The sequence below is a fragment of the Schistocerca gregaria genome, chromosome 6, assembly GCF_023897955.1.
Source record: "Schistocerca gregaria isolate iqSchGreg1 chromosome 6, iqSchGreg1.2, whole genome shotgun sequence".
Lineage (NCBI taxonomy): Eukaryota > Metazoa > Arthropoda > Insecta > Orthoptera > Acrididae > Schistocerca > Schistocerca gregaria.
Window position 1 is genome coordinate 117,769,676 of NC_064925.1, and position 288,358 is coordinate 118,058,033.

Sequence of the window (288,358 nt, forward strand, 5' to 3'; positions counted from 1 at the left end):
GAAGCCTGTAGTATTCAGTCTCGATGTAATTTCTGAGATGGAATGTAAACGAGAGAATGTGAGGGTTACAGTAAACACGATTTAGTGCATCGGTAACTAGCTATTGGAATTGAAAGTGTAGTTACATGCCTTAGCCGTAGCTACTCTTGTTTACTGAAGAGAATTCGTCATGGAACCTGCAGTGTGCAGTTATGACGCTATTTCTGTAGTGCATCGTCAACGTGAGTGTCTGAACGTTCCAGTAAACGGTCTTAATTGCATCGGAATAAGCTACTGGCATAATAGGAGACGATTCACTACGTGTTAGTTGCGAAGTTCGTCTCTCGGAAAAATACATCATGAAGCCTGTAGTATCCAGTCTCGATGCAATTTCTGAGTTGGAATGTGAACGAGAGGGTGCGAGGGTTACAGTAAACACGATTTTGTGCATCGGTAACTAGATACTGGAATTGTAAGTGTAGTTACATGCTGCTGCTGTAGCTACTTATTCAGTCTTGATGAAATTTCTGAGATGATATGTAAACGAGAGGGAGCGATGGTTACAATAGACACGATTTGGTGCATCGGTAACAAGCTACTGGAACTTTAAGTGTAGTTACATGCTGTAGCCGTTGCCACTTTTGTTTACCGAATAAAAGGCGTCATGGTACCAGCAGTGTGCAATCTCGACGATATTTCTTTGTTGCATTGTAATTGTGAGTGTCTGAACGTTTCAGTCAACGGTCTTCAGTGCAGAAAAAGCGAGGGTTACAGCAAACACGATTTCTTGCATCGGTAACTAGCTGCTGGAATTGTAAGTGTAGTTACACGCTGTAGACGTAGCCACTTTCGTTTACCGAAGAGAAGGGGTCATGGAACCTGGAGTGTGCAATCCCGACTCAATTTCTGTGTAGCATCGTCAATGTGAGTGTCTGAATGTTTCAGTCAACGGTCTGAAGTGCATCGCAAATAAGGTACTGGCATAATAGAAGACGAATTATGGCGTTGCAGTTGCCTAGTTCGTCTATCGGAAATAATTCGTCATGAGGACTGTAGTATTCACTTTCGATGCTATTTCTGAGATGGAATGTAAAAGAGAGGATACGTTGGTTACAGACAACACGATATGGTGCATCAGTAACTAGCTACTGGAATTGTAAGTGAGGTTACATGCTGTAAACCAAGTCACTTTTGTTTACCGACGAGATGGCGTCATGGAACACGCAGTGTGCAAACCAGATGCCATTTCTGTGTTGCATCGTCAATGTGAGGGTCTGAACGTTTCAGTCAACGGACTGAAGTGCATCGGAAATAAGATACTGCCATAATAGGAGACGATTCATGACGTGGTAGTTGCCAAGTTGGTCACTCGGAAAAAATTCATCATGATGCCTGTAGTATTCAGTCTTGATGAAATTTCTGAAATGGAATGTAAGCGAGAGGGTGCGAGCGTTACCGTAAACACGATCTGGTGCGTCCGTAACTAGCTACTGGAATTGTAAGTGTGGTTACATCCTTTAGCTGTATCGATTCTTGTTTACCGAACAGTAGGCGTCATGGAACCTGCAGTGTGCAGTCCCGACGCTATTACTGTGTTGCATCGTCAAAGTGAGTGTCTGAACGTTTGCGTCAACTGTCTGAGGTGCATCGGAAATAAGCTACTGGCATAATAGCAGACGATTCATAACGTGGTTTTTGCCAAGTTCGTCTCTCGGAGAAATACAACATGAAGCCAGTAGTATTCAGTCTCGATGCATTTTCTGAGATGGAATGTAAACGAGAGCTTGCGAGGGTTACAGTAAACTCGATTTGGTGCATTTGTAACTAGCTACTGCAATTGTAAGTATAGTTTCATGCTGTAGCCGTAGCCACATTTGCTTAACGAACGGAAGGCATAATGGAACCTGCAGTGTGCAATCCCGACGATGTTTATGTGTTACATCGTTAATATGAGTGTGTCAAAGTTTCAGTCAACGGTGTTAAGTGCATCGGAAATAAGCTACTAGCACGATTATTGACGTGATTGTTGCCAAGTTCGTCTTGCTGAAAAATATGTCATGAAGCCTGTAGTATTCAGTCTCGATGCAATTTCTGAGATGGAATGTAAACGAGAGGGTGCGAGGGTTACAGTATACACGATTGTGTACATCGGTAACTAGCTACTGGAATAGTAAGTGAGGTTACATGATGTAAACCAAGCCAGGTTTGTTTACCGACGAGAAAACGTCACGGAACCTACAGTGTGCAGTCCCGACGCTATTTCTGTCTTGCATCGTAAATGTGAGTGTCTGAACGTTTCAGTAAACGGTCTGAAGTTCATCGGAAATAATCTGCTGGCATAACAGTAGACGATTCATGACGTGGTAGTTGCCAAGTTCGTCTCTTGGAAAAAATACGTCATGAAGCCTGTAGTATTCCGTGTCGATGGAATTTCTGAGATGGAATGTAAACGAGAGGGTGCGAGGGTTACAGTAAACACTATTTGGTGCGTCGGTAACTAGCTACTTTAATTGTATGTGTAGTTTTATGCTGTAGTCGTAGCCACTGTCGTTTAACGAAGAGAAGGCGTCATGCAACCAGCAGTGTGCAATCCCGACCCTATAGCGTGTTGCATCGCCAATGTGAGTGTCTGAACGTTTCAGTCAACGGTCTGAACTGCATCGGAAATAAGCTACTGGAATATTAGGAGACGATTAATGACGTGGTGTTTGCCAAGTTCGTCTCTCGGAAGAAATACATCATGAAGCCTGTAGTATTCAGTCTCGATGCAATGTATTAGATGGAATGTAAACGTGAGGGTTCGAGGGTTACAGTTAACACGATTTGATGCATCGCTAAGTAGCTACTGGAATTGTAAGTGTCGTTACATGCTGTAGACGTAACCTCTTTTGTTCATCGAAGAGATGGCGTCATAGAACCTGCAGTGTGCAATCCCGACGCCATTTCTGTGTTACATCGTCAAAGAGAGGATTTGAAATTTTCAGTCAACGGTCTGAATTCCATCGGAAATTGAAATAAGAACACCGTGAATTCATTGTCCCAGGAAGGGGAAACTTTATTGTCACATTCCTGGGGTCAGATACATCACATGATCACACTGACAGAACCACCGGCACATAGACACAGGCAACAGAGCATACACAATGTCGGCACTAGTACAGTGTATATCCACCTTTCGCAGCAATGCAGGCTGCTATTCTCCCATGGAGACGATCGTAGAGATGCTGGATGTAGTCCTGCGGAACGGCTTGCCATGCCATTTCCACCTGGCGCCTAGTTGGACCAGCGTTCGTGCTGGACGTGCAGACCGTGTGAGACGACGCTTCATCCAGTCCGAAACATGCTCAATGGGGGACAGATCCGGAGATCTTGCTGGCCAGGGTAGTTGACTTACACCTTCTAGAGCACGTTGGGTGGCATGGGATACATGCGGACGTGCATTGTCCTGTTGGAACAGCAAGTTCCCTTGCCGGTCTAGGAATGGTAGAACGATGGGTTCGATGACGGTTTGGATGTACCGTGCACTATTCAGTGTCCCCTCGACGATCACCAGAGGTGTACGGCCAGTGTAGGAGATCGCTCCCCACACCATGATGCCGGGTGTTGACCCTGTGTGCCTGGGTCGTATGCAGTCCTGATTGTGGCGCTCACTTGCACGGCGCCAAACACGCATACGACCATCATTGGCAACAAGGCAGAAGCGACTCTCATCGCTGAAGACGACACGTCTCTATTCGTCCCTCCATTCACGCCTGTCGTGACACCATTGGAGGCGGGCTGCACGATGTTCGGGCGTGAGCGGAAGACGGCCTAACGGTGTGCGGGACCGTAGCCCAGCTTCATGGAGACGGTTGCGAATGGTCCTCGCCGATACCCCAGGAGCAACAGTGTCCCTAATTTGCTGGGAAGTGGCGGTGCGGTCCCCTACGGCACTGCGTAGGATCCTACGGTCTTGGTGTGCATCCGTGCGTCGCTGCGGTCCGATCCCAGGTCGACGGGCACGTGCACCTTCCGCCGACCACTGGCGACAACATCGATTTACTGTGGAGACCTCACGCCCCACGTGTTGAGCAATTCGGCGGTAGGTCCACCCGGCTTCCCGCATGCCCACTATACGCCCTCGCTCAAAGTCCGTCAACTGCACATACGGTTCACGTCCACGCTGTCGCGGCATGCTACCAGTGTTAAAGACTGCGATGGAGCTCCGTATGCCACGGCAAACTGGCTGACACTGACGGCGGCGGTGCACAAATGCTGCGCAGCTAGCGCCATTCGACGGCCAACACCGCGGTTCCTGGTGTGTCCGCTGTGCCGTGCGTGTGATCATTGCTTGTACAGCCTTCTCGCAGTGTCCGGAGCAAGTATGGTGGGTCTGACACACCGGTGTCAATGTGTTCTTTTTTCCATTTCCAGGAGTGTATGTTACTGCCATAATGGGAGACGATTCATCACCTGGCAGTTGCCAAGTTCGTCTCTCGGAAAAAATACGTCATGAAGCCTATAGTATTCAGTCTCCATGCAATTTCTGAGATGGAATGTGAACGAGGAGGTGCGCGTGTTCGTTAAACACCATTTGGTACATCTGTAATTACCTACTGTAATCCTAAGTGAGGTTACATGCTGTATCCGTAGCCAGATTTGTGTACCGAAGGAAATGCGTCATGGAATCAGTAGCATGCAATTCCGATGCTATTTCTTTGTTGCATGGTCAATGTGAGAGTGTGAACGTTACAGTCCACAGATTGCAGTGCATCAGATATATACTACTTGCATTATAGGAGACGTTTCATGACGTGGTAGTTGCCAAGTTCGTCTCTCGGAAAGAATTCGTCATGAAGCCTGTAGTAATCAGTTTCGATACAATTTCTGAGATGGAATGTGAGGGTTACAGTAAACACGAATTGGCACATTGGTAAATAGCGACTGAAATTTTAAGTGAGGTTACAAGCTGTAACAGTAGCCATTTTTGTTTATCGAAGAGAAGGCGTCATGGAACCTGCAGTTTGCAATCCCTACGCTATTTCTGTGTTGCATCGTCCATGTGAGAGTATGAACGCTACAGCCACAGATTGCACTGAATCGGAAATACGATACTGGCATAATAGCAGACGTTTCATGACGTGGTAATTCCCACGTTCGTCTCTCTCAAAGAATTTGTCATGAAGTCTGTAGTATTCAGTCTCAATGCAATTTCTGAGATGGAAGTAAACGAGAGGTCGCGAGGGTTACAGTAAACACGATTTGGTGCCTAGGTAACTTGCGACTAGAATTCTGTGTGAGGTTGCATGCTATAACCTTAGCCACTTTTGTTTAATGAAGAGAATGTATCACGGAAGCTGCAGTGTGCAATGCCGACGCTATTTCTATGTTGCATCGTCAATTTGAGTGTTTGAACGTCTCAGTCAACTGTCTGAAGTGAATCAGAAATAAGTTACTGGCGTAATAGGAGACGTTTCATAACGTTGTAGTTGCCAATTTCGTCTCTCGGAAGGAATATGTCATGGAGCCTGCGGTATTCAGTCTCGATCCAATTTCTGAGATGGAATGTGAACGATACGGAACAAGGGTTATTCTAAACAGGATGGGGTGAATCGAAAACTAGCTGCTGGATTCCTAATAGAGGTTACATGCTGTATCCGTAGAAGGATTTGTCTACAGAAGAAAATTCGTCATGGAATCAGTAGTATGTAATCCAGGTGCTATTTCTTTGTTGCATCGTCAATGTGAGAGTGTGAACGTTACAGTCCACAGATTGCAGTTCATCGGAAATATGCTACTGGCATAATAGGAGACGTTTCATGACGTGGTAGTTCCCACGTTCGTCTCTCGCATAGAATTCGTCATAAAGCCTGTAGTATTCAGTCTCGATGCAATTTCTGAGATGGAATGTAAACGCGAGAGTGCGAGGGTTACTCTAAATAGCATGTGGTCCATTGGTAAGTAGCTGCTGTATTCATAAGGGAGGTGACATGGTGTATCTGTTTCCTCTTTTGTCTACCGAGAAAATGCGTCATGGAATCTGGAGTATGCAATTCCGACGCTATTTCTGTGTTGCATCGCCAATGTGAGTGTCTGAACGTTTCAGTCAACGGTTTGAAGTGCATCGGAAATAAGCTACTGGCATAATAAGAGACGATTCATGACGTGGTAGTTGCCAAGTTCGTCTCTCGGAATGAATACATCATGAAGCCTATGGTATTCAGTCTCGATGCATTTACTGTGAGACGATGTAAACGTGAGGGTGCGATGGGACAGTAAACAGGATGTGGTGCACTGGAAACTAGATACTGGAATTCTAAGAGTGGTTACGTGCTGTAACCGTAGTCACATTTTTTTACCGTAGAGGAGGCGTCATGGAACCTGCAATGTGGAATCGTGACGCTACTTATGTGTTGTATCGTCAATGTGAGTGAGTGAACGTTACAGTCAATGGTGTAAGTTCATCAGAATTAAGCTACTGCCGTATTAGGAGACGTTCCATAATGTTATACCTGCCAAGTTCGTTTCTCGGATAGAATACTGTAGGGCGGCAGCATACTCATGCCTTAGAAAATTCTCATCAGTCTTTCCATTGTGTGCCAGCCAGTCCGCTGTAGCTAGCTCTGACGTCATAAATGTTTCGCAATACTTTAAAAATGAAGTAAACGACCTGAAACGTTTCTAGCATGTCAGGAGTAATACTAAATCAATATGTGTTGAATATCAGTTCAATAACTTTAACCATTTTCGGAATTTGGATGTTTTTCTGTAAAAAATTTTGGCGCATGAGAAAAGATAGAAATTTAAATATTTTTATTGAGATTCCTTTTGCATAACAATTTAGTAGAAACAGTATTCTGGATCTCACAAATTTAAATGTTACTTGAAATTTATGATTTTCTTTTTTTTTCATTAGAAATTAAGGATGCAAGATAGATTAAGTAGACGAATAAATAAAGCTGGGATGTTTAAATGTAAGTAGAAAGGAGATCCGCTATAATTATAAAAATATGAGAAGTTTCAACAGAGTAACTATAAAACTATAACTATAGGTTATCTCCAAAGAGCAAGTTCAGAGCTCGTCTATTGCGAGTAGTGTAACTAAATTAATTCTCTCGCCCAAAATATTTGACTTAGCCACGTCAGACTTTTATTATGATTACTTACCTGTGTGCTGATTGCACAATTAAATTTAAAGCTTCATTGGCCATCATCAAAGGAAGCAATGATTTATTTGATAACCTAAAGTGGATCATTACTAGCCCAGCGGCTAGTCGGAAGAGCAGATTTGATCAGGCGTTCCCAAAGCCTTCCGCACCGCGGCTGTATATGTAAGAATGATGCATGAGAAAAGGAAGGCCCCATTTCTCTCCAGACGCTGATTAACGCACCACCTGTGCTGGGAGTCGCTTCGCGTCGGTATCACTGCTATAAACAGCCTTGGAAAAAAAAAATTGTTCAAATGGCTCTGAGCACTATGGGTCTTAACATCTGTGGTCATCAGTCCTCTAGAACGTAGAACTACTTAAACCTAACTAACCTAAGTACATTACACACATCCATGCCCAAGGTAGGATTCGAACCTGCGACCGTAGCAGTCGCGCGGTTCCGAACTGAGCGCCTAGAACCGCGAGACCACCGCGACCGGCAAACAGCCTTGGATGCTGTAATAAGTTACTCGGGATACGCGTAACCAAGAAATCTTTTTTGAATGAAGTGTTAATTCTGGGATGATTTTAATGATCTATGTTCAGTTTGTGTATGTCGTATTTTCACGTGCAGCCGCAGGACAGACATTCTACCATTATGCAGCGTGGAGTTTGATGAACATTATCAACAAATTGTAGCGAGCATTCACTTAAACATTTAGTTTAAACAGTTATAGCTGCATCAGCGCATTATATTCTGAACTGCTCTGGTAGTTGGGCTCTGTGGATTCTTTTTGGTCTGTGACTTTCAGAATATAGTGAACATTTTAGAGAGAATGGTTTTTGATTATTAATCCCAGACAAACTCGAAATTCCTCAGAGCTATAAGTTGTAGCTATAAATGTATTTCTCAGATGAAGTGGGCACTAGGAATTCTAATTACAGGCTTCACGTTTTGCTAATCACTTTCTGGTTGCCAATATTGTAGTTAGAGAGCCAGTGTTGAGAATGGCAAACAGCATAAATACAAAACATTTGTTCTATTATTCCACCCGTGGCCCCACAATACGTCATGAAGACTGTAGTGTTCATTCTCGATGCAATTACTGTGATGCAATGTAAGCGTGAGTGTGCGACAGTCACAGTAAACAGGATGTGGTGTATCGGAAAATAGTTACTGGATTCCTAAGAGAGGTTAGATGCTGTATCCGTAACCACTTTTGTCTACCGGAGAAAATGCGCCATGGGACCTGTAGTATGCAATCCCGACGCATAATGTTTCTGCATCGTCAGTGTGAGTGTGTGAACGTTACAGTCAATGGATTGCAGAGCATCGAAAATAAGACTACTGGCGTAATAGGAAATATTCCATGAAGTGATAATTGGCAAGTTCGTCTCTCGGAACGAATACGTCATGAAGCCTGTAGTATTCAGTCTCGATGCAATTACTGTGATGGAATGTAAACGAGAGGGTTCAAGGGTTACTCTAAACAGGATGTGGTGCATAGGAAACTGGCTAACGGATTCCTATCAGAGGTTACATGATCTATCCGTAGCTACTTTTGTCTACCGAAGTAAACGCGTCATGGAATATTGTAGTATGCAACCCCGACGATATTTCTTTGTTGTATCGTCAATGTCAGTGTGTGTTAAAGTTACAGTCAACGGATTGCAGTGCATCGGAAATAAGCTACTGGCATAATAGGAGACGTTCCATGACACTATACTTGCCAAGTTCGTCTCTCCGAAAGAATACGTCATGAAGCCTGTAGTAATCAGTCTCGATGCAATTACTGTGATGGAATGTAAACGAGAGGGTGCGAGGGTTACTCTAAACAGGATGCGGTGCATCGGAAGCTAGCTACTGGACTCTTAAGTGAGGTTACATGCTATATCTTTACCCCTTTTATCCACCGAAGTAAATGCGTCATGGAACCTGTAGTATGAAATCCCGACGCTATTTCGTTGTTGCATCGTCAATGTGAATGTGTGAAGGTTACAGTCAACGGTCTGAAGTGCATCGGAAATAAGCTACTCGCATAACAGAAGACTTTCCATTCCGTGATCCTTCCCGAGTTCATCTCTGGGAAAGATTTCGTCATGAAACCTTTAGTATACAGTCTCGATGCAATTTCTGTTATCGAATGTAAACGAGACGGTGCGAGGGTACTCTAAAGAGTGTGTGGTTTATGGGATACTTGCTATTGTACTGCTAAGAGAGGTTACATGCTGTTTCCCTGGCCATTTTTGTCTACCAGAGAAACGCGTCATGGAACCTGCAGTGTGCAATCCCGACTGAATTTCTTTGTTGCATCGTCAATGTGAATGTCTGAATCTTACAGTCGACGGTTTGATGTGCATCGGGAATAAGCTACTGGAATAATAGGAGATCTTCCATGACGTGACAGTTCCCAAGTTCGTCTCTCGGAAAGGAGTTAGGATAAAGCCTGTAGTATTCAATCTCGGTGCAATTTCTGTGATGCAATGTAAACGTGAGGGTGGGAGGGTTACAGTAGAGGGTATGTGGTGCACCGCAAACTAGCTATTGGAGTCCTAAGGGAGGTTTGATGCTGTAACCGTAGCCACTTTTGTCTGCCGAAGAGAAGGCGACATTTAAGCTGCTGTATATAATCCCGACACTATTTCTGTGTTGAATCGTCAATGTGAGTGTGTGGATGTTACCGTCAACGGATTGCAGTCCATCGGGAATTGGCTACTTTCATAATAGGACACGTTCTATGACGTGACAGTAGCGTAGTTTGTCTCTCGGATGAATTCGGTTTGAAGCCTGTTGTATTCAATCTCGATGCAATTTCTCTGATGCAATGCAAACGTGAGGGTGCGTCCGATACAGTGAACACATTGTGGTGCATCGGAAACTATCTACTGGAATACTTAGAGAGGTTTCTTGCTGTAACCGCAACCACTATTGTCTACCGAAGGAAAGGCGTCATGGAACCTGCATTATCCAATCCCGACGCTATTTCTGTGTTGAATTGTTAATGTGAGTGTGCGGTCGTTACAATCAACAGATTGAAGTGCATCGGAAATCGACTACTGGGATACCAGGAGACGTTCCATGACGTAATAGTTGCGAAGTTCGTCTCTCAGAATGGATTGTGCATGAAGCCTGTAGTATTCAATCTCGATTCAATTTCTGCGATGCAATGGAAACGTTAGGGTGCAAGGGTTACAGTAAACGGTATGTTGTGCATCGGAATGTAGCTAGTGGATATGAAAATGCAGCTAATAATAGTGGAAGAAATCTATTTTCATGTTGTATTAATCCTTTTCCATCTTTCTTTTTTGTTAGATAGTCAATAATTTTTTTCACAACTGGAATAGCTAATGCAATAACTAAATTTCCACCAACTTTCTTATCTTATTTCTCTTTTCAACATCTGTCAAAAATGGTTCAATTGTATATTATTGTTCATTATTTAACTTTAATTTAATTTTTTTTAGTCTTTCCACTATGGAGCAAAGTATAATCAATCGATTAGTTATTCATTTATATAGATTGAAAATTTAGAAAGAATTTTATATAATTTAAAAACTGACAAAGATTTTTATATAGATCAAAAATTTATAAATTTTTTTGTCATCCCCAAACACTCTAAATCTTTATGATACCAGTATGCAATGTTATGTAGTTTACAAGCTTCATCTAATGGATTTATTACTTCATCTCCTCCAGCAATTTTTCTTCTAATTTTGTTCATGGACCACGAAATCGATAGTAGTGTTAATCAAATTGTTTACTAATCCTTTTCCATGTATATCACTTTTCCAAAATGTGTGTAGAAGACTATTCAAAAATCTACTCAGATATGGAATTACTTTTGGATTATCGGTTACAAAATCACTAATTTTATTTGTTTTGCTTTTTCATTGTGATAATATTTATTTCCAGCTAGTTCTTCACTTTGAATTACTGCTGGTCTATCAATTAATTATCGAACATCATTCACTGAAACATATTCAATTGGTTTTTCTATACATTTTTCACTACACCTTCACATCTTTCTTCAGGTGAACTTAGTTTTGATGAATCTGAATATCCATAGTTTGTCTTTCTATGTTTCGAAAATAATCATCAACAATTGGTTTTATGAAACATTTGTATATATTGCCTCTACTTGGTCTTATTTTATTTGGATTATTATCTTAATACAGCGCTCCTGATTTTTGTAATTTATCTCCATAATTTGATAAATCTAATCCATTGAATCTTTCTTTCATATCATCCATAGTAATTTGTTTTTCAGTTAAAAGGCTCATTAATCCATCTGTTCCTTCATATTCACCAATTTTTAATTTATCTCCATTGAAATAAACAGGTAAATTACCAACATATTTAAACATGCCAACAGGTTTCAATCAAAAACTTTATCTTCACTATGATAAATATATTTTAACATTCTTTCGCTAATGTTTATCTTTTTACCTTCATTTTCATGATTGCTGGATTGTGTTTGAGATTCTTTCTCTTCTTGGTATTTGTCCAGTATATCCTGAATTTCTGATTCACTTAATGTGTAATCATATTTGCCAGAAATATCAACAGACCAATCATGTATTTGTCTAACTGGTGATAAATCTCAAAATCTTCTATGTGATGACGATATGGCATCGTCTGTTTTTTCTGCTTTTACAGCATTATCACCTAAACCTTTAATTCCTTGATTTACTTTAGCGATAGCATCAGTAAAAGGTTGGTGTTCTTTTTATTTTTTTCATACTCCGTTCTTAGTAGTTTTTTTCCAAAACTTGAATTGTTCTTTCAATTCTTCAGCTTTCTTTATATTTCTCTTAGCTAATTTAACAATTTCTTCATCGTACTTTGCAAACATTTATTAAGGAAGAAAAAGTATCAATTATGTTTATGTTTATTGCAAATATTTTTGTTTTATGTTTATGTTTTAGTGTTTGTGTTTTGATGTTTATAGTTTACTGTTTATGTTTAATATTCATGTTGTTAAGAAATGTACATTATTTGTGAACTTACCCTCATTTGGTGTTCTAGTCATGTCTATGGTGAAAAATCCAAAATCCTCATTCTAACATTTGCTACACGTTTCTTTAAAATTGTCAAACTTTAAATCTCCTCCAACAAACTCATGATAAATATGATTTAAATTTGTATCATCATGTCCAAAGATATTTAAACAATTTAAATTGTCTCACACTAAGTGTTTTGGTATTTTTGAGTATGATTCGTCTAAGTAAAAACAATCTATTCCTTTATGTCTACATCTAGTAAGATGGTCTCTAATGATATCTTGATTTTTGAGAATGAAGTCATCAAATATAAATGAATTTTATCACATTCATCTAATGGAATGATTTATTCGTTATTTTCAATAAAACTGAAAACTTTTTTCATTAATTTTATCTTCAATATTTTCACATTGTTTTATAAATTCTGAGTATTTTCGTTGAGCTAAATTTTTTGAATTAATATACAAATGATTAATTTTATTCCAATTCAACTACCTGGAGCTAACATAAAATTATCAATCATTAATATTATCTTCCACATCCAGTTGGTCCAATTATTAGACATCAAATAGAATTTGGTAAGTTTACCATGCTTGTTTTTCAGGAAGTCTTATTATTGGTTCCTGATCTGTTTTTCTGTTTTTATTAATAATTTTCTATCAGTTGTTAATGAGTAGATTATTTCAGCTGAGTGATAAATCATTTGTTCTGACAAAATGATTAACTATTCCAGTATGAGATAGATAATCTAATGATTCACTAGTTTTTTTACCTTTTTTTAACTTCAAATATTATATCGAAAAATAATAAACTTTATTCTGATGGAGAGACAATACAAATTCCTGCAGGTTCATATAGTTCGAAAAATTTAAAAAGAATTCTTCATTCAGAGAAACCAATTATTTACATTAAAAATTGTATATGGATATAGCAAATAGTATTGGAAATTTGCTTGGTTTTAGTAATCAAATTGTTGAGGCTAAAGAAAAAGTTGTGATTTTAGATGTTCCTAAAATTATTCCATTTTAATAAATGAATTAAAAATTTCCATCTTGCTGATGGAATGTTTGTAAAGCATAATGTTCATTTTCATAGAGAAACTAATATTATTGCCTCATTCAAACTAAATGTCGAATTTTGTGGACCAAAAATCAATGAACCAAGTTATCCTGTAAATATTCGTATATTGGACCCTATTCAAGACTTAGAAATTACTATAACTGATGAAAATGATACTTTAATTGACTTTAATGATGCTACAGTGACAATTGTTTTAGAAAGGTCTTAATAAAATTTTTCTTAATAAATTAGTGACAAATAAAGCAGTCTTTGACTTCATCATGAATAAAATTGAGGATTATTAGTTTTGTTCATTCCCTGCGAATGAAAAAACAACTAAAAATAATTTCAATTCTCCTAACAAAGATACAGAAATTTAAATAAATGTTGGAGATGGATGGCTTCATCCAAATCATGCACAATTGTACCTGAATTTTAGTATTATTGGAAATAATGGTACAGATTACCCAACTTATGATGGAAATTCCAATAAAATGAATTGACAATTATGTAAAAAATTGTTTGACTTTATAACAATAAAATAAGGAAGTAATATTTTATCTCCACCCCCCATGAACCATGGACCTTGCCGTTGGTGGGGTGGCTTGTGTGTCTCAGCAATACAGATAGCCGTACCGTAGGTACAACCACAATGGAGGGGTATCTGTTGAGAGGCCAGACAAAAGTGTGGTTCATGAAGAGGGGCAGCAGCCTTTTCAGTAGTTGCAGGGGCAACAGTCTGGATGATTGACTGATCTGGCCTTGTAACAATAACCAAAACAGCCTTGCTGTGCTGGTACTGCGAATGGCTGAAAGCAAGGGGAAACTGCAGCTGTAATTTTTCCCGAGGGCATGCAGCTTTACTGTATGATTAAATGGTGACGGCATCCTCTTGGGTAAAATATTCCGGAGGTAAAATAGTTCCCCATTCGGATCTCCGGGCGGGGACTACTCAAGAGGATGTCGTTATCAGCAGAAAGAAAACTGGCGTTCTACGGATCGGAGTGTGGAATGTCAAATCCCTTAATCGGTCATGTAGGTTAGAGAATTTAAAAAGGGAAATGGATAGGTTAAAGTTAGATAAAGTGGGATTTAGTGAAGTTCGGTGGCAGGAGGAACAAGACTTTTGGTCACGTGAATACAGGGTTTTAAACACAAAATCAAATAGGGGTAATGCAGGAGTAGGTTTAATAATGAATAGGAAAATAGGAATGCGGGTAAGCTACTACAGACAGCATAGTGAACGCATTATTGTGGCCAAGATAGATACGAAGCCCACACCTGCTACAGTAGTACAAGTTTATATGCCAACTAGCTCTGCAGATGACGAAGAAATTGAATAAATGTATGATGAAATAAAAGAAATTATTCAGATAGTGAAGGGAGACGAAAATTTAATAGTCATGGGTGACTGGAATTCGAGTGTAGGAAAAGGGAGAGAAGGAAACGTAGTAGGTGAATATGGATTGGGGCTAAGAAATGAAAGAGGAAGCCGCCTTGTAGAATTTTGCACAGAGCACAACTTAGTCACAGCTAACACTTGGTTTAAGAACCATGAAAGAAGGTTGTATACATGGAAGATACTAAAAGGTATCATATAGATTATATAATGGTAAGACAGAGATTTAGGAACCAGGGTTTAAATTGTAAGACATTTCCAGGGGCAGATGTGGACTCTGACCACAATCTATTGGTTATGAACTGTAGATTAAAACTGAAGAAACTGCAAAAAGGTGGGAATTTAAGGAGATGGGACCTGGACAACTGAAAGAACCAGTGGTTGTACGGAGTTTCAGGGAGAGAATAAGAGACCAATTGACAGGAATAGGGGGAAAGAAATACAGTAGAAGAAGAATGGGTAGCTCTGAGGGATGAAGTAGTGAAGGCAGCAGAGGATCAAGTAGGTAAAAAGACGAGGGCTAGTAGAAATCCTTGGGTAACAGAAGAAATATTGAATTTAATTGATGAAAGAGAAAATACAAAAATTCAGTAAATGAAGCAGGCAAAAAGGAATACAAACGTCTCAAAAATGACATCGACAGGAAATGCAAAATGGCTAAGCAGGGATGGCTAGAGGACAAATGTAAGGATGTAGAGGCTTATCTCACTAGGGGTAAGATAGATACTGCGTACAGGAAAATTAAAGAGACCTTTGGAGATAAGAGAACCACTTGTATGAACATCAAGAGCTCTGATGGAAACCCAGTTCTAAGCAAAGAAGGGAAAGCAGAAAGATGGAAGGAGTCTATAGAGGGTCTATACAAGGGTGCTGTACTTGAGGACAATATTATGGAAATGGAAGAGGATGTAGATGAAGATGAAATGGGAGATACGATATTGCGTGAAGAGTTTGACAGAGCACTGAAAGACCTAAGTCGAAACAAGACCCCAGGAGTAGACAACATTCCATTAGAACTACTGACAGCCTTGGGAGAGCCAGTCCTGACAAAACTCTGCCATCTGGTGAGCAAGATGTATGAGACAGGCGAAATACCCTCAGACTTCAAGAAGAATATAATAATTCCAATCCCAAAGAAAGCAGGTGTTGACAGATGCGAAAATTACCGAACTATCAGTTTAATAAGTCACAGCTGCAAAATACTAACACGAGTTATTTACAGACGAATGGAAAAACTAGTAGAAGCTGACCCCGGGGAAGATCAGTTTGGATTCCGTAGAAATACTGGAACACGTGAGGCAATACTGACCTTACGACTTATCTTAGAGGAAAGATTAAGGAAAGGCAAACCTACGTTCCTAGCATTCGGAGACTTAGAGAAAGCTTTTGAAAATGTTGACTGGAATACTCTCTTTCAAATTCTAAAGGTGGCAGGGGTAAAATACAGGGAGCGAAAGGCTATTTACAATCTGTACAGAAACCAGATGGCAGTTATAAGAGTCGAGGGACATGAAAGGGAAGCAGTGGTTGGGAAGGGAGTGAGAAAGGGTTGTAGCCTCTCCCCGATGTTATTCAATCTGTATATTGAGCAAGCGATAAAGGAAACAAAAGAAAAATTCGGAGTAGGTATTAAAATCCATGCAGAAGAAATAAAAACTTTGAGGTTCGCCGATGACATTGTAATTCTGTCAGAGACAGCAAAGGACTTGGAAGAGCAGTTGAATGGAATGGACAGTGTCTTGAAAGGAGGATATAACATGAACATCAACAAAAGCAAAAAGAGGATAATGGAACGTAGTCGAATTAAGTCGGGTGATGCTGAGAGAATTACATTAGAAAATGAGACACTTAAAGTAGTAAAGGAGTTTTGCTATTTGGGGAGCAAAATAACTGATGATGGTCGAAGTAGAGAGGATATAAAATATAGACTGGCAATGGCAAGGAAAGCGTTTCTGAAGAAGAGAAATTTGTTAACATCGAGTATAGATTTAAGTGTCAGGAAGTAATTTCTGAAAGTATTTGTATGCAGTGTAGCCATGTATGGAAGTGAAACGTGGGCGATAAATAGTTTGGACAAGAAGAGAATAGAAGCTTTCGAAATGTGGTGCTACAGAAGAATGCTGAAGATTAGATGGGTAGATCACATAACTAATGAGGAAGTGTTGAACAGGGTTGGGGAGAAGAGAAGTTTGTGGCACAACTTGACCAGAAGAAGGGATCGGTTGGTAGGATATGTTCTGAGGCATCAAGGAATCACCAATTTAGTATTGGAGGGCAGTGTGGAGGGCAAAAATCGTAAAGGGAGACCAAGAGATGAATACACTAAGCAGATTCAGAAGGATGTAGGTTGCACTAGGTACTGGGAGATGAAGAGGCTTGCACAGGATAGAGTAGCATGGAGAGCTGCATCAAACCAGTCTCTGGACTGAAGACCACAACAACAACAAAATATTTTATCTACAACCAACATTATTTTATTTCCTCGTCTTTTTTATTACATCTTACTTTGTCTGTTGCTGACAAAATAAGTTTATAGGGACACATTGTTAACACAGGAAAAATAAATAGTAAGAAAAATGAAAAACTTTAACCATTGTCAATGCTTGATGGACATTTGAAAGATTACAATGAAATTATTTTTGAAGGAGTTTTAACTATAGTTTTTACATGTAGTTCATCTTCTGGAGATGCAATTCTTTGATGGTCTGATAAAGATGATGCTAGCATTGAAATAAAAGATACTCTCCCAAAGGAAGGCAAATTTGTTTTACAATGTATGGAGATTCGTATTAGTGTTGTTAAACACGAACCAAATTATGAACTTGAACAACGAGAAAGTATCTTGAAAAATTATAAAGTTCTCAACTCTTTTTATGAACTTCAACCATGAGAAGTTGCTGCACTATCTGATAAGAAAAGTTTTGAACTTGATGTCACAAATTACTATAATTCAAAAAATTGGTGTGCCATATTTTGTGTTTGTTGCATTCCAGACAAATCATAAAATAATCAATTAGTTGATTCATCACTATTCGGTCATGTTAAACTAGAGAATCTATATTTGAAAATGGTTGAAACGAAATGTTTCCTCAGGAAATGTGGATTATTAATCCACCAAACAATTTTTTCAAGCCATACCATGCATTTCTCGATTTTAAACGAATTACTTTATTTAAATCAGATACTGATATTAGCCACTTGGTTCCATAATGAATTATCAAATTCATGTAATCAATATGACTTGAAGAGAGAATGTTGTAAGAACACAGAAAACTACTGTGAAACTTTGTACAACTTTTAATAATAAAATTCTGAACGATACCCTCGTTTATGTAGTTATGTACGGTAAGAAGAATCTTACATATGATGCACAACACACATTACTCACAGAAAATTTTTAATTAAGTAAATGATTAAAAATTACAAGAAGTTATACAAAGGTTTGTTAACATTTGTTAACATTTCCTTTCGAAATATCAAAAACTAAAAAACTGAAACTTTTAATTTAATTTTCTTTAATTTAATTTTCTTTTGTTAACTAGTTCATTTTAATTTATTTCCTTATGATCACATAGGAAAATGAGGCATTAAATTTATTTTCTTATGACCGTGATTTAAATTAAAAAAGGACTTAAAAAGCAATTGGTTATCAAGAATATAGAGGCAATTACTAAAAATTGGTTGAATTATTTAAACAATTAGGTATTTAGCTAAAGCTCAAAAATCGGTTGAGTTATTTAAATATACTTAATTTTAAAAAATCTGTTGACTTAACAGTAAAATGGAGATGGAGTTAAATTAAAAAATCGCTTGAGTTAATTAGAAAATGCAGAATTGAGTTGTATTTAAAAAAAAAGTTGAGTTAATTAGAAAATGCAGAAATTAGTTAGGGAGTGATGTAGTGGTCTAGAACCTAAAAAACATACTACTTCTGATGGTGCCAGGGTGACAGTAAAGTGAATGCGGTCCACTCGAAATATGCAACTGGAATCCCAGGAGAGGTTACACGCAGTGACCATAGCCACGTTTGTCTATCGAAGAGATCATGGAGCCTGTAATATACAATCGCGAGGCTATTTCTGTGTTGCATCACCAATATGAGGGTGCAAAGTTTACCGTCAATGGGTTGAAGTGCATCGGAACAGGTTATAGGATTAAACGGACACATTCCATGAGGTGATCTTTGCCACGTTCGTCTCTCGGAAAGATATTCGCTTGGAGCCTGTAGTATTCAATCGCGATTTAATTTCTATGATGTAATGTAAATGATAGCTTGCAAGGGATACACTAACGTGCATGTGGTGCATCGGAAAAACGCTACTGTACTCCCAGGACAATTTACATATGGTGACCGTAGACACGTTAGTCTCTCGCAGAGAAGTCGTCATGCAGGGTGTTGTATACAGTCCCAAGAAAATTTCTGTTTAACAACGTCAAAGTGAGGGTTCGAGGATTACATTAAGGGGAATGCGGTGCATCGGAAACAAGCTACTGGACTCCAACGAGAGTTTACATGCGGTGACCAGAGTCACGTTTGTCGATCGGAGAGAAGTCGTCATATAGTCGGTAGTGTTCAATCGCGATGCTATATATGTGTTGCATCGACAATGTGAGTTTGCGGATTTTACAGTCATCAGGTTGAAGTGCATCGGAAACAAGCTAGAGGCATGCCAGGAGACGTTCCATGACGTGATCGTTGCAAGGTTCGTCTCTCGGAAAGAAATCGCCTTGGAGCCTGTAGTATTCAAACACGATGCAATTTCTATGATGCAATGTAAATGTGAGGGTGCGAGAGTTATGGGATGTGGTGCATCGAAAACAAGCTACTGGACCTCAGGAGAGGTTACATGCTATGACCATAGCCACATCTGTCTACCGAAGAGAAGTCGTCATGTAACTTGTAGTATTCAGTCGCGTCGCTATTTCTGTGTTGCATCATCAATGTGATGGTACAGAGGTTACAGTCATCGGTTTGAAATGCGTAGGAAATATGCTACGGGCCTGCCAGGAGCCGTTCCATGAGGTGACCGTTGCCACGATCGTCTCTCCGTAAAAATCGGCATGGAGCCTGTAGCATTCAATCGCGATGCAATTTCTATGATGCAGTGTAAATGTGAGGGTGCGAGGGAAAACGCTGTTGGCCTCCCAGGAGAATTTACATGTGGTGACCGTAGACACGTTAGTCCTTCGGAGAGAAGGCGTCATGTAAGCTGTTGTATTCATTCGCAAAGCAATTTCATTGTCGCATCGTCGACGTGAGGATGTGAGGGTTATACTATATGGGTTGTGATGCATCGGATACAAGCTCTTGGACTCCTTGGAGAGGCTCCATTCGCTGACTTTAGCCACGTTAGTCTCTCAGAGAGAAGTCGTCATGGTGCCTGTAGTACCCAGTTGCGACACATTATCTGTGTCGCATCGTTAGTGTGAAGATATGAGGGTTAGAGTAAACGGGTTGTGGTGCATCGGAAACAAGCTATTGGTCCCTTTCAAGAGGTTCCACTCGTTGACCGTAGCCACGTTAGCCTCTCGGAGAAATGGTGCCATGGAGCCTGTAGTAATCTATCGCTACCGAATTTTTGTGTTGGATCGCCAATATGAAATCGGTAACGGAAGGGGAAGTGGTTCATATTGACTTATGTTGGTGGCCGGTAGTGACGAGCAGAGCCAGAGGCTACGAGTTCCAAGAAGACGCCTGTGCTCCTCGAAGACTGGATTCCAAGAGAACGAAGCAAATGTGTTCTGCACCGGAGGACCCTCCGGTGTACACACACGTGACCGGCATACAGCATACGCCACCAACATAAGTCAATATGAACCACTTCCGTTACAGATTTCATATTATTGTTCGTCCGCCTAGACTGGTCTAAACTTGCTAACTTCCGACCCTAGGCACCCCTTTTGTCCTCTTTATATTGAAATATATCCTGTTTATTGCACTTAATTTCCTGTTTTGTCATTTAACGGGAGCCCAGAATGCCCATTCTCTAATACTGACCACTCAACTTCCTGCACCCTTTCGTCACGAGGCATATGCAACAACCGCCTTCCCCTTTCCCTAACCCTGTATAAATTTACGATTGGTGTCCAGAAGTGGGATCATAAGCACTTTACATTCTGTGCCCATGTACATTTACAATTGGTGTCAGAATCTCGATTCGCTATCACCGTTCGTTCCATATGGTGGCCGTTTATTTTGGTTCATATTTAACGTTGAGTGATCGGTCAATATTCGCCGCTGCTTTCCCGAACGTCTGTTACAAAAAAAATTTTCAAATGTGTGTGAAATCTTATGGGACTTAACTGCCAAGGTCATCAGTCCCTAAGCTTACACACTACTTAAACTAAATTGTCCTAAGGACAAACACACACACCCATGCCCGAGGGAGGACTGAACCTCCGCCGGGACCAGCTGCACAGTCCACGACTGCAGCGCTTTTGACCACTAGGCTAATCGCGCTCGGCTCGGACGTCTGTCTCAGAGCGCGAAATCAACGTTTAGGCCTTGTAAGAAAAGCTACAAGCCATTGTATTCTGACGATTCTGGTGATGTCCATTGTTTACTACTGGTTTTAGCTACTTTAGGCTGCAAGCGCATACACGGTCTAATTACACCATTAGCACTTGTGATGCCGAAACCGATAGGACATTGTGTGACATGCCGGATTGCGGAACAAAAGGAATGAACTTTTTATTCCTTCTCTTTCTTTTCTTTCTCGTCTGTCTGCATCCTCTTTCCCGACCATTTCTTCTTTTTCTGTCCATGCTTTCTGTTTTTCGTAAGTGGTAGATCCTTTATTGGTTAACTCAATGCACAAAGTTACTCAGAAACAGAATTGATCTACCCCTGTAAATTTATAAGAGAGGATATGACGACTTCCGGCTGTTATCCTCCAGAGGGCAGCGAAGTTTTGTTGATATGAGGTGATGTGTCAGGTTGTTTTATTGAGGTTATTGGTGAGCAGGTGAAGGTCCTGTGTGCGTTGTTTTAAGTGATGTTAAATGATCTGTTTTGTGCTCCCACCATGTTTCACTTTACCATGCAGCAAGTTTCCAGTTGAGACAATGCTTTTTTAGCTGTCTAACTTGCGGCCTATGTTCCCAGTGAACGCTTACTATAAGCAGAAACTGCATGGCGCAACCATGTGGACTGAAACAGCTGTCGCCTTTCGATAATCCAGTCACGCCCCAAACGTTACCACTTCTCTCCCTATTCTTCGTCTTGCCTATCATAAATTAAGTCTAATCTTCATTTGATTTATAAGCCATTTACTGTATAAGTTTTGAGTGACCATGTACGGAGAGTATGAAGTGTTTAAAGGTACCTTCTCCCAACTACTGTATTTGTTGTTTGGTGATATTAAGCTATTTGCATTATATTCAGCTTTGATGTAGAATGTTTGTATTGTACTGTATTTCACTTCTCGATCTCCATTATTGACAATGATTTTGTTCTGCCTTTCGAAAGAATGCATCAAGTTTACCATACTAAAGTTTTTCTGCAACGCTACTTTTTACAAGCCTACGTCGTTGAACGTTTCGTTTTGTTGTCAGACCTAGAATGTGGAGCCCCCCCCCCCTTGCATTGTCCATTCTATTTGTCTTTTCTTGTTCAATAGACTGTGCTACTTCGAATTTTTTTCTAACTTTTGCAACTAATTCTCCACTGTTCCACTGCTTTGCAGGTGAGCTAAGTCTACTGTCGTTTTACAAGCATTTATTTCCCTGTTTTCTTTCAAGCTGCCTAAGATTAAAAATGATTGCGGGTTTTTCACTCTCATGCCCGCTAAAAGATTATAATTCCGACTGGAGTTTAGAAGCAAGCGACTACCAGCTGATGGAACGCATTGCCATAACAAAGTGGGCCATTATGGAGTGTCTTCCCGTTAACCGCCATTTAGCTTGGTGGCGCTTTGCACTTCCGAGACTTCAAAAATGGCTCTAAGCACTATGGGACTGAACTGCTGAGGTCATCAGTCCCCTAGAACTACTTAAACCTAAATAACCTAAGGACACCACACACATCCATGTCCGAGGCAGGATTCGAACCGGCCACAGTAGCAGTCACGCGGTTCCGGACTGAAGCGCCTAGAACCGCTCGGCCACCGCGGCCGGCCTTCCGAGACTCCTCCGCAGTATAGTACCACCATGCCAACTTCCGTAAACCCTTAGCATTCCCGCTACAATATGCATTTTCGTGGAACTCCTTGCTATATGTAGCACCTGAGTTGTCTGCTCAATAGAGAAGAGTTGAATTCGTCCCTGAAGTTGAGAAGAAGTGTTGTACCCTCTCGCTGTAGAGCGGTAAACGAGACAGAGAGTTCACGCAGACGAACACAAGTTTCGTTATTATTGATCCTACTTCTTAAGAAGTAATTTATTGACGAAGTGAAGATGTTACGAGCTAGCACGGAAAATTGACACTGCTGCTATTTTGACACAGTGCCCCTCCCTGTCCTTAAGAGACTGATCACCATAGATGTTAAGTCCCATAGTGCTCAGAGCCTCTGTTTAAGAAATGAGAGACACCCGTTTGTTTATTCAAATAAACACACCCATGACGTTACAAGATTGAACCTCCCGCTGAAATAAGCACTAGTTTGTTGATGTTTAGCTCCCATGACGTGACGTCGTCGCCCAAGCCTAGTAACGCGCTGTTTAGCTGAAAATTTAGTTAGCAAGAGATTTCCACCCAAATGAATAAAATTTTATTTTACAATTTTACAGTACTTCGTGCCCTTTTTTTCGTAGCTCGCCATGTTACTTCAGCGTTTTCTGAATTTTGTGTTTGCTGAAAATGAACAATGAAATGTACTCTGTCGTCCAATATCTGTTTAAGAATTAATGCAAGTATTGTACTAACTATCTTAAATGAGCCTCATAAAATGTTTTTTTTTTTCTTTGCCGACATGCATTTGGTTTTGTCATATAACAGTTAGGACCTCTTCATGTACAAATTTGGTGTCACTCTGTGTGGATCGTTATTGGTGTTTGACCGTCTGTTAGCCAGCATTGTCTTTCACTGTTTTTAGTGTATTTTGCATTATAACGCGGTACACAAGGCCAGCTGCGCCGAGTGCTGTAAGTGCCGCTGCCACTTCACTATCGCCCCTCTCGCATTTCCTCGTCCCTCGCGCTTACCTCACCGCTCTTTCCCCTCCCACAAGACCTGCGTAACGCCACAGATAATCCCCCCCTCCATCACCGTGCTAGAGAGAACAGCCATTAAAGTTTGTCGAAGTCAACCGGTTAGGTTCCATTCAGATTACGCTGATACAATAGCTCCCTACCTAGCAATCATATACAACCGCTCGCTCACCAATAGATCTGTACCTATAGACTGGAAAATTGCGCAGGTTGCACCAGTGTTTAAGAAGGGTAGTAGGAGTAATCCATCGAACTACAGACCTATATCATTGACGTCGGTTTGCAGTAGGGTTTTGGAGCATATACTGTATTCAAAGATTATGAATCTCCTCGAAGGGAACGACCTATTGATACGTAATCAGCATGGTTTCAGAAAACATCGCTCTTGTGCAACGCAGCTAGCTCTTTATTCGCACGAAGTAATGGCCGCTATCGACAGGGGATCTCAAGTTGATTCCGTATTTCTAGATTTCCAGAAAGGTTTTGACACCGTTCCTCACAAGCGACTTCTAATCAAGCTGCGGGCCTATGGGGTATCGTCTCAGTTGTGGGACTGGATTCGTGACTTCCTAACAGGAAGGTCGCAGTTCGTAGTAATAGACGGAAAATCATCGAATAAAACTGAATTGATATCAGGGTTTCCCCAGGGAAGCGTCCTGGGACATCTGCTGTTCCTGATCTATATAAATGTCCTGGGTGACAATCTGAGCAGTTCTCTTAGGTTGTTCGCAAATGATGCTGTAGTTTACCGTCTAGTAAGGTCATCCAGAGACCAGTATCAGTTGCAAAGCGATTTAGAAAAGATTACTGCATGGTGTGGCAGGTGGCAGTTGACGCTAAGTAACGAAAAGTGTGAGGTGGTCGACATGAGTTCCAAAAGAAATCCGTTGGATTTCGATTACTCGATAAATAGTACAATTCTCAAGGCAGTCAATTCAACTAAGTACCTGGGTGTTAAAATTACGAACAACTTCAGTTGGAAAGACCGGATAGATAATATTGTGGGGAAGGCGAGCCAAAGGTTGCGTTTTATTGGCAAGACACTTAGAAGATGCAACAAGTCCACTAAAGAGACAGATTACACTACACTCTTTCGTCCTCTGTTAGAATATTGCTGCGCGGTGTGGGATCCTTACCAGGTGGGATTGTCGGAGGACATCGAAAGAGTGCAAAAAAGGGCAGCTCGTTTTGTATTATCACGTAATAGGGGAGAGAGTGTGGCAGATATGATACGCGAGTTGGGATGTGAGTCATTAAAGCAAAGGCGTTTTTCGTCGTAGCGAGATCTATTTACAAAATTTCAGTCACCAACTTTCTCTTCCGAATGTGAAAATATTTTGTTGAGCCTATCCTACATAGGTAGGGATGATCATCAAAATAAAATAAGAGAAATCAGAGCTCAATCAAAAATGTTTGGGTGTTCGTTTTTCCCGAGCGCTGTTCGGGAGTGGAATGGTAGACAGATAGTATGATTGTGGTTCGAGGAACCCTCTGCCAAGCACTTAAACGTGAATTGCAGAGTAATCATGTAGATGTAGATGTAGAAGTCACACTTCCCCCCTCGACAAGCTACGTCCTCTTCTCCTGTCAGTCAAAGTTTGTTTACAAACAGTGCGTGTGCTTGTGTCACACAAAACCACATTCTAGATGTGAACCTTTTCGTATTTTGTGAACTGATTAATAACTCACTGCATTCATTCTCTTCCTTGATATGAAGTTTTATGAATAGGACGAGAATATTGTTAGTTGTTTTGTCACTATGGACACACCTTTTAATTACCGTTTGTAATGTTTTGCCTGTTTGTTTTACAAGCTCATTTTATGCCATTTGACAATCCCCTGATTTCATCCTTAATGCCAGTGTTTTGTCAGTATATTTTGTAGCTCGTGGAACTTTATATAACCATTACATGTAACTAAAACACGGAGAATGTACTAAGATTTTACTTTTGTTATCACTCTTCCTTAAATCTACTTAACCCAGTTGTAACCCAAGCCAGGTGTTCATGTTCTGCAGTAAGTCAATTTATTACATTTCTTTTTACCCAAATATTTTGATTACCATAGAATGAAGTAACTTTTTATATTAGCAGATTTTTTCCCTCTAACTAACAGAAACCAGGAGAGTTCAATCCTATTTTGTGAAGCGTTATGGCATCATTTTACTTTATTTGTTCTAAGAATTGATTATATGTGCAGTAATGATGTCAACTATTACAGGAAATATTGTTTTGTGATTTGAACTGTTAATATTTTACTACTTTCGTAACTCATGAAACTTGATATACTTGAGTACATGTAAGTACGCCCTCGCAGTTACAAAAAATGAAAACAATTGCAACATATCCCCCCCCCCCCCTATAGTATTAAGGTCCCTACTATAGCAAACCATCTTTCTGGGGAGTGCCGACGCCCTTTTATAAACAATGTCTGTCACCACTTCTCCGGAGGGGACAAGGAGAGTACAGGATGGCAGCCAGTCAATGAATAATTTAGGGAAATGGAATAAGAAATTTATTTCAAAGGCCCAGTGGAATCTTTACAAGTTTTCTTCTGGAGTAATTCACGCCAGTCTCCATGACACAACTCGCTAGCCTTTCAAAACCAAGGCAGTTCTGTCCATTAAAGCTCCTGACAGGAGACGCTCTGAGCCCTCTGCTGAAACTGCTAGCGAATTCATTGATCTTAGCCAATAGCGTGGGTGGGATACCGATCACGTGTGTGCATAACACATTTGCTTCGCTCTCTTGGAATCGAGACATCGAGGAGTACATATGTCTTTTTGAAAGGCAGAGCTTCTGGCTCTGCTCTTCGCGACTGGCCAGCAACGTAAGTCAACATGAACTGCTTCCCCTTCCGATGCCCATTTCATTTAATTGTTCGAACACCTAGATTGGCCTAAACCTGCTAGCTTCCGACCCTAGGCGCTCCTTTTGTACACCGTACATTGAAATACATCCTATTTATTCTACCTAATTACCAGTTTTGTCATTTAACGGCTGCCCTGGATAACCACTCTCTAATCCTGACTGCTGGACCTACTGCACTGTGTCATCACGACGCATATGCAACAACTACCTCAACCCTTTCATTAACCCAATATACATTTACGACTGGTGACTAGAAGTGGGATCAGAAACACTTTACATCTGGTGTCAGAAACACATGTATAAATTTACAATTCAATTTCGATGCCATTTCTGTGCTGCAAAGTCAGTGTGAGGGTGCAAAGGTTATAGTAAACGTCATGTGATGCATCGGAAACAAGCTATTGGACACCCAGTAGAGGTTCCGTGACGTGATCATAGCCACGTCAATCTCACATAGAGAAGTCGTCATGGAGCCAGTAGTATTCAACCGTGACGCAATTTCTGTGGCCCTTCGTTAATATGAGGGTGCGAGAGCTATAGTAGATTGGATGTGGTGTATCGGAAATAAGCTACTGGACTCCCGGGAGAGTTTCCAAGCGGTGACCTAGCCACGTTTATCTTTCAGAGACCAATCCTCATGGACCCAATGGTACTCAATCACGAGGCAATTTCTGTGTCGCATCGTCAATGAGAATGTGCGAAAGATACAGTAAACGGGATTGTAGTGCATTGGAAACTGGCTAATGGACTCCCAGGTGAGGCTCCATTGAGTGACTGTAGCCCCGTTAGTCTCTCAGAGAGAAGTTGGCATGGAGACTGTAGTATTCATACGCCACGCCATTTCTGTGTCACATCGTCAATGTGAGGGTGTAACGGTTACAGTAAACGACTTGTGGGGCATCGGGAACATGCTAATGGAGTTCCAGGAGAGGTTACATGTGGTGACCGTAGACACATTATACTCTCAGAGGCAAGTTGGCATGCAGACTGTAGTATTCAATCGTGACGCAATTTATGTGTCATATCGTCATTGTGAATGTGCAAAGCCTACAGTAAGTGGGATGTGGTGCATCGGAAACAAGATACTGGAATCCATGGAGTGGTTCCATGTGGTGACATGGCCACGTTTGTCTTTCAGAGAGAAGTACTCATGGACCCTATGATATTTAATCGCTGCGCAAATTCTGTGTCGCATGGTTAATGTGAGGGTGCAAAAATTGCAATAAATGGGTTGCGGTGTATCGGAAACAAGGTAAAGGATTCCCAGTTGATGATCCATGCGGTGGCCGTAGAGACGTTATTCTCTCAGAGAGAAGTCGCCATGCAGGCTATTTCATTCAATCGCGAGGCATTTTCTGTGGTGCATACGAGGCAAGCTAATGAACATCCAGGAGAGGTTCCATGCAGTGACTGGAGCCATATTTGTCCATGACTACTTCTCGCTGAGAGACTAACGTGTATACGGTCACCACAACTCATCTCTCCTGCAAGTCCATTAGTATCTTTCCGATGCAAATCAACATGTTTTCTCTAATCCTCTCTCCTTCCAATTGGTGATACAACACTGAAACTGCATCTCGATTAAAGGCTACGGACCCCTTAACGACTTCCCTCCGAGAGACTAACGTGTCTACAGTCACCGCATGGCTCCTCTCCAAGGAGGTCCATTAGCTTATTTCCGATGCAAAGCAACATGCTTAATGTAACCCTATCACGATCTCATATACGATGCAACACTGACATTGCGTCGCGACTGAATACTACAGGATCCATGCTCACTTCTCTCCGAAAGACAAACATGGCTACGGTCACAGAATGGAACCTCTCCTGGGAGTCCAGTAGCTTGTCTTCTCAGAGAGAAGTCGTCAAGGATTCTACTATTCTATGGGCTCAATTTCTCCGTTGCATTGTTAATGTGAAGGTGAGAGGGTTACAGGGGAGGCAAGCTACTGGACTCCCAGGAGAGGTTCCATTCTGTGATCGTAGAAAAGTTTGTCTTTCGGAGAGAAGCAAGCATGGATGCTGTAGTATTCAACCGCGACGCAATATCTGTGTTGCATCGGATATGTGAGCGGGCGAGGGTTACAGTAAACGAGATGTTGTGCGTCGGAAACAAGCTACTGCACTCCCAGGAGAGGTTCCATATGGTGTCCGTAGCCACGTTTTTGTTTCAGGGAGAAGTCGTAATGGTGCCTGCAGTATTCAGACCCGACGCAATTTCAGTGTCACATTGTCAACTTGATTGTGCGAAGGTTACAGTAAATGGGATGCGGTGCATAGGAAATAAGCTACTGGACTTCCAGAAGGGGTTCCATACAGTGACCATAGACATGTTTGTCTTTCGGAGAAAAGTCAGCATCGATCCTGCAGTAATCAATCGCGACACAATTCCTATGTTGCATCGTCAATGTGAGGTTGAGAGGGTTAAAGTAAGCAGGCTGGTTTGCATCAGAAACATGCTGATGGATTTCCAGGAGGGGTGATGTGCCTGACCGTAGAAAAAGAATCTACATCTACAACTACATGGGTACTCTGCAAGTCACATTTAAGTGTCTGGCACAGGGTTCATTGAAGCACCTTCACAATTCTATATTATTCCAACCTCGTATATATCTTTCCGTACGAGCCCTGATTTCCCTTATTTTATCGTGGTGATCGTTCCTCCCTTGTTGGTCGGTGCCCACAAAATATTTTCGCATTTGGAGGAGAAAGTTGATGATCGCAATTTCGTGAGAAGTTTCTGTCGCAACGAGAAATGCTTTTCTTTTAATGATGTCCAGCCGATATCCTGTATCATTTCTGTGACACTCTCACCCATATTTCGTGATAATACAAAATGTGCTGCATTTCTTTGAACTTTTTCCATGTACTTCGTCAGTCATTTCTGGTAAGGATCTCACACTGCGTATTAGTGTTCTAAAAGAGGACGGACAAGCGTAATGTAGGCAGTCTCCTTAGTAGGCCTGTTATATTTTCTAAGTGCCCTGCCAATAAAATGTAGTCTTTGGTTAGCCTTCCCCACAACATTTTCTATGTGTTCCTTCCAATTTAAGTTGTTCGTAAGTGTAATAACTAGATATTTAGTTGAATTTACGGCTTTTAGGCTAGACTGATTTATCGTGTATGATGATGATGATGATGATGATGATGATCGTGTAACCCAAGTTTAAAGAGTTTCTTTTAGAACTCATGTAGATGACCTCACAGTTTTCGTTATTTGGGGTCAACTGTACCATGCAGATATCTTTTCTAAATAGTTTTGCAGTTTGTTTTGATCTCCTGATGACTTTATTAGTCGATAAACGACAGCGTCATATGCAAACAACCGAAGACGGCTGCTCAGATTGTCTCCCAAATCGTTTATATAGATAAGGAACCGCAAAGGACCTATAACACTACCTTGTGGAACGTCAGAAATCACTTCTGTTTTACTCGATGACTTTCCGTCAATTACTGCGAACTGTGACCTCTCTGACAGGAAATCACAAATCCAGTCACATAACTGAGACGATATTCCATAAGCACGCAATTTGAATTATAGCCGCTTGTCAAAAGCCGTGTCAAAGCCTTCCGGAAATCCAGAAATTCGTAACCGATCTGAAATCCATTGTCAATAATTCATGTGAATAAAGAGCTAGTTGTGTTTCTCAGTGACGATGTTTTCTAATACCATGTTGACTGTGTGTCAATAGACCGTTTTCTTCGAGGTAATTCATAATGCTCGAACACAATATATGTTCTAAAATCCTGGTGCATATCGACGTTATCGATATGGGCCTCTAATTTAGTGGATTACTCCTACTACCTTTCTTGAATATTGGTGTGACCTATGCTACTTTCCAGTATTTAGGTACCGATCTTTCGTCGAGCGAACGGTTGAATACGATTGTTAAGTGTGGAGGTAGTACATCAACATACTTCGAAAGTAACATAATTGGTATACAGTCTGGACCAGAGGACTTGCTTTTATTAAGTGATTTAAGCTGCTTCAATGCTCCGAGGATATTTACTTCTACGTTACTCATGTTGGCAGCTGTTCCCACTTCGAATTCTGGAATATTTACTTCGTCTTCTTTTGTGAAGGCATTTCGCAAGGCTGTGTTAGTAACTCTGCTTTGGGAGCACAGTCTTCGATAGTATCTCCATCGCTATTCCGCAGAGAAGGCATTGATTGTTTCTTGCCACTAACATACTTTACATACGACCAGAATCTCTTTGGAATTTCTTCCAGGTTTCGAGATATAGTTTCGTTGTGGAAACTGTTACAAGCATCTCGCATTGAAGTTCGCGCTAAATTTCGAGTTTCTGTAAAAGATCGCCAATCTTGGGGATTTTGCGTCTGTTTAAATTTGGCATGTATGTTTCGTTGTTTCTGCAACAGTGTTCTGACCCGTTTGGGGCACCAAGGAGGATCAGCTCCGTCGTTAGTTAATTTGTTTGTTACAAATCTCTCAATTGCTGTCGATACTCTTTCTATGAATGTAAGCCACATCTGGTGTACACTTATTAATTTGGAATGAATGGAAATTGTCTCTCACGAAGGCGTCAAGTGAGTTTTTGTCTGCTTTTTTGGGTATATTTTTCGATTATTTTTCGAGGATTTGAGGATTACAGTATTCAATCTCGCTACGACAACCCAGTCTTCACCAATCCCTTAATCGGTTTTGATGCTCGTTATTAACTCATCATTATTTGTTGCTAAGAGGTCAAGTGTCTTTTCACAACCGTTTCTATTAGCGTGGGCTCATGAACTAACTGCTCGAAATAATTTTCAGAAATTGCGTTTAGCACAATTTCGGATGATATTTTATTCGTTCTCCGGAATTGAACATGTATTTTCGCCAATGTATCGAGGGTAAATTAAAGTCACCTCCAATTATTATCCTATGAGTCGGGTACGTGTTTGAAATTAAACTGAAGCTTTCTTTGAACCTTTCAGCAAATGTATCATCTGAATTGGGAGGTCGGTAAGGGATCCAATTATTATTTTATTCCGGTTGCCAACAATGCCCTCTGCCCATACTAACTCACAGGAAGTATCTACTTCAATTTGGCGACAAGTTAAACTACTTCTGACAGCAACAAACATGCCACCGCCAACCGTGTTTAGCCTATCCTTTCGGAACACCGTTAGGTTCTTCGCAAAAATTTGGGCTGTGCTTATATCCGGCTTGAGCCAGCTTTCAGTGCCTATAACGAATTGCTCACCAGTATTTTCTAATAGCGCTTGGAGCTCCGGCACTTTACCAACACAGCTACGACAATTAACAACTGTTATTCAATTGGTTCCTGTATCTACGTTCTTCCTGTGTTCAGCCTGCACCCTTTGTGACTGAAGCCCCTCTTGTGTTTTCCCGAGACCCTCTAACCTAAGAAAAACGCCCAGTCCATGCCACACAGCCCCTTCTACCCGTGTAACCGCCTCCTATGTACAGTGGACACCTGACCTATTCAGCGGAACCCGAAACCCAACCACCGTTTGGCGTAAGTCGAGGAATCTGCAGCCTATACTGTCGCGGAACCGTCTGAGCCTCTGATTCAGACCCTCCACTCGGCTCTGTAGCACAGGTCCGCAATCGGTCCTGTCGACTATGCCGCAAATTATCAGCTCTGCTTTCATCTTGCAAGCAAGACTGATAGCCTTTACCACTTCAGTTAGCCACTCAAATCGAGAGAGAAACTCCTCTGATCCCAAGTGACACACGTCATTGGTACCGACGTGAGCAACCACCTGCAGTTGACTCCACTCTCCGCTCTTCATGGCATCTGGGAGAACCTTTCCACATCTGGAATTACTCCACCTGGTATGCACACGGAGTGACCATTGGTTTTCTTATTTTTCTTGTCATCCATGTCCCTAAAGGGACCCATAACGCGCCTAGAGTTGGAGCTCCCAACTACCAATAAAACCCACCCTCTGTGATTGCCTGGATCTTACAAGCTGAGTGATTCCTCTGAAACAGGACAGGCGATAGCATCTGGCTCAGCGACAGTGTCAGCCACAGACAGCACCTGGAACCTGTTTTTCAGACAAACGGGGAGGCCTTTCGTGCGGCCGCCTGGCAGGCATTTCGCCGAATGCTTCGATCCGAGGCGGCCTCCCACTCCACCACAGGTGACGTATAAGCCTCAGTGCGAGCAGTAATTGGGTTGGTCTCCGGTGAGGAGTGATCGGAGGACTCGGACGTGCTGGACGTACTTTGGACCCCCACGGCCTCCCACAACAGTGGCGCCCATCAACTCCAGCCTCAAGCTGTGTAACTGAAGACATTAGAGCCCGAAGCTGATAGCGACGCGCCACCAACTCGGTTCCCATCCGCACACAACAATCACAACCCCTGTCCATAACAATGTGAAGGTACGATTGTTACAGTAAACAGGTTGGATTGCATCGGAAACAAGCTAATGGAACCCCAGGAGAAGTTCCATTTGGTGACAGTAGCCCCAATTTTCTCTCCGAGAAAAGGCGTCATGGACTCTGTAGTATTCAATCACGACGCAATTTTTGTGTTGCATCGACAATATGAAGGTGAGAGGGTTACAGTAAGCAGGTTAGTTTACAACGGAAACAAGCTAATGGACTTCGACGAGGGGTGTATTGACGTGACCGTAGACACGTTAGTCTCTCAGAGAGAAGTCATCATGGACTCTGTAGCACCCAAATGTGACCCAATTTCTGCTTTGAATCGTCAGTGTGATGATGAGAGGGTTACAGTAAACATGTTAGTTTGCATGGGAAACGAGCTAATGGACTCCCAGAAGAAGTTGCATTCAGTGATCGTGCCACGTTTTTCCCTCGGAGAGAAGTTGCCATGTACTGTGTAGTACTCAATCGCTACTCAATTTCTGTGTTGCATCGTCAATGTGAAGGTGAGAGCGTTACAGTAAGCACGTTGGTTTGGATCGGAAACAAGCTAAGGCACTCCCTAGATGGTTGCCTTGCGGTGACCGTAGACACATTAACCTCTCAGAGAGAAGTCATCATGGCCTCTGCAACATTCAATCGAGACGCAATTTCTAATTTGCATCGTCAATTTGAAGGTGAGAGGGTTACATTAAACAGGTTTTTTTTCCCATCGGAAACAAGCTAATTGGCTTCCAGCAGAGGCTCCATGCAGTGACTGTGGACGCATTAGTTTCTCCCATATATGCCGTGATGCTCTCTGTAGTATATAATCGCGACTCAAATTCTATGTTCAATCGTCAATTTAATGGCCACTGGGTAACACTGAACTGGCTGGCTTGCATTAGAAACAAGCTAATTGACCTCCAGGATAGGTTCCAAGCGGTGACCATAGACATCTTAGTGACTCGGAGTGAAGTGGCCATGGATTCTGTAGCATTCAATCGAGACGCCATTTCTATGCCATATCGTGAATATGAAGGTGAGAGGGTTACAGTAAACAGGTTGGTTTGCATCAGAAGCAAGCTAATGGATTCCCAAAAGAGACTGCACTCGGTGACCATAGCTAAGTTTGTCTCTCAGATGGAAGTCGTCATGGACTTTGTGGTATTCGATAGTTATTTAGACCGTTGTTGCATCGTCAATGTGCAGGTGAGAGCTTTTATGTAAACGGGTTCGTCTGTATAGGAAATATGCTGTTGGACATCTAGTAGCAGAGGTCCCCTGCAGTGACCATAGACATGTCAGTCTCTCGGAGATGCAATCTGTAGTATTCAATCGTGACACAATTTCTGAGTTGCATCGTCATTTTGAAAGTGAGAAGGGCACAGTCAACAGGTTCATTTGCATCATAAACACTCTAATCGACTCCCAGGAGAGGTTGCATTCATCGACAGTAGCCGCGTTCTTCTCCCGGAGAGAAGTCGTTATTGACTCTGTAGTATTCCATTGCGACTAAGTTTCTTTGTTGCATCGTGAAATTGAAGGTGAGAGGGTTACAGTAAAGAAGCTGGATTTGCATCAGAAACATGCTAATGGACATCCAGAAGAGGTGCCTTGCGGTGACCGTGGATACGTTAGTATTTCGAATAGAATATTTGTTCTAGACTCAATGTCTGAGCTGCATCATCATTGTGAAGGTAGGAGGGTTACAGTAAAGTGGTTTGCATCAGAAGCATCCTTATAGACTCCCAGTTGAGGTTGTTTCAGTGACCGTAGCCCCATTTATCTCTCGGAGAGTAGTCGTCATGGAGAGTGTAGTATTCAATCGCAAATAAATTTCTTTGTTGAATCGTCATTTGGAAGGTGAGAGGGTTAGAGTAAACAGTTTGGTTTGCATCAGAAACAAGCTAATGGACTCCCATAAATGGTGCATTCGGTGACCATAGCCACGTTCCTCTCTGGGAGATAAGTTTTACATGGACTCTGTAGTATTCAATGGCGACTAAATTTCTGAGTTGCGTCATCATTGTGAAGGTGCGAGTATTACAGTAGGCCCGTCGGTGTGACCGAGCGCTTCTAGGCGCTTCAGTCTAGGACCGCGCGACTGCTATGGTCGCACGTTCGAATCATGCCTCGGGAGTGGATGTCTGTGATGTCTTTAGGTTAGGTTTAAGTAATTCTAAATTCTAGGGGACTGATGACCTCAGGTGTTATGTCCCATAGTGCTCTGAGCCATTTGAATCGTTTGATTTTGTTAAAGTAAACAGGTTGCATTCGATGACCGTAGCCACGTTTTTCTCTGGGAGGGAACTCGTGGTGGACTCTGTAGAATTTATTCTCAACTCAATCTCTGTGTTGCATCGTCAATGTGACAGTGAGAGGTTTACAGTAAGTGCGTTGATTTACATCGGAAACAAGCAAATCTACTCAAAGGATACGATCTACGTGGTGACAGTATACACGTTAGTCTCTCGGAGAGAAGTCGTCATGCATTCTGTAGCATATTAACTCGAATAAATTTCTGTGTTGCATCGTCACCGTGATGGTGCGAGGGTTACAGTAAACAGGTTGGTTTGCATCAGAATTATGCTAATGTATTCCAAGGGGAGGTTGCGTTCAATGAGCAAAGCTAAGTTTGTCTCTAGGAGAGAAGTGTCATGGACTCTGTAGCATTCAATCGCGACTCAGTTTCTGTGTTACATCGACAATTTGAAGGTGAGAGGGTTACAGTAAATGGTTTGGTATCTAACGGAAGCAAACTAATGGACAGCATGGAGAGGTGCTTTTCTATGAGTGTAGCCAGGTTTTTCTCTTGGAATCGAAGTCGTCATGGACTCTGTAGCTTTTAATCGCGACTCAATTTCTGTGTTACATCGTCAGTTTGAAGGTGAGTGGGTTACAGTAAACAGGTTGATTTGCAACAGAAACACGCTAATGGACCCTCTGGAGAGGTAGCATTATTTGACAGAATCCACGTTTCTCTCTCGGAGAAAATTCGTCATGCCAACTGTAATATTCATTAGTGTCTCATTTTCTGTGTTTCACCGTCAGTGTGAAGGTGAGGAGGTTACAGTAAACAGGTTGGTTTGCATCGGCCACAAGCTGACGGGCTTCCATGAGAGCTGCTTTACGGTGACCGTAGACCTGTTAGTCTCTCGGGGTAAGTCGGCATGGACTCTGTAGCATTGAATCGCTATTTCAGTGTTGCATCGTCAATGTGAAGCAGAGAGTGTTACATTAAACAGATTGGTTTGCATTATAAACAAGCTAATGGCTACCAGGAGATGTTGCATTAAGTTACTGAGTCCGCCTTTTTCTCTCTGAGGGAATTCGTCATGCACTCTGTACTAATCAATTGCGACTACATTTCGGTGTTGCATCGGTAATATTTAGGTGAGTGGGTTACAGTAAACTCATTGCCATGCATGAGAAACTATCTATTGGACTCCCAGGACATGTTGCATTCGGTGACCATGGCCACGTTTTACTTTTGGAGTGAAGTCGTCATAGACTCTGTAGTATTCAGTCGCGACTCAATTTCTACGTTGCATCGTCCATGTGAAGGCCAGGGGGTTGCAGCGAACATGTAGATATGCATCGTAAATAAGCTAATGGACTCCCAGGCTAGGAACCACGCGATGATAGTAGACACGTTAGACTTGCTGAGAGAGGTTGTCATAGTCTCTGTAGCATTCAATCTCGAATTAATTTCTGTATTGCATCGTCAATGTCAAGCTGAGAGAATTACAGTAAACAGACTGGTTTGCATCAGATACGAGATAATGGTATCAAGAGGAGAGGTTGTATTCGGTGACTGTAGCCACGTTATTCTCTCGGAGGTAAGTAGTCTTGGACTCTGTAGTATTCAATCACGATTTAATTTCTGAGTTTTTGTGAAGGTGAGTGCGTTACAGTAAACAGGTTGGACTGCAACAGAAGCAAGCTAATGGACTCCCAGGTGAGGTAGCATTCGGTGACCATAGCCTCGTTTTTCTTTCCGAGAGAAATCGTCATGGACTCTGTAGTACTCAATGGTGACTCCATTATGTGTTGCATTGTCAACGCAAAAGTGGGAGGGTTACAGTTAACAGAATGATTTGCATCAGAAGCAAGCTAATGGACTCTCTGGAGAAGTAGCATTATTTGACAGTATCCACGTTTTTCTCTCGGAGAAAATTCGTCATCGACTCTTCAGTATTCATTCGCGACTCATTTTCTGTGCTGCATCGTCAGTGTAATGGTGAGAGGAGTACAGTAAACAGGTTGATTTGTATCGGAAACAAGCTAATGGACTTCCAGGAGTGGTGCCTTGCGGTGACCGTAGACAGTTTAGTGTCTCCGAGCGAAGTCGGCATGGGCACTGTAGCATTCAATCGCGACGCAATTTGTGTTGTTTCGACAATGTGAACAGATCGGTCGGCATTGTAAATAAGCTAATGGGTTTCCAGGTAAGCTACCATGCAGTGACCATAGACACGTTAATCTTTCTGAGTGAAGTTGTCATGGAATCTGAAGTATTCACTCGAGTTTGAATTTCTATGTTGTATTGTGAATGTGAAGGTGAAAGGGTTACAGTAAACCGGTTGGTTTGCACCGGAAACATGCTAATTGACTTCCAGGAGAGTTGCCTTGCAGTGACCGTAGACACGTAAGTCTCTCGGAGATTTGTCGGCATGGACCCTGCGTTGTGCAATTGCGACGCAATTACTGTGTTGCATCGTCAATGTGAAGGTGAATAGATTTTAGGAAACAGCTTGTTTTGCATCAAAAACAAGCTCATGGACTCCCGTTGGAGGTTGTATTCGGTTATCGTAGCAAAGTTTTTCTCTTTGAGTCAAGTCGACATGGACTCTGTAGTATTCAATCGCGTCTCAATTTCTTTGATGCAATGTCAATGTCAATGTGAAGGTCAGTGGGTTACAGTAAACGTGTTGGCTTGTATCGGAAGAGAGCTAGTGGATTCACAGGGTAAGTTCCACGTGGTGACCGTAGACACGTTAGTCTCTCCGATAGAAGTCGGCGTGGACTGTGTAGCATTCAGTCTAGATATAATTTCTGTGTTGCATCGTCAATGTGAACCTACGAGGGTTACATTGAAAAGGTTGGAGATCATTAGAAATAAGCTCATGGAACCGCAGGAGGTCTTGCACTCGGCGACCGTACCTTCGTTTTTGTCTCGGAGAGAAGTCGTCATGAAGTCTATAGCATTTAATCGCGAATCAATATTGGTTTTGCTTCGTCAATGTGAAGATGCTTGGGTTACAGTAAACAGGTCGTTTTGCATCAGAACCAAGCTAATCGTCTTCCAGGATAGGTTCCACGTGGTGACCGTATAAACGGTAGTCTGTCGGAGATAAGTCGTCATGGACTCCTTAGCATTCATTCGCAAATCAGTTTTTGTGTTGCAGCGTCAATCTGAAGGTGCGATTGTTACAGTAAACAGGTTGATTTGCATCAGAAGCAAGCTAATCGACTTCCAGGAGAGGTTGCATTCGGTGACCGTAGACACGTTCTTGTCTTGGAGGGTAGTTGCCATGGATTTTGTAGTATTTAATCGTGACTCAGTTTCTGTGTTGCAACGTCAACGTGAAGATGAGAGGGGAACAGTAAACAGGTTGGTTTGCATCAGAAACAAGCTAATGGACTCTTAAGATAGGTAGCATACAGTGACCGTAGCCAAGTTTTTCTCTCGGAGAGAATTCGTCGTTGACTGTGCAGTATTCAATCGTGATTCCATTTATGTGTTGAATTGTCAATGTGAAGGTGAGAGGGTTACAGATAACACATTGATATGAATGGTAAATACGCTAACATACTCCGAGAAGAGGTTGTGTTAGGTCACCATTGGAACGTTTTTCTCTCGGATAGAAATCGTTATGGACTTTGTAGCATTCAATCCTGACTCAATTTCTTTTTTGCAACGTCAGTGTGAAGGTGAGAGGTTAACAGTAAACATTTTGATTTGCTTAAAAAACACTGTAACGGACTCCCAGGAGAAGCAACATCCGGTAACCATAGCCAGGTTCCCTCTGGGAGAGAAGTCTTCATGGATTTTGTAGTATTCAATCCCTACCCATTTTCTGTGCTGCATCGTCGATTTATAGGTGAGACGATTACAGTAAACAGGTTAGCATTCATCGGAAACAAGTTATGATTTCAAGGGGATGTGGCTTGCGGTGACGGTAGACATGTTAGTTTCTCGTAGGGAACTATACATGGTCTTTGTACCACTGCGTAGCGATTCAATTTCTGTGTCCCATCGTCAATATGAAGGTGCTAGGATTACAGTAAACAAGTTGGTCTGCATTAGAAACAAGCTAGTAGACTCCCAGGAGAGGTTCCATTCACTGATAGTCCGACGTTCATCTCCCGGATGCAAGTCTTTATTGCCTCCGTAGTATTCAATCGCTACTCAATTTCTGTGTTTCATCGTCATTGTGAAGGTGCGAGGGCTACAGTAAACACTTTCGTTTGCATCAGAAACAAGCTAATGGGCTCCCATGAGAGGTTGCATTCGGTGACCATAGCCACGTTCCTCTCTTGGAGATAAGTTTTCATGGACCCTTTAGTATTCAGAGGCCACTCAGTTTCTGAGTTGCATCATAATTGTGAAGGTGCGAGTATTACAGCAAGCCGGTCGATGTGGCCAGCGGTTCTAGACTCTTCAGTCTGGAACCGCGCGACCGCTGGACTCGTAGGTTCGAATCCTGACAAGGGCATGGTTATATGTGATGTCCTTAGATTAGTTATGTCCCATAGTAGTCAGAGCCATTTGAAACATTTGATTTTGTTCCAGTAAACATGTTGGTTTGCATCAGAAACAAGCTAATGGACTCCCATCAGAGGTTGCATTCGATGACTAGAGCCACGTTTTTCTCTAGGAGTGAACTCGTTACGGACTCTGTAGCATTTAGTCGCGACTCAATATCTGTGTTGCATCGTCAATGTGAAGGTGAAAGGTTTACAAGCAGTGCATTGATTTACATCGGAAACAGGCAAATCTACTCAATGGATACTATCCACGTGGTGACCATAAACAAAAATGTTCAAATGTGTGTGAAGACTTATGGGACTTAACTGCCAAGGTCATCAGTCCGTAATCTTACACACTATTTTACCTAAATTATCCTAAGGACAAACAGAAGCGCCCATGCCCGAGGGAGGACACGAACCTCCACCGGGACCAGCGGCACAGTCCATGACAGCAGCGCCCGAGACCGCTTGGCTAATCCCGCGTGGAACCGTATAAACATTAGTCTCTCGGAGAGAAGTCGTCATGCATTCTGTAGCATATCAACTCGAAAACATTTCTGTGTTGCATCGTCATGGTGATAGTGCGAAGGTTACAGTAAAAAGGTTGGTTTGCATCAGAATTATGCTAATGGATTCCAAGGGGAGGTTGCATTAAATGAGCAAAGCCAAGTTTGTTTCTAGGAGAGAAGTCGTCATGGACTCTGTAGCATTTAATCGCAACTCAATTTCTGTGTTACATCGTCAGTTTGAAGATGAGTGGGTTACAGTAAACAGGTTGATTTGCAACAGAAACGCGCTAATGGACCCTCTGGAGAGGTAGCATTATTTGACAGTATCCACGTATTTCTCTCGGAGAAAAATCGTCATGCACTCTGTTGTATTCAGTCGTGTCTCATTTCCTGGGTTGCATTGTCGGCGTGCAGGTGAAAGGATTACAGTAAACAGGTTGGTTTGCGTCGGATACAAGCTGACGGGCTTCCATGAGAGCTGATTTACGGTGACCGTAGACCTGTTAGTCTCTCGGGGATAATTTGGCATGGGCTCTGTAGCATTCAATCCTGACACTATTTCAGTGTTGCACCGTCAATGTGAAGCTGAGAGAATTACCGTGAACAGACTGGTTTGGATCAGAAACAATGTAATGGACTCAAAGTAGAGGTTGTATGCGTTGACCGTAGCCAGGTTTTTCTCTCCGAGAGAGGTCTTCATGGAATATGTAGTATTCAATTGGGACCATATTTTCTGGGTTGCATCGTCATTGGGAAAGTGATAGGGTTACAGTAAACAGGTTGGTTTGCGACAAAAGCAAGGTAATTGACTTCCAGGTGAGGTAGCATTCGGTGACGTAGCCACGTTTTTCTTTCCGAGAGAAGTCGTCACGGACTTAACACTACACAATCGTGACTCCATTTATGTGTTGCATTGTCAACGTAAAAGTTAGATGGTTACAGTTAACAGCTTGATTTGCATCATGAACACCTTATATCCTGCCATGAGAGGTGGCATTGTGTGACTGTAGAATAGTATTTCTCTCGGAGACAAGTCATCATGGACTTTGTAGTATTCAATCAGGACTTCATTTCTGTGTTGCATTGTCAATGTGAAAGGAGAGGGTTGCAGAGAACAGGTTGATTTGTTTCAGAAGCAACTAATGGACTCGTAGGAGATATTGCATTCTGTGTCTGTAACCACGTTTTTCTCTCTGAGAGAAGTCGTCATGGAATCTGTATTGTTCAATAGCGATTTTGCATCGTCAATGTAAAGGTGAGAGGGTTACAGTAAACAGGTTGATTTTTATCAGAAACAAGCTAATGGACTTTCAGGAGCGGTGCCTTGCGGTGACCGTAGACAGATTAGCGTCTCCGGGCGAAGTCGACATGGACACTGTAGCATTCAATCGCGACGCAATTTCTGTGTTGTGTCGTCAATGTGAAGTTAAGGGAGTTACAGTAAACAGATCGGTTTGCATTCGAAATAAGCTAATGGGTTTTCAGGATATGTAACAACCGTAGACATGTTAAACTTTCAGAGAGAAGTCGTCATGGAATTTGCAGTATTCAATGGAGTTAGAATTTCTATATTGTATCGTGAATGTCATGGTGAGAGGGTTACAGTAAACAGGTTGGTTTGCACCGTAAACAACCTAATGAACTTTCAGGAGAATTGCCTTATAGTGACCGTATACACGTTAGTCTCGCGAAGATTTGTCGGCATGGAACCAGCAGCGTATAATTGCGACGCAATTACTGTGTTGCATCGTCAATGTGAACGTACTAGGGTTACAGTAAAAAGGTTCGAGATCATTAGAAACAAGCTCATGGAATCGCAGGAGAGGTTGCACTCGGTAACTGTACCCATGTTTTTCTCTCGTAGAGCAGTCATCATGAACTCTACAGTATTCAATCGCGAATCAACTTCAGTTATACATCGTCATTGTTAATATGTGTCGGTTACAGTAAACAGGTCGTTTTTTATAGAATCAAGCTAATAGTCTCCCAGGATACGTTCCATGTGGTGGCCGTCTACACGGTAGTATGTCGGAGATAAGTATTCATGGACTCTTTAGCATTCATTCGCAAATCAGTTTTTGTGTTGCATCGTCAATATGAAGGTGCGATGGTTACAGTAAACAGGTTGGTCTGCATCAGAAGCAAGCTAATCGACTCCCAGGAAATTTTGTATTCGTTGACCGAAGACACGTTTTAATCTTGGAGAAAAGTCGTCATGTACTTTGTAGTATTCAATCGTGACTCAATTTCTGTGTTTAAACGGCAATGTGAAGATGAGAGGGTTACAGTAAACAGGATGGTTTGCGTCATAAACAAGCTAATGGACTCATAAGAGAGGTTGCATTCAGTGACCGTATCCACGTTTTTCTCTCGTTGAGAATTCGTGGTGGACTCTTTAGTATTCAATCGCAACTCAATTTCTGTGTTGCATCGTCAGTGTGAAGGTGAAAGGGTTACAGTAAACAGTTATGTTTGCATTGGAAACAAGCTAATGGACTTCCAGGATAGGCTGCATTAGGTGACCGTAACCACGTTTTTCTCTCAGAGAAAAGTCGTCATGGAGTTTGTAGTGAGCTGCGAGTGACTCGTGTTCGTGCCATATCTCATTTGACATCGTGTTCTTATCGTACTACCACCTCGTTATGTTAATTTCAATTACTGGTCTCAATGTGTTGGGTATGTTGACTGTATCTTGGTTGGGATGCCGGCGGATCGGATATAGTTGTGCCTACTATCTGCGTCTCCAAAGCGAACGTTAATGTTTCAAGTGCATACCAGCCCCTGGAAACTTCTGAGCTCCGCTGGTTATACTGCGTTTTCTTATTGATGTTTGTGTATTTTAATGACTTATAGTCGATGCATTGAATTTGTATGCCTTTAGTTGAGTTTTAATTAATTGGCCTTCAGCCGCTTTAAAATTGAAAGTTCCTTACTTGTTAAGTTTTGCATTGTTTGGGCCTTCAGCCTGTGTGTAATACTGTTTGTAGATAAAGCTTTGGGCCTTCTGCCTACTAAAAATTATTTTAGTTGTTGTAATTAATCGGCCTTCAGCCGTTTTTAATTATCTTGTCTTTCAAGTATCAGACTGGGTGGGGCCTTCAGCCTAATTGAAGACAACGCCTTCTGCCTGGTGTTTTTTTATTAAAATTAATTTTACCTGCCGTCTTATGTCATGGGCCTTCAGCAGTCTTTAATTTAAACTTGTTTGCCTTTCACGTATTAGATTTGTTGGGCCTTCAGCCACGTTACAGAACTTACTTACGTGAGGCCTTCTGCCTTCTAAATACTCTATTTTGAGTCTGAATTTTAAGTTAATAACCGTCATCCGTTTTTAAATTTAAGTGGTTGTACCCTTAAGGCATAACACAGTGTGACCTATTCAGCCGATAACTAAGTACAAAAAAATTTTTACTGTATTGTTTGGACATTTAATAAAGTTATATGCGTCTGAGTGTAACCGACAGCCCCTTTTGGCCACTTTTCCACAATTCCAACTACCTGTCCTGTCCTGCGGAAATAAGAGGGCGTTTCATGTAGTATTCAATAGTGACTCAATTTCTGTGTTGCATCGTCAATGTAAAAGTTAGAGGATTACAGTACACTGCTTAGTTTGCACTGGAAACAAGATAATGGACTCCCAGCATAGGCTGCACGTGTTGATGGTAGACGCGTTAGTATCTCCGAGTCAGCGTGGTCTCTGTAGCATTGAATCGAGAAGCATTTTCTGTGTCGCATCGTCAATGTGAAAGTGAGAGGCATGCAGTAAACAGGTTAGTTTGCATCACAAACAAGCTAATCGACTCCCAGGCGAGGTTCCATTCGGTGACCGTAGCCTCGGTATACTCTAGGAGTAAAGTCGCCATGGAGGCTGTAGTATTCAATCGCGACTCCATTTCTGTGTTGCTTCGTCAATGTGAAGGTGAGAGTGTGTTACAGTGAATGGGTTGATTTACACTGGAAAGAAGCTAATGAACTCCCAAGATAGCTTCCACGTGGTGACCTTAGACATGTTAGTGTCACGGGAGATGTCGTCATGGACTCTGTAGCATTCAATCGCGTCTCAGTTTCTGTGTCGCATCGTCAATGTGAAGCTGAGAGGATTACAGTACACAGGTTGGTTTGCATAAAAAACAAGCTAATGGACTTCCAGCAAGGTCTACATTCGGGACCGTAGCCACGTATTCTCTCTCAAAGAACTCGTCATGGACTCTGTAGTATTCCATCGCCATTTACTTCTGTGTGTCATCTTCAATCTGAAGGTGCGAGGGTTACCGTAAACTGGTTATTATGCATCGGAAACAAATTAATGCACTTCCAGGAGGGGTTGAATGCAGAGACCGTAGACACGTTAGTCACTCGGGGTAAGTTAGCATGAATCCTGTAGTATTCAATCATGATGTAGTTTCTGTATTGCATCGTCAACGTGAGGGTGCTAAGTTAACATTAAACGGGATTTGGTGCATCAGTAACAAATAACTGCACTCCCAGGAGAGATTCTATGTGGTGACCGTAGCCACATTAGTCTCTATGAGTGAAGTCGCCATGGAGCCTGTAGTATTCAATCACGAAGCAACTTCTTTGTTGCATCGTGAATGTGATAGTGCGAGCGATGCCGTAAACATGTTGTGGTGCATCGGAATCAAGATAATACACTCCTTGGAGTGGTTCCACACGATGACCGTAGACACGTCGGTCTCTAGTAGAGAAAACGACAAGGATGCTGTAGTATTGATTCGCTACGCAATTCCTGCATTACATCATCAATGTGAGTGTGAGAGGATTACAGAAAAGTCTTGTGGTGCATTGGACACAAACTAATGGACGCCCAAGAGAGGTTCCATGTGGTGACCATATACACATTAGTCTCTCGGAGAGAAGTCGGGCCGGCCGGTGTGGCCGTGCAGTTCTAGGCGCTTCAGTCTTGAACCGCGCGACCGCTAGGGTCGCAGGTTCGAATCCTGCCTCGTGCATGGATGTGTGTGATGTCCTTAGGTTAGTTAGGTTTAAGTAGTTCTAAGTTCTAGGGGACTGATGACCTCAGAAGTTAAGTCCCATAGTGCTCAGAGCCATTTGAGCCATTTTTGAGAGAAGTCGGCATTGAGCCTGTAGTATTCAATGCGACACAGTATCTGAGTCGCTTTCTCAATGTCAGGGTGTGATGGTTACAGTAAACAAATTGTGGTGCATTGTATAGAAGCTATTGGATTCGTGGAGAGGTTCCACCGTTGACCCATTAGTCGCTCGGAGAGAAGTCGACATGGAGCCTTTAGAATTCAAAGGCTACGCAATTTCTGTGTTGTATCGTCAATGTGAAGATGCTAGCGTTGCCGAAAACATGTTGTGGTGCGTCGGAAGCAAGCTAATGCACTCCAGGAAAGTTTACATTCGGTGACAGTAGACACTTGGGTCTCTCAGAGAGAAGTCGGCATGGATCCTGTAGTATTCAATCGCGACGCAATTTCTGTCTCGCATCGTCAATGTGAGGGTGCGAGGGTTACATTAAACAGGATGTGTCGCATTGGAGACAAGATACTGCCATCCCAGGTGAGGTTCCATTCGGTGACCGTTGCAACATTAGTCTCTCGGAGAGATATCAGCGTTGTGCCCGTAGTATACAATCAAGACGCAATGTCTGTGTTGCATCGTCAACGTGAAGGTGCTAGGGTTACAGTAAATGGGATGTGGTGCATCGAAAACAAGCTGCTGGACTCCCAGGAGAGTTTCCATGATGTGGCGTTGTGGTGCATCGGAAACAAGCTAATATGCACCCAGGATAGGTTCCATGTGGTGACCATAGCCATGTTAGTCTCTCAGACAGAAGTCGTAGTGGTGCCTGCAGTTTTCAATCACGATGCAATGTCTGAGTTGCATCGTCAACGCAACGGTTGGAGGGTTACTGTAAATGGGTTGCGGTGCATCGGAAACAACCTAAAGGACTTCCAGGTGAGGTTCCATTCAGTGACCGTAGACACATTAGTCACACGGAGAGAAGTCGGCATGGAGCCTATGATGTTCAGTCGCGACGCAACTTCTCTGTTGCATCCACAATATGAAGGTGCTAGGGTTACATTAAATGGGATGTGGGGCATCGGTAACAAGCTGCTGGACACGCAGGAGAGGTTCGATGATGTGTCGCAAGCCACGTTTGTCTCTCGGAGAGTAGTCGTCATAGAGTCTGTGATATTCAATTTCTGTATTGCAACGTCAATGTGAAGGTGCATGGGTTAAATTTAACGGTTTGGGTTTCATCAGAAACAAGCTACTAGACCCCCAGGAGAGGTTCCATGCAGTGACCGTAGCCACGTTTGTCTCCCGGAGAGAAGTCGTCATCTGGCCTGTAGTATTCAATAGTGACAAAACTGCTGTGCTGCATCGTCATTGTGAGAGTGTGAAGATTACAGTAAACGGGTTGTGGTCCATCGGAAACAAGCTACTGAACCCCCTGGTGTGGTTGAATGAGGTGATCGTTGCCACGTTAGTCTCTCGGAGAAAAGTCGGCATGGAGCCTGTAGTATTCAATCACGACGCAATCTCTATGATGCATCGTCAATGTGAACTTGCGAGGGTTACTGTAAAGGGGTTGGTTTGCATGGGAAACAAGCTAATGGACTCCCCGGAGAAGTTCCATGTGTTGTGCGGTAGACACGTTAGTCTCTCGGAGTGAAGTCGCTATGGGGCCTATACAATTCAATCGCGACTCCATTTCTGCATCGCATCGTCAATGTGAGAGTATGTGGGTTACAGTAAATGGGTTGTGGTGCATCGGATACAACCTACTGGACTCCCAGGAGAGGTTCTATCCAGTGACCGTTGCCACACTAGTCCCTCAGAGAGAAGTCAATATGGAGCCTGTAGTATTCAATCTCGAACCAAATTATGTGTTGGATCCTCAATGTGAGGGTGCGAGGGTTACCGGAAACGTCTTGATGTATATCTGAAACAAGCTAATTGACTCGCAGGAGAGGTTACATGTGGTGACTGTTCCTACGTTAGTCTCTTCGAGAGAAGTCGTCATTAGGCCTGTAGTATTCAACCGCGACGCAATTTCTGTATTGCATCGTCAATGTGAGGGTGTGAGGGTTACAGTAAATAGGTAACCTTCTACGTGCCCTAAATTCGTTGCCGCATTGCTTTAAAAAAAGAAGCTAGAGTGCTACCTTCTACCAACAAAATAACGATTGTCCAAAACTTAATGTACGTGGCCAGTTTCCCCCTCCGTCAAACAGTAAAGGAAATGCTCCCATCTTCACTCAGTTTCGATTCCTACAGTTTTCTTTTCTCCGTCCATCGCACCACTGTCCTTCCTCCTATCGGCATTACCTGCTTTCTTGTTTTGCTGTCGTTCCTCCATCTTCCACTCTTTCTGTCATGCCCATTGTTGCTAGCGCTTGTATTTAAATCTACAAGTCTGCAACTCACGCGTAGGTAATCGCTGTCTACGGCTGCTATACACTTAATCGGCGATTTTCGTTGACATTCCAGCCTGGATACCCATTGCTATATTTTGCCGAACGGCTTTTGTTCCATCCCACAAACTAGTGAAGTTTCCCTTTTTTGCTGTCCTCTAAGTTTTTAGTTTATCCAGTGTCAGGTCTTGCTCTTGGTTCCTGTGTTTTTCATTGCCTTCCAAAGCCAAAAAGCTCCGTCGTCCAAGCCAAACTATATCAACGTTCTCGTCACCGCACAACACACAACTACGAGACCGGATTCACTGTTGGCGCTGCATCTCATGCCCTAAATCCCTCCCCCAGCTAATTATTCATTGTCCACATCTCCTCCCTCACTGAAAAAGACTCTGGCTGTCATGTATGCGTGAGTTTTATGTGTATGATTGCATGAATATATGTTCGTGCTTTGCTTCCTTCCTGATGAAGCAACAGCCAGAAACTTGTGTGAACATTCTTTCTGTCGTGGTTTCCTGCTGCTCGGCTTGTCATAGCAACGTATCCACTTCACGGTATAGTTGTTTCTTGATGAAGTCCGCTGTAAATAATTCACTCTACTTGAACAGGCACAATGATGTACATAGTTACAATACCATAAGGAAATAATGACCTTTATTACCACACAATATGGTTGTCTTTAGCACAAACAGGAGTTGACAATTCTGCAACCAAAAGTTTTGATCATTTACCCAGAAATATAAAACGCCTGAAAACAGCAAAATAAAATTTGCAACTAAACTGAAAACGTTTCTCTTCGACAACTCCTATCCAGCAGAAGACTACCACTGCAATGTGTAAACGGCGATGGAAAGGAATTACAAATTTAACATGTGCCTGTCTTTAATTTAAAAGCGAAAAGCTAATAAATGATCAGCAAGGAGGCACACACACACACAAAAAGATTGATGTTAATCATAAGATGACTCGTTCCACATCATTACGATTTATGATGCAAATGATGCATGGAACATGATACTAACTAACTGTTGGTACATCTCATAGCATGGTATCGGCTTATATATTTGAAAATCCTCAGAATGAAGAGTAAAATCAAGCGAATAACCAAAGCAGACGTACATCCCAATGTGATAGGTTTGGTTATTCGTGAGAAACTGACACGGTTACGGCGGTAAATAATCCGGGGAAATAAGTAAATAGGCTACTGCTGGAAAGGTAGGCCTACATGTTACACAGGCTAAGCTATCATTACTAAGAATGACTTACATATATGTTAAAGTAAAATAGCGACTTTACGGAGTCTAAGAGTTTGGAATAATTCCCTTATATATATCCCTATATGCTGGAACTAGTTTTAAAAAAAAAATAGATTTTTTTTACCCTATAAATTGCTAGTAACGGCCACACTCACGATGTTACATCATAGATTAGGTTTCAAAATGAGTAGATGTGTAAACTACAGTGAGTTTAATGCACTTATAAACTAATACAACAAGAACTCGATTCCGCATGCGGTTCTATGCCTTTGACATTTCAATAATCGTTAACTTTGTTGACATGCACAAGGTACTACAGCATGCCCTGCTTCTTTCCTCATTTTGAAAGTTCACGGGCTGAAGCCGTCGGCTCACGGACCGAGCTGTCTGTCTAATTTCAACGTTGATCCTGCCGTGTTCAACGTGCTGCTGAACGCTCAGGAACGATGCGACTTGTGCATACGATACGCGGGCACAAACGTGGTACACGCGATCGCAGTCCCCTCTAGCGACAGTTGTCATCTGTATGCGGCTCATAAATCACACTGTTTACGAAATGGAGGGGCGTAAAATTCCCATATTAGCTGTGGTAAAACGCACTTTTCTCCTTTGTCCATTTGCTAGACAGGTTGTTCTGTGTTCAGTATACGTAAATAAAAACTTCAATACCCGTGAGAATTTTATAAGGCAAAAAGGAAAGTATCTTGTCGAGTCAATGGTTACATCGGCGCATATAAGTTCCATTACAAATAGTGCCATACAAATTTACATTAGTTCTTCACATCAGATAAAAATTAATTCCTGATTCTCACTTTTTAGTGAAACCCAAAGGTCATTATTATTTGATCACTGTTCCTACCTAGTAGCAGAATCTCTACATTTTAATTACAAAACTTAACAAAAGGTCAAAATATCTTACTGCAAGTAGTGCAAGGTGCCCTGTAGATTAAGCCAATCTAACAAACTCACCCCTCAAAAGAGCTCCCTTTTATTTACATTACATTGAATATTATAGCATATACTTATATTAAACTAATAAGAAAGTATCAGAACTTATTAAAAAGCCAAGATTAGAAAAAAAAGTATTTGAGTTTTGTGGGATGCGAACCACCAACTCTTCTAATATTATAACAATGACACTGGAAAGCTACTTTCTTTTCTTAACAATATCATAAAACATTATTTCTTATATACAAAGATAACATTGAGGTATAAAATTTATGAATTTCGTTTGTTGTTTCAATTTTCCCAAGTAGTAAATTTTCCTTTTACATTTTCCTTTTGTTGTTTGGCTTCATGTCAAGAGTTCATCGCATAATTCCTCCGTGTTATTTGTTTGTATTCAGTTTTAGGTACACAGTTCGCTACAGTCAATGTTAATTTTGTTAATTTTGCTGCATCACAGTAAATACAGTAACAATAGTGGCAAATATACGGAACAACTTTTTACAATGAAAGGTTATTATGTTTAGCAAAGGTTACATGAGGCTTGGAGCCAAGGCACACAACGCATATTAATGTCACATAAAAGGGGGTGGGGGGAAGGAAGTAATTTAAATACGATAGCACTAATTCACACATGAAGTAATAAAATTAAATGTGAAGGAGTACAGGGGTAGATGGGTTTGGCACGATTTTTATTTTCGCCGAATCGAGTTAAACGGCAGAGAGTGGCACAGATTTGAGATTAGCACTTGAGTACGCTAGCGTAGCCTCGTACGTTGACAGACCATATCTAGCTTGTTACTCTGCACTAAGAGCATTAACTGTAGTAATATTACTAATTGAAGTTTAATTATAACGAATGGTACCAAGAACAATGCATTTTAATGGGTCCTCAACATGCTGTTGATTTCAAATGCCCTACTCTTATAATACACAAGTTATAATAATTATTTCACCACGAATATGACGTTTCTTGTCATTTTATTACAGCCAGTCACAATAAACGGAGGGTTTTCGAGAGCTCCCCAGTTTGCTCGTGCTCAGAAACGGCATATACACATGCGGACTTCAAACTGGAAGCCATTATGGCATCTTAAAACTCGGCACTGAAGGGAAATGGTGTGAAAGTGACGTAGGTGGCGCTCTTTCATCTCATTGGTCAACGTTCAACCGCACGTTCAGAATAGATGATATGCTAGATACTGCTTTACACGTTCGGAAGGACTTCCCAACGTGTTATTCCACGATATGACGTCAGAAACTCGGCACGCTCAATTCTCAACGTTCGAATGCATGGTCCGTGTGCCCACGGCTTAACAAAGAACTCGTTGGTACGGTATGTTTTCTGCAAACGTGATCGTTAAAAATGTTGGCATATGAGCCGAATGCTGAAAATGTAACGAACAAGAAGCAGTACTAATAAGCAAACAAGCATTGTTTTCGAAGTTCTAGCTTCATTTGCTATCGATTGAAATAAAGTGAAATGACAAGGATTACGAAAGCATCCTTTTCACATAAGAATTTTCTGTATTTGGTTTTTCGAAAAAAAAGTTGCATTAACGTGGAAAAATGTGTCGTATTACTAGAGCAAATACTCATTCAGCAACAGAAAAGCGTTCCAAGTAGCCTTCCTCATACTGTGTTATTCACGTAAGCAGTGTAGTTTTTAGTAGCTCTTGCGTGCAGAAATAGTGAACAAAAAGCAATCGTAAACAAGTTATCTGCTAATATCTTGGGCTATTTAAGATGGCGGCAGGCGCCACCGTCTCTGCTTCAAAACAACGTACAACGTAAGTTTACTGTACCACTTCCCTTCTTTTTTTACTTCCATGTTTATTGAGCTGGCCGAATTAAGTATTGCTGAAGGTTGACGTCTTCGACAACTTCCGATGTTTCGACACGTGAACTTCCCGTCATTTTCAAGGCACAACTGCAACGAGAGATGGCTGTGCAAGGAAATTTAAACCTCGTTACGCCGACAAAAACCATAATACATGACGTTTCAAAAAGAATATACGTATTGCAAAATATTATGTCGTCAAAGATATCGATCGCTGCGCCGCGGCTCCACTGTTCTCCATTTCATATTCATTGGCGCAGTATTTCGGTTGTCCTTGCTTACTGTCACACGCTGCAAAATGGCTACTGTGCAGCAGAAAACATACTGCACTCTCGAGTTTACGAAATTTTATTCTTTTCCGGTTGACGCAGCAAACAGATCGTTCGAATGGATGAAACATTCGCAGATGGTATCGACGGTCTGTGTGGTGTGTAGGTTGGGGAAGGAGTCCTGAGCGCTCTCGTCTTTCCGACGGAAATGCAGCACGAACTCGTAACGCATTCCAATGTAGTCATGAGTTACAGCTGCCTACAATAACAATTTGGCCTGTTTCGAGACGTCGATTGATTATGAAGCCGTGCAAGCTACAATTGTTACAGGTACTACGTCATGACGACAAACGCAGACGTGTCGCATTTTCTGACGAGCTTCAGAGGTTCATAATACTATTGTCACTGAGAAGACTTCCTCGCCACACGTCATGTTCATTGATGGAGAGACTTTGCATCTTAGCTTAAAAGTAACACGCGTTTACACACTGAACATGTAGGTTAGGAGATTCACCCAAAGTCAATGTGTTTTATACAATATCCCACTCATCTGTTTACCGCCCATTCTTCTTTTATGGAAACACGGTAATGGTCAACAGTATTGTGGTTTGTTCCAAAACTGTTTCCGATGCTGAACGAAGACAACTACATTTTTCAACAAGAAGGGTTTCCCTCTCACTGGATCGCCAAGTGCGTGAATATCTGAATGAAACTCTAAGGAGCAGTTGGATTGGTCATCAAACAGCTTGTGGCTCACCAGTTCTTGGCTAGCATCCAAGGTGATCGGATTTGAAGTCTTGTGACTTCTTCCTGTGGTGTTTCATTTAAACCGAAACATCATTCACGTGGAAGTGTTTATCCGAGTATGGAAGGAACTAAAGTATCGATGTGAAATGGTTCGTATCGTTGGTGGACGACGTATCGAACATCTGTAATCTAAACGTGGGAAATTCGTAAATATCTATCCCAACTGTCATAGTTGTATGTCTCACTGTTTAGCCAGTGGCCTTGCCGCAGTGGTAACACCGGCTTCCGCCAGATCATTGAGGTTAAGCACTGTCGGGCTTGGATAGCACTTGGATGGGTCTACCGAGCAATCGGGGTGTACTCAGCCATGGTGAGGCAAATTGAGGGGCTACTTGACTGAGAAGTAGCGGCTCCGGTCTCGTTAACTGACAATGGTAGGTGGAGAGGTGTCCTGCCCACAAGCCCCTACATATCCGCATTCGGCGACGCCTTTAGTCAGGATGACGTGGCGGTCGGTCAGTACCATTGGGACTTACGAGGCCTGTTCGGACTGAGTTTAGCTTAGTATGTCTCATAGTTCAGTAGATATATGCATTCGAAATACGTACTTTCTTTTTGAAACACTCTGTAAAGCTTATGAGAAAGATTACAACCTCTGTTTTTTGAGCAGGAAGTAGGAAGGAAGCAGGATACCAAACAAAAGAGGGACAGATTTAATGCTACTTTCTCATTCGTTGTTAATTAATATTCGTTATCGATAATGTTTGACAAAGACCTTCTGTGTTTGGGTGGTAGCATTACTTTTTACTGTTTACTTTACCTTCGTTTCATTTTTTGCTTATGCCATATTACGATTCTATGATGGCATAGCAAGACTTACCCAAGGTTTAAATTTCATTACACAGCTACCTCACGGCGCGTTTATGTCTTGAAAATGTGAGGACGTTCACCTAGGTCGAAATATCGGCGACTGTCGAAGATGTCGTCTGACTACCTACCCACAAGTTATTTTAATATCTTTATCACTGCTAGTTTATTCATTCTGGAAGTGTATTCCGTCTTTTTGTACCACGGGTAGTACCTTGCAACCTCACTTAAATAGTTGGGCACTGGGAAAAGTGCAGCAACGTTATGTTGCTGCTCCGCTAGTGTGAAAACACCACCCGTTCACAGTGACGTCACCATCCGTACAGTTGTTCAGTGTGAACTGACCTTCTAAACTTAAACAGCAGCTAAAATTTTGCAGCTATGTAATTTTCCAGCACAGTCCACTCTTACACGGAATTGGAAGGCATGTTGTCTCGCGGGACGCAAGTGACTCTGAAACCAGTGACTGGATGCGCTATTATTGAAAGCACACTCTCTTCCAGCTGCTCCCTGGTCGTTCCGGGCATTATGCGGAAGCGTCGTAGAACCGTCACCAGGAGGACCTTCATCTGCAGAATGGCATATCGGGCGCCAACGCACTTGCGCGAGCCGACGCCGAAGGGGATGTAGCTGTAGGCTTTTCTGGACGTGGCGCTGCCGCCCTCCAGGAACCGGCCGGGGTCGAACTTGTCCGGCTCCGGGAAGAGGTCGGGGTGGCGGTGCACCAGGTAGTAGGAGATCATGACCGTGCTGCCCTGGGGAACGACGTGCCGGCCTCCTGCCAGCGGTGTGTCCTCGGTCACCAGGTACGGCATGAAGGGCACCGTTGTCATCAGCCTCCCACTCTCCTGTCAACAAGACAGCCACATATATCGCAGGCGCAGATCTAAGGTGGAAGTGATTCAGTAGGTTTGTGAACCTCCGACAACACTCTGCTAACAGTCTACATCTACATCTACATCCATACTCCGCAAACCACCTGCGCTGTGTGGCGGAGGGTACCCAGAGTACCTCTATCGGTTCTCCCTTCTATTCCAGTCTCGTACTGTTCGTGGAAAGAAGGACTGTCGGTATGTGTCTCTGTGTGGGCTCTAATCTCTCTGATTTTATCCTCATGGTCTCTTCGCGAGATATACGTAGGAGGGAGCAATATACTGCTTGACTCCTCGATGAAGGTGTGTTCTCGAAACTTCAACAAAAGCCCGTACCGAGCTACTGAGCGTCTCTCCTGCAGAGTCTTCCACTGGAGTTTATCTATCATCTCCGTAACGCTTTCGCGATTACTAAATGATCCTTTAACGAAGCGCGCTGCTCTCCATTGGATCTTCTCTATCTCCTCCGTCAACCCTATCTGGTACGGATCCCACACTGGTGAGCAGTATTCAAGCAGCGGAAGAACAAGCGTACTGTAACCTACTTCAAAAATGGTTCAAATGGCTATGAGCACTATGGGACTTAACATCTGTGGTCATCAGTCCCTCAGAACTTAGGACTACCTAAACCTAACTAACCTAAGGACATCACACACATCCATGCCCGAGGCAGGATTCGAACCTGCGACCGTAGCGGCCAGGCGGTTCCAGACTGAAGCGCCTAGAACCGCACAGCCTCTCCGGCTGGCTGTAACCTACTTCCTTTGTTTTGGGATTACATTTCCTTAGGATTCTTCCAATGAATCTCAGTCTGGCATTTGCTTTACCGACGATCATCTTTATATGATCATTCCATTTTAAATCACTCCTAATGCGTACTCCCAGATAATTTTTCCACCGTGCACAAACTCTAGGAACTGATCGATGAGAGGATACGGCACAAGAAAGCTCTTATCGACTTGTGTCTGGAAATGAATTATTACCCTACTAGAGACCATTTATCCAAGCATCCATTGTAACAGGGTCTGAGGTCTAATACGCGCTGTACGAAGCAGCCACAGTCACAGTATTTGCTGAAAATGGTTTCCATGCGCCTCAGCTTATGCGTGTGTGTGCCCTAACGCTTTCTGCCTCATGCGTCCACATTGGGCAGGCTGCATCCGAACAGTGTCAAAGGCAGCATGAGTACGTTGCTCCAATGTCTCCACATCTGGAATGAGATCAGCATACATGATGCTTTTGAGCTGGCCCGATAACCAGTAATCGCCCAGGTTGAGATCCTGTGAATGTGTAGGCCATGCAACTGGATACCCTCGTCCGTTCCATCAACCAGGGAAGATACGACTGAGATGTGTCACGACGTTAACGGTGAAGTGAGCTGGAGCTCCAGCATGTAGGAGCCACATAACGCTTCGAATCATCAATGGCAGTTCTTCCAGTAAGAGAGAGAAAGTCACCTGCAAGAAACGCCGATAGTTCCATCCTCTCAGGCGACACGGAAGGAAGACTGGTCCCAAAACACGGTTGCCAATTTTTCAAGCCCACACATTCTGGCTGCACCGATGCTGATCATTCGCTGTCACCATACCAAGGGTGTTCTGCATATCTATCCCACGGAGAGATGAGTTTATGAAAGTTGAAGCTACCACTATGCATAAAGGTGGTATCATCTGTGAATAGTATGGTGGACACAAATTCCAGAGCCGTGGTTCTCTTATGAGAAAAAAAGGACACTGACGAACTTGCTCCCGATGTGGAAAGTCTGTTGCTAATAAGTCCTGTGCACGCTGTAGGTGACGAGGATAGTAACAACTGTCATGGAGAATGAAACTTCCTGGCAGATTAAAACTGTGTGCCGGACCGAGACTCGAACTCGGGACCTTTGTCTTTCTAGGGCAAGTGCTCTACCATCGGAGCTACCCAAGCACAACTCATGCCCCGTCCTCACAGCTTCACTTCTGCCAGTACCTCGTCTCCTACTTTCCAAACTTTACAGAAGCTCTTCTGCGAGCAGGACAGGGAAGTTTCATATGAGCGCACACTCCGCTGCAGAGTGAAAATCTCATACTGGAAACATCCCCCAGGCTGTGGCTAAGCCATGTCTCCGCAATATCCTTTCTTTCAGGAGTGCTAGTTCTGCAAGATTCGCAGGAGAGCTTCTGTAAAGTTTGGAAAGTAGGAGACGGGGTACTCGCAGAAGTGAAGCTGTGAGCACGGGGCGTGATTCGTGCTTGGGTAGCTCAGATGGTAGAGCACTTGCCAGCGAAAGGCAAAGGTCCCGAAGTGCAACAGAAAAGATAAAGTACTTTCGCCTCTCGCCTCAAATAGTGAAGTACAGTAGTATAAAGTGTTTCTTCTTAGTGTAATCAGTGATACAAAGTGATTCTCACCAAACGACTGTCATTCTCGCAGCCAAATCAGTGTCAAAAGTATGCCCAGTAGTACAGTGTTTCTTTTTTCGTTATTTGTACTATATTGTCTAGGATCCAAGCAATAGTTGGTGGAAATTGCGACCTACTGCATGATTTCCTTTGCTATGTGCCCCATAAAATTTATATTGTCTACCCACACTTTCCTCTCTGCTTCTCTTATATAACATGACATCATTTTTCTCTCTTCTTCAGTTTATGTATAATATGCAGTATATATATAAAATTTTCTTCCGCTTCTGCTCCAACTATCATGCTGATGGTTCCCTCATACTGTCCCACCTAATAGTGCAAACTAGAGGAAGAGATCAAACCAGAATGCACAATGTGCCTCTGGCATCACAAGTGAATGACATACAGAAATTTGAAGTCAAAACCAATGTTTCGATGCTACATATAAATTATTATGCCTGTCCTGCAATGTCTCACCCAAAAAAAAGAGGACAAATCGCCATGTAAAAGGGTTCAAGGAACAACAATAAGAGAAAAACGAAAAAGAAAAGAATATACACACGAAAACCTAAAATATGACGGTAATGTTAACCAACACTGGGAATATAATAGGTTAATAGAATGAAATTTTTTTAATGTATCGTTGTTAATATATTTAAATAAATATATATGGTTACAAAAAAAAAGTTCGAGTCTCGGCCCGGCACACAGTTTTAATTTGCGAGGAAGTTTCATATCAGCGCACACTCCGCTGCAGAGTGAAAATCTCATTCTCGTCTAGGAGAATGTTCTACATGGTCGTGTGGCTTACCCTATACTGGAGAGCCAACTGCCTGTTACCGACATGGTGGTCGTCTTCCACAATGTTAATCACATTTTCCTCTGTGTCTGGTGTCCGAACATTTTGGGGACGTCCTTCATGATTTCCTGCTTCCTGAATCGAGCCTATCTCAGACAAAGGGCGAAACACTGATGCAAACATTGAACGCTGTGGTTGTTGTCGGTGAGGACAGGTCGGCACGCCACCTGTTTCCATTTGCCTTTCCGTAAGTAAACACCATGGCAACAAGCTTTTGGTTTGAATATGAAAGCATTGTCTACAACGCTCTATTACAGCCACTACAAGGTTGGTCAGCAAGAGAAGTAAATCGCACCCAACATTACCAATTACTATGGTAGGAGGGGGCGTTAGGCCCTGACGTCAGAGGAACAGTATCACCGTCTAGGAGGAAACCATGCATATTGTAACTGTGGCTGCATGGTACAGCGGGTATTAGAGCGCAGTCTTCGTAACGAAGTATGATTGACTAAATGGTCCCTAGCGCGCAAACCGTGCATTTTCGGACGTAAGTTCATTAGAACTTTACTTGTTGCGTATCCTCTCATCAGTCAGTCCCTGAAGTTCGTACACGGCGGGAAAAATCACCCTGCAAATTTACGTGTGTGAGTATTAATTTGCAAAAGTATCTACTAAATTTCTGATAATATAGTAACGTGAAAACTATGCAACTAACACGGCAATAATTAAAAAATATATCAAAAGCTTTGCTTCACTTAGGGTAGTCTTTAGTTGCGATCTATATGTACGTACATACGGTGAGTCACGTAAAACTTTCACCGCAATTATTGCGGAAATGCAAAGAGCTACTGACGTGCCGTTTCCACAGAGTGGATTGGTAGTCAGTGGCCCTTATTGTTAGACAACAAACGGATTATAATGATACTTAGAAAGTGTCGTTTTTGTCAAACATTCACTTCTGTAAGTGGAACAACGTCTATTGACATTAACATACCAAAATTAGGGTAAATTAGAGTGTCATACACATTCTCCATCGACATAGATTCCATCCCCGTCACATCTCTCTCCATCAAGAGCTGCGTGAAAACGATTGTGAGACTCGTGTTAAATTCTGTACGTGGGTATTAAGACAAGATACTACTAATGTATTACGTGTGTTGTTTTGTGATGAAGCCACATTTACCAATCATTGGGCAGGTAAACCGCCGTAAAATGTACTATTTGTCTGTTGACAACCGCCACTGGCTTCTTAAGACAGAACATCTGTGTCCATGCGATGTAAACCTATGGTGTGAAACAATGAACCTTCAGCTCATAGAAGGACCATTGAATGCACACAAGTATTGCAGCCTCCTAACAGATCGTTTTTCATGGATTCATGGAGACTAGTACGAACCTGTGGTACCAACATGATAGCTGTCCAGCCCATAGCACACGAACTACTGCAGCATATCTTCACGAATTGTTTCCAGCTCTTTGGGTTGGACCCAGAGGGCCTGTACCACGGATGGCTTGTTCCCCTAATTTGACACCTGTAGACGTTTCTTTGTGGGAAGAGCTGAATGTCTACGAGACATACCAGCTATAGCTGACGATACGTATTACTGCAGCCTGTACATCTCCGCTTGAAACGCTAGCAAGTGTGCAGCAGTCGTTCCACACCAGACTGGAAGCGAGTATTGCCGCTGCCAGTGGTCGTTTTGAACACAATCTGTCATGATCAATTGTCTTTAGTGATCATAAGTCACATAACTAGAGTATACAGTTGTTCTTTAGCGTGTGCTATCGCAGGTATAATACGAGTGTCGGTGTGGGAACATGCGCATGACTTACACTAGAATCCTGCAAGGGACACCACTGACATTCTAATGTAACCTAATTTTGGTTTGTTATTGTCAGGGGCATTATTCCAGTTACAAATATGTGTACATACATGCCATCACCGTCATCACTTAGCACAGGAGCACTTTGAGATACAAAGTGCTACGTCGCTCATTAGAACATAAGAACGAAACGACTACAAGGATCTTCAGAGAACTGAACGGATCCCAAATAAGAATGGTAGTAAACGTGTATCTACATGATGCCTTTTTTATGTTCAAAATGGCACATGTGCTTACATTTCAAAAAACAGAGCTACGCATGCACATTTCCACAAGCGTAATTTCTCAAAATGGAGGACGAGCTTAAAAGTATATTGCTTCCGATGTTTGGTGGGAATCTCTTGCCCTGTTTAGTAGATGACAGGCTGCAGGACCCGTGTGTATTTTTTTGTATAGTGTGGTTTAAGGCGATCAAGTGCAATAATATCTGTTGATTTGAAAGAAATGTTGAAATTTGTAGATGTTTACAAACAAAGGGAAGTCATATGACACGCCGCTTCTGAAGATTATTTGATTTTAAATTTGTGACCTTGGGTGCTGAGAGTCAAATATTATATATAAAGGCTTCGATCATATCATTGTAAAGAATAAGATGGAATGTAGTCGAATTAAGTCGGGTGATGCTGAGGGAATTAAATTAGGAAATGAGACACTTAAAGTAGTAAAGGAGTTTTGCTTTTTGGGGAGCAAAATAAGTGATGATGGTCGAAGTAGAGAGGATATAAAATGTACACTGGCAATGGCAAGGAAAGCGTTTCTGAAGAAGAGAAATTTGTTAACATCGAGTATAGATTTAAGTGTCAGGAAGTCATTTCTGAAAGTATTTGTATGGAGTGTAGCCACGTATGGAAGTGAAACATTGACAATAAATAGTTTGGACAAGAATAGAATAGAAGATTTCGAAATGTTGTGCTACAGAAGAATGCTGAAGATTAGATGCGTAGATCACATAACTAATGAAGAGGTGTTGAATAGAATTGGGGAGAAGAGGAGCTTGTGGCACAACATGACTAGAAGAAGGGATTGGTTGGTGGGACATGTTCTGAGACATTGGAGGGCAGCGTGGAAGGTAAAAATCGTAGAGGGAGACCAAGAGATGAATACACTAAGCAGATTCAGAAGTATGTAGGTTGCAGTGGATACTGGGAGATGAAGGAGCTTGCACAGGATAGAGTAGCATGGAGAGCTGCATCAAACCAGTCTCAGGACTGAAGACCATAACAACAAGAAGATCGGTCTCAATGTAGGAATAGAGAGAAGAAGAAGTCAACAAATTAATGTAAAGTTCATATGAAATATGTAGGTAAATGACTTCATCAACGTTCCGGCCATATAATAATGTTCTCAGCCAGTCACAATACAGTATGTATCCAACAGTATACGAATTAATCATCATTGCTGGGCCACATTATTGAGGAAAACGGCAGTGTTATTTATGTTGGATGCTGTGATATTCTCTCTACCAATAAATATGAGTTGAAAGTCATATGTATTTAGAGTCGTCAAAATATTTTGCATGCAGTATGAAGTGATACACGTGGAACACATATTGACCTTAATGTAGACGAAATTGGTAGAAGTCTGTTGATCACAGGCAGCAAAACTTTGTCTACGTGATGTAGAATTTTAAAACCATCTATTCTACATTTAATCTTTTTGCTTTCCAGTTATTCTCTCAGGCTGTATAAGTCGTGGGAAATTTTCTGCTTTCGACTCATATGTAACTGAGTGTTTTGAAGAAAGTTGAACACATATTGGAGAGATAGACGTTTGTAGATGCAGTCAACACAGATAATGCTTCTTATCTCATTGCCACATTGTCGTAAGTTACGTCTCTTCTGCCACGTTGAACGATTCTCTTCGGTCGTCGTTAGTCCCGTTCTTGCAGGGTCTTTTTCTGGCAGCAGCGATGTCGGAGCATTGATGTTATACCGGATTTATGATATTGTGCAATTAAATCGCCATAATATGAATATTCGTCCAGATTTCATAAGCACTTATCGTAAATTTTCGGACTACTTCTCCTCTTTTTTCCTACTTCGAGACTTATCTTAGTCTTCAAAGTGACATTATCTAAGCCTTTTTGTCTAATACTTGACGCTCAGGTCATCACATCTCAATTTTATAGCCAAGTAATCTTTAGAAGGAGCATTCCATACGATTTCTCTTCGTCGATAATCATGTATAAATTTCAACGTGCTTGCTCTGTAGTCAAGAGCCATTACTGCACCACACAGTGAAATAACCATGGGCCCCGCTGCCTGTCATCTGCTGAATATTGTTCGTAAAACCCAGGGCAAGCATCCAGTATCCCAATCATTAACCACCATTTCAAGTATCCCGCTGTTCCACTACATCCACATCGCACCTTACACGCATCTTTATGCCTTGTCCGTTGTCTCCTGCCGGAATTTCAACCACCAACTCGCCAACTTTGAACGGGATATTCACCTCTTTCGAATCCTAATCACATAGTTCGACATATCGCGACCCTTCCACTTTTATTCCTCCTGCTTCGTCCATCTTAGTGACTTTTAGTCGCCACCAGCGATACATAGTCACAATTTCATTTTATCTCCGTCACAAACCTTGATCATTTCATGCCTCGCCATTACACGAAGCATCATTCACATTATGAAAAGTGACTGTATTTTAACTGTAATATAAACTCATCAATAATGTTTTAAAAGATCGTCAATATTTTCCACCAACGCGTATTTATTTTTTTTAATTTCAGTTATTCTATCCGTTTTTACGTAAAATCGTAAATACCTTACACCAGTGTGATCCGTAAAAATCAAGTATTTTCTCTCGTGTTTATTTTTAAACACCTTTGAAATTTGTGTAGCCTTTGATTGGAGAGCAGTTTCATCCGCAGCCAGTCCGCCCCTTTGTGGGGAAATGAAATAACAGAAAAAAGTGGCAGCAGTCATTCCACTTGACAATGGTCGAGGCGAACTTATTCGAAAGAAACTTCGTGACATGTTAACCACTTGACGCGGCAGGAAGCGTTAGATCATTGTCTTATATTTGTCTGACGAAACCAAATGAAGTAATATTGGTGTCATTTAGTAAGTATGTGCAGGGTGTTGACACCAGTTCGATGAAATCTCTTATTGCCTTATTTGGAAATCCTACATAGATTTACACGGCGAACAGAAGAAGATATTTACAGGCTCCCCCGCAAAGATTTAAACACGGCTATTTGGTTCAGTGGACGTTTATAAATTAGTGTTGAAACGAATGAGCGCTGGGTCACAATTTTTACACAACCAGGTTTCAACACTTCTAAGAGTGCTTTCATAAGAATTTAAATTTTTAAAGTGGGCTATAACTTAATTACAATTTTTGTCTCATTAATTTGTAATTATGTTATAGACCACTTTAAACATTTAAATTCTGATGAAGGCACTCTGCAGGCCCTGGTTGCCGAGCGGTTCTAGGCGCTACAGTCTGGAACCGCGTGACCGCTACGGTCGCAGGTTCGAATCCTGCCTCAGGCATGGATGTGTGTGATGTCCTTAGGTTAGTTAGGTTTAAGTATTTCTAAGTTTTATGGGACCAATGACCTCAGAAGTTAAATCCCATAGTGCTCAGAGCCATTTGAACCATTTGAAGGCACTCTTAGAAGTATTGAAACCTGGTTAAGAAGACTAAAAAGTGTGACCGAGGACTCATTTGTTTCAACTATGGTCTCCACCGCCTATTATGCAATTCTTTTGTTTAACGGCTCACTGCTATTATCTTGTTTGGATCTTTGTGTTGTAAGGTGTCAGGTAAATCCAACACCTTCCATGAAAACCCTAACATAATAAGCAAATCTACTAGTATGTCACATAGCTCCGAATAAATCATGAAATTCAATTAACCGAAGTAATACAAGTAACGAGTGAGCAAATGGAATGCCACAGACTAACACAAGAATGCCTAAATGCATGTCGTACCTTCCCACCGTGAGGCAGACGCAGTTCCGAGGGGAGAAACTAGGACAGAAGCCGAGATCAGAACCGTGTTAAGCAAGAAGGCCCTACGATAAGAGACAGAATGGACGCCCACGTCGCCAGCCTTCCTTTAAGTCTACCACCCGCACGTTTTAGCGTGAGAATTTTTCGCGTCCCTTTTACATCAAGGACCACCCCCCCCCCAGCCCATGTTAAAAGCTAGAGCCCTCCAGAAGAACAGTATAGATCTTACGATAACGCTAAAAGGACCACACCAGATGCAGGTTTTAGCGTGAGACTTTTTAGCGTCTCTGTTACGTTGCAAACTTTAAAAACATTGCCCCACCACGAAAAGAATAACGTTTCTCATTGGATAGACAGAATTTTTCTAGGCGGAGCTTAAGGTTATCATTGAGACCCTGATTGGTTAGATGAAAACACATCCAGATAGTTTTTTAATCCAACTTCGGTAAATTGTAGTAAGGAGAAGTTAAGAGAGTTAGTTCCGAGACGGCGAGCTGGATGGCTGCTGCGCCGGCCGCCGCCCCCTGACGAACACCGACAAGATAATGAACGCACGCGATGCCGCATAGCAGCGCATAAAGCTTCACTCAGAACTGCAGAAGTCACATCTGTTACACCCCATTTTTGCGTAATACTAGTGTCGATCGTTAATTAAAACTCATGGTGTTCACATTTGCCACTTGAAGAACAGATCTGAAACGCGATGATTTTTCTTTTATATAGTTATTGAGACGCCACATCAGCCACTGTAATTTACAAGTTAGATAAGTAATTAAAGATAATTGAGGGTCACTGTAGACTATTTTGATAGTTTTCTCTTTTGTGAAACTTAAATTTAACCTAAATTATAGATGTGATATGGCATAGGTCATCCTTCGATCGATTGTAGAACTTGGAAACCCATTCAGGGAATATTCGTTCACATTTTTGTTGAACGCAGTTGGTTTTTACCATCCTGTATTAAAACATTTCCTTTTATCAATAGTGCAATTTATAAACGATGTTTTGTGAGTAGAATAAAATTTCCGATGATAAACTTAACTGCTTTTTCGACGTTATTTTACCAGCTAACTAAAAATAGGAAAGCCTTGAAACCTTTCCACTATATTTAGTTAGTGTTAAGATTCTTTTACAGGGAGTGCAGTGGAGCTGACGCTGAGATCATTTAGTATTTGGTTATATCATCGCTAGTCTCACTGAACTCTTCTGAATTCTACATGTCATGTGTGGTCTGGCGTCTCCTTACCAGCAACAGGTCCCAGGTTCAAACTAGTCAATTCCCTAAAAAACACGCTCAGAGCGTCGTTGCGCGAAAGTGGTAGGGAGACACGATGTAGTACAAACAGACACCACCATGAATGTTTAGAGTGTTATCTTTGCTGTATTTCGATCTTTCTTAAAACTGCTTCTTAGAATACAGTCCGTTCATTACTTCCCAGTAATTATTATATTCTTAGAAAAGCGGAGTCCTGACTTCCTTTGTCATCGAATTTTGCTAGTCTTTGACTTCGTTAATTACGTCTCTTCATACACGCTTAAAATTATATGGCTAACATGCTATAGTACCATCGTGCTGCCGGCCGTTGTGGCGCTTGTGTCCGGAACCGCGCTTATGCTACGGTCGCAGATTCGAATCCTGCCTCGGGCATGGATGTGTGTGCTGTCCTTAGGTTAGTCAGGTTTAAGTGGTTCTAAGTTCTAGGGGACTGATGACCTCAGACGTTATGTCCCATAGTGCTCATAGCCATTTGAACCATTAGAACTATCGTGCTCTCTGTTTGTGCCTGTTGTTCTAGTATTTCCGTGTCCAGGAAAAACTGCACAAAGACTTCAATCTCATATCACTAATAATCTCAACATCTTCCTTACATATACAGAGACAATGAAGATCTTTTTCTTCTCTTAGCTTTCAAGAAAAACAATCGTTTGACTACAGGAAAATTCGTTCGAACAACACAATTTTTCTTATCGGAAGCCAGTCGTTGAATTCATATGTACAATATGAAAAGAACGCCGCCTCTCCCCCCTCCCACCCCCTCGCACCCGAATGGTATTAGTGTAGACAACAACAGTGCTACCTATTGGAGACACAGTGATCATCCATAGTCAAAGCAATTGCTGAAACAGGAAAAAAGAGACGTATGCGGGTGTTCTCTCATTCAGTGCCTCGGAGTTCAGATGCTGCGATAGCAGCAACGGAAGTTTTCACGTTATACAGACTTCTAAAAGTTATACGTCGTCTACGGTTGTGTCATAGTGATTACTTCTATTCTGCAGCTTAATTAGTCAGTGACGTACAGTTACATGTATCCTTCTTGAAATTGCAATTTTATTTGGTGACCAGATACAATGCATCTGTTAAAGAATTTTATGTGCTATACATAACATTGGTAAGGCAGAAAGCAATATTCTACTCATTATACTGTATCTCTAATCAATGGAGAAATGTAACAACTTTTCATATCTTTTCAGATCAGTTCTGTGTTGTATATTGTACTCTCGGAAAATGACGGAATGTTGAAACATGTAAGGCGATTTTGGAAATAACAAAAGATATGGTCAAGACATCTGAAAGCTTTTCAAATGCATCCACATGGCGGCTTTTTGTCATAGAGTTTTCATGTCGATTGCATGGCCATTGAAATTGCTACACCAAGAAGAAAGGCAGATGATAAAAGGGTATTCATTGAACAAATATATTACAGTGGTACTGACGTGTGATTACATATTCAGGCAATTTGGGTGCATAGATCCTGAGAAATCAGTACCCAGAACAACCAGCTCTGGGCGTAATAACTGCCTTGATACGCCTGGGCATTGTGTCAAACAGAACTTGGATGGCGTGTACAGGTACAGCTGCCCATGCAGCTTCAACACAATACCACAGTTCATCAAGAGTAGTGACTGGCGTACTGTGACGAGCCAGTTGCTCGGCCACCATTGACCAGACGTTTTCAATTGGTGGGAGACCTGGAGAATGTGCTGGCCAGGGCAGCAGTCGAACATTTTCTGTATCCAGAAAGGCCCGTACAGGACCTGCAACATGCTGTCGTGCATTATCATGCTGAAATGTAGGATTTCGCAGGGATCAAATGAAGGGTAGAGCCACAGGTCGTGACACATCTGAAATGTAACGTCCAACGTTCAAAGTGCTGTCAATGAGAACAAGGAGTGACCGAGACGTGTAACCAATGGCACCCCATACCATCACACCGGGTGATACGCCAGTATGGCGATGACGAATACACGCTTCCAATGTGCGTTCACCGCGATGTCGCCAAACACGGATGCGACCATCATGATGCTGAAAAAGAACCTGGATTCATCCGAAAAAAACGACGTTTTGCCATTGGTGCACTCGGGTTCGTCTTTGAGTACACCATCGCAGCCGCTTCTTTCTGTGATGTGGCGTCATCTGTAACCGCAGCCGTGGTCTCCGAGCTGATAATCCATGCTGCTGCAAACATCGTCGAACTCCTCGTGCAGATGGTTGTTGTCTTGCAAACGTCCTTATCTGTTCACTCAGGAATCGAGATGCGGCTGCACGATCCGTTACAGCCATGTGGATAAGATGCCTGTCGTCTCGACTGCTAGTGATACGAGGCCGTTGGGATCCAGCACGGCGTTCCGTATTGCCCTCCTGAACCCACCGGTTCCATATTCTGCTAACAGTCATTGGATCTCGACCAAAGCGAGCAGCAATGTCGCGATACGATTAACCGGAATCACGATAGGCTACAATCCGCCACTTATCAAAGTCGGAAACGTGATGTTACGCATTTCTCCACCTTACACGAGGTATCCCAACAACGTTTCACCAGGCAACGCCGGTCAACTGCTGTTTGTATATAAGAAATCGGTTGGAAACTTTCCTTATGTCAGCACGTTGTAGGTGTGTGAATGCTATGAAGAGCTAATTATTCGTACATCATAGAATCTTTTTCTTGTCGGTTAAATTTCGCGTCTGTAGCACGTCATCTTCGTGGTGTAGCAATTTTAATGGCAGGTAGTGTATACTGAATTCCCACACATATTTAGCAATATCGCGAAGCATTGTTGGGTTCGGCAATGAACAATAAAGTGCAGTCGCCACCGCTGCCAGAAACCTACCTCTGAAATAAACTTCTAAACATAATTCAGGGAAAGAATTACTAAAATTAGAGAATCTGAATCGACGAGTACCTTTATAATGGCGTCGATGACTCTAAGCTGGGCAAGGTCTGCAGTGGTGACGGGCCGTAAGTAGTCGCCGCCAGTTCCGAAATGCTCGTCCAGCTCGCGCTGTGCCATGTCCTGCCACTCTGGGTAGAGACCCAGCAGGCACAGCATGTAGCCCATCGAGCAAGAAGTCGTCTCGACGCCAGAAATGGCTAGCGTTCTTGCCTACGAGGAAAACATTACGAAGATTTGCACTACCACGCAAGTGGGACATCATTTCTTGAGATCGAGTAATGTTACAAGCTGGCAAATACTCTCCTGTCTCATGTAACAGTGATGCAAATGTCAATACGTGTTAGCTTTCGGAACTCATTTGCTTATATCATATGTAGTAAGAAGAAATGTTCAGTTTCCCGTTGTAGACTGTAATAGTAACTGCGTGAGGAGGATACATTGGTAAGCAAGCTGGTCTTCATTTGATGCAGTGTACCTCGCAATGGGACCTCTCAAATTTTAGTGACAACTGGGGTACATTCAAGATTCTAGAATGAAACAAGTCAACGTAGCTTTTTTAAAAAAAATCATCAACTGATCGATAAAATGTTTTCTACTGGCTTACAACAAGATCTGTTTGGTATGGTGAAATTTTCATGCTAAATGCTGTTAATTTTTATAACAGAATATGTGTAATTTTATCACGGTTGACGCTGAAATTCAGCCTAGCCAAATACTGTAAAACCGATTTTGTTAACATAGGTCTCTAGATTTGTAAGTTTTACTAAATTTCACTTTGCTTCGTGCCGTTTGTCGAAAAATTCTGTCTTTCACTGTTTTACAGAATGCAAACTGAGCAGTTTGTAACGGTTCTTTATTTATGTGACCATTACGGCATTCCAACCCCAGTTCTCGAAACCAGTAATATCGCACTACCTTTCTGCGAAGTAACAGACATAATTATGTGTCAATATTCACATTTGGTTTTATTAATGTGTAGGTAGTCCGATGTATCGATATATTACAGTGATATGGTTTTTGTGTGTATTCGTTTCTGTGAGACTGTCATAATCTTTGACTTACTTGTAACCGTTTTGGTGCGAATGCCGACAGAGAAGTCTTTGTTTCACTTTGCAGAAGCTATGTTGTTATTTCGCTTTGTAAAAGAACATCAAGTCTTGTGTTTGGTTAAAGTGGAAATTAAATATATGGAGATTGATACAAAACTGTTTTCTTGATGATGTGACAATTAAGAGGAAGTATTATATGAATTTACAAGAAGTTTAATAAAAATGTGGATCGTGAACATCAAGCCAAAAACTATTTCTACCATACCATTGTTCTGATCTGGGATTGTTTGATCATTAAGAATTTCCTGAAAAACACATTTGTTAAGTCTTCAAGTATTGCTAAAATACAGATCTGGATCTTCTAGCAGTCAAAGTAGAATCAGCCTAGAATCAACAAGATGACCCACAACAACTGCGACGAAATCTACGTGGGAATTCATTCAAGATAAGCGCCAAAATTAATGACTTTTTTTACAGTGACTTCATTATTTCCATTCTGACGATACCATCCACAGTCAATAACTTTGTTGTTGCCCGATAAAGCGAACATATGCTCCGTGAGCAACATTATTAATCTCATTTCTAACCGACTTTTCAAGTGGTCGTATTGTTAGAAGTTGTTACAAGATTATTCTGTTTGAAGCTATCTTATCAAAAGTTTCCACAGGGAGAAGGGAGATCGGTTGATGATGAGAGTTCACTTGCTCATTTCTTCTTTTGTATACTAGTGTTACTACCGCACAGCTCAGTCTTTCAGTAAATATACTTACATTCATCGATTGGTTAAAAAGGAAACTCAAGGTGGTCACTGCCGAGTCAGCGCAAAATTTTAGTACTTCAGTTGAACCACAGCCATAGCCAGAAGAGTTAGTGGTCGTTACTGACCCAATGGTTTTTGTAATCGCTCTAACAGATGTGTTATCAAATCTGATGTTTGGAGGTAGAGTGTATAGTGTCTGCAAAAGTAAACCTAAAGGCTCAGTTTTTGATGGACGATTTTTGGTCCTTGTGTTTTCAGCTACTACTGAGAAGAATTCACTGAATTTATTGGCCAATGATTTGAATTTAACATCATCTGTCTCAACACTCCTGTCATTTACGAGTTCATTCATTTATGCCAAATAATGCTCCATATTTTTTCTGACTTGTTTCGGAATTTACAACTATTTGTTCAAGCTACAGCATTTCTACCTTTTTGATGAAACAGTTACGGATTTTGCGGTACTGCGTGTAGAGTATTTCCGTGTGTTCACTACAAGAGGTCATCTGGGTTAAATAAAGCTCTTCCTGCCGAACCAAAGCCATTCTGTTTCTCGGTGTCTACTGTAATTTTGTCTTATTTGTTGTAAACAAAAACAGGATTCAGCGTGCCGTAAAAACGTTTTAGGAAATAATCAAATTTTTCAACTTATTTGTGTCCTTGATAAGCTGCTTCTCATTTTTCTCCCTGTAAGTTGTTCCTGAATAGTGCAACTGAGCCAGCAATTCCGGTTTTGTGAAATTTTACCTTTTTCCTCTTAGTTAAACTTGACTAGTGCCATTTTACGATCATGGAGCTGTAAATCGTTCTTTAGTTTCATGAAGCACAGACGTATTTAGAAATAAATCAAATATCGCAGATGCGCTGTGGCCTGCTATTCTTGTTGGGATTATTGCTGTGTCGATCAAAGCAAAGTTGGACACCAGTGTCTCTCTAAGTACACCCATTCAGAGCTACTCGAGATGGAATCAGTATTGAAATCTCCTCATAAAACGGCTTCCTTGCTGTTTCTACTAAGTCTTACTAGTATACTCTGTAACTGTTTCCTGAAGTTAAAATACATTTTCTGTTTGGGGTTTGTAGACTGTCAGAACTATCAGTTTCCAGTTATTTGTAACTAGTAAGTCTTACTAGTACATCTTCAGTTGCTTTGTGGAGTTTAATATATATCTGAGACAATTTTATTAGAAGGGCAAATAGGTTTTAGAAAAGAACGATAGCACACTCGTGGCATTTTTAGTATAAAACAACTGGTGACGAAAAGAAAAGAATTTAACTGACAGGAGCACATTGCTATCGTAGACTACGTAAAAAGTTTTTGACAAAATCAGCCGACACCCCCTGCGGAATATTATGGAAAAAGGAGGCTTCCAAAGACATCTAACTAATGCTGCAAAAGCTACATCTAACTAATGCTGTAAAAGCTAATTAGAAAGATAAAAACCTGTAATTGAAGATGGAGGCAACTTTAGACAACTTGCTTCCCCATTCCACCCTAACGTGATGGGACTGATGACCTCGCTGTTTGGTCCCCTCCCTCGAAATAATCCCATCAACGTGCTGTGCAGCCATTTATGACCAGCATCCCCGGGGGTATTTTCCAACACCATAACGCTCGACCACATGCCACTGTTATAACCCAATATGTTGTATGAAATGTCGTCCTATTGTCTTGGTCTTCTTGACCGCCAGATCTGTTTCCAATCGAGCACATATGGTACATCACTGAATGACTACTCCAGCGTCGTCCACAAAGGCATTTACCATCACTGTAATGGCGACCACATGTAACAGGCATGGATCTCTTAGCTATAAACTGACATGTGGTACATGTACAATACAACACACTTATGTATGCAGTCGTGTGGGATTAGCTGAGCGGTCTTAGGCGCTGCAGTCATGGACTGAGCGGCTGATCCCCGTTTCATGGATTACTAGTCTTCTGATCCTGTAATGCGAGGTACATATTTTTCTGCAACATCTTCACGCAACAGATTTTCTTGGTTGCTAGGTAACATCCACCTAAATGACAATGACAAGCAAGTAAAGAAAGGAGAAGAAGGCTATGTCAAATTATATAAGGTACGCCCTCTTCTTAGTTTCCTCTCCTCCACTTTTCGCAATTCTTATAAACCAACAGAGAACCAGAGTGTGAATGAATCGATGATTAGATTCAAAGGACGTTCCAGTTTGAAGCAATATTTACCCCAGAAGCCATTAAAAAGAAGGTGTAAAGTATGGTTGCAAGCAAATGAAAATTGCTACATCTCACAGTTTGAGATATATACTGGAGGGATGGGAAATATTGTACAAAAAACTTTATGTGCTAGATTTGTCAAAACTATGACTGAAAGTCTACATGGGTTGGGTCACAAGGTATTTGTCGATAATTATTTTACTTCGTTAACTCTCATGAAGCAACTCCTGTAACATCATTATCTGCATGTGGATCTGTTCGACAAGGGGAAGCTGGGATGTCTGAAGATTTCAACAGTGAAAAGACAATGGGTAGGGGAGATTTCAGTTCAGGTGTTCTAAGACAGTAATTGTTGCTATGTTGTGGAAGAATAAAAAAGGAATCTTGTTTCTCTGCAATTATCACAGCATACAGGACGTGTCAACAGCCACAAGAGAAAATAAGGATGGTACAGTCGCTGAAATTTCATGTCCACAATTAATCATGGATTACAACAACAATATGGTTTCTGTGAATAAAGCAGATATGTTCAAATCCACGTATGAAATTGACAGAAAAAGTAAAAAGTGGGGGCATCGTATACTTTGGCACATCGTAGATGTAACTGTTGTCAACTCATACCTGATCTTCAACAACAGATGTGAAGAGAGCAGATCCACGTCACTCGAAGAGTTTCGCCTTGCAGTCATTGCGGGTCTGATACGAGCTACAAAGTTGTTCCCCTGAGGAGGAAAAAGACTGCCAACAAAACAAAACTCTTTCAAGTCCTATGTAGCACCAGAGAAACATTTCGATAATGCAGGATGTGAGAGGCACATCCCGTAGATATGGACTTTGTAGCACAGCAGCTAAGTCTCATCGCACAAAGTGGAGTTGTGAAATATGTAGTGTAGGTCTGTGCATCAGTAATGCGAAAAACTGTTTTGCTTTGTACCCCAAAACGTTTTGCCTACCGTCCGTCAGAACGTTTTGTATTAGTTCAAATGGCCCTGAGCACTATGGGACTTAACTTCTGAGGTCATCAGTCCCCTAGAACGTAGAACTACTTAAACCTAACTAACCTAAGGACATCACACACATCCATGCCCGAGGCAGGATTCGAACGTGCGACAGTAGCGGTCGCGCAGTTCCAGACTGTAGCGCCTAGAACCGCTCGGCAAACCCGTCAGGCGTTTTGTGTTGGACCAGTGGTTTCACTATGTAACCATGTCTTTTAAAAACATGTGTAAACACTGGAGTACTTTTCTCACGTTATATATTAGTTTTATATATAATTTGTAATTTAATTACACAAAATAATTTTTTGTTTTCATAAGTCAGTTTGGTTCCGTGGGCACAGAAAGGGTTAAGCTCATCCTACAATCAGCAGTTTTCAGAAACCAGAAAATATATCTATACTGTATTATGGTTCACTTAAACCGATCTTGCTTTTTGCTGACCTGCACCTGTGCACACCATACACAATGGTAAAATTCTGCCGATCAGTAGCTGTGCTCACTGACAACTACCTGATGCTCCTAATTTGCACCATCCATGAGCACCTCTGACCTGTTCATGCACTTCTGTGGCATTGCTGCATACGGAACCCCTCTAGGAGAGCAGAGTTCAGGAGCCTCAAGGAAGTGCAGGTGTGGAGTTTGTGAGAGTTTTCTGGGTTTTGCATGCCTGTTTTTCATGTCAGTATGACCTTGATAATGGGGACCAGCCAGAGGTGCATGATGTCAGTGTATGTGTCTGGCTGCGAAAATGGTGGGCGTGTCCTCACACTACAACCTAGTGGCAGTAGCAGCAGGCAGCCTAGCTGCAAACTGTCTGTGGTAACAGTCACTGAAAAGACTTCATCTCTTCAGTGAGTGAGGGAAATGGTCTGCTAGTGTTCAGATGGGCCTTTAGTTATTCATCCTAGGCATGGTTTCACTGGTGCGGCAAGTGGTTACCAGATGGTTGTCTGACATTCCATCATGAAAACATCAATGTTAAATCTTCTTTTTACTCGTAACGCAATAGCCGTGGCACTAGTGGAAGGTGGCCAACACTAGCAAAGTGCATGGTGGACTCTGATGGCGAAGCGTGCTGAGGTAATCAAGCGGCCTGCTCTCACAGCCAGTGTGTCAGGCAGTGAGCAGTGGCCAGGTAAGGCAACACACTCGGTACTCCAGAGGCAAGACTACTGACTCGGCTCCTCGTAGACTCTGGCAGCCAGTTAACTGAGATGAAAATTCAGGTCAGTGTGCAACAGAGTGAGCAGATTCGAACTGCAGTCCCAGCATGGTCGTTGGCAATTCATAGCGGTGACATGTGCCAGTAGAGGAAACAGATAGGGAGTGTGTTTGTCTACACAGGCAGTGATGGACAGGTACTGATCAATGGCTGAGGCATAAACTGTGTGCTCTGAGGGTGGTGGCCAAAAGCCGATGAAAGTTAGCAAGCAGGTAGCCCACCATTTGGAAGGCACCAAGTCAGCATCATTTAGACTCAGCCCATGTAGCAGTCCTCATCCTAGTGAAGGCAGTAACTTTCTGACTCATTTCAAATAGTGGACTGCCATTGAGTTGCCTTCGTAGCAGGCTTCTGGTGTGCGACTGTCAGATGCTTGTCTAAGACTGGCTCTACGTGCGTAACCTTGGTTGACTGTTTCTGAAATGGTAGGAGTATTGCTCCCGAAGCCACAACAAGATTGAGGCACAACGTGAGACTATTGAGCAACCATAACTTCATTGCCCCAGTTTTACTGTCATGCTAACAATTCCACGGTCCTGGTGGTGGTGTACTGGTGCAGTAATTTCTCCTGTGTAGAAGCTCTGGGCAAGGATTTCTGCAGCGTTAGCGAACTGGATACATCTCCTTGCGCCAAAACACCTAGACGTATTCGCTTCTTTCGTCGTCTTTCATACGACGCCATTTGGAGAAACGGTCACAGTAGTCTGTTGCCACATCAGATAAAGTCATGGCAAAACTTGTCTCCCGTACCCCTTCTTCGGGAGAACCAGTCCAACGAATCACAGACCATCTAAATTGCTGGAAAAGTCTCGACAATATGATTTGACAAATATGTACAATACATCCAGTTTTTCGTTATCCTCATCGAGCTTAAGCCGCATTTCGCGTTGTCTGAGTACTTAACGAATTCGTGCTCCTAACGCTAATGCACTCTACTGGCAACTGATGCACAGAGAATTGCACTGTTGGGTAGTTTTCCGCCTAAAATAGGCTCTAGTTGAACAAAGGAGAGTAAAAATCACAATGATACAAGAAATTGAAACGGTCACTGTTACAACGTCGCGGCCTTGAGCATTACGGTATTGTGGTATGCACTGGAAGATCCACTCTGTGCTAATGCATGCTATTTGAGTCGTTATAAGGTCGTCCAATTAGTAGTTAATTTTGTGTTCCGAGATGACATTAAGGTTTGTTAGGTTCCGAAGTGGGAGTACGTCCAGTAATTTGTCTGGCCAGTACAACGAAGGCTGTGTCGCATTCACAACTGCGGCCTGAGTTACGGCAGAAATTCAGTCGTGCCATTAATTAACAAACCACTACCTTGCAGCTCTAGGTGCGTTCAACCTTGCTTTGCAACTTAAAGCAACCATTTTAGGTTAGTACAAGGAATATATCTAATGTACACCTGCACCAAACCTAAAATTCAGACTTCTCTCTGCTAAGAGAGAAGCAGGATGTGGTTTGGTGATGATTTGGGCAACCATATCATTACGTTCCATCGTTTCCATGGTTACCCTACAAGGTCGCATTACTGCCAAGGATTACGTAACCATTTTAGCTGATCTGTTCCATCTCGCGGTACAATATTTGTTCCCCAACAGGGATACTGTGGTCAATGATGACAGGTGTCTCTCCGCAGCTCGTGGTCGTGCGGTAGCGTTCTCGCTTCCCGCGCCCGGATTCCCGGGTTCGATTCCCGGCGGGGTCAGGGATTTTCTCTGCCTCGTGATGACTGGGTGTTGTGTGATGTCCTTAGGTTAGTTACGTTTAAGTAGTTCTAAGTTCTAGGGGACTGATGACCATAGCTGTTAAGTCCCATAGTGCCCAGAGCCATTTGAATCATTTGAACAGGTGTCTGTTAACAGACGTCATATCGTCCAGGACTGGTTTTTCGAGCTGCAGGATGAATTGTCTAGTGCTCTTTGGCCATCGCTGTCACCAGATCTCAATATTATTTAGCCTTTGTCGCCTACTATTGGGATAAAGGTGTGTGATAGCTGTATATATTCATCATCATTACCAGGGCTCGCACATTGTCATGTGTAAAGAAACACATACAGTCCTGTATTTATGCATTAAGAGCTGACTGGAGGCTTTTTAGAATGTCTACAGTTTTCCTGCACCGTATGTAATGTTTTGTGTTTTTTCCCCATTTTCGTACACCCTCAGTAGGTATCAGCATTAATCTGCCTTATTCTGTAGACAAAACTTTCCATCGATTGATTTTCCCTCTGCGACACCACACTCAGCTGTGTACGAAAGAATCTGTAGCTAATTTGCTTCTTCTAGCGCTGTATGCGACCTTCTTTAAGTTCCTCGAACTTCCTTAAGTCTTCGTGATACGTTAGTCTTTGCTTCCCTCGCTAAGGGCAATTTCGTCGTCTGTGGGTACCGGTCAATCGTCCAGAAACCCAACCTTACGGCTGCTACTAGGTCATCCATGCACGTTATTATTAGGCTTGGTAGGGACTGACAAGACTTGTTGGATGACGTGAAAAATTCTGTCCAGTTGGCTCCTTCGCTCGTCGAAATTACGAGGTGGTTGTAGGGCCCTGCCTGTAATGTTCCAAATGTTCTCAAACAGGGAATGATCTGGCGACCCTGCTGGCCAAGGAAGGGTCTGGCAAGCACGAAGACAAGTAACAGAAGCTCTAGCCATATGTCGGCGCGCATTATTTTCCTTAAATGTAAGTCAATGAGGGCTTGCCATGAAGGACAACAAAACAAGATATAGCATATCGTCGACGTACCGCTGTGCTGCAAGGGACGTCCAGCAAAGAGGTCCTGTTATGAAACGAAATGGCACACCAGACTATTCCTTCCGATTGTTGGGCTGTATTGCAGGCGAATGTCAGGCTGGTATCCAACCGCTTTGTGGGGCGTCTCCAGACGAGTCTTCTCTGATCATCGGGGCACAATTCCAAGTAAACTCATCGCTGAAGAAACTACTACTCCAGGCAGTGAGATGTCAGGCCAAATTACAAATCTGATGGAAGTTCCACTGCCTTTCCGTAACACTTGCAGGCAAAATGACACCCCACTGCATTCTTGATGCATAAAGCTGGAGATGGTAAAGACGTCCTCGATCCATCTGTCTTTTGCAGCGACACTCTGGCACCACTTGCAGAGGCTGCAGTGGATGTCCTGTATGGTGGTTGGTACTGAGCAGTGATGAAGAACTTCTGTAATAACTATTTTGATGTCGATATAGAAAATAAAATTCAAATACAAGTCCATTCATGAGTGATAACAGATCTAAAGTACACACAAAAAGTCTCTCCTCGATGTTGCCTGACATGTATCTACACGACGAAGCCCTCGATTTGTGGTACGTGGTGAAGCAGGAAGTGCTGAGGATGAATTGCTTTGGGATTTTACCTGGCCCCCCACAGTATACACTTAAGTGGCCGATTTATGCAGCAGGCAGCTCAGCATCCATCACACTAGTGGTGAGGCAGATCTGTAAATCATCACCATATGGGTGGATGCATTAGCATGGCAGGTGGGTACCAGGTGCTGGTCGTATGTTCCATCATGAAAACAGACATATTAAATACTCGTTTTATTCGATAACGAATTAAGACAGTCATGCCAAAACTAAATGGCAGCCAGCTCCCAAAGGCACGTGTGGGGCTTGGTTAGCGAAATTTGCTGAAGTAAGGAAGTGGCCTATTCGCACCGCCAGCATGCAGTTGCTCCAGGACAGTGGATAGTGAGGTGGGATGTCCAGCACTCCAGAAACAGCACTGACCATGATACTACAGCACAGTGGACACCGAGAGGCAGCACAGGCAGCAGAAATGAATGGCTCTCAGTGCGAGGTGCACTGAGCTGCTGTCCCCAGTGTAGTCCGTGGTGTCTCAAAGCAGTTACATGTTACCATGCAAGTGATTACAGATAGCAATAGTGTTTATCTTGACAGATGGTGACAGGCAGGAACAGCTGGATGATCTAGTCATGAAATCTAGACACTCAGAGTCGGTAGCCGACCACATATGGAAGTTAACCAGCAGATTTACCATCAGTTGGAAGCATTTAGACTCACTTTGGACAGAAGGACTACAGCTACTGAAGTCAGAGTCTGGTGGCAGTAACTTGCTAATGAGTGTTGTTTATAAAATTTGAATGATGGTAATGCTTTTTTAACGTACTAGAACGAAGCATACTAAAAAGTGATGGATGAGGCACTTTTTCAGTCTTTGGGCTGAGTAATTCGAATGAAGAGATGAATAACCATATCTGGACAAACCGGTTAACAGGTGTATAGCCTTCACATGAAGTACTCCACATCTAAGCCCCAAGTAAAGCATTTCAACATTACCTGGGAAAACATGCACAAAATTATGCTTGTGCACATGGGATTGGGGAGTTGTAGGTGACTGTTGTCTCGTCTTTTCCATCCGGTTGCCATCTCCATAGCCTTCATGCATACTGACTGGCAACATGCTACTGTCTGCAGCATGCAGATTCATGTAACCTCATCACAAGCCCATATATGTTCTTCCATCATAGCCTTTCTACCACTGTTGCGTCTGTCCTCAATAACAACAAATAAATCATGACATGTGACCCTCAAACATTTTTGTTAACATATTGGGCATAATATAGTTCCTGTTTTAATTGTAGCGATGTTTCACAGTTGCATTTTGTAAGGGAAACTGAAAAGCTGTGATCCAAACAGAACATTCTGAGTGTAAAAATTACTGTAATTTAATCTGTTGATGAATAAGGCAGCTAACACATCTAATCCCTTTAATTATTAAATCATGTGCAAATGGCACACTTATGTACTTTTTTAAACTTCGTATGCATGCTGCCTTAATTTTGCAAACGTTCTGTTATTAGAAACCTATCAAATACAATTTTTGATATCTGATTCTGTTCCCTTGTGGATAAGTACTTTACAATGATGCCATCAATACTCAATGGTGTAACAACTGTAACAATTATAGAAAACTTATCTTCATGTCTAGAAAGAGGATACTCACTTCATCATGGATTTCCTTATCAGTAAATAGCGCTTTTGAATTATTTTCTTTAAGACGAGCCATTAGTGATCTTTCATTGCCCTTTAAGCCACTGAGTTTTTTATTGGCTAAGAGGAAGCCATTGTCAATCATATATTGGCAAACATTATTAAATTTTGTCAGCACCCGACCTTCTGTAGTCATCCACCTCATCACACTGATCATCTTCCATGGATGGTACATCATTCCCTGTCAATGAAGATACAAGAGGTTTAGTATGAGGAAAGATCTATGAAAGTTGGCAACCACATTATTCATAACTTAACAATATACAAAAAAAGCAAACAATTATAACTTGTGAAGAATTATAGCACTAATGATTTCAACATTAAAATTATTATAAGGAGCATAAAACATAACTGAAAATAATATTATAATTGCGAGAGAATTATGCAGTGATACACAATAAAGAAACATGGGCTTCTGCAAACAAATAAATATTACAGAGGTTGTGAAACAGAAGTAATACTGTGAAAGATGACCCTCTTTTTCCCCAGATCGTAACACTGCAGCAGCTTTCATTTTGGTTAGGCATGGATAACAGCAAGCATGTTGTGATTTCGATTTCAATTAAGTGATATGTAGGCCTTACATCTGTATTTGAGGTGGATTAAAAAATCAGTCATATTTACACCAACTGAATAGGTAATTCAAACAAAGTTTTATATACTTGTGTAATATCTATAATTATGCATTTGACTGTATTATCTACATTTTTATATGCAACCATATTCAGTATAGCCTACAGGAATCTTTCTGCATAATATCACATAATGTACAATTGTTTTAAATAATTCTTGCTTAGAGTTAGTTGTTTTTGTTGGCTCATGAGTTTCTGTAAATTTTCCTAGTCAATGCTCCAGTCACAAACATAACAAATAATATTTATCTCACACCCATGTCTGGAAGTGGGTATACAAATTTACTGAAACATACTATTACTTCGATGATTTGTATGTATACAACCAAGAGAAACACAACTGTAAAACTAAAGTACGTTAGTTACAACATATTTCATTAAAATTTGTCATTAAACTGTTACAATGCTATAAATATAATAACTAAGCCATTGTTATATAAAACTCATCTGAATATGTTTTTTAAAAACTGATTGTAAGCTTCTGTTTTGTGTAACAGATTTTTTTAAACTAATGTAGTAATATATTGATTTCTTATGCTCCCTTTGTTGTAAGTTCCATCCTTCAAACTAACTCATTTTGACTGGCTGAAATAATAATTAACAATGGATATTGTGAAAAAATTTAAAAAGCAATTTATAGTTTTTGTTAGAGTGTCTATTGACTTAAAACTTCTGCACTGTACTTGTTTCTTATAGTTATAACTTACAATATTTGCGTTATGTTTGTCTTCACTTTATTTCATTTTTAATGTACAAATGTTAATTAATGTTACACTTCAGAAAAGAGTTCTAAACAAAAGGTTTACATTCAGAAAAATGTATCTGAGCTCTGTAATATCTTGTTTATCACATGGTTTGTGTTGACCCAAAATGCATATTACAATTTTTTATATAAATCAATCTAATATCTCTCTGTGTGTATCACACTGTGATTCCATAATGGTTAAATGAAGTATATTTATTGTTTGACATATCATTTTATTGATTCAATGTTTATCAACTCTATGAAAATATCACACTTAACTATTTTAAAATCGTTAATGGTCACTTTCGTATACAACTAGCTTTCTGTCTTTTTTCAACGATCTCCATTTTAAGCAATGTAATGATTTTAATTTTTAATTTTTATAAATCTACATTCATATATACAGTTCCTGTAAAGGCTCTGCCAATGACTCTAGATCACCACAAGTAGATAATTAGAAATGCAGAAATAACGATTTTGGTAAGTATTCGGTTTTTCAATTTCATAGTAGTTTGATTTCATCAGTCATCAGTTTTGATTACATGATTACTTTTCCACAATTACTACTACAATATTTTACTATTTTCAGTCATCTGCATCTACATCTTTCACCTCGGATTTCTCCTATAGGAAAGCTAACTAAATCCTATATCTCTTTCCATTATACTGTCGCATGTCGCTAAATGGCAATTAGTGTGGACTGGCAGGTAGTATGAGTCATTTGTCGTTTCTCGTGTTTCCCACAGATCAGTGGACTCATACACTGCTTGGAATAAAGTGCAGAAATCACTCTGCCATTTTTGACTATCAAGTTTGTGAACAATATCCTTTCCAACATCCATTCATACTTTTAAATGTAAGAAGTAATACTGATATACTGTTATGAATATTTAAGCAGTGTAATGTAGATTGTATAGTAATATTTATATTCTGTTGATTCAAGCCTGTTTCTCTTTATGCCATATTTTAATATGAACTGGCAATTGGGTAGCATGGACCACTCCTAAGGCGAATGGTGTGGCAACATAAGTAACTTTTTCTCGTTTTTAGGGTATGATGTCAAGGTTCAAGAAAAAGTGTGCCAATAAAGGCTGAGTGAAGTGGTCCAAGAATGCAATGACAGATGCTGTTTCAAGTTTTTTGGGAGCCAAAATGACCGAAAGGGATAATGTCGATCGTTTCAGCTGTACTGCAAAGGAGTTTTAGATCACTGTAGATAATCAGCAGACAGCTATGACAGCGCAGTTGAGGTTCTTCAAATCAGCATCTGAAGAGCATTAGGAGGAAAATCTTTTACCACACTTCAGAGATTTTGGTTAGTGTCATAAGTTAATGTACATCTTCAAGCATATAAGAGAGAAAAGAAATTAGCAGATAAAACTTTCTATGAAACCTTTATGAAGAACTATGCAGAACTCTCTTAAGAAAAATCCTGAGTCACAAGTTTAATGCGCTGTCTCAGGTTGATTCGACCACAAGTGGAAAGGCATTTAACCAACTGTTTTTTTCATTATCTTCTCTCTTTGGTAACTAAAAATACTAATTTTGTCTGTGAAGCACAAAAATATCTGTTTTACTTAATAACCTACATTTTTTGTATGGCTCATAATATCCCACACTTCTTAACATATAGAACTGTAAGTTTTACGAAATCTGTTCTTACTATGTATTCTTGTGGTTAGAAATTTTTTTTCAGGTTTTAAACTGAAATAAATCTTCAAGCAAAAGTTTTATGCAGCTGAATCTTATTTCAAAACAACAACAATATTTTTGTACGACTTTTGCTTAAGGGGGCCATACTAGCTGCCGTTCCTTTAGTTGAAAAAAATCATTATGATCTCTCAACTGGAAACAAATATCAGTTTATTCCCCTATTAGCATGAGTAGGATTGGACTGTCTAGAGGGATTTGATAATCAAGAAAGCATTGAAAACCAACGAACAAGTAACATTCTACAAAGATTGAGTGTGAGCTTCCAGAAAACAGAAAATGATAGAGAACCTGGAAACTGATCTAGATAGAGAAGGACTCGGTGAAGTGAAATGGAAAGATCGTTAAGATCTCAAGTCAGATGAATATAGGACAAAATCAGGAGCGGCAAAGCATGATATACTCACGTTCATCGCGAATGTGGAGGTAGGGAAGAAAGCGAATTACTCGGAAGAGTACAGTGTTAGGATTATTCTCATCAGAATCAACAGTAAATCAACCCCAAGGTCATATCGCGAGGTGTTTTATAATCATATCCATAAAATGTTTTACATAGTGTGACACGTTTATGGCACATGTTACATGCTGTAAGTAAACTTCCATATTTGCCACATGCCCTTTATTAACGATACTGCCAATTTATGAGAATCAATCCGCCACATTCAGACAGTTGTCAGTCAAAATTACGTTTATGGAAAGGTCTAGTCATAATCACATGAAGTAATCAAAATTAAAATTAATGTCATAACAGTAAAATGTCTGCATGGGAATATAATTAACTTCAGCTTGGACAATTGGAGTTGTTGCTGAAAAGGATAAACTCCTGTCCTCCCATTCAGATAGGCCACAGCAGCACAATTAACTGTACCACGCATTATTCACTGCATTGCACAATATACTGTGTAGTAAAAATCACATTTTGAAAAGTCTGACCTGTGAGCGTGAAGGTGGGGTATAGATGCGTTTTAAGGCCACTTTGGACGTATTTCATGAATAGCTAGAAAATGTACCCTAGTACAAAATTAGACTAGATTATATTTCCTAAAAAAAGGTCCCATTCACCTTATCTCTTGAAACAATGCTTTGTGTGCAGATGGTGAGACATTCACTGCAGCTTAAGTGGTTTTTGAAGGCCAATTTGCGATATTTTCCCTACTTGATGGTCCACAACTGTTCGTCTCGACGTCCTCTATATCGCTGTGGTACGTTGTAAACCATTGTTGTTCATGCCCCATATATTTTGAAAAATGAAATGGAGCCTCATAAGCTTAGGCCTAAATATAGCGTGCACATGAACTACAACAACCTATTGCAACCCCATGACCAGCAAGAACATTATCGCTAAAGTGAGGCTCAAATTCTCATTAGCGGGCAAAGAGGTTTACCATAAAGGCTGGTGTGCACGTAAATGAGCCGTTATAGATCCTAAATTGTCGTCAAACCTTATAAAAGTCAGTTTCTTCGACAAACATGAAATTTAACACTTATATGTGGATAGGTCAACACATACCGCAAATATGTTAATACTCTCAGCAAAGATATGTGTAAGACGTCAACCATTCCTAATGTAGTGAGGACCTACTTTCACGTATAATCTGACTATACTCTGCGAGAGATAAGGAACCGCAGTCCCGTATACTTCACGCAACTGTACACTGAAAATGAAAACACGTGGTACACCAAATAACGAGCTAGACAGTACGTTAACCAAACTTATGGGCGTCGTACCAGACACATACAACACTTGTCAGTTATTATGAATTTGATCGTAAATAGTTCGTTGGGAAATTGGAGTTGACCATGAACGTACGTAATGTAAATGCAGTACACTGGCGACTAAAAAATCGTAATACTAAAAAATGATTACTGTAAAGCAATGAAATTTCGGGAATACACTTATCTGGGTAACATATGCAGGTGATAAATATTGCGGTGTAACAGGTTAATGTAAGAGCGAAATAAGCCATTGCAAATGTGAAATGTTGGTACATTAATAACAGGTGTGACCACCAAAATGGCGAATGCAAACATGGATTGTGTTGTACATGTGCCAGATGTCAGTTTGTGGGACAGAGTCCCATGTCTGTTGCACTTGGTCGCTTAATACAGGGAAGGTAATGCTGTTGGTGGATAACGCTGGAGTTGTCAAATAACGTCTCATATGTGATCGACTGACAAGAGGAGGTGGCCTGAGGTCAATACCAGACTTTTTCTCATTGTTATTTTATTTCGTTTCTTCAGATTGTTTACTGTTTACCGTAGAACCTAAATAGATTCAAGCTTTCGAATCAAATATTAAACAATCATACCGTAAATGACAAACAAAAAGGTTAAAAAATAAAATATTATTATTATTTTGTATATGACGCTAACAGACGTTACTCTAGTTGACCGCTGCAGCCGGCTAGGGTGTCCGAGCGGTTCTAGGCGCTAAAGTCTGGAACCGTGTCGCCGCTCCGGTCGCAGGTTCGAATCCTGCCTCGGGCATGGATGTGTGTGATGTCCTTAGGTTAGTTAGGTTTAAGCATTTCTAAGTTCTAGGGGACTGATGACCTCAGAAGTTCAGTCCCACAGTGATCAGAGCCATTTGAACCAACTGAACGCTGGAATTGCAAGCGTCGCGTCAGCTATCAGACGGTCATGGATTTCTCACCAGTGAGTGTCGCGACTGTACGTATCAGACCGTGTTTCTATCGTCAGTTCTCAACGATTCGTGGAGCTGTTGCGTATCATCGCGCCAAAATCAAACATGGCAACCCAACAAAAAGTGACTGATAACCTCGTAACGTTTGATGAAGATTCCAAAGTAAACTTCAACAGTGCTCTTTCCTACGCTTTTTCAATATATACAGAAAAGGGATGGTCACTGACAATCCTCCTTCGCCCTTCAGTCCTACAGTAATATCCTTTAACGACAAACAGCGTGCAGAATAAGATATATAGTGCTATCATAAAAACGTTCGAGAGCATTTGGTCCTTTCCTAAGGCCCGCTCAGGCAAAATATTTAAGGCACGTACTGTGGAGACCCACCTCCTTCTACAAACGCAATTTGGGCGAATTCGGCGTGTCCTTATTGGCGACCTCCCCTTGTGAGACAGATGTGTTGATCAGCACTGCAACATGTCGACACTCTGTAGAGCACACTGGGTCGCAACAGTCGTATATGAGCGAGCGTTATCCTGTTGGAATCTACGCCCTGGAATGCTGATCACAAACGACAGCACCACATGTCGAATGATCAGATTGACGTACAATTTTGCAGTCAGGACGCGAGGGGTAACCACGAGAGTGCTCCTGCTGACGTACATCCAGAATGTCGTAGCTCTGTTACATGACCTCGTTCAAACTCAGTGGACTGTTAATAATAGCGTCTCCGTCGTTCTTGATTAACATCGGCTCATTAGATCCTGTCTCAAACGTAACGAAATCTCACTTCAGTTACAGCGTGTATTTAAGTCAAACCCTATTTATATCCTCATAGCTCTGCCACTAGTACCACTCTTATGCGATTGGTGCGAGATCTGAGTAGACGAAATCTCTCAAATGGCGAAACACGCCTAGCAACTTTCGTTAATTTCGAATAACACCATGGTGCTGCGGTTCTTTTTTCCGTCAGGATATGTTCCGGATAAACAGGTGAAGGGGGCATTACTGTTCGGTTAAGCGAGTGCCAAAAAGTCACTGGAAAGAGTAACAACTGTAAATACGATCTGAAGTTTTCCTGGCGTGTTTCCAATTTGACAAGTTCCCGGGTATCCTACCGGGTAGCGTCGTAATTTCTCCACAATATTTCGGCAGGCGTACACGCTGCCATCTTCAGGTGATTCCTAACTGATGCTGTGCTGTTCCTCTCGGCGCCCTATATATTCTAGAAGCAGCAACTTATGAATTGGCTCAACACCTGACGGGTCTCCTTAGTCCATTTGTGGGAAAACGCGAACACCAATCCGCAATTCCATCCACTTTGTGCAACGTATACAAGACCTTATGCTGCAGGATAGCGACTTCACTTCACTAGGGTACCACTGAAAGACTCCGTCGATCTGATAAGCAAGAAATTCGACAACAACCTAACAACGCTCTTCGAGTTCGTGCTCACCTCAACATACTTCCTGTTCGATGGAAATTATCATCATGAACAGACAGATGGCGTCGCCATAGGATGCCCGCTTTTACCGGTTGTAGCCAACTTTTTTATGGAGAATTTTGAGGAGAAGGCACTAGAACAAGCCAAACATACAGTTCACGATGGAGGTGGAGCAGGATGGTGCCCTACCGTTTCTTGATGTCCTGGTGAAACGGAAACCTGACGGAAAGCTGGGACACAGTGTATACAGAAAACCTACACACACCGATTTGTACCTAAATGCCTTCAGTTGCCAACACAGCTCCCAGCGTGAAGGCGTTTTGCGTACACTTGTTCACAGGGCACGCTCGATCTGCGATGAGGAGAGCCTTCCAGCAGAACTGCAGCACCTAGAGACAACATTTCGGAAAAATGGGTACAACCAGAAGCAAATAAGACACGCACTCAGAAAGACTGCGCCAAGGGAATAAGAAGAAGAAACAGAAGGTCACAAGTCATTGGCGTGCATTCCGTTTGTCGGAAACACTTCAAGAAAAGTCGGCAGAATCCTGGAGAAACACAATGCAAAAACTTTGACTCTACTGGGTTCAGTGAAAGATGATCTACGCCTTCGAAAACCAGGCGTTTATCAAATTCCCTGTCAGTGCGGAAAATCGTACATTGGGGAGACAGTCCGCACTGTAGAAGAGAGGTTCCGCGAACACAAGCGCCATACTGAATTACGCCAGGCCACTAAATCAGCCGTGGCTGACCATTGTACACTCCTGTAAATTGAAATAAGATCACCGTGAATTCGTTGTCCCAGGAAGGGGAAACTTCATTGACACATTGGGGTCAGATACGTCACATGATCACACTGACAGAACCACAGGCACATAGACACAGGCAACAGAGCATGCACAATGTCGGCACTAGTACAGTGTATATCCACCTTTCGCAGCAATGCAGGCTGCTATTCTCCCATGGAGCAAGTATGGTGGGTCTGACACACCGGTGTCAATGTGTTCTTTTTTCCATTTCCAGGAGTGTAACTGCTGATGGTCGAAGTAGAGAGGATATAAAATATAGACTGGCAATGGCAAGCGAAGAATTACTGAAGGAGAGAAATTTGTTAACATCAAATATACATAAAAGTGTTAGGAAGTCTTTTCTCAAAATATGTTTGTGGAGTGTACCCATGTATGGAAGTGAAACATTGAAATAAATAGTTTAGACAAGAAGAGAACAAAAGCTTCCGAAATGAGGTGCTACAGAATAACGCTGCAGATTAGATAGATAGGTCACGTAACTAATGAAGAGGTACTGAACAGAATTGGGGAGGAGAGGAATTTGTGGCACAACTTGACCAGAAGAACGGATCGGTTGGTGGGACATGTTCTGAGGCATCTAGGGATCACCAATTTAGTATTGGAGGGCAACTTGGAGGGTAAAAAACGTAGAGGGAGACCAAGAGGTGAATACACTAAGCAGATTCAGAAGGATGTACGTTTCAGTAGTAACTTGGAGATGACGAAGCTTGCACAGGATAGAGTAGCATGAAGAGATGCATCAAACCAGTCTCTGAACTGAAAACTACAACAATAACAACATATATATTTCGTGAAGCTATGCTCACCAATTGCAACTTGTGATGTACAATTTCTATAACAAAACGGGGATTTGATGTTACACAAAAATTTTCTTTCTCACTTGGATGCCAAAATTATAGTCATATAATAGCTTTTTTTGCTTGAATGATTCACAAGGAAGTTCAATTCCTAGCAAATTTTGTGACAAAAAGACGTGTTGTGAACATGGCGATTCATAAGAACACAACAGCATTTAAAACATTAGATATCCTTCACAGTAGAGATGGTGTAGTTATTTTTCCTTACCACTTACAGGTTAAATAATTTATTCAGTTGTGTTACAAATGGCACGAAACAAATGAAGGTCATTTGAAAATAAACTATTATTCCACCTCCATAGGCCAGATGCTGTTGTTATTTAATAAATATCACCTAGAGAATAGTAGATATGGGAGTGATCTGAATCACTAAATGGTCGTATCCGCCACTAGTTTACATAAAAAAATTAATGGTTATGACAAATTATTAACAGTACTAAGAAATTACTTATGTTTGTAGATCAAAACGTTCTCCACATGATGTAGTGTTTTTATATGGGCTTGATTTACCGAGTATCATCAGAACTTTGCTTCCTCTGGGACACAACTCAGATTGAATGAGGCTATATTCGTTTTAAAGAAAAGTCACCTTGCTGGCTTAGAGTTAACATAGTGTCAACACGAACCACGAGTGAGGGGTTGCTTTCTGGCTTAACAAGTGAGCCGGTCGCTGACGTGAACAGTCCTTGCGGTAGGAGGGAGGGGAACCTTCTGATTTACCTCCTGCACAAGTCTCTTCTCACATCTGCCTGTAGCTCATCTGCTCCTGCAGCAGCTGTAAGATTCAGTTAGCAAATTTTCCAGTTGTACAAAACATTACAGTGCCAGTGCCATACGCTGTTCCTGACGTTGATCCTTTCCATGAGTGACTTTAGTGTGAATGTGAATACGCAACTGTGAGACAAAAATTAGTGACAGATAGCTTGACTTTAGTATTTGCTGTTAATTTTCATGACGGATCATGATGAAGAAAGCATAATATCACAGAAAAAGGTAAGTACAAATTCTGACTCAGAAAACATCATTGCCCATTATCTTACTCAAATCTCGTGACCCAAAAATTTTAACTTTAACCAACTGCTAGTGCTCTGCAATAGGCTGGTCTGTCTGATGAGTTAACTGAGATGTGCTCTGTGCATAGCACGTGCAAAGAGAACTGTGTGATAGAAACTAGACAACACTCTTGTAGCGGAGGCTGGTGAACGTACAAAGATATCATAAACGAAGATATAATTCCTAATTAACGAGGAGCGTTCAATAAGGAATGCAACACTTTTTTTCGAGGCCAATTTCGGGTGAAAAAAATTTGGAATTTATTGGGACATCGTGGAATATTTTCTCTTCAGTCTGCGAATTTTCATGAAATTCCGAAAGAGGCGGCTCTATATGTTGCCTTCGAAAGAGTGTCTGTCATGGACGTGCGTTCCAAGCAAAGAGCTGTCACTGAGTTTCATTTGGCGAAAAACCAAAGTATCTCAAATATTCTTAGGTGCTTGCAGAATGTCTAAGCAGACCTGGCAGTGAACAAAAGCACGTTGAGTCGTTGGACGAGTTGCTTTTCATCATCGCAACAAGGTCACAAAAAAGTCTGTCCGATTTCCTGCGTGCCGGCCGGGCGGCGCACAGATGTGACTCCTTCAGAGCTAGATTGTGTGGAGCCGGCCGCTGTGGCCGAACTGTTCTAGGCGCTTCAGTTCAGAACCGCGCTGCTGCTACGGTCGCAGGTTCGAATCCTGCCTCGGGCATGGATGTGTGTGATGTCCTTAGGTTAGTTAGGTTTAAGTAGTTCTAACTCTAGGGGACTGATGACCTCAGATGTTAAGTCCCATAGTGCTCAGAGCCATTTGAACCTTCTGGGACGTGTGGACATTCTCACTCTAGGTGGTAGGCAGATCGCAATCAAACACATCGCTGCGCAGCTGGACGTATCTGTTGGTAGTGCTGATACTCGAGAGGAGCTCACGAAACTTCATTCGACTGTTCTTCTTCATCAACCCTACAACCCGCATCTCGCACGTTCAGACTTCCTTCTCTTTGGCCCAATGAAGGATGCATTCCGCGGGAAGAATTGCGTGGATGATCGGGAACTTATTGATGAAGCAAGACGTTGATCCCAATGTCTACCATGACAATGGTACAGTGCAGAAATATTCCCATTAAGATAGCGTAAGGCCGTCACATTTTGATAAATACTCTTTTGTATCAGAAAGAGTGGGCAAATAATGTAATGTATGGGAATCCTGAATACGACCAACGTTCTTTCAGAAAAAAAATTGTTCCAATTTTTACTGAACGCTCCTCGTAAATAGGGTCAAGATCTCTCAGGCACACTATTGACAAACTCGAAGGTTGACAAATCCTCAGAACATCTTGGCTAGGACTACACGGCATAACTCGCAGCTGGCGGTAGGCCAAAAACTCATAACAGCATCTGCTGTGTGTTCTATGACCATGCAGAATATAAAATCCATAAATTAGTCTCGTGCCACACACACAAAAATCACCTCCCACCTAAAAATACGACTGCCCAAATCCATCTAAACTCTGATATGAGTAGCATAAACTAGTGGTTTCCCCAAATAAAACTTTATCGTCTCACAACAGAACTTATTTCACACAACAAGTGAATTGAGCGTCGAAGGAAAAAGAGGTGAGGTACCTCCGATGATTCCTGCTGATTATAGCTGCACTTCATTATTGAAAACTTCTGTAAAACAGACATTACACTCATATAATGTGGGATTATAACTTCATGTGTTCGAGACTGGTAAATATGGGCCTGCAGACAGGAATGCCAAACACACAAAAAAATTATTTGTGAAATGAGTCTACCTCCAACGCCCTATGCATCATCCCACCCGTTACTTACCCCAAATTTGTACAAACATATTCAGAAATCGAAGCAACCACAAGTTTCATAAAAATAAATACCATAAACACTTACTGCTATACACATACAAGAATGTATGAATGAGGAGCACATATCTAACCAAGTTTCTTAACTACGACAAGTTACACACTACACTACTACACTAATGTTTTCAGATTTGAAAAATGATGTGTTTGTATTACCCTCTTGATCTGTAACACCGCCAGACGGGCTGAATTAGCTGAAACCGTTCATGTTATCCAGAATGGCCCAATGTACAGAGGAACAAGTAGTGCGAATAATTCTTCACTTTTCAGGAGAGGCACTGGTTTTTCACCAGTATCTTCTATCACGACTAGAAGAAACGCCGCTGCACATTCCTAGCATTCCTACTCTACCATTGCAGTTCCGCTTTCCTGATGTTAGCCACTGCCTCCGCAGTCACCTAATTGTCTGTATCCAGCTGCTGTGGTGGAAGAGCAACCACTTGTCAAACTTTGTACTCTCAATCCTGATTAACAAAATAACTGGTTGCAGCCAACCCGGTTGCATCGTGAGGGAGCTGATTCGACACTAATGCCAAATCTTTGATGTACTCACTCCAAATGCCTTGCTTTTTCTTATCGTAGATCGGTCAAAGCTTTCCAAGTTCATGCATGATTCTCACTGTTGGGTTTCCTTGTGGATTGTATGTGGCAGTATAAATTACTTCTATCCTCCTTTTCCGTAGCAGTCCCTTCCACGTATTAATATGTGGGTCTCCGCCTGTGGTGTAAGTGAGAAACTCCCACAGCAAGAAGACGTACTTGTCATCAAAGTGTTCTCTGTTGATGGATGCCGACCTGATATCACACACGACTCCCTCACAAAGACCCTATCTTGTGCCACAGACGGTGTGCCACTTGGATCCTAGCTCTCACAAATATACCGTTCATTACTGATTCTCAGTCTACTCTCCGGTAGGGTCATTAATTCTCCATGATTCCTGGTCATTCAGTCTCTCTCTTTAGCTTCTCTATGTTACGTCTCAGCGAGACAAACTTCTCAGTTTTGAAGAAATGAACGTGTTCCGTAGCTTCAGTTTCACTTTGCTTCTCCAGAAACTGCCTTCTCTGCGATATCGAGGAATTTGCTTCCTCTACAGTCTGAATTCTTTGAGAAAGTGAGGTGATAACTCCGCCCACTAATCTTTAAATCTTACAGAGCCTGCTCTATCCTGGCCGTGTTGCTTTCTACCACTTTTGAAACCTCACCCAACTGATCTGAAACAGCCATCGAATTCTTTGCCTAGTGCTGCCATCTCTCCCTTAATTTGTTTTATGTCCGCCTGTGTTTCTTTCCTGTCTGTTTCCACTTTTATCCTATCTGCTTTGGCCTTCCTCTCCCTTGCATTTCTTTTCTGTCTGCCTCTGCTTGTTTCCTATCCGCTTATGCTTGCTTCCTACCTGCTTCCACTTTCCTATCTTTTCCTGCACTTCTCTCCGGTCAACTCCTGCTTCCCTATTTATCTCCTCGGCTTCTTTCCTGTCTGCTTCTGCTTTCTCTAGCACTTGTTTGACCCGGAATTGAATATCCCCCATGTGCCAGAAATTGAGCTACTGTGAACTATGGTCTACGGCGTTCCGTAGTTCACGCTACTTTCACCCTATTCAGCTGTCAATGTGGTTTTCTGGGTTTCAGACAACGGAACTGCTGCTGACAGCACACATACTGAGAACTCTGACATGACTACTTGTGACTCCATTGAACCCTCCTTGTTAAAAATTCTTGGTGTCTCTATAGATCGCGCTCCATTAGCCCTATCCATGTATAAAAGAAATAAAATGTCTACTACACAACGAAATATCACTATCAAAAATTTAACGTGAGTGAATGAGGCCGAGGACAAAAATATGTTTATACGTGATCTAAAATTTACTTAATAGTATCCACCAAAATATAGGAGCCTACACAAAAACAAATTATAAACAGTACACATCTCACATGTGCCAAACTAGCGTATGCTTGCTAAACTGCTTGCTACAACTTTTCCACCAAGACGAGTGTCACTGTGCCAGTCTGCTGCAGTGTATCAAAGAAAACCATAAGTAGTATCCTGGATCAGGGTCGCCGTGAAAGTTTCTTAATGATTGACACTTGTGCACCATGTTCCTGCTTATTGTTTCTGAATATTGCAAGGTTGTTAGCCAAATGACCATAAAACAACACAAAGAAAATCCTAGGGGAAATTGGTGAGCTCTTCCTTGTCAATAAACTGGTTTATATTAAAGCAAGACAAGCGAATACAATACTACGGTGAATTTCTTTAAAATCTGTGATCTAGGCAACTGACCTAGGGCTTAAATAGCTGACCCTTCATTAAAAAAGAGTAAATTAAAAAAGCAGTTAAATATGGCAATGAACAGAAAATTAAAAAACACACAAACACACACCTCCCTCTCCCGTCCTCACCTTCAACCAGTGTCTTGTATTTTAGCGACAATGAAAATTGTATCACCATCTCGTCTGCGCTAAAATGTATACGAACGACGTGAAATATTTATCAAAACAGTATGTCACACACAGTACAACGTGTCAGAGTTAGGTACATAAAATGATGAAGACAATGTCAATTACGTTTCCATTACTGATTTCAAAATATCGTTTGTGGACAGGCTAAACAGCAACATCGATAAATTGCATTGGCAGCTATGTGTCATTCACTACAGAATACTACAATGGGTATAAAATGGACTCTCCCTAACTAGTTAAAAATAAAAGTTTAGGTGACGAATTAGTATAACATAGCTGCTGAAGATGAGTTTTACTTAAACAAGATTCCGCAAAACTTCAAAAACGAGAAATGAATTCATCTACTTGTTTAAGCTCCTGTTGCTGATTATCACCACCAGAGGGCAGTACTTATCGTAATACCACACGTGGTTTAAGGCACAACAGAGCCTCAAATCAGTTGTTTTGCACATCTGTTATGCTTGTCACAATATTCTTACCAAGTCTAAAATATCTGAAAATATATGTCGCAATGCAAAAAAATGCAATGTTTACACCAAATTTCGGAATGTTAAATCTTATTTTCTACATATACAGAGTTCACCAGAAAAATGTATACACTCTTTGTCAGGCTCTATCGAGATATCGATACTCTCTTCCGATTTGAGTTACGTGTATGTTGTAGCATGGTCTTTGGCTCAACAGATGTTAGTACTTTCATCTCGGTATTGAGAAAACAAGATGGCTGGCGCACGCTTGACATTCGAGCAACGAAAATGTATTGTGAAGTGGTCTTCCAAGTTTGCTAATGCCGTTGTAGTCCAACGTCAGTGGACGCGGGTGTTTGAAACAGAACCGACAACCCACCACACAATTAAACTCATCATTGACAAGTTTGAATTGGATGGAACGATTTGTGCTATTCACAAAGGAAGATTAGGAAAACAATGTACAGCTACATGTCCTGCTTCGTCGCCTCTCGTGTTCGAAACGTTTGTTAATTGTCCACAGAAGTTTTCTACGCAATGTGCACGCAAGGTGGAGGGTTAGCAGTACAAGGGTACGAAGAATCCTGAAAGCTGAAAGGCGGGAAGTTTACATTCCACGATTACTGCACGCGATTAATGATGACGATCCTAATTGCCGAATGCCATTTTGAAAATGGTAGCAGCAATTGGTAACTGTTGACGAACAATTTGTGATGGAGGTAGCTTGGTGTGACGAGGCACAATTTAAACTTAATGGAAACTTGGATCAACATAACAGTGTGTACTGGGCACCGGAAAATCCACATGTTCATGTGGATAAAGTGATCAATCTACCAGGTGTTCATGTGTGGTGTGGACTATCATCTAGGGGCTTAGTAGGACCCTTTTTCTTTGATGCTACTGTCACTGGAGAAGTGTACCTGGAAATGGTATGCACATCAGTTTTGCCAGGTGTACATGCGCTTTATAGAGCTGATGAAGAGATCTTCTACCAACAGGACAGGGCGCCACGTATCTATCACCTAGCTGTAGGATCTTTCCTGGACAACAGTTCTCTGGGGCATTGGATTGGACGAAAGGGATCGATTGAGTTTCCTCCACGGTCGCCAGATCTAAAACTTATCGACTTTTACTTTCGAGAACTGTGAAAGACGAATTTTATCGAAGTAAGCCACCCACGCTGGAGGATCTTCGGCAGGAGATTACAGCGACATATGCAGCGATCTCCGCTGTAACACTGACTGACGTAGTTGCGGCGATCGCTCGTCGTTCTGTTATGTGTATAGCCGCCAACGGTGAACATTTTGATTATTAAAAAGAAACCAGGTGCTAATCTGAAGGTTGTACAACATGTGTGATCAATTATTAAATGTAAAATAAACACATAAGTAATACTTTTTTTCCTTGAAGTGTGTATACATTTTTCTGGAGGACTCTGTATACAAATTCGCCAAATTAGTGCCTAAAAATGATTATCAACAAAAAACTAAGTACTACTATGCTATTCCCTTGCCTAAATACTTACAAATAATATGTTAAACTAACAGTTCACACCAGAGTTAGTATTAAGAGATCCGTTTAGTGAAACTACCCTGACCAGGTTTGAACTTATACAAAATATATACCTTGGTAAGCAGGAAAGCACACAAACAAACAGGCAGTCTGATTTACTGGAAGAATACAATTAATTAGACTTCCTCTTGATGTATGTCAGAAAACAGCTCCAAGTTAAATATTCTACTATCTAAGTTGTTCTCAAGCACCAGTTTAGCATGGACAAAGACAAAGCTTCAGGTTACATACTAGAAAAATATAATCGATGATACTGATTGGAAACTGTTGCTTTTAATAAAACTGTCTAAAGCCTACTAGAGTATAATAATAGCTTTTGACGAAGGTTCCCATGTTGCTCAACCGGAACTACGGTGCCAAGGTTTTCTAAACGTTTATAGACTGCTTTTCCTAGGAACAACCAATAAATAACACCAAAATCAAAAAAAAAGTGATTTGTGACAATAATGTCAAATGGTCCACGAGTGTGGAAATATTGGAGTAATGGTTCGGCAGCATTTGATCAAGGTACTCATGGCAAAACATTTCCATTCCTCATCTTTGTATGTTGTTTACTGAATTGTTATGGTTATGGAGTTGCGAACAGGTCGGTAGGGCAGAGAGTGTATTACTGTAAACAGTTCAGTGATAGCGTTGTTCTCATTAGAATCGACAGCAAACCAACACCGACAACAGTGCTTCACATATACATGCCAACGCCGCAAGCTGAACTTAAAGAGATAGAGTTGCTAGTACGAAAGAGAGAGGAGGAAAATTTATTGAGTTCTGCAGTAAATTCATCTAGTAATAGCGAATACTCTGTTCAAGAATCACAACAGGAGGAGGAGTGCGTGGAAAAGGAGACATGGAAAGATTTCAGTTAGATTACATCATGGTCAGGCAGAGATTCCGAAATTAGATACTGGATTCTAAGGCGTACCCAGAGGCACGTATAGATTCAGATCACAATTTATTAGTGATGAAAAGTAGGATGAAATGTGAGACTAGTCTGGAAGGTCAGTACCTAGTGATGTGGAACACGGAAATACTAAGGAATAAAGAAACACACTTGAGGTGCAATAAGGCCATGGATACAGCGATAAGGAATAACTCAGTACGCACTTCGGTTTAAGAGAAACGGACATCTCTGAAAAGGATTATCACAGAAGTTTCAAAGAAACACATAGGTACAAAGAAGGTAACTGCAAAGTTCCAGTTTAACAATGTATGTGTAGACCAGATGTGGCTTGAATTCGAAGAAATAGTATCAGCAGGAATTGAGAGATTAATACCAAATAAATCAACAAACGACGGAGCCGAACCTCCTTGATACACAAAAAGGCCCAGAACAGTGTTGCAGAAACACAGAAACAACGAAACAAGCATGACAAATTTAAACAGACACAAAATCACCAAGATTGGAGGTCTTTTACACAAGCTCGAAATTTAGCGTGGACTTCAATGCGAGATGCTTATAATAGTTTCCCCAACAAAACTTTGTTTCGAAACATAGCAGAAAAATCAGAGATTCTGGTCATATGTGAAGTATGCTAGAGGCAAGACACAGTCAATGCCATCTACACGCTATAGCAATGGAGATACTATCGAAGACAGCACTGCCAAAGCAGAGATACTAAAGGCAGCCTTCCGAAATCCTTCATAAAAGAAGACGAGGTAAATATTCCAGAATTCGAATCAACAACAGCTGCCAACGTGAGTAACGTAGAAGTAAATATCCTCAGAGTTGTGAAGCAACTTAAATCACTTAATAAAAGCAAGTCTTCTGGTCCAAACTGTATACCAGATAGGTTCCTTTCAGAGTACGCTAATGCAAAAGCTCCATACCTAACAATCATATACAACCGTTCGCTCGACGAATTATCCATACCCAAAGACTGAAAAGTTGCACATTTCACACCAATATTCAACAATGGTAGTAAGAGTAATCCAATAAATTACAGGCCCACATCGTTAATGTCGATATGCAGCAGGATTTTTTTAAGATATACAGGGTGTCCCATTTATCTTGACCATCCTAAATAACTGTTTTTCCCGATGCAAATTACAAAATGTTCCAAGAAAATGTTCTTTAATCGCCAGGGAGACATCAATCAGCATGAATGCCTTCGTTGTAGTTTTGTTTTTTACAAAGATATGAACAGCGGTATGACTTTTTTAAAGGGCGCCCTGTATTTTTTATTCGGTAATTCGTTTCCTCTGCTAAAGACCTACTCAAAACTGTATCACAGTGTACCATTCACTGAAACACAACGTTATTAACTACATAACACAACGCTGACGTTGACGCTCCCAGCGCTTAGTGCAGATACTCGGGGTAATGGAACACATCCACGTGCTGACGTTGACAGAGAACAAATGTAAACATGAGTAGAATGCACACCCGTCATTGCTTCAACCATCCTCAGTTGAAAAGTTGTCTCAATTGAATGTACAACAACGAAGAGAGGGTAGAAATGCTACTCATCTATGGGGAATGTAAGTTAGCAGAACAGCAATTGCAATACTGTTTTCTTATGAACGGGTACATTTAGTACTGTTGTTTAGTCCTTTTAAATACTGTTGTGTACAGTTGGCATACAGTAAACGCTGTCCTTCCTACAAACTGCATCGACATAACATTTCTTTTATTGTTGTTGAAGGTAGGCGAAATGCTACGCAAGCAGCGGAACTGTACAGAGAGCGATATCCTGACAAGAACCCACCTTCCCGACGGATGTTTTCTCTTCTTGTTGCGATGCTTCAGAAAATGGGAAGATTCAACCCACGACAACTGAGTCGTCGTAGCACTGGCACAGACGAAGCTGCCGAAGTCACTGTTGTCTCTTCCGTTGCTATGGATCCACATGTGAGCACACGACAGCTTGAACACGAGACTGACATTCCTAAAACCAGTGTACATCGTATTCTTACACGTCACCGGTTCCATCCCTACCACGTACAACTGCATCAGGAACTGCATTGGAATAATTTCCAGAATCGAACTGTACAGTGGGCACAGCAGCAAATCCTCGCCAACCCGAACTTCTTCTCCAATGTTCTATTTACCGATCACTGTTCCTTCTCAAAAAAAAGGACAGGTATATACAAGGAACACGCATTATTAGTCCAGTCACAACCCAATATGGCTTAGACAGGTAGAACATCAGCGTCAATGCAGAGTTAACGTCTGGTGTGGGATGCTCGGTATTACAATTATTGGCCCTTATATCATAAATGGTAGTCTAAACGGCAAAGCGTATGCCAGCTTCCTCACACGAATTTTTCCTCATCTTCTGGATGATGTGGCGCTAAGAACCAGTATGCTTATGTGGTATCAACACGGTGGATGTTCAGTACATAATGCCTTGCGTGGACGTCGTGTTCTGAACCAAAGGTATCCTGCCAGATGGATTGATCGAGGAGGAACAGTTAGTTAGCCTGCTAGGTCTCCTGCTTTAAATCCTCTGGACATTTTTTCTTTAGGGATGCATTAAAGACGTTGTGTATTGCGATTTTCCAACAACTCCAGGAGACATGCAGGAGCGTATCGTGCTTGCTCGTAATTCTCTTCAGCAGGTAACACTGGAAGCAGTAAATAATTCTTTCACTCAACGAGTGCACCAGGGTATCGGTGTCCAGGGTCACTACTTTGAGCACCTTTGAATGTTCAACTCCTGGGCAATGGTACAGGAGAGTCGAAGTCGATTTTGTTTTATGTTTTTAAGAGGTTTTCATTTGTTTTCTGACAACTCCAGCAAGTGGACGAGTTTGTGATCCTGGTCTCAAAGTCAATGTTGTGTTATGTAATTAATAACGCTGTGTTTCAGTGAATGGTACAATGAGATACATTTTTCAATTGGCCTTTAGATGAGGAACTGAATTACCGAATAAAAAATACAGGGTGCCATTTAAAAAAGTCATAAAGATGTTCATATTTTTGTAAAAATAAAAAGCTACACCGAAGGCATTCATGCTGATTGATGACCCCCTGATGGTTAAAGAACATTTGCTTGAAACATTTTGTAATTGGCATCTGGACAAACAGTTATTTATGGTGGTCAAGATAAATGGGACACGCTGTATTGCGTTCGAACATTATGAATTACCTCTAAGAAAATGCTCTATTGACACACAGTCAAATTGATTTAGAAAACACCGTTCTTGAGAAACACATACATCTATTTACTCGCATGAAGTGTTGGGTGCTATTGACCAGAGATTTCAAATTGATTCCGTATTTCTAGATTTTCGGAAGTCTTATGACAACGTCCCACACAAGTGGCTTGTAGTGAAATTGTCTGCTTATGGCATATTGTCTCACTTATGTGACGGGATTCGCGATTTAATGTCAGAAAGGTCATAGTTCGTAGTAACTGACGCAAAGTCATCGAGTAAAACTGAAGTGATTTCCGGCGTTCTCCGCGGTAGTGCTATAGGCGGTTTGGTGCACGTTATCTACACTCCTGGAAATGGAAAAAAGAACACATTGACACCGGTGTGTCAGACCCACCATACTTGCTCCGGACACTGCGAGAGGGCTGTACAAGCAATGATCACACGCACGGCACAGCGGACACACCAGGAACCGCGGTGTTGGCCGTCAAATGGCGCTCGCTGCGCAGCATTTGTGCACCGCCGCCGTCATTGTCAGCCAGTTTGTCGTGGCATACGGAGCTCCATCGCAGTCTTTAACACTGGTAGCATGCCGCGACAGCGTGGACGTGAACCGTATGTGCAGTTGACGGACTTTGAGCGAGGGCGTATAGTGGGCATGCGGGAGGCCGGGAGGATGTACCGCCGAATTGCTCAACACGTGGGGCGTGAAGTCTCCACAGTACATCGATGTTGTCGCCAGTGGTCGGCGGAAGGTGCACGTGCCCGTCGACCTGGGACCGGACCGCAGCGACGCACGGATGCACGCCAAGACCGTAGGATCCTACGCAGTGCCGTAGGGGACCGCACCGCCACTTCCCGTCTAATTAGGGACACCGTTGCTCCTGGGGTATCGGCGAGGACCATTCGCAACCGTCTCCATGAAGCTGGGCTACGGTCCCGCACACCGTTAGGCCGTCTCCTGCTCACGCCCCAACATCGTTCAGCCCGCCTCCAGTGGTGTCGCGACAGGCGTGAATGGAGGGACAAATGGAGACGTGTCGTCTTCAGCGATGAGAGTCGCTTCTGCCTTGGTGCCAATGATGGTCGTATGCATGTTTGGCGCCGTGCAGGTGAGCGCCACAATCAGGACTGCATACGACCGAGGCACACAGGGCCAACACCTGGCATCATGGTGTGGGGAGCGATCTCCTACACTGGCCGTACACCTCTGGTGATCATCGGGGGGACACTGAATAGTGCACGGTACATCCAAACCGTCATCGAACCCATCGTTCTACCATTCCTAGACCGGTAAGGGAACTTGCTGTTCCAACAGGACAATGCACGTTCGCATGTATCCCGTGCCACCCAACGTGCTCTAGAAGGTGTAAGTCAACTACCCTGGCCAGCAAGATCTCCCATTGAGCATGTTTGGGACTGGATGAAGTGTCGTCTCACGCGGTCTGCACGTCCAGCACGAACGCTTGTCCAACTGAGGCGCCAGGTGGAAATGGCATGGCAAGTCGTTCCACAGGACTACATCCAGCATCTCTATGATCGTCTCCATGGGAGAATAGCAGCCTGCATTGCTGCGAAAGGTGGATATACACTGTACTAGTGCCGACATTGTGCATGCTCTGTTGCCTGTGTCTATGTGCCTGTGGTTCTGTCAGTGTGATCATGTGATGTATCTGACCCCAGGAATGTGTCAATAAAGTTTCCCCTTCCTGGGACAATGAATTCACGGTGTTCTTATTTCAATTTCCAGGAGTGTATATAAACGGTTGGGACATAATCTAAGCAGCCGTCTTAGGTTGTTTGCAGATACCGCTGTCGCTTGTTGAGTAATAAATTCATCAGAAGATCGAAACAAACTTAAAAACGATTTAGAAAAGATATCTGTATGGCGCGAAATTTGGTAATTGACCCTAAATACCGAAAAGTGTGAGGTTATTCACATGAGTGCTAAAAGGAATCCGTTAGACTTCGGTCAAATCTAAAGGTCACAAAATCAACTAAATACCTAGGAATTACAATTACTAACAACTTAAATTGAAGGGAACACATAAAAATGTTTTGGGATAGGCTAGCCAAAGAGTGCGTTTTACCGGCATGACATTTAGAAAATGTAACAGATCTACGAAGGAGACTGCCTACACTACAATTGTCCGTCCTCTTTTAGAATACTGCTGCGCAGTGTGGGATCCGTACCAGATAGAATCGATGGAGTACGTCGAAGAAGTCCAAAGTAGTGCAGCACGTTTTGTATTATCGCTAAGTAGCGGAGAGAATGTCATTGAAATGATACAGGGTTTGGAGTGGACATCTTTAAAACAAAGGTGTTTATCGTTAGGACGGAATCTTCTCACGAAATTCCAATCACCAACTTTCTCGTCAGAATGCGAAAATATTTTGTTGACACCGACCTACATAGGGCAGAACGATCACCACGTTAAAATAAGGGAAATCAGAGATAGTACGGAAAGATATGGGTGTTCATTCTTTGCGCGCGATATACGAGATTGTATTAATAGACAATTGCGAAGATGGTTCGAAGAACCCATCTGGCAGGCACTTGAATGTCATTTTCAGAGTATCCATGTGGATGTAGATGTAGAAAACATGGGTAACAGAAGGAATACTCCAGTGATCGACGAATGAAATAAGCACAAAAATGATCAGAGAAAATCAGGAATGCCGAAATACAAGACACTTACAAATAAAAGGAATCGGAAGTGCAGGGACGCTAAGGCGAAACAGCTGAATGAAAAATGTGAACAAACTGAAAAACAAATGATAGTTTGAAAGACTGACGCAGACTGTACAAAAGTCAAAACAACTTCCATGATATTAAAACCAAGACTGGTAAAATAAGAGCGGAGAGGTGGAAAAATTACATTCAAGGCCTCTATGTGGGGAAGATTTGTCTGATATGATGGAAGAAAAAACAGGAGACAATATAAAAGAGATAAGGAATGCAGTATTACAATGAGAATTTAAAAGAGGTTTGTGAGACTTAAGATCAAATAAATCAGAAGGGTTAGATAATATTCCACCAGAATTTCTAACATCATTGAGACAAGTGGCAACAAAATGACTATTCACGTTAATGTGTAGAATGTATGAAGCTGGCTATATATCCACTGACTTGTGGAAGAACATCGTCCACACAATTCCGAAGACAGCAAGAACCTACAAGTGCGAGAATTATCGCACAAACTGCTTAACAGCTCGTGCATACAAGTTGCTGACAAGAACAATATATAGAAAGATGGAAAGGAAAAACAAGGATATGTTAGTTGACGATCCGTTTGGCTTTAGAGACGGTAAGGTCAACAGAGAGGTAGTTCTGATGTTGCGGTTGATAATGGAAGCAAGAACGAAAGAAAAATCAGCATACTAACACAGGATTTTTCGGTCTGGAAAGAGCGTTCGAAAATGTCAAATAGGCAAGATGTTCGAAATTCAGAGGAAAATAGAGATAAGCTATTGGGAGGTGCGGGTAACATACAACACTTACTAGAGCCAAGAGGGAATAGTAAGAGTGAAAGACCGAGAACGAAACGCTCGGATTATAAACGGTGAAAGGTGTGGATGTAGTCTTTCGCCACTACTTTTCAGTCTACACATCGAAGAAGCAATGATGTGAATAAAAGAAAGGTTCAACAGCAGTATTAAAATTGTTGGTGAAAGAATATCAGTGACAAGCTTCCCTGATATCAGTACTGTCCTGAGTGAAAGTGAAGAAGAATTACAGGATCTGGTTAACGAAATGAACATTGTAATGAGACAGTACGTGGAGTGAGAGTAAATTTAAGGAAGACGAAATTAATGAGCAGTAGTAGAACAGCGAGAGACTTAACATCAGTATTGATGATCAGGAACTTGAAGCAGTTAAGGTATTCTGTTATCTAGGCAGCAAAATAACCGATAACGAACAGAGGAAGAAAGACGTCAAAAGCAGACTAGCATCGGCAAAAAGGGCATTCCCCGCCAAGAAAGTAAACTAGTATCAAACATAGGCCTTAATTTGAGAGAGAAATTTCTGAGAATGTTCGCTTGTAGCACAGCATTGTATGGTAGTGAAACATGGAGTGTGAGAAAACCGGAACAGAAGAGGAACCGGGCATTTGAGATGCGCTCCAGACGAATGTTACAAATTAGGCCGGTGGATAAGGTAAGGAATGAGGAGGTTGTGTATAGAGCCGGGGAGGAAAGGAATATATGGAAAACACTGACAAGAAGAAGGGACAGGATGATAGGACATCTTTTGAGACATCAGGGAGTAACTCCTATGGTACTAGAGAGAACTGTAGAGGTTGAAAACTATAGAGGAAGACAGAGACTGGAATACATCCAGCACGCAATTGAGGACGTAGGTTGCAAGTGCAGTTATAAGATGAAGAGGTTGGAACAGGAGAGGAATTCGTAGCAGGCCGCAGCAAACCAGTCAGAAGACTGAAGACTCAAAAAAGTAAAATAAAATAAAAAATAAAAATGGAGACAGTTATTTGACGTTAACAATTGGCCAAAGTAAAGCTGTGGGTTGATAGCTTATTCTTTTCTATGTCAAACTCTCTTTTTTTTTCTTTTTTTCTTGTGGCTTTGTCACGTACCAAAACGGGGTCGGAATGGTTACCGTTGGATTTGTCGTGGTTAGTTTGAAGGTGCGGCTGTAAACCCCACATGTTGCCAACCCGTTACCCCTTGGTAACTGTCTGCGAGTAGTGTAATCCGTGGGAAAGAGTGCAAACGTTTTCTAAATGATTGCGAACCCTTTAACAGATAGGACTTGGGTACCAACCCAGAATTTACCTATATGGACGTAGGTAACAGCTAGGCTGACCGGCAGATCTGCCCTCGTCTGTAATCTACATCTAAACCTACACACGGACTATGCAATTCACTGTATGGTATATCTTACCACGTCGCGTAACATTTATCTCGTGCCATCTATCACATTCACGCACTTTCTACGGGAAACAGTGATTAATGCCTGATGGTATTCCTTGCATCTTCTTTAACTCTTCTCTTAATACTATCTGGTAAATGGTCCAGGATGGAGAACAGCAGTCGACATTTGGTCGATTTATCGATTGCGCGAGACCACTAGAGAGGCAGGTGGTCTAATCATGCATTACCCTCTTCCTCCAATAGCACCTAAAATACGTTGACACCTAAATCTCTAATGGGTCCACACATATTTCCATCCACATTAAAACCACTAACTACTAACTGTAACTACATTTCAACAGCTGCCATCCCTTCCGCACCAAAAAATTCTTCCTATACAACCTGGCCACCCACAAATGGTGTATCCACAGTAATGAGAAGTCCCTTGCCAAATATGCTGAAGGCCTCACAAGGGTCTTGACAAATGGACGATACTCCGAAAACCTAGTCCACAAACAAATTTCCAGTGCCATATCCTCACACACAACCATTCCTCCCACCACTGCCAAGATTCAGTCACAAAGAATCACCTCATGTCACTCAGTATCATGCCAGACTGGAACAACAGAACAATATCCATCGTCAGGCCTTTGATATGTCTCATCCTGCCCACAAATAAGGGATGTCCTATCAAAGAGCCTTCCCATCCCTCCTAAGGTTTTGTTCCATCGCTCACGTAACAAACAAAACATCGTAGTCCATTCCTATGCCACTCACAGCGTCAACCTGTTGCCATGGGTATCATATCCATCATATCCTTGTGGCAGACCAAGAAGCATTCCTGCCCAATCCAGTCACTCAACACCTCCTAATCCAGTCTTACCACAGGCTTAAGCTACTCCATCAGACCCTGGTACAGATGCAAAAACAACCATGTCATACACCAACACTGCTTCAAACACTGCACAGCCTTTTATGCTGGTATGGCTACCAACCAGATGTCCTTCATGATAAATGGCCACCACCAATCTGTTGTCAAGAACAAAGTTGACTACTCAGTGGCACAAGATGCAGCTGAGCGCTACACACTCATTTTCAATTGCTGCTTTACAATTCGAGCCATCTGGATCCTTCCCTCCCCAACAGCTCCTCTGAAATATATAGATGGGAGTAATCCTTGCAACACATTCTCCACCCCCATAATCGCCCTGGCCTCAGTATCAGGTAAACAACAGTCCCTGCACCCTGCACATAACAGTTTCCCCCTACCTTCATACTGTCATACCATCCAAATTCATATCTCCACATCACCTTCAGTGTGTGCCATTTACAACCAGCTGCCACAATCGTTCAAATCCATATACCTTTTAACTTCCCCTCTCGCTTTCCTAACCATCAACGTGGCCACCTCCCTCCAAACAGCAAGCTGTCCACGTCCATTCCCTCTCCCTTCCTACCGACTCCTTCTCCTCGATCTACCCCACCCAACACTACCCCCATCACAACCAGTCCACCTGCTGCAAAGGGGCATTGGCTGTGTCAGTCTACCTGGCACCATGTAGGGGCATAGGCGTGTGTCTGTATATGTGTGTGTACGCATTTTATTTTCCTGTATCTCGTAAAAGGGTAAAATACGAATGGAACGTTTTCTTTCTTTTGTGTGTGCCTATCGACTAGTCAGCACTGCTGCTTTTTGGTCAGTGCTCTCCTTTAATCATAGAGTATTTACATAAGTAATGTGTTAAAAGAAATATGTATCTTTTGTGATACAAACACCACTGATGATGAGCAACAGCCAGCCAGGTTGGCCGTGCGGTTCTAGGCGCTACAGTCTGAAGCCGAGCGACCGCTATGGTCGCTGGTTCGAATCTTGCCTCGGGCATGGATGTGCGTGATGTCCTTCAGTTAGTTAGGTTTAATTAGTTCTAAGTTCTAGGCGACTGATGACTTTAGAAGTTAAGTCGCATAGTGCTCAGAGCCATTAGAACCATTTTTGATGAGCAACACTTGAAATTAGCCAGTAATTTGAACTACTGCCACCTAGGATCTTATGTAAAATAATTAATTATCAATATGGCAGAGGTAGAATTTCTGCAGGCTGTAAAGCACTCAATGTACAACGTTTTCTCTTTCTGTATAGTAGTTAAATTTTACAAAAATTTTCTTCAGCCACTGGGAGGCGAAAAATTTATTTCTGTAGATTGTAGGATAACTTTGTGACAGCACACATATCTTGGAAACGAGTATCATAATTGAATTATAGAAAACAAATCTAATTATTGAAATCAGACCTGTGGATGGTTTAGTAGAACAGAAAAGATCTGTTATGCGTTACAACTTTGTTTCTAAATATGACGTATAGTTTTTCAGAATATTGTATTAAATATGCCATGGCTTTTCTTCCTCATACTACTGAAATCGTACGTAAGTGTTTGACAGTTTGAACAAATTATCTTGCTTGTAGGATATAGTGATAAATGTAAGAGTTGTGGTCTGGTTTTTACGCACACCGTCCCACTGAACAAATAAGTAAATATGTGGGTAATGGTTTTCTTTAATTACCATGTTTAATGAAGTTAAGTGCCTTCTTTTGTATTGTTCCTATAATTTGTTGGATTTTAAGAAAACTACACTCCTGGAAATTGAAATAAGAACACCGTGAATTCATTGTCCCAGGAAGGGGAAACTTTATTGACACATTCCTGGGGTCAGATACATCACATGATCACACTGACACAACCACAGGCACATAGACACAGGCAACAGAGCATGCACAATGTCGGCACTAGTACAGTGTATATCCACCTTTCGCAGCAATGCAGGCTGCTATTCTCCCATGGAGACGATCGTAGAGATGCTGGATGTAGTCCTGTGGAACGGCTTGCCTTGCCATTTCCACCTGGCGCCTCAGTTGGACCAGCGGTCGTACTGGACGTACAGACCGCGTGAGACGACACTTCATCCAGTCCCAAACATGCTCAATGGGGGACAGATCCGGAGATCTTGCTGGCCAGGGTAGTTGACTTACACCTTCTAAAGCACGTTGGGTGGCACGGGATACATACGGACGTGCATTGTCCTGTTGGAACAGCAAGTTCCCTTGCCGGTCTAGGAATGGTAGAACGATGCGTTCGATGACGGTTTGGATGTACCGTGCACTATTCAGTGTCCCCTCGACGATCACCAGAGGTGTACGGCCAGTGTAGGAGATCGCTCCCCACACCATGATGCCGGGTGTTGGCCCTGTGTGCCTCGGTCATATGCAGTCCTGATTGTGGCGCTCACCTGCATGGCGCCAAACACGCATACGACCATCATTGGCACCAAGGCAGAAGCGACTCTCATCGCTGCAGATGACACGTCTCCATTCGTCCCTCCATTCACGCCTGTCGCGACACCACTGGAGGCGGGCTGCACGACGTTGGGGCGTGAGCGGAAGATGGCCTAACGGTGTGCGGGACCGTAGCCCAGCTTCATGGAGACGGTTGCGAATGGTCCTCGCCGATACCCCAGGAGCAACAGTGTCCCTAATTTGCTGGGAAGTGGCGGTGCGGTCCCCTACGGCACTGCGTAGGATCCTACGGTCTTGGCGTGCATCCGTGCGTCGCTGCGGTCCGGTCCCAGGTCGACGGGCACGTGCACCTTCCGCCGACCACTGGCGACAAGATCGATGTACTGTGGAGACCTCACGCTCCACGTGTTGAGCAATTCGGCGGTACGTCCTCCCAGCCTCCCGCATGCCCACTATACGCCCTCGCTCCAAGTCCGTCAGCTGCACATACGGTTCACGTCCACGCTGTCGCGGCATGCTACCAGTGTTAAAGACTGCGATGGAGCTCCGTATGCCACGGCAAACTGGCTGACAATGACGGCGGCGGTGCACAAATGCTGCGCAGCTAGCGCCATTTGACGGCCAACACCGCGGTTCCTGGTGTGTCCGCTGTGCCGTGCGTGTGATCATTGCTTGTACAGCCCTCTCGCAGTGTCCGGAGCAAGTATGGTGGGTCTGACACACCGGTGTCAGTGTGTTCTTTTTTCCATTTCCAGGAGTGTAGAAAGGTAAACCTCATCAAATTGGATAACTTTGTGACAAATAGTTTTCTGTGTACTGATAAAACAAAACTCATAAAATGGTTCAAGTGGCTCTGAGCACTATGGGTCTTAACATCTGAGGTCATCAGTTCCCTATAATTTAGAACTAACCTAAGGACATCACACACAACCATGCACGAGACAGGATTCGAATCTGCGACCGTAGCAGTCGCGCGGTTTCGGAACTGAAGCGCCTAGAACCGCTCGGCCACAACGGTCGGCCAAAACTCATACAACTGAGCATATTTGTAATAAAGTTATTAGTTTGTATCTTAAAGAAAAGGCAGTAGCATGGGGATAAGTACTTGTGCAGGGTATTTTAGCCTGTGTGAACACCAAATGTCCTCGAGTTGTAACTGACGCCATCCTCCAGCAAGAAGCCTGAAGTGTGGGACCTATGTGTCGTGGGTGAATGCATTCCGGAACAGGCAGCTCACCAGGTCTATGCCGTAAATGTATACGCCCACCAGTCGCATATTGACATAGCCTACTTTCATCACGGAAGACAACACAAAGCCCTTCCATTCTCCAGTCGACTTTTTCATGGCACCAATGTAATGTGCTTTCTGATGTCTTAGTGTCAATAGTAGCCTGACCAGAGGCACACGTGATCTTAGCGCAGCTGCAAGAAGGTTTCCAAACGTCGCCTGTGGCGCAGCAGGAGCAACATGTGCCCGGATTTCGTCCTCCGATGATGTTCTGTCGGCCACCGCAGCTCGCAAAATGCGCAGACCTTGACCCGCATTTTTACTACGGTGACATCCTGAACATGGTCCTTAGGAGTGGGTGTGTTCTACAGACCACTGCTGAAAGCAGCGACACGAGAGTGATATACTGCGCCCAACCTGTCCAACAATCCGGCGTGATGTCCAACCAGCTTACCAAAGGCCCACAACGCCACCTCGTTCAAATGCCTTAAGGGGGCAGGACATCAATAATTTTTAAAAAATCGAGTTTTCAAAAATATGCCTACTTTGTAGCGCACATCTTCCTGAACAGTTTGATGTATAAAACATATTTATTTGATTATAAGGCACATTATTTGGTCTTAAGTGTACCAAGATGCAGCGCCACATCCCTTTGCTCAGCATTATTCTGTCATATGTAAGTGTATTTCACTTTGCTCGAGGTTCAGAAATATGCCCCATACGGAGATGAGACTATTGTGCAGAAGTTAGAATGTGTGGGACACGTACAGAAAACACTTGACACTAGGCTTAGGAGGCTGAGACAAGATATGTCAGGAAAAAAATTATCTGATGAGAGGATAAAAGAGCGAGGGCGACTGACAGACGCAGAAACTGACAGGCTACACACATTTTATGGCCTGTTTTTAAGAAGGAACACAGGGGACTTGAAAAATATGAAGCAAGACGTTTGGACCCTATACTTCCATAAAATGCCCACAGACAATAACCCTATCCCAACTTGTGTCCAAAAGGAAGTGAATCATGGTGTGGCTACCAAAGGTCAATTGCTGGTGGTGAAGAATATCATCACAGGAATTCTCTACCAATTGCTGTAATGGAAGCCATCAAATCTATATTCGGGGACCTTGCAAATGAAAACTTATTGATGAAATGTCTTCGTGGCGGCTACCGAAACCCAAATGAAAGTTTTAACCAATCTGTAAGGGAAAGATTGCCAAAAATCATTTTTGTGGGAAAAAATGCACTTGCTATTGGTGTTTACGATGCAGTTTCATGTTTTAATGATTGTGTGCAAAGCAGGAAACATGTTTTAGAGAAAATGGGATTTAATCCAGGAGTGAACTGCATCAAAGCTTTGATGCATTAGACAGAGAGCGTGCAGAGAAAGCAGATAAATCTTTTTTGGTGGTGATAAAATCAAGAAGAGAGCATCATAGGAATGTGAAAAGGAAGAAAAATGACTTAGAAAATGGAAAAGAACTTGTTTATGGTACTTGACATTTCTGAAAGAATGCCAAACACAAGCAGAAACTTTAACTGCCATTTTTAGCAAAACACAAATTTCTGTACTTACGTACATGTAACATCGAAAATAAATATTGTGTTATTTTCAAACTGGTACGCTTATTAAACACAGACTTGGTAACGCAAAACTCTATAATTTTCCAAATCTATTAAAAACTACGATAAAAATTTAGTTAATTAACTGTAAAATTTTAGCTTTTTCTGAACATTAAGTTTAAAATGTAACAGCTCATTCATTTTTTTCATAAATTAAATAAATTCTAGAGTTTCATACACCTGTAAGTATGGTTGTATGCTGTGCAAAATTCATCAAAGCATCTCTCTTGCTTATGAAGAAAAGTGTTCCTGTAGCAACAAATATAGCCAATAGTAAATGAAAAAGTGATGAAATTTCACATGTTAAAAAAATTTAATTTGTTATGTTTTTGAACTTCCACTTCTATGATTGTGAATCCTGAATCCTTCCTGGTCATGCTGACAAAGTTTTATGAATTTATTTATAATAGTTTAAGCAGTGGAAATTAAAATGTCTTGTGGTGTCCCTCCTGCTCCAACTTGGCCCATTTGACGTCGTACCCCCTTAAGTTGTCAGAAACGGTTACGTACCCGTCCGTGGGGCACCATTATACCCTAGACTGAATGTTGCAGACACTGGTCACCTCTAAGCTCATCACAGTTACTGCCTGTAGAGTCGAAACAGCGGATGCACGGACATGCCTCCTGAGAATGATCAGATCGCCGATGACTGCAACAAACAAATCGCTAACACTACAACCTCTGAGTATTCACGTACTATGCCACTCAACAGAACCCTTGAGTGTATTACATTTTCTTTACAGCAGTGTATGGCTTTATTTATAACACCGTTTCGGCTACTACCATCGCCAGATCGAAACCTAGGAATAGTAAAACGCTCAGTAACAGCGTAAATAAAACTTACACTCCGCTTTATTTGCAAAAAAGAAATAACTGGGAATACGGACACGTTATGAGACATTTTAAGGAATAGTTAATTTGGTTACGGAAGGTATTTTGTGTGCTTATGTGGGAGGAGAAGAGGGGGGGGGAGAGGGTTGAGAGGCGTGTAAAATTGGGAAGAGAAACGAAAGTTTGATTACACGATGTGAGTTCGAATGGGTGTAAGTTGCAGTAGTTATGGAGAGACATGCAAAAAAAAAAAAAAAAAAATAAAGAAGAAGAGCTCAATCAAATAAGTGTTCAGACTGAAGTGAAGAACAGCAACGTTGTGTCAACTTGGCAATTATCTACATTATGAAGTGCTTTTGGTACTTGCAATTGTCGTGTTATTACGATATCGTTTTATCGTGACGCAGTAACGTTTATTCCCAGTTGTGACATTTCATAACTGGCACGAGCGTGTAAGGTTTGTAGTAGGGCAAGTGAATGGTCGGCTTCGGTTAATGGACAGAATTTTAGGAAATTTTGGAAATTGGTGGTAAGTTCTGTGGGACCAAACTGCTGAGGTCATCGGTCCCTAAGCTTACACACTACGTAAACTAACTTACGCCAAGTACAATACACACACCCATGTCCTAGTGAGGACTCGAACCTCCGACGGGAGTGTTGTGCGAACTGGGAAAGTTTGGTTTACCTGCAAAGGAGATCGCGTGTAACACACTAGCGCGACGTATTCTTGGGTACTGGTAGAATGTTTTGGATCCTCACCATCTCGGACTAAAGGTAGACTTCGAAGCAATACAGCAACAGGCTGCTATATTTCTTACCGGTGGGCTCGAAAAACGCGCAAGTGATACGGAGACGCTTCGGAGACTCAAATGGGAATCCCTGAAGGAAAGGCAACGTTCTTTCCGAGAAACACTGCTAGGAAAATTTAGAGAACCGGCTGACTCCGTAACGATTGTGCTGTCTCCGACGTATATTTCGCTTAAGGACACGAAGGTAAGATACGAGATATTAGGGCTAGTACAGAGTTATATAGAAAGTCGTTTTTCTCTTACACTATTTGCCAGAGTAACAGGAAGGGAAACGACTAATAGTGGTACACGGTAATCTCCGCCATTCGACGTACCGTGGTTTGCAGACTGTGTATTTAGATGTAGAAGTAGATTACAAGAAGTAGGTGATAAACTAAGGTGCTCAATGAGCCAGTGGAATGCTGCAAACTTTGACAAATGATACGAAAGTTCACAAAAGTTTTTAGATTTAAACAAATCACAGTACTGAGAGTCAGAATGAACTTGCCTGAGACTGCAAGCAAATGATCTTAAATGTTGTTTTAACATGATCAGTTTACGGGATTCCAGCCTCATTTTCATATGTACCTGTCCACATTAAGGAATTACAGTAAGTCAGTGCATACATAAAACAACTGCGTTACTTACTTATTCTGTGTTAGAGACTTCATTTATCCCTTCTGTTCTCTAAATTGATTAGTTACCTCATGTTCAAGTCAGAGGTGTACAAAATATTACAGTTCAATATACTCATACTTAAGAAATATTTATACAATGGTATTGTTCAATTTACGCATGTTAAGTATCATCTAAAACTGTCGGCAACTACTTTATGTCTTAAAATAACAAACGTATAGAATGAGAGCGTGTGTATCGCACTCCAATGTCGTTACGAATTCCTGCGCCAGAAAAATAATTCAAAACCTTTTGATTAAAGAAGGTAACATCTTAATCTAAAAGGCACAGTTTTTAACACATAGATAATAACTAATTTTGTTTAATAAAATTGCAGCCAAATAGCCATATACAGTTACTTTGCTTAACATTTTACACTTATATTTGCATTTTTCATTTTTGCATATTCATTTATACACTACTGGCCATTAAAATTGCTACACCAAGAAGAAATGCAGATGATAAAAGGGTATTCATTGGACAAATATATTACACTAGAACTTACATGTGATTACATCTTCACGCAATTTGGGTGCATAGATCCTGAGAAATCAGTACCGAGAACAACCACCTCTGGCCGTAATAACGACTTTGATACGCCTAGGCATTGAGTCAAACAGAGCTTGGATGGTGTGTACAGGTACAGCTGCCCATGCACCTTCAACACGATACCACAGTTCATCAAGAGTAGTGACTGGCTTATTGTGACGAGCCAGTTGCTCGGCCACCATTGACCAGAGATCTGGACAATGTGCTGCTCAGGACAGCAGTCGAACATTTCTGTATTCAGAAAGGCCCGTACAGGACCCGCAACATGCGGTCGTGCATTATCCTGTTGAAATGTAGGGTTTCGCAGGGACCGAGTGAAGGGTAGAGCCACGGGTCGTAACACATCAGAAATGTAGCGTCCAATATTCAAAGTGCCGACAATGCGAACAAGCGGTGACTGAGACGTGTAACCAATGGCATCCCATAACATCACGCCAGGTGAAACGCCAGTATGGCGATGACAAATAGACGCTTCAAATGTGTGTTCACCGCGATGTCGCCAAACACGGATGCGACCATCATGATGGTGTAAACAGAACCTGGATTCATCCGAAAAAATTACGTTTTGCCATTCGTGCACCCAGGTTCGTCGTTGAGTACACCATCGCAGGGGCTCCTGTATGTGATGCAGCGTCAAGGGTAACCGCAGCCATGGTCTCCGAGCTGATAGTCCATGCTGCTGCAAACGTCGTCGAACTGTTCGTGCAGACGGTTGTTGTCTTGCAAACGTCCCAATCTGTTGACACAGGGATCGAGACGTGGCTGCACGATCCGTTACAGCCATGGTGATAAGATGCCTGTCATCTGTACTGCTAGTGATACGAGGCCGTTGGGATCCAGCACGGCGTTCCGTATTACCCTCCTGAACCCACCGATTCAATATTCTGCTAACAGTCATTGTATCTCGACCAACGAGAGTAGCAATGTCGCAAGACGATAAACTGCGATTGCGATAGGCTACAATCCGACCTTTATCAAAGTCGGACACGTGATGGTACCCATTTCGCCTCCTTACACGAGGCATTACAACAACGTTTGACCAGGCAACGCAAGTCAAGTGCTGTTTATGTATGAAATCGGTTGGAAACATTCCCCATGTGTGCACGTTGTAGATGTCGCCACCGGCGCCAACCTTGTTTGAATGCTCTGAAAAGCTAAACACTTGCATTTTACAGTATCTTCTTCCCGTCGGTTAAATTTCGCGTCTGTAGCACGTCATCTTCGTGACGTAGCAATTGTAGTGGCCAGTGGTGCAGATTTCATTCTTTTACTGCACAGTTCTGTGTGATATCGTTCACAGGCTTCGTTACACATTTCACACACACAAATGATGTGGTTGGGTAATGATAAGTTGTGTTTTTGCAAATTAGATGACGAAAGCCGTGAATAGATAATCTATTTACTTCATGTCGTAGTTCGTAGTTTTGTGCTGTCCATGAGCGGTTCGTCATTGCTTCGGTGCCATAGAACTCCGACCATACCTTTTCTCGTTTATCCCCCATGATCTTCAGTTGATCTCTGGAATCCCTGTAGCCAATAAGTAATGAAATTTAGATCAGATTCTTGTGGTGTCTTACATCTACATACATACTCCGCAGTCCACCATACGGTGCGTGGCGGAGGATACCTAGTACCACATCTAGCATCTTCTCTCCCTGTTCCACTCCTAAACAGAATGAGGGAAAAATGACTGCTTATATGCCTCCGTACGAGCCCTAATCTGTCTTATCTTATCTTTGTGGTCTTTCCGCGAAATGTAAGTTGGCGGCAGTAAAACTGTACTGCAGTCAGCCTCAAACGCTGGTTCTCAAAATTTCCTCAGCACCGATTCACGAAGGGAACACCTCCTTTCCTCCAGAGACTTCCACCCGAGTTCCTGAAGCATTTCCGTAACACTCGCGTGATGATCAAACCTACCAGTAACAAATCTAGCAGCTCGCCTCTGAATTGCTTCTTTGTCCTCCCTCAATCCGACCTGATAGGGATCCCAAACGCTCGAGCAGTATTCAAGAATAGGTCGTATTAGTGTTTCATAAGCGGCCTCCTTTACAGATGAACTACATCTTCCCAAAATTCTACCAATGAACCGAAGACGACTATCCGTCTATCACAAAACTGCCATTACTTGCTTGTCCCACTTCATATCGCTCTGCAATGTTACGCCCAAATATTTAATCGATGTGACTGTGTCAAGCGCTACACTACTAATGGAGTATTCAAACATTACGGGATTCTTTTTTCTATTTATCTGCATTAATTTACATTTATCTATATTTAGAGTTAGCTGCCATTCTTTACACCAATCACAAATCCTGTCCAAGTCATCTTGTATCCTCCTACAGTCACTCAGCGACGACACCTTCCCGTACACCACAGCACCATCAGCAAACTGCCGCACATTTGCTATCTACCCTAACCAAAAGATCATTTATGTAGAGAGAAAACAATAGCGGACCTACCACACTTTCCTGGGGCACTCCAGATGATACCCTCTCCTCCGATGAATACTCACAATCGAGGACAACCTATTGGGTTCTATTACTTAAGAAGTCTTTGAGCCACTCACATATTTGGGAACCAATCCCATATGCTCGTACCTTAGTTAGGAGTCTGCTGTGGGGCACCGAGTCAAACGCTTTCCGGAAGTCAAGGAATATAGCATCCGTCAGATACCCTCATCCATGGTTCGCAAGATATCACGTGAAAAAAGGGCGAGTTGCGTTTCACAGGAGCGATGCTTTCTGAAGCCGTGCTGATGCATGGAGAGCAACTTCTCTGTCTCAAAGAAATTCATTATATTCGAACTGAGTATATGTTCGAGAATACTGCCACAAACCGATGTTAAGGATATTGGTCTGTAATCTTGAGGATCCGTCCTTCTACCCTTCTTATATACAGGCGTCATCTGCGCTTTTTTCCAGTCGCTCGGGACTTCACTTTGGGCAAGAGATTCGCGATAAATGCAAGCTAAGTAAGGAGCCCATGCAGTAGAGTACTCTCTGTAAAACCGAATTGGAATCCCATCGGGACCTGGCGATTTATTTATTTTCAACCCATTCAGCTGCTTCACAATCCAAGGGACGTCTATCACTATGTCCTCCATACAGGAATCTGAACGAGACTCAAACGGCGGTATGTTTGTACGATCCTCGTGCGTGAAAGACTTCTCAAATGTTAAATTTAAAATTTCAGCTTTCATTTTGCTGTCTTCCGTTGCCAGGGCAGACTGATCAGTGAGTGACTGGATGGAAGCCTTCGACCCGCTTACCAATTTCACGTAAGACCAGACTTTCCTTTGGTTTTCAGCAATATCTTTTGCTAAGGTATGACGGGTTCTATGCTTCGCGCATCGCTCTGTGTACAGCAGCACGAATCTCTACTAACTTTTGCCTGTCCTCATTCTCCCGATCTTTCTTGTCCCGCGAGTGCAAATGTCTTTGCTTCCTGAGCATTCTCCGAATTGCGCTGTTAAACCCCGGTGGGTCTTTTCCGTCCTTAACCCACTTTTTCGGCACATACTTCTGCCGGATCGAACCGTCATCTGCAAACAATGTTTCCGCGATCCCCCTGGTCGCCATCATCAAATGGTAAAAGCTAATCTGCTCACGCCGATAACTAATTCAGTGAACGACGGTACCTTTATAAGAAGCGACAAAACGAAAGCGCATGCGCCAGGACTTAATCGTTGCTGCTGCCCCCTTGTGCAAGAAAAGCTGCAGCGCCTCCACTGGTGAATACTGTCGAAAAGTCATATGTCGTTAAAAATTATTACTCATACTAGCCGATTGAGATGCCGTTGTTTCTTCATATCTTAGCTTTTCTCAGGTGGTGATGGTGGCGAGGTGGACTACGGAAACATTGTTCGTATATGACAGTTTGGTCCAGCTGAAGCCTCGACAACAATCTGATCTGTTAATACGCCGGGAGAGTCTTCATAGCCACAACCAGCAATGAAATTATTTTATATGTGTTGTGGGTTATTATGTTTCTGTAATGTGAACTGGTTCATCTGAAGATGAGGCTAGAGGTCTCGTAAGCGATCTTGTTAAAAAAAAATTAAAGACAATTTAACAACAGTCGGAGGCTAACTCATTCTTACTCTCAGTTTATCACACGACTGCGTTCTCGCTGTTCAGTCAACGACGGAAATTTTAAATATAAGTAACAGGATATTTCAACAACTTACCGATATAGCTTTCCCGAAATCAGTCAATAGATCAACCACCTCATCCTGTCCGCGCCGATCTGGGAAGATGCTTTCCAGGTCGAGGTCGTAAATAGTGGCGAACACCGCGCGTACGGTACTCAGCACGAGTGGATGGTATAGGTCCACCTCTTCTCCTTTTCTTTCTGCTAGCCGCTCGCCCAGCAAGTATGCAATGTCGTTGAATTTCCCCATGAATTTCTCCAGCTCCTGTGCAGAAGGATAGCCAGGGTCAGAGATTCTAATGGAATACTGCTTCCAGGCGATTCATAGACAGTTAGAAACCAGCGGAAAAATGCTCCTATCGGAGCACAAAAAAATACGAATATGTTCCTGTTTCTTTAAAAGATTCTGACTGAAAAATGGGACACCAGGTGCCTCATTCTACCTTCCTCAGCACCTTACAAAATGTTCCCAAAAATTTCGGAGTGTCAACATTTTCTCGCTTTTTTTTTTAACATACAACTCACTTCAAACTCCGACAAGCTCCCCTAATTGTAACAAACTCACACACGTTAGTTCATCGCTTTTAAGTCGCTCATACACATACACTCCCAGGTCCTCTATCTCACTCACTCAATCACTCCAAGTCATTGTCATTATCTGTATGTGCTCTCTCTGTCATCGTCTCCTGTATCACACCCACAATTCCCATCGTTCTGTTCTGCTACTACAGTCTTCTCTCACTGTCAGTGTCTTGTTCTTGCTCTCTCTTCCTTCTAAATCTCTTCCTTCCTCCCTACTACCGCTACCTCTTCTCACTGGCCATCTCTCCCTCTTCCTCGTTGTCATTGCCATATACTCTGTCTCTCATTATCATGGTCTCTCCGCACTTCCGCTTTCTGTTACGCTTTGTTCCTGACCCTCCCTCCCCCCTCCCCCCCCCCCCCCCCCGCCGCCCCACTGGCGCTTCACCACAGCTTCACTGTTTCCCTTGCACTGTTCTGTCAGTGTCAACAATGTTATACCGTCACTGTGTTTCTCTCTTTCCCTCACTCTACCGTTGTCTTCTTCCCTCTTTCTGTAATACAGTCACATTCCATTGTCTTCCAATATTTATTACTTCATTTCTTTGCCACTGCCACTGTATTTTTATATCTCAGCATAAAAAAGTTCGAATATGTTTGTATGCCAATTTTTTTGGAGACTGTTTTAAAGGTCCTGGTGACGGTAGAAAGTGGTAGCACACTTTCAGTCAGAGTCTTTTAAAACAAGAAAATATTCGCATTTTTTTCTGCTCCAATAGGAGCATTTTTCCGTTGGATTCCTTCTGTGCCCTGTTGCAGCACGGCATATAGCTCACATGGGAAAACATGTACTAGTCAGTTTTCTTATGTGAAACTGATAGAACGCAAAACTAATTTTACACCTCAGATCGGATTTTACAAGCAAAAAAAAAAAAAAAAAAAAAAAAAAAAAAAAAAAAAAAAAAAGAGAGAGAGAGAGAGAGAGAGAAAAAAGAAAAGGAGTATGTTCTTCAGGACTACAAACATGAGGTACGCGAGTAATTTACGTGTAAAATTAGGATAAATTTAAACCTCGGTGTCCCGGAAATCTGATATGAAGAAAATTTTCTAAGTTTTCTTTGATCCAGATTTTAGGAATACTTCGTAAAAATTACAGATATTTTCTGTGCATATTTGTCTTGGAATCAGTGGCTGGGTTTTCCTACCCAAAAAAACAAGTTTTTCGGGTTTCTCTCGATTACGGTAAAAGATTTCTCATAATGGGTGGATGGCTCTCCCAGATAAGGGCTAGAAAATCTACCGTTAAAGTATGAGCTGTTAGCTGCTGTTAATTATTGTTTAGATTTCACCTCAACCAGGTTTTTCGTGCATAAATAGGGTAGATTTAAACCCCTGTATCTTGGGAACGGATAAGGAAATTTTCAAGATGATCGAGATCTTAAGAATATATCGTAAATATTTCACCTATTTGCTGCTCGTAGCTGTCTGGGAACCCTCGGCTGGGTTTTGGCGCGTTGATGATGGGGAAAAGGTTGTAAAAAGACCCTTTTTGTAAGATTTTCCGAGAAACCACTTATGAACTAATGGATCATCCATAGGTCTCATCGACCTCACCGTAGATCACATCAAATGCAAAAAAAAAAAAAAACAACCGGTTTTCTCCACTTGCCTAAGTAGGAGAAAACGTGTAATATTGTCAGTTTGATCCAGTACAGTAGGATAGTGACAGTAGGATGATCATAAAAATGTCCACTAGCCCAAGGATTTGACCCTACCTTTATATCGTCAATAGAAACCGAGGTATGAGCCATGGAAAATCCCGTTTTTATGCGCGACGTTTTGGAACGTATTGAGTAGTTACGCTGTCGCTTGTATACCACCTTCTAGTCTTTCCATGAAGGTCTGTCATTACTCTGTTTCACATATTTTTCGCATTAATATTTATTTCATGTTGTATGGGTAGCATAATACACGTACTAGACCAGTTTCGTAGACTTTTGACGCACAGCAATGCGTAAGGACTGTTGGGGTGAAGTTTATTTACAAAAAAAGAGCTCAGTATTTCTCACGAATGTTAATGTAAAGCACGCTACATACAGAACATGACTGTGCTGGGTTGATATAAGGAATACGAGTACATAGCTTGTAATTTAAGTATGGTTACTAGAACTCTAAGTTACATTACATTTTCGATACTGCTCATCCACACAAATTACAAACGTATATAGGAATAAATATAAAGACAATTCTGGGTTGCTCAGATAGATAGGGTATAAAATGGTTTGTCTGTTTTTGTATTCATCAGATCTTTGTGCATTTCGGACAGATGGTGATATTGTAGTAGAAGTGAGTGGAGGAGATTGAAACAGGAAAATCATCTTAATAAATTTAGGTGTGGAAACGAATGTTTACCATGATACGACGCACGCACATCTCATGCCAATGATACAACAGTGCTAATGTTTAAGAATGTTTAATATTAACTTATGTTCCTTATAGTGAAAGGATAAGTATGTGGGGTATACATGATGATGCACTGGTACACATCCATTTGACTCTTTTGGAATATCTAGCACGATTCTTCAACTAAAGATCTATCAGTTGTGACTCGGCAATACCATGGCTTTCCAGCTCTATTTAGTTTGTTTGTGTTGAGATATTTAAAGGCTTTAGAGTATTCCAGCCCTGTTGATAGTGTCAAGGAACTCCTAGAATGAATTGTGAACTATTGTCAATGCACATAGAACACGCCTGTCATTTCTGAACATATACAGGCATCGATAAGGATTCGTGCGGCAGTCAGCCTTCACAAAAATTGTGACCATTTGGAATGCTTGTAATGCGTTCGTTCTGAGCTGTACATCTGCATTTTGTATGCTCGAGGACTCTGTTATAAGGGGTTAACGCACTCAGTCATAATATATATGAAACGTATTCGCAGTTGCAAATATGGACAACCATCAGCTGTAAAATGGAATGACGACAGTAAAAATTTATATTGGACCTGGTTTCGAACCCCGATTTCCCTCTCATCGCGAGCGGTCTTCTCACAATTCGGCTATCTATGCACGACTGACGAGCACACCAAAACTTCCAAATGTCGTGAACCAGCTGTCCACAACCTGTTCTCGCACATAAACTGTGTATATTCCCGCAAAGCGGAGACACTTTTACTGAAAGTCACTTACCGGGTATCGGCAAATAAATACAATATTGCAGTGCCTGTGTTGTTCATAATTACGACCCGCAGTTCATTCTGACATGCATGCACGTATGCATTGCTGATATTTGGATTGATGATTAGTTGAAATCCGATTTCGTTCTGGTTTATTGTACTCGTGGGCCTGTGCAGAATCTCACGTGGGGAAGAATGGTCTCTGCTTGTTTAACGGATTTGTTTTTGCATTGCATTGAGCTCGTGAGGTAGACTCAAGTGCTGAGTATTGTGTTAGCAGGCACCAGTTAGTCAATTATGAAACTTGAGTTTTGTCGTATAGTGTAATATACGCTTAATTTGACAAGTTCCTTGAAGGGTTACAAGAGACCCTATCCTACCTAATGGGACCATTATTTTGAAGTACGTTCAATGTTATCATATTCAGTCTTATCAAACACTTGAAGCATAAACTGTGACGAGTGACTTTTACATGTAACGGGCAGAGTACCATTTAGCAGCCAACGTCTAAACTGGAAGAGCCTTGATTAAATATTTTAATGCTGCGGTAAAAGTGGCTTTGACAGTAGTTTGTTTCTGTTGCCGGTCAGATTCTATGTTGGTCAGGGATCACACTGGCACTCGCTCACGAACAACGATATTTGTGTGATTGAAAGTTTAAATTAAAGTCAAAATCTAGCTCCCGACTCTTCATTCTCTACAATTATCTAATCCCGAAGGCTTACGACCATTGTTAAAGAGAAATTCGTAGCTGTATAAAGAGAAAGGAAATACGCTGAAAAGGAAAAACGTGAAAATCATTAGTTCCATTATTACATAAAGTGTTTAGGAAGAGAAATATTTCCAGTCTCCGCAGATAGCGGCGATAGCACAGAGTACATCGAAAACTGAATTTCACTTTACAGTCGAGTTAACAAATACTGGCGTAGTTCTCATTCAAAAGACTGTTAAAAGAAGACAAATAGTCAATAGTTTGCACTTTTACACTAGAACACTGATAATTATAAAAATAGTTTAGCGAAAAAAGAAGGGAACATAAAGGAAATATATTTTTCGTACTTAATAATATTATACTTAATAATATTATACTTAATAATATTAACGGAAACCACGGAGGCACAACAGGCGGAAGTAACGCTATAGATTTACGCTGTACGTTACTCTGATGCCGACATTACCATGTTAGATACCTCAAAACATTAGCAGACTAGCGTTTTCGATTTCTTATTGTTCTTAATTTCTGTCATGTGGCTGCAGCAGTTTGTTTACATAGTAAATGTTACAACCCTTTCGTGAATAGCACAGTACCAGGAGGTCATTTTCAGACATTTTTATGGTTTTACACGCATATTTGACGTAGATGTACGACAGATTGTGCCTCGTTAATGTTAACTTTCATTTTGTTGTGTGTTTAGGTTAACCAAGAAGAGAAGCATGGGATGTGAAAAGGCCGCTTGTGTAATTCAGCATGTTTCTAACGAAGCTGATGTCTGGTCTATGTCCTCTTTCGGAAAATGCCGAGAACACATTTTGTTCTGTTGATCGGTTTCCAATTTTCCCTTCTACAGCTTTCACCTAGAGAGGTTGTCGAGTCCAATGGGTCGTACATCCAAAGTCAAATGAAGAAATAAAACCTCTAGAATAAAAGTAAACAGGGCAAAGAAATTTCGTGTTTGTAAAAGAATATATCCCTGGAATGGGTCAACTTACGAATGAAATGTGCCTCCTTTACACTTTAGACTATAATCAGAACGATAAGTCACTCTTAAATGTGGCAATCGCAGTTTTGAAAGAATTCCACGTGAAGCTACGTTTGATGCAACTGGAGTGGAGGCTTCTAGTTTGTGACGTCACGACAATTCCCTTTGTCGGCCATGAACTCCCCTTGTTATATCTTCATGCAGAATACTGATATTATACCGCTGACTTGGCAGTTAGATAGCTCTTTGCTTTCTTGAGAGTAAAATCGTAGAACAAAAGGTAGAGAACGAGGGTTTTAATGTACATAAATGACAAAAGTGATTACTATATCAGATTTCTGTTTATGATAACAGTTTGTTTAGAAACAAATTTATAAAACGTTTAGCGCGGAAAGATGCAGAAAAATGTAAATATGAGTTAAATTCAAAAATATTATTATAGTATTAAGTGACGTAATCTGTTGACTTTACGGGCTGTAAACGATCTATAACAGGCGCGTCTCGTAATTAAAGGCTCTGAGACGGAGCCATGCCAAAATGTGTATAAAAATAAATTATCAAAACGCATTTCACATATTTCCCACTTCCATGTAACGAATGCGAGTCAACGTTTTTGGAACTCTTGGTGTGTCATATCATGCTACATTTTGCGAACCGCGTAAGAATGTCCTACCAACTTGCACATAATTTTCGCGTTCCACTGAGTACATCATAAGGGAAAGAACACAGTTTCTGAAATCTTGCTGTCGAATCTGAGTCTCGTATATCTCTATCATATTTGATGCGTCATTAATGGTCGTTGTATTATTGTTATGAGAGTGTTATATAATTTTTTTGCCATTGGCTATTTTACCCAAGTTGGAATAAGTTTGCAAATCTCTCACCAGAGAGCAGTAGAGAACGCTGACAAGTATCAGCAACTAGCGAGAGTTCCACGAATGAATGAAAGAAAATGCATGCGAAATATGTCCTGTATGCGGAATGTGTCCTGTTAATGTAGTTTCATTGTTGGCTGACTGCGTTTGCAGTTAACGAGCGTTATTAATAAGTTTCTGTTTGTGAGTGTATTATGCAGGAGTTTGGTGAGTTTTACTGTCTTGCCAATAATTGCAGCATACCGCCAGTTCGAAAGCAACACAATATGAATTCTGTATGCAATTTATCAGATAAACTTTTGGAATATGCGCTTAGGATGAAAGTGAAGTAACTTGGTTCTCCCAGACCCGATCTAAACCTCAACAACCAAGAACGAAAATAGTGTCAATCCAAGCAAGGTTATAGACACATTTTTAACTGAGAAATGTATAGTACAGCTGAGTGGTTGTGAAGTGGAAAAAAGAATGTTTCTGTTTCCCCTGTCTTGTGACAAATAGTAATGACACAGTCGAACTGAGAATATAATCACAGGCTTAAAAAATTTTCACGGACGGAAGAAACAACACAATTCCACTGAAAAACATTTGAATAGTTTTATTGAACTCTCAGTGCTTGGGAAAAGGGAACGTTATGTGCCAATCAGATAGTGCTTACCGCCTCAATGTGAGGACATATAATGAAAAGTCTCAAAAAGCAGATATATATCAAGTAAACAGATGACTATTACATTATGCAGCAAATTCTAGCTAGTATTCTAGGGCCATAACGAAACACAAAATTCCAAGAACCCAGGAATTTTTCGAGTTTTAGTTTATCTGATGGCAGAAATGGACGGCGTCTTCAAGCAGCATACTTATAAATCAGAAAACCGAACTTTCTTACGCCTGTCCAAAACATTCAAAATGAACTGCTGGAAACAGTTTGTGAAGTATGCCTTAATCTAATCACGAGTGAATTGTCGAAGACAAATCTACTCGCAATCGAAGTTGACGAAACCACTGATTGTGCTGTTTTGCCACAACCGACCGTAATAATTCGATATGAGTTACTTGGGAACAATAAACGAGAAATTTATTTCCTTCTCTTCAATCAACTACGGCAAAGAAATTTTGATGCAGTGAGAACTGCTGAATGTGTATCTCACATTGCAGCTTCTGCCCAGCATGTTAGGGGCTCAGTTGACACTGATGAACACTGGGAACAGGAAGAACCAACTGCAAAACTGCAAAACCTGGACGTTTCACTGAATCAAGAATGTTGTGTGAACGAGACGCCTGCAACTGCATCATGACAGATCAGTGACCGATTCAGTTTTAATAATAACTTGGCGATAGCACAACTGTTTGGACCGTCGTTGTTTTCGAAACATAAATCTATGTTCCCAGAAAGAGAACTATTGATTTGTCTAAAATAGTCTTCAGACTTACGTCATGAACTGAATGTATCATACAGCCGAAAGAACTTTATGAAAGCGTCAGGTGCTTTTATCTTGTTGAACATTCTTTATGAAAACAATTTGGCAAAAGCCTTTCCTGCTTCTCTTAGTTAAAGCGAGTAGAAACATTCACGCTTAATACTATGAATGACAGACTTTGTAAGCTTGCAACGTGTTCTCTCGAAGACGAATCACCGAATCAGCCAAATTTCAGTGCTATGGTCACAGACCAGTCGATTTCATCTATATACATGTGAATTAAGGGAAGCAAAAGCGCATTAATGGATGATAAGAAAGAATTCCTTTGTTGTAACTATTAGTTTAGCCTACGAAATTAAGTGCATACAAAGAGTGGTGACATGTTTAGCCACGGACGTCATTTTTATAAAACGCGTCTTCGTAGTGGTGGTACAGTGTCGCATTTTTCTACACTTCATCACAAGTAATCACATTACAGACGACACATTTTGGAGAGATCCGTAATGGGCTATACCACTGAAAATGCATGTTTTTGAACACTCGGTCCGGACACTTGGATGATGTCGTCCAAAATACCGAGCAGCATACATAGCACACGCCCGTTGGGCATTTTCATCACAATAGCCATACATCAACAGGATATCGACATTTTCCGTAATTTGTAAACGGTTTATTTTAACACGGGTAATGTATCACGAAGCAAAAACCGTCCGCACTGGCGGAATGTTACCTGATACCAAGTAGTTATATGATTGTATTATAGCGTCATCTATGACAAAGCGAAAAATGCGGCCCAACTAAAACATTTATATTTCTTTACGTACTACACGAATATGTAATAAAACTGGGGACTGCTATTTTTAAAAAACGCAGTTGATATCCATTTGACCTATGGCAGCGCCATCTATCGGGCCAACCATAGTGTCATCTGGTTTCCCCCTTCAAGCTAGACGAGTTTCGTTCTTTGTAGTTTTTCGTTTGAAGCTTATTTCGTGAGATATTTGACCCGGTTACGATGAATGGACCATCCTGTATATATGATGTTTGTTCCTTCAACCAATGGCCTTGCCGCAGTAGTAACACCGGTTCGCGTCAGATCAACGAAGTTAAGCGCTTTCTGGTTGGGCTAGCACTTGGATGGGTGACCATCCGGTCTGCCGAGCGCTGTTGGCAAGTGGGGTGCATTCAGCCCTTGTGAGGCAAACTGAGGAGCTACTTGACTGAGAAATAGTGGCTCCCGTCTCGGAAACTGACATAGGGGTGGGACAGGGGTGTGCTGCCACATGCCCCGCTATATCCGCATCCAGCGACGCCTGTGCGCTGAGGATGACACAGCAGTCGGTTGGTACCGTTGGGCCTCCATGGCCTGTTCGGGAGGAGTTTTAGCTTTTTTGTTTTGTTTTTTCATACATGTCCAAAGAACAGACACCACATATATAGTTAAGGCGAGAATTTCCAATGATCCCTTCATTGCGGGTGCACAACAAGCTAGAACTCTTATGGGAATCGGGGAAATGTTACGAGTAATGAGGATAATGGGCATGAGCCATTGCATCAGTAGTGTGTGAATAAATTGAGAATTTAGGCCTGACGGGAGGTGTGCTGGGTTAATACCTGCAGTTGCAATGATCGTTGTGTCTGGATGGTGCACAGGTCAGCGAACCTGTCTAGTAATTGGGAGGCCAGAGTTCGAATCTCCTGCAGGCACAAGTTTTCAACCTTCCTCATTGTTTCAAATCACTACTCAACTGCCGCTAACGTCTTTAATTCCTTTGCGTGTTGATTCATAGTAGCTACAGTATCAAATTGCGACTTTTTTTTTTTTTGATGATCCCTTCTATGCAGATGTACAACAAGCTCAATCTCTTACGGGAACTGGCAAAATGCCATGAGTATTGAGGGTAGTGGGCGAAGAGCACTACGTCAGTAGTCTGTGGACAAGTTGAGGTTTTGCTCTGACAGGAGCCCTACAAGGGTGTCCTTGCAGTTACAATAACCACTGTGGCGTAATGATGCAGTGGTCAGTGCATCAGCCTAGTAAGCAGAGACCCGGATTCAAATCTCGGTCTGGAATCAATTTTCAACTTTCCTCACTGACTTAAATCAGTGCTCAATGACGGATAATGTATTTAATGTCCTTGTGTCTTGGAGTTTACGAAAGCTGGGCATTCTGAATGAAACTGTCTGCAAATGTTTCTGCAGCTACAAGGAAGACCGTCACAACCTAGAGCTCATAATCTAGCATTACAGGATACAGGGAACGATGTCATCACTGCACAGCATTTCCAGTGAATGTGAGGGTAGGATACGTATCTGCTGAGTCAGAGATGTACCATTGTTTAACAGGCGTTGGAGGGAGATAATTGAAGGAGATGACAGGCATTTGGTACAAGTTAAGGTATACTTGAGCTGAAAAAGTAGAATCCACCTCATTAGACATTAAGTGACATGTGTGTGTGGGGGGGGGGGGGGGGGCAGTACTCATTCGCTCACTTCAGTATAGATGAACTTCTCAGTGGGAGAGAAAGATTTATGGGTTTGAGGGGATGTACTTCCCTGGGTTGGCGACTGCTATGATGCCACACTTGGACTGAATTTCGTATGCAAGCATCACACCAAATTCGATATGGAATGGCATATAGTACAGCTGAATGGGATACCATTCCGTTTACATTTCATTTCCACAGAACTGTGATACCACAAGGTATGTCCCAAACATAGTGTACGGCAGCTAAACTGTATGCGTGGACTCTTAGATTCAACTTGCAAGATAAAATACCGAAAGCAAGTCTGGGTATACGCAGAAGTAGTTTTGATAGTAATACGCCATGTAGCCTTGATCCCTTCCCAGAAAACAAATAAGCACAGTGCTTTGTACACTGTAAGGCAAGAACATATGGTAACCAGGTAGTGACTATCATCCTAGTTAATTTTGGATCAGTGGAAGTGCAGCTACCGCGACTGCACTGACAGGCATCTAGAAGCTGAAGAGGGAAAAAAAATTGGATGGAGAATTCAGTGTAAAGTCTTGAAGCTGAGAGAGTCTGGTAATTCAGCCACACTGAGAGGGAAAATTACATATTTGCAAGGAAAGGATACAGGAGGTTATGTATAAATACAGTATTATTAGTGGAATATACAGTGTTATTCAAACAACCAAGATAATGCACTGTTCGATTCCCATTGAGTATGAACCACCAGTGTATAGGAATCCATACCTCCAACTGGGAATGGAGAAATTTATAAACCAGCAACTCAGCATTGGAACAATAGAATAAAGTGCCAGCCCAGACGGCATGGCTGTTTTTATTGTACGAGAAAAGAACTAAGATGGCAGTAGGGTTTATAGATCCCGTTGTGACTCTGGATGGTCAGTGATGGGTACACTATACCAGAAATCCAAAATACTGGCATCATCTGGGACAATGTGGGTATTTTATAACTGCAGATTGTTGAAGTGGAAACCATCATTTTGATGTAGACCTGGAGGACAGATCTAAGACCACATTTACAGTTCCATTTTGTCATTTTCAGTAGCACCAAAATCCATTCGGGTTGAAAAACATGGTGGTGGCATTCCAATGCCTACTGCATGAAATCTGAAACTGAAACCGCTTATGCTGCATTTAGATGATATTATAGCATTTTCTAAAGACATTTCAGAGCCCATGCTTTGTTCGTGGAGCATGTTCTGTCGACTGGGAGTGGCACAATTAAGGTTTAGTTAAGAAAATTCTAATTTTGTGTTAAAAAAGCCACTGTTCTGGCGGTGTTATTGGCCATGACAGCGAGCAGACACATGGCTTGCACAAGTGATGCAGGAAGTCCCCACTCCTGCTACTGAACAGGAGTTTCAGTATTTTTAAGGTTTGGTTAATTATTGTGGAAATTTTTTTCCAAATTTTACATAAGCAGCAAGGCTTCTAAAACATCTGATAAAAAAGGAGTAAAATTGCATTAGATGTAAAATTGCAATAGATTCCAGGATATTTGAATGCCTATGAGCTTTTAAAGAACCTACTAACCTCTGATCATGTCCTTGATCTCGTGGATCTACAGAAACAGTTCATTCTATCTTCTGATGCCAGCAAGCATGCTTTAGGGTGTAAGTTAAGCCAATAAATAGTTGGGACAGACCAGGTGGCAGCCTATGTTTCAAGGTGGCTAAATAAAGTGGAAAATAATTTGTCAACTGCAGAGAAAGAAACGTTCAGTCTTAGTTATGGGACCACGTGTAAAAATACTGTCATAGAGGACTTAACAGATCATCCAGCATCAAAATCGATAAAAGGGTCTTAAAGACTAGTTACTTAACCCAGTGAGGTTTACAGCTTACTAAATTTGAAGTAGTATACTACCCTGAGAAGCTATACAATATCCATAGCAAAGCTTGTGGGTATTTCTGTATATGGGTGGTGTAAGGCTCAGCTCACAGACTGACACTGTCATCTATTTGTGAGGCAAATCCAGTTCTGTGCTGATAACTGGGTATTGTACAAACAAAGTGTGGGACAAGCATCATCATGTCGGCAAGTTTATGTGACTAAGTTTTAATGCAGAATCACAAGTCTATCTTACTTGTCCACAAAGGTCATTGAAATTCCTGAAAAACACACAGTAGAAAATTATTAGTGGAAAATGCACAGCTGAAGACTTAGAACAACATATGAAAAACTGAAGTCCCGGTTTGCAGAGGGCTGAGTTCAACCACCAACTAATTGTGTTGCAGGGATTGCCAGAGACAAGAGATGGTGCCAGATGATGGTTATGGATATCTGTGGACCAATTGCACAGATAACACTGGGTAACTGGAATGATTTAACTGTAATACGTAATCACATTTTCCTGGAGACCTACTCCGTCTCAATTTTATCTTCAATAAGCACAGAAGCTGAAGTAAAGAATTAAAATTTTTGCTAAGGCTGGGACTTGGCCACAGGTCTCCTTGTGACTAGGCATATGTACTAACCACTACGCCATCCTGGCACTGTGGCTAACGTAGGTGCGCAGCCCATTTGGATTTTCTGCATCTTAAAACATCATTTTTGACACAGCTCTCCAATACTGGAATAGCACCCCTGTCTGAACCTTAGGTGGAGGTGATCTACTTGTCTGACGTAATTACGTTTTTCTGGAGACGTACTGTCTCAACTTCATCTTCGATAAGGATAGAAGCTGAAAAAATAAAATTTGTTCGAAGGCCGGGACATGAACCCAGGTATTCGGCTTACCAAATAGATGTGCTCCCCACTACACCACCCTGATAATCTCTCAAATTCCGCTGCTTGGAATACTGTATTCAAATGCCCTCCCTAACACAAACTTCAATTCACACGTCAGCCCATATTCATTTTGCCTTTCTGAAATCAGTCTGTCAAGGCTCTCTGATACTGGAACAGAACACCAGCTTTGTACGTAATGGAGAAATCCTGCCTGCACCTCAGGCATAAATGATCTATTGACCTGATGCAATTACATTTTGGTATTCCATGGGGGTTTGTTACCCACAATGCCAGGGTGGTGTAGTGGATAACATTTCTGCTTCGAAATCAGGAGACCTAGTTCTAGTTCTAGTTCCGCCCCTAGCATAAATTTTGATTCATTACTTCAGCTTTTATCCTGATCGAAGATTTCTATAACAGATCACTTTTATCGTTATTTCGCTGTGATTGCTGTGCCAGATCAGCAGGCACATACAGGGGCTCGCGTATTGGTGAACACGGGAGAACATGTTAGCTGATCAGCGTACCAAATTCATGATCAGGCTAATGAAAGTGTTGTGCAGACTTTTAGGAATTTATAACTTATGGGTGAGTGCAGTACACCCACAAGCGATGGGAGAACAGAATGAGTGCATGGAACTGTAAGAAAAAAGTTACCGCATGGATCGTCACCATAGCGACTGGGGCACTTTGCTACTGTATATAGTAGCAGCCTAAAACTCGAAGGTGCACTAAAGAGCTGGGTTATCAATGTTTGAGGTCAATTATGCTCATAAGATGCCCTCGCCTTTGAATTATGTAACCACCACCTGAAGAAGATGAATCAACAGTGCGGAATTCTGGAAGGAGATTGAGCGACATTTGCCAGCAGTTTAAAAGAGCAAACATGAAATTCCTGGAGCGATAGGAAGGGACGCTAAAAGGAAAGACTAAGGTGCTTAAGCACTGTACTGGTGTCTGTGGATTTTCCAGGGACGTCAAGAATGTAGGCTTCTAAAGGAATATTTTTTTTTGGCAACGCAAGAAGCAGAGGTCAATCTACACTACTGGCCATTAATATTGCTACACCACGAAGATGACGTGCTACAGACGCGAAATTTAACCAACAGAAAGAAGATGCTGTGATACGCAAATGATTAGCTTTTCAGATCATGACACAAGGTTGACGCCGGTGGCGACACCTAGAACCTACTCACATGAGGAAAGTTTCCAACCGATTTCTCATACACAAACAGAAGTTGACCGGCGTTGCCTGGTGAAATATTGTTGTGATACCTCGTGTAAGGAGGAGAAATGTATACCGTCACGCTTCCGACTTTAATAAAGGTAGAATTGTAGCCTAACGCGATTGCGGTTTATCGTATCGCGACATTGCTGCTCGCGTTGGTCGAGAAGCAATGACTGTTAGCACAATATGGAATCGGTGGGTTCAGGAGGGTAATACGGAACGCTGTGCTGGATCCCAACGGCCTCGTATCACTAGCAGTCGAGATGACAGGCATCGTGCAGCCACGTCTCGATCCCTGAGTCAACAGACGGGGAAGTTTGCAAGACAACAACCGTCTGCACGAACAGTTCGACGACGTTTGCAGCAGCATGGACTATCAGCTCGGAGACCATAGCTGCGGTTACCCTTGACGCTGCACCACAGACAGGAGTGCCTGCGATGGTGTACTCAACGACGAACCTGAGTGCACGAATGGCAAAACGTTATTTTTTCTGATGAATGCAGGTTCTGTTTACAGCATCATGATGGTCGCATCCGAGTTTGACGACATCGATGTGAACGCACAGGCGTATCACCCGGCGTGGTGGTATGGGGTGCCATTGGTTATGCGTCTTGGTCACCTCTTGTTCCCACTGACGGCACTTTGAACAGTGGACGTTACATTTCACATGTGTTACAATGAAAGACGACTGCTGAGTAGACATGGTCATGGAAAGATGTCGTTTTCTTGGAACAAAGTCTAAAAACAATCTTGAAAGTGAGAGTGTGCATCATGTCTAGCTAGAGGCCAGAACTAGAGAGAGCAACCAATGCTCTGGCTTCATTCTGCACCCAACACGTGAACTCTCTCATAGCTACCAGCTAATAGCTCTATGTAAAACGTGGGATACATCGGATCTCAGAATCGATGCCTCAGTTTGTTTTCTTCAAAGACGGAAGGGAAGTGGGGGTGAAAAAGATTATACCCGCAAAACGGAGTGGGAGATTCCTGCCATCACTCCAATTTATTCTTATGCTCTAAGTTATGGCGGGGCTACCAAGCTAAATGAGAATTTCCATCAAGGGCGAAGTATATGTGTGAATTTCATGTGTGTTTTTTTTTTTTGATCAGTTATAAATATTGTGGCTGTTCCCAGAATGAGATTTTCACTCTGCAGCGGAGTGTGCGCTGATATGAAACTGAGTGCCAGACCGAGACTCGAACTCGGGACCTTTGCCTTTCGCGGGCAAGTGCTCTACCGACTGAGCTACCCAAGCACGACACACGAAAAGTCCCGACAGCTTTACATCTGCCGGTACCTCGTCTCCTACCTTCCATACCTTACAGAAGCTCTCCTGTGAAGTTTCTCTTTATGGCTGTGTTAAGGATTGTATGTATCAAGAAGTACTGAGATTCAGGTCATAGAAGGTGTTTCATTTATGCAAGAAAGATATGAATAACATAAAGGACAGCTGCACTTGCAGTTAAAATATCTGTTCAGGCAGTATGTGAATGGTGGGACTTCTGTTTATGAGGAATATGTAATGTTATAGATGACAGTGGAACTTAGTGCTTGTTATTTAGTTCGATTGTAAATAAAAATGTAATGTCGTGTGAATAGGGCCTCCTGTCGGGTAGACCATTCGGTGGGTGCAAGTCTTTCGATTTGACGCCACTTCGGCGACTTGCTCGTCGATGGGGATGAAATGATGATGATTTGGACAAAACAACACCCAGTCTTTGAGCCGAGAAAACCTTCGACCCAACTGGACACCACGGGTGGACAGCTTGGTAGTGCAATATGCTGATTACTTTGTGAAGTGTGTGCCTATCACAGCATCGGTTTTCTGTGTGTAAATGAATGTGCAGGCTTGTCATTGAGCGTGGGTGTTTTACGTAAGTACTTCAGTCTTTGGAATTTAGATACACGGTTACATTTTTTAAATAGGTTATTTGCTGTGACAATCTATTTTTTTAAGGTCATGAGACTCGGAATAAGTATGTGTGGTTGAAGGTTCATGATGTACCTATGGTCATGTCTGGCAGGAAGTCTCATGCATTACTCTCCACTTTGGAGTTACTTCAATGTTGGGCCGACTGAGTCACAGTATGCCCTACAAATTTGGTACATACGGTCTATGGTCAGGAGAGCTCGACTTACTCCTCATGGAGAAAATGTGTATGTTTCTTCTCAGAAATGATTATGGACACACGAATGTTTTCAGAGGGCAGGTGCCCACTATCTCTTTTCAGTGGCATATCTGTGAGCAGTTATCTTTTTATCTTCATATGTTGTGACCAGGGCCAGTTAAATAACGCACAGTGATTGGCACTGCATGACAAGCGTCTGATAATCAATGGCCTCTGTTGTGACGTCTTTGGACCATCTCCCTAGCTATCATTTTTACTGAATCCACCTCATTAAACACCACACATATCGTGCTCTACATATGTGACATCAATTTCGAAATTCTGCGTAGTGAAATCTTGAACTACCTGAAGGCCACCGTGTATTCAACACTTATCGCCTCTGTGGACCAAATGTCAGCCGCCCAGAGTGGTAAAATTTCCATGCAGCAGCTGTTGGATATATATGACAGCATCACTGCATGTAGAACCTCAACTTCAGTGACACTCAGGATTTTACTAATAATAAACAGTCTACTAGTATCTAAGACATTAGTCACATATATTGCAACCCTACCAACCTTCCACCTGCAGGCTTATACCAATAACGTCAGCACCTGTGAGGAAGGCACTTTAGTGTTGAAGTGTTGCAGAAAGCCTCCTATTCATATTGTTAATAAAGACTAAGTAATGTGTGCCAAATTAACTATAGAGAATTAGCTTGTTCCAGGTATGACTACAAGGAGAAATGAGAGGGCAAATTTTTCAGAGAGGAGAAGAGTGTAATGGCATGGGCCCAGGCAGGAGGGCATGTCCTCAAAAAGAGGGTCACCTGCAGCAATACACTGACATAGCACTGCACTACGACACATGCTTGGCGCCACTATCCACTTGCTGGTCACTATCCCAGCGGTTTCTGAAATCAAGGACACCTCAGCACATGACGTGCATGACAGCAGTCAGGCAGCAGGGACCGACCGATACAGATACAGCAACAGGGTAGCAACGGATTTCACGAGTTCTTAACCGGGAATGAGTTGTACAATTTCGTCTGTGTGTTTAGTTTCTTGAGTTTTTCTTGTTAATTTAGTATCTAACAGCCGAGTTCTCGCGTTTTCGTTTGTGACATATTACAAGCCTCCTAACAAAGAGTTAATTATTTAGTGTCACCTGAGTGCTTTGGTAACTCGGTTTTTGAATCCCTGCATATTAATCTAATTTCTTAGACACAGTTACTGCGTTTTCGTCGGCGTCTACTTTAGAGTTTCGCAGCAGGTACTGATAGTCCGTTTATATGGTTAGTTGAGGTTTCCACGGTTTTTAGTATGGATAGGGATTGTGATTGTTATGTGCAGATGCGAGGTGGTGACACTTCGCTCTCAGCTCCAGGCTGTGATGGCTTTGGTTTCACAGCATGAAGCTGCAGTGGATGGGCACTACAGTTGTGGACCTGCTGTGCGGATCCAACTAACATCCAGCTTGTCCGTGTCGTCCAGTTGGCCCTTATCGATGGCCAGCCCAGTTACTGCTCGCACTGAGGTTAACCCCTCGCCTATGATCGAGTGGGAGATAGTCTCAGGGCGTGGCAGTCGGCGAAAGACTTCCCAGGGGGCCACATGTAAGGCCTCCTCGTTTAGTCTAAGAAACAGGTTCCAGGTGCTACCGGTGGCTGAAAAAATTGTTCAAATGGCTCTGAGCACTATGGGACGTAACACCTGAGGTCATCAGTCCCCTAGAACTTAGAACCACTTAAACCTAACTAACCTAAGTTCATCAAACATAACCATGTCCGAGGCAGGATTCTAACCTGCGACCGTAGTGGTCTCGCGGTTCCAGACTGTAGTGCTTAGAACCACTCGACCACACTGGCCGGCCCTGTGGTTGACAGTGTTGCTCAGACAGATGCAGTCACCTGTCCTGTTTCAGAGGGAACCCCTCAGAGTGCAAGAGTTGGGCAGTCGCAGAGGGGGATTATTGACATTTGGGAGCTCCAGCGTTAGGCGAGTTATGGTGCCCCCTAGGGACATGGCTGCCAATAAGGGGATTAAAGCCAGTTTTCACTCTGTGTGCATACCAGGTGGAGTCATTCCAGGTTCCTTGCGGATGCCATGAACAGTAAAGACTGCAGCCAGCTGCAGGTGGTGATGCACGTCGGTATCAGTGATGTGGGTCACTTTGCATTGGAAGAGATTCTCTCCGGTTCTGAGTGGCCAACAGTAGTGGTACAGGCTGCCAGTCTTGTTTGTGAGATGAAAGCTGAGCTGGCCATTTGCACCATAGTGGACAGGACCGATTGCGGACCTTTGGTACAGAGTCAATTGGAGGGTCTCAGTCAGAGGCTCAGACAGTTTTGCGACCGCGTAGGCTGCAGATTGCTCAACTTGCGCCATAGGGTGGATGTGTTTTAGGTACCTCTCAATAGGTCAGGAGACCACTACATGCCAGAGGCATGGGTAGCAGTGAGCAATCAGATTGATTTGTTACTTGAAGTACAAGCGTCTCAAACAGGTTTTGAACAAAGTAGGGTGAAGCAGACTCCTAGTAACAATTGTAATCTTAGGTTGGGAGTAAAGTCAAGTAGAAAGAAAAGAATCCTGCTTTTAGGAAGCAGTCATGGGAGAGGTGTAGGCCAGTTGCTACAGGATAGGCTAGGAGTCCAGTACCGGGTCATAGCTCTAAGCTTAGCAACGTTACAGAAAACCTAGGGGCCTTGTGGAAAGATTTTGATGGTGATGACCATGTTCTTATAGTAGGAGGAGCAGGAAAGAGCCTGGCTAGCAATTCGGGCTATAGTATTAAGTGTGATGTGGATGTAATAGGAGCAGCAACAGCTCACACTCGTGTGGGGTTTATGGATATTTTGCAGCGCCATGACCAGCCCTGGGTTAATACGGCTGTCAACCATGTTAACAAAGAGCTGGGGGGGGGGGGTTACTTTTGGCAGAAACTAAATCTCATATATGTGCTGTGCCTGTTGATGCAATTGGGAGGTGGGGTTACACTAGTCAACTGCTGCACTTGAATAGAAATGGGAAGGATAAATTAGTTTATCTTCTTGCAGAAAATGTAAGAGGGCCACATGCACACAAGAGTTAAATACCTGTGATTACCGGAGCCAGAGGGACACATTTTTTAGGTTAGAGTCATGTTACAGACACAGAGTATTGAAAGAGATTAAAAGAGAACAGTGCCATAATGTCTGTAGCGGTATCCAAAGAAATAAAATTTGTGTGTTTCATTAGAGCTTTAGAGTATTGAAAAAAAGATGGATAAGCTTCTTGTATGCGTAGAAAATGAGGTCAATTCTGAAGGTACACATGTTTTGTGTCTCTCTGAACACCATGTAACCGTGGGGACGGAGAAGTTAAATTTAAGGGATTACACATTAACATCTTATTCATGTAGAATCAACATGGAAAAAGGATAAAGATGGACACAAAGTCAAAAATATTGAAGAAAATATTTTTTGGGTAGATCAGATTCTTGAAGCATGTGCTTCTGAGTTGCTACTGCAATATAATTCTATAGTAATTGTAAGTAATTGTAACACTCTACAGATCCCCTCAGGATACCTTTCAGCTATTTATGAAAAATCTAGAGGCATCATTGAGCTACCTGCAGAGAAAAGGAAGCAGTTAGTGGTTTGTGGTGATTTTAATGTAGATTTCTTAAAAGATATGGATAGGAAAAATGAGCTACAATCTTTGTTTGGTTGTTTCAATCTACTACCTGTTGTAAGTTTTCCAACTCGTGGGTGGCAGGATAGCACATAACTTATCGATAACATTTTCATAGACAGTGTTCAGGCAGAAACTATTAATGTGTACCCTGTTGTTAATGGGCTATCTGATCATGATGCACAGTTAATAGAAATAACACATGTAGCACCTTACAGGTTTGAGGCAAGTTCATACAAGGCAGGGAGGCTTATTGATGCGAACAGGATACAGAGTTTCAAGAGCAGCCTAGAAGAGGCAGAATGGGATTAAGTATACACAGAAAATTATGCTGATGCCAAATTCAATTTATTCCACAGTAAATTTGTCTCAATATTTGAGAGTTGCTTTCCTGAAAAGGTTATCCAAAAAAGCCATTACAAAGTCAAGTAAGCCATGGATTACAAAGGGAATTAAGATATCGTGTAAGAGGAAGATGTTTGGCGTCCAAAAAGCGACGAGCTTGTGACTATTCTAACGTCTCTGTAGCTGTGAAGGTCGCCTGAAGTTCTGGATCCCAGTTCTGGTGAACCTGAGATTGTTCCGTGGTTTCTTGTGTTCTAATAACTATCCCAACTCGAGCTCTCTTTGGTGCATCTACTAGACCAGACCTAAGTTTTCAAGGGAATGGTTTTAAACACAGTTTTCGGGATAAGCGTTGCATTTAATTGTAGTATCTGCACAAAAATTCCCCAGCAGCGCCAGGTGGTGTAACGACTCAGTATCATAAACCGAGCGCACAGTAACACTGGATTCGCAGTCACGGAATTATCCATAAACGTCAAGAGCCGCCGACCATCGCACCAGCATCGTCTAGCTACCTCCACACCATATTTCACTGGAAGCGATTCAGCGGTTGAGTCCTGATAACGTAAGAGACAGAGTTATTTTCTCATTATATAGTATTGTCATTGGTATGGAACTATGGATGAAACACATTGGGAATTGAATAAGCATTGTATAATTACGTTGAATCGTATTACATACACCATAAAACCGATAAAAACATTTTCAGAAAAGTTCAAAAGTGAAAGAGCAAACAGCTTTTTGAAAGAAAAAATTTCCCTCTAACTAATCTAATATTCTTCAGATCAATAAATATCTTGTACTACACACTCAGTAACATAGTCTACGTTCTTCCTCTGTGTTCAAGCTATCTTGTACCAAATTTCATCGAAATCGATTTAGCGGTTTAGTTGGGAGCTACATAACTGATGCAGTTACTTTCACATTTATAATATTAGTACGGAAATATGGATTAGTACGGATTAAACATGACGACCATTGTATAAGCACTACGGCTGCGTCCGCCTATCAGTAAAATGAACAAAAAATGTGCACATGGCTTCATTCCCCGGGAGACATCAGTTGGTAGTTTGGTGCAGCAAGTCTCTTTATTTGACAGTTGTTCAGGGACTTGCGCATCGGTGATGATGATAAAATGATGATGAAGATAACACACACATCCAGTAGCGGGCGGAAGAAATCCGACCTAGGACTTTGTGACCAAGAGTTAGTAATGGTAACCATGTGACAACGAACTGTTTGCATAAGTTAAAAGGCGTTTCTCAGAAGCTGCGTGATGCTCAGTGGCTAAAACTCGACGGTCTTGTGGCTGATACTAGTATACAAATATGGATTAAACATGGTAGAGGATTATAGAAGTAATGTCTTCATTATATTAAATCATACTATGCAGAAAGTATGAAACAAAAAAACCGTGTTCACAGTTATGATAAAGATCAGAAATCAGAGAGCAAATAGCTTTTTCAAAGGGTAATTACTGTTCCGTTGTCCACGTCATACTCTTCAAATCAATAAATATGTAATACTACACAATTTTCTAAAGTATCCTACATTCTTCCTCAGCGTTCAAGTATCTTTGTACCAAATTTCATCAAAGTCTGTTGAGCCAGTTAGCCATGAAAGACAGGTTACTTTCGCATTTATAATAGTAGCGTATATATATATATATATATATATATATATATATATATATATATATATATATCACACGTGTGTTTAGGTGTGTGTGTGTGTGTGTGTGTGTGTGTGTGTGTGTGTGTGTGTGTGTGTGTGTGTGTGTGTGTGTGAATTAAAAATAATATTCTACAAAAAACTGTTCTTATTTGTTTCTACCCTACAACAACTTTCATGGTAAAAGGATTAGGATCTTTTAAATCATAATACTAATATAATAAATTAACTTATTGTTTATTATCATTAATAATACTTTTCAAAGTTATTATCATTCCTTTTTAATGAAGGAAAAATAAGTTATTTGTATGCTGAGTTATGTCATGCTAATGCAGTCAATTGCTTTTTTACATGACCAGCAGCATGTGATTCCTTATAGGCAGAGATACATCACAATAATACTAAGAGAGGGGAAAAATTACTTTATGTACAATATTTTCATTACTAAAAGTAGCTGCCTGGTGTGAGACATTACACTATACTACTACGAAAGTTTGTGTACAATATTCACACTGTATAGGGATTAGTAGCTGCAGCTGAAGAAGAAAGAACCAAATATATAGATATATTCACATACATATCTACAATACATACAAGCACACATACTGTACAAAAGCAAAAACGGACAATAGTGATAATAATATATAGAATTTCTAGGAACACATAATGTGTGGCCATTCATACGCATACACACATGCACACAACTAAGACAATCACTTCATCTATCGATTTTACATACATACACGCAAATACATATGCACACTCAGTCACTTGAATAGTGTGAGACTGGAAGGGTCTCGATCCTATTCACACAGATGAAGTGTTAGTCCTTATGGCGCGATAAAACCAGCTTTCAGTTGTAGTGCAGTATGAACATCATGGCCCCATAACCAAAACAATATTTGGTGCACCATATGCAGATACGCATCACCACCACATAGGCATTCAATGTAGTCTTCGATTGTAAGAGCCCATGAGTCCACACAATGCACACCCTTGGCCCATCTTTGAGTGGCACCTGTACCGAGACCCCATAAACTGCACAATCCGTGAGCTGTTTGCCTTTTCTTCCATAAAGCTGACAACACTCGTATTCTGAGGTGTTATGCTATAAGAATTATTGGCTGCATATACAAACATGTTGAATTCCTTAAATTGTCTCTGACAACCTTTTATGCATTGTAGCCATTCACCCAGTAGATGAAACTGTCTGTATCAATATAAAATAACTTGGGATCCTTTTGGTTTCGGAGACTCGTATTGGAATTGGTTTGTGGAGTTTGGAGAAGTTGGGAATAATCATAGCAATACAGACTCATTTTGTGAACTCCAGGCACCACTCAAAGATAGGCTAAGGGCATGCATTGTGCAGACTCATGGGCTCTTACAATCGAAGACAACATTGAGTGCTTATGTGGTGGTGATGCATCTCTTCATATGGTGCACCAGGTATTGTTCTGGTACCTCCAAAGCGACTAGTCCTCCGTTGAAGATTGTGGACTCCTTAAAATTTGTCCTGGCGATATAATCTCTGGCACCATAACGCCCATCCCAACAGTAAACTAAATGAATTTCCGTGATGGTTTTTAACATTATCCACGATTTGACCGAAAACTGAATTATTTATTGATTTATAAACATCTTTCTCCAAATCAGATACAATGAAAGCCCCCTTGTCGGTATTAACATCAATGTGTTTCTTCAACCATAGATACTGGTCGAAGGAGATGCAAAAGGTAATTCTAGTAAGTCGTATTCCCAACCTGACATATTACTAGAGGTTACTATACTGTAAAATGCATGTCTGATTATTCCACAGCGTTATCATGGAATGATTTCGTGAGTATCACCTAAATCGTCAGATGGCCTGTATCCCTCCTCATTCATTCGTGGGTTATTCACTTTTGTGTGGTTTTGCATGCACTGGCAGAGTCCTCCATAAAACGTTTGTTCGAGAAAAGGTAACACTTCAACAACAGTCAACAGTTCAATGTCGATGTATGTCTTTTTTAACGTTGTATGCTATGAAGGCCATGGTGTGAAGAAGAGAAGACAGTACCCAGAGTGTATGTACCCAGGCATACAAGCCAAAATTTCTCAAAAACGTCTGTGAGCAAGCACACATCTGTCCATTTGTACAATTTAACATATCTATCTAAATTAGAGATGCTGAAATCTTGGCAAAAAGTCACCATCTACTTATACTCTGCATCCTTAGGCCAATGTCTCTGAGTTTGCTGGTGAATGCACTTATATCTGGCAATGTGGTTTTTCAGAGTCTTTCAAAAGCATTCAGGTATTCAAATGGAAATACCCATTACTCGTCGCAAGCTGAAACTTTCATCATCAGAATATGTGGCTGTGGTAATATACATATCCTCCAGATTCACTGTCTCAGCAAGTTTCTGAAGAGATACATGCATAAATTGTAATGAATCCAGGGAGTGGTGCTCTATTCTTGGCGTGATTCATTTTGGGTATTTTTCTACAGTGTCAGGTATGATAATGACTTTATCATTTTTCAACCCAAACTCATTCTAGTGTTCAACAAGAAAGCGAACATCATACCTGCTCAAATTGTGGAAAAAGACAGGTATGTGTCTTAACAGTTGGTATTTCAAGGTGCATGCTTCGTGAGCTGCACTGTGGAGCTTACCCATTAGATGACAGTGGTCTCTATGTCTAGTTCCTGGGTATACGGATTGCAACTGCCTGCTTATGTAAGGTATCATTCTCCAGCGATATTGAACTTGATGCGCTGTGACATACGGTTCATGTTGTTCTGTGAAAATCGTGTGAAAGACTTTGTGATCACCTTCACGGTGCGCCACAGGAACTAGAAAGTGTTCAAGTTAGTGTATGCAACGAAGGGGGCAGTGTTTCTGTTGGGGGTGTTCTTAAAATTTAAGAACCTCTTATTATATGTACATATTTCCACATGTACTGATCCTGGATCGACCAATCAATCAGATGTTTTTCTAAAGACTCACACAAAAAGTAAAACAGTTGAGGCACCTGTGGTGAAAATGCCATTCATGCCTATTTTTGCTTATTTGGGCGAAATATAGGGGTAGCGTTGGTAGCGTTGAAAATGGCTCTTGTAAAGTAAAGTAATGACACAGTTATTCTGGTAATCTTAACTCGTCGGATGAATCAAAGTAGTAGATGATATTCTGGTCTTTTATCATATGCAGCCCACTGAGTCTCATATCTTCTCACACCATATCTAAATTGAGAATCCCACATTCTCTGGATTTGCACACCACCTTTGCCAATGTATTCCATCTAAACGCACTGCGAAAATTTGGGATTTTGGGTTTTATGGCGAGTTTAAGCAGATTTATGTTGGTAAACAGTTCTTCCAGTTGTATGACTATGAGCTGTTGTTGTGAACATCCAAAGCACCTTCCAGTGCTGTTTTAACTATGGTCCTTTACCGGTAGCTATGGCCTTCATCACCTTAGTATGTATTTTAGCCTCCTGCAGTTGCTTTTCTGCAAATTTGTGCATTATTTGCTAGTTGAGTTACGACAGCGAGATGTCTTAGTTATTAGCTACACCCTAGGCCTGTTGATCCGTCTTTTACTTTCTGCTTAAAGCCACTGCTAGGTGGATGCAATTTTTTAACACCCCAATGATCAGATGTTAAGTCCCATAGTGCTTAGAGCCACAACTTCATAGTTCTCTTATAACTAGGCTAAGTATTTATCGATCACTGTAAATTTATACTATTCGCGACTTTAACATATTTTTTTTAAAAAAAAGAGTATCATCACTGGAATTTTTACATGTTGTAGCTCCGTCAGCAACTGTGATAAATTAATATGTCAAAAAGCCGCCTCAGTTGCGAAATGTTACTGGTCTTCATCCAGGGTTCAGATAGAGTAATCTAGCCTTCTCAAGAAGCATAAAATAAACTAATACATGCCAGAATAGGACACGGTCAAACATAAAAAGGTAAAGTACCGCGGTACCATGTCAAGCCACGTTACTTAGCTGAGAAACAGCCTCGGCCCCACTTCGTGGAAAGCAGTAGGTTAGCTGCGGACGCTACGTTGGAGCTAAGTCAGTTTATTTTATACTTCCCAAGAAGGCTAGATTAGCTGAAACCTGGGTGAAGGCCACTAACATTTCGCAACTGAGACGGATTTTGGACACAGTTTATCACAGTTGCTGACAGGGCTGCATCATGTAAAAAATTCTCAAACAGAAGAATACGTCATAAATGTTTTCGATGCCTCTAATTGGCACTCCATTTTCTAGCGTCCACCAGCTCCTCTCAGTACCACCAGTAGACAAAATGACAAGATGTAAACTCAGATAGGAACAGTGAACCACAAATAAATAGTGACAACTGGATAAATAAACCTATAGCAACCAGAGAACCAAAAGCAAGGAACCTAATAGGTGTTGAAGTGACTTTACCGAAACTTGGAAAAATGTTCTGTCCTAGAGTCAAGCAGTTACAACGGTGAGATGGGGCTGTGTAGCCTGCGACCATCTGGCGCCCTCTGTGCGGCAGACGCCTTCTACGACCTCTTGCCGTTGCTAGCAGGAGGCGCCGGTCAAGGCCGGCCGAGTTCTGGTAAACATTGAGCAGGCAGGACCACACATTCCCACCACTTAGCACCCCACGCCAATTAGCACGCGCTCGCTGCATAGCTTTTGCTGCACAAATGGCCGTCACAGTGTGTACATACTGCTCGCAGCAGGCAAGCCTCTCGCCTTGTGAGATTTTACTCTGCGGCGGAAGCTCCACTCAGGTAACGTGGCGGTCGTTTCCAGAGTCCCACCTGCCTACTCTTCTCCGTAATGAAGATAGTGCGGAAGTGTTGCACTTACAAGGAGGCCACTTGGCAATCGAATTTTTGTATTTTTACTATACAGAGTGAATTTAATAAAACCGAGGAACTGCATGGACGGATTCCTGACTGGGAACGCAGGAAAAAAGGTTCAATGACATGTGCCAGGAAATGCTTCATCGCCACGATAGCTGGCGCTGACGAATGGAAGTTCCTCTGACGACGTGCCGTGTGTTTCTTGTGTGTTGCAGGCTGTGCGATTGGCGAAGCGTACTGTAAGCAGCAGAATGTCAGGAACAAGCCGAGATGGTGTTTGTGTACGGTCAGCAAATGTGAAGGGTCGAGAAGCAGCACGGCTATACCGAAACAATTACCGTCACACACCAATCACATCGGACAATATTTCTACCTCTTTGTGACACTCGAACGTGCAGGGACGTGGCGGACTGTGATTACACAAGAGTTGGAGAACCAGTTCCTGCATGACAATAGTACAATCTCCACGCCTTTGGCCCGCCTATATGGTGTAACCCAAAATATAATTATATGTACCATGCATGAGAACCGCTGTTGTCCCTAACATATGAAGCGAGTGGAAGGACTATCATCAGCCACTTTCTCTCTGCGAGAAAACTTTTGTCGAGTGTTTCCGTTCCAGACCACCGCAGTTGTGGGATTTCTGTCATCAGTCCTCCTTTCCGACGAAGCAGCCTTAACCAGAACTGGCAGCATCAATCTGCATAATTGTCATCTGCGGGCTACAGACGATCCTCAGAGAATGGTTGAGGCGTCTCCTCAGCATCGATTCAGCATCGATGTGTGGACAAAGACTCTTGGCGACCATTTACTTGGAACAGTTATTATTCCACAACGCCTTTACGATGGAACATAATTGCGTGTCGTGCGGAATACTCTGCCTTTGACCATGCAAGAGTTTATGTTGTTTCTGTATGATGGAGCATCACCCCATTTCCGCATAATGTTTTTTTTTTTTTTTTTCAACTTTATGTACTTTCACCTTCGCGTGAATCTTCGTAAGAATTACACTTTTGTTCAAAAATTTGTATTGGCCACAAATCGAAAATATGGCCCCTACGTGACAGGCGAGCATTCTACCACACAGCCACGCTGGTACTCGGAAATGTCGATCTTGCTAGGGCAGGAGTGGGCAATTGTTGCAGCTTGGGGGCGCTTTATGCAAGCACAGGTTGATGGGGGCCGCACCTTTTAAAAAGTTCGCATTCGTTAGTTAACTCTGTATTTCAAAAAACGTCGATTCTTCATTGTACACAGGACATTCATCACTTACCTTACTTTTTTTTCTAAGGATTATGGTTTCACTAAAGTTGGACATTTGTATTCTTAGCGTTAGCATTGGAAACAAACCATATTAACCGGAAAAGCGCCGCGCATGGAACTGTATGCGCAAATCTGCCTTCTCTACAGTTTTTGCCCTCTACAGCTCCTTCTAGTACCATGGAAGTCATTCTCTGGCGTCTTAACAGATGTCCTATCATCCTGTCCCTTCTTCTGTCGTTGTTTTCCACATCTCCCTTTACTCCCCGATACTGCGAAGAGACTCCTTATTTCTTACCTTATCAGTCCATCTAATTTTCAACATTCTTCTATATCACCACCCAGTTTTACCACAGTCTATGTCTCACAACCGTACAATGCTGTGCTCCAAAAGTACATTCTCCGAAATTTCCCCCTCAGCTTTAGGCCTGTGTTTGATATTAGTCGACTTCTCTTGGCCAGGAGTGTCCAGTTTACAAGTGATAGTCTGCTTTTGATATCCTCCTTCTTCCATCTGTCTAGGTAGCAGAATTCCTTAATTTCAACTACTTCGTGAGCATCAATCCTAATGTTGAGTTTCTCGCTCTTCTCCTTTCTGCTACTTCTCATTACTACGGTATTTCTTCCATTTTCTCTCCGTCCGTATTCTGAATTCATTAGATTGTTCATTCCATTCAGCAGATCCTATGATTCTTCTTCACTTTCACTGAGAATATCAATGTCATCAACGAATCTTATCATTGATATCCTTTTATCTTGAATGTCAATCCAACTTTGGAACCTTTCTTTTATTTGTATCGTAGCTTCGTCAATATGAAGGGTTTATGTCAATAGTGGTACAAGTCCATTACCTCCACTTTCCTGTCTATAGTGCTTCTGACATTAATGGTCGAAACAAACAGAAAGAAAGGTTCATCTCTTGCAGGAAGCCATATGCTTGAATATTTCTGGTATCTCAACTGCAGATTTTTCAGCGCTCATTTAACTTTAGGACTCTGTATCTCAGAATGAACAAAAGTGAACTTGTGCCAATATTGTAACAAGCCCTTCATATATAGATTGAACAGTAAGGGCGACAGACTATAGCCGCTCTCTTATTGTTCCCTCCTGGCTCTTTTACAAATCGTATGTTACCCACCTTTCCCTACAGCTGACCCCAATTTCTCTCAGAATTTCAAACATCTTGCACCATTTTAGATTGTCAAACTCTTTTCTCAGGTCTACAGATCCCACGAACATGTCTTGATTTTTCTTCAGTCTTACTTCCATTATCAACCGCAATGTCAGAGCTGCCCCTCTTGCTAACTTCGTAACTGTGTGGATGATGTTTCTCCGGAAGTCTGATACCATATCGCCAGGTTCACACATTCTACACAGCGACATGAACAGCCGCTCTGTTGCCACCTCCCCAATGATTTTAGAAGTTCCGATGAAATTTCATGCATCCCTTTTCCATTGTTTAATCTTAAGTAACCTAAAGCTCGTTTAAATTCGGATTCTAATGCTGGATCTCCTATCTCTTCCCTATCAACTCCTGTTTCTCCTTCTATCACATTATCAGACACGTTGTCCTCCCAGTCTTATATCCACAGAATACTCTATGACAGGTTATGGTGTTCATATGTGGCCATTATCAGGAAAAATTAACTTGGATCTCAGATATAAATAGGTTGTGACGGAATGATGTTTCTTTTTGCCATTCATTCGTGGACAAACGTTGAGGTACAATCCTTTCTCAAAATATCTCGGAATCACTCTAGATATAACCCTCAGCTACAAAGAGCACATCACCAAGCTTTCTCATACAGTTGCTGCAAGAAACAACATGTTACATAAACTCAGTGGTACCACCTGGGGAACCTCTGCTTACTGTCTGCATTTAACTGGCGTCTGTCTTGTGTACTCTGCTGCCGAGTACTGCGCACCTGCCTGGTTGGAAAGTGTGTATGTGAAGCAGGTAGACGCAAAATTTAACGACACAATGAGCTGCATTACTGGTTCCATCAAATCAACCCCATGCCACTGGTTACCTGTACTGAGTCACACCCCTCCATCTCAGTTAAGGCGGAAACAAGCTCTACTGAGGGAGGCCAAGAAATTCTCTGCATCACCTACTCTACCACTGCACCAGGAATTTGTCATCCGCCACAGCAACGATTGCGATCAAGGAGACCAGCAAGTGTTACTGCATGACAATTCATCAAGGATAGTTTTGATCTAAATGAAAGCTGGAAGCATGAATGGTCAACAAAAACATTGGGAACAACAGCCCATCACCTTGATCGCGCAAAGAAGCCAAAAGGTTTTGACCTACCGAGGAAACTTTGGTGCCGCCTCAACAGGTTAAGGACTGGACATGGTTATAGCTACTTCAGGTCCAAATGGGGCTGGATGAGTCCACCAATGTGTGAATGTAATCAAGAAGAGCAGACAACTGAACATTCGGTGCAACGCTGTCCACTTCAATCCTACCCTGGGATTCCCGATGACTTGTTCACTCTCACACCCAGCTTAATTAACTGGTTGAAAAAGACGGACTTTAAGGTTTAATCTTGTCTTATATCATATGTATATTGTATAAAATCAGTTGCCTTATATCAGCTGTATATTGTTTAAAATCAGCATACGATTAAATAAATTGATTCACTTGAAGATGCTGACGTGTTCAGGCTAGATGTATTCGACAGCCGGTCGGGGAGGCCGAGCGATTCTAGGCGCTGCAGCCTAGAACTGCGCAACCGCCACGGTCGCAGATTCGAATCCTACCTCGGGCATGGTGTGTTTGATGTCCTTAGGTTAGTTAGGTTGAAGTGGTTCTAAGTTCTAGGGGACTGATCACCTCAGAAGTTAAGTCCCATAGTGCTCAGAGCCATTTGAACCTTTTTTTTTTTTTTTGCATTCGGCATATCAACACAGCTGGCTATTAACAAATGCGACAGCAAATACAAAAATAAATAATTAAATTTTATTTATTGTGCTTATACTGGGGTGACAAAACTCATGGGACAACGATATGCACATATACAGGTAGCGGCTGTATCGCTTATAAAGGGTATATTGGCGGAGCTTTGATTTGTACCCAGGTGAAAAACTTTCCGACGTGATTATGGTGACACATTTAGAACGCGGAATCATAGTTGGAACTAGACACATGGGTCATTCCATTTCGTAAATCGTTAAGGAATTCAATATTCCGCGTTCCACAGCGTTAAGAAAGTGCCGAGAATACTACATTTTAAATATTACCTCTTACCACGGATAACGCGCAGAGGTCGACGACCTTCACTTAACTACTGACGGCAGCAACGTTTGTGTTGAGTTGTCAGTGCTAACAGACAAGCAACACTGCGTGAAATAACCGCAGAAATCAATGTTGGACGTAAGACGAACGTATCCGTTAGGACAGTGCGGCTAAAGTTGGCGTTAATGGGCTCGTGACCATATCGGCCGGACTGCAGACGTCGGGAAAATCTTGGCTGGGTTAGATGAGTACCCATTTTAGTTGGTAAGATCTGGTGGTAGGATTCGAGTGATGCGCTGGCCCCACGACGACATGGACGTAAGTTATTAACAAGGCACTGTGTAAGCTGGTGGTAACTCCGTAATGTTGTCAATTGTGTTTACGTGGAATGGACTGGGTCCTGCGGAAGTTCGGCTACTTGGAGGCCGTTTGCAGCCATTCATGGATGTCATGTTCCGAAACAATGACTGAATTTTTATGGATGACAATGCGTCATATCACTGTGCTACAGTTGCTAGTGATTTGTTTGAAAAAAAACTGTGGACGATTCGAGCGAATGGTTTGCCCGGAGCCAGCCGCTGTGACCGAGTGTTTATAGGCGCTTCAGTCCGGAACCGCGCTGCTGCTACGGCCGCAGGTTCGAATCCTACCTCGGGCATGGATGTGTGTGATGTCCCTGGGTTAGTTAGGTTTCAGTACTTCTATGTCTAGGGGCCTGATGACCTCAGATGTTGTCCCACAGTGCTTAGAGCCATCTGAACCATTTGGTTTGCCCACACACATTGCCCAACATGAATCCCATCGAACGCTTAACTTTTAGAATAAGAAGTGGCAGCTAGTTTTCATGAGTGTAAGTTTGTCTAGTTGTAAATGTTCAGATGAGTCTAAAATCAGCAAAGAATCTCTCGAAACAAACTATAATCAGCGCAACACATGACGAAATACGTGCTAGACACGGGGATATACTAGGAATCAGTCCCTGTTAGATTTAAACATGTCAGTTATAATTCATTCCTCGTCCAAGGGGAATTTTGATAACAGCATTGTGCCTTTGCTACTAATAGCGGCATATGTTGATCTGAGAACTTTATTATTATTTGTTGAAATTAATATGAAACGGAATACACCTTTAAATATATTTTCCAGTTAGTGCTGACACTGCAGTTCAAGAGCAGCCGCAAGCTGTTTCTCGGCTTATCTGATGGCACACATGTCACTACAGTCCAGCCGCTTGGAGTACTAGCGTCACTGCAGGTGTCAAAGGGTTGTATTATTTTGGCCTACAGGGTTTCGGTACTCCTAGACAGAATGTTCCTGGTACCGGCGATTCCCGTTTCATTTGATTCTAGGATTGAAGTTATTAGTAAAACTGAGATACACTACGCCTGTTTGACCCCCTAAAAAGTCACCAGAAGTCGCTAAAATGGTTTTCCCCTCTAAAATCAGAATTTTGTCAGATACGAGGGTCGGTCAAAAAGTAATGCCTCCCATTTTTTTCTACTTAAAAAAATTAAGTTAAGTGAAAAATTTGAATTTGGCGCCATTCCTCAAACATTCTTCTGCAATCCACTGCAGTAGTAACTTTCTGTGTCAACAGCTGGCAGCACAGCAGAAGTTTGTAAGATGGCCGACATCGATGTTCGTTTGAGACAGCGTTGTGTGATTGAATTCTTGAATGCAGAAGGTGAAACGCCCATACGCATTCATGAAAGACTGAAGAAGGTGTATGGTGTTGTGACAGTGGATGTCAGCACTGTTAGACGATGGGTTCGTCGTTGTAAGGAAGCTGAAGGGCAAACACCGTTGACTGACGAAAAGCGGAGCGGCAGGCCGGTGAGTGCAGTGACTCCACACAACATTCAGCAAGTTGATGACATCATTCGTGGTGACCGTCGGGTGACTGCAGATGAAGTGTGTCGCATTATTTCTCTTAGTAAAGGCAGTGTGATCACGATTATTAAACAATTGGGGTACTCAAAAGTTTGTGCACGGTGGGTTCCAAGAATGTTAACCGATCAGAATAAAGAGGCAAGGAAAACAATAGCCTCCCAACACTTGCAGCGCTTCCGTTTGGAGGGAGATGAGTTTCTGAAAAAAATTGTGACCGGGGACGAAACATGGGTGCATTTTTTTGAACCCGAATCAAAGAGGCAGTCAATGGAGTGGCGTCACACAAGCTCGCCGAGGAAGAAAAAATTCAAAACTGTGCGATCGGCAGGGAAAGTTATGGCAACAGTTTTCTGGGATACAGAGGGTGTGATTCTGGTTGATTTTTTGGAGCAGGGATGCACAATAAATTCTGTTCAATACGTCACAACCCTCAAAAAACTTAAAGCACGTCTTCAGCGAGTTCGCCCAACAAAATCAATGGCAGATGTTCTTCTTTTGCATGACAATGCAAGACCACACACCAGTCGTCACACCTCTGACGAAATTGTCAAAATTGGATGGGAAGTTTTGCCTCATCCCCCATACAGCCCTGACCTGGCACCATCAGACTTCCATCTGTTCGGGCCACTAAAAGAAGCTCATCGTGGGATTCATTTTGAAGATGAGGAGGCCGTCAAAACATCCGTGCGTCAATGGCTTAGGAAGCAGAGCTGTGATTTTTACCGTGCTGGGATACATGCCCTTGTTCAAAGATGGACCAAAACTGTAGAGATGGGCGGAGATTACATTGAAAAATGACAAAATGATCCTCAATGTTGTGGTTTTCAACCTATGTAATTGCATTTAAATTTCCTGACAATTAAACGTAGAAAAAAAATAGGAGGCATTACTTTTTGACTGACCCTCGTAAAAGTTCGTAAGATTGGCTAGAACAGCAACCCTGTCTCACGTGTGCGCGCCGGCCGTGGTGGTCTCGTGGTTCTAGGCGCGCAGTCCGGAACCGCGCTACTGCTACGGGCGCAGGTTCGAATCCTGCTTCGGGCATGGATGTGTGGGATGTCCTTAGGTTAGTTAGGTTTAAGTAGTTCTAAGTTCTAGGGGACTGATGACCACAGCTGTTAAGTCCCATAGTTCTCAGAGCCATTTGAACCATTTTCTCACGTGCGCGCAGCCTCGTCAGACAGTTTTCAGTCTCGTGGTGGGCAGTGGCTATAAAATTTTAACGAAGTGGTGTGCTCCACGGCTGCTTGTGTTTCGCGACAGACAAATTTATACATGCTTCACGACGGCATTGCCTGTATTTTACAGTGTCTTTGTAGTTCGATGCAATGTTCCTTAGCACATGCAAGCATGTCCGACAGACAGATTTATATGTGAGACCTTAACTTTTCCCGGCGAATTGAATGTTCATATAACTTACGGGTTTGCTGCCGGATGACGTCGTCGACCTTCCTTGATGTGTTGGTCAGAAGGAAGATTGATGGTACGTAGGGACATTCTGTTTATAGGAAGCCTACTCACATTGACTTGTATCTGCGAGCTGATAGTTGTCACCATCCAGCTCAGTGCGAAGGAGTACTTCGTACCTTGGTTCACAGGGCCCACATTATCTTAGACCCTGAAAGTTTGGCAGCTGACTACCACATCTCGAAGTCACCTTTCGTCAGAATAGTTATAGTGAGAGCCTTGTGTGCAACGAGTGAGTAACGATAGCAACGAAGTGACACGTAAGTCTGCGGCCTTTTTGCCTTACTCAGGAAGCATTTCCAACAGGATTGGCCGTATTTTGCGGTAATATGATGTGAAATGTGTTTTTCGACCACCTTCTAAAATTAAGGCCCTGTTGGCGTCCGTAAAGGTTGATCTTGGTTTGCGTAAGGCTGGCGTCTATCGTATTCCTTGCAGCTTGCAGTTATGGCATGTCATACTCGTACATTGGTCAGACAATCAGAACTGTGGAAGACCGGTGTTTTGAACATAAGCGTCACACACGCTTACAACAGCCGAGCAAATCCGCTATTGCAGAACATTGCCTTGACACCGGTCATCCTATAGAATACAACAACACGGAGATTCTGGCTTGCACGTCCAGCTATTGGGACAGTGTTATTAAGGAAGCTGTTGCAATCAAACTATCAGACAACCTTATAAAAAGAGGTGGTGGGTTTTGTTTAAATGCTGCTTGGAATCCTGCGCTATCTCTCATCAAAGAACAAAGGGGCGAATTTAGTGCTACCTCACCTGTTGATTAATAGTCACTATCGATATTTCTGATGTTGGTTATCTTTGGCTGTGTGTTGACTCTACGGTTACTTGTTCTGTGTGTGGTATCTTCCTTGCTTCTCCTCTGTGAACCGAGGTATTAAATTCCCTTGCACACTGCTTTCTCCCAGCTCCTACACGACTGCGCCGCCTGCAGATCATGCAGAACAAGGTGCTACGAATCATTATTAACGCTCCACGCTACACACGCACCGTGGATCTTCACCATGAATACCGTCTTGATACCCTCAAGGAAGTATTCACAAAACACGCCACACGACTATACAGGAACTCGAGACACTCGAACAATCCTTTCATCCTCACTCTGGGAAACTACGGTCAGAACCACAGGTGGAAACACAAGCGGCCAAAGACACTGCTAGCTAGGGCATAGCCACCTATGGTAAACTAACATACGCAAACAGCGACAAACGTCGGTAAGCCCCTGAATATCAGCAACACTGACTGGCAACTACCAGCTACCATTAGAACCGACCAACAGGCCGCCGCAGGGACACCGACGAGCTCGCCCACAGGCGCGCAAACAAACTGCCAACATTCCCTCACACTGTGTCTCCGGTATATGATTTATCGGACACAAGATCGTAACAAACCTAACTGTTGCAGGTTGCTGACGCTGAACGAGGACTCCGTACCAGCACCCAGCGCCAGCCGCCGAGCAGCACAACCGCACAACGTCAAGGTATTGACATGCATGACACCCACTACTAACAAAGCCCATCCTTGCACAACCTATCGCAGGCAGCAAGACAACCGCTACTGCTCTTACCACCCGACCTAACTATCGCAGAGGTTTTTTTCCCTTGGCTCTTGCCTTGGCACTTTTTTCCTCTGCCCTTAAACCGACACCCTTCGTCAGATTTCGAGCAATCTATCTCCAGATGAGCGAGTATTAATGGTTAATCTTAACCAGACGTACGCAAACATCGAAGTACCCACATCCTGTGACACCTCACTTTAGTGAATACTAACCATTATGCAGAGATGGCAGTAGACCTTTTGTGTTGGCCATCATGCCGGTGTGGGCGTCGAGGGGCTTCACCTCTAATTTTTTTTTTGTTAAAAAAAAGCTTCCTCCTTGGAGTTGTGCCTCGAGAATGGCAGGGTGTGCTCCTGTCGAAATATCGGCGGTGGTCGACGACGTCACCCGGCAGCAAACCGGGGAGTTATCTGAATATTTATATGTGCTTTACTAGGCCAGTGTACGAATTTTACAGTGTCTCCGTATTTCGATAGAATGTTCCTTTGGACATGCACGCACGTCCGAAGGAACATTGCATCGAACTACAGACACTGTCCTACTGTCGAATCAGGGTAGTCTCAATAGCAAAACAATGTCTCTCCCTGTACGGGAATCACCCGGTTTCTATGTGAACACTATAGTACGGTGAAGTTCGGATCGGTTCTGGAGGGACGTTAGGATGGCCGTGATGGTTAAGGAGACGCTCACGTAAAGCGGGAAATCTAAAGGGAAAAAAAGCACTATGGCAGTTTGCTTCCTGATGCGTACAGGAGAGGTTATTAGTGGTACGTAGCAGCAATACTGATACTCTGATCTGTAGTTTAAAATTAAGGCAAAAATTTGTAGTGCATCAGAAGGGACAAAGTATCAACGAATTGTTCGACCAGTGCCATTAAATGTTCCATGTAAATCATCGAAAGCAGTAGCAACTTCAAACTGTTGTTGACCGCAGCTGAGGGTGCAACTGTATGAACGCGCCTTTCATAAACTAGTGAATGCATACTTCATTTTACTCAATACTGAATATGTACTCTTACTGAGTCTGATAATCATCTGATATTTCGTCCAGACTGGCTTCAGCTTACGGAATAATTTGAAGTAGCCAACTGAACCAGCAGCTACGACCACAATAAGCAAACAGCTGTATCAACACGCGCATCTCCATGCTGGCGAGGAGAGGACATTCAGTGTGACAAGACACAGGTGCCCTAAAGCCGCTGTACTTCCCGACCAAGTAATCACGGGTGAGAAGACTGAGTATTGCTATATTTGTTTTTGGATAAAAGAATGCTTCGCCGAATCTGACTTACTTCTGTATGAAAGGCTGGTTCGATTTTCTTTCTGTGCCTCTTCCACTTGTCGCCGTTGATGCAGAGCAGCCCGTCTCCCATGAACGTGCGCAAGAACTGTGCGGCGTGCGGATCGCGTACTTGCGGCTTGCTGGTCACCTGCACCTTCTGCACGTCTTCCGGCTGTGTCAGCACGATCACCAGCTTCGGGCCCAAGTACAACCTGCAACATGGTGTTCTGCAAATAAGGGATCAAAGAGAATTAGCAAACTGTAATGCATCGTTGTCGACGATACCCAGCAGGCACAAATAACGACTTGGAAATGTTAGTTACCACTTGTAACCTGATTGCTACTGTTCCTGTAACCTGCAGATTTGCACAGAATAACAGAAGACTAATAGACAACATATCTGTACGTGAACACTTCATAAATGATGTAAATAATTTACGTAAAAAGGAAACCGCTGGACCAGTTAAATTGTTTTTCACGCAAAGCATGTCGCAGGTGTAGAATGTATATCCATTTTCAGGAGGAAATTAGATCCGTGTTCTAGTTGCAGGTATTATGCGTCCTTCATATGGAAAATTTGATATACACGCAGAAAACTACACACTTCGTTTCTTAACGTAACCACGCCCGGGTATCCAGTTTCGATTCCCCGCGGGGTCAGGGATTTTCTCTGCCTCGTGATAACTGGGTATTGTGTGATGTCCTTAGGTTAGTTAGGTTTAGGTAGTTCTAAGTTATCGGAGACTGACGACCATAGATATTAAGTCCCATGGCGCTCAGAGCCAATTGAACCATTTTTTTCTTAACGTAAGATCATAACATAGTTCAAAGAGTACGCGACAGATTTGTTTCCCAGAGAGTTTGGGTACAGTCACAGGTGTTCTGTTTTTGTGGATATTCTTATTCTTTCGTTTCACCCTCTTTGGGGTACGCTGGATCAATCATTTCTTTTTGCGTTGTTCTTTTCTTAGAGCCCAGTATTTCAACATTCTTTCTGATCTTCTTTTCCTCTCTTCTTCCGAGATGATGGGTTTGGACTTTTGTGTAAATTTGTCTTGCAGCCTTATGTTTTCATCTTTAGTAATTAATTTAGCTGTTCGATCAATAAGTGAAGTTTCTGAATTCTTTAATTCTACTAAGTCTTTCTCACTCTCTTTAAACCAGTTGGGTTTCGTTTTTCGGTCACGGAAAAAGTCAAAGATTTGTTTAGTTAATCTGTTGGAATTCATTCTGAGAAGATGACCATAAACATTTATTCACCATTTTCGCATAGTATCTGAAAGTTTTTCAATTTTCTTGTAGAGAGTTTCATTTCTGATGCATATAATCTTATTGTCTTGAAATTTTGGCCCTATGATTTTTCTTAAAATTTTTCTTTCCATTAGCTCAAGTTTCTCACATTGGCCTTTGAAATTCGTGTTTAGTGTTTCTGCTGATGCACACAGTTCTTCTGGCTTAATCACTGCCTTGTAATGTGTAGTTTAGGACCCCATGAGAGGTATTTTTAGTTTTATGTATTTTTTGTTAGTTGGAAGGCCAATTCAAGTTTATTTTATCTGGATTCCACTGCTTTGCTTTCCCCAGCATTCCAACTAATCGATTCTTCGAGATATTTGAATTTTTTTACTATTTCAATCTTTTGTCCTTGATCTTTGAGGCCTTTACATGAGTGCTTGATGTTTATCAATGTCTTAGTTTTTTCAAAGGAGATGTGAACACCTATTTTAGGTGCTTGTTTCTTTAGTTCAAGGATTTGCTCCTGTGTTTATTCCATTGTTTCAGCAAGCAAGGCCATATCATCTGTGGATATCATTTGTGGATATTATTGTTCTTCTTCTTCTTCTTATTATTATTATTAGTAGTAGTAGTATTGGTGGTGGTGGTGTTAGTAACTGTTATGTAATATTTTCAGTATGGGTCGTTTCTGGTCGGATGTAAGAGAGCGCCTTAAAACGCTTATCTCGTCAGGCTACTATAAATAAATAAATAAGTTACATTTTGCTTTGCATTCTGCTTCTGTACTGCGTTGTGACAGACGGTGGGAGGAATGTATAGGAGAATGAAGATATTTATGGACTCACCGTTGTTATTATACGCTAGGGAAACATTCGAAGAAATTAGTCGATACGTTATGTAGCTTCTCACTGAAATTTTTTTCTACCGAGTCCTTTTGGTGTACAAAAGTTTCTGTCCTCCATTTATCCATTGCATGTGACAATCAGGTTGGTATACCGCCGCTGTCCGGGCGTCTCCAAACACGTCTTCAGCCTGGAATTTCGAATGCCTTCAGTGACTACTTCCTGTTAGAACAGAACCTCGACCATCAGGGAAGACCTATCCGGAGACGCCCGAGGCATCAGTGGGATACCGACATGTCTGGCACCCGCCTTGGTCCGGCGGAGGTCCAAGTCCTCCCTCGGGCATGGGTGTGTGTGTTTGTTCTCATGATAATTTAGATTAAGTAGTGTGTAAGCTTAGGGACTGATGACCTTAGCAGTTAAGTCCCATAAGATTTCATACACATTTGAACTTTTTTTTTTCACCCGCCTTACGCGTGCCCGACAACCAGGAGTGATGGCCTTGGGCGCCATTTCTTTTCGTACAAGGAACCCTTTGATCGTCATCTGCGGCACATTTACAACACAGTGGTACGTCGAGGATATTTTAGGCCCCGTTTTGTTTCCCTCCGTGGTAAGCCATCCTAGCCTTATATTTCAGCAAGATAACGCCAGCCCGCTCATGGCAAGGGTTTCTACTCCATGTCTTCGTGCTTGCCAAAACTACCTTGGCCAGGAAGGTCTCCGGATCTCTCCCCAGTTGAGAGTGTTTGGAGCATTAGGTTCAGGACCATTCAACCTTCACTCGATTTTCGAGGCCTAATGCGCCAATTGCACGGAATTTAGTAAGATCTCCGTCAGGAGAACATCAAGACACTCCATTAACAAGTGGCAAACCGAATAACTACCTTCACAAGGGCCAGAGTTTGCGCAATGCGTCACTGTCTTGCTCAATTTGTGAAACTTTTTCTCCTGATTGAATCATCGAAATATTCTGAAATTTTAATCATCTGTTTGTCTCTACAAGTACACCACATCTACCGATTTCCGTCCCATTCGGATAAATCGCTCGTGGTGGATCCTTTTTTCTTATTTTGTCTCAGACTGGACTGTGCAAATCATTCGCTAGACGTGAATAGCCCCTTTCATAATTTCTCCGTCGCATGAGGACCGTTGTGGTGGGATGCTAATTTCGTTTCCACAGTCGTTGGGAGGGAAATCCTGCGCGGCATCCGTTTGTGCATTGTGGAAACTTTGATCTGTGTATTACCGTGTTTTAACTGTTTGCACTTCTTTATTTTCTGAGGCAGAAGTTGGGGAAAACTGCAACACTTGTCTAACGGAGGGTGGGACACCGTCTAAAAATCACCCCTCTACCTGGCCGATGAACCACACCAAAGTTTGTTAATCGATTCGAACCTGGCTCACCTCGCCTGCTCGCTAGCCGGAGGGCTGAGCATCAGGCTATACAAGGAGGTCAACCAAGATAAACGACTAGCAGTAGCTAACAACTTGCTGAAAAGACTCGTTTCACTTGGTAATTGCTTTCATTTGTTTTCTAAATTGGACAGTTAATTTCTGAGATGCCTAAGGCAGATAATGAATGAGTATTGCAATTTTTGTGATCTTTTTTCTTCTTGAAACAGATATGAAGGGATAGTGTGACATTACTATACAATTAAGTTCAGCACTCCGTCTTCAGACCACAAGTGGCCTACCAGGACCATCCGACCGCCGTGTCATCGTCAGAGGAGGATGCGGATAGGAGGGGCGTGGGGTCAGCACACCGCTCTCCCCGTCGTTATGATGGTATTCTTGACCGAAGCCGCTACTATTCGGTCGAGTAGCTCCTCAACTGGCATCACGAGGCTGAATGCACCCCGAAAATTTGCAACAGCGTATGGCGGCTAGATGGTCACCCATCCAAGTGCCGGCCACGCCCGAAAGCGCTTCATTCGGTGATCTCACGGGAACCGGTGATTCCACTGCGGCAAGGCCGTTGCCCAATAGACATGGTATACCTCAAAACATCGTGTCAGGCCACATTCTGCGCGGCGTAGAGCAGCAGCTGGACGTGGCACGGACTCAACAAGTCGATGGAAGTCCTCTGGGGAAATACTGAGTCATGCTGCCTCTACAGCCGTCTATAATTGCGAAACTGTTCCCAGATTTTGTGTACAAACTGACCTCTCGATTACGGTCCATAAATCTCAAATGGAGCGATCCGAGCGGCCAGATCATTCACTAGAATTCTCTAGAATGTTTTCAAACGAACTGTGAACAACTGTTACCTGGTGCCATGTTTGGGAACACTAAATACAATAATAGCTCAACCATTTCCAGTCAACTGTCGGTTCATTTGGACCAGAGGACCCAGTCCATTTAATCTAAAAATATATCACACCATTAAGGAGCCATCACCAGGTTGCACAGTCCCTTGTTGACAACATGGGTTCATGGCTTCAGGGTTCTGCGCCACACACTAGCAATACTATTAACTCTTACCAACTGAAATCGGGACTCATCCGACCAGGTTGCAGTTACCATTGGCATAGGGTCCAAGTGATATTGTCACCACATCAGAAGAGGCACTGCAGGCGACATAGTGATGTTAGCAAAGTCTCTGATCTCGGTCGTTTGCTAAGACAGTACATTAACGCCACTTTTCGCGGCACTGTCCTAAACAACCCTTCCGTTATACATCCCACATTGATTTCTGCGGTTATTTCACGTAGTGTTGCATATCTGTTATCAAGGACGTCTCTACGCAAACGCCGCTGCTATCGGTGTCTGATGTTTAGGAAGAGAGTTTTTTGAAATTGCTCATCGATTTTTTCCCCGAAACCTCTTTAATGCTAAGGAATGCGGCATTAATACACTTCTCACGCAAAACCCTGTACGAAGTGTACTTTGACTACCAATGACTCTGCACCATAGACAACTGGCTTTAACCCAGAGAAACTTGGCTGTTGGGCGGTATGCGAAGTAGAGTGACTGCTTGTGGTTTCATCCTACAGTGGACGACACCGTAGCAGAAGTTGGATATAACTTCAGCAAAATGGCTAATGGAAAATGACCACCAGCATACGAGGGTCACTCCAAAAGAAAGGCACACTATTTTTTGTAAAAATACACTTTTTATTCTGCATGTGTGAAAGTTTCACAGCGTGTAGATACATCCTTCCCGATTATTTTAAAACTTAGTTCAACCTGTTCCCGTGACTGGCGCCGTCACAGCATGGCTTCAAGATGGCTGCTACACTTGACATTCGTCAGAAGCAACGTGCTGTCATAGAATTGAAAATGAAACAGTGGGAAATATCCACAAGAGGGTGAAAAAGGTGTATGGAGATGCTGCTGTTGATCGAGTACAGTTAGTCGGTGGGCAAGCAGGTTACTGATCAAAGCGGGCATGGCAATATTGAGGATTGTCCTCCCAATGTGCAGAGAGTTAACGAATTGGTGACTGCTGACAGACGCATCACAGTGAACGAATTGTCACCCTACGTTGGGATAGGGGAAGAAAGTGTTTGCAGAATACTGAAATTGTTCGCATTAAAAAAGGTTTGTGCCAGGTGGGTTCCCAGGATGTAGACAGTGGCTCACAAAGAAACAAGAAAAACGGTATGCAGCGATCTTTTGGAACAGTACGAGATAAGTGGAGATGATTTTCTTGGAAGAATTGTGACAGGTGTTAAAACATGGCTCCATCATTTTTCACCAGAGAGGAAGAGGCAATCAATGGAGTCGCATCATGCAAATTCACCCAAGAAAAAAAATTCAAAACCGCAGCTATTGCTGGAAAAGTTATGGCTATGGTGTTTTTCGATTCCGAAGGACTCTTGCTTGTGGACATCATGCCAAGTGGAACTACCATAAATTCTGATACATGTGACGACACTAAAGAAACTTCAAGCTCGACTGAGTCGTGTTCGACCACATCGGCAAAAGTAGGATGTTTTGCTCTTGCACGACAATGCATGACCACATGTCAGTCAAAAAACCATGGAAGCGATCACAAAACTCGGATAGACAACACTGAAACACCCGCCTTACAGTCCTGACCTGGCTCCATGTGACTATCATCTCTTTGGGAAACTGAAAGACTCTCTTCGTGGAACAAGTTTTGAAGATGATGACTCCCTTGTGCACACTGCCAAACAGTGGCTCCAACAGGTTGGTCCATAATTTTACTGCGAGGGTATACAGGCGCGGGTACCAAGGTTGCGTAAGGCAGTTGAGAGGGATGGAAATTATGTGGAGAAATGAAAATATTGTTCCTAAAGTCTGTATCTACACACTGTAAAACTTTGAAACATGTAGAATAAAAGATGGATTAAAAAAAAATTGTGTGCGTTTCTTTTGGAGTAACCCTCGTAGTATGGTCTCAATGGTGCTCCGTTAGAGATGGTGTTGAATGGTATGCACTCAGTAGTTCCACGTGACTGTCGAGTGTTCCTGAAGACTTTGGACAAAGTTATCTGGATTAAAGACTTATTATCAGAATATGGCGTGCATAATATTGCGGGCAGTGGTTACCTCTCATTTTTCGCACCCCAGTGGAGAATGTTTATTGCTAGTTATGAACCAGTGACTGGAGAGTTAAATTCAAAGACGTTGGAAAACGAAGAAAGACGATTAGGGTTTAAAGTCTAGTCTACTAAAGCTGTTGGCAAAATCATGATATGACTGTCATTTCGAGATTTCCCAGATGACATCAATGTGCAGAATGGACCGTGGTAGTAAACAATGAGAGAAAGACAATGTGTTTTTATGTCGAAATATATATCTTGAAGCTAATAAACAAAAAAATGAACCATGTTGTTGATGTCGAAAAATGAAATGTAATGCTTTGTTACAATAAAATTTATATCTAGAATATTTCAGAGTTTTTTTCGTTCCTTCTGTAATACACATTTTATTATGGAGCAGTTCTGCTAGATGCAGCAGTCAGTATGTGGACACAAACGGATGAGGAGCTGCCTTGAAATACAAAATTATCTCACTCCGTTGTTGGCGAGCCTTGTAACTACGCTCTTTGACTTCAGAAGCAGATGCAATGTAATTTACATTAAATGTTAACAATGTTACAATGTGTGCCCACTTCGTATAATAAGACTATTCATTCAGGAGAAAAGTGCAATATTTGACTCAAACACCTATCATGTTAGGAATATAGTTATACACTCAGTAATCTGGGAGAAACAAATAAATAAATAACAATTCAGTTGTAAAGTCAACTGTATCATTCGGCGCAAAAAAAGAAAACATCGTACCATTGTTTAACAACTGTAAGTTCTCTGCACTCAGGTCCGAAACTCTCTATGGGGGACACATCTGTTCAACTTGTAGCTGCACTTGTATCGACTGTCAATAAGTATAGATACTTTCCTAGCCTTGATTACCGGAAACTTTTGATTTATATGCGGCATCAAACGTCTGGGAGGTGCTTCACGTATATGGCAGCTCTGCCAATGCTGTTGAGTTTACGTAAGGAACGACTCCTATATTAAAATACAAATTTTATTCTCTCACAGTAATGTTAGTATGCAACTGCATTTAAAATAAATTAAAAGTGCGTAAACTCAGATTTCGTCATCATCCTCCGACCAGCAAGAAATCAAGCTCCGAGAATGTAGAATAATGGTGATAACGCAACTGCTAGCTTGAGCATATCATGACTCTATCTACGTGTGTGTGTCCTAACAGGTCGGATCCTGCAAAGAAAGTACGACGATGCAGTGATTCAAAAGCAACCATCCTGCATATATTTTGTGTACATAGTTCCGCGTAGTCAGCGAGTACACAACTTTCCCACTAGAGCGCGCCCCTCTAAGCAGAACAGCTCAGGCGCAGCCCTCGTCCGTCTCCGCACTACGAGATGGCGCTGTCTTAGAGACAGACCAAATTCTGCTTCCGCTGATCCGCGTATTAATATGTAACGCAGCCAATGAGATCGCTGCCTTTTCTTCTCGCGGATCACACTCGCGCAGTGATACATGAAAGCACGAGGTATTATAACGAGTGTACAGACCTCCGATTAGTCAGTCTGCATTATTCTGCATTAGTCTGCATTTGTCTGTACCAATCTATTGACAAGTTTCAGTCTGCGCCTAATAAGATTATCATATTCCTGTACATAACCATGAAGATAAATGTATAGACACTTTAAGTATCAGAGATATGTGAGAATAAGATTAACGTACCAAAACCAAAGGAACTTCAGATTGTCAATTGTAAACAGCATCCAGAATCAAGTTACGTGTATCTATGCTTTTTATTATTTTAATAAAGGTGTGTGAAAATTAATCAAGTTCTGTTTAATTTTGGTCATCGTCAATCTGCTACTCTAAGTGTGCAAGTGGCATTTCTATCGTCTGACCTAAGGGCAGGAGATAAACACGCCACGATAAGACCACGAGACATACTGCTGACACTCGCCTACTTCGCTAGAGCGACAAGTCAAATAATCTGATGGTGTGTGTACCGAAGGTCTTACAGTATGCACACCACAATATGCGTAATTTCGGGAACTCGAATCACGCCAACAGCGTTCTCCTTTCCGTGCATCCCTTAACACTGCAAACAGCCATGGTTTGCTTTGGTTAGTAGGAAGCTCAACTGCGCGGTCATCAGCGCCCATACAAAGTCCCAATTTTTTTAGACAGTCTAATTTTTTCACGATCCAATCTAGCCACTGTCACGAATGATGATGATGAAATGATGAGGACATCACAAACACCCACTTTCCGGGCAGAGAAAATCCCCAACGCGGCCAGAAATCGAACCCGGGACTCCGTGATCCAGAAGCAGCAACGCTAGCCACTAGACCACGAGCCGCGGACGACAAACGGTCTTGTTTCCGGCATTTTATGGACCAGTACTCCAACGAACAGTTTACACCCATTGTGGATTTAAATTCTCCAACCAGCAATTTGACAACTATAAAGAAAGTATGTTATTTTACCTCTTTTCTCCTGCACGAGGCTGTTGTTACAAAAAAAATTACAGCATCCGCTTGGGTGTACGCTAGTACAATAGTGGAAACCAGTATAAAGTAATGGATATTTGTAGGAAAATTAACATTCTCGGCTGCAATAGTTGTGCACAGTGTATATGCACTAGCATGAGATCCAGTTTACTAAGGATTTGATATCTGTACAACAGTATGTACTTACAAATCGCCAAGAAGTTGAAGCGTTCAAGTTAGTGATTGATTCGTTACACTGGGCGCACGATATGAACAGAGCGTAAACTATGGGCTACGTAGAAGGTTACTTGAGACATCGAAACGATTCCTTTTGGGCTAAGCAAAGGCCAAAAACCGTTATTCTTCTCGGCTTGTTGCTGATTTACAATTGTCAGTATATTCCAGACGTGTACGACAAATTAAGTCAAATGACAAACATCTTGAATTCAACAAACGACTGCAAGAATCTCACAGCCAAACACAAACGGGCTATACTGGAATTTGCTGGGGATAAACTGATCTTCAGTGATGAGTGAAGATCGGTCAGATGGATTTCAGTACTATTGGCATGTTCTGAGAACAGAGCAGCAGGTAAGAATGAGCAGAAATTTTCGTAATGGAAGCGTTATGATTTGGAGAGCCTTCTACGCTAAAACTATTCACGTACTCCTTGGCTGAACATGAGGAGGGACTCTAACATATACGGTAGGATACTAGAGACAAAACTGATGGGAATACATGAGGAACTAGGGAACAAAAGTCTAATGTCTCAATGAAAAAATGCATCTGTGCATGTTTCTGCTACAACCAAACGGTGGTTTGAAGATATCGACGTCTTACTAACGCCTGCCAGTGGCGCAGATGTGAACTGCATGAAAAACCTTTGGCGAATTCTTGCAATCCAATAGAAGCAAGTTTGAGGTCGTATGTAAGCTGAAACTGTGATATGAGAAGGCGACAATATCACTGCAAGAACTACAGAACCTTACAAAGGCAATGTCGAAGAAAATTTACGGTTAATTAGGAAGAACGGAGGTTGGACAAAGTAATAACAACGCAGCAACGCAACAGAACGGTGAATGCCTTTATACCAGTATTTACTCGGGAAATGCAAATGCCTTATTTTATTACTCGTATTATAAATGAAATTATTATTTATGTCTTATATTCATCTACTACTTTCTTAATAAATTCGACACATTATGATACAGAGATCATATTATTACTTTCCTTGGAGGAGGAGATCAGTGTATAACGTCCCGTTAGCCACGCGGTCATTAGAGATAGAGCACAAGCTCGGATTAGGGAAGGATAGTGAAGGAAACCGACCGTGCCTTTTCAAAGGAACCATCCCGGCATTTGCCTGATACGATTTAGGAAAATCGCGGAAAACTTAAATCAGTATGGTCGAATACGGGTTTGAACCGTCATCCTTCCGAATGTGAGTTCAGTGTGCTAACCACTGCGCCACCTCGCTCGGTTTACGTTCACATTCTTGCACAATTTCTGCGTAGAGCTTTAGTTAACAATTTTTACAAACGAATTACTTTTAAAAGCTGCTTTTCATTTGTGTTAAACTCTTGAAAAATGGATGTTTTGTTGTCATCGTAGATATGGAGTACATGCTGTAGTTGGAAATCGAATCTTAGGATCCGAAATACATCAACCACATGCCACAAGATGTGATACAACAGCGTCTCAAATTCCTGGTTAAATATTTAATGCTGTACACAGGCAGATAGCAGTTTGTGTTTTTTTAAGACCTACGAAATAACATGGCTTGACAATACTGTGGTGAAAAATATGTACCTCTGGCTGCTTTAATATACAACTTACGTAGTGGCGTATGTGTTAGTTTACACACGACATCCGATTCGACCAGTAGATCAAATGTACGTTCTGACAAGATATGGCTTGCTAAGGTGCTGACAATACTTCGATCTTTCGTTTCGTATTCATAAGAAATTCACCGAGATTAGGAGCTTATTATTCCAGGAGACAAACTGCAGAATACCACACACAGATTGGCATTTTTTACCGTATGCAAAAAGGCTCTCCACTGGAACGCTCCCACTGCCAACATCGTATAGCCTGGCAAACATGTCTATTATTTACGGCTGCTATGACTGGTAAAAGGACAACCTCCCCATTGGTTTCTCTTTGCTAGTGTTGCTAACAAGGACAAAGCCTGGTAAGGCGAACGCAAAAAAATAGCCGCACATCTCAAGAGAAAAAACATGTATCAAAATTATTGTACTGCACTTTGTGAGTGTATCGAAGGCTTTTACAGTTTTAAGATCCTATTTTCTTTTCGAGTAAACTGGTAGGTATCCATTTGCTTGCTGAACCGTTACTTCTCTGCGAAGGATTAGGTGTACAACAACATCTAGCCCTCCACATTTTTTTTTACATGCGACTAACTATGCTTTTTTTAGCAGATGCAGACGTGACTGGAGCTTTATAAAACAGATTTCGTTTTCTGCGTGTCCTTTAATGTGCAGTAAAAAATCTGGATTCCGATCAGTACTCCAACTTACGGTTACTTGTATTTATTATGTTGGTGAAATCAACACCTTCCCAGCGATTTTCGTTGTCAGTACTAAAAAGAGGATTGCAAAGAATAGCTGTATATCCTCAGAGACAAGAGTGTGTTTCCTGCAAAGATACAGATATCCAAAGGTGTCAATATGTTGATCAGACTTAACACATTACCTACCAACAGATTATAAACCTATCACATGATGACACTTTTCGATGTGTTAGACTAGTGTTCCTAGGCTAGAACAGATAACATTGTATGTGCTACAGTTCCACCACGTTATATCAGTACGCATTCGTAAAATCACACATGATTACCATCATGTTCAATCACCTCTATAATTATTTATCACCTGCGTAATGCGTTTCACTTTTTCGTGGCGTGTTATGTGTAAAAAATGCAGGATCTGTCCATTAGCCCGAGATACTTACTAGGTAGGGTAAATAAATGTGAAGTGTAATTATCACGAGAAAATATGATGATTTTCTGAGTTTTAATTTAAAATTTAATAGACACAATCCTATTGTTCTCATTAGTGCCGGAAAGTGTTCTGATTTCAAGACATTTTACAGGTTGCTAACGAGAAACGAATTATCTAGTCTCACCTGTGTGCTTTAATAGTTAGCTTTTTGAATCTCTGTGCGTTAAGCTAATCTATTAGAAACAGTTCTTGCGTTTACGTCAGTGTCTACAGTAGAGTTCTGCAGTTGGTATCGATGGTTCTTTGTTTGTCTGTGTAGTGCACTTTTACACAGTTTATAGTATTGATACGGTCTGTGGCTGCTGTGAGCTGAGTTGGCGATATTTCGCTCTCAGCTCTAGGCTGTGTGTAAGTAGCCTGTCTGTATGTTGACAGCGCTATAGACTGCGTTAATATCGCTGACATCGCTCTGTGCCCTCAGCAAGAGATTCTGTGGTTAGACGGACTAGTTGTCAGCGAGTGGATAGATGTCTATGAAAATTTTTTTCTTAGTGGAGATTCTACACTGTAGGATATGCAGTGTAAAGTGAGATCAAATTTCTTATAAGAAAAGATGAAAGGGAAGGTATGATAATGGATGTATAGTTGATAATGTTTTGTAGTGGAATTACTGATAACTATATAATTTATGGAACTGGATGTCACATGAGTAAGGTAAAATTTTCTTTATACATTGTTTGCTCATCAACAAAATCTTTCTTTTGCTAACCATATGCCACCTAGTAGTTAGAGTCTATAGTACTTAGAACCTTTTTATTTAGCTGACTGTAATTACTGTTTGCTGTAATTGTTGTAATTCGTGTTATGAAGATTTTCTGTGAGGTGTGTGACTTATAAAAACTGGGGTTCCCACTATCGGTAATCGTGACTGAATTGAGTTTAGGCAATTAACAGAGTTGGTGGTAGTTTCATATTTCTTTAATTTCATATTTTTTGGGTCTGTATCATTGTTAGGATTTCTTGCAATTCAGGGCCATTCTTCTGAGTTAATGATTGGAAGTCATGTTGTCAATGTATAGCAGTCGGATTGCGTTGGGCTTGTATATTGTGGATAAGAAATGAAAAGGTTAAGTTTGAGTTGTCTTTGTTAGGGAAAATTCTGTAGATCGGTGTTTAAATATAAAAATAAGTAAAGAGATAGAGTGAGTTTTTCAGTCTAGAGCGAAGTGTGCAGTGATATGAAACTTCTTGGAAGACTAAAACTGTGTACCAGACCGAGACTCGAACTCGGGACCTTCGCGTGTAGCAGGCACATGCTCTACCAACTGAGCTACCCAAGCACGACTCACTAACTTTCCTCACAGCTTCAATTCTGGGAGCTTCTGTGAAGTTTGGAAGGTAGGAGACGAGATACTGGCAGAATTGAAGCTGTAAGGATTGGTAGTGAGTCGTGCTTGGGTAGCTCAGTTGGTAGAGCACTTGCCTGCGAAAGACAAAGGTCCTGATTTCGAGTCTCGGTCCGGCACAGAGTTTTAATCTGCCACGAAGTTTCAAATAAAGAGACAGTTTAATGTGTTGGCTTCGATTGCACAGCTTGAAGGTGCAATGAATAGGTATCAATGTTGTGGGCCGGCCGTGGGGAATCAACAGACGTCTACGCCCCCCATGACCGTTGATCGGCACTCGCCGGTGGCCAGCACAGTAACTGCTCACCCGTGGTCTAGTAGGAGATTGCCTCGTGGCATGGCAGGTTGCAAAAGATTTCCCATGGGCCCGAATGTAAGGCAGCCTAGGTCAGTCTGACAAACAGGCTCCAGATGTTGTCTGTGGATGACACTGTCCCTCTCCTGGATGCAGTCACTTGCCCTTCTTCAGGGGAAGCCCCTCAGCCTGCAACATCCGGGAGTCACTGAGGGTGGGAATATTGGCAGTTGGGACCTCCAATGTTAGGCGCATTGTGGGGCGCCTTAGGAGTATGGCTGCCTAGGAGGGGAAGGAAGACAGTGTGCAATCAATGTGCATACTTAGTAGAGTCATTCCAGGAGTAAAACGGGTCCTTCCGGATGCCATGAAGAGTACAGGCTGCAGCCAACTGTAGGTGACGGCTAACGTGTGTCGCTTTGAAATGGAAGAGATTCTCTATGTTTTCAAGCGGTTATCTGAAGGGGTAAAGGCTGCTAGTCTTGCTCCCGAGATGGATCTTACCAGTTGCAGAATAGTCGATAGGACCGATAGTGGAACTTTGGTACAGAGCAGAGTGTAGGATCTGGATCAGAGGCTCACACGCTTCTGAGACCATGTAGGCTGAAGATTCTTCGACTAGGGCCGTACGATGGTGGATTTCCGGGTTCCGCAAAATAGGTCAGGAGTTCGTGACACGCAGGAGGCGGCTACACATGTAGTGGGGCCTATGTGGCGTGGACTGGGCGGTATTTCAGGTTGGAGGGTCTCTAGGAAACATAAAAAGGGCTTCAGTGTCAAAGGGTGCAGGTTGAACACGGTGACAGGTCATCCTCATCACTGCTAAAAGGAAATCTTAAGCTTCGGTTACACGATAAATCAATCTATTCTGAAGGCTGTAAATTCAACGAAATCCTATAAATTACAGTTACAAAGTACTTAAATTGGAAGGAACACATGGAAAATGTTGTGGGTAAGGAGAACCAAAGACTGCGTTTTATTGGCAGGCCACTTTTTTGGAGTACTGCTGCGTGACGTGGGATCCATACCAGATAGGATTAACGGAGTACATCGAGAAAGTTCGAATAAGGGCAGCGCGTTTGAATTGACGAGAAATATGGGAGAGAGTGTTGCGGACATGATACAGGATCTGGGGTGAAAGTCATTAAAATAAAGGCCTTTCTCGTTGCGGCGGGTTCTTCTCACGAGCCGCGCGGGATTAGCCGAGCGGTCAGGGGCCCTGCAGTCATGGACTGTGCAGCCAGTCACAGCGGAGGTTCGAATTCTCCCTCGGGCATCGGTTTGTGTGTTTGTCCTCAGCATAGTTTAGGTTAAGTAGTGTGTCAGCTTAGGGGCTGATGACCTTAGCAGTTAAGTCCCATAAGATTTCACACACATTTAAACATTTTTTTCTTCTCACGAAATTTCGATCAACAACTTTCTCTTCCGAATGCGAAAATATATTTTGACGCCGATATACCTAGGGAGAAGAGATCATCATAATAAAATAAGGGAAATCAGAGCTCACAGGTGAAGATATAAGTGTGTGTTCCTTCCGCGCGATCTTCGAAAATGGAATAATGGAGAATTATTGTGAAAGTGGTTCAATGAATCCTCTGCCAGGTACTGAAGTGTAATTTGCAGGAAAGCCTTATAGACGGAGATATACTGGGGGTTACAAAAAGGTACGGCCAAACATTCAGGAAACATTCTTCACACACAAATAAAGAAAAGATGTTATGTGGACACGTGTCCGAAAACGATTAATTTCCATGTTAGAGCTCATTTTAGTTTCGTGAGTATGTACAGTACTTCCTCAATTCACCGCCAGCTGGCCCAATTGAAGGAAGGTAATGTTGACATGCGACTCATTGCTCTACAGTACTAGCATCAAGCACATCAGTACGTAGCATCAACAGGTTAGTGTTCATCACGAACGTGGTTTTGTAGTCAGTGCAATGCTTACAAATGCGGAGTTGTCAGATGTCCATTTGATGTATGGATAAGCACGGGGCAATAGCCGTGGCGCGGTACGTTTGTATCGAGACAGATTTCCAGAACGAAGGTGTCCCGACAGGAAGACGTTCGAAGCAATTGATCGGCGTCTTAGGGAGCACGAAACATTCCAGCCTATGACTCGCGACTGGGGAAGACCTAGAACGACGAGGACACCTACAATGGACGAGGCAATTCTTCGTGCGGTTGACGATAACCCTAATGTCAGCGTCAGAGAAGTTGCTGCTGTACAAGTTAACGTTGACCACGTCACTGTATGCAGAGTGCTACGGGAGAACCAGTTGTTCCCGTACTATGTACAGCGTGTGCAAGCACTATCAGCAGCTGATTGGCCTCCACGGGTACACTTCTGCGAATTAATTTCCTGTAACGAAGTGTTTGAAGTCACGCTGGTACATTCTGTTGCTGTGTGTTTCCATTCCATGATTAATGTGATTTGAAGAGAAGTAATAAAATGAGCTCTAACATGGAAAGTAAGAGTTTGCAGACACATGTCCACATAACATATTTTCTTTCTTTGTGTGTGGAATGTTTCCTGAAAGTTTGGCCGTACCTTTTTGTAACACCCTGTATATGTAGCCTGCTTTTTCTGTGAACGTGGTAAATGAGTCCAGTGTGTACACATACAACAATCACACTGAAATGCAAGCTAATCCTGCATACATGGTACAGATTGTAGATGATTTATTTGAGTTGTGGTGCAGTGTTATCACAATACTACGAACTATTGTTTCGTACTTTGAATGCGTTTCTAATGTTTCTGATTCAAGGCACAGATTACGTTTTCATATGATATGTACTTTTACTTTATGTGATTTGAGTATCAGTAAATTTGAATGAGAACACACTGCGTCGAGACACTTTTGGCCATACGAGCTGCGTGAAACTCCTCGTCAAGACTAGCGCCATCTCTGTATGCCTACAGCACAGCTGATGAACCAAGGGCGTAGCGCCTCGTGAAACGCATGACATCTCTTTTTGTTAGCTTACAGGTATACGTTGAGATGTGGTTCTGACACTTATATGTGTGCATGGTATTCCACATTATATTATTTCTTATCCATACGAGTATCTCAACTGGTAGTTTTGGCAGGCGAGGTGAGTATGATATCAACAATGTGAGTCCCATCCATTTCTTAGGGGTGTTTTGTGACAAGATGAATCAGACTGTAGTAACATGGAACTCCTATGAAAGTTTTCTTCATTTATCGCTTTACTGTGCGGGATTGTAGAACATGGTGGTGACTGTTGTTATGGATAACGCAGCAACTGTTTGTCGAGTAGTAAAAGTTTGTCTCTCATTATTGAGGAGGCAGTGCTCCTAATTGTGTTATCCTAACGCTGCTAATTCAACCCTTTTTTTACACTTGCATTTTTGTATATTCCACCACTATCTTCAGGAACTCGGGTGGGAGTCTCTAGGGGAAAGGAGGAAATTTAGAGAACCAGCATTTGAGGCTGACTGCAGTACAATTTTACTGCCGCCAACTTACATTTCACGGGAAGACCACAAATATAAGATAAGAGAGATTAGGGCTAGTACAGGGGCATATAGGCAGTCATTTTTCCCTCGTTCTGTTTGGGAGGGGAACAGGGAGAGAAGATGCTAGGTGTGGTACGAGGTACCCTCCGCCACGCACCGTGTGGTGGATTGCGGAGTATATATGTAGATGTAGATGTAGATGTAGATGTAAGGAATGAGGAGATCCTACGCAGAATCCGCATGGAAAACACTGACAGAAAGAAAGTAGAGTATGATGGGAAATGTGTTAAGGACATCAGGGAATAATTTCCATGGTAATAGAGGGAGTTGGTGAAGGGAAAAAGCTATAAAGGAAGACAGAGATTGGAATTGATCCAACAAATAATTGATGACATAGAGTGAAATTGTTACTCTGAGATGAAGAGGTTGGCACAGTAAAGGAATTCGTTGCGGGCCGCATCAAACCAGTCGCGATATTGATGGTTAAAAAAAAAAAAGTATGTAGCACTTCAAAAATGGTTCAAATGGCTCTGAGCAGTATGGGACTTAACATCTGTGGTCATCAGTCCCCTAGAACGTAGAACTACTTAAACCTAACTAACCTAAGGACATCACACGCATCCATGCCCGAGGCAGGATTCGAACCTGCGACCGTAGAGGTCACGCGGTTCAGGACTGAAGCGCCTAGTACCGCAGGGCCACACCGGCCGGCTATGTAGCACTAATTATGTAAAATTTTCTTGGTATGTTAGAGATTTCACTTACCATTTAAGTCTTACACCCTTTATTTCACACAGTTATTGGTGGAAAGACTATAATACATTCAAGAGTTGCGTCACAATATTATAAGCAGTGAGCACACTGGTTGTAGCTTTCTTGCCTCCCCCCCCCCCCCCTTTTCCCTTTTTTTTCCCGCAACACTATTTTCTCACAAGAACCGACTTCTATGTTAGACATATTTCATTTCAAATGCAAGCAACAGAAAACCTCTGATGATGAGTAAACCCTGCACCAAACGCGCAGCAAAGTGTCAAATTAAAAAGTTAAGAAATAGTGTTATTGGTATCTGAACAAACATAACAATCACGATACCCACTCTTAGTGACTATGAGCACAGTCAGTCAGCTTGAAGAAACAGGGAAAACATGTCAACTGCATTCTGATGAATCCTGAGTACTGTCGTGAACCCATGTCCACTTTCTAAACGACCGAGCGAGGTGGCACAGTGGTTAGAGCACTGGATTCCCATTTTGGAGGACGACGGTTCAATCCCGCGTCCGGCTAACCTGATTTAGTTTTTCGCATTTATTATTTATTTACATGTCAAGTTCCGTAGGACCAAATTGAGGAGAAAATCTCCAAGGTCATGGAATCTGTCAGTACATGAATTTACAACATAAATGTAATAACAGATAAAAATAAATTTTCATGAACCTGAAAGAAAGTCAGTCCATAAGTTTAAGCAAACGCTATCAGCATTACAATGAGAATCAACTTAATTTTTCAAGGAACTCCTCGACAGAGTAGAAGGAGTGACCCATGAGGAAACTCTTCAGTTTCGATTTGAAAGCGCGTGGATTACTGCTAAGATACTTGAAATCGCGTGGTAGCTCGTTGAAAATGGATGCAGCAGTATAATGCACACCTTTTTGCACAAGAGTTAAGGAAGTCCGATCCAATTGGAGGTTTGATTTCTGCCTAGTATTAACCGAGTGAAAGCTGCTTATTGTTGGAGATAAACTACTATTGGTAACAAGCAACGACAATAATGAATATACATATTGAGAGGCCAATGTCAAAATACCCAGACTCGTGAACAGAGGTCGACAAGAGGTTTGTGAACTCACACCACTTATTGCTCGAATCGCCCGTTTCTGAGTCAAACATATTCTTCTAGAATGGGAAGAGTTACCCCAAAACATAATACCATACGACATAAGTGAATGAAAATATGCAAAGTAGACTAATTTACGTGTCGAAGTATCACTCACTTTCGATACCGTTCGAATAGTGAAAATGGCAGTGTTAAGTCTTTGAACAAGACCCTGAACGTGGGCTTTCCACGACAGCTTACTATCTATCTGAACACCTAGCAATTTGAACTGTTCAGGTTCACTAATCACATGCCCGTTCTGTGAGTTTAAAACGTCGGGTTTTGTTGAATTGTGTGTTAGAAACTGTAAAAACTGAGTCTTTCTGTGATTTAATGTTACTTTATTTTCTACAAGCCATGAACTAAGGTCGTGTACTGCACTACTTGAAACCGAGTCAATGTTGCATACAACACCCTTTACCACCAAGCTAGTGTCATCACCAAACAGAAATATATTAGAGTTACCCATAATACTAGAGGGCATATCATTTATGTAAATAAGGAACAGGAGCGGCCCCAACACTGATCCCTGGGACACCCCCCACTTGACAGTACCCCACTCAGATCTCACATCACACCCGTTATCAACCTTTTGCTGCCTGTTGCTAAAGTAAGAGGTGAACCAATTGCGAGCTACTCCCCTTATTCCGTAATGATCCAACTTCTGGAGCAATATTGTGAGATCAACGCAGTCAAATGCCTTTTTTATACCGATCGAGAGGGCGCAGTGGTTAGCACATTGGACTCGCATGCGGGAGGACGACGGTTCAATGCCGCGTCCGGCCATCCTGATTTACGTTTTTCCGTGTTTTCCCTAAATCGCTTCAGGCAAATGCCGGGATGGTTCCTTAGAAAGGGCACGGCCGATTTCCCTCCCCATCCTTCCCTAATCCGAGCTTGTGCTCCGTCTCTAATGACCTCGTTGTCGACGAGACGTTAAACAGTAACCCCCCTCCCTCAAATGCCTTTGTTAAATCAAAAAACACGCCAAGCGTTCGAAACTTTTTGTTTAGCCCATCCAGTACCTCACAGAGAAAAGAGAATATAGCATTTTCCATGATTTCCCTAAATCGCTCCAGGCAAATGCCGGGATGGTTGAAAGTGCACGGCGCCGGCCGCGGTGGTCTCGCGGTTCTAGGCGCGCAGTCCGGAACCGTGCGACTGCTACGGTCGCAGGTTCGAATCCTGCCTCGGGCATGGATGTGTGTGACGTCCGTAGGTTAGTTAGGTTTAAGTAGTTCTAAGTTCTAGGGGACTAATGACCACAGCAGTTGAGTCCCATAGTGCTCAGAGCCATTTGATCCATTTGAAAGTGCACGGCCGAATTCCTTCCGCATCCTTCCCTAATCCGACAAGACCGATGACCTCGCTGTTTAGTCTCTTCCCCAACAACAACGCAATGCAACTTTCTAAACGCTTAACGGAATCTGCAGGAACAGACCTTACAACGCCGCAATGCTGGCGGTCTTTTGCTAATACAGCAGTGGTTCACAGCAGTGCCCCAGTGTTCAAGGCCCCCGACTCACCTGAAGATGTCTCCGTAGCGACTGTGCAGCTCCGTGAGGCGGTCCACCAGTACGGGCATCTTGCGGAAGCTGAGCGCGTTTCCCAGCAGCGGCAGTGTCGGGGGTCCTGGGATCGACGTCCGGCGGCGGGTGGCCCACAGCCAGGCTGCGACTGCCAACAGCCCAGCAGACAGCGAGACCAGCAGCACACAGGCGGCGAACACAGCACCCATGGTTCAGCGCGGAAGAGAGCTGCGCCACAACTCTCTCCTCTATTTATACGCCTCCCCCTACCGCTCAATTTGAACTGTCCTTGCAGAGCGTCTCCGGCCGCTGATTGCATACAAGTGCAAAACCGGTTGCTACTAAATTACATCACTTGCATCTCAGGGCGTTTTCAGCCAGTTAAGGGCGGGAAAAACTTCGTACGAAAGCGGACTAACTCCTAAACGGAGAAGAAACTCGGATAACTTAACCGGTAATTTCTGGTCGGTTAGCGAACTTAACCGGGCAATGACTTTTCACTATAACAGGAATAGTGATAGACGCAGACAGGTATGACGATATTTTGGCTCAAGTGTTCGTGAGAATATGAGGAAGGAGAAGAAAATGAGACGACGCCGATTCCGAATTTATATCCAGTTATCGCTTATCAAAGAAAACCGTTCTCCGTGTTTTCAAATTTGTATATAAGAAACTGGAGCATATGACGGACAAGTGAGACTATTTTTCCGTTTTCTTCAATAGTGCTTTTCATTTATAGTAATATGCATTTGATTTCAGTACATCGTTAATTCCGCCGTGTGATTTATGTAAGTCAGGCACATTAAAATGACGGTTTGTAGGAAAATAATCTTGTTTATCTGGTGTCTGTTAACTTAGAGAAAACTTTTGACAATGTTGACTGGAATACCCTCTTACAAATTCTGAAGGTGGCAGGGGTAAAATACAGGGAGCGAAAGGCTATCTACAATTTGTACAGAAAACAGATGGCAGTTATAAGAGTCGAGGGACATGAAAGGGAAGCAATGGTTGGGAAGGGAGTGAGACAGGGTTGTAGCCTCTCCCCGATGTTATTCAAACTGTATATTGAGCAAGCAGTAAAGGAAGCAAATGAAAATATCGGACTAGGTATTAAAATCCATGGAGAAAATATAAAAACTTTGAGGTTTGCCGATGACATTGTAAATCTGTCAGAGACAGCAAAGGACTTGGAAGAGCAGTTGAACGGAATGGACAGTGTCTTGAAAGGAGGGTATAAGATGAACCTCCACAAAAGCAAAACGAGGATAATGGAATGTAGTAGAATTAAGTCGGGTGATGCTGAGGGAATTAGATTAGGAAATGAGACACTTAAAGTAATAAAGGAGTGTTGCTATTTGGGGAGCAAAATAACTCATGATGGTCGAAGCAAAACGTTTTGACGAAACAGTAGTGTCCCAATCTCATCAATCGCTGAAAGAATTGTTCCACTTTGTTTTCTATTGGAAATGCCCTCTTTTTGTAAAAACCACAGCTATGTCAAAACAACTTTCCACCTTTTATTGAAAATATTAGGATTAAGGGCCCATTAATGTTTCAGAGCACCATTACTCACTGAAGCCAGTGAACTATTTGTTCTTACTCAGGCTAAGTTTCACACGTAGGATGAAGAGGAAAGTAAGATTCTTTTCTTACAAAAAAGTGATGCTTCCCCTACTAAATGACGTATCTGTTGTTTCTTTATTATTAGTATTGTCCACATAAGCCTACCCACATTTGTCCTAAAATAATAGCTGTATTTGTATGCTGTAAGAACAGAACAGGAATCTAGTTTCCCATAGTTGTAGCATATGGAAGAGGTGCCTGGAATGTTATGTTTTTACATTTCCTTGAATAACAGGTTATTTTCGGTGTTCTCCATTATGTCAAGCTACAGCTAGCTGTAGGTAACTTAAACTGAAATATCTTATATTATACTTGTGAGAAGCACCATTTTTATGAAATTGATGGCTTACTGTGATTGTTGAACGTAGCAAAAAGTTTGACAGCACACTAATGTCCCTAGTTCACTCAGCCAAATCTATAGCAGAAAATATGGTTCACTCTTATATCCCATTGGGACAATAACTTTCCATCTTCTACTGATTGGTTCAGAGCAACACAGTAGCCCACCACTTAACATTATTTCCATAACCATGTGAATTGTTTGTGTTTATTCAAGCTAAATTTAACACAGTAAAGTTAAAAGGAAAGTATTTTTTTTTAAAGAAGCTATAGCAGATAGATATTGTATTTCCCAGTTATTAGTCTTATTCACATAACCACATACATATTTGTCACAATTTGTTGGAGAGACTATAAGGGCGAACTATTTTACAAAGCAGACCGCATTTCATAGTTGCTTCTATTTATGTGTCTAATTGCAATTCAATTTTTCAATTCACTATCTATCCTACAGCTACATTTGATGGATGGTATAGAGATGTTGCATCTGAATCTAATTCATTGTGGCGTCCTTCTGTGACAACTTTATCACAGCGAGTATTTTTGGAACTTAACATTTGGCAAACGGTGGCCACCAATCTAGAGCCTCTGCTACCTTTTCTGTGCTTAATAATTATGTGTTTCTTTCTTTAAATAATAATAATAACAATAGTTATAATAATAATCATGCGTCTATTATAGCTGCTCTGTCGAAGTATGTGAAGTGTGTGAAGTGAATGAAAACTGTTGGATATTTTTTCGAATACTTTATTGGGAGTTCTAGAAAGATCTCTCACTGGTCAAACAACAAATACCTAATCATTTAAGTAAATTCAGGATCGAAGGTTTTATATATATATATATATATATATATATGTATGTGTGTGTGTGTGTGTGTGTGTGTGTGTGTGTGTGTGTGTGTATGTATGTATCTTACCAATTTAGTTAAATGTTTTGCACTAATATTTTCACTGAATGAGACTGCAAGAGTGTTCGTGTTTTCTACTATACTCTTGATCTTAGTCACAGTATCTACCAGCCTCAAGGTACCTTCAAGCGAGAAGTTTTGCTATCTGGAATGTTTATCACTCATGTTTGACACGATATTTCTGCAGACGACGACTACGTAAATATGAAATGACGTACGCGAAAACAGCCGGGGTGCTCTTAAGTTATTACCAACTTTGTTCGACAAGAACGCTATTTTGGGAATAACTAACCAAGGAATAAAATTGCGACATACAACGCGCACTCCATGTTAACCAGTGATTAGCGCATTCCTCGGTTAGCTAGCCTTGGATTTATCCCGAGGTTTTACAACTGGCCCTTAGAGCTGAAGTTGTGTAATTCACCTTTTCTCGACGGCGTAAACAGGGAACACGGATATAGGAGATCAGCAAGGCGAATTTACCGAATGCGCAACCAGACGCGACAAGCCACTTCTTTCGTCGGTGAGTTACGTTTCCTTAAGATTCTTGCTACGAAAGGAGCATGGCGTCTGCTTTTCCAACAGTTTAAGTCCTAGTGGATGGTTACTCGTATTTTTTTATCTCGGTGATTACTATTTTCAGTGATTTGTCGTCAAGAGTGTAATCGAACAGTAGAGGATTTCTTCGCCTATTCAGGCGTAATATGTCACATTTAGTCACATTCAGGGTCAACCGCCAGTCTTTAATCCATCTGTCGATCCCCTGCATGTCTTTTCCGATTCGCTACGCACTCATGGAGTTGCTACAGACAGGTGTATCATCAGCAAACAGTCTCGTAGAGGTTTCGAAATTATCCACTGCAACATATGGACGGTGACGACAAAATGCCACACTTGGAGCTCGGCGTCTGATTCCCCAGATTCAAGGCAAAAGTGTATCTAGCAAAACCAGTGGATGCCTTTAGAAAGCATGTATGAAAAAGAGGAGCTGACAACGTTCTCACAGCGTGCAACGCCTTGGAATGCACGTAGGAACGTGTACCATCCCTCAGTACTCTACTAGCCGTTGCAGATCACTCAGTAGACTGGTAAGACATCAAACCTACGATCATGGTGGAACTATGTTTGGAATTCTCGTACGGCTACTTTTTTTATTTTTTAAACGTGTTTTCCTTAGTTATCGTTTATAAGCAAGGCACTATTCTGCTACATGGCAATAACGTATCACATAGTAGTATGATCCATTAAACTACATGCACGCGTCTACTAACAGCAGTGCACATCCGTAAGGGGCCTCTCAAATTCACGTAGGGTGGTTTCCCGGTGGAGTAAACAAGCGATGAATCCGTAGATATGCAGCTGATGCTCGTGTGTATGCTGCACGGTACTCTCAAAAGCACCATCCCGGTAAGAATGTTTGAACAATGCCGTCGGCGAACGGTAGTCTTTGTCTACAAGTAGTGCACAGTGGTCGTCCAAGGACTAGGCGTAGTCCGCAAACATAGGTCGCGATTCTTGAAACTTCACCACTCACCTAGGCGAAGTACCTGTCACATTGCAAGTCAGTCACAAATACCTTGTTGTTTAAGTGTTGCACGTTGAAGAACCACATCTGTATCATCACACGTTAACTCAAGCGGAGAGGCCAGAAGACTGCATTCGACGAGTGCAGCTTTGTGAATGGCTTTTGCACCAAGTGAGCTATAACGAACATTTTATAAAGAACGTGATATGGACTGACGAATCTAACTTCACTCTCGAAGGTATTTTCAACCTCCACAACCGCCACTATTGGTGGGAACACAGCCCACAAGTCACCTGTGAAAGTGGCTATCACGCACACTTTGGCATAGACCTGCCAGCTGAAATCTTTTGAGGAGTGCTTTTGGGCCATTACCTATTGCCGGACAAGTTGAATGAGTCCCTGTATCGTACGTTTCTTTGCAGTACTTCGTCACGTTAGAAAACGTTCCACTTGATGTTCGGCGACAGCTGTGGCTTCAGTTTGATGGTGTACCGCCACACTTGGAATGAATGTGCGTAATTATTTAAATGAAGCTTTTCCAGGGAAATGAATTGGTCATTTAAGTCCAATGTTCTGGCCTCCACCTTCCCCAGATTTTAATCAACTAGATTTTTACTGTAGCGACAATTAAATGAACAAATTTATTGTACTCCACGCACGCGACTCTGTAGCTCGCATGCGTGCCACCTCGGCAGTAGTGGATGCACATGTGTTGCGTAGGATCCAGCAAAGGATGACCCAACGAGTCACTGTTTGCAAATGCAAGGTGTTCGCTTTGAACATCTTCCATACGTGCATGTACCGGCTGTGTGGAAATACGCCTACACGTCAAACGTAATCATGGAATTATTGTGTGTAGCATAATGTGCAGTCTAGTGTAAACTACCAGCTGTGTATTTTGTGCTTCATCCACTATAGACTATGTTACTGTATCTACTATTACCTTCTGTTGGCCTCATAAATAAAGTAGTAAAGGGTTCATGTTATGTCTCGATGTTTCTGTAGAGGTCACAGTAACGGAAAGAAATACACAAGAGACTGCATTTTGGAGTTGTAAATCGTGCACAATTTTATGCTTTAACTGAAAAAACATATTTCGGGCAAACGCGGTCAGAAAATCGACGAGTCTGCAAATTATTCCTCACGACATTGTCTCTTTTCACTGAACTAATGAAACGGCTGCGGTACAGAGCAGGGTTCATATACCCTGTTCTTGGCCATGTGGCACATGCTTGCAGCGTTTCCGTAGCTTCGTATTTGAAATCTCATTGCTATTAAGCCTGTTGGTGGTACTGCGTTTATCTAGATACACTTTTTCTTGAACTGAAATGGACAATCGCATGCTGACCGCCAAATGCGGCATTTATTTCTTCACCCTGTACATACAGGGTGAGTCAGGAGGAAAGATACGTGCGTTGAGAGGGGACATTATTGGTGATTCTCAACAATAAAAGTATCACATAACTGTATCTGACATTCAGCTGTTCGAAAGTCACGGGCATCAGTCGCATGTGCTTCCTCACCAACAAGCACGTGAGAATACAACCAAAAGTGACAGGCTACGTAGTGATACTTGTCACAGACAATACCAAGTTTCACCCAAACGGTGAAGCGACATGCGACCACAAAGCTAGCAGTGCAGTCATTTCTCGGGATCACCCAATCTTACTCCATTATTTTATGTTTCTGCGGTTGGCTTAAGAACAAAGTCTAGAAGTGCAGAGTGGACACAGAGGAGAAACTTCTAGCCCGTATTTTACACGCCTATGCTCGAGTAAAGGACCGTACGAATGAGTTCAGACCTGCAACACAGCATCTGCCAACAAGAACTGCAAAATGCGGTACAGTTGATGGTAGACTTTTTCAACTTTTTTTGTGAGGAAATGTACACAATTAAAGAAGACATTAGATCACAGTGTTTCATTTACGAGGATAATCTCAAAAGTAAGGTCTCCTATTTTTTTACAAGTGCATACACCTGTTTATTTCTACAATGGTTTACATCACTTTACAGCTTGAACATTTAGCTATTTTACGACTTAATCACCATTTCGGTCGATGCATTTTTGTAGACGCTGTGGCAGTTTTTGTATGCCCATTTCATACCAGCTCGCCGCCATGCTGTTCAGAAAGTTATGAACATCTTCTTTCATCTCGCCGTCGAAGCTGAATCGCTATCCGGCCAAATGTTCTTTTAACCTAGGGAACAGGTGATAGTCACTGGGAACCAAGTCAGGACTATAGGATGGGTGGGTGATTATGTTCCACTGAAACTGTCGCAGTAGAGCAACGGTTTGCCGAGCGATGTTTGGGCAAGCGTTGTCATGGAGAATGTGAACGCCTTTACTCAACATTCCTCTTCTCATATTCTGAATTGCCCGTTTGATTCTTTTCAGAGTCTCACAGTACCTGTCAGCGTTAATTGTAGTCTCAGCGATTCAGCTCCGACGACAAGGTGAAAGAAGAGGTTCATAACTTTCTGAACAGGATAGCTGCGAGCTGGTTTGAAATGGGCATACAAAAACTGCCACAGCGTCTACAAAAATGCATCAACAGAAATGGTGATTATGTCGAAAAATAGCTAAATGTTCAAGCTGTAAAGTGATGTAAACCATTGTCTATGCACTTATAAAAAAATAGGAGACCTTACTTTTGGGACTACCCTCGTATTATCATCTGCATTTGTCCTGTTAACCATACATTTCATTAGTTACCTCGATAGCGTTGAGAAAAGGACAGTAGTTTATATGACGTATTTTTGTTCAGAATGGCTAATAAGGCTATCTCCCCTCAAAGATTGTACTTCTCCTCCTTACTCAGCCATTTTCCTGTAAACAGTAATGCCAGTTCTCCAAAACTTACCTTTACATCTGTTGATTTTGTTTCATTAAGAGAATCATGTTGAGATGTTTCTGCAGGGAAGTGCTGAACCAAATCACAACTCTGGTCCGATGCTCGATCAGCTAGTATTTTCTTCTCCAAACGACAGTGTAGAACTGTATGGGATGCCTTCTGGAACTCAAGAAACACAATATCAAGCTGGGTGCCTTTGCCTAAGCAGATGTAGATATTGTAGACAAACAGAGAGAACTAAGTTTCACAGGCTATTTAAGGTTTTCATATGTTTTCTGCTATTGCAAATAATTCACCTTTACTGTACTGGGACAAATGACCGCACAGCATGAGTATTGAATACGATATTTGACTCTGTGTTTAGTTTTTATCTGCGGTTGACTTGCTAGCCAGTCAGTTGTGCAGCGTTGCGACATTCTTGTTTGAGGCGTAGTAGCGAGCAGTTGAGTTTTTCAGAGAAACACATCTGCTACTTGTGAATCTTGGAGAAACTATTTACAATACTTCATTGCACAGATGAAAACTTATTTATATTGGTTCCTTGTTCTTCATAATAATCGAGAAGATGTTTGAGAAATTTTACAGGTATTTTGGTAATTTTTGTGACGAGAGAATTTTGTAATTGTTAGAGTCTTCTTATGTTGTGCTGTCTTTTTCTCAATAATCGGAGTTTGATTTCTCAAGTGCGATTTTCTTTGGACTAAAACCAACCTTTATGATTCATACTTGTAAAGATTCAAGATGTCGCGTGTGCAATACACCTTACGCCACACAAAGTTCACGGTTTCTCACAAACAAATTTGAGTAGATTATATATATTGAGCTGCAACATATGCCGATTTGTATTTACTTTCGGGAAAACAAACACACAAATAGACACAAAACCAGCTTACTGAACAGGAGGTAGGTCACTTTTACTGCAGGACAGATCTCACCTTGCAGTGTGCAGTCGGCGTTTGGAATGCAGGAGAACGGCATAGGCTATCTTCAGTCAGAAAGATTCCCAACAATCAGTAATAAAATGACATTTATTAAATATGAAGAAATACTCAAATTAAATGATACTTCTTCTTGTGAAATGTCCAGGAAGATTAGAATTTTGAAATTATTACATGTCCCCTAAAATATTAAAGTACTGTCACCGTGCATCTGCATGATACCTATGTAAAGCCCAGAGCTTGCCTACAATGTCTGCGGAACATAAGTCTGAGAGACAACGGTCGAACACTGCAGCTTGCAGATTCGGCGGTTACTGCAAACTATACTCGATTTGGCGCATTGAAGACCACTGTCTGCCGTAGCTCAGTGCTCCGATATTTAACTTGGCATGCAGCAATCACCATCCACCCACGTAATGCCCATAGGTCGGCAGCTCCGTACCCTGTCGGACCTCAGTATGGTTCGTACTCCCAACCCATACAGATGTTGTGCTACGAGTGATTCGAGCGCGCCTTATCGAGTATGGTGCGTTGATCACTGGAGTCGTGAGCAGCGCCACAACAGTCACCATTGTCAGGTGCCGAGCTAGCAAGTACGAGCGTTGCCCAGAAAGCAATGCGCCGCATTTTCCCCTGCGTCATATAGCCTTCCTCCAGGGTGAAACAAGGGCCTGTATGCCTTCTCGGCACCAACCCTTGCCTTGGTGGGAGAGCTAGTCCTTCACTCTGTGTATCACCTCCTTGTCGTCCTCATAGTGTCTTCCACGAATGGTATCCTATAACAGCCGAATCAAGCGGAAGACTGAGGGGGCTAGAACAGGGCTTTAGGGTGGGTGGGGTAACACTGTCCAACCTGTTTTGCAATGTGTTCGGCAGTTCCCCTACTTGAGTGGGTCCGAGCGTTACCGCGTTGCTGTGGTGCCAAAGTCGCTGGAAACCCATCTTGGGTTTTGTTAATGTGTTGACATACACTTCCGGCCATTTACATTGCTACACCAACAAGAAATGCAGACGGTAAACCGGTATTCATTGGACAAATATATTATACTAGACCTGACATGTGATTACATTTTCACGTAATTTGGGTGCATAGATCCTGATAAATCTGTACCCAGAGCAACAACTTCTGGCCGTAATAACGGCTTTGACACGCCTGGCCATAGAGTCAAACAGAGCTTGGATGGCGTGCACAGGTACAGCTGCCCATGCAGCTTCAACACGATACCACAGTTCATCAAGAGTTGTGACTGGCGTATTGTGATGAGCCAGTTGCTCGGCCACCATTGACTAGACGTTTTCAATTGGTGGGAGATCTGGAGAATGTGCTGGCCAGGGCAGCAGTCGAACATTTTTTTGTATCCAGAAAGGCCCGTACACGACCTGCAACATGCGGTAGTGCATTATCCTGCTGAAATGTAGGGTTTCGCAGGGATCGAATGAAGAGTAGAGCCACGGGTCGTAACACATCTGAAATGTAACGTCCACTGTTCAAAGTGCCGACAATGCGAACCAGTGGCACCCCATACCATCACGCTGGGTGATACGCCAGTGCCGGCCGCGGTGGTCTCGCGGTTCTAGGCGCGCAGTCCGGAACCGTGCGACTGCTACGGTCGCAGGTTCGAATCCTGCCTCGGACATGGATGTGTGTGATGTCCTTAGGTTAGTTAGGTTTAAGTAGTTCTAAGTTATAGGGGACTAATGACTACAGCAGTTGAGTCCCATAGTTCTCAGAGCCATTTTTTTTTTATACGCCAGTATGGCGACGATGAATACACGCTTCCAATGTGCGATGCCGTCAAATACGGATGCGACCATCATGATGCTGTAAACAGAACCTGGATTCATCTGAAAAAATGACGTTTTGCCATTCGTGCACCCAGGTTCGTCGTTGAGTACACAATCGTAGGCACTCCTGTCTGTGATGCAGCGTCAAGGGTAACCGCAGCCATGGTCTCCGAGTTGATAGTCCATGCTGCTGCAAGCGGCGCCGAACTGTTCGTGCAGATGGTTGCTGTCTTACAAACGTCCCCATCTGTTGACTCAGGGATCGAGACGTGGCTGCACGATCCGTTACAGCCATGCGGATAAGTTTCCTGTTATCTCGACTGCTAGTGGTACGAGGCCGTTGGGATCGAGCACGGCGTTCCGTATTACCCTCCTGAACCCACCGATCGGTTGAAAACTTTCCTCATGTTACGTGTCCCCACCGGCGCCAACCTTGTGTGAATGCTCTGAAAATCTAATCATTTGCATATCACAGCATCTTCTTCCTGTCGGTTAAATTTCGCGTCTGTAGCACGTCATCTTTGTGGTGTAGCAATTTTAGTGGCCAGTAGTGAATGCTTCTGAATCTGATGCCTCTTGGCATCACATCACCTTCACAATCCGAGAACACGTTGATCATGACCTTACCGCTGGAAGCAGTTGCTTTGATTTTTTTCTTCTGTGAGTAGTGGGAAGATCGCCATTCCATCACTGTCGGTTTGTTTCGGGCTCAAAATGGTAAACGCAGGTTTCAACACCTATGACTGTCTGGGACAGGATGGCCTCCCCCTCAGCCTCCAAACGTTACAACAAATCAAGACAAATGTTTTTTTTCTGTCCAGTTTGTGATTCACTGTTAGACACCACAGAACCCATCTTGCACACACATTTGAATATCAAAGAGTGTGAATAATTGCATCCAAGCTTCCTTTGCTAATTTACAGATGCAGCGCCAACTGTCGAGTCGTAACACGACTGTTCTCGTGAATGACAACGTCAGCTCGCTACAACATGTAGGGTGTGACAATAGTGGATTGTCTCCCAACCGCTTCCAATCATGGAGCTCTGCCGAACCGCCTTCTGAAGACCTTACCCTCCATGCCCAGAGACTAACGGTACTTCTGCCGGCAGCAGATGCTCCATAGACTTTGCACAGCCTTTGTGATATTCTCCACAGTTTCTTTCTCTGCAGTGAGAAATTCAATGTAAGCACGTTACTTGTAATGTACGTCACCTACAGGCGCCATTTTGAAACTGTCCTGCAGCTACGCTATCTGCCAGAAGTGACGGAAACTTGCCGCGCTCACTCAGTAGACTTCAAATACACGTACGTAACGTATCGCATTCGAAGCATTGTTTTAGGCTGAGGGAAAAAAAAATGCGGTGCATTACTTTCTGGAGATCCCTCGTACATTAATTTTCAGAGAACAGTGTTGGTAGTTTAAGACGGTCATTTTCTTCTTAGCAGAGTGGTAATTTATTTTTTTGGATATTCTTATACAAACATAGCACTTCATATCACGCAACGTTCTTAATGTGCTTCGGTACCGAGTTTTAGTTATATAGTTTTCATTGTGCACATAATTAATTTCTTTTGGCATTTAATTAGATTCATTTTCTTTATTTCAGACATTGCATTTCATGAAGTTTAAAGCTTTATTTCACGACGCTGTCCACGTACGTAGCACAGAGCCAACCAACGGTCAGTTTTGCTCAGCAATTGAATACAATATGTAAAATACTTGTTACATGAGTAGGAAGTTTTCAAAAACAAAATATTAATTTTTCCCACATACAGACAAAATTTTGTATAAAGCTTACATATAAGCTATTTGTTACCTTTTGTAGATGAGATTTTCGTTCTCCAAAAACACCATAAGATAGACGGAGGCAGAGCCTCGCTATTTTCACTTTTCGAATGTTGCGCGCAGTGAGGGTTAGATTTTACCGCGATTTCTGATTGAAGTCATAGATTTGCTTGTTACCTATAACCCAACCAAATTCCAGCTAAGGCTCACTATTAATTACAGATAAATTTAAAATTTTGCAAAAAAGAATCGCTGCTATTTGTTCATTTGAGACAAAAATGGATAAAACAGAATGTACGCTTAATTTGAAATAATCTTTTGTAACATTGCTGTATTGAAGCCAACTCAATATTGAACTGAACTGTATCGTAAATTTGACATAAACTTTAAAAACACTTGGGAAAAAATAATGCTTTCTCCCCGAAACGAGGATTAGAAGAATGAAGTAAAAGAGTTCAGTTAGTGGAGCTAATCTATCTACGTACGTAGCAGATAGCCTGTTTTTACAGATCCTCTGAAAAAGGTATTGCATTATGCAGCCGTGCTGTGTTTATCCATGTGGATTTCGAGAGTTTCTCTTCTTCTGTCTCGGGAAATTTTTTGACTCCTGGAAGTTACCTTTTTTTTAAATAAAAAAAAAGGGAACTTCATCGCCTTCCTGTTGGTTTATTGAAAATACATTGGCCAGAAGGAGCTGGAATGAGTGTTCTGCTTTTGCTTGCACTTTTACTACACCGAAGTCACTGGCTGACAGGGAAATCTGATTCTTCCTTGAAGTCCCAGGCTCTTTTTCTTCTTCGTCTTCTTCTTCGGATACTTCTTCGCCAAACAATACGTCTGTATTTGTATCTGAGCTGCTGTCATGATAAGACAAATCTGAATCGGATTCTGAGGAATAATGAAGCAACTGTTTGATCTGTTTTCTTCTTTTTTTGGCATTGATGTAATGACATATCTAACGTCAATTTGTTTCTATAGCTCGCTCTTTTCTTTCTCTGGCACGTCTTTCCTTGTGAGTAGCAAGCTTTTCCTTTCCGCTGAATTCTACTTCAATTTTTTCTTTACTGGGTCTCGACGTAAGAAATATAGATTTTAATACTTTGCCAGAAAGTTTCCACTAAATCTGTATCTTAGACAGCGGGATTATATCTTCAGGCGAGATAATATCAAGCAGAGTGTGTTGAATGTCATCGTTTGCGAGGTTGTCATTGAGACGAAGTTATCACATTGTTGAAGCTGCGGGGATTTACCACAAACAAATCTGGTGAGATTTGCTGCATTTTGCCATTTACTGACAAATGAGCCACTGTTGATTTTGGGGACCAACTGGAACAATTATTTCCAGGTGAAAGTGAAACTTAAACGCAATAGTATCGACGAGTAATTGTTTGATTCTTTCTTTCAAACCCTACATTACACAAAATTCAAGTAAAGTAAATTCAAGTAAAATATCAGCAAAGTTGTATGTAAGTAATAAAAAACAGGCATATCTCATTTTCTCACTTCTGGAACAAACTTCCGGGACGAATTTTCATGGAACATTAAGATGCAATAAGAGAATCCTGTAAACTTGTGGTAAACTCCTGAATCGATGGCAGTGAATTAAAAACTCGGTTCGGGTTTTTTTTTTTTATCCCACGCGTGGCTTTAGCCCCGCCTACTCTAATGTGCGAGCATAAAGCAGCTGCCACAATTCTACAAGATACTGTCGTCATCGATATTGGCCCATTATTACGACCATCTGTTTTAATGATCCTTCTTGAAAACTTGAGCGGCATTTTTGCGACACGTTAGGCAAATTCATTGCTCTCGCGACCTAGAGTTTCCTACTGTCAGGAGAGTAAATTCATTCGTATAATGTCTTTAGAACCTCACAGGCACCTCAGCTGGTCCAGGTGTCTTTCCGCTATTGAATGATTTCAATTCATTCCCAATTCCTCTATCACTTATCTCAATTTCTTAGTTCGTGCGATGATCCAGAGGTGAAACTACTACGATTCTCCGCGGTGAAACAGACATAGAAGATGAGATCCATTGTTTTGTCGTTTTCTCTGTCATTTTAAGTTGTGGTGCCAGTATGGTCACTGAGCGATCATTTTACTGACTTAACGTAGGGCCACCTCAGCATTTTTACTTACATTGATAGCAAAATTTCACTTTCATATTCTATTGTCACTGTTATACTCTTTTTGACTTCGTTCAGCTTTCGTATCTTCACCAGACTTCGATTTAATTTACATACTCTGGTAATCAGAACAATTCATTCGATGCGGTAAAGAGGGACGTACATTAATGAGACAACATTACGTACATACAAAGTTAGCACAAGAGACGTTTACAATTTCAAAAATTAACACAAACGATGGGGTGCATTTTACTCACTTCTGACCTTAACTTGTTAAGCGAGTATCATTTGAAGTTTTATTTACGTATTGACTCATTGCTTTTGCTGCAGGCGTCTGCTGCCGGGGTGTGGCAGCGTAGAAAATGGCAAATACGCCAGAACTGAGGAGCTGGTGTGACCTTCATTTAGCAATAAGGCAGTTGGAAACTGCTCTTCAGAGAGTATTTCGCTCTCACCTTCACCAAGAGCCGCCCAGCGGAGTCTCAGTTTATGCCTGATGCAATAATTTGAAAAGAAAGGCGTCATTTGCAGTGACAGATTTCTGGTGGACCTCCTGTATCGGTGCAACATGTTGATCGCCTTCGAGCGAAAGTCCAGCAAAAACCAGAAAATTCAACAAGCCAAATTATCCGTGCCCTTCAGGTCCCATAAACAATCGCTTAAAAAAACATGCGTAACTACACTACTCGCCATTAAAATTGCTACACCAAGAAGAAATGCAGATGATAAACGGGTATTCATTGGAAAAAATGTATTATACTAGAACTGACATGTGATTACATTTTCACGCAATTTGGCTGCATAGATCCTGAGAAATCAGTACCCAGAACAACACTCTCTGGCCAAAATAGCGGCCTTAATACGCCCTTGCATTGAGTCAAACAGAGCTTGGACGGCGTGTGAAGGTACAGCTGCCCATACAGCTTCAACACGATACCACAGTTCATCAAGACTAGTGACTAGCGTATTGTGACCAGCCAGTTGCTCGGCCCCCATTGACCACTCTTTTCAATTGGTGAGAGATCTGGAGAATGTGCTCGCTAGGGCAGCAGTCGAACATTTTCTGTATCCAGAAAGGCCCGTACAGGACCTGCAACGTGTGGTAGTGCATTATCCTGCTGAAATGTAGGATTTCGCAGGGATCGAATGAAGGGTAGAGCAACACATCTGAAATATAACGTCCACTGTTCAAAGTGCCGTCAATGAGAACAAGAGGTAACCGAGACGTGTAACCAATGGCAACCCATACCATCACGCCGGGTGATACGCCAGTATGGCGATGACGAATACATGCTTCCAATGTGCGTTCATTGCGATGTCCCCAAACACGGATGCGACCATCATGATGCTGTAAACAGAACCTGGATTCATCCGAAAAAATTACGTTTTGCCATTCGTGCACCCTGGTTCGTCGCTGAGTACACCATTGCAGGCACTCCTGTCTCAAGGGTAGCCGCAGTAATTGCCTCCGAGCTAAAAGTCCATGCTGCTGAAAACGTCGTCGACCTGTTCGTGCAGATGTTTGTTGTCTTGCCAAGGTCCCCATCTGTTAACTCAGGGATCGACACGTGGCTGCACGATCCGTTACAGCCATGCGGATAAGATGCCTGTCATCTCGACTGCTAGTGATACGAGGCCGTTGGGATCCAGCACGGCGTTCAGTATTACCCTCCTGAACCCACCGATTCCATATTTGGAATCTCGACCAACGCGAGTAGCAATGTCGCGATACGATAAACCGCAATCGCGATAGGCTACAATCCGACCTTTATCAAAGTCGGAAACGTGGCGATACGCATTTCTCCTCTTTACACGAGGCATCACAACAACGTTTCACGAGGCAACGCCGGTCAACTGCTATTTGTGTATGAGAAATCGGTTGGAAACTTTCCTCATGTCAGCACGTTGTTGGTGTCTCCACCGGCGCCAACCTTGTGTGAATACTCTGAAAAGCTAATCATTTGCATATCACAGCATCTCCTCCTGTCGGTTCAATTTCGCGTCTGTAGCACGTCATCTTCGTGGTGTAGCAATTTTAACGACCAGTAGTGTAGATGTGCATGAACCCATACACACTGCATCTGGTCCAGGCACTCAAACCTAGAGATCATGCTGTACGATCTGATTTATGCAGCGACATGTCGGAGAGGATGGACGGTGACAACGGCACATCAAAGACGTTACATTTTTGGCACGAAGCAGCCTTTCACACTACACTAATGGTAAGATTAACTGGCACAGTGTTCTGTTTTATGGACAGAAAACCCCTCTGTTCGCCACTGAACGCGAACTAAACCTGCCACAGATCAATGGGTTCTGCGTAATGTCGACGGAGAAGACTTACAACATTTGCTACCTCATATGCTTTTTTTGTCGATTCTGCCTCAGCTGCAAGAAGACTGCTACAGAGTCATCTTGCGACAACATGGTGCAGTTTCTCACTTCTGCTTGTATGCAAGGAACACACAAACACACAACAGCCCGAACCATGGCTCGACCATGCTGTTGTTAATGATGGTATGTAGTGGAGACGGCCACCATTATCACGAGAGAGTGGTGTACTGAGATTCCACACGAGGAGAGTTTGCGACAGTTGGTACCAGAAGTACCGTGGGCGTTTGTCCACAGCACGAATGTCGCTGCCCACAAACCAATCACGCTGCCAAGGAGACTCTCGCCCCCTACGAGCAGCAGCGCCACCAGGAAGAGGGACGTCGGCTTGAGTAATGCTGCTCAAGCAGAACTTGTCAACTGCAAGTCGTAAGTCAGTCTGAATCTTGATAGGAAGTGCCAGCGGTATGTTCATCATGTCTACAAGTCTTCAAGCCGTTGGGTGAGACAGAAGCAGTGGCCGATAGATAGTGATTAGTCTTCAGCACAGAATTGGCGTGTATGGACAGACTGCCCGCCTAGAGGACTATTCTTCGAAAAGTATTTCGGAATAGAAGATTAGTTTGTGTTCATGGAACTGTAGTCAACGCAGGACAGTTAGGCTAAATCTGTATTTTACAATTCCTGTGACCAGCATTACTAAAGTTGAGTACTATAGAGAGATGGTACGCCACTCTTTCACTATACCAACATCGCCAGTCAGGTGGACTTCGGTATTTTAGGTCACGATCTCTGTGTTCCTCAGTACTGAATTTAGAATGTGTGGTTTAAGACTTTTTTACATCAGGAATATACCTGCACATGTAACCTGTAGAAAACTTGTACTGACGGGGCTGTAGTGGAAGCAGTGGGCCGGCCGGAGTGGCCGAGCGGTTCTAAGCGCTACAGTCTGGAGACGCGCGACCGCAAGGGACGCAGGTTCGAATCCTGCCTCGGGCATGGATGTGTGTGATGTCTTTAGGTTAGTTAGGTTTAAGTAGTTCTAAGTTATAGGGGACTGATGAACTCAGATGGTGAGTCCCATAGTGCTCAGAGCCATTTTTTTGGAAGCAGTGGAAAACAGGGAGGGAGAAATGGATTGGGGGCCATAAATTCTGAGTGCAGCGACCAGGCTGCGTGAGTGATTCTGCGAAGCAGCGCTCAGTGGATCGTACCTGAAGAGGAACTTCTGGCCATAGCATACTCCTACTTCCACTTAGAGTCAGACACAAGGGCGCCGGTTTGCAAAACACTTTACTTGGGCCAAGCGGCAGTCTGTCACGAAGCAGCCATTTGGCAGAAAGTGGGTTGAGGAAGCCATTTAAGAGAGACTGCTGTAAACTGAACCTTTATGCAAACTGTGAGAAGGTCACAAAACGCTGTGCATATTCACGTTAGTAACTGGGACGATGCGGATGAGCAGCTGGTGGCAAGACCCTGATGCCAGGAAGTCGCCAGGGTCTTTTAGAAAGCGGCAAAAATCTATATTTTTAACAGACATGACTGTCTGGAAAGCTTAACAGCCTTCTTTCAGAAACTGAAAATGGTCAAGAGCCAGTGGCAGTTTCTTGCTGTACTGACAGTGGAACTCCGTATCGTCTCAGACAGATCATGTGTCGCAAGGGTATACTTATAGCTGAAAATGTTTAAATGTGTCTGAAATCTTTCGGGACTTAACTGCTAAGGTCATCAGTCCCTAAGCTTACACACTACTTAGCCTAAATTATCCTAAGGACAAACACACACACCCATGTCCAAGGGAGGACTCGAACCTCCGCCGGGATCAGCCGCACAGTCCATGTACTTATACCTCCTGAGTTGGCCGTCTGAGGTTTGACAATTCCAGCATTCACTGTCACGTTTGTGAGACAGATTGGTTTGGCCATACCAGCGAAAGGGTGCACCTGACACTGAAATCTATTAGGCTGTCAGGCCTCTGAAAGGGAAGGTTTCTGCATTCTGATAACTAGAATGCAGGCTCGCATAGTTTGCAAATTTTTATGGACGCCTCAGAACATTACAGCTGCTGCAGCGCAGATCCTCGCCCAGAGCACACCGTTCGCTGCTTGCGCCTAAATCAAGGTGAAAGTATAAAATATTGCTGCACTGCCGTAGGGTTGTTTTCACAGCTCCCTGTCATGGGGTGAATCATAGTTTGTAGTATACTTGGTCATAGTTCATTTCATTTGAAGAGTAGTGCCTCATGGTGGATTCATGTAAATAAACTCAAATTGTGTCGTAAAAGGTATTAATTCAGGGGAGAATTGATATAGCTTCCACCCCAATGTGTGCTTTACCGATCAAACACCATTTCTTTTCTGATTCGTGTTTGTTATTTTTTGTGTAAGATCTGTCAGCTCGTTGTAGTTAAATAAGGATTAATAAAACCTGTGATAATTTTGTGTGCTGGCACAAGCTGGCGGTAGCACACCACATTGTAAAGAGGCTGAGAAAAGGCCGACAGAGGCCAAGAACAGACTCGCAGGCAACAATCCACCAACGCCCTCTCAGCTGCCAATATTTATATCGCCACCGTGGACAGAAGGGCCAGTGCGTCGCACCGATTGAGTTACAGTGCGCCATCAGCGAGTCACTGAGAGTTGCAGCACAGCCTCTAGCTCAGTCAGGCAGTCCACAGCGACCAGAGTGCTGTACAAAGCGGACTGTGTTTGACCAGCATTGAGGCTAACGTAGACTATTACAGAGAGCTTGTATGATAACGACTATTTTAAGTACCTCTCTCTTATTCTGAATAAAGAAATCAGTTAATATGTGACTGCAGTTTGTGTTACGAAAGAGGATACCGGCCAGAATTTCTCCTGCGTACCTTGCAGGACTAGCACTTCTGGAAGAAAGGATATTGCGGAGATGTGGCTTAGCCACTGTCTAGGGGGTGTTTCCAGAATGAAATTTTCACTCTGCAGCGGAGTGTGCGCTGGTTTAGAAACTTCCTGGCAGATTACGATTGTGTGCCAGACTGAGACGCGAACTCAGGACCTTTGCCTTTCGTGGGCAAGTGCTCTACCAACTGAGCTATCCAAGCATGACTCACGACCCGTCCTCACAAACATCCTCTCCTTGCTCCCTAGATACAAGCCTACAGAGACAACGAGATGACATAAAATTTTGTAAACTTAAATACTCCAATGCTCTCATCCATACTCCCTCACCTATTCACTGTGAAACACCCTGACAAACCCGCAGGACAGGACAGGTAGTTTAAATTGTGGATGGGGACAAAATAAGAGGCTGTCAGTTACACTCGAACATACAACTTTATTATTTGATCAAACATTAGAAGAGCCAAAAAAAGTTTTTTAAACATACAGCTTTAATCTTTGGGATTTAATTACCGGCTGAAAGGCACTTTAATTTAAAAACGGCTGAAGGCCAATAACTCAAAACGCAAGTATAATCAGAAATTTAAAACTTCCTGGCAGATTAAAATTGTGTACTGGACCGAGACTCGAACTCAGGACCTTTGCCTCTTGTGGGCAAGTGCTCTACTAACTTTTTTTTTAACAAACGTAAACTGCTTCTAGCATTTTTTTAACATATAAGACGATGACTTTATAAAATAAAATTTTTCTGGGAAACGTAAATAAGTGGACTTTTTATTTTTTTACATAATAATGAAAAAAAAATCCTGCTTCTGTCAGGACAAAACAACAACGGTCTACGTTCCTCTTTCAGGCACGTACCTCGCTAATCCCGTCATACTCGCGTTGGTGTCGGGTACGTCTTCACGTGTGTTTGTGAATCCTCTCCACCGTCCTGGTCCTTTCTTGTTCTGATACTTATAGACAGTAATTACATTCTCCTACCAGGGACACCCCAACTGGGTGGGGATCAAGCAAGGCACTCCCTAAAAAATTTGCGTAATATGTTCGATATCTCGGATGTCTCATAAGATGTGAGTGATGTTCCTGTAGTAAACCCAGAAGTCGAGCACATTCTTACTGCCGTCTCGGAAAAGATAACGCACAGTCAAACCTCGAATCCAAGTCACTGCGTTTGTCTTTGTTCGGGGATATGTCCTATCTGGGAGAAGTAATGTGCGTGGTTCTACTGTTTGCGGCCCCACCCGAAGGAGGAAGACGATCACTTTTTTGTTCAAACACCATACGTCCGCCGAAGGTCCGCATATCAGGCGATGCTCCTCTGTGTCTATAACGTTGGCCGCCATATGAATTGTATGCAATCTAAACGAGTCAAGTATTTCCCATTTACCACCTGATACCACAGTGCGCGCGTTCCCGTATCAAGGTGTGGGTGGTGCACTGTACGCCATACCACTGACCACGTAACTGTTGGTTGGCGGCGCTCTACGGCATTATTCGGCCGTCGTCGAGTCAAGATGTGATATATATCACGTGCCGTTGCCGTCCTGGTAGTCAGTAGTTCCATATGTACATAACTGTGTTCCACAAAAAAGGTTCACATATGGGCAAGCGATGGTGAGATGTGAGCCCCCGCTACCGGAGCCGATCGAGAAGGTGGAGCGAGTTCGTCTTTCAAGGTGCCCGTCAGACTTGTCTGGTGTCGTGTCCACATCTTTATCATTGTGGTTACATAAATAGCCATTGCTCGGTCACGTACGTGGACTAGTCCAAGACCTCCACGACTACGAGGAAGGGTGAGGGTTTCGTATCCTACCTTAAAAAGCAGACCTGTGCTCACAAAATATCCTAGTGGCTCCAGGATTCGGCGGGCCAACACCACCGGCATAGGAAGAACTTGTGCCAGGTGGGGGATGAGAGAGGCTAGATAAGTGTTGGCAAAGGTGACCCGTTGTATCATATCCAGTGCCCTTAACCTGTGACTTCGGACACTCGCACGAATTGTTTGCAGAAGATGTCTGTAATTCAGTGCCGCCGTGCGTCGAACGTCTGTAGTGAAGATAATTCCTAGGCATTTCATGTTGTTGATCGGCTGTAATGGTGCTACACTTCCTGTCGGGAGTCCTCTCCCGATGTTCATCGCTCCCGACTTTGCCATGTTCAGGCGACTTCCCGTAGCCATACAATACAAATTAATCCAATGCAAGGCCGCTCTTGCCTCGTCGCCTGACCGTGCTAAAACACTAGGTCATCTGCGTATGTTCGACATATAAACTTGTTGTGCCTTATCGTAATTCCTTGAAGTCGATTCCGGAGCCCGCAGAGCAGCTGCTCGACAGCGATGGCATACAATATCGTTGACAGCGGGCACCCTTGTCTGACCGATCGTGAGATGGTGATGGGCCCCACCAAGCGTCCATTGATAAGCACTTTGGACGCGGCTCCGTGGAGTAGTCTCATAACGACGGTGACAAAACTTTGCGGAACCTTCATTTTCGTCATCACGTCCGTGAGATAAGCATCACTCAGCCTGTCAAATGCGCGATCGAAGTCTATCGATACCAATACACCCCGGAGACGACATGTTGATTTCAGTGCGATAACATCGCGGTAGTCACTGAGTGCCGTTTGTATATTACTGTCTCCTCCTAGCTGGGTTTGGTCTAGTGAAATCACTTGGCGTATTACGCGTTTAAAGCATGCTGCAAGTATCCTGGCGTAGATCTTGTAGTCGCAGTTAAGAAGGGTCAGTGGCCGGTAGGCCTGTATCCCTGTGCCGCCAGATGGTTTGTGGATGGGGATGATTATTCCTTCCACGAAGGCGGGTGGAAGAGGCACGTTGGGATACATCAATTCGCACTACATGGCAGTCCATCGTGGAATCATGATATCTTTAAATGTACGATAGAACTCTAACGGAAAACCGTCGGGCCCCGGCGATTTGTGCGACGCTCCCTTATCAATCGCTTCCATTACGTCGTCAACTGTGATTTCACCTGTTAACTCCAGGTTGGCTGACTCATCGAGACACGCGGAGAGCGTTCGTCGGACCTCATGAAAGGCTGCCTGATCGTGTTCCGCTTCTTCATAGAGATGACTGTAGTGTTCCACGAAAGCGTTGGCAATATCTTTTTGCGTTGTCATGCGGCGATCATCTGGCAGTACGACCGTGTGAATTGAGGTTCTGCGGCTACGTTGTTTTTCTCTGATAACGTGATACATCGACGGTGATTCTCCACGGACTCGTTCAAAGGCCCTTGCACGGATTGCGACTCCCTCCAGACGGCGGGGCGTTATGGAATTATTTGGGCCTGTGTTCGTTTTATACTGGCACAACGCTCCTGTGAAGGTGCTTGTACAGAAAGCTCGCGGAGCTTCCGTCGTGTGTCGCCCTCACATCATCTGATCTCTTCCGTATGCAATGAACGCTCGACGCAATGCACGCTTAACGCATTCCAGCCACCACTGCAACGTCGTCGGATATGTCGGGAGGCATCGTTCACACACGTGCCAAGCGTCTTCGACTATGCGTCTGCACTCAGGTTCCCTGAGGTGTGCTGTATTCAGTTTCCAAACACTGCGGCTCCTCCACACTTGTTGACGATTCAGGGAGACCGTGCATATATATGCTATGTGATCTGAAAAGGCGAGAGGCCACAATTCCGCATCGAGGATCGCAGGTTCGAGACGACGTGTTACGTAAATGCGATCGAGACGACTTGCAGAGTGACTCGTGACGTAGGTGTATCCACGTCTGTCGCCATGTATCGTCTCCCATGTATCAATGAGATTCATGTCCTGTATGAGTTGTCGCAGCTCCGGGCATGAAGTATAATGCGGGTGTTGATCTTTTGGTGAGAGCACGCAGTTGAAGTCGCCTCCAAATAAGACATGTTCATACCGACCTAAGAATAGTGTTGCAATCTCCTCTGCGTAAAATCGGTATCGGTCGCGCCGTCTGTCGGACCCCGACGGTGCGTAAATGTTAACGACCCGTACTCCCAGCACTGTGAGCGCCAGTCCTCGCGCTGACGGCAGGTACACCACGTCCTCGGCTACTATGCCGCTACGTAGAAGTATCGCTGTTCCGCTGCCGCCGTCGGTAGTAGGTGTAATGTACGTATCGTACTCATAGAGGTCGGAGAAGCTCTCAACACATACTTCCTGCAGCAGAACGATGTCGACGTCTGACGCCTGCAACATGTCTCGTAATAATTGCAATTTGACAGGCGCTCTGATAGTATTAATATTAATAGAGGCTGTTCGATATGCCTGCCGCTGTTCCTCATTGCGTAAAGCGCACATGAACGCTGAATGCTGCTGCCCGGTGACATGATGTCTGTGCGTCAGTCTGCATCTTCTGCGCGGTTAACATCCGGTGGACGCAGCACTCGCCATTGCGGGTGCGTCGTCGGTGTGTGGGTCAGCATCGGATTCGTCGGCCCAGGTCCTGTGCTGGAGGTCCAGCTCCCGTCGTGTCACTCCGGCCGGGCTGACCGAAGGAGGTGGCGTTGCTGCGGTGGGTGGAGGGACTCCTTCCGTCGGCTTTCATTCCGGTGTGTCTGTATTCAACCCCTGTCTAGCGTGATTCGCGTAGTACTGCTGTGTGGGGGGGTAGAACCTCCCGTTGCGCATCCGGATGCACTGTACCGACGTTACACCCAAGTTCGTCTGCCGTGGACTGCAGTAAGCAGGTATCCGACGACGTTAGCCGTCGTTTCTTGTGGCGCTCGGCGACCGTTGTTTGCGCGTGTGCGCCTCCGTATCCGAGTGCGGAAGTGACTCCCGGTGCTCAGGGACGAAAGCAACTGTCGGCACAGCCGCAGGATCAATTTCCATATCTCCTACCGATCCTTTCCGCTCGGTTAAGGGCGTCGTCGGCGGCGGAGCGGCAGAGGTGTGCGTCGTTTCGTCACTGGAGGCGGTCTCTGCTGCAGTCGGTTGCCGTAAACTGTCAGGATTCTGTAGCTGGTCATTCTTCGGGATGGGATCTGTTCGAAAAGCGTCCGCATACGTTAGTGTCAGCGGCGTCAACGTGGACGGAGGCGCGGGTTCGCCATTTGGAACTTGCACTATCTTCCGCTGCATACATTCGGAACGTACGTGGCCCTCTTTCCCGCAGCCTGAGCATGTTTTGGGTTGTCCATCGTAGATGACTATAGCTCTGCACCCGCCGATGAACAAGTACGAGGGTACATGTTGTGTCAGCTCTATTGTGATATCACGCACCCCATTGAGAACGGGGTAAGTCGTGAAGTTGGACTATTTTTCCTCAACGTGGCTAAGCACTCTTCCATATGGGTGTAAGGCGTCAACGACCAAGTCAGACGGAACCTCGAAGCGAAGTTCGAAAATGCGTATGTTTCGTAAGCCCAGTCCTGCATGATCAATAGTTACTTCTCCAACATGTCCATAAGAGTGACGAAATTTGAGTCCATGTTTAGTATCTCGGATGATTCTGTCACATACTGCATCGTTAACCAGCTTGACGTAAACGACACTGCTCACTGTGGAGAGGTTGATTCCGATAAGTTCGTTGTAGTCAAGTTTAACTTCGTCTCGTAAGAACCGTTCTATTTCGTAGGCTTTCGGTCTCGCATATTCATTCGAAACACTAATCTTGAGAGTCGACTTTCGGTATGCATGTGCCATTCTATATCGAGTCGTCTAAACGCGCGAGTATGCCGAAGAGGTAAACAACTGCGAGAGCGCGAACTTCTCCGGCAGGGACGTAAACAGACGTCCGTGCCGTAGCGCCGCCGCAGGCAGACTGATAACTGAGCTACCCAAGCACGAGTCACTATCCGTCCTCACAACTGCACTTCCGCCAGTACCTCGTTCCTACCTTGGAAGGTAAGACACGAGATGCTTGTAGAAGTAAAATTTTGAGGACGCGTTGTGAGTCGTGCTTGGGTCGCTCAGTTGGTAGAGCATTTGCCTGTGAAACGCATAGGTCCCGAGTTCGAGTCTCGGTCCGGCACACAATTTTAATCTGCCAGGAAGTTTAAAAACTAGCGTACAGTCCACTGCAGAGTGAAAATTTCATTCTAGAAATTTAAAAGGCAAGCCTTCTTTACCCGCTGAAGGCCCAAAGATTCTGAGATTTTCAGAGCAAACAATTTGAATTCAAAATTGGCTGAAAGCCCAACACTTAAGCCTAAACAACATTAATTTTTTTAAAAAAAGCAGGCCTTTTGTAAAGCATTTCTTAATTAGGCAAAACTCAACCAAAACAGAAATCTGAAAGGCAAAACCTCATATTAAAACAGTTCTTTAGGTAAGCTGAATGCCCCAAGGAATCAGACACTTCAAGAGCAAACAAATTAAATTCAAACTGGCTGAAGGCCTAACACTTCAAACTCCATAACATTAATTTTTTTAATACCAAAGGCCTTACGTCAAGCAGTTCTTTGAAATAGGCTGAAGGCCTTAAGAGCAGAACAACTCAAACTCAAAATCGGCTGTAGGCCCAACTTTTAAAATTCAACAACATTAAAACGTTTAAAATGCCAAAGGTCTTACAAGAAACAGTTCTTTAAATTATGCTGAAGGCCTAAGGAATCTTATGCCTTAACCGGACACACAACACCGCGATTCCAATACTACATTAATTTATTTCTCTCCAAGGAACGTCCATCATGGAATAAAAACATTAATTCAAAGATAATCAATATTTCCAGAGTATCTATTATTACAAATATCAACCCGCAACACCCTCCCCACCCTGGTCAACTTCTAGAGGAATGACCAGTAGGGCGGGACGTGAGATTATGGATCCTTCTGAAGTTCGTAAGGTTACAGTTCGTATTTTCCCATCTCTCCCTTCATGAAGATCTTCTACCCGCGCCTTCCTCCACATGTGTCGTGGACGAACATCCTCTTGTAGAAGGACGACACCACCCAGATGGAGTTTTTCTGAACCTGGCCTTGGTTGATGAGTTTCATGGAAGCTTTTGAGCAGTATCAGATATTCTTTCTTCCACCTGTTCCAAAAGTATTCTACCATCTTGTGCAGCCGTTGAAATTCCTTGGACAAGTCCTTTCTAACTGGTGATTCCGGACAAGTAGGTAGTGTTGTTAGTCGATCACCTACAAGAAAATGTGCAGGCGTCAGTGGCTCAGATTCCTCTTCCCCTTACGTAACTGGTCTAGAGTTAAGTGCTGCTTCTATGCTGACCAGGATTGTGTTGAGACCTTCTTCGTCCAACTGTGACAGTCCTAAAACTTTTCTCAGGCAGCGTTTGACAGATAAATTTCCAAGTCTTGGCTTGCTGGGCAAGGTACTTGTGCGTCTTGCTTGCCATGAGAGCCTACCAGAGCTCCTTCAGCTCTAAGTGCGTGGCATGGAAGGTAGTAGCATTATCATTGTAAATTGTGCTGGGCACTCCGCGTCTTCCGACAAATCTTTGTAGGGCATGAAGAAATCAGTCAGTTGACGTATCTGAGCATAGTTCCAGGTGTATGGCTCGTGTTGTTGCGCATGTGAGTAGAGAAATACACGCTTTCTTCGTAATATGTCATTGTCTGACATATAATGGACCATCAAAGTCAATACCAGTTACTGTAAATGGTTTCAGTGGTGAGACACGTTCAGCTAGTAATGGAGCCTCAGTTTGTTGATAAACTTGAGCTTTCACCATCTTACAAGGTAGGCAACGGTGTACAACATGTTTAATTGCCTGTTGAGCTCTAAGGATCCAGAATTATGTTCTCAATTCAGATAATACTATGTTTACTCCAAGGAGATGCAAACGAATGTGACCCTGCTGGGTCAGTAAACGTGTGAAATGATGATGTCCTTCAAGAAGAATCGGGTGGCGGTGATCTCTGGGTAATTCTGCAATCTGCAGCCGTCCACCGAGACGAATAAGACCATTAGCCAAGAATGGGTTGTAGTGAGATGTCCGAGGATAACGTGGTAGAGGCATGCAGTTCGAGTGTAAAATGTTGCTGTTGAACAACTTGAATCCAGTAAGTCCGTGCTTCGCCAAACTCTGATGCTGTTAGTTCTCCAGATGTTCTGTTTTCTTGCAATAAGTGCCGTTTAAATCGAAGTACACATTCTGTAACTCATAACAGTTTTAAGTAGCTACTGTAACGTGTAGCTGTTAAAATAGGAATCGTTGTTTGTACCATGAAGACTTGGTCTGTTAATTTCCTCTTTTCTGGCAAGGAGTGCTATTCTGTCTGTAAAATTCGAGGCCACTGTGTTCTGTACTTTGTTAACCAAGCAGGTCCATGGAACCATACAGAAGCATGCTGAAGTTTATCTGCTGTGGTACCTCTGGAGGTTAAATCAGCTGAATTTTCGTCACTAGAGTAGTGCCTCCACTGTGACGGATTCGTTAGTCGTGGTATTTCCGTAACACGGTTCGACACAAAGGTTTTCCATCGATTAGGGTCATGTTGTATCCATCCTAAGGCTACAGTTGAGTCAGTCCACATTGTTGCACGGCTTGCATTATAGCTCGTGGCCTTACAGAAATAATGAAGTGGTCTTGATCCAAGAAGTCTCGCTAGAAGTTCCAGCCGTGGAAGAGGTTTTTTTTTATGGGAGCTCGTCGGTTTTTACTGCAAACTAAATAGACTGATACCATGACATCTTGGATATTCGGGACTCCAGCCGGATGTTCGCGTCGTTCTCGCACGATATTTCAACAGCGTGCCTCCCTGTCTTCTTCAGGTGCTACCTGAGACTGGTCCTTGGGTCGATCGAGTCCAGTATTTATGCCTGGGAGGAGCTGGGCGTTCCCTAATCGGTCCGCGCCGAGTCGAGTGTTCCATCTGTGGTCCGCGCCCGCCAGACTCGGCTTCAACGGACCCCTCCAGTCGCGGATGTTCCGACTGCCGTCGGCGCCGGTTTTGGCCGTCCTCAATTGTTGTAGTTGTCATTTGAGGTGTGTCAGACCCGATCTGAGATGTTGGGTACTCTATCTCATGACACTACGGTTTCCACTTCTGTTGCGTAATGGGCGCTCCCTAATCGGTCCGCGCCGCGTTGTGTGTTCCATCTGAGGTTCGCGCCCGCCAGACGCATTCGAGTGCGAGATGTCGCAGAAGACAGACGTGCGCGGAGCGAAGGGTGTGGCGGATCGCCGTCCGGCGGGGCTTGCCCCGTCGGCGGCCTCATCCGGCCCCCCATCTATGACGACCAGGGCTATGGAGGAGAGGAACAGGAGTATGGCGGACCCGGCTTCGACCATGGACCTCGATTTGGCCGATTTCTCCGACACTTCCATCGACGATGACGTCGTCCTGAGGCAGACACCATCGACGGCGGCTTCTCGGAAGAAGAGGGGCACTGATGGTGGTTCACACGCGGCCGACGTTCCAGACGATGGCTTCTGCAAGCCACCGAAGAAGCGCCAAGCTCGGGCGGCGCAAGTACAGCCGCAGGCGGCGGATATTCCGGTCCACAACCGGTTTGATGACATCCCTGAAGACACCGACGATGCAGCTCAGCCCAATCTCCAGCACCAGGCGCAGCAGCAGCAACCGCAACAGCAGAAGCGCATTCCACCTATCGTGCTGCAGCTTCCCTCGTCGTATAAGGAATTTTACGAGTGGTTAAAGCAGCACTTAAAGCAGCCTTTCACCGCTCGCCAGACGGGCGGCGACAAACTGAAGCTTTCGGTCTCCACCGTCGACGATTACACCACCGTTATGGACTTCCTGGGTGCGCAAGGGATTCCAAATTATACTTTCCCGGTCGTTCGGCGGCCGACGCTGAAGGTGGTTCTTCGTGGGATTCTGGATTCACTCCCTAACGACTGGGTCAAAGAAGAACTAGAAGACCTCGGCTTCGCCGCCACGATCGTGGACTACCACAAAATTCCGGGCACTAACCGTCGGTCAGGCCTCAGAATTGTAATCCTTCCTGACACGCCGGACCATCGCAAGATTTTCAACGTCACCAGCCTTTGCGGACTTGTTATGTCTGCAGAAACACTCCGCAAGTCACGTGGGGTGACGCAATGTTACCGGTGCCAGGGCTTCAACCATGTGGCTCGTGGTTGTACGATGCCCTTTGTTTGCGTCAAGTGCGGCGGCGCCCATGACAGCCGGCAATGCCCAGTACCGAGGGAAGAACCAGCGAAGTGTGGCCTGTGTGGTGGACGACACCCCGCCAACTTCAGGTCGTGTCCCAAACATAAGGAGGCCAGCCGACGGCAACGAGGACTTCCCCCGCTCACCGCCAGGGATCGCCGCCGAAGGACCACCGTCGTCGGCAGCACTCCTGCCAGCTTCCGCCCCGCAGCAGGGACAGGGCTCACTCTCGCAGTCCCGTCCTCCTAACGCCTGGCAGCGTCCACTTGCTGCACCATCTGTCATCCGCAGAGACGCCCCTGCGTCCTCTGCCGCTCCGACGGACGTTCCAGACGGCCCCGCCGCCTTTCCGCCGTTGCGCCGCCGCCATCCCGTCGACCACACTCTGCAGCCCGGCCAGCAACCGAGTGTCGACTCCCACGACCTCTTCACCTTACTCCAAACCATGATGACGGCGGTCACCGAGATGAGCCGCGCCATCCAGGCGTTACCCGCCACACTCGCTGCCACCGTCGAATCGACGATCCGAAGCGTTCTTCCCACCACCAACGACGCTCCCCAACGTCATGGATAGGGTGTGACGTTTCGAGGAACTTCGTATTTCAACATACAATGCCGACGGACTTTTCCGCGATCTTCTGGAAGTTAAGCACTTCCTTGAAGCACACAACATTGACATCTTTCTCGTGACGGAGACGCACCTGAAGGCAGGTCTACGGGCCAACATCTCCAACTACAAGTGCTATCGCTACGATCGCCCCACCCGCGGCGGCGGCACCGCGATCTACGTCAAGCGGAATATCCGCCACTATGTCGTGCCCACTCCACCCTTACGACAGATGGAGGCGACGGCTGTGGCTGTGGTGACGTCAGCGGGAGTCGTCACCTTCGTCTCCGTTTACCGTCCTCCTCGCTACCTGCTGGACGTCGACGATGCCTATGCGCTGCTCCGTCTCCCGGGGAAGCTCTTTTTGGCCGGCGACTTCAACGCCAAACATGCGGCGTGGAATTCTCTGCATACCACCCACAGCGGCCGCCAGTTCCATCGAGTCATTGACAGGGTTGGTGCCTACGCTTGCGGGCCTGACGAGCCGACCTGCTACCCGTCCTGTGGCACGCGGGACGTCCTTGATTTCGCCATCACAAAAGGCCTGCATCAATTCATGACGGCTGATGTCGTCCATGAGTTGAATTCCAACCATCTGCCGGTGCTCTTCAATCTTGCTGTTGATCCCGCCGTCAGCTCGCCTCGGCTTAATCTTCGGCGTACCGACTGGATTGCCTATCGTGCCGACGTCTCCGCCCGCATGCAGCCACGTCTTGACGCCGACATCGACGACGTCGACGCTGACGTCCCTGCCTTCGACACTGTCGTGCACTCAGCGCTGCTCAGATCCACGCCTGTGTCCCGAGGTTCGCTGTCCCGGCGCCCGGGACTGCCGGCTGACATCTTAGATCAAATCCGGATCAGGAACCGTCTCAGTAAGGAATGGCGCCTTACCCGCGACCCCCTTCTGAAGCGGTGCGTCAATCTTCTCCGCCGTAACATCAAGGCCGCCATCAACGCCCACAAGAACGACCAGTGGGCTCAGAAGCTGGCATCGTTCACCCCGGATCCCAATGCGTGGGACGCGGTGTGCTTCTTTAGCAAGCGGAAGCACCCTCTGCCCCCTCTGGACTCGCCGACTGGTGTTGCCTATACACCCGTGGATAAGGCTAACGCCCTTGCCGATGTATTTCAGGCGAACTTCGTCCCACTCGACGATCCTGTGGACCAACAGTTCGTTCATGATGTGGACTGTGGCCTCGAGGCCTACCTCTCTGTCGACCGCCCATCAGCTTGCTTCCGCAGCTCAGCAAAATCTTCGAGCGGCTCCTCCTTCACCGGCTCAAGATTCTTATGGACCGTCGTCGCCTGTTGCCTCCAGAGCAGTTCGGATTCCGGGGTGGCCACTCCTCTATGCAGCAAATCTTCCGCGTTGTTGAGGCAATTACAACGGCCTTCAACAACCAGGAGTACTGTGGCGCCATTTTTCTTGATGCCACCAGGGCCTTCGACAGTGTGTGGCACTCCGGGCTACTGTGGAAGCTCCATATGCATGGATTTCCTCGGTCCCTCGTCCACCTGATGGCAAGCTATCTGCGGGGGCGCACCTTTGTCGTCCGCGTTGACGACTCTACCTCGACGATCCGTCCTATTGCCGCCGGCGTCCCGCAGGGCTCGGTCCTCGGTCCGACACTGTATTCACTGTATACCGCTGATATTCCAACCTCTCCCCGGGCGGAGCGCGCGATGTACGCCGATGACACGGCGATCTTCACACGCAGCCGGTGGCCCCAAGCCATGTATCGCCGTCTCCAGGATGCGTGCGCCGCCCTCGAAGAGTGGACGACCCCTTGGTGTGTAAGGTTCAACGCCCAGAAGAGCCAAGCTGTGATCTTCACGCGCAAGAGGACGCCGCCACATGATCAGCACCTACAGTTATTCGGCGAGGTCATCCCCTGGTCGCCGACGGCCACTTATCTCGGGGTCGTCTTGGATCGCCAACTCATCTGGCAGCAGCAGGTGCTAGCAGTTCGACGGAAGGTTGAGCAGCGGCTGGGGGCGCTTTATCCCCTGCTGAACGAGCATTCGGCGCTCTCTGTCACCAATGGGCTCCTCATCTATAGGATGTTCGTGCGTCCTGTTATGGATTATGCCTGCACTGCCTGGGGTAATGTGGCGCATCGCCACCTTCACCGATTACAGGCGCAGCAGAATAAGGCGCTTCGCCGGATCTTTCACGTCCATCCGCAGTTTCCGGTGCGATATCTGCATGAAGCCGCCCACGAACAGGAAGTGCTCACTCGCTTTCAGGCCATCGCACGGAAGATGTACAACAAAGCTGCTGCATCGGATAATCCCCTAATCAGGAACCTTGGGGCGCCTATAGATGAACGTGACCTCTATCAGAGGCCCGTTGCACTGCTGCTGCGATAATGCCGGCAGTTGCAACCAACAGACACATCAGTTCCCACAGATAGTATGTTCTGAATACCACGTAATTAGAAGCCAATACAGAAACTCCTGATGTTCTTCTTTTCCGACCCTCAGCCGGTGTAGTCAATGCATTCGGGTAAATACTACATTCCAACACTTGACGAAGTTAGATGATCGTGGACTGGAGCCCGCCAGACGTGGCTACATTGTCCCTCTCTGGTCGACGGTGTTCCCTCCGCCGTCCGCGCCCGGCCTGACCGTCTTCTGAAGTCGAGTTCATGACCTGGGGTGTGTCAGATCTGGTCTCTAATGTCCAACACCTTGTCTCACGGCTGTTCCCTCGGTCTCCACTTATATTTCTTGCAGAATCCCAGAGTGTCCTGCATTGAGTTTTCACAAGCTCAAGCGCATGATTCCAGGCAGTGCTAATTTGGTATCCCGAGTCACAGTTGATTAGATTGTCTGTGACCTTAATCTCAATCGCTTCTTTAATGACACTGTCCCAAAATCTTGAGGTCTGTGTCACAATCTTGGTGTCATTGTAATCCATTGAATGACCAAGTTCCAGACAATGCTCTGCTATGGCTGAATTAGTTGCCTGCCTGAGTCTGGTATGTCTCTGGTGTTCTTTACACCTGATGTCCACAGTTCTGGTGGTCTGGCCAATGTATGACATCCCACATTGGCATTGTATGTTGTAAATACCTGGCTTGCGTAGCCCCAGGTCATCTTTTACAGTCCCCAGCGTAGCCCCAATTTTGGTGGGTGGGCAAAATATGCTCTTGATGTCATATTTCTGGAGAATCCTGCTGATCTTGGTAGAGATAGGTCCGGCATATGGCAAGTATGCCATCTTCTTTGCCTCTTCTGGTTCTTCTTCTGGATCCTTTGGCCGGTTGGCAGGTTGAAGTGCCTTCTGGATATCTCTAGAGGAGTACCCGTTCCTGCTGAACACTGATTGTAAGTGTTCTATTTCTGTGGCCAGATTATCAGGATCTGACAGAGTTTGTGCTCTGTGGACCAGTGTTTTGTGCACTCCATTCTTCTGTGTCGGATGGTGGCAACTTCTGGTTTGAAGGTATAAGTCAGTCTGCATAGGTTTGCGGTACACACTGTGTCCAAATGTGCCATCTCCCTTTCTCTTCACCAGAACATCCAAGAATGGAAGTATACCATCCTTCTCCATTTCCATTGTGAACTTAATGTTCGGATGGCAAGAGTTCAGATGTAGCAGGAACTCATCTAACTTCCTTCTAACATGGGGCCAGATGACAAAGGTATCATCCACATACCTAAAAAAGCACTTGGGTTGATATCTGGCTGAAGAGAGTGCTTCCTCTTCAAACCTTTCCATAAATAGGTTGGCCACCACTGGTGATAGAGGGCTGCCCATCGCCACCCCTTCTGTTTGTTCATAAAATTGACCCCCATATAGGAAGCACGTCGATGTCAGTACATGCCTGAACAGGTCAAGGAGAGCCCCACCGAACTTCTCTCCAATAAGCTCAAGTGACTCCTTCAGTGGTACACGTGTAAAGAGAGACACCACATCGAAACTGACCATGATGTCTGTGTCTGTGATGTGTTGCTGGCCCAGTCGATGTAGGAAATCCTCTGAGTTCCAGATGTGATGTGCACATTTACCCACATGTCTGGAACTTGTTCATTCAATGGATTACAATGACACCAAGATTGTGACACAGACCTCAAGATTTTGGGACAGTGTCATTAAAGAAGCAATTGAGGTTAAGGTCACAGACAATCTAATCAACCATGACTCGGGATACCAAATCAGCACTGTCTGGAATCCTGCGCTTGAGCTTGTGAAAACTCAATGCAGGACACTCTGGGATTCTGCAAGAAATATAAGTGGAGACCGAGGGAACAGCCGTGAGACAATGTGTTGGACATTAGAGACCAGATCTGACACACGCCAGGTCATGAACTCGACTTCAGAAGACGGCCAGGCCGGGCGCGGACGGCGGAGAGAACACCGGCGACCAGAGAGGGACAATGTAGCCGCGTCTGGTGGGCGCGGACCTCAGATGGAACACACAACGCGGCGCGGACCGATTAGTGAGCGCCCATTACGCAACAGAAGTGGAAACCGTAGTAACAGTCATGAGATAGAGTACCCAACATCTCAGATCGGGTCTGACACACCTCAAATGACAACCACAACCGTTGAGGACGGCCAAAACCGGCGCCGATGGCAGTCGGAACATCCGCGGCTGGAGGGGTCCGTTGAAGCCGAGTCTGGCGGGCGCGGACCACAGATGGAACACTCGACTCGGCGCGGACCGATTAGGGAACGCCCAGCTCCTCCCAGGCATAAATACTGGACTCGATCGACCCAAGAACCAGTCTCAGGTAGCACCTGAAGAAGACAGGGAGGCACGCTGTTGAAATATCGTGCGAGAACGACGCGAACATCCGGCTGGATTCCCGAATACCCAAGATGTCAACAGATCGCCGGGAAAGCATGAAGAATTATATCAGACTGATACCATATTTGTTGTGGTGCACCATACATAAAGAACTGCTCGGTAGGCCTTTCCTGATGCGTCGCAAAAGACATGGATTTCTGGCTAAGTGTTTTCAGATACACCAACCCATCGGAGCATTTATATGTGTGAACATGATGGCAATGTTGATACCCACATTCGCCAGCGTTTGCTAAGATCAAGGGATAAAAGCTCATCCCATTCAATTCCTCTTGACGAAATTTCTTGAAAAATTATTTTTGCAGTGAGGGACACAGGCGACAACAAACCCAGTGGGTCATAGAATCTAGTAGTGTTTCGTAGTAATTCTCGCTTAGTGGCAGGACGATTTATAACACTGTCTTTAACGTTGCTGTAAACAACACTGAGCGTGTCACTCTGTGTGTTCCAGTAGACTCCCAGTACCTCCGTATCTGTAGTGTTTATGACACCTTCTGATTGCCATATTCCAATCAGTTGACTTGAATTTGTGGCCCACTTTGCCATTGGTCTCATGAGTGATGTAAGCTCGTAATATAAGTTAATTACGGCATTGTCATCTTTAGCACCTGCTACAAAATCATCCATGTACATATTATCTTCAACAAGTAAAGCAGCTTGCGGAAAATTTGTTTTGTGCATTACAGCACGTTCTTTCAACGTGGCTGCAAGAAGAAACGGACTGCGGGTAAGTCCGAAAGGTAGCCGAGTGAAGCGGTATGTAATCCTTTCGTCAGTTGTAATATAGTTGCCTTGTAGATCTACGATTACTTTGTACCAAAAAATCCTCGTGAGATCTCTGTCTTTCCTGTGAAGAACTAACTGTAGAAATGCTTGTTTGATATCGGCAATTAAGACTACTTGATGCAGACTATAACTCAGTAATATTGAAAGAATGTCAGGAAGTAAATTAGGACCTAGTTCTAAAGAGTCATTCAATGAACGTGCGTTCTGGTCGTGCGACGAACCATCAAATGCAATCCTCCATTTGATGACACCTAACTTTTCTTTCTTTACTGCATGATGTAGCAGATAAGATGTGTCACGCAATTTCTGTCCAGAAGGGGTGACTTCCACATGTTTCTTCTTGATGTTCAAAAGGTTCAAATGGCTCAGAGCACTATGTGACTTAACTTCTGAGGTCATCAGTCGCCTAGAACTTAGAAATAATTAAACCTAATTAACCTAAGGACATCACATACATCCAAGCCTGAGGCAGGATTCGAACCTGCAACCTTAGCGGTCGCTCGGTTCCAGACTGCAGCGCCTAGAACCGCAGACCACTCTGGCCGGCCTTGTTGATACAGGGTGTTTCAAAAATGACCGGTATATTTAAAACGGCAATAAAAACTAAACGATCAGCGATAGAAATACACCGTTTCTTGCAATATGCTTGGGACAACAGTACATTTTCAGGTTGACAAACTTTCGAAATTACAGTAGTTACAATTTTCAACAACAGATGGCGCTGCAATTGATGTGAAAGATACAGAAGACAACGCAGTCTGTGGGTGCGCCATTCTGTACGTCATCTTTCTGCTGTAAGCGTGTACTGTTCACAACGTGCAAGTGTGCTGTGGACAACATGGTTTTTTCCTTAGAACAGAGGATTTTTCTGGTGTTGGAATTCCACCGCCTAGAACACAGTGTTGTTGCAACAAGACGAAGTTTTCAACGGAGGTTTAATGTAACCAAAGGACCGAAAAGCGATACAATAAAGGATCTGTTTGAAAAATTTCAACGGACTGGGAACGTAACGGATGAACGTGCTGGAAAGGTAGGGCGACCGCGTACGGCAACCACAGAGGGCAACGCGCAGCTAGTGCAGCAGGTGATCCAACAGCGGCCTCGGGTTTCCATTCGCCGTGTTGCAGCTGCGGTCCAAATGACGCCAACGTCCACGTATCGTCTCATGCGCCAGAGTTTACAACTCTATTCATACAAAATTCTAGTGCGGCAACCCCTCAGCGCCGCTACCATTGCTGCACGAGAGACATTCGTTAACGATATAGTGCACTGGATTGATGACGGCGATATGCATGTGGGCAGCATTTGGTTTACTAACGAAGCTTATTTTTACCTGGACGGCTTCGTCAATAAACAGAACTGCCGCATATAAGGAACCGAAAAGCCCCATGTTGCAGTCCCATCGTCCCTGCATCCTCAAAAAGTACTGGTCTGGGCCGCCATTTCTACCAAAGGAATCATTGGCCCATTTTTCAGATCCGAAACGATTACTGCATCACGCTATCTGGACATTCTTCGTGAATTTGTGGCGGTACAAACTGCCTTAGTCGACACTGCGAACACCTCGTGGTTTATGTAAGATGGTGCCCGGCCACATCGCACGGCCGACGTCTTTAATTTCCTGAATGAATATTTCGATGATCGTGTGATTGCTTTGGGCTATCCGAAACATAGAGGAGGCGGCGTGGATTGGCCTCCCTATTCGCAAGATATGAACCCCTGTGACTTCTTTCTGTGGGGACACTTGAAAGACCAGGTGTACCGCCAGAATCCAGAAACAATTGAACAGCTGAAGCAGTACATCTCATCTGCATGTGAAGCCATTCCGCCAGACACGTTGTCAAAGATTTGGGGTAATTTCATTCAGAGACTACGCCATATTATTGCTACGCATGGTGGATGTGTGGAAAATATCGTACTATAGAGTTTCCCAGACCGCAGCGCCATCTATTGTTGAAAATTGTAACTACTGTAATTTCGAAAGTTTGTCTGGGTGAAAATGTACTGTTGTCTCAAGCATATTGCAACAAACGGTGTATTTCTATCGCTGCTCGTTTAGTTTTTATTGCCGTTTCAAACATACCGGTCATTTTTGAAACACCCTGTATGTTTTACCATTTGCGACTCGTAAATTTGTTTCAGTTTCGTGTCCTTCGTAAATTTTTTCTCCAGTGAAGCAAATCTCTTCTCTGCTTGTTGAAGATTATTAGATAACATAACGTTGGGTTTTCTGGGGAAAGATACCACTCTTCTTTTGTCTTCGTTGCAGTAGGATTTTGAGAAATGTTGCAATACCGCCAATTCCTTCTGATTCAGCCTTGTTGTTTCATCTTCCGTGATTCCCATTGTTTCTAAATTCCAGAAACGTCGTAAAATATCGTCTGTTGTTTTCGCTGTCTCTAAACTGCTGTAGTTTGCTGTTACAAGTTTAGCCGCGGTGCTTGATTTGCTTCCACTAAGAATCCAACCTAGAATGGAAGGTACCAGAACAACTGATGACGTTAGTCGAATCGGAGGGGAATCTTTAACTATTTTGCAATACTAATCTGCTCCGATAAGAATATCGATGGGAATGTTTTCTGTACCATCCCTTAGGTCCGCAAACTGAAGTCCCCGTGTGCGTACAAGTTTTCTTAAATCGGAAGGCACAGTTGGGTGCGCGGAGAATGAGTATGTGCTTTCAAAAGTAGTCATCGACGTCTTCGAATTAGTCCATATACCCTGTAGTGTGAATTCTACGACTGTACGGTGCGTTGAAGTTGCGGATGGCGTTGACAGATAGATCACGATGTTCTATAGTTCTTAAACCTAACTCACCAATCAGGAACTTGGAAATGAAGCTTGACTGCCTACCGCTATCCAGAATGCAGCGAGTAAGTTTGCTTAATCCTGCGGGTCCACTGACCCAAACTCAAGCTGTCTCAAGTTAAGTAAAACCTGCTGAACTTACGTCGATTCTCCCTACAGATGTATAGCTAATTTGCTGAGAAGATGAAGAAGAGGCAGCAATGTCAGTACAGATAGCTTTGCGATGTCTTTTCTTGCGCTTAGAACACGAGACCTTGCCTTCTTACTGCAGTTTCGGTTTAGACTTATAAAACAGCGATTATCTTGCTAACCGCAGCCATGGTCTCCGAGTTGATAGTCCATGCTGCTGCAAACGTCGTCGAACTGTTCGTGCAGATGGTTGTTATCTTGCAAACGTCCTCATCTGTTGACTCATGGATAGAGACGTGGCTGCACGATCCGTTACAGCCATGCGGATAAGACACCTGTAATCTCGACTGCTAATGATACAAGGCCGTTGGGATCCAGCACGGCGTCCCGTATCACCCTCCTGAACCCATCGATTCCATATTGTGCTAACAGTCATTGGATCTCGACAAATGGGAGCAGCAATGTCGCGATACGATAAACCGTAATCGCGACAGGCTACAAGCCGACCTTTATCAGAGTCGGAAACGTGATGGTACGCATTTCTCCTCCTTACACGAGTCGTCACAACAACGTTTCACCAGGCAACGCCGATCAACTGCTGTTTGTGAATGAGAAACTGGTTGGTTGCTTTCCTCATGTCAGCACGCTGCAGGTGTCGTCACCGGCGCCAACCTTGTGTGAATTCTCTGAAAAGATAATCATTTACATATCACAGCATCTTCTTCCTGTCTGTTAAATTTCGCGTCTGTAGCAGGTCATCTTCGTGGTGTAGAAATTTTAATGGCCAGGAGTGTATATGACTCTGATAACGCGAAACGAGGGTACAACAATATTCAGGGATCATTCGGCCTTGAAATCTTGGGCACAAGCGCGCCAAAAGCTAGAGAAAGTCCAGGGGCGCAAAATTACAAATATTTCGACTTAAGACATTACCTCTCAATTCAAAATTTTCAGCTTTACAAAGAGAACCTCAATTTATAGGAACCAATGCCCTGGATTGCTCAGTATGATTGGATACAACACGCTTCAGTTTCAAAATTGGGATTTGTCTGTGAATATCTGGAAGGTTCGCACATCTGTAGCATTGCAGCAAACTGCCACAGTTGTAGCGAATTCAGAGAGGCTGTCCTAAAAACCTTCTGGTCTGAGGATACCCAAGAAGATGTCTCGAATAAACTACGAATAGGCGTATGTTAAGCTGCCTGTGAAGTTACGGTCCTGTAACATAGTAGGAGCCGCTTTTATACGGATTAAGGCGCTTCAAAGGATGGAAAGGATCCACACAAGGTCAGCACACAACGGAAAGAGCCGGCGCGGCGAAGCGCGTGATAGCAGGGAACTTCCACTCCGAGTAGCTACGTGACGGACTCAAGGACCGGAAGGCAGCCAGAGCGATGGAAGTTTCCCCAAGCACCGTAGAAATGTCACAGGAGACTACACATAGTGGTCCATTGATCGTGACCGGGCCAAATATCTCACGAAATAAGAGTCAAACGAAAAAACAACAAAGAACGTAACTTGTCTAGCTTGAAGGGGGAAACCAGATGGCGCTATGGTTGGCCCGCTAGATGGCGCTGCCATAGGTCAAACGGATATCAACTGCGTTTTTAAAAAAATAGGAACCCCCATTTTTTATTACGTATTCGTGTAAAACGTAAAGAAATATGAATGTTTTAGTTGGACCACCTTTTTGCTTTCTGATAGGTGGCCCTGTAATAGCCATAACATATGGCTCACAATTTTAGACGAACACTTGGTAACAGGTAGGTTTTTTAAATTAAAATACAGAATGTAGGTATGTTTGAACATTGCATATCGGTTGTTCCAATGTGATAAATGTACAGTCGTGGACAAAACGAGCGAGACCCCTCGCCTTTTCGTTATGCTGATCCGCACAGTATTAAAGTCTGATACACAGCAAACAGGCAAGGTGACGAAGTGCTACCAACGTACTAGGCACAAGAGTGAAACTGAAAAACTTTCCGAACTTTGTCAGACTGTTTCCAATCGTGTGTAAGAATATATTAATGCTGACTAGTGTGTTAAACAAAACACGTAAATATAAGATACAAATGAAAGAAGATGAAAGAAGAAACGCTAATTAGTGTGAACTGTACTAATAAAAATGAATTTCAGTTTATCGAGATAACATAACTGTTTAAGTAAAACAAAATACCTCAGATCGTTACGAATTAGAAAATTATTATGCGCATTCGGCCGCAAAACGGTATGTGTCAACATTCAGATCAGTGATACTGGATTACCGTTCTTGACCTACCATGATAGTGTTCAAATTTAGCAATGTGTGAAGATTCATAACGAAATTCGCAGAAAAATAATGCAGTGTCACACTTAAATCAATTCAGTTACTGACAGAACCGGAAAAAGTAGGCAGTAACAAGTATGAAATTCTACAAGAGTTTCATATTGACATCCACAGGACGCCAGTACAGGATAAAGGTAGCAATAAAGCGCATTGGGGCGCGAGAATTTCTTAAAATTGCTTTACTGATAGTCTATCTGCCTCCATCGAGATTAGAACCGGAAATAAACCAGACCTCCCTTGCAGTAGCATACACCTTTCTCTATATTAGCAGACAACCCAGGAAAACAGCCCTCTATTACTTCCGCAGACATGAAAAAGCCGGCAATTTCGCAATGAAAATGGCAGATTCGTCTGCAGTTTCTGTTGCATAGAGCTTTCTGGACTCAAAAACATGGATTTTCTACCTTTATGTCACCGCTTATGTGACACTCATACGGGATGTTTATAGAAATAACGAAATACTGTTATTAGCGAGTAAATTTAGGAGGATAATTTTGCTCCACCCCAGGAAATAAACGGCGACATAGCTGCCAAACATACTCTACAATGTTTCGAATCCTCCGTTAACTCACCACAGCCAGAAAACGTTCATTAGCAGAAGTGTTTCTTAAGCCACCGAGAATGGGAATGCTCGCACTTCTGGAAAGCGGTGGCATTAATACTGGTATATGAATAACCATGTGTATAGGCAAATGGATTTTATTTGCATTTCTGTAGACGTGATTTGGATCGAAAGCGTAGCGACGACTAATGTACTGATGTATCGACTGCAACTATAACATGTCGAATAAAGAATTCGTGGAAGTATTTATGCGACCCTCATCTTCCATAACTGTTGTAGCTATTTTCGTTGTTAGGATTTCGTTATCCAAATCGGTAAAAATGGAACACACTAATCAGCATTAATATAGTCTACCACATGATTGAAAACAGTCTGACAAAGTTCGGATAGTTTTTCAATTTCATGCTTGTGCATAGTATGTTGGTAGCACTTCGTCGCCTTGCCTGTTATGCTGTGTAGCAGACTTTAATGCTGTGCGGATCAGCATAAAGAAAAGGCGAGGGGTCTCGCTCGTTTTGTCCACGCCTGTACCTTTGTGAACTTACCATTTCTGAGAACGCATGCTGTTACTGCGTGATTACCTGTAAATACCACATTAATGCAATAAATGCTCAAAATGATGTCCGTCAACCTCAATGCATGTGGCAATACGTGAAACGACATTTCTGTCAACAAAGAATAGTTCGCCTTCTGGAATGTTCGTACTTGCATTTACAATGCGGCGACGCATGTTGTCAGGCGCTGTCGGTGGATCACGATAGCAAATATCCTTCAACTTTCCCCACAGAAAGAAATCCAGGGACGTCAGATCCGGTGAACGTGCGGGCCATGGTATGGCGCCTCGACTACCAATCCACCTGTCATGAAATATGCTATTCAATACCGCTTCAACTGCACGCGAGCTATGTGCCGGACATCCATAATGTTGGAAGTACATCACATTCTGTCATCCAGTGAAACATCTTGTAGGAACAGCGGTAGAACATTAATTAGGAAATCAGCATACATTGCACCATTTAGAGTGCCATCGATAAAATGGGGGACAATTATCCTTCCTCCCATAATGCCGCACCATACGTTAACCCGCCAAGGTCACTGATGTTCCACTTGTCGCAACCTGCGTGGATTTTCCGTTGCCCAATAGTGCATATTATGCCGGTTTACGTTATCACAGTTGGTGAATGACGCTTCGTCGTTAAATAGAACGCGTGCAAAAAATCTGTCACCATCCCGTAATTTCTCTTGTGCACAGTGGCAGAACTGTACACGACGTTCAAAGTCGTCGCCATGCAATTCCTGGTGCTCAGAAACAATGGTACGGATTCAATCGATGTTGATGTAGCATTCACAACACCGACGGTTTTGAGGTTCCCGATTCTCGCGCAATTTGTCTGTTAATGATATGCGGATTAGCCGCGACAGCTACTAAAACACCTACTTGGGCATCATCATTTGTTGCAGGTAGTTGTTGACGTTTCACATGTGGCTGAACACTTCCTGTTGCCGTAAATATCGTAACTATCCGGCGAAAGGTCAGAACACTTAGATGATGTCGTCCTGGATACCGAGCATCATACATAGCACACGCCCGTTGGGCATTTTGATCACAATAGCCATACATCAACACGATACCGAGCTTTTCCACAATTGGTAAACGGTCCATTTTTACACGGTAATATATGACGAAGCAAATACCGTCCGCACTGACGGAATGTTACATGATACCACGTACTTATATGATTGTATTACAGCGTCATCTGTCACAAAGCGAAAAATGTGGTCCAAATAAAACATTCATATTTCTGAACGTACTACACGAATATGTTACAAAAAATGGGGGTTCCTAGCTTTAAAAAACGCAGTTGATATTCGTTTGACCTATGGCAGCGCCATCTAGCGGGCCAACCATACCGCCACCTGGTTTCCCCCTTCAAGCTAAACAATTTTTTTCGTTCGACGCTTATTTCGTGAAATATTTGGCGCGGTCACGATCAATGTACCACCCTGTATAAACGGCAGTTTAGCAGCCTGTCGAGGATTCCGATAGTATTGTGCCCCCGACGTCGTCATTGTGCTTCTCTGCCTCAGGGGTGGGACAGACTTTCGAGGCATCTAGTTGCGCAGAGTGGTGGTTACATGTTAGTAACAGCTCCCACAGTTTAGTTTAGATGTCAGCGCCTCGTAAGCTTGAGTAATGTTTACTCCAACTCTCTCTCTTCTTCGTTAGAAGGTTATTTACAATCAGACCGAGTTCCCTGGTTTAAAGTTATTCCAGCTTTACAGACTCTGCTCCAGAACTACGAGCTGGATGAGTCCACTCCGACTCAGCCAGGTTAGTGTCTAGCTCCCTCTTCCTGATCCCTCGCAGGAAACAAGTCAGACATGGCATAAGAATTTGGTGCCAGGTGTGGGGTTTGGGCAGCTGTTTGGGAATCCGTTTGGGCATCATTTGCTACGTTTGGACAAGATTTGGCATAGGTTTGCTAACCATTTAGTTATGGCCTATTAATCTGAGAAATAGGTGTGAAGCTTCTTACTTCGGATAAAGCTCAGCCCGAAGTTGAGGTTGATTGACGGCTTAGAGAGGCAAATTAGTGGAGGCAGACGTTCGGAGGCAAGGCACGTAGAAGAAGAAGACGGGACGGGCTAAGGAGGTCCGCCCATTAAGCTAATTCGACCAGGCCCCTGCATCGTGGGTTGACTTCGGGCGTGAGGGCACGCCATTCCATCCACTCCACCCACGGAACACGACGACGTCCGAGGCCATCAGGGGGACAAGGTAGTTTAGATTAGATTAGATTAGATTTACTTTCATTCCAATTGATCAGTAGTGAGGAGGTCCACCAGGATGTAGAACACGTCAGAAAAACAACAATACATGTCAAATATTTACAACTACAACAAATAAGTTAATGTACCATTCCACAGGTCCCAAGTGGAATGATATTCATTTTTTAATGAACACTATACGAAAGAGTCATTTTAAAAATACTAATGCACTTAAATTAAAATAAAATGTGTTTTTCATTTATTTATAAGGTCATAAACTTGTAATACAACTACTAAAATACATATTTACAGTGAACACATTACTCCACGTAAATGGTGCAGAAGTTAGATTGTACTTACACACACACACACACACACACACACACACACACATATATATATATATATATATATATATATATATATATATATATATATATATATGAACAAATTACTGCACTGAAATTGTGTTGGTTTTACTGAGAAATTCATGAGTGGAGTAGAAGGGGTTGGCCACCAATAAATCCTTTAGGCTTCTCTTGGTTGTTAAGCTTTTTATTGTTGCTGGCAATTCATTGAAAATGTGTGTTCCTGAATAATGCACACTTTTTTGTACAAGACTAAATGACTTTAAATCATTGTGAAGATTATGCTTATTTCCAGTATTGATTCCATGAATTGTGCTGTTTGCTTGAAAAAGTGGTATATTTTTGATGACAAATTTCATTAAGGAATATATAGATTGGGAAGCAGTAGTTAGTGTCCCTAGTGGCCTAAACAAGCTTCTGCAGGATGTTCTTGAGTTAACACCACATATAACTCCTACTGCACGTTTTTGTGCCCAGAAAACTTTAGCTTGGCTTGATGAATTACCCCAAAAAATAATCCTATATGACATTATGGAATGAAGGTAAGCGTAGTATGACAGCTTTTTCATTTTTATATCCCCTGTGTCTGACACAAATCGCATTGCAAATAGAGATTTGTTAAGACGCTTCAGCAGTTCTGTGGTGTGCTCCTCCCAGTTGAATTTATTATCAAGCTGTAATCCCAAGAATTTAACACTGTCCACTTCTTCTATCTGCTTGTCATCATATGTAAGGCATATACTCGTGGGACACCCCTTACAAGTTCTGAACTGCATGTAGTGTGTTTTTTCAAAGTTTAGTGACAAAGAATTGGCTAGGAACCAGAGTTTATGTCCACAAATATTTTATTAGCTGATCTTCCTAAGACTGCACTTGACTTCCTATTTATTGCAAAGTTTGTATCATCGGCAAACAAAAAGAACTTAGCATCTGGTAATGTTGCTGATGAAAGGTCATTGATATACACAAGAGAAGGTAAGGACCCCAAAATGGAACCTTGTGGGACCCCACATGTAATTAGTTCCCAGATGGATGATGCCACTAGCAGCTACATCGCCAAGAAGACAGACTTGCGGGTCCGCGGCAGCCGACGACGCACAGCAACAACAGAAGAAAATTTAAAGATGAAGGTGAGACAAAAGTTTAACAATAACGTGTCTAATGAACAAAATGTCTGTGATAATCAGCCAAACACATCCGTACATCCAAGACAATATATTAACCTCATTGAAGCTATTAAATTGCTATCGCATCCTTTTGATGGAAATAAGACAGAATTAAATGAAGTTTTGGACAACTGCGACAGTGCTTCCGACTTGGTAGCACCAGAGCAGCATGATGATTTGTTGAAATTTATAACAGTACGTATATTTGGGGCTGCTAGAAGCAAATTGCAAGTGAAAGATCTAATGCCATTTGGCCTTCAGTCAGAGCTATCTTAGTAGAAAATTACGCATGCAAGAGAACGCTACACTATTACGTTTGTAAAATGTTCGCGAGCAGACGGAAACCATTGGAAGACATAGCCCAATGGGGTTCGCGAATAGATGCACTGCAGCACCAGTTCCGTGAGGCAATTAATTAATGATGGAATCAGAGTTTGCGGGCAGCCTTGCGTTAGTGTTCAAATTAGGTAGTCCAGTGTTTATACAAGGATTATATGACGCCAATGTTAAGAGAATAGTAAGGGCTAGAGGGGATTCAATAACGCTCTCCGAAGCAACAGATATTGCATCAACCGAAGAAAGCGCGATCGCGTTTGCATGAGAGAAACCAATGGAAAGGAGAGGTCAGAAAATAGAATCTCATTAAATTCAAAAGTGTTTTAACTGTGGGAAACTAGGGAACATAGCAAAGAAGTGTCTTGATAATAAGAGGGTACGCAAGGTGGGCACGGTATCAGTACAGATGAAACCGTGAAAAGAAGAAAAGGGTGACAAAGAACGTTTTGCAGAAAAGCAGAAAGAAAGTAAGGTTCATGGGGAACATTGCGACCCAATGACAAATATTGTATGTTTTAAGTGTAATCAGAAAGGTCATTACGCTCGATACTGTAAGAATTGGCCCTTAATACGAAAGAAAATAGGGTACAGGGAAACTAAGAGAGGGCGCAATGAGGCAGTTGGATTGGAAAGATATTTAAGGTAGACCGCACTAACAGAAATGAGTATGTCACGGCAAGATATGAAAAGGCGTACCGAATCCAATGAGGCTTTTGATAGTGAGGCACAAATAAGTCTATTGAAAAAGAACAGTGACCGGGGATTAGAAAACTGCGATCCTACTCAGAGTATTAGAATTAAAGGTAGTATTAATGATGTTGTTAAAACAGAAGGAGCCTTAGAAATTGAGTTACAGTTTGATGACAGAATTGTAAGACACCAATCCCATGTAATAGGGGCAGAAGTGGACCTGCCATTAGACAGACTTTTAGGCAGAGATTTTCTTGCAAAGCATGAGGCAATTACATATTATGGTACAAGAGATGTTATGATTAACGGAAAACGATTTAAGCTGTGAAAGGTGCAAGAGTCGGGTCGAGAAGTTGTTAAGAGAGCGTTAGGAAGCGCTACTACAAACATGAAGAGTACCGCTGGTGCTAATGTGCTAGCGATATAAAGACACCGCGAAATGTTTATCCGTTTACGGTCGGAACCATGAAACGAGGTCAAGATGTGTCGAAGGAAGGAGTGAGTACTTCAACCGCGGTAGGAATCGCATATGAGAAAAATGTTAGAAAGAAGTCTATGGCGGTAAGAGCCGCAAGTAAGAAAAACGATAGTAAAAGGTTAATGAGTCCCACAAAGGAACAGTGTAATCCTTGCTACCTATAAGGAGATGATATTGCAAAGGCAAGAAATGAAGATTGTAATGATTTAGTTTCGCTAAAAGCCGAGTTAGTAAAGGTAGAACCTGACAAAAGGTCTAAATGCAGTTATGCAGAGGATGTTGCTGAACACAGATTCGAAAGTCGATCTGGCTGCAGTTGAAGCTGCAGAATTAGAAAACTGTTATGGCATTAAGCCTACCGTGAGACATGAAGCAAGCACAGTGAAACAAAAGTGTGCGTTAATTGTAGGCCCTAGAGAAGAAAAGATTGTAAAAGTACGAGTAAGTTTATTAGATGTATCGGAAGTGATCATTCCAAGCCAAGAATTACAGGCAGGTATAAAGGTACCAGATGCATAGTTACTGTAAGGGAAGGTAAAGGTATAATAAGTGACTTAAATACTAATGAAAAGAAAGTTGAGTTAGAGGATCCTGTATTGTTAGCCGAGGAGCTACCTCTGGTGGAAGAAGCGACGGTAAGACAATTACAAAAAGTACATTCAGATAGGAAATCCAGAGCCAGTAAATTAAAAGAAGTACTGCCTGTAAGTCACTTAAATAGTGAAGAGAAGAAAACTATAATAGAAATGTGTCTAGCTTACAATGATGTGTTCCAAATGCCGGTAGATAAGTTAACCTATACAGAGGCTGTTAAACATGAAATTCCGCTGATTGCAGAAGCAAAGGGGAATTTAGTTAACATGAGGCCTTATCGAATACCATAGGCACAGAAAGAAGTATTGCAGGCCAAAACTGATAAGATGTTACAAGATGACAATGCAGTACTCAGTAAAAGAGCCTGGTGTTCACCTTTAATGTTAGTGCCCAAAAAGATGGACGCCAGTGGAAAGCAAAAATGGCGTGTAGTAGCAGACTACAGACGATTAAATGAACTGACGGTTAATAATGTATAACCTTTACCAAGGATAGATGAAATTTTAGATGTATTGGGTAAGGGAAAGTATTTTTCCACTGTGGATCTAGCCAAGGGCTATTGTCAAGTGTTATTAGATGAACGAGACCAATAAAAGACGGCTTTTAGCACTCCCTGCCGACTATGAGTATAAAAGGATGCCTATGGGATTGAAAATGACTCCAAATAATTTTCAGAAGATAATGAACACGGTCTTAATGGGACTTCAGGGTGAGAAGGTATTCATTTATTTGGACCACGTGATAATTTTCGTTTCTTCACTAGAAGAACATAATTGAAGGCTAGAAGAGGTTTTTGTGAGACTCAGACGGTATAATTTAAAATTGCAGATAGACAAATGCGAATTCCTGCGAAAAGAAGTTACATTTCTAGGACATGTACTTACAGCCGATGGACTGAAACCACACCCCTGTAAGGTTGAAGCTGTGCAACAATATCCACAGCCAACGAACACAAGTCAGTCGAAGCCATTCCTTGAGTTAAGTGGCTATTATCGGCGATTTCTGGACAATTATAGTAAGATAGCAAAGCTGTTGTACGAATTGTTCAAAAAAGGAACTATCTATAAGTGGGGAAATGAGCAAGAAGAGGCATTTCAACAGGTGAAAGAAAACTGTTGAATCCCCTATTTTACAAAGTGGTTCAGATGGCTATGAGCACTATGGGACTCAACATCTGAGGTCATCAGTCCCCTAGAACTTAGAACTACTTAAACCTAACTAATCTAAGGACATAACACGCATCCATGCACGAGGCAGGATTCGAACCTGCGACCGTATCAGTCTCGCGGTTCCAGACGGAAGCACCTAGAACCTCTAGGCCACACCAGCTGGCCCCTATTTTACACTACCCTGATTTTAGTAAGGACTTAATTGTCACCACAGACGCAAGTCAGACCTCGCTTCGAGCACTCTTATCACAATGTAAGTTCGGAAGTGATTTACCTATTGTATATGTGTCGAGAACTTTGAATAGAGCGGAGAAAAATTATAGTACAATCGAAAAGGAAATGTTAGCCATATGTTGGGCAGTCAAACATTTTCGACCATATTTGTTTGGACGTCAGTTCACTGTCTGTACGGATCGTAAACTACTATTGTGGATAAGTAGTGTATCAGATACTTCATCGCGATTGTTAAAATTTAGGCTCAAACTCGAAGATTATGACTATCAGATTGTATACAAAAGTGGCAAAAGAAATCTGGTAGCAGATGTGCTATCGAGAATACAAAACATTGAGACAACAAATCCGAATGTAGAAACGAATGTAAATGAACAGCAAGTAAATGATAGCGTCAAGCCAGGAGAAGCCATAGATGAAAGTAAAGCACAAGAGCAATTAAAAAGAACCCCATAAGAGAAATTGAAACTTCTGAAGCAGTACCATGAGTCACCAATTGGAGGACATCAAGGAATTGTTAGGATGTATGAAAGAATTAAACGATCTTGTACATGGAACTCTATGAAAGCAGATATTGAGCAGTATATTCGCAAGTGCGAAAGTTGCCAAAAAAAAATAAGTTAACACAAAGTAAAACTAAGATGCTTATGGAAACAACATCGACCCAAGAACATGTATTTGAGCGTTGTGATATTGATATACTTGGTCCGCTCACACTAACGGATCAAGGCCATAAGTACATACTTACGTTTCAAGATGCATTAACAAAATTTCTAGTAGCGGAGCCAACTCAAGATGCAGAAATAGTTGCTAGAGTATTGGTAGAGAAAATTATTTTAAGATATGACATAGCGTCGATATTATTAAGTGACATGGGAAACAATATTATGAGTGAAACATTGCGAAGAGTGTGTAGATTATTACATATAGAAAATATTCACACTACTAGTTACCATCTTCAAGCTAATGGAGCATTAGAGAGAACACATCGGACTTTGACAGAGACACTGAGACACTATATAAATAAAAATCAAACGAATTGGAACACTTGGGATACATATGTAGTGTTTGTATTTTACACTACTCCACATAGTGCCACAGGTTACACCCCACATAAGCTGTTCTTTGGAAGAATATGCAATATTCCAGGTGTATTACAGAAAAGGCTCGCAGATGTAATTTACAACTATGATGATTATGTTATTGAAGTGAAAGAAAGATTACGAAATATGGATCGGAGCGCACGAGAATTAATGGCACAAACAAAGGTTAAAGATAAAAGGTACTATGACAAAACACAAAACCCATGTAAGTTTGAGATAGGAGACAAAGTGCTTCTATTTGATGAAAGCCCATGAAGAGGTCGATCGAAGAAGTTAGATAGTCAATGGCGAGGCCCAAATCTTGTAAATGAAGTAAAAGGTCCTTATGTAGTAATTAGGTTAAGCGGAAATAAGTACCTAAAGTTGCACGCAAATACATTAAAAGAGTTCTTTTAATTGCAGGAAAATGTCAACGTTCACGAAGATAGGATTGGTCATCCTAATTACGGGATTTGCATCGATAAGGACACAACCGGACCTAGAGGTTACCAGATTCCAGTCGTCGCCAGGTTTATATTATGACAACAAAGGTATAGTCAGTTTATACAGTGTTACCTGGAGAACTGTAAGCTACTTTAATCTAGTAGAGTTAAAACAAAAATTTGAGTCCACTGAAACCTTTGCAGCATATGCAGTAGAATTTTGCCAGCAAAAACTCTTACAATTCAATATGACCACGAAAGAGTGCAATAATGCAAAGCAGTCGCTACAATGGCATGCACGTAAGGTAACAAACTCATAAGGTCTAATAGGGCAAGTAGCACGTCACGGACACAGGATTAGAAAACGTGGAATTTTAAACTTTGTTGGTGAAATAAGCAAAGTGCTTTTTGGAACAATAGATGAAGATGACGGATATTATTTTAGAAGCAAGATCAACCTGCTTGAAGGCGAACAGAAAGAATCAATTAGGTTGTCAAAAGAACAGGTAACTATTGTTAACGCAACGTTATATAATTTCAACCATAGTGTAAACTCAATAGCGAGAAACGAAAAGATTATTACACAAAGGATATTGAAACTGAATCAGCATGTGTTGCAGTATGAGAATTCAACAGATCGACAATTAAGAAAAATTGCTGTTTCAGTGGCACTAAATGAGCAAATTATGCAGTTGATATCAATATTCATTGAACTAGAGCGAGAGTATGATTTATTGATAACAGCTATTGTCAATGCTCAGAAGGGAATATTAGAATCACACTTAATAACCCCTATACAAGTTGTAAAATATCTTGAACTAATTAAAGATGAGATTAAAGATAAGCAATTCCCAGTAGCTCTATCTGAAGACATGGGGTACCAGTTAATGAAGTTGATTGATTTAGATGTATTTGCTGCTCGCAAGTTACGTACTAAACATTCTGTTTGTCGGTAACAGTGTGTTTCGCATATACAAGCTCTGGCCATTACTAGTCGAGGTTGATAGAAATAAACGGTTGTTTACGTGTATAGCACCAGAGAAGGAATTTTTATTAATGGGCGATGTTAAAAGACAGTATGTAAAACTAAGCAATGAACAGTTGGTTTGTAAAAAGATAGAACCAGATCATAGTATATGTGACCAGACCTTTCCCTCACTTTCCATTTATGGTCATGAAGTTTGTGAAGCTAGAATGCTTCTAGCGATAACTAAAAGTCCTATGGAATGGAGGAAAACTGTTGTAGTAAAATATGTGTAAGAAATAAAATTGTGAACCAATATGTAGACAAAGAGATAGTTCGATGTCACCATCGTGGTAATACTAATGAAGAAGAGGAAAGAATTACGTCTGAACCACTATAGAGTAGATACAATGAAGGACCTAGAGATATAGTTTTATGGGAATACAGTCATGTTCCAGAGAGACGTATTGATGTAGAGCAAAGAAAGCCTTTAATATATTCACCTAAGCAAACAAACGTTATTGAAAATATGTATTTTGTATATTATTGTAAACGCACTATCAAATTGTATGTTATCTAAGCGCCTTAAAATGAGTATCACATGTATAGTTCATTTGCTAAAACAATGGTTGAAATAATTGTATAAGTCAGTTGCAATCAAAGAAAACTGTACTGATATATGGAAGATTTATAAAAATGTGTTATCAAATTGTATATTATCTAAGAGCCTGAAAATGAGTGTGAAATGTATTGTTCATTTGTTGAAACAAAGGTTCAAATAACGGGTGATCAAAAAGACAGTATAAACTTAATAACTGAATAAATCACTGAATAATGTAGATGTTGTTGTGGTCTTCAGTCCTGAGACTGGTTTGATGAAGCTCTCCATGCTACTCTATCCTGTGCAACCTTCTTCAGCTCCCAGTACCTACTGCAGCCTATATCCTTCTGCATCTGCTTAGTATATTCATCTCTTGGTCTCCCTCTACGATTTTTACCCTCCACGCTGCTCTCCAATACTAAATTGGTGATCCCTCAATATCTCACAACTTGTGCTACCAACCGATCCCTTCTTCTAGTCAAATTGTGCCACAAGCTCCTCTTCTCCCCAATTCTATTCAATACCTTCTCTATACCCATGTAATCTTTAGAATTCTTCTGTAGCACCACATTTCGAATTATTCTATTCTCTTCTTGTCTAAACTATTTATCGTCCACGTTTCACTTCCATACATGGCTACACTCCTTACAAATACTTTCAGCAACGGCTTCCTCACACTTAAATGTATACTCGATGTTAACAAATTTTTCTTCTTCAGAAAAGCTTTCCTTGCCATTGCCAGTCTAAGTGTTACATCCTCTCTACTTCGACCATCATCATTTATTTTGCTACCCAAATAGCAAAACTCCTTTACTACTTTAAGTGTCTCATTTCCTAATCTAATTCCCTGAGCAACACCCGACTTAATTCGACTACATTCCATTATCCTCGTTTTGCTTTTGTTGATATTCATCTTATACTCTCCTTTCAAGTCACCGTCCATTTCTTTCAACTATGGAGGTCAGAAAAGTTATTACGAAAATCTGACAACACTAGGGGATGCCGTAACAGTGCACGAGGATCATTGGTGTACGGAATCAAGCCCTGTAGACGAGAGGGAAAATTCGTACGGTGGTTAAGAAGAACTTCTCGACCACAAACTTTTCTTGACCACCTAGAATTTTCAAGTCTACAAGGAGGGAAACAACGCTTTACATCCAAAGACATGGGTGGCACAGTACGATCACGTGCTGCCAGAATCTTATCCGCTGAAGTACAAGCTCCAGTTTATCTGTGGTTTCTTATAAGAGTCAATTGCAGAATATATGCGCGGAGTTGCGGAGAGTTGTCGCTCCTACCAAGAATTTAAGGACGCATTTCTTAGCACATATTGGCTGCAAGACACACAGGAGATGATAAAACAGAAGGTCTTGTTAGTAAAGGGCTTCGAAGCGTCTGGATTCCGCATTCCTGTAATATTCTTCGAATCCCTAGTCAAGAAGAATTGATTCTTGGATCAACCGTACAGCCTCATAAGGCGCTGCTACATTAAATTAACTTTACGTTACCTGCAACTGCTTATCAGTAGATGCAGCGATTCAGTCGAAGCCTTCAAGAGTGTGCTGTGCGAATTTGAGTAGCTAAATGACATTCGCAACTTGAGGGAGAGAAGTAGAAAGAATGACCGAAACTGGCCAGATTCGGCGGAGGTGAATGACGATGGACGGAATGGGGGAAAACATCGATCGAATCGAAACCCAAATTCAATCTTCAATGGGAATAACCAGTAAGCATGGGAAAATAGAAGAACACGAGGAAATTATAATCGTAACAACAACATCTGCCGACGAAACTGTAACTGGAGAGAGCAACATAACTCGAACCAGAATCAACAGGATTCTAGGGACCAACAGCAAAGCAATAGCAGGACATACAACAGGCAAGGTCGATCGAATGTCCAACGTACCGAATATGTGGAACTGAGGCCACCTAACCCATCGCATGTGTCAAGCAGAGAAAATTCAATAAGGAATTGATACACAGCCGCTGCAGACTCAGCTCAAAACAATATCGTAAAACCATCGAAACGAGTGATATTAACATGTTAGAGTACGAACTCAAAAGAGAACTGCCACTGGAAGAGAAGATGCAGTATGTAAATAGTCTCCATGAATGAACAGTATAACAAAATTTAATGTTGATATTGTGTTGCTTAGCGTAATTTTCCATTTGTTGTATTTCGGTGTTATTTCGGTTGTTTGTCATTTCCATTAGTTTTCAGCACTAGTCCTTGGTGAATGTGGTCAAATGAGTTGCGTATGTGTGACATCTTTACGCCAACATTTACTGGAAGGTGTCAGATTGAATTAAAATTCCGTTGACAGTTATATGTAATCACCAGATGGCACTTTATGTGACACACCAAAACATGCACGTTGCTATACTGAGCATTCCAAACAATTGAATACTGCTATTATTTTTTTGGCCTCACAATTGTTGTCCGATTTCCGCAATTGAGCGTCGTACTCCGTCATGGCATTCTCGTAGAAGAGACTTCACAATTATCACCACGGTCGATGAAATTGCTTCTGTTTGCTTTCTGTGGTTTCTTGTACACTGTCCAAGGGACGTATTTATACGTCATTTTATATTTTTGGTGGTGCCTGGACGGTAAATGGTGCCATAGAGCAAGTGCGTCTCGATTTTCGGATGAGTTTCGTATGGTGTTAGCAGTCCACGCTTTGGACGCGTGTCGACACTAAGACTCGGTGTGATATGAACCATCGCCTTTCGTGCGATGTAGCCTGTCTCGTGGTGGAATTTTGACAGTGCCATGTGAGCGCCGTCAGCGAAACACTATGTATGAAGAATTAGAATGGACAAGTGTAAGCCATGATTGAGTGGCGTACCCCAGACCTGTATATAGGAAGCAGAAACGAATGATGGACCATGGATGAGACTTGAATTAGAAAAATGTTTATCTGTATATAACGCAGATGCTTCTGTTTCATTTCAGTAGCAGCGATCCTGACAGAGGAGACAGGAGGCATCATTGTAATATGTACAATTACGAGTACACAGTCATAAAATGCCACTTCAAAGTTTTCAGGCAAATCACCAGCACCTGAGTGAGTAGACGCACTTCCTGGCCACTTCAGCATCATCAGACAACACCGACAGACATCAAAAAATAAAAAAGGGAGTATGCAAGGAATAAAATGCATGAAAATCCGCGGCCGGCCGAAGTGGCCGAGCGGTTGGAGGCGCTTCAGTCCGGAACCACGCGACCGCTCCGGTCGCAGGTTCGAATCCTGCCTTGGCCGTGGATGTGTGTGATGTCCTTAAATTAGTTAGGTTTAAGTAGTTCTAGGGGACTGATGACCTCAGCAGTTAAGTCTCATAGTGCTCAGAGCCAATCCGCTTCAGTAGTATTAGCAAAGGCATAGGGTAGTACAAATAGTAAGTATTTAGTATTGGGAGAAGTCTGCACGTTTGGTGGAGGTATAGAGGTAGCGTCAGCATAAAAAATGACAGGAGTGGGACTAACCAAAAACTAACAAATGCATCCCTAGTAATAAAATAAATAAATTAATAAATAATTATATTAAGTAAAGAAAAAATTTTGTATTCACCATTATTTTCTCTTTTTATGTAAATGGCTTATATCAATATAATGACATTTGTGAGGGAATATGGCACTCGATCAACTGTGAGGATTGCGCAGACTCCACCACTGAACGTCACGGCGTACACCAGCCAGCAAGGGTGAAGACAGCCCAGGTATGGGGGACCCCCTACAGTGACAGAACCGGGCCATGACCAGCTGATGCGCCTACATCATGTAGCCCCAGTGGGGGCTGAACGTCACAAGTCGGCTCAGACAGCGGGACGCCACCACGCACCAGCAGCCATCCCCTAGCAGCTGACAACCCGCCACAATTTGTGGGACAAGCGAGTTGCATGGCACCGACTCAGTGGAGTGCTGAGAGGGATGTGTCCTGTTGACAAAAGGCGAGCTAATCCAATGTCCCATGCCGGCAGGCATGTTCTGATGCTGAGGTGAATGGGGAGATCAGGGGTCCATGTCAAATGCAACACTGTCACACCAGTAGCTGATGGCTAACTGCAGCCTGACCAGGATGACGCCAAGAGTCCACGTGCAATCAGTAAGCTGCAAAGATGCCGGATGCTGCCCAGCAACCAGATGCTGCGAGACCACAGGGAACGTCAGAGACGTCTGTTGCCACTTTTGCCATGTCATGCACTGAGTGAGAGGCCAATCAACTCAGGTGCAAATTGCTGCTCCTCAGTCCTACCAGTCACAGTTTGTTCAAGTGCATAAGTGCCATGTTTCCAATTCATGCGACATTTTCAATAGTAAAATTTGTCTCCCCAGGGACACTGGTTGGGGTTTGATAGGATACCTTCCTTTAATATCATTATGTAATATCTTTTTTCTGTTTTTTTTTTTGTTCTTGTGTGTATCAGCTGAATTGTCTTGATTGTGCTTTTTATGTTGTTCTTCACATTTATTAATGCTTTTTATGTGACTGTATTTGTTTTCAAGTCATAGAAAATAATACACAAACCACACAACTTAGGTAATAAGACAAACAGATTACACATGTGACTTCCTTGTTCATGGAGAATTTTAGAATGTATGTGTCTGATGATTGAGATCAAATGGGTGATAGAGCAGGGGTAAATCAATGAGCAGAGATCAGCTCATACTCCAGGACATTCTAAATGATTAGGGACATTAAACATCTCTGCGCTCAGGATATGGTGTGAATCGGTTTAATTCTTTCTGCAAGGCCTTTCAACGACCTATCAAATGTTTATTGGAAGTTTGATGCCGCAATGACCCCTGGGTCTAACATAATTCATAATACTCACAGCAAACTTCTCATGTACACTTGCTGGCTCGTAGCTTCATGTCAGTGAATAACCTCTGGAATGAATGAGGTCAAGCTAGGATGTGTTTTAGCCATGGGCAATCCTGATTGGCAAAGTTACCCTTTCTCACAATTATATATCGGTTTTAAGGATGAGATTCTCCTACTATTTTCAATTATTTCCTTTGGTTCGTGCCAAACTAACCAGTATTGAAGTGAGACACTAACCATACAGAAATCAATGGCAGGTAGAGGACAGTGACAGAGGAAAAATTACTCGCTCACCTATTTTTCATAAAGATTTTGTTACCACGTTACGCAACTTCAGCGAGACTCTAGAAAGTTAACGGCTAGAGCAGGTATTGATGGAGCCTGGTACGGCGCTAAAACCATGAGGTACTTTTATGGTTCTTAGTTCGTAGAAACGGCATGTTGGAAGTTGAAGGCACGTGGCGGTGGGCCCGTCCCTCAGTAAATCTTGCCAGGCGGGCCCACGAACGTACAGGTCAGACAGAGCACACGCTAGTCGAGGCAGGTCTCCAACAGGATAGTGCTTTGCTTTACCTGCATAGTAACCTGGGGGTAACGGACTGAATGGACGTGTCTACACAGTGGAGTCATAGGCCGGGCATTGTGTGCTGTGCCACGCCCAATAAAAAGTTACAAGTTTTCGTGTTCGCTGATACTGCAAATATCCCTGTGACCCACTCCCGTTGGCCGCCTCGGACGCAGAAGAAACGCTGGCATATGAGAAACGTTGAGAGATCGAATATTTATTAAACCTCATAGCTAGGACTAACATGCTCCAAGGCACAGGCGATTTAGATAAAGATCTTTAAGATTGTATCTGTTTGGTTGTTCCTGTGGGAAGCGACGCGACTTTGGAGAAAAATATATTCTCCCTCCGCAAAAACTTAAAAATGCCAGTAATTGGCGGCTTCTTTTCCTTTATCCTGTCAGGATAACTTTCATTGTGTATGACCCTGCTAAGATAACTCTCACTGAGTATGACCCTGCCAGGTTCCCAATCAATCATTTTTATAATGCCCGCAAACAGGTTAACACATTCAGCCTTTATGAGCATTTTCAGAGATAGAGAGTTCTTCAACAAACTGGTCGCCCCCAGTCGACAGCAGAAATTTATCCTCTTGTACTTTTTTTTTTTTTTTTTTGGTCATATGAAAGATCAAATGTTTCTCCCAACTCTGCTACAATCCTTGACCCATCTACCGCAGCGAACTGAAGCTGCGGTCTGTGGTATTATCTACAACTACTATTCTACAACAGACACTTAACTGCCTGGCAAAGCATTCACTGATACACTTTGACACTAACTTTCTAGTTTTCCACTCTCGAACAGGGTGCGGAAGATATAAATACTTATATCTTTCCATGCAAACTCTGATTTCTCATAATTTACTAGTATTATGATGATCGTTTCTCCCTATGTAGGTCTACATCAACAAAATATTTTCGCATTCGGAGGAGAAAGTTGGTGATTGAAATTTCGTGACAAGATTCCGCCATAACGAGAAACGCCTTCATTTTAATGATTTCCGCCCCAAATCCTGTATCATGACAGTAACCCTCTCTCCCTGTTTCTCGATAATACAAAATGTAATGCCCTTCTTTGAACCTTCTCGATGTACTCCGTTAATCCTATATCCTATCTGGTAAGATCGCACACCATGGAGCAGTACTCCAAAAGATGACGAACAAACGTAGTGTAGGCAGTCTTTGGTTCGCATCCTCTACACCGTTTTCTATGTGTTCTTTCCAATTTATGTTGTTCGCAATCGTACTGCCTAGGTATTTAGATGAAATTGCGGCATTTAGATTTGACAGATTTATCGTGTAACCAAAGTTAACGATTCCTTTTACCACTCACGTGGATGACCTCACAATTGCAATTAATACTGCCAGTCGCCAAACTTCTGAACATACAGATATCTTATATAAATCATTTTGCAATTGGTTTTGATCTTCTGATGATTTTACCAGGCTATAAATGATAGCATCATCTGCAGACAACATGAGATGGCTGCTCAGATTGTCTCCTAAATCGTTTACATAGATTAGGAACAAATCAAGGCCTATAACATTACGATGTGGAGCCCGAGAAATCACTTCTTTTTTACTCCATGACTTTTCGTCATTTACTACTAATTGTAATCTCTCTGACAGGAAATCGCGAATCCAGATGCATAACTGGGACGATATTCCGTAAGCACGCAATTTCATTAAAAGCCACTCCTGAAGTACAGTGTCGAAAGCAAAGCCTTCTGGAAATCTAGAAACACGGAATCAAATTGAAATACCTTATCAATAGCACTCAACATTTCGTGTGAGTGACAAGCTAGTTGTTTTTCACAACAACGATGTTTTCTAAATGGTTGTTGACTATAGAATGTTCTCTTCGAGCTATTTCACAACTTTCGAACACAGTATATGTTCCAAAATACTGCTGCATATCGACGTTAATGATATGGACCTGTAATTTAGTGGATTACTCCTATTACCTTTCGTGAATAGTAGTGTGACCTAGGCAACTTCCCAGGCCCTCTGTACAGATCGAGCGAGCGGGTGTATATGATTGTTAAGTATGGAGCTATTAGATCAGCATACTCTGAAAGTCAATTATTCAAAATGACAGTCACAATCGCATTTATTTATTTTGCCGCCAACCGGTTTCAACCCGCGATGGGGTCATCTTTAGGGCAATTTACGCTATTTGCTCGCTCTCTGGAGTCATCACCCCGCCTGCACAGGAAGGGTAACGACTCCAGCGAGCGACCAAGTAGTGTAAATTCATCTACATCTACATCTACATCCACACTCCGCAAGCCACCTGACGGTGTGTGGCGGAGGGTAAATTGCCCTGAAGATGACCCCATCGTGGCTTCAAACCGGTTGGCGGCAAAATAAATAATGCGATTGTGACTGTCATTTTGAATAATTGATTATAAGTAAATAAATCGCTGTTATCTTCACACAACTCTGAAAGAAACCTAACCAGTATAAAGTCTGGACTGGAAGAGATGCTTTTATTAATTGGTTTAAGTTGATTCACTACTCCAAGGATATCTACGTCTAAATCACTCATAGTGGCAGCTGTTCTTGATTCCAGTTCTGGAATATGTACTCCCTCTTCTGTGGTGAAGGAATTTAGGGGGGCTGTGTTTAGTAACTCTGCTTTAGCAGCACTGTCATCGATGGTTTTTCCATTGCTATCCGCAGAGAGGATATTGATTGTGATTTGAAGCTAGCATACTTTACTTACATCCAGCCAGAATCTCTTTGGATTTTCTGTCAAGCTTCGAGGCAAAGTTTCATAGTGCAAACTATGCACTGAAGTCCACGCTAAATTTCGAGTTTCTGTAAAAGATCGCCAATCTTAGGAATTTTGCGTTCATTTAAACTTAACATGCTTTCTTTCTTATTTCTGTAGTAATTTTCTGACCTATTTTGTGTATCATGGGGGATCAGCTTCGTCGTTTGTCATTGTATTTGACATAAATCTCTCAACTGCTGTCGATACTATTTCCCTGAATGCAAGCCACATCTGGTCGACACTTGCATTGTTAATTTGAAAGGAGTGGAGATTTTCTCTCAGGAAGGCGTCAAGAGAATTTTCTTCTGTTTTTTTAATACACAATTTTTTCGCTTATTTTTGGTTGGATTGTCACGGTATTCAGTCTCGCTACGACAACCCTGTGTTCACTAACCTCTGTACACGTTTTGATGCTTTTTATTAGCTCAGAATTATTAGTTGCTAAGAGGTCAAGTGCGCTTTCACAACCGTTTATTATTGTAGTCGGCACATGAACTAAATGCTCGAAATAATTTTTAGAGACTGCGTTACAACAATTTTGAATTACGTTTGTGCGTTCCACCGGATTTAAACATGTATTTTCGCCTAAATATCGAGGTTAAAGTAGAGTCACCAACAACTATAACTGTATGAGTAGGGTTCGTGTTTGAAATTAGTCTCAACTTTTCTTTGAACCTTTCAGAAATTGTGTAACCTGAATTGGGAGGTCGGTAAAAGGATCGAGTTATTATTTTATTCCACTTCTCAAGAACGACCTCCACCATTACTAAAGCACAGGAATTATCTACTTCAATTTCGCTACAAGATAAACTACTTACAACAGCAACAAACACGCCACCGCTCACTGCATTCAGCCTATCGTTTCTGATCACTCTTAGGTCCTTCGCATAAATTTCGGTTGAACTTATCTCTGCCTTTAGCCAGCTTTCAATACCTATAACGATTTGAGCATCAGTGGTCTCTATTAGCACTTGGACCTCTGGTGTTTTACCAACACAGCCACGACAATTTGCAGCTGTTATACCGGTGGTTCTTCCTATGTTCGAGCTGTTCGCTTTGACACTGAGGCCCTTTTTATGTTACCCCGTAATAAGAGTAATAAACCGTCCAGTTCACGCCACACGACCCCCGCTACCCATGTAGTGTGTAACGTACTGCTGGCGGAACACGAAACGCTACCACCCTATGGCACAAGCCTAGAAATCTGCAGCTTACGTGGTCGCAGAACCGTCTGCGCCTCTGGTACAAACACTCCTGTCTACTTTGTACCTGAAGTCCACAATCGGTCCTGTCTACTATTCTGCAAATGATGAGTCCTACTTTCAACTCGCAAGCGAAACTAGCACCCTTTACCGTTTAAGATAGCCGCTAAAAACTAGAGAGAATCCCTTCCAATCCAAATCGACACACATCATTGGTACCGACATGAGCCACCACCTTCAGTTGGTTGCACCCTACGATCTTTAAGGCATCTGGAAGGACCCTTTCCACTTCTGGAATCACTCCACCTGGTGTGCACTAGGACTGCACACTGGCTTTCTTCTTCTCCCTGGCAGCTATATCCCTAAGGGGTCTCATAACGCACTTATCATTGGAGCTTCCCACTCCTAAAAATCACACCCTCTCTGATTGCTTGGATCTTGCAGACTGAGAGGTTTCCTCCGAAACAGGATAAGCAACTGCATCATACTGAGGGACGTTGTCAGCCACAGATAACACCTAAAGCACGTTTGTCAGACTAACCAGGTAACCAGATACGCATTACGTCCCCCCCCCCTCCCCCCCGCCAGGAAGTCTTTCACAGCCTGCCATGTCATGAGGCGACCTTCCACTCGACCACAGCTGAGGGGTCAATCTCAATATGAGCAATAACTGGGTTGTCCAACGGTATGGACCGATCCTATGACTCATGTGTCGTGCTTGACGTCTGATGGATCCCAATTGCTCGTCCACAACAGTGCTGCCCAATCATGCTGCCTCATGTTGTGTAACTGAAGCTAAAACAGACTGGAGCTGGAACTGAAGTGTCACCAAGTCGGGTCACATCTGCACACAGCAATCACAGTTCTTATCCATACTAAAAACGGTGGAAATCTACACTACACAGACAAAGAATGGACCATCAACACCCACTGCGAAATTCTACTGCAACACTAAGGAAAATGTAAGAACTACATCTAGTAAATTAGATTAACATGCAGAGATTCAATAACTAAATTATCGAAGTACTCAGATGAGACTAAATAATTCGCTCCTGATTAGGAATTAGTAATTTGTCTCCATCCATATCCGAATCCCGTTCCAGCTACTGCCGGGTCTGGGTGTCGAAGAGTCCTCTTTATTTGGCTCGGTCCTCCCGCCACTTTTCTTCCTCAGTTTGCGGCCAGGTGACGCCTCTCCTTTCTACAGATATTCTCACTCCCATTTTCCGCCGTGTTCTTGGGCGCCCTCTATGTCTTTTCCCATCCATCTTTAGTTCTTCCATAATTTTGGGGAGTCTCTGCCCATACATCCTCTTAACATGCCCACACCATCTTATCCTCTTTCTTTCAATTTCTTCTCTCATACTTTCTTGTTTAAGGTCCTTTCTAATCTCTACATTCCTTACTGTGTCCATTCTTGTTTTTCCCTTAACTGCTCTGAGAAATTTCATTTACCCTGCTTGTAGTCTGCTCCAGTCCCTTTCTGTCATTGTCCATGTTTCTCCACCATAAGTGACAATAGGGATGTAATAATTCTTACACATAAGGAGTTTTACTCTTTCTGATACTTCATTACTCCAAATCAGGTGTTTTATTGTTTGGTAGAAATTGCCTCTTGTAATATGTTACAAAATCGGTTTACTTTCCGATACAAAGGAGCAAGCGAGAACTGTGTCTATTGAATGTAAAATTAACATACTGGAATTCAAAACTAAACTATCAAAGTACACACATTAAACTATATAATTCGCTCATGGTTAGGAACTCGTAAAATGTCACAAAATCGGTTTCTTTCCGGTTGCTACTGTTTCTCAGCCAGTGGCTGTTAAATTTGATTTTTCCCTAGCCTGCACAAATACATAAAACATAAAACCATTTTATGTTATATTAAAACATTATTATGGTAATAATCGTCGCAGAAGTTAAGGGGCAGGTGTAGTCCGATGAGTCTCTTTATAAGATATCTAGCAGTTTCTGTAAACTATCCTGAGTGAAAGTTAACTAAGACAGAAAATCACGTGCCAGACCTGAAGACGAACATACGAGTGTAGTTTCACTGCCAAGTAGTTACTTAGATCAGTTCTGAAGCAATGTGAAAATTATATGTTAAATCCAACTTGCTTCTAGAACGTAGAATTCTAGGGAAGTTTCGTAATTGCAAAAATGAAAAGACAAGTAAAATAGAGTTATAAGTCTGATAAGAAGACGCGCTTAAGTAAACAACCTGCTTATGTAATTTTAGGGGATGGGAAAATTAACAGTCTTGCAAAAACATTACTAATGTCCTCTGCAGTGCTTCATCACACAACTTTATTTCACGTAAATATTCCATTGCACATGAAAAACTATCATTTAGCCATTCTTGTTTTCATCATTTTGTTTCTTCGTCTAGGAAGTTCTGGAGTGTCCAACGCGTATATAAAAAGGAAATAGGCGGAAAACATGACACCATCACTAGCCAAAAGGACCACTGTACTGATTACGTCAGACGACATTACGAGCAGAGGACGGGATGTTGTGAGGCGATCGGTGCGAGCGGGCCCCGGAACGAACGAGGGGCACGACAAAAACAAGCTGCGGCGCACATGTCAAAGCATGTGATACTGCAGGTGTCAGCAGCTGTCTCCGGCGGGGAGCGAGCAATTACACTGAAGAGCCGCAGGAACTAGTACACCTGCCTTATGTCGTGCAGGGCCCCGGCGATCACGCAGAAATGCTGAAACACGACATGGCATGGACTCGACTGTCTGAAGTAATACAGGGTAGGGTGTCCATTCGTCCCGTTTTTCCCGGGACACTCCCGTTTTTTACCAAAATGTCCCGCTCTCCCGAAAGTTTTTTTGGGGACGCTCAAATGTCCCGTTTTTTTTATGATGCCGCTTGGCTAGAGTATTTTACGCTACTGGTTGACTTGCTATTAACTGCGCACTTATTTACGCTAGGCAGCGTGTGATTACTTTCAGCATACCCCCATCATGTACCGAACTGTCAAAAATCGCAAGCAATTTTAAAGGCACTATAGGTTACGAATAACAACGAAGATTCTTCTCTTCTAAGTCGATCAACTGAATCCGTCCTTTCGGTCCAGAGATACTCTACACCACTGATACTTGCTCTCTGGCTTTCGTAGCACACTGTAAATGTTTTGCACTGTGCAATCACTGTTTCATTATGCCAAAACGAAAGTGTAATTTTAACAGAAATGAAAGAAGCGAGTTTCCTTTTATGATTGATAGTGGAGAAACTGTAGAATGCACGTTGTGCAGATCAAAATTTGCTATTGGTCATGGTGGAAGGTCTGACATTGTGAATCACATTAAGACGAAGAAACATCGCATGAGTGATCAAACGAAAAGAGCAAATAAATGCGTGAGTGACTACTATCTCAACTTAAAATCAGTAACAGAAATGGATAGGCAGTTGGTAGCACAAGAAGCTACGTTTGCATACCACAGTCCAATGCATAACCGCAGCTTTAAGTCAATCGACTGTACTACAGCAGTTGTTTAAAAAACTTTTCAATCCTTATGTGTATTAAATTTAGACAATACAATATTTATGTCCCGTTTTTTATCTTCGTTGTCTCAGGTTTTTCTATAATTTATTTTAAATGTCCCCTTTTTCAATGAAAATGAAATAGACACCCTAAAGTAGTATCATTTCGTCCTCATCACCGGCACGCAAGTCGCCCATTGTGGCATCGGGTGAAATAAGACTTCCACTTGGCGACCGAACTTCCCCGAATGGGGCCTCCCGGCCAACGATGCCATACGCTCATTTCATTTCAATGCTGGAGGGAACCGACACCATGAATCCTGCAGTGCTGTCCATAAACCCTTCAGAGTACGAGACGGTGAAGATCTCTTCTCAACAACACGTTGGAAAACATCCCATGTAGCCGGCCAGTGTGGTCGTGCGGTTCTAGGCGCTTAAGTCTGGAACCGCGTTACCGCTACGGTCGCAGGTTCGAATCTTGCCTCGGGCATGGATGTTTGTGATGTCCTTAGGTTAGTTAGGTTTAAGTAGTTCTAAGATCTAGGGGACTGATGACCACAGATGTTAAGCCCCATAGTGCTCAGAGCCACTTGAACCATGGACCCATCCCATGTATGCTCAATAACGTTTATATCTGGGGAGTTTCGTGACTAACGGAAGTGTTTAAACTCAGAAGACTCTTCCTGGAGTCACTCTGTAGCAATTCTGGACCTACGGGGTGTCGTATTGTCTTGCTGGAAAAGTCAAAGTCTGTCGGAATGCAGAATGGGCACGAACGGATGCAAGTGCTCAGACACGATTCTTACGTACGTGTCACTTGTCAGAGTCGTATCTAGATGTATCAGAGGTCTCATATCACTCCAACTACACACGCTCCTCACCATTACAGAGCCTTCATCGGCTTGAACAGCCGCTTGCCGACATGCAGGCTTCATGGATTCATGAGGTTGTCCCCATACACATACCATCCATCCGCTCGATCAAATTTGAAAAGAAACTCGTCTGACTAGGCAACATGCTCCAGTCTCCAATTATCCAGTGTCGGTGTTGACGGGCCCAGGGGAGGCGAAATGCTTTGTGTCGTGCAGTCATCAAGGGTATACGAGTGGGCTTTCGACTCTGAAATTCCACATCAATGATGTTTCGTTGAATGGCTCGCACGCTGACACTTGTTGATGGCCCAACGTTGAAATCTGCAACAGTTTGCAGAAGGGCTGCACTTCTGTTATGTTGAACAATCCTCTTCAGTCATCGTTTGTTTCGTTCTCGCAACATCTTTTCCCAGCCACAGCGATGTCAGAGATTTGATGTTTTACCGGATACCTGATATTCATGGTACATTCGTGAAATGGTCGTACGGGAAAATTCCTACTTCATCGCTACCTCAGAGATGCTGTGTCCTATCGCTCATGCGCCGACTATAACACCACGTTCAAACTCACTTAAATCTTGATAACCTGTGATTGTAACAGCAGTAACCGATCTAACAAATGCGCCTGACACTTGTTCTCTTGTTCAGGCTTTGCCGATCGCAAACGCCGTATTTTGCCTTTTTACATTTCTCTGTATCTGAATATGCAAAAAAAAAAAAAAATGGTTCAAATGGCTCTGAGCACTATGGGACTCAACATCTGAGGTCATCAGTCCCCTAGAAATTAGAACTACGTAAACCTATCTAAGCTAAGGACATCACACACAACCATGCCCGAGGCAGGATTCGAACCCGCGACCATAGCGGTCGCGCGGTTGCAGACTGAAGGGCCTAGAACCGCTCGGCCACAACGGCCGGCTTGAATATGCATGTCTGTACCAGTTTCTTTGACGCTTCAGTGTATTTCAAACGAGTTTCACAGTTCTTGACTGCACCTTTAAATGTATCCATGCTCTGGACAGCACACGACGAAGTTAAAGCCTTTAGTGAGTACATTATCGATTATCTACTGATTTCCCGTGGGTCCTGCACGGAGCCGAGCATTCGCGAAGTGTGGCCGAGCCAACTAGAGGAACGTCACAGGTTCGTTGATGGGCCCGTATTTCTCGTAACGAATTTGTGACGTCACGCTAGCCGCCATACGCCCGCTACACTTTTTGAACCCTCATTTTCGTGCAGGGTATACAGGAAATCAATATGTCAATCAAAAATTACCCACTAAAGCTCTTAACTTTGTCGGGTGTTAACCGAGAGTTTGCACTATGTAAGCGCGCAGTTACCTGTCACGATCTACGGCGCACGCCAACAGTGCAGGTGCCCGCGATAACGTCAGGCACGATAATGTACGAAGGTCCGTTGCATATTTACGCATCCAGTGGACACCTAGGACGAGTTTTGTTAACCAATTTGAGGTTGTTTCCCGGTCTGACAGACCAAAATTTCCTTGATCAAATTCTTCTTCTTCAGCGCCTACGCCACTGTGTTACTTTGTAGACAGTTGTTTACAGATATGAGTGGTCTTTCTGTCGGATCAGCTGCTCTTAGTCTCGCGGTCGCGTTCTCACTTCCCGAGCACGGGGTCCGTGGTTCGATTCCCGGCGGGGTCAGGGATTTTCACCTGCCTCGAGATGACTGGTTGTTTGTGTTGTCCTCACCACTTCATCATCATTCATGAAAGTGGCGAAGATTGGACTGAGACACGGTTGGGAATTTGTTGGGTTGTTTGGGGAAGGAGACCAACAGCGAGGTATTTGCTCTCGCCGGATTAGGGAAGGATGGGGAAGGAAGTCGGTCGTGCCCTTTCAAAGGAAGCATCCCGGCATTTGCCTGGAGCGATTTAGGGAAATCACGGAAAACCTAAATCAGGATAACCGGACGCGGGATTGAACCGTCGTCCTCCCGAAGGCAAGTCCAGTGTCTAACCACTGCGCCACCTCGCTCGGTGTTGGAAATTTTTTACGGGCGCTGATAACTACGCAGTTGATCGTGCCATACACCAAACATCATCATCATTTCATGTCGGACATCACCTCTATGATGAAAAAGTTCCAGTGCGGATGCACAACCAACATCCGGACTCCTACGGTATCAGAAAACAGAAAATAGGGAGTTAATGTGTGTGGTCGTTACGGTGCAGCGAGCGAGAAGCTGGGAATTTAAATTTGAGGGAAAATGTGTCCAGACAGACGAGGCAGTTAAGCAACCGTCCTGAAAAAGGAGAACATCCGGCTTCGAGTACTGGTCCGCCGCAAATTTTCGATTCTCGCCGCTGCATTGGAACAATACCGTGTCCTGCTGGAAGTTGTTAGTTCCTTCCTATCTCTTTCCCATTCCGTTCCCTTTCCGTTCCCTTCACCTCAGTTATTCAAATTATCGTTTACATCCTGTTCTTACAGTTACAGTTGGATAATTCCCATATGAACATTGTGTTAGCCTAAAGGAACCGTTAGTGTGAAATTGTCAGAGACTAAATTAAGATCAATGGTACCGGTATTCAGTGAATGAGGCGTTATTACCCTGCCTGACAGCTTTGAATGACGTTAGTCGTGGTGCACTCATTCTAGTGCTAATGATCTAAGTAAAGTTAGCGTGGCGGGTATCATCACTTCTTATGAGCAACAGTTCTGATTGAGCACTGTCATTTTCATCCTGCTCCCCAAGCTACACTCTGTGTTCAAAAGTATCCGGATGCCTGGCTGAAAATGACTTACAAGTTCGTGTCGCCATCCATCGGTAATTCTGGAATTCAGTATGGTGTTGGCCCACCCTTAGCCTTCATGACAGCTTCCACTATCGCAGGCATACGTTAAGTCAGGTGCTGGAAACTTTCTTGGGGAATGGAAGCCCATTCTTCACGGTATGCTGCTCTGAGGAGAGTTCTTCGGTGAGGCCTGGCACGATGTCGGCGTTCCAAAACATCCCAAAGGTGTCCTATAGGATTCAGATCAGGACTCTGTGCAGGCCAGTCCATTACATGGTGTGTGTAACCACTCCACCACAGGCTGTGCATTATAAACAGGTGCCGGTGGGAAGCAAACAGGTGCTTAAAACATCAATGTAGGCCTGTGCCATGATAGTGCAAGCCCCATCCATGAAAAACATGAACACACCATAACACCACCACCTCCGATTTTTACTGTTGGCACTATGCACGCTGACAGATGTCGTTCACCGGGCATTCGCCACACACACACCCTGTCATCGGATCGCCATATTGTGTACCGTAATTCGTCACTCCACACAACATTTTTCAACTGTTCAGCTGTCCAATGTTTATGCTCCTTACACCAAGCGAGGCGTCATTTGGCATTTACCGGCGTGATGTGTGGTCTTTGAGCAGCCACTCGACCATGAAATCCAAGTTTTCTCACCTCCCGCCTAACTGTTATAGTACTTGCAGTTTGGAATTCTTGTGCGATAGTCTGGATAGATGTCTGCCTATTACACATTAAGACCCTCTTCAACTGTCGGCGGTCTCTGTAGCCCACGGACGAAGTAGGTCTGTACGCTTTTGTATTGTACGTGTCCCTTCACGTTTCCACTTCACTATCGCATCGGAAGAAGTGGACCTAGGGATGTTCAGCAAAGTGAAAATCTCGCGTACAGATGTATGACACAAGTAACACCCAATCACCTGACCTCGTTCGAAGTCCGTGAGTTCCATTTTGTTCTCTCAGGATGTCTAATGACTACTGAGGTCACTGATATGGAGCACCTGGCAGTACGTGGCAACACAATGCTCCTAGTATGAAAAACGTATGTTTCTGGGGGCGTCCGGATACTTCCGATCACATAGTATAGCACCCACTGCGCACCTACCCTGCCACACGGCTACTGCATTGATGACTTCGCGTGTCGCAATTCGTCCGTCAGGAGAACGAAGTATTCTGAGTATTGTATACTGAATTAATTCGATCACCAGGATGCAGAACCAAGACGTGTATCCAATGTAAATAATGAGGGTTTGTTATTGTAACGTAATACAAGACTTAATTTCACCGGATATGTGGTGGCTTGGTAGTGCGCTAAGCTACAGGTCTCAGATAGCAGATAAAAATATATCTATGATAATTCTTTTGAAAAATGTGGTTGAACTTCCAGCATTATCTGCTTGGAGGCTAGAGTTACGTACTACCGATACACGAAAGAGTGACTGACTAGGTCAAACCAAAATCATCTAGGTAGTAAACTCTCTCGCTGTTGTAATCATACTGGAAAATATTGCACGAACTGCTACTGTGTGAATTACTCTTGTGCAATAGCTTTTCGGTTCACCTACTTGGTGAATAGATGTTGTGCCACGCTTATTTCTGACAACAAGTGCCTTATAACCGGTCCAGTGGGGTCCGATTCGCAATAGCTTATATTCGTCTCCAGCAACATTATCTTGTAATTATTTTGTTTGTTAAACCAAATGGCTGTAATTAAATTTTTCAAGGAAAGAAACCGCCTGTAAGATGATTAATGAAAGGAAAGAAATAATTATTGACATTGTTTTGAACATTCCAATAATCAGACATTCGTTATTTACATTCTGTCGCAAGTTTTTCAATGCTCAGTGGTCTTGGTTTCCTAAAATTTTTCAGCAAACCCCTTTTTCGTGGCAATATGTTCACAGGAGACAGCATATTTCATTCATCCACTCAAGAAAAACGAGGACATTCTTAAAAAAGAAATTAATACATCGTGATATCAAAAAATAATGATTATAGTTACATCTATGACGCTCATTTTAAATCCCGTTGGCGCTGTTTGTAGCGTCTCTTTCGATAACACATGTCCTCTCTATCGAGTTGTAGGGAAGCAGCATACTCACACCTTGTAAAATTCACATCAGTCTTTCCATTGTGTGCCAGCCTAGTTCGCTGTAACTAGCTCTGGCGTCATAATTATTGAGCAATACTTTAAAATGAAGTAAATAACCTGAAGCGTTTCTAGCATGTCAGGAGTAATACAAAATCAATATGTGTTGGATATCAGTTCAATAACTTTAACCATTTTCGAAATTTGGATGTTTGTCTGTAAAAATCATTGGCGCAACATAAAAGAGCTAGAAGCTTAAAAATTTATATTTAGATTTCTTTTGCATAATAATTTAGTAGAAACAGTATTCTGGATCTCACAAATTAAAATTTTAGTTGAAGTTCAAGATTTTCTGGTTTTTATCTTAGAAATTAAGGAAGCAAGATAGATAGGAGAGACGCTCAGTAGCTCGGTACGGGCTTTTGTTAAAGTTTCGAGAACATACCTTCACCGAAGAGTCAAGCAGTATATTGCTCCCTCCTACGTATATCTCGCGAAGACACCGTGAGGATAAAATCAGAGAGATTAGAGCCCACACAGAAGCATACCGACAATCCTTCTTTCCACGAACAATACGAGATTGGAATAGAAGGGAGAACCGATAGAGGTACTCAAGGTACCCTCCGCCACACACCGTCAGGTGGCTTGCGGAGTATAGATGTAGATGTAGACGTAGATGTAGATTAAGTAGGCGAATAAATAAAGCTAGGATGTTTAAATTTAAGTAGAAGGGAGATCCGCTATAATCATAAAAATGTGAGACGTTTCAACAGAATAACTATAAAACTATAGCTATAGCGTATCTCCAAAGAGCAAGTTCAGAGCTCGTCTACTGCGTGTAGTGTAATTAAATTAATTTCCTCACCCAAAATATTTGACTTAGCCATGTCAGACTTTTATTATGATTACTTACTTGTGTGCTGATTGCACAATTAAATTGAAAGCTTAATCGGCCATCAGCAAAGGAAGCAATGATTTATTCGATAACTTAAAGTGGTGCATTACTAGCCCAGCGGCTAGTCGGGAGAGCAGATTTGATCATGCTTTATATGTAAGAACGCTGTCCGAGAAAGGAAGGCCCCAGTTCTCTCCAGACGCTGATTAGCACACCACCTGCGCCGGGAGTCGTGTCGCGTCAGTATCGTTGATATAAACAGCTTCGGATGCAGTAATAAGTTACTCGGGATACGCGTAACCAAGAAATCGTTTTTGAGTGAAATGTTAATTTTGGGACGACGTTAATGATCTATCTTTAGTTAGCGTATGTCGTATTTTCACGTGCCGCCGCAGGACAGACATTCTACCATTATTAGCGTTTCGTTTGATAAACATTATCATCAAATTATGGCGAGCATTCACTTAAACATTTAATTTAAACGGTTATAGTGGCATCAGCGCATTAGACTCTGAACTACTCTGGTAGCTGGATTGTGTGGATTCTTTTTGGTCTGTGACTTTCAGAATATAGTGAACATTTTAGAGAGAATGGTTTTTGATTATGAATCCCAGACAATCTCCTAATTCCTCATAGCTATAAGCTGTAGTTATAAATGTGTTTCTCAGATGAAGTGGGCACTAGGAATTCTAATTACAGGCTTCACGTTTTGCTAATCACTTTCTGGTTGCCAAGATTGTAGTTAGAGAGCCAGTGTTGAGAACAGCAAACAGCATAAATAAATATTTATTTATTCTATTATTCCACCTGCCGCCCCAAATATGTTGCTAATCGGCCGGCAAACAAACTGAGTAAAAGTGAAAGTCATTTTTAAATATTCGGATTCGGAAGTGAAATGCGACACGCAACTGAGCAATGGAACAGTGATAGTGTTACGTGTGCATGTGGACGACGCAATTGAATTAACAACGCATCTGGATTGACGGAGCTGGCGCTGAGTCTAGCTGCACTGCTGGCATCGCGAGAAGTCAGTCTCGCCGCACCGCAGTCAACCGTCAGAGCGACCGCAGCCGCGTCTCCTGTTGCGGGCTACGCCCACAACACAGCAGTTATCGAGGTGCCGTCTGCCGTTCAACGCGCCGCATCGCATCAGTAATCCTGGTACGCAGCGCCGGCAACGCCACACGTCGTACAGAAGGAAGTAAGTTAATTGAAAAGCTGTTAAAACGTTTACTAACCAGCACTAAAAGACTGTCGACGATGGAACCGCAAAAAGAAACAGAAGTTAAACCTAAATCAGGACCTATGTCCGTTGAAGGAACTGTAAATCCAGACAACGGTTCAAGTGTAAATATGCATGAAAATAGTAATGTTAAAGTGAAATCCGAACTAGTGTCTCCTGACAGTAGTGTGAAAAAGGGCAAAGATTCAATAGTAGAGACCCCTGTAGTAAAGCAAAAATCAGAAAGTGTTAAGTTATTGGATGATAGTTACGCTGATGAATTAAAAGTGAAACAGTCATCAGAGATGGTAGAGTTTAAAAAGGAGAAGTTAGATATGACTGATCAATCAGAAGTTTCGTTTAGTTTCGATTATTCTGGTGTTGGAGCTAGTTTTTCGTCACCTGAGTGTGATAAAAAGCCAGCTAGTGAGCAACCCAAAGATACTGGGGCTATTGATTTAAATGTAATATTACAAGCGATATCTGCCAGTAATGCAAAAATGTCAGCCAGTAATGCTAGAATGACAGCTGAGTTAAAATCTGATATAATTGAGGTAAATAACAGGATTGTGGCCAGCCAAACCAATTTTAGTAAACGGTTTGAGACAATGGACAATAAATTAGAATCCAGTAAAGCTGAATTAGAAACTTCCTTCAAGACTGGCTGCAATAAGTTGAAAGAGGATCTGGACAGTTTAAATTATAAAATTGATTGCAACCATGAGGATATTAAGAAAAAGGTTGCTCAACAGTTATCTGAGATGTATAAAACAGTAAAATCCGAAGTTGCTGAGGTTCGCAAAGACTTCCAAATGGAAGATGATAAGCTGGAGCACAAGTTAACAGAAAAGATCGAGGCGGAATCTGTACTGTCCTCAGATGGGTTTAAAGATCTTAATATAAAATAAAACATGTGTCAAGCAGAAGTAGACGCAATCAAAACTCATACTACTCATATTGTGCAAAGAGTAGATAATGTTGAAATGAGAGTAGAAAATGTTAGTACTAACATTGCTAACATTGAGAGTAAAGTAGCTTTAGTGACTTCTGGTAATGGTAGTATGCAACAAGTTGTAGCGGCAAACGCCGCTTTTATCGGGCGTCGGCAGCTCTTGCGTTTCTATCCAGATAAAAATATCCACCCGCTAGATTTCTGGAACGATTTTGAAGATGTGATTCCACCAACTTGGTCTGAACGAGAGAAAATCTCATTTATTAGAAGCCATATAGCAGGTGACGCCATGCGTTGGTCAGCTGATGTTATGTTGAAGTGTAAAACATTAGCGGAATTTAAAACAGCTTTCATTAATGAGTCTTGGTCTAGCAATAAGCAAAATGAAGTGTTGAGAGAATTTTGGAGTGGAAAACGCTTCAATGCAGGCAAGGTATCTATTAAAGAGTTTGCCAGGTCATGGATCTCACGTTTGTCACATTTGGCCGAAAAGCTAAAACCTGAAATGATAATACTAGGTCTTGAAGCCAAACTGCCATGGTATTGGCAAACTAGAATTATATTTGCTCCTAGAGACAATCTGGAGCGTTTCATTGAGTATTTGGAACTTGTAGAGCGTGTGGCTGCCATTGAGGAGCAAGCACGTAATAACAGAAATGCTAATAACACTAGTAGTAATTTTAAGAACGAGCAGAATGGCAATGTAAACATCAGAACAGTAGGTGTTCGCCATCCTAAGAAAGGTAGGAATTAGGGACATAATTACCAGAACCAACAATCGCATCCAAATGATAGTAATTTTGTTCCTAACAAAAATGTGCAACTAAACAACAGTGTTGAAAGCAATGCTGTGCCAGTTAACTGTAATGCCAAAAAAGGTAACAGTAGTAGGCAGAGGCTGAAAAACTAGTTCCCGTCTATGAGGATACTGGCGCTCACCAGGCGGTTGCTTTTCCTAAGCCAGTAATTACAGTAATTAGTATGACAGATCAGAATACTCAAACTGAGGATTCGGATGATGGGTCGGTAGCATCCAACGATACTGCAGACATATTAAACCACTCACAGTATTTGATAGATACCGTGTTAGAGACGCTTTCTAAGTGGGGAGAGAAAGAGAAGGAGCAGCAGTGTAACGGTAGGGAAGAGCTACAAAATACTCAACTGTCAGGTGAAGAAGGAGAAGAAATTCATGCTTATATTTACGATGAGGATGGTGTGCTCTTATCTAAAGTGCCTGCGCAGGATGTTGACACTGTACTAATGGATTTTGGACAGGGGGTAAATGAGAATGTAGAGGATATCCTGTTGGGAGTCGATGAACCCAGTAGCTGTTACCAGTTGTCACTTGAGAAGGAACCCGACGATAATAGTAAAAGTGCTTCAGCTGTAACTAGTGTTATGCCCGGTCTGGAGGCGAAGAATCGCTCGGACTACAGTAATATGGGTCATGTTCAGCAAACTAAATGTAATGAAGTCGTGCGGTGTTTCGATTTGAAATTAATAGACCGACTGGAAAAGGCAGCTGAAAATGTAGTTCAGGAAACCCCTACACACTTTGACCTAAATGTAATGAAGACAGATGTCGATCACTTTAGTTTGCGACAAATCCAAATGGAACTATTGGATGAGTTTGACGAACCACCTGTACAACCTAGAATGAGCCACCCTATAATAATAGTGAATAGTAGGGTATCAATATACTTTGTTTCTTAGACAGTGGAAGTGAGGTGAGTGCGATATCTCAGTCCTTCTTTGATGCATTACCTGGTCAAGACAAGCTTACCGTAATGAGGGTATCAGGACTAAGAATAATTGGTGCTACTGGCAAGGGGTCAAAAACGGTAAAGCAAGAAGCTTTACTGCCCTTTGATATTAATGGTAATTTAATTGATAATCCGTGCTTAATTGTAAACAATCTCAGTATTGAGGTTTTAATTGGCATAGATTTCTTGTCGAAATATCAGAGTGTTGTTGACTTTGAAAGAAGCCAGTTAAAATTGGTCTTGCCGATAACCGGAGTAAATACGGTAGCTTTTATTGGTAAATATGTAGTAACTAATGATGAAACTTGGGAGCTGCCTATACGAGTTCTGAAAAATAGGAAATATTGGGACGAAGGTGTTAATCTTAGTAAAAGTAAGCTAAACACAGAAGAAGAAGAAGCATTTATTTTGGACAAAATAGAAGCTAAATTGCAGGAAATCGATAAAATTTCAGCTAATCTGAAGGAAGAACTGAGACAGGTTTTAAAAAGGCATCATAAGGTATTTTCAAATCGACCTGGCGTGGTCAAAGGTTATGAATGTCAATTAAAGGTGAAACCTGGCCAAGTGTTTTTCAGGAAGCCATACCAAATACATGCATCTAGGAAGGAGGCGGTTCGAAAGGAGATACAGAGAATGCTAGAGTGGGGTGTGATTGAAAAAGCGGTCAGTGAGTACAATAATCCTCTTGTTGTACCAAAAAGAGACGGGGGTGTCAGATTGGTCTTGGACGCTCGTTGGTTGAATGAAATAGTGGTTAGAGAAAGTGACAGACCGCAGAACATGGACGAGTTATTGCAAAAATTCCGGGGAGTAAAATTCTTAACCTCTATGGACATCACGTGTGGATATTGTAATTTGCCACTGGCGGAAAGTTCAAGGAAGTACACAGCTTTCTTGTACGAAGGAGTGTTACCAATACCGTGTGGTACCTTCCGGACTTAATATCTCTGTTTGTGCCTTAATACGTGTGATGTGCCACGTTTTAGGACCAGCCCTAAGTAAGAAAATAAGTCTACGTAGATGATCTGTTAATAGCAACTCCTACCTGGGAATAAGACATAGTTTTATTAGAGGAAGTGTTAGAGGCTATTGCGAGAGGTGGCATGAAACTAAAGATTGAAAAGACAGAGTGCGTTAAAGAGGAAATAGGTTTCTTGGGATATATGATAAGTGGAAAAGGAATTCTGCCTGACCCAGGCAAGCTAGCAGTCATTGAAAAATTTGAGGCTCCCAGAAACAAGAAGCAGTTGAGATCGATGTTGGGTCTTTTCGGCTTCTATAGGCGTTTTGTTACTGATCAGGCTTTTAATGCGCCCTGTCTTCACCTCCTGCTAAAAAAGAATACCCCTTGGGTTTGGACAGCAGAATGCCAACAGGCGTTCTAGGTGCTTAAACGATCTTTAATTAATAGTCCTATTTTAGATCATCCTGATTTTGAAAAACCATTCTGTATGTCTGTTGATGCTAGTGGCTATGGTATAGCTGTGGAGATATTCCCAGTAGAAATAGAGAACGAACAAGAAGTGCACAAGACTATAGCTTTCGCAAGTTGATCTCCACAGGCAGCAGAGAGAAATTAAGGGCATCTCAGAACTGCAAGCATTGGTCATTGTATTTGGGGTACAGAAATTTGAGCAGTATCTATTAGGTCACAAGATAATTGTTTACAGCGACCATAAGGCGTTGACCTTTTTAAGGACCTGTAAGTTGAGGAATGCTCGTTTCGTAAGATGGTCATTGTATCTTCAGCAGTTTGACCTTGAGGTTAGACATATTCAAGGGAAAGATAATTTGGTAGCTGATGGGTTATCTAGAAGTGCGGAGCTCTCTGATGACGCGGGAATTACAGCAACAGACCTAAGTGAAGTACGAATGTTTGCGTATCACGAAGCAAAGGAAGAAAGTGCATTAAAGAGGGTGATTAAGAACTTGAGATGTGAACAGAATGCAGATGACCAGCTGAAATTAGTAAAGAGCTATTTGGGATATGCGAACTATCATAAGGTTTCGCAGTACTACTGTCTCCATAAAGGTATTCTGTTTAGAAGGAAAACTGTAGGAGTTTCAGAGTGGAAGCTGTGCTTTCCCTCACAACATGTAGACTTACTAATCGACTATGCACACTTGAGGTATGGGCACTATGGTGCAAAGAAGTGCATTGCAAAATTAAAAGAGGAAGTTGTGTTTGACAACATGTACCGCCGTGTTTCCAAGCGTCTAGCATCTTGTGTAGTGTGCCAGAAAGTCCGTGCTGCTAACACCAGAATGCAAGGAGATATGCATTCAGTAGAGTCAACTGACACCTAGAATTACTGGCTTGTGATATGTTTGGCACTCTTCCTGCTTCTAGAGGTGGGTGCACCCATGTTTTTGTTGTTGTGGATGGATTTAGTAAATATGTTAAGCTATACCCAATAAAACGAGCAAATGCATAAACGTTGGTAGAATAGTTGGAAAAAGATTTCTTCGTGAACGTTGGCGTTCCGAAGAATTTGCTGTCAGGCAATGGGCCTCAATTTACTTCTGATAGATTTAAAGAATGTCTGAATAAGGCCGGAGTGAAACATCGGAAAATATCTGCGTATTTCCCCCAAGGAAATATGAGTGAACGTATTATGAGAGAATTGAAAAGGCTTTGCAGGACTTATTGTGCCCGGAAACACTCAAGTTGGGCAGAGCACATGAAGTATTTTGAGAATGTAATTAACAACATAAGGCATGATGCAACTAGTTTTGCGCCTTGCGAATTGATGACGTTTTCAGGTCTCACTCATTCATCTTTCCTATCCACCAAAATTTCGGCTCTGACTCTTAAATACTAAAATATTTCGGTGTGACTATCAAGCCAGCATTAAGCTAATGAATTCTGTAGGGAGGAGGTTGTTCTGTAACCTCTACACAGTGTGGCAGCTGTGCAGTTCCAGCTGTGTGAGATCTTCTTTCCCATTTCAGGTCTCACTCTATCTTCATCTTTCCTATCCACCAAAGTTTCGACTCCTTCTTTGCAATACAAAAATTTTCCGTCATGGCTATCAAGCCATGAGTTCTGTAACCATTCTATCCACCGATTAGTGAAGAAAATACCTAATGTGACAAACCTAACAGTGACATAAACAACAGAGAAGTATGATGTAATTAAGATGCAAAGGTATTTGAGTAACAAGTATGTATAGAACCCTGGTAATATTATAAGTACAAAGTTGTTGTTTCATTGGAAATGGTCCGCAAACAGTAATTTAAAAAGATATACAAATTCGTGTACAAGCAGGATCTGAAGTGTCTGTGAAACCTACTGTATGCTGTAGAGCTAACTAATAAATAGTAAGAGAGAGTGCTTAGTGTTATGAAAAATAGACAGATAATTTATAAAAATGAACTCACCTTATGTAGCAACGAATAGCAGTGTAATAGAATTAAACTGTGTTTGTGGTTGAGACGTGAAGGACACGTCCTTGAAATATTTATAAGGTTGGAGCTGGCCGTTATTTGGTGTAGTCTGTGACAGGACACACCTACACATATTGAGGTTATCAGTTGGAGGCGTGAATGCGACCATAGGTACCATTATGTTAGATGAGACAGAGCAGCTCATGGTGTCCTATAGGTTTAAGGAATTTAGCATTATTCTCGGCCATAATTACTTAATGCACTTTAGTGGTAGGTCGAGAGAGACTACCTGTGGTTTCAGCATCCAATCAAGTAGAAATGGATTGCCACGTGAGCAAACTGATCAGCTGCAGTACACTATAGATATGAAATAAATGTGCTACCCTATGTGTTAAATGTTAATAGAGTGAGTGTTAAATACGTACATGCACTAGCAACATAATTGAGTAACATAATGACAGACATGAAACATTATTTATAGCTCAGCACAAATACACTTCGATGAAGTAAGTACATAATTGCAGATGTGGAACTGACACCGCAGCAGAGGATCAATAAGTGGATTTAGTAGTCAATTAAACGTAGTGTTTTGAACACTCAGAACTGTACTATTACCACAAGTTACTCACATGTACAAAGAGGCTGAGAAGACAACTGCTAATCAAATATACTCATACTATCTCTAACAATAAGGTAATTGAAGATGAGTCAGTTAAGTAAATAAAATATAGATTTGTCAGGAATGTACTGAGCATTGGTTAAGTGTTGCGGCCCAGAAATAATAAATTGAGATTAAATAGGATTTATGATTGTATGCATTGAGCATAAATTTTCTCTAGTACGTGACTAACGGCGTTTTGAGCCATTTGTTTACCAATTTTATGACAAGTAACCGCGAAAGTAAAATTGAAAAAGTTCTGTTAACTTTGTTCCAGTAACACATTGAAAGATAAAATGTATATATCCGCATTTCATTGTGACCCACCGTTAGATATTAAGTGAGCAGAGTCTGAGGCACTCTTTTTGTTTGTTCTACAGGACAAACCAGATAATGGTAGCTTGGTAGCTGCGTGAAAGCGTGGAGTGGCTTGGACACAACTAACACGCGATCTAGTGTTTTCCCCATGTAATTTAGAGTGAACGAGAAGGACGCGGTCGCAGGTTCGAATCCTGCCTCGGGCATGGATGTGTGTGATGTCCTTAGGTTAGTTAGGTTTAAGTAGTTCTAAGTTCTAGGGGACTGATGACCACAGATGTTAAGTCCCATAGTGCTCAGAGCCATTTGAACCATTTTTGAGAAGGACGCACACCATAGCAACTTCCCCTCCTCTACCCTTGTGAATGGAACTGTAGAACGCCAGCCAAAGCGGCTACAACCACATGTGTAAAAATGAAATTGTCATGATTTGCGAAATTTTCTTTCAGGTTCAGAAAAGACTGCTAAGATATAATTATCTGTTTATGTATCATGAATAACTGCGTTATTTTCTTTGAATTTGTGTGTGTAAAAATATTTATAGACAATTTATTGGATTTAAGATTTTCATAATTTTACATATTTTTATGTGTTTGTCTGTCTAAGGCAATATGTATGCCAAAGTGTTTCATTGATTTTGCTTAAATTTTGAGTGATAGTGTTGCTTAAGAGGCAATGAACATGCCAGCAACTTAAATAATTGAAGTAGGTAATAAGTTTTCTTTTAATATTTGTATATGTTTACATTTCAATTTTAATTTTCATAGGGAGTTAAGCTATAGTCTTGCTTCCCCTTTTGTAATTTTTTTTCATTTACATTCAAAAAAATTAAGTAGAGGGTGATGTAGAGAAGCAGCATACTCACGCCTTATAAAATTCACATCAGTCTTTCTATTATGTGCCAGCCTAGTCCACTGTAACTAACTCTGACGTCATAAATATTGCGCAATACTTTAAAATAAAGTAAATAACCTGAAACGTTTCTAGCATGTCAGGAGTAATACAAAATCAATATGTGTTGGATATCAGTTCAATAACTTTAACCATTTTCGAAATTTGGATGTTTTTCTGTAAAAATCAATGGCGCAACATAAAAGAGTTAGAAACTTAAAAATTTATATTTAGATTCCTTTTGCATAATAATTTAGTACAAACAGTATTCTGGATCTCACAAATTAAACTTTTAGTTGAAATTCAAGATTTTCTGGTTTTTGTCTTAGAAATTAAGGAAGCAAGATAGATTAAGTAGGCGAATAAATATAGCTAGGATGTTTAAATTTAAGTAGAAGGGAGATCCGCTATAATCATAAAAATGTGAGAAGTTTCAACAGAATAACTATAAAACTATAGCTATAGCGTATCTCGAAAGAGCCAGTTCAGAGCTCGTCTACTGCGTGTAGTGTAATTACATTAGTTCTCTCGCCCAAAATATTTGACTTAGCCACGTCAGACTTTTATTATGATTACTTACTTGTGTGCTGATTGCACAATTAAATTGAAAGCTTCATCGGCCATCAGCAAAGGAAGCAATGATTTATTCGATAACTTAAAGTGGTGCATTACTAGCCCAGCGGCTAGTCGGGAGAGCAGATTTGATCATGCTTTATATGTAAGAACGCTGTCCGAGAAAGGAAGGCCCCAGTTCTCTCCAGACGCTGATTAGCACACCACCTGCGCCGGGAGTCGTGTCGCGTCGGTATCGTTGATATAAACAGCCTCGGATGCAGCAATAAGTTACTCGGGATATGCGTAACCATGAAATCTTTTTCGAGTGAAGTGTTAATTTTGGGATGACGTTAATGATCTATCTTTAGTTAGCGTATGTCGTATTTTCACGTGCCGCCGCAGGACAGACATTCTACCAATATTAGCGTGGCGTTTGATGAACATTATCATCAAATTATGGCGAGCATTCACTTAAACATTTAACTTGAGCAGTTATAGTGGCATCTGCGCATTAGACTCTGAACTGCTCTGGTAGTTGGATTGTGTGGAATCTTTTTGGTCTGTGACTTTCAGAATATAGTGAACATTTTAGAGAGAATGGTTTTTGTTTATGAATCCCAGAAAGTCTCCTAATTCCTCAGAGCTATAAGCTGCAGTTATAAATGTATTTCTCGGATGAAGTGGGCACTAGGAATTCTAATTACAGACTTCACGTTTTGCTAATCACTTTCTGGTTGCCAATATTGTAGTTAGAGAGCCAGTGTTGAGAACGGCAAACAGCATAAATACAAAACATTTATTCTATTATTCCACCCGCCGCCCCACAGATTCCTTAATCGCAAGATGGGAATACTCTCCACCTTCCTTGATCGTCTCTGTCACTTTCTCAATCGCCTGCGGCTTGATGAACAAATGAAACCCATTTAAAATACTATCTGCTCTTTAACTACATAATAACGTTTCACTTCATAATTGGTGAATGACGCAACTATCCAAATTTCAATCATATGTTTACTGTTTTCCTTTTTGACTGTTATATCCAGAGAGCTAATTTGGTTCTTCTGTTCCCTTTTCATTGAAATTTTTCTTTATTTTTAAGTTCCTTGTTGATGTCATTACGTAATTTTTGTTTGAAATTTGCCGTAAACCTACAGCAACTAACATTATTATTCCCCAATCCTCAGACCACCCAAACTCACAGAAACAAGCAGCACCTCGACACAACCTCCATAGACTGAATACAGTCCCACTCAGCAAAGGAACCTGTGAAAAAGAACTGGACATAAACATATAGCGCAAAACAATGGGTACAATACTAACATAGCCAAAAAAGTTAAACAACATAATTAAAAGTAAAATAAAAGTACAAAGCTCAGAACCACTGACAACATTACAACAACACCAAACACACATACAAACACTCAGTACCATAACAAAATCAGGAAAATTGGACATGGTACACAATGAGATAAAAACACAAACTCGCACATAAAATTATCAATGATTTCAAAAGACAGGGAGTAAACTAGCATGTGCAACATACAGTTCTGTCCAAAATTACACCCCAAAACTGACAAAAACAGATATACATACGAGTAAGCAGGTATATATCAATTACAGTGTAACACTTGTGATGGCAGATACATAGGACAAGCAAGCAAAAGAACATCTGATGTCAAATGCATAGAGCACGTGATAGCCTGAAAGTATGGAACAAACCACCCACATCTGCAGACCACCCAAGAGAAGACAATCACAAAGCAACCACTAGAGAAGGACATGGAAGTAATTAGAATCAACAACAAGAAACACCATCTAGCCCTGCATGAAAATTACCACATACAGGAAACCAAAGCAGAAAAGAATATATTACTGAATCATCAAGTATACTTGCCAGATAATTCATTGTTTAGACTAATAGATAAAATAGTAGAGTAACACTAAACAGAACACTTTTTCGATAACAATAATAATACCACCCAGTCCCCTTTCCTCTCACTTCTGCATAAAGCGTTTAAACCAAAACTCAAATCAGCTAAACACCAACACTTTTGACCACTCTCTGACAGTTATTAATTCATATTCAACATTCTTCAGCTCGTACTCAATAACCACCAACAAGAGAGAAATAAAAAGTGCCATGTATCTCCCCCCTCTCCCTCTCTCTCTCTCTCTCTCTCTCTCTCTCTCTCTCTCTCTCTCACACACACACACACACACACACACACACACACACACACACACGCACACGCACACTGATTTAAACATAACAAACATGAAGAAACTTTACTTGTCAGAAAATACTTGATCAGGTTGGCAACATGTACGTAAACAAACCAAGAAGGGTGAGACAGATAGTGAACTCAGAGCACTACATCTTGAAGTCACGGTTTTCTGATTAATAACAGAAAACCGATAGTTCACCACAACAATAAGTGCAAACAAGATGGAAAGTTCGAAGAGAAAAGTTCGGACCATACATCATGCTTATGTTCATGTACATACCTGCAGTACGTTCTGCAGCATGTGACCCGATGAGAGGAAATGCAGATTCCAACTAAATAGAGAAGAACTGTAAGTAAATATTTATTTACAAGAAAAATGATAATTGAACTATTTTATGAGATACAAATAATACATATCAAAACAAAACAAAATTGTATTATTCTGGATGCCACTGATGATGATTTCAAGTGAGAGAATGCGAAACGTGTCGGGGAGAAATATAATACAGTGCAGCAAGAGAGGGTGATTTTTTTTAATTAACAAATATATCTGTTGTTTTCCTCAAAGATATAATCTCTATTTGACTACACAACAGGTTTGATTTCACAATCCAGATTTTGGCCTTGGGCCATTTTCAAGTGCTGCAAGTATTATAAACCATTAGCCTTGAGTAGAATCAAAGTCATCGTCAACATATGTAGCTTCGGTTATATAAATCAATTTTGTCAAAACAAATGCGAGGATATTTGTGCCACAGTGTTTGCTTAGTCACAGTGTAGCAAATTTTAAAACCTGTGATTTTTCTATTACCATATAAACTGAATCATAATAATTGCCACTAAATTAGCACATTACACAAATATCATCACATTTATTTTTGACAAAAATAGTTTGTATAACCAAAGATACATGTTTTGCTGATGATTTTCGATCAAATACCTTTGATTAGTAATAGAAAACTGATAGTTCATCACAACAATAAGTGCAAACAAGATGAAAAGTTGACATGCGTTCTCGTCAAGCCTAATGATTCATTATACTTGTAATACTCGATACTGGCCTAAGGCCGAAATCTAGACTGTGAAATAAATACTGCTCTACACTCAAATGGTGATTATATCTTTTAGAAAGTTTTATGTGGTTGTAGCTCCATACAAAGGTAAAATCATTAAATATTTCTGTGCTTCTTGCAGAGGATAGCCACGCAAACTAACTCGTCATTGTAGATGAAATTTTTCATGAAATATCAGCAAGTAATTATTGTAAATAATACTGCTCGCTGCAGCTTACTTTAAGCTTTACACCATCTGTTTTAGTACCATTTTTGCACGTCTAATGATTCCTCATGCAGCTCGTTTCATATGTAATATAGTATGTATGTATTATATGACGTATTCACCATTGCCCACTGTAGCACCACTGTTTTCTAAATATACCGCAAGAGAAATTTTAAAACGATGTCTATTACACCGAGAGTCAGTTTCAATCATTTGGTTCAACGAACACAGTCCTCAATTTGTGAGCCGCTTTTGATGCAGAACTGACACTAGATCTCATTGTTCTGAAATTACATTAATTATGCAGATAACTGCTAAACAGATATTACGATCCACCATGCAACTGCAACAACAGTGACTACGCATATTCTGTATGTAACATTTGGTTAAGTAATCATCTCGCAACAATCATACTTCGACTGTTCTGAAATATAATGACAATTAGTGAATTGACTTAATAGGCATTGCACTCAGATTCACATCTATGCTACAATCTGTCTAACAAATATAAAGTAGTGGCAATTTGGTGTCGTGAACGATTAGCATATGCATAGCATCTGCAAATTCTAGAAACATCTGTCCATCTGCGCCATTGGATACACCTTAATTATTCTCACACATACACTGTGGTAGCCTAAAGGCATCATTTGTGCGAAACCATCAGCATCTAAACTAATTTCACTCCTCGCCAACTGTAGGGCATAAATTAGAAAATTAGCACCATGCTCAGCTTGATTAAGCTATTATTGTTTTGGGTTCTCTCTGTCTTTAAAATAATCATAATGAGCAGATGATGCTTGTAATTCTTGCAGTATTTATCGGCTGAAAACTGTGTTGCTTAAAAATGAGATATCTTAGGCACTACTGTCGGTGTTTTGTGTTTCATGTTCCATGTTCTGATGACTTATGCTTCACCTTTCATGTTAGCAGGAGCCGGTATCGAACATGCTTTCCCCACATTCGCAGGTGTCGTTTTCCCTACGAATTTTTTACCTCACTTTGTCGGTCGTATACGATTTGGAACTTTATGTTATTCATAGCTTATGAGGTTTCTAACTTTACATTTTGCATTTAGAGCTGTATTGTTTTCTTTTCATATGCATTCCTCTGTTCTGGGGACAGTGGAAGGACAGCATTCTTACGAAAAACATTTTGTACGTGCATAATGACCGAAAGATGTCTTTCTTACTCATAATATTTACGGCGCAACCGCTAGAGACGCTTTAAAAATGTGAATCACGACTAGCAAGTGAACTTTTGAGTTTTCCATGTGGAGCCGTCTCAAGGAACACATCAGCCTTCGAAACATGTTTTTCCTGCTGGATGTGTAACTGAAATTTGGCGACAATGCGGACTATGTTTGGCAGCTCTGTGACTGTCGAGTCAATTCGCTTCATCGTGCCTTGCCATTTTCATTGAGTGAATTGTGCAATTTTCACTTAAAGTAAAAATCGGGTTATCAACTTATCGTTTTGAGTCCAGGAAGGCAATTCCACTCAGAAATCGCAAATACATTTAAGAGCGAAAGAAAATGGTACATCTGCCTGATATTGTGTAGAGCCCCTGCGAGCATGCAGAAGTGCCGCAACGATATGTGGCAAGGACTCATCTAATGTCTGAGGTAGTTCTGGAGGGAATTGATACCATGCGTCTTGCAGGGCTCTCCAAAAATCCGTAAGAGTACGAGGGGATGGAGACCTCTTCTGAACAGCACGTTGCAAGGCATCCCAGATATACTCAATAATGTTCATTTCTGGGGTGTTTGGTGACCAGAGGAAGTGTTTAGACTCGCAGCAGTGCTCCTTGAGTCACTCTGTAGAAATTCTGAACATGCGAGATGTCGCATTTTCCTGCCGGAATAGCAAAAGTCCGTCGGAATGCATAATGGGTATGAATGGATGCAGGTGATCAGACAGGATGCGTACGTACGTGTCCCCTGTCAGAATCATAACTAAACGTATCAGGGGTCCCATATCACACGCCCCATACTGTTAAAGATCATCCACCACCTTAGAAAGACCCCTGCTGGGTCCACGGCTTCATGAGGTTGTTTCCATACCAGCACCCTCTCGATACAATCCGAAACGAAACTCATCTGACCAGGCAACATGTTTCCAGTCATCAACAGCCCGATGTCGGTGATGACGGTCACCAGGCGAGGCGTAAAGCTTTGTGTCGTGCAATCGTAAAAGCTACATGACCGGGCCTTCGGCTCCAAAATACCATATCGATGATGTTTCTCATGCTGATACTTGGTGATGACCTGGCATTGAAATCTGCAGCAATTTCCGGAAGTTGCACTTCTGTCACGTTCAACGATTCTCTTCAGTCGTCGTTGGTTCTGCTCTCCCAGGATTTTTTTACAGCTGCAGTTAATGTTTTACCGGATTCCTGATATTCACGTTGCACTCGTGAAATGATCGTGTAGGAAAATCCCCACTTCACCAATACGTTAGAGATGCTCTGTCCCATCGCTCGTGCGCCGACTATAACACAACGTTCAAACTAACTTAAATATTGATTACCTGCCATTGTAGCAGCAGTAACCGATCCAACAACTGCGACAGATATTTGTTGTCTTGTATACGCTTAGCCGACCGCAGGGCTGTATTCTGCCTGTTTACATATCTCTGTATTTGAATGCACATGCCTATACCAGTTTCTTTGGCGCTTCAGTGTATTCTCATCCTTTACTTTCCAATTCATCTGTCGTAGTCAAAACGAGGATAATGGAATACAGTCAAATTAAATCGGGTGATGCTGAGGGAATTAGATTAGGAAATGAGACACTTAAAGTAGTAAAGGAGTTTTGCTATTTAGGGAGTAAAATAACTGATGATGGTCGAAGTAGAGAGGATATAAAATGTAGACTGGCAATGGTAAGGAAATCGTTTCTGAAGAAGAAAAATTTGTTAACATCGAGTATAAATTTAAGTATCAGGAAGTAGTTTCTGGAAGTATTTGTATGGAGTGTAGCCTTGTATGGAAGTGAAACATGGACGATAAATAGTTTATACAAGAAAAGAATAGAAGCTTTCGAAATGTGGTGATACAGAAGAATGCTGAAGATTAGATGGGTAGATCACATAACTAATGAGAAGGTATTGAATAGAATTGGGGAGAAGAGGAGTTTGTGGCACAACTTGACAAAAAGAAGGGACCGGTTGGTAGGACATGTTTTGAGGCATCAAGGGATCACAAATTTATCATTGGAGGGCAGCGTGGAGCGTAAAAATCGTAGAGGGAGACCTAGAGATCAATACGCTAAGCAGATTGAGAAGGATGTAGGTTGCAGTAAGTACTGGGAGATGAAGAAGCTTGCACAGGATAGAGTAGCATGAAGAGCTGCATCAAACTAGTCTCAGGACTGAAGACCACAACAACAACAACAGTCACCATTAGGGAAATACAGGAGAGACAAATGCCGCAGCTCTTCGCTACCTCTTAGGTAATAGGACTGAGCTGTAAAGTAAGGCTGTGTCAGCTTTCGATTCCACAGTCAATGGAATCTAGTTTCTTACCCGTTCTATACAGAGCCACAAGCAGCCAGACCGAAACTCAATAAGGAAATTTAAGAAAAATTCTCTCTCACAAGTTTACTTGCTATTTACAGTACTCTAAGGTCTAAGGGTGAAAAACTTATGGTATGGCCCATATTAGAATGCGCTGTCCTGCTACTGATGAGATAATTATTTATTTTTGTGAGTGTAAAATTTTATTGCCCCTGAGTAATTTATTAACTACCTTTCACTACACCTCCAGTAAATTTCCCTGTTATCTGATTATGACCCAAGACAGCACAAAAAAGAAAAACAGACTGATTCGAAGTACAAAGAACATAATATTTTATTAATTCGTGCCAGTTTAGCCATGTTCTTATTACAGATACTATACGTTTTATTATAACAGACTTTTGAGGTAATTTTTAATCGTAAGTTTTAATGCCTCTGTAGTAACACAGTGCATAGCTGATGTGTTTTTCCATAAGTCTGTTCAATGTAACGGTAAACACAAGAAACAAATTAATCAACAATATTATATTCACTAACATTGTATAGTTATCTAAAAGTGTCTACCATGCTCTTGTAGTTTGCCAATTCCATTCCATTAGAAACCAACATGTTCAGAGTTAAAGATGTCATCAAGCCAGGTCTGAAGTGCATTTTCGTCTGGAAAGGATTTTTCTCAGTAGTTATGTGATGAAGAGTGGGAAAAGTAAACATTTAGGGCCACAATATCAGAAGAACAAGTCCGTCAGGCATGACTTCCTAAACTAAATGCATAATTTTGTTTGTGAAATAAGCAGAGTGTGTTATCATTTAGTAGCAACACAGCAGCACTTGATAAACTTTTGTTGGTCATTTTCCTTACACTGTTTAATTTATTTTTATTGGTCAGTTAATTAAAAATATTCTTTATTTATTTATTATCATAAATAAATATTCTTCATGTGTGCTTTTATTTTAATTATTGGATAGTTTTTGGTTTTAGTTGGCTTTGCTCAGTTCCTTATTTCCTTTTATCTTTACTCTCCTGATAAGCTAGAATATATAAATATTTCGTTTTAAATACCACAGAGAGCAAGATATGTATTCCGCAGCGGCGATCTCGCTGAAATTCCTCGTCGCTACATGCTCCATTTGAAATCTCTAAAACCTTTACTCGCTACGCAGATCGTTCGACACAACTGATTGCTATGTTGTTTGATGCGCCTGGATGATGAATCCATCAATTTATCAAGTTAAAGTTTATTAATTCGGAGATAATCTCTCGACAAATTCTAACTGTGGAAAATGCAGGTTCGCACTATCGTTCCAAACTTCTCCACCTAGTGATCTACGTCTTATAATATCTGTACCGTGATAATTAACTGATTTCGTTATGGAGATAAACAAACCTTGAATACTTGAGCGTAGGTACTGGATTTTATTTAGTGCAAAAACCTATTGGAACAGTTACTATACACCGTAATGGCGTCTCACAACAATACAATCTCTCTTCTCCTCTCACACGTCCGATCTCTCCATTTCCTTCAAAAAGAGCCCATAAAACAAAATCTTTGGTTTGGTAAAACATAGAGATGCGTTTCCTAGCACAGAACGTCCGATTCTCACAGTCGGTATATGCCGTTCACCACAACAGCAATTCGTCGCACCCAAGTTACAATTTTGCGTACAATGAAACACCACAACTGAGACCGAAAGCTGTTTCAGTTGTTAGCAGTAAATGCATTTGAGATGGACACAGCATTTATGGGACGCCAGATGTATAATATCTGTTCACGCTGTCCTTTGCTCCAGCAAATACCTTTTAAAGGTATTACCTATTAATTTCTTATTAAAGAAGTTAACATAAAGGCTCTATAATCAGAATACTGTATACGAATACTCAATGAGCGAACTGATTACGTTCAAACGGAAATGGAGCAGAATTCACTGCGTTGATTTTTGCTTCTTTGAATTTGAGCATGCAGTACTCCAACACCAGTCTTCTGAACCTTGCCCAGTAAATGCAAATGATATCAATTCATCACATCTGTCAATTATCGGGACTTCCTGAATGTGGAAATTCCTTTATGCCAGAACACTTTCTTGAAACAAGAAAATCCTTTTCCGACGTGATTTGTTTGGTTGCACTTGACCCAAACAAATACGTGTGTGTCAAGCCCCCGGCAAACAACTGTTTGACCTTTGTCCTCCATTTGCAACTTTATGATGGTTTAACGTCGTTCATAATATTCAGCTATGCATAATCCAATTTGTATTGCGAAACAAGTACTAGAACTTAAAATAAGATAGTGGCAGTTGATAATTGCACCTAGAGGAAGCCATGCCTTTTGTGTATCTGCACTGTGCTCACTCAGTTTACTGAAGTCATTTAGTGCGGAAAATCAAACTACAATAAGGAATAATTTTATGATTACCAATGCGAGTACAGAAAACTGCCCGAGATGCGCCACGCCAGATGGAGGGACTATTCCGGCAACAAGCTCGCCATTGGCTGGAACCCCCTGACGTCACGGTGAGGCTGCGCAAGGCCCATGAGTGGCACGTACGTCACAGCACGCGACGATGCTGGTCTAACAGCAGCCGTCTCCATAGGGAAGCGAGTAGCTACTTCAAACGAGTTGAATAATTCTTGACAGCTCGTTTAAATGCATGCAAGCTCTCGATAGCACACTACAAAGCTAAGACGTTTAGTGGGTACCTTTTCAATTACATATCGGTTTCCCGTAGGCCCTGCAAGGAGCAGAACGTTCGCGTAGTGTGGCGGACAAGCCCACTACTGTGACGTCACAAGTTCTTCGAAGGCCCGTATTTCTCATGGGTTTCGGAGGCTGTATAGTGCATCATAGTGTAGCAATATAATTATACGACACATACACAGCACCACAGATTCTGTGGCGTATTACTCGTCCATTTCAGTTTCAGTTTGTTTCAGTAGACTGTTCGACACACCAAATGTAATGGGTTCACAGATGTATTACACATCAGGACTGAACAAAGGATGATTAATCCGAAAAATAGCCCACTCGTTTGATGATGAAACAGATGAGAATGTAGCCAGTTCCAGACTTCTATTGCGGTTTACCAGATGAAGATGCAATCCATAACTGCTTCCTCTTTGTGGAACACTTCTTCTTGGTTTGCAACTTTGCTTCTTGACTCGGAAATACACTCCTGGAAATTGAAATAAGAACACCGTGAATTCATTGTCCCAGGAAGGGGAAACTTTATTGACACATTCCTGGGGTCAGATACATCACATGATCACACTGACAGAACCACAGGCACATAGACACAGGCAACAGAGCATGCACAATGTCGGCACTAGTACAGTGTATATCCACCTTTCGCAGCAATGCAGGCTGCTATTCTCCCATGGAGACGATCGTAGAGATGCTGGATGTAGTCCTGTGGAACGGCTTGCCATGCCATTTCCACCTGGCGCCTCAGTTGGACCAGCGTTCGTGCTGGACGTGCAGACCGCGTGAGACGATGCTTCATCCAGTCCCAAACATGCTCAATGGGGGACACATCCGGAGGTCTTGCTGGCCAGGGTAGTTGACTTACACCTTCTACAGCACGTTGGGTGGCACGGGATACATGCGGAAATGCATTGTCCTGTTGGAACAGCAAGTTCCCTTGCCGGTCTGCCGGTCTAGGAATGGTAGAACGATGGGTTCGATGACGGTTTGGATGTACCGTGCACTATTCAGTGTCCCCTCGACGATCACCAGAGGTGTACGGCCAGTGTAGGAGATCGCTCCCCACACCATGATGCCGGGTGTTGGCCCTGTGTGCCTCGGTCGTATGCAGTCCTGATTGTGGCGCTCACCTGCACGGCGCCAAACACGCATACGACCATCATTGGCACCAAGGCAGAAGCGACTCTCATCGCTGAAGACGACACGTCTCCATTCGTCCTTCCATTCACGCCTGTCGCGACACCACTGGAGGCGGGCTGCACGATGTTGGGGCGTGAGCGGAAGACGGCCTAACGGTGTGCGGGACCGTAGCCCAGCTTCATGGAGACGGTTGCGAATGGTCCTCGCCAATACCCCAGGAGCAACAGTGTCCCTAATTTGCTGGGAAGTGGCGGTGCGGTCCCCTACGGCACTGCGTAGGATCCTACGGTCTTGGCGTGCATCCGTGCGTCGCTGCGGTCCGGTCCCAGGTCGACGGGCACGTGCACCTTCCGCCGACCACTGGCGACAACATCGATGTACTGTGGAGACCTCACGCCCCACGTGTTGAGCAATTCGGCGGTACGTCCACCCGGCCTCCCTCATGCCCACTATACGCCCTCGCTCAAAGTCCGTCAACTGCACATACGGTTCACGTCTACGCTGTCGCGGCATGCTACCAGTGTTAAAGACTGCGATTGAGCTCCGTATGCCACGGCAAACTGGCTGACACTGACGGCGGCGGTGCACAAATGCTGCGCAGCTAGCGCTATTCGAAGGCCAACACCGCGGTTCCTGGTGTGTCCGCTGTGCCGTGCGTGTAATCATTGCTTGTACAGCCCTCTCGCAGTGTCCGGAGCAAGTATGGTGAGTCTGACACACCGGTGTCAATGTGTTCTTTTTTTCCATTTCCAGGAGTGTATTATAAGAACAAAGTTGTTGTTTTATTGGAAATGGTCGACAAACAGTAATTTAAAAAGATATACAAATTCGTGTACAAGCAGGATCTGAAGTGTCAGTGAAACCTACAGTATGCTGTAGAGCTAACTAATAAATAGTAAGAGAGAGTGCTTAGTGTTATGAAAAATAGACAGATAATTTATAAAAATGAACTCACCTTATGTAGCAACGAATAGCAGTGTAATAGAATTAAACTGTGTTTGTGGTTGAGACGTGAAGGACACGTCCTTGAAATATTTATAAGGTTGGAGCTGGCCGTTATTTGGTGTAGTCTGTGACAGGACACACCTACACATATTGAGGTTATCAGTTGGAGGCGTGAATGCGACCATAGGTACCATTATGTTAGATGAGACAGAGCACCTCATGGTGTCCTATAGGTTTAAGGAATTTAGCATTACGCTCGGCCATAAGTACTTAATGCACTTTAGTGGTAGGTCGAGAGAGACTACCTGTAGTTTCAGCATCCAATCAAGTATAAATGGATTGCCACGTGAGCAAACTGATCAGCTGCAGTACACTATAGATATGAAATAAATGTGCTACACTATGTGTTAAATGTTAATAGAGTGAGTGTTAAATAAGTACATGCACTAGCAACATAATTGAGTAACTTAATGGCAGACATGAAACATTATTTATAGCTCAGCACAAATACACTTCGATGAAGTAAGTACATAATTGCAGATGTGGAACTGACACCGCAGCAGAGGATCAATAAGTGGATTTAGTAGTCAACCAAACGTAGTGTTTTGAACACTCAGAACTGTACTATTACCACAAGTTACTAACATGTATAAAGAGGCTGAGAAGACAACTGCTAATGAAATATACTCATACTATCTCTAAGAATAAGGTAATTGAAGATGAGTCAGTTAAGTAAATAAAATACAGATTTGTCAGGAATGTACTGAGCATTGGTTCAGTGTTGCGGCCCAGAAATAATAAATTGAGATTAAATAGGATTTACGATTGTATGCATTGAGCATAAATTTTCTCTAGTACGTAACTAACGGCGTTTTGAGCCATTTGTTTACCAATTTTATGACAAGTAACCGCGAAAGTAAAATTGAAAAAGTTATGTTAACTTTGTTCCAGTAACATATTGAAAGATAAAATGTATATATCCGCATTTTATTGTGACCCACCGTTAGATATTGAGCAGAGTCTGAGGCACTCTTTTTGTTTGTTCTACAGGACAAACCAGATAATGGTAGCTTGGTAGCTGCATGAAAGCGTGGAGTGGCTTGGACACAACTCACAGTAACCCCTCCCCTTTCCCCATGTAATTTAGAGTGAACGAGAAGGACGCGGTCGCAGGTTCGAATCCTGCCTCGGGCATGGATGTGTGTGATGTCCTTAGGTTAGTTAGGTTTAAGTAGTTCTAAGTTCTAGGGGACTGATGACCACAGATGTTAAGTCCCATAGTGCTCAGAGCCATTTGAACCATTTTTGAGAAGGACGCACACCATAGCAACTTCCCCTCCTCTACCCTTGTGAATGGAACTGTAGAACGCCAGCCAAAGCGGCTACAACCACATGTGTAAAAATGAAATTGTCATGATTTGCGAAATTTTCTTTCAGGTTCAGAAAAGACTGCTAAGATATAATTATCTGTTTATGTATCATGAATAACTGCGTTGTTTTCTTTGAATTTGTGTGTGTAAAAATATTCATAGACAATTTAATGGATTTAAGGTTTTCATAATTTTACATATTTTTATGTGTTTGTCTGTCTAAGGCAATATGTATGCCAAAGTATTTCGTTGATTTTGCTTAAATTTTGAGTGATAATGTTGTTTAAGTGGCAGTGAACATGCCAGCAACTTAAATAATTGAAGTAGGTAATAAGTTTTCTTTTAATATTTCTATATGTTTACATTTCAATTTTAAATTTCATAGGGAGTTAAGCTGTACTCTTGCTTCCCCTTTTGTAATTAATTGTTTTTTAATTACATTCAAAAAAATTAAGTAGAGGGTGATGTAGGGAAGCAGCATAATCACGCCTTATAAAATTCACATCAGTCTTTCCATTGTGTGCCAGCCTAGTCCACTGTAACTAACTCTGACGTCATAAATATTGCGCAATGCTTTAAAATAAAGTAAATAACCTGAAACGTTTCTAGCATGTCAGGAGTAATACAAAATCAATATGTGTTGGATATCAGTTCAATAACTTTAACCATTTTCGAAATTTGGATGTTTTTCTGTAAAAATCATTGGCGCAACAGAAAAGAGTTAGAAACTTAAAAATTTATATTTAGATTCCTTTTGCATAATAATTTAGTACAAACAGTATTCTGGATCTCACAAATTAAAATTTTAGTTGAAATTCATGATTTTCTGGTTTTTGTCTTAGAAATTAAGGCAGCAAGATAGATTAAGTAGGCGAATAAATAAAGCTGCGATCTTTAAATTTAAGTAGAAGGGAGATCCGTTATAATCATAAAAATGTGAGAAGTTTCAACAGAATAACTATAAAACTATAGCTATAGCGTATCTCGAAAGCGCAAGTTCAGAGCTCGTCTACTGCGTGTAGTGTAATTAAATTAATTCCCTCACCCAAAATATTTGACTTAGCCATGTCAGACTTTTATTATGATTACTTACTTGTGTTCTGATTGCACAATTAAATTGTAAGCTTCATCGGCCATCAGCAAAGGAAGCAATGATTTATTCGATAACTTAAAGTGGTGCATTACTAGCCCAGCGGCTAGTCGGGAGAGCAAATTTGATCATGCTTTATATGTAAGAACGCTGGCCGAGAAAGGAAGGCCCCAGTTTCCTCCAGACGCTGATTAGCGCACCATCTGTGCCGGTAGTCGTGTCGCGTCGGTATCGTTGATATAAACAGCCTCAGATGCAGCAATAAGACTCGGGATACGCGTAACCATGAAATCGTTTTTGAGTGAAGTGTTAATTTTGGGATGACGTTAATGATCTATCAGTTAGCGTATGTCGTATTTTCACGTGCCGCCGCAGGACAGACATTCTACCAATATTAGCGTGGCGTTTGATGAACATTATCATCAAATTATGGCGAGCATTCACTTAAACATTTAACTTGAGCAGTTATAGTGGCATCTGCGCATTAGACTCTGAACTGCTCTGGTAGTTGGATTGTGTGGAATCGTTTTGGTCTGTGACTTTCAGAATATAGTGAACATTCTAGAGAGAATGGTTTTTGTTTATGAATCCCAAACAATCTCCTAATTCCTCAGAGCAATAAGCTGTAGCTGTAAGTGTATTTCTCAGATGAAGTGGGAACTAGGAATTCTAATTACAGGCTTCACGTTTTGCTAATCACTTTCTGGTTGCCAATATTGTAGTTAGAGAGCCAGTGTTGTGAACGGCAAACAGCATAAATACAAAACATTTATTCTATTATTACACCCGCCGCCCCAAAGATTCCTTAATCCCAAGATGGGAATACTCTCCACCTTCCTTGATCGTCTCTGTCACTTTCTCAATCGCCTGCGGCTTGATGAACAAGTAAAACCCATTTAAAATAGTATCTGCTCTTTAACTACATAATAACGTTTCATTTCATAGTTGGTGAATGAAGTAACTATCCAAATTTCAATCATATGTTTACTGTTTTCCTTTTTGACTGTTATATCCAGAGAGCTAATTTGGTTATTCTGTTCCCTTTTCATTGAAATTTTTCTTTATTTTTATGTTCCTTGTTGATGTCATTACGTAATTTGTGTTTGAAATTTGCCGTAAACCTACAGCAACTGACATTATTATTCCCCAATCCTCAGACCACCCAAACTCACAAAAACAAGCAGCACCTCGACACAAGCTCCATAGACTCAATACAGTCCCACTCAACAAAGGAACCTGCGAAAAAGAACTGGACAGACACATATAGCCCAAAACAATAGGTACAACACTAACATAGCCAAAAAAGTTAAACAACATAATAAAAGTAAAATAAAAGCACAAAGCTCAGAACCACTGGCGACATTACAACAACACCAAACACACGTACAAACACTCAGTACCATAACAAAATCAGGAAAATTGGACATGGTACACAACGACATAAAAACACAAACTCACACATAAAATTATCAATGATTTCAAAAGACAGGGAGTAAACTAGCGTGCGCAACAGACAGTTCTGTCCAAAATTACACCCCAAAACTGACAAAAACATAGATACATACTAGTAAGCAGGTATATATCAATTACAGTGTAACACTTGTGATGGCAGATACATAGGACAAGCCAGCAAAAGAACAACTGATGTCAAATGCATAGAGCACGTGACAGCCTGAAAGTATGGAACAAACCACCCCCATCTGCAGACCACCCAAGAGAACATAATCACAAAGGAACCACTAGAGAAGAAGACATGAAAGTAATTAGAATCAACAATAAGAAACACCACCTAGCCCTGCATGAAAATTACCACATACAGGAAACCAAAGCAGAAAAGAATATATTACTGAATCATCAAGTATACTTGCCAGATAATTCATTGTTTAGACTAATAGATAAAATAGTAGAGTAACACTACAATAGAACACTTTTTCGACAGCAATAATAATACCACCCAGTCGCCTTTCCTCTCACTTCTGCATAAAGCGTTTAAACCAAAACTCAAATCTCTCTCTCACTCTCTCTCTCTCTCTCTCTCTCACACACACACACACACACACACGCGCGCGCGCGCGTCGCGCGCACACTGATTTAAACATAACAAACATGAAGAAACTTTACTTGTCAGCAAATAATTGATCAGGTTGGCAACATGTACATAAACAAACCAAGAAGGGTGAGACAGATACTGAACTCAGAGCAGTACATCTTGAAGTCACGGTTTTCTAATTAGTAACAGAAAACCGATAGTTCACCACAACAATAAGTGCAAACAAGATGGAAAGTTCGAAGAGAAAAGTTCGGACCATACATCATGCTTATGTTCGTGTACAGACCTGCAGTACGATCTTCAGCATGCGACCCGATGAGAGGAAATGCAGATTCCAACTAAACACAGAAGAACTGTAAGTAAATATTTATTTACAAGAAAAATGATACTTGAACTATTTTATGAGATACAAATAATACACATCAAAACAAAATTGTATTATTCTGGATGCCACTGATGATGATTTCAAGTGAGAGAATGCGAACGTGTCGGGAAGAAATATAATACAGTGCAGCAAGAGAGGGTGATTTTTATTTACATAACAAATATTTCTGTTGTTTTCCTCAAAGATATAATCTCTATTTGACTACATAACATGATTGATTTCACAATCCAGGTTTCGGCGTTGGGCCATTTTCAAGTGCTACAAGTATTATAAATCATTAGCCTTGAGTAGAATCAAAGTCATCGTCAACAAATGTAGCTTCGGTTATATAAATCAATTTTGTCAAAACAAATGCGAGGATATTTGTGCCACAGTGTTTGCTCAGTCACAGTGTAGCAAATTTTAAAACCTGTGATTTTTCTATTACCATATAAACTGAATCATAATAATTGCCACTAAATTAGCACATTACACAAATATCATCACATTTATTTTTGACAAAATTAGTTTGTATAACCAAAGATACATGTTTTGCTGATGATTTTCGATCAAATACCTTTGATTAGTAATAGGAAACTGATAGTTCATCACAACCATAAGTGAAAACAAGATCAAAAATTGACTAGCGTTCTCGTCAAGTCTAATGATTCATTATACTTGTAATACTCGATACTGGCCTAAGGCCGAAATCTAGATTGTGAAATAAATACTGCTTTACACTCAAATGGTGGTTATATCTTTTAGAAAGTTTTATGTGGTTGTAACTCCATACAAAGGTAAAATCATTAAATATTTCTGTGCTTGTTGCGGAAGATAGCCACGCAAACAAACTCGTCATTGTAGATGAAAGTTTTCATGAAATACCAGCAAGTAATTATTGTAAATAATACTGCTCGCTGCAGCTTGCTTTAACCTTTACACCATCTGTTTTAGTACCATTTTTGCACGTCTAATGATTCTTCATGCAGCTCGTTTCATATGTAATATAGTATGTATTATATGACATATTCAACATTGAAACTTCCTGGCAGATTAAAACTGTGTGCCCGACCGAGACTCGAACTCGGGACCTTTGCCTTTCGCGGGCAAGTGCGCTACCAACTGAGCCACCGAAGCACGACTCACCTCCGGTACTCACAGTTTTACTTCTGCCAGTATCCGTCTCCTACCTTCCAAACTTTACAGAAGCTCTTCTGCGAAACTTGCAGAACTAGCACTCCTGAAAGAAAGGATACTGCGGAGACATGGCTTAGCCACAGTCCACTGTAGCACCACTGTATTCTAAATATACCGCAAGAGAAATTTTAAAACGATGTCTATTACACAGAGCGTCAGTTTCAATCATTTGGTTTAACGAACACAGTCCTCAATTTGTGAGCCGCTTTTGATGCAGAAATGACACTAGATCTCATTGTTCTGGAATTACATTAATTATGCAGATAACTGCTTAACAGATATTACGATCCACCATGCAACTGCAACAACAGTGACTAAACATATTCTGTATGTAACATTTGGTTAAGTAATCATCTCGCTACAATCATACTTCGACTGTTCTGAAATATAATGACAATTAGTGAATTGACTTAATAGGCATTGCACTCAGATTCACATATATGTTACAATCTGTCTAACAATGACCACTGTTAATACAAAGTAGTGGCAGTTTGGTGTCATGAACGATTAGCATATGCATAGCATCTGCAAATTCTAGAAACATCTGTCCATCTGCGCTATTGGATACACCTTAATTATTCTCACACATACACTGTGGTAGCCTGAAGGCATCATTTGTGCGAAACCATCAGCATTTAAACTAATTTCACTCCTCGCCAACTGTAGGGCATAAATTAGAAAATTAGCACTATGCTCAGCTTGAAGAAGCTATTATTGTTTTGGGTTCTCTCTGTCTTTAAAATAATACTAACTGAAAAACTCATCAAAATAGGCACTTTTCGCTGTTGGTGACAAAGTGTCAGCAGCGTTTATATTGTAATCATAATGAGCAGATGATGCTTGTAATCCTTGCAGTGTTTATCGGCTGAAAACTGTGTTGCTTAAAAATGAGATATCTTAGGCACTACTGTCAGTGTTTTGTGTTTCATGTTCCATGTTCTGATGACGTATGCTTCACCTTTCATGTTAGCAGGAGCCGGTATCGAACATGCTCTGCACACATTCGCAGGTGTCATTCTCCCTACGAATTTTTTACCTCACTTTGTCGGTCGTATACGATTTGGAACTTTATGTTATTCATAGCTTATGAGGTTTCTAACTTTACATTCTACATTTAGTGCTGTATTGTTTTCTTTTCATATGCATTCCTCTGTTCTGGGGACAGTGGAATGACAGCATTCTTACGAAAAACATTTTGTACGTACATAATGAACAAAAGATGGGTATCTTACTCATAATATTTACAGCGCAACCGCTAGAGACGCTTTAAAAATATGAATCGCGACTGGCAAGTGAATTTTTCAGTTTTCCATGTGGAGCCGTCTCAAGGAACACATCAGCCTTCGAAACATGTTTTTCCTGCTGGATGTGTAACTGAAATTTGGCGACAATGCGGACTATGGCAGCTCTGTGACTGTCGAGTCAATTCATTTTATCGTGCCTTGCCATTTTCATTGAGTAAATTGTGTAATTTTCACTTAAAGTAAAAGTCGGGTCATCAACTTATCGTTTTGAGTCCAGGAAGGCAATTCCACTCAGAAATCGCAAAGACATTTAAGAGCGAAAGAAAATGGTACACCTGCCTAATATTGTGTAGAGCCCCTGCGAGCATGCAGAAGTGCCGCAACGCTATGTGGCAAGGACTCATCTAATGTCTGAGGTAGTTCTGGAGAGAATTGATACCATGCATCTTGTAAGGCTGTCCAAAAATCCGTAAGAGTACGAGGGGATGGAGACCTCTTCTGAACAACACGTTGCAAGGCATCCCAGATATACTCAATAATGTTCATTTCTGGGGTGTTTGGTGACCAGAGGAAGTGTTTAGAGTCGCAGCAGTGCTCCTTGAGTCACTCTGTAGAAATTCTGAACATGCGAGATGTCGCATTTTCCTGCCGGAATAGCAAAAGTCCGTCGGAATGCATAATGGGTATGAATGGATGCAGGTGATCAGACAGGATGCGTACGTACGTGTCCCCTGTCAGATTCATAACTAAACGTATCAGGGGTCCCATATCACACGCCCCATACTGTTATAGATCATCCACCACCTTGGAAGACCCCTGCTGACATGCAGGGTCCACGCATTCATGAGGTTGTTTCCATACCAGCACCCTCTCGATACAATCTGAAACGAAACTCATCTGACCAGGCAACATGTTTCCAGTCATCAACAGCCCGATGTCGGTGATGACGGTCCCAGGCGAGGCGTAAAGCTTTGTGTCGTGCAATCGTAAAGGCTACATGACCGGGCCTTCGGCTCCAAAATACCATATCGATGATGTTTCTCATGCTGATACTTGTTGATGACCTGGCATTGAAATCTGCAGCAATTTCCGGAAGTTGCACTTCTGTCACGTTCAACGATTCTCTTCAGTCGTCGTTGGTTCTGCTCTCCCAGGATTTTTTTACAGCTGCAGTTGATGTTTTACCGGATTCCTGATATTCACGTTGCACTCGTGAAATGGTCGTATAGGAAAATCCCCACTTCACCAATACGTTAGAGATGCTCTGTCCCATCGCTCGTGCGCCGACTATAACACAACGTTCAAACTAACTTAAATATTGATTACCTGCCATTGTAGCAGCAGTAACCGATCCAACAACTGCGACAGATATTTGTTGTCTTGTATACGCTTAGCCGACCGCAGGGCTGTATTCTGCCTGTTTACATATCTCTGTATTTGAATGCACATGCCTATACCAGTTTCTTTGGCGCTTCAGTGTATTCTCATCCTTTACTTTCCAATTCATCTGTCGTAGTCAGAACGAGGATAATGGAATACAGTCAAATTAAATCGGGTGATGCTGAGGGAATTAGATTAGGAAATGAGACACTTAAAGTAGTAAAGGAGTTTTGTTATTTAGGGAGTAAAATAACTGATGATGGTCGAAGTAGAGAGGATATAAAATGTAGACTGGCAATGGCAAGGAAATCGTTTCTGAAGAAGAGAAATTTGTTAACATCGAGTATAGATTTAAGTATCAGGAAGTAGTTTCTGGAAGTATTTGTATGGAGTGTAGCCTTGTATGGAAGTGAAACATGGACGATAAATAGTTTATACAAGAAAAGAATAGAAGTTTTCGAAATGCGGTGATACAGAAGAATACTGAAGATAAGGTGGATAGATCACGTAACTAATGAGGAGGTATTGAATAGGATTGGGGAGAAGAGGAGTTTGTGGCACAACTTGACAAAAAGAAGGGACCGGTTGGTAGGACATGTTTTGAGGCATCAAGGGATCACAAATTTATCATTGGAGGGCAGCGTGGAGGGTAAAAATCGTAGAGGGAGACCTAGAGATCAATATGCTAAGCAGATTCAGAAGGATGTAGGTTGCAGTAAGTACTGGGAGATGAAGAAGCTTGCACAGGATAGAGTAGCATGGAGAGCTGCATCAAACTAGTCTCAGGACTGAAGACCACAACAACAACAACAGTCACCATTAGGGAAATACAGGAGAGGCAAATGCCGCAGCTCTTCGCTACCTCTTAGATAATAGGATTGAGCTGTAAAGTAAGGCTGTGTCAGCTTTCGATTCCACAGTCAATGGAATCTAGTTTCTTACCCGTTCTATACAGAGCCACAAGCAGCCAGACCGAAACTCAATAAGGAAATTTAAGAAAAATTCTCTCTCATAAGTTTACTTGCTATTTACAGTACTCTAAGGTCTAAGGGTGAAAAACTTATGGTACTGCCCATATTAGAATGCGCTGTCCTGCTACTGATGAGATAATTTTTTATTTTTGTGATTGTAAAATTTTATTGCCCCTGAGTAATTTATTAACTACCTTTCACTACACCTCCAGTAAATTTCCCTGTTATCTGATTATGACCCAAGACAGCACAAAAAAGAAAAACAGACTGATTCGAAGTACAAAGAACATAATATTTTATTAATTCGTGCCAGTTTAGCCATGTTCTTATTACAGATACTATATGTTTTATTATAACAGACTTTTGAGGTAATTTTTAATCGTAAGTTTTAATGCCTCTGTAGTAACACAGTGCATAGCTTATGTGTTTTTCCATAAGTCTGTTCAATGTAACGGTGAACACAAGAAACAAATTAATCAACAATATTATATTCACTAACATTATATAGTTATCTAAAAGTGTCTACCATGCTCTTGTAGTTTGCCAATTCCATTCCATTAGAAACCAACATGTTCAGAGTTAAAGATGTCATCAAGCCAGGACTGAAGTGCATTTTCGTCTGGAAAGGATTTTTCTCAGTAGTTATGTGATGAAGAGTGGGAAAAGTAAACATTTAGGGCCACAATATCAGAAGAACAAGTCCGTCAGGCATGACTTCCTAAACGAAATGCATAATTTTGTTTGTGAAATAAGCAGAGTGTGTTATCATTTAGTAGCAACACAGCAGCACTTGATAAACTTTTGTAGGTCATTTTCCTTACACTGTTTAATTTATTTTTATTGGTAAGTTAATTAAAAATATTCTTTATTTATTTATTATCATAAATAAATATTCTTCATGTGTGCTTTTATTTTAATTATTGGATAGTTTTTGGTTTTAGTTGGCTTAGCTTAGTTCCTTATTTCCTTTTATCTTTACTCTCCTGATAAGCTAGAAAATATAAATATTTCGTTTTAAATACCACAGGAGAGCAAGATATGTATTCCGCAGCGGCGATCTCGCTGAAATTCCTCGTCGCTACATGCTCCATTTGAAATCTCTAAAACCTTTCCTCGCTACGCAGATCGTTCGACACAACTGATTGCCATGTTGTTTGATGCGCCTGGATGATGAATCCATCAATTTATCAAGTTAAAGTTTATTAATTCGGAGAAAATCTCTCGACAAATTCTAACTGTGGAAAATGCAGGTTCGCACTATCGTTCCAAACTTCTCCACCTAGTGATCTACGTCTTATAATATCTGTACCGTGATAATTAACTGATTTCGTTACGGAGATAAACAAACCTTGAATACTTGAGGGTAGTTACTGGATTTTATTTAGTGCAAAAACCTATTTGAACAGTTACTATACACCGTAATGGCGTCTCACAACAATACAATCTCTCTTCTCCTCTCACACGTCCGATCTCTCCATTTCCTTCAGAAAGAGCCCATAAAACAAAATCTTTGGTTTGGTAAAACATAGAGATGCGTTCGTTGCACAGAACGTCCGATTCTCAAAGTCGGTATATGCCGTTCACCACAACAGCAATTCGTCGCACCCAAGTTACAATTTTGCGTACAATGAAACACCACAACTGAGACCGAAAGATGTTTCAGTTGTTAGCAGTAAATGCAGTTGAGATGGACACAGCATTTATGGGACGCCAGATGTGTAATATCTGTTCACGCTGTCCTTTGCTCCAGCAAATACCTTTTAAAGGGATTACCTATTAATTTCTTATTAAAGAAGTTAACATAAAGGCTTTATAATCAGAATACTGTATACGAATACTCAATGAGCGAACTGATTACGTTCAAACGGAAATGGAGTAGAATTCACTGCGCTGATTTTTGCTGCTTTGAATTTGAGCATGCAGTACTCCAACACCAGTCTTCTTAACCTTGCCCAGTAAATGCAAATGATATCAATTCATCACATCTGTCAATTATCAGGACTTCCTGAATGTGGAAATTCCTTTATGCCAGAACACTTTCTTGAAACAAGAAAATCCTTTTCCGACGTGATTTGTTTGATTGCACTTGCCCCAAACAAATACATGTGTGTCAAGCCCCTGGCAAACAACTGTTTGACGTTTGTCCTCCATTTGCATCTCTATGATGGTTTAACATCGTTCATAATATTCAGCTATGCATAATCCAATTTGTAACTGCGAAACAAGTACTTGAACTTAAAATAAGATAGTGGCAGTTGATAAATGCACTCAGAGGAACCCATGCCTTTTGTGTACCTGCACTGTGCTCACTCAGTTTACTGAAGTCATTTAGTGCGGAAAATCAAACTACAATAAGGAATAATTTTATGATTACCAATGCGAGTACAGAAAACTGCCCGAGATGCACCACGCCAGAGGGGGGGACTATTCCGGCAACAAGCTCGCCATTGGCTGGAACCCCCTGACGTCACAGTGAGGCTGCGCAAGGCCCATGAGTGGCACGTACGTCACAGCACGCGACGATGCTGGTCTAACAGCAGCCGTCTCCATAGGGAAGCGAGTAGCTACTTCAAACGAGTTGAATAATTCTTGACAGCTCGTTTAAATGCATGCAAGCTCTCGATAGCACACTACAAAGCTAAGACGTTTAGTGGGTACCTTTTCAATTACATATCGGTTTCCCGTAGGCCCTGCACGGAGCAGAGCGTTCGCGTAGTGTGGCGGACAAGCCCACTACTGTGATGTAACAAGTTCTTCGAAGGCCCGTATTTCTCATGGGTTTCGGAGGCTGTATAGTGCATCATAGTGTAGCAATATAATTATACGACACATACACAGCACCACAGATTCTGTGGCGTATTACTCGTCCATTTCAGTTTTAGTTTGTTTCAATAGACTGTTCGACACACCAAATGTAAAGGGGTTGACAGATGTATAGCCCACTCGTTTGATGATGAAACAGATGAGAATGTAGCCAGTTCCAGATTTCTATTGCGGTTTACCAGATGAAGATGCAATCCAAAACTGCTTCCTCTTTGTGGAACACTTCTTCTTGGTTTGCAACTTTGCTTCTTGACTCGGGAATATAATCCTTACATATGTTCTTGCTTGCACATACAGAGCTATAACTGTGATGTGAAACCCATGAAAATTCTGTTTCAGAATAGAGCACTGAGAATATATAACTTTTTTTTGCACACTCAGTTTCCATGAAAAGCAAAAAATTCTTCTCCAGACCGCAAAACTTGATTTATTTGCGCTGGCGTCGGACGGTAAAGACCAACACAAGATATAATTGGTACCCAGTCTGCATAAGGCCCTCCTACTTCAACTTGGGTTGCTGGGAAACCTCACGATTTATTAATGTTGCAGCACTTAAACGCAATAGGCCTGTAGCCTTGCAACGTATTTCACCGCATCTCGAAGAACATCCGAGATGACAGAGTCATGGAGCATGTTAAAAAATGTGTTGATAAATTTTCTTCAACACTCACAGCCTCTGAGATTACTCGTACTGGAGATTCATAAACAACATTTACGCAGAGCTCACTGATAATCAAATTTAAGGAATCTGAGTCGACGTCATACTGAGAAGTCTCTGCGTTTAAGTTTCCAGATAAAGAAATACCACTGGTTTTACCCGTCCGCACAAAAACACGCACCCAGCTCCTCTGAAAATAACAGCTACTCATTATTATGTCGAACTCATAAAAAATGGTGCCACTACTGCTTTTACAACCCACGGACCATGCAAACGAGAACATCGGAATGTGGATCGAGTACTACGTTCCCTGACGAATCGTAATACACTGAAGCGCCAAAGAAACTTGTATAGGCCTGCGTATTTAAATACAGCGAAATGCTAATAGGCGGCCGGCAAAGCCTATATAAGACAATAAGTGTCGGGCGCAACTGTTAGATCAGTTACTGCTGCTAAAATGGCAGGTTATCAATATTTAAGTGAGTTAGGACGTACTGTTAAAGTCAGCGCATGAGCTATGGCACACAGTGTGTCCGAGGTAGAGATTTAGATATTTTCCCGTACGAGAATTTCACGATTGTACCGTGGATATCAGGAATCCGGTAAAACATCATATCTCCGAGATAGCTGAGGCTGGAAAAAGATCCCGCAAGAACGGGTCTAACAACGACTAAAGAGAATCGTTCAACGTGACAGAAGTGCAAATTGCTACCGATTTCAGTGCTGGGCCATCAACAAGTGTCAGCGTGCGAACCATTCAACGAAACATCATAAATATGGGCTTTCAGAGACGAAGGCCCACTCGTGTACCCTTGACGACTACAAGACACAAAGCTTTACGGCTCACCTGAGCCCGTCAACATTGACATTGGACAGTTGATGACTGGAAACATGTGGCGTTGTGGGACGAGTCTCGTTTCAAATTGTATCAAGCGGATGAAAGTGTACGGGTATGGAGACAACCTCATGAAGCAATGGACCCCACATGTCAGCAGGGGACTGTTCAAGATGGTGGAGGCTCTGTAATAGTGTGGGAGGTGTGCAGTTGGAGTGATATGGGACCCCTGATACGTCTAGATACGACTCTGACAGGTAACACGTACGTAAGCATCCTGTCTGATCACCTGCATCCATTTACGTCCATTGTATATTCCACCAGACTCTGGCAATACCAGAAGGACAATGCAACACCCCACACATCCAGAAGTGCTACCAAGTGGCTCCTGAGTTTAAACACTTCCGCTGGCCACCAAACTCCCCAGGCATGAACATTGTTGAGCATATCGGGGATGCCTTGCAACGTGTTGTGTTCCATCATCATGTCATGTCGGCGTATTCTGCAAATGTGTACCCAACCAAGTTGCTCTAACACTGACAAACGTGTGAATGTTGCTCAAATCACGTCCAAGAGGTACGATAGATGTGAAACAACAACAGTTAAGCCAACTTAAGCAACCCCCACCATGACTACCTTGTTCCAAACCTACCTAGCAAACATGTTTTCAGAAGATACGTTTCCGGACATGGGTTCCGATTCACTCCCCTATACAAGTCTAGAAGTCTGTAACAGGGATTTCCGAAACCTTGTATAATTATTTCCCCATGACAGTTTTGAACGTTTACCCTGGGGATTCTGTGGCTAGCAGCTTCTTTCTTTAAGGTAATCCTAGAAGTTAGTGTATTAAGTTTCGTTCGTAATCTTAAGACCGAAAATGAACTGCACACACACACGCGGTTTTCTCAATCATTTTGCCCGCACACTTGCATCGAACTACTCACTGACGTTGCAAATGCTCATCTCTGGGAAAACGATGATAAATAACGGTTGTCATCTTCCGAGCAGTGTTAATGGATGTTGTTGTTGTTGTGGTCTTCAGTCCTGAGACTGGTTTGGAGCAGCTCTCCATGCTACTCTATCCTGTGAAGCTTCTTTATCTCATAGTACCTACTGCAGCCTACATCCTTCTGAATTTGCTTAGTGCATTCATCTCTTGGTCTTCCTCTACGATTTTTACCCTCCTCGCTGCCCTCCAATATTAAATTGGTGATCCCTCTACGTCTCAGAACATGTCCTACAAACCGATCCCTTCTTCTAGTCAAGTTGTGCCACAAACTCCTCTTCTCCCCAATTCTATTCAATACCTTCTAATTAGTTATGTGATCTACCCATCTAATCTTTAGCATTCATCTGTAGCACCACATTTCGAAAGCTTCTATTCTCTTCGTGTCCAAACTATTTATCGTCCACGTTACACTTCCATACATAGCTACACTCCATACAAACATTTTCAGAAACGGCTTCCTGACATTCAAATCTATACTCGATGTTAACAAACCTTTCTTCTTCAGAAACGCTTTCCTTGTCATTGCTAGTCTACATTTTATATCCTCTCTACTTCGACCATCATCAGTTATTTTGCTCTCCAAATATCAAAATTCCTTTACTACCTTAAGTGTCTCATTTCCTAATCTAATTCCCTCAGCATCACCCGACTGAATTCGACTACATTCCATTATCCTCGTTTTGCTTTTGTTGATGTTCATTTTATACCCTCCTTTCAAAACACTGTCCATTTCGCTCAACTGCTCTTCCAGGCCCTTTCCTGTCTATGACAGAATTACAATGTCATCGGCGAACCTCAAAGTTTTTATTTCTTCTCCATGGATTTTAATACCTACTCCGAACTTTTCTTTTGTTTTCTTTATTGCCTGCTCAATATACAGATTGAATAACATCGAGAATAGGCTACAACCCTGTCTCACTCCCTTCCCAACCACTGCTTCCCTTTCATACCCCTCGACTCTTATAACTGCCATCTGTTTTCTGTACAAATTGTAAATAACCTTTCGCTCCCTGTATTTTATCCCTGCCGCCTTTAGAATTTGAAGGAGAGTATTCCAATCAACATTGTCAAAACCTTTCTCTAAGTCTACAAATGCTAGTAATGTAGGTTTGCCTTTCCTTAATCTTTCTTCTAAGATAGTCAGTATTGCCTCACGTGTTCCAACATTTCTACGAAATGCAAACTGATCTTCCCCGAGGTTGGCTTCTACCAGTTTTTCCATTCGTCTGTAAATAACTCGCGTTAGTATTTTGCAGCTGTGACTTATTAAACCGATAGTTCGGTAATTTTCACATCTGTCAACACCTGCTTTCTTTGGGATTGGAATTATTATATTCTTCTTGAAGTCTGAGGGCATTTCGCCTGTCTCTTACATCTTGCTCACCAGATGGTAGAGTTTTGTGAGGACTGGCTTTCCCAAGGCAGTCAGTAGTTCTAATGGAATGTTGTCTACTCCCGGGGCCTTGTTTCGACTCAGGTCTTTCAGTGCTCTGTCAAACTCTTCACGCAGTATCATATCTCCCATTTCATCTTCATCTACATCCTCTTCCATTTCCAAAATATTGTCCTCAAGTACAACACCCTTGTGTAGACCCTCTATATACTCCTTCCACCTTTCTGCTTTGCCTTCTTTGCTTAGAGCTGGGTTTCCATCAGAGCTCTTGATATTCATGCAAGTGGTTCTCCTTTCTCCAAATGTCTCTTTAATTTTTCTGTAGGCTGTATCTATCTTACCCCTAGTGAGATAAGCCTCTACATCCTTACATCTGTCCTCTAGCCATCCCTGCTTAGCCATTTTGTACTTCCTGTCGATATTATTTTTGAGACATTTGTATTCCTTTTTGCCTGCTTCACTTACTGCATTTTTATATTTTCTCCTTTCATCAATTAAATTCAATATTTCTTCTGTTGCCCAAGGGTTTCTACTAGCACTCGTCTTTTTACCTACTTGATCCTCTGCTGCCTTCACTATTTCATCCCTCAAAGCTACCCATTCTCCTTCTACTGTATTTCTTCCCCCCATTCCTGTCAATTGTTCCCTTATGCTCTCCCTAAAACTCTGAACAACCTCTGGTTTAGTCAGCATATCTAGGTCCCATCTCCTTAAATTAATGGATAGCGGGCGCAATTACACTGTCTATTGATCATATCACGAGTTACTTTCTTGCGCACCACAATTTCCGTGTTCCGCTTGAATACGTAACCACGATAGTCCTCAAAGTGACATAAGCGCGAGCAAGGCCATCTGGGAGTTTTTTGCTTGCCAGAGCCTAGAATAGCTTACCAGTTTTTCTGTATACCTTGACGCCAAACCACGTCCACGGCACTATGCAGCAGATGGGTGGCCGCTACACGCCGAGGATGTTCTAGAGAATAAACTGTTTTGATCTAGGCGCAGCCATGAGCTCTTTCGCTGAAGATTTTGCTATTACCGGTTCGTTAGGAAACGAAACCAATTGTCTTTGAGGTTCCATCGCAACGATACCTTTAGCAGACAGCTAATGCGGCTATAGAAATGAAGTAGCCAGTGGATTCAGTTCACAGCTTTTCTTCTGCAATGGACGGCGGTTACTTTTTTACGCTTCTGTACCTTCCCTTCCATCCCATCTTTCCACTCTCCAATTACCTCTTTATTGGCAAGCTTATGCCCGGTAATTTATTTTGCTGGTAACTTCTTTTAGTGTTCACAGTTTTAGTGCTTTTCTAATCCCCATGACTTTTTAAAAGCATTACTAACAAACAAATGATATAATTCTTCGTAAGATAGTTTAAAACTGTCATATTCTGATTAAAGCTAAAATTGTACCGCTTTTTGGAATGATGGTCTTATTACAAAAAACTATGAACAAATGGTGCTTTTAAACCACCTAAGGTCCACCCTAGACCACAGCTAATGCAGAAGAACCAAACGATATCTTGCTCAGTTTGTCTGGGCAAATCACAAAGGAATTAAAGATATTGGCTGTCAGTGAGCACTGATTTATGTCTATGAGTCGAATTGAAAATTTGTGCTGGACGAGATTAGAACTCTGGTCTTCTGCTTTGCAGGCAGATGCTCTGACCGCCACGCCATGAGCACTCAATGGTTAGAGTCCCACTGACTTCCCAGATTCTTAGGTTACACCATACGTTAGTGACGTAGTGCCCCTGCTGATCAGCTTCATTACTCGAGGCATCTCGCAATTACGACACGAGTTCCAGCTTGGTATGTTTCTACACTGAAGGTATCCTTGGCCTTCTTCACCTTAGTTTTATTCATATATATAGCGTGGTCCATTGACCGTGACCGGGCCAAACATCTCACGAAATAAAAATAAGCGTCAAACGAAAAAACTACAAGGAACGAAACTTGTCTAGCTTGAAGGGGGAAACGAGATGGCGCTATGGTTGGCTCGCTAGATGGCGCTACCATAGGACAAACGGATATCGACTGCGTTTTTTAAAATAGGAACCCCCATTTTTATTACATACTCGTGTAGTACGTAAAGAAATATGAATAATTTAGATTGACCACTTTCTTTCGCTTTGTGATAAATGGCGCTTAATAGCCACGAAGATATAGCTCACAATTTTAGACGATCATTTGGTGCACAGGTAGGTTTTTTAAATTAAAATACAGAACGTAGGTACGTTTGAACATTTCATTTCGGTTGTTCCAATGTCATTCATCTACCTTTGTGAACTTATCACTTCTGAGAACGCATGCTGTTACAGCGTGATTACCTATAAATACCGCATTAATGCAATAAATGCTCAAAATGACGTCCGTCAACCTCAATGCATTTGGCAATACGTGTAACGACATTCCTCTCAACAGCGAATTGTTCGCCTTCCGCAATGTTCGCACATGCATTGACAATGTGCTGACGCATGTTGTCAGGCGTTGTCGGTGAATCACGATAGCAAATATCCTTTCCACACCGAAAGAAATCCGGGAACGTCAGATGCGATGAACGTGCAGGCCATGGTATGGTGCTTCGACGACCAATCCACCTGTCATAAAATATGCTATTCAGTACCGCTTCAACCGCACGCGAGCTATGTGCCAGACATCCATCATTTTCGAAGTATATCGTCATTCTGTCATGCAGTGGAACTTCTTGTAGAAAATCGGTAGAACATTACGTAGGAAATCAGCATACATCGCACCACTTAGGCTGCAATCGATAAAATGGGGGCCAATTATCCTTCCTCCCAGAATGCCGCACCATACATTAACCCGCCAAGGTCGCTGATGTTCCACTTGTCGCAACCATCGTGGATTTTTCGTTGCCCAGTAGTGCATATAATGCCGATTTACGTTACCGCTGTTAGTGAATGACGCTTCGTCGCAAAATAGAACGCGTGCAAAAAATCTGCCATGGTCCCGTAATTGCTCTTGTGCCCAGTGGCAGAACTGTACACGATGTTCAAAGTCGTCGCCATGCAATTCCTGGGGCATAGAAATATGGTACGGGTGCAATCGATGTTGATGTAGCATTCTCAACACCGACGTGTTTGAGATTGCCGATTCTCGCACAATTTGTCTGCCACTGATGTGCGGATTAGCCGAGACAGCAGCTAAAACACCTACTTGGGCATCATCATTTGTTGCAGGTCGTGGTTGACGTTTCACATGTGGCTGAACACTTCCTGTTTCCTTAAATAACGTAACTATCCGGCGAACGGTCCGGACACTTGGATGTCGTCCAGGATACCGAGCATCATACATGGCACACGCCCGTGGGGCATTTTGATCACAATAGCCATACATCAACATGATATCGACCTTTTCCCCAATTGGTAAACGGTCCGTTTTAACACGGGTAATGTATCACGAAGCAAATACCATCCGCACTGGCGGAATGTTAGGTGATACCACGTACTTACACGTTTGTGACTATTACAGGGCCATCTATCACAAAGCGAAAAAGTGGTACAACTAAAACATTCATATTTCTTTACGTATATATATATGTGTGTGTGTGTGTGTGTGTGTGTGTGTGTGATG

The 288,358-nt window shown here is 42.3% G+C and overlaps 1 protein-coding gene across 1 annotated transcript; it reads right to left on the reverse strand.

Annotated features, from left to right (window-relative positions):
• Nucleotides 1–53,924: 53,924 nt before the first annotated feature.
• LOC126278746 (cytochrome P450 4c3-like) lies at nucleotides 53,925–175,481 on the reverse strand. The gene is made up of 5 exons (XM_049979023.1): nucleotides 175,270–175,481; nucleotides 154,715–154,931; nucleotides 117,251–117,478; nucleotides 67,600–67,800; nucleotides 53,925–54,365 (listed from the first exon to the last, which is right to left on the reverse strand). The coding sequence occupies exons 1-5, from the start codon at nucleotides 175,479–175,481 to the stop codon at nucleotides 53,925–53,927; spliced, it is 1,299 nt and encodes a 432-aa protein (XP_049834980.1).
• Between the last annotated feature and the right edge of the window lie 112,877 nt (nucleotides 175,482–288,358).

What these genes read in the sequence shown, in the direction of transcription:
- LOC126278746 (XM_049979023.1), bottom strand. Translation starts at nt 175,481, where the DNA reads ATGGGTGCTGTGTTCGCCGCCTGTGTGCTGCTGGTCTCGCTGTCTGCT. An exon ending in CGCTACGGAGACATCTTCAG is followed by an intron (nt 154,932 to 175,269) that starts GTGAGTCGGGGG and finishes CCTTATTTGCAG; the next exon opens with AACACCATGTTGCAGGTTGT. An exon ending in AACCAGCCTTTCATACAGAA is followed by an intron (nt 117,479 to 154,714) that starts GTAAGTCAGATT and finishes CCTTCTGCACAG; the next exon opens with GAGCTGGAGAAATTCATGGG.